The sequence below is a fragment of the Capricornis sumatraensis genome, chromosome 23 (assembly GCF_032405125.1).
Source record: "Capricornis sumatraensis isolate serow.1 chromosome 23, serow.2, whole genome shotgun sequence".
Lineage (NCBI taxonomy): Eukaryota > Metazoa > Chordata > Mammalia > Artiodactyla > Bovidae > Capricornis > Capricornis sumatraensis.
Genome location: NC_091091.1, coordinates 50,047,900 through 50,333,955, shown reverse-complemented (window position 1 = coordinate 50,333,955; position 286,056 = coordinate 50,047,900). Strand labels below are relative to the sequence as shown.

Here is a 286,056-nt window from a genome sequence, read left to right as displayed (position 1 = left end):
GAGCGTGAGAGGCGGGGCCGCAGCCATAGATGCTGCGTGGAAATGGCAGCCCACTCCAGTGTCCTTGCCTGGAGAATCCCAGGGACGCGGGAGCCTGGTGGGCTGCCGTCTATGGGGTCGCACAGAGTCGGACACGACTGAAGTGACTTAGCAGCAGCTGCTGAAGTTTTGGAAACACTGTGTGAAAAAATAAATCTATAGTTTTCTTTGTGGCAAAACTTTCTACAGCTAATAGGCATTTTAGATCCCTAAGAGAGAAATCCTATAAAGAACCTGCTAGATTTAGATGTCCACCACCCACAAACCTCTTTTTCCCCCCTTCAAGTCATCTCTTGTGGCCAGTTTGTAGAAAACAACACATTTTGGAAAATACAGTTGCATATCAATTTTAGCTCCAATGTAAAAAAAAAAAAAAAGAAAAATAGTAGACAATATTTTTTTCCAAAGAACTGGAATTTATAAAGATGAATTAAATAGAGATTTTAGGACTGAAAAAATATTAACTGAAATGAAGAATTTGTTGAGTGGGCATAACTGCAGATTTCAAAGTGCAGAAGTCAAGAGGGCGTACTTAAACTGAAGCACAGCAACGAAGATTCAGAGAAAATGCAGCAAAGATCAGCACGCTGGAAAGCTCTCAGATATCTACAACTGGAGCCCTGGGATGAGAAGATAGTGGACATGGGAAGAGATAAAATTCAGTGAGTGATGGTAGGAATTTTCCGAAACAGGAAAAGGGATCCTGGAGACTGAGGTGGCTGGAGTTCACAGGGCAGAGCCCTCCGGGGCGGGCATTTCTTCCTGGACAAAGAGCTCCAGAATGTGCTCTGGGGTCCTCCTGAGGACCTGACCGTTAAGCTCAGAGCGTGCCAAGTCCGGTCTCTGTGGGTCCCTGTGGAACAGATCCTAAGCTCACAAGGCATCTCCCCTCCAACTACAGGACCCAGAAGCCCACACCGAACACTCACTGGTCTTACTGGAGGCCGAGAAGAGCCGCCCGTCAGCAGCAGCTGCAGGAGAGCTGCTCTGAAAAAGCATAAAGTCAAACAAATCACAGAAGAGCTGATGCATCGCTCGCTCCTTCCTCGCTGCCTACACAAACCGTGGCTTGAAACAGAATATACCAAACGGTAACAGGTAAAAGCATAAAATTCCTAGAAGAAAATAGAGGAGAAAGCCTTGGATTAGGCAAAGATTTCTTATTCATACTTAAGCATAAGTGAAAGGAATTGATCAGTTGGTCTTGGAAAAAAAAAAAAAGTTTCTACCCTTTGTCAATACAATGAAAACAAGAAAAAGGAAGCCACAGATTAGGAGAGAATGCTCACAATACATGTACTTGGGGGAAAACCTTGCTTTCAGCACATAGCAAGGGGCATCAGAAGATGAGGGTGGTGACCGACGCCCCAATGGGCTCAGGCTTGTGTAACAGTGGCACAGATGGGGCAGCTTAGACAACACACATCCATTCCCCACGGGCCTGGAGTCTGGAAGGCAGAGGTCAGCTGCCAGCAGGCCTGGTTCTGGGAGAAGGACGTCTTGCTGGTTTACAGGTGGCATGGCCTCCTCCAGCCTCACCTCACAGGTGCAGAGAGAGCTCTTGTCCTTCTCCCCCTTATAAAGGCACCAACCCTGCGTGAAGCCCCCACTCGAGACCCCTTCCTGTCCCTGAAGCTCCCCTCCAGACACTGTCACACTGGGATTTAGAATTCAGCACGCGAATTTGGAGGATGGGGGACAAATCCTCAGTCCATAGCAACCTAATTAAAAACCGGCAGATGCAGGTATTCCTCAGCAGAAGGTGTTTGGATGAACAGTCACCACAGAGAAGACACATAACGTCAGAAATGAGAGTCAGAAATGAGAATTTAAAGCACAACAAGCGCTTTCCATTCAATTTTTGCTGCGAATCTGAAACTGCTCTTTATACGTCCACCCAAAACAAAACCCACGATGAGCTACCATCATCCACTACTGAAAAAGCTAATGCGTGTTATTAATGATGACACCCAGTAAAGTGAAAACTTGGAAGAACAGGAAATCCATCCTTGGGAGGTTGGGCGTGTAAGAGCCAACAGCCTGCTAGGAAAACACTTCAGCAATTTCTGATGAAGTCAAACACACAGTCACCATATTACCCAGCAATCCCACTCCTGTGTGTTTACTTAAGAGAAAAGAAAATCTGAGCTCAGGTAAGGTGTGTTCACTAATGTCCACGTCAGCTTCACTCAAAATAATGTAAAACCAGAAATGGTCTCAACGTTCCCAACAGAACAGAACAGTTAAGCATTTTTTGTAGTGTTCATAATACAATGGAGTGATCCTCAGCAACAGAAGTGAATAAAGTATCAGTTCTCATGACAACGTGAATGAACAGCAAAAACAGGCTTCTCAGCAGAAAGAAGCCGGAGACAAACGGCGCATGCTGCGTAACTGCCCTCGTTTGAGTATGAAATCCAGAACAGCAAGACCGCGCGGTAGAGAGGGGTGAGTCAGCCAGCGGCTGCCGCAACACAGGGGCGCGAGGCTTGACCCCAGGGAGCATCAGGGCCTTTTAAAGGTGACGAAAGTGTGTATTTGTCAAAACTCATCCAACTATTCACTTAGAAAAAGTATATTTTATAACATGTAAATTGTACTTCAATAAACTTAACCCACGGTATTGTACCACTACACATGCTATAAAATTGTTGAGATTGAACCAGTAGATAACGCTGAGCAGGGAAATCTCTAGCTGCTCAAGCAACTGGGACCCTTCTGTGCTGCTAGGAGGACGGGAGCCCGTAGCCACTCTTAGAATATTTGTGTGGTGTTTCTGCGACACTGGAAACCCCATGTAACTGAGCGATTGCCTCCCCAGAAAAGGATCCGACAGAAATTCGTACACAGGTTCAACAAAGGGCAGGGGTGGTCATGTTCATGGTGGTATTACTGGTTTCCGCACCAAACGGGAAGCAGTCTAGACGCCCATCCATGGTGACGAGCATCACAACAGGACGAACTGGGCTACATGGGCGGCAAGAGCAAGTATCAGAAACCCTAATTACGGCTGCAAGGGAAACACAAGCACACTGTGATTCCAGTCGTGCAGAGCCTCACGGGAGCAGGTGGACTCTGCTGTCGCAGGTCAGTTATAGGTTCTCCTGCAGGGGGCGAATGTGGGGACAGGAAGTAGACGCTGGGATGCAGGGCAGCGAGGGGGCTTCTGTAAATGTGGTGACGGCTGTTCCTTGATCTGGCTGAGGTTAAATAAACCGTCCGTTTTGCGAAAGTTCCTCATTCCATGCTTTTATGATGTGTGAATTATTCTGAATGTTTAATATATCCCATAAAATTTATGTAGAATGTCACCGAAAACCCTACAAAAATATATAAATGTACCAATAGAATAATGGTCAAACTATTTTACTGGAATTCAAGAAATGCAAATGGGACTGAGAATGGATCAGCTTAGGTGGAGAGAGCGCTGTGGGTCGCAGGATCCCAGGGCTGTGACTGGGACTGCAGAAATGCCTGCGATCCTGATGGACCCTTGACGGATCTAATCAATGGTGCTTTTTTTTTTTTGGATAGAACAATCTGGCATTCTTGTTGCATGTGTGTGCTTGTATATGACGGAGAAGGCAATGGCACCCCACTCCAGTACTCTTGCATGGAAAATCCCATGGATGGAGGAGCCTGGTGGGCTGCAGTCCATGGGGTCGCTAAGAGTCGGACACGACTGAGCGACTTCACTCTCACTTTTCACTTTCATGCATTGGAGAAGGCAATGGCACCCCACTCCAGTGCTCTTGCCTGGAAAATCTCGTGGATGGAGGAGCCTGGTGGGCTGCAGCCCATGGGGTCGCTAAGAGTCAGACACGACTGAGCGACTTCACTTTCACTTTTCACTTTCATGCATTGGAGAAGGAAATGGCAACCCACTCCAGTGTTCTTGCCTGGAGAATCCCAGGGATGGGGGAGCCTGGTTGGCTGCCGTCTGTGGGGTCACACAGAGTTGGACACGACTGAAGTGACTTAGCAGCAGCAGCAGCAGCTTGTATATGAAAAAAAAAAGTCATGATTGATACTGAAAGCTTTGTAAGTACTCCAAAGACCCTGTGTGGGGAGAAATACCTTTTATTGTCTTTTCTGGTGCACATTAGGTATTAGCAGCATCTATTCATTTATAATAAGCTAAATGAGTTTAGCAAAGGGAATGGACATGTCACCCCCAAAAATCAGAAGCTGTCCTTTCCATCACTTAGAGAAGACGGTAGAAACTCAGGGCCTGAACATACTAAAGATGAGTCTCTGCAGACCTGAGCTGGGAGCGCAGCAGGCAGGTGAGTGGAGGGCCAGGGGAGGGGCTGCCTCACCTGCTTGCTGTCCCGTGGCTCGATGTTGCCACCTGTTACATTATTTGATAGGATGTGCCCTGAAAGCTTACTCTATGCCTCACAAAGTGATGGGCTTTTAATTTTTTTTTATCAGAAAGTATAGCCCATGAAGAAAATGGATGATCTGGCGTGTCACTTGTCACTTTTTGCCTCAGAATACCATTTATTCCAAATTAGTGATGTTGAATACTGTTAAAGAGAAAGAAGCACATCCCTGTCAACAGTGAGATAGAAGTAGGCTTGGAAACCCAAATGCCTGATAAGATTGTGCTGTGAAGGGAGGGACCGGGGTGGGGAGCGGGGGGTGGGTGGCACGCTCACACCCCAGCAGGCTGCACAGCAGAGAAGGGTGCAGCCGGCCAGCACCCTGGACAGAGCTCTCCTCCTCAGCCTCACACATCCTTCCGTATAGTTGATTTACAGCCTGTTTTAACCTCTGCTGTACAACAAAGGGATTTAAGTATATACATGTTTGTATACATGCGTGTATGCATGCATGCATATTCTTCTAAAATAGTCCTTTTCATTAGTTTATCCCAGGATATTGAATACAATTCTCTGCGCTATAAAGCAGGCCTTGTTCTTTGTCTGTGCAGAGGAGTTTGCATCTGCCGACCCCAAACTCTCGACCCTTCCCTCCCCCAGCCCCCTCCCCGCTGGAGAACACAAGGTTGGTCTCTGTCCCTGCGTCCGTTTCTGTTCTGAAGAAAGGTGCGTTTGTGCCATGCTTCAGATTCCACATATAGTGAGATCACGTGGTATTTCTCCTCTTCTTATCATTTCACTTAGTGAGATAAGGTCCAGGTCCATCCATGTGGGTGCAAATGGCATTGTTTTGGTCTTTCCATGGCTGAGCGCTACTCCATTGTATATATGCACCCCGTCTTCTTTCATCCACTCATCTGTCCATGGACATGGTGGCTGCTTCCATTTCTTAGCTGTTGTGAGCAGAGTTGCTGTGAATACAGGGGTACTTGTGTCTTTCTGAATTATAGTTTCTGTATGGCGGTTTTTTAAACGAGGAGATTGGAGCTCACTCAAGTCACTCAGTTAAGTGGAGCAGCTTGGTGCAGACATCACTAACTCTGATTTCAAATGCTGAAACTCCGTGTTTCTGCCTCTGCTAAATTGCTAAGTTGCTTCAGTCGTGTCCGACTCTCTGTGACCCCTTAGAGAGTAGCCTGCCAAGTTCCTCTGTCCATGGGGTTTTCCAGGCAAAAATACTTGAATGGGTCACTATTTCCTTCTCCAGGGAGTCTTCCCAATCCAGGGATCGAACCCACGTCTCTTAAACCTCCTGCACTGGCTGCTGGGTTCCTAACCACTGCTGCTGCCCGGGAAGCTCCTGGGGAGCGTCTGCCCCCAGTTCATGGTGTTTATTTTTAAAGACTTTTCGTTTCTAGTTTTCAAATGTTACAATTACCTGGCGAAGCAGAAGACCTGATCTGCCTACTTAATTAAATGTTTTGCTTTTGTTAAGGTTTCTAAGTGTTTGATGGTGGTCTAATTACACTGCAACTTCCCTAGCTCACACTAGAGAGAAGGCTCTAGAACCCTCTCGTCGCAGACGTCAGGAGGGGTGCTCTTCACTCAGCCTCCCCCAAACACACACACACACACACACAGAGGCATCCCAGACAAGTGTCAGAAGCCCTCGATGTCCTGTTCTAAGTTACGAACGCAGCGCGGCACACGGCCGATTGCCCAGGAGGGGGAGAGATCCCACAGTAAACGAGGCAGCTTACTTTGGAAAAATGATCATTCCAATCATGAAGGAGTAAAACGTGAAAGACGTTTAAAATTCTTGTGTAGAACTAACTTCCACACAGCACTCGCTTTGCGAACCACACACAGAAAATTATCCGGAGCAGAAGCGATAATTTAATTTACATGTCAGAAACACAGCCAAGAAAACATAGAACAGCTTGAGAATGCAGTTCTGCCAAGTAGCATGACTCAAAGATTCATTTCAACTCTGTAAAGAAAATATTTCCCCTCCCAATCCTGCAGAGCCCAGGAGGAAAAGCCTCAGGATGCCCGTGGGCTGGGGGGAAGGTGACAGTCAGCACGAGGTCCCTGACTTGCCCTCGGAAGGTGCAGGGGGTGGCGGTGCTGGGCTGTGAGCTGCCCTGGTGGCTGTGGTCCAGAGAGGGAGGGACACCAGGAGGGGCCCCAGGCCATGCCCAGGGGGTAAGTGTCATCTGCCGCCTGAGCTCTGAAGCTGCAGGAGCACTCTGCTTCCTCCACCAACAGATCAAGCGAGGCAGCTCCGCAGCTCAGAAAGCAGAGTCTGGCTCACAGACTCCACACCTACAAAAGCCAGTCTGCAGTTGGTTCTCAGGAGCAGGGCCATGTCTGGCTCACCTTCAGGTCCCTGGCACCTAATAGGTGCTGCCTGATGTCTCTGAGCTAAATACAGCTAACGATGCTGCCCGCAGCAGCAGGGCAAGGGCGTCCACCATGCATGCCCGTTGCAGGGATGCTCAGTCATTCTGAGAAGCATCAGGGGTGTTGGCTGCCCCTGTCTGGAGTGTTCAGACAGACACCACTAGAAAGGTGCGTCTGACCTGGATCTTGAAGGAGGAATGGGGCTGCAGATGACAGAGAAAGGGCGCAGGCTGGCCGCAGAGAGGAGCTCCCGGGGGGACTCAGTACAGAGCAGGGGGTGGGGGAGAACCAGAAGGACCCCAGAGGGGCGTCGGGATAGGGAGTGGGCACACAGGCAACATCGAAGGTGCTGGGAAGGCATCCGACCCTGCCGAGCTGTGGCATGGCCCCACACGTGAGGTGCTGTTTGGATCGAAATGACTCTAGTTTAGAGGTCATGCGGAAGGCGACGTGCAGGAAGAGGTCCACAGCGCGCACCTGGGAGAATCCGGCTGTCGTCTCTAGCTTGGACTTACAGGCAGCCAGATGGGGGTGGTGGGTAAGACACTGACGGATGGTTCAGGATCCAGGGGTGAATTAGATGGGCGAGAGGTGGGTGACTTGGGCCACGTGTGTAGACCTGATGGTGTTGAAATGTCTGGAGGAGGCATTTGGGAGGTTGTGGGGTCTTGATCAAAGTAGGAATTTAGAAGGAAACATGTTTAGGGGTCTGGGAAGAAGACAATGGCTCTGGGCATGGTCTGAGGTGTCGGCTATGCAGCTGGGGCCCAGAAGAGCCTGGGGATCTGAGGGGGTCAAGAGGTTAGGACCAGAGCTGTTTGGGGGATAATGTTGGCACAGTCACTAGGGAGAAGATATACCTCAAGGTGCATGGATTTAAGAACCACCCACTGGGAAAGGTCAGGCTGGGAGAGACCATGTAGGCTGTCCGGAGGTGTGGTTTGAGAAGAGTCTGGAAACCTGGGACCCCAGGAGAGGAGAGGACCCAGGGAGAGGGGACTCAGTGAGGCTGATGGAGAGGTGAACAGGCAGAGAAAAGCCATCAGCTGTCCTCACGCTGGGGACAACGTTTGCTAGGACCCCTCCAGACAAGGCAGATGCCAGAGGTGCAAAGTGTGGAATGGTCCTCTGTGTCTTCCCGTCTGGAATCAGAGCCCAGGGGCTCAAACTACCTTGAAAGAGTGAGTATAGGAATGAACCTCACGTCCCTGTAACACTGAGAAGCCGCAGAATCTGTCAAAGGGCTTAAAATGATGCCCGCTGCAAATCTGCACCCATTTGAGTGATATTCTGTTTCATTTGTCAGAAGAGGAATCCAGAACAAACATAACCATTAAAACTATTGAGACCTCACCCCAGAGCTTTAACCATTTGGGAATCAGCAAAGACAAGGCCTCCCTACACGGCGGCGCCCCAGCCGGTGAGCATCCTGGGTCCAGCTGGTCTTGAGTCTAGGGCCCTGGAGCCCCATCATTCCTTGGGTCCTGAATGTAGTGATCATGTTTCTTGATGGGTGGCACCCCCTCTCCACCTACAACTGTTTGGGGCTCCGCAGACAGGATAGCCACCCTCCCCTGGAAAGAAGGAACTCAACAGTAACCATAGCTTTGAGTCCAAAGCTGGTACACCTGATGGACTGCTTGGCTGCGAAGTGTCTCTGTTCAGAGCAGAGGCAGCTCAGGAGAGGAGCTGGTCTTCCTTCACGTGTGGGGGCTTGGAGGGGGCACTGCGAGGGGCAGTGATCTCGAAGTCTCTCTCTTCACAGGTAATTGTCTTTTGGCAACAGAGCCTCCTCCAAGCACCCCCTTCCTCACCCACAGGACTGTCTTTGAGTCTGAACTGGATTTCTGTAAACCACTCCTTGTCTGACTATTCCTGAACAGAGAAGAATTGAGGTGGAAGAAGCCAGAATACTTCCGACATAAAATTGGCATGTTTTTTCCTTTCAAATGTTGATGAGCCTCAATTTCAGCAAAAGATACCTCCCATTGACCTCCAGAGCTGAGCATGGGTCAAGCCTCCCTGGGCACAGTGGGACTGTTCAGGCTGGTCCTGTTCCAGTAATAGACTAGGGGTCCTTGACGTGGCAAGCCAGGGCCCCTAGGAAGTGCTGAGTCCGCAGCCTCACACACAGCCATGTGTGCCCAGCACAGCCCATTGCCCCTCGCAGGTCCTGGGCTCTGTCTGGCGGTTTCATGCCTCTGTGTTTCCTGCTATTATAGGCATTCCTGCCCTTCCCCAATGGCCAGCCCTTTTCTCCTCCATAACAAGTGCTGAATACCCTTCCAGTCCAGTTCAGTCGTTCAGTTGCGTCCAACTCTTTGTGACCCCGTGGACTATAACATTCCAGGCCTCCCTGTCCATCACCATCTCCTGGAGTTTGCTCACACTTGTGTCCATTGAGTCGGTGATGCCATCCAACCATCTCATCCTCTGTCGTCCCCTTCTCCTCCTGCCTTCAACCTTTCCCAGCATCAGGGTCTTTTCCAGTGAATCAGTTCTTCAAATCAGGTGGCCAAAGCATTGGAGTTTCAGCTTCAGCATCAGTCTTTCCAATGAACATTCAGGACTGATCTCCTTCCAGGAGAGCTCAAATTAGGTGGGGGCAGAATTGTAACGCGTCACCACCAGCCCAAGCTGTTCACCTTCACCATGAGGCATACTAACAGAGCTTCCAAGTGGTGCCGCTTCTAGGTCGGGCCTTTATCTCTCATTGCTGAGTCTCCAGCTTGAAGGAACACTGCCCTGGACAGTTCCCAGAACTACATCAGACTTTGCATGGGCAAGAAATCCAACTTTGCTTGCAAATGCCTGAGATGTGGCAGACGTTTGTTGCTGCAGCATAACCTCACCTGTGCTGACAAATGCACCTGCCTTGAACACCTAGAGCTTCCTCTTCTGAGCACCACCCAGCATCTGTGCCTCTGTGAAGTGCTCTTTTCTCCACACCCACCTTGCTGATCTTCCCCCGAGCCTCCGGCCTCCCGCTGTTACTGTGGGTCCAAAGCCATACTCACTGCTGAGCTCTCACAGGCCTCTTCGTCACACTCTGTCACAACTGCCTGTCTGAATGTCTGCCTCCCCCTCTCTGGCACAGGCTCCTTAAGGACAGGCGTTGTGTCTGTCTTATTTACTGTTATAGCCCCAGTGTGTGTTCAGGAATATTTGCTAAACGAATGAATGAAGGCTTCGCGAAGACAAGAAAAATTGTGTGACACAGACGCCTGCTCTGTAATTTGTTGTTTATGTGAATCAGGAGTATTTTCATGTTGGGTTTGTTTTAAATGGGACACACGTATTTTACTGGTGCTGGAGCTTAGCTTTAATTCAGCAGACACTTCTGCCAAAGTTGCTTTTGGTTTAATCCTTTAGTGTCTCACATTGTTCATGCACAATTCTACCTGTTACCTTCTTCCCAGCGGTGTGGGAGACTGGAAGGTGGCTTGACCTTCATGAACAGATCTCGGATTTTGATTCAAAATGTAGTTAGCTCAGAGGTGAGTGGGCACCTTCCTAGGTGGTGCACTCCTAAGGGTGCTGGTGGTGGCTCTCTTTCCAGGGTGTCGGATGGGCTGGGGGCTGGAGCTGCGGTGGAGAGCGGCGTCTCTCTCCAGATGAAAGGGTGAGACTGCGGTGCGGGGTCTTGTCTGGTTCTAGTAACTGCTGTCTCTTGTCCACACACTCACCTATTTACTCACTTTTCACCTCACTGGGGGCAGCGCTCGGGGTCCATAGTGAGCAAGGCCCAGCTCTTGTCATCAAGGTGCCTGGGAGCCCTCTCTCTGACCCTCCGTGTGCTCAGATCATCGACATGCAGCCCTTCCCCACGGAACACGTGCACACACATATGCATGCATGTGCATACACATACACACGTGTGCACAGAGACACACCGTGCAGGCACACATGTATACACAGGCACACGTGTGTGCATACATACAAGGGCACACTTGCACACACCTACCCACAGGCGTGAACACACACACACACAGATGCACACACAAGCACAGACATGTGCACGCACACACACACACATACCTGTAAGGGCACACTTGCACACACCTACCCACAGGTGTGAACACACACGCACACAGATGCACACACAAGCACACACACACGTGCACACCCCCCCTGCAGACTCAGCCAGGTGAGAACGTGGGGGTCCCCGTGGCCGCTCTGCTCAGGGAAGCTCATCCTGCGAGCTCCCCACCACCGCCTCCCGAGCAGCTCGTGCGCCACGGAGGGGTTTTCGGGAGGCAGCGGCCCTGCCGTCACCGTGGCGTTGTCACTCCCCCTGAGCACCGATACTGCAATCAGGACTTAGCGGAAGGGACATTATCTGCTTGTGGAATTTTCACCAAGTGCTTTTTCTTCTCAACCTCAAAAGAAAATCCAGCTGGGCTGCAGACCATGTGAGGCGACAGTCAACTGCCTTCAAGAGGGAAAGATGCTGAGACGTGGGGACTCGTGAGGAGAGCAGGCGAGGACAGGCCACCCCGGCCAGGCTCCTCGGCGGGCCGCCCTCTGCTCCCAGGAGTCTCTTTGGTTCAGAGAGGGTTAAAAACTGAGGGGCTGCCTGGTCATACGATCCAAACAGTCACACATCTGCAGTTAAGGAGGGTGCTTCTCATTTCATTCGCTTGAAATTTTCCAGTGGGAACTGACTCAAACGACTCTATTAGGAAACTGCAAATCACAGTTTTTGGAAAGGAAAATGCAAAAGGATGCAGAGAACCCTCAAATGTGGAGCCCCCTTGTGGTACCTATGAAGGTTTGCTGCGTGTTTTGCTCTCTTCCTGCAGGGGACCGTGTCTTCACTGGTCAAACCCTCACTTTGGGCAGGAAGGCATGACGCTGGTGCTGGGGGGGGGTGCCGGGCTGGGTGGCAGAGAGGCACTACTCATTCCTGCAGCCACAAGCAACTGATGACCAGGCAAGGGATCCACACTAACTGGAGCGTGGACAGGGCCGCCGCGATCTCCTCTGGGCCTCCCTTGTTCTGACCCTCCGCCAACATCCACAGCGTTTGAATGTTTTATGCTGGTGAAACAACGTGATTGCCTGGGAGACAAAGCCTGTGATCCAGAGAACAGAATCTGAGCTCCAAGTGGAAGGGGCAGAAACAGCCTACCAACATTTCCCTCTAGGGGCAAACGAGACATTCCTCAGACCCGAGCATGCCTGACGGTGATCTTCAGGGCCAGAAATCAGCAGGGTATTCCTTGTTAATGTGGAAGATGAACATGATTGTGCTGAGTAGACACATTTCCCCCTGAAAATATGCAGTGTTGGTTTTTAAAGCTTCTGTAGAGAAGGCAGCTTTCCTGTTCTTTTCTCTGTTGTTGAACCATGGTTTCCTGTGAGCACATTCCTGATCCCACCCCATGTCTCTCTGCAATAACTAATCATTTTGTCTGATTCTTTAGAATATACCTTCACATTTCTTCACCTAACTTTCATTTGTAACTACAGGGCCTGCCTGAGCAGATCTGGAAATTAAAGATCAGAGACTATCTTTGCAAAATGATGGAGCCATGATGTGAATGCTTGACTGATTCTCAAGTGCCTGACAAACAATTAGTAAAGAGGAGAGGTTCTGCTTACTCAATATTTCTTGGCAAAGTAAAATACGTTCCATCTCCTGAACCTGTGACAGTCATTTGGAAACCCAAATGTGGAACGACTCGACTGGTCTCAAGAGGTGTCAGGATGCCGCGTTAAACCATGATTATAATGAGCTGCACGCACGACTCAGGGTAACTCCGGGGCATTCCCTGATCAAGCTGTGAGCATCGCAGTTTGCCTAAAATCATGTGTGTGACAGCATCTTGAGAGCGCTGTCATCCGTGCTAATCACCATTTGCTCGGGGTCTGGCACCAAGCCGATGGTGAGGGCAGGGCCAGGATAACTGAGGTCCACGCGGAGCTTAGTGAGGGCTTGGATCCGTCACTCAGAGCTTCAAGCCGGAAGAGAACTGATAACAAGCAGAGTCTATGAACACAGAGATGCAGGCGCAGGAGAGCTGCGATTCTGCCAGTGGGAAAAGCGCCAGACGCCAGCCACACACCTGGCTGGGCTCTCATGGTTTAGAAAGCGTCCGCACTGAAGGAACGAAAAACCTGTCATGGTAATCCACTCTCGGTTTAAACTTTTTAATGGTGCCCAGTATATTCAGCCCTGCAGGATTTACAAGGTTAGTTTCCGGCCTTTAAGATCTGGTTGACCAGTGTCCCGGGAACCTGTGTGCCCTGAGATTGCCCTTCTGGGCTGATCTTTGTCAAATTCCCACTCGTTAAAATCTCGGTGTTAGGAAAATAATTCAACAACAGTTCAGAGAGGGACTGTCTAATGCTGCGGCTCAATGACACAGCACATTTTCCATTTTTAAAAATATAAACCCACTTTTATTACATTTTTACTTTTTTATTGAAGTAGAGTTGATTTACTATGTGGTGTTAATTTCTGTTGTACAGAAAAGTGATTCAGTTTTACATATGTGTGTGTATATAAATATATATATATACACATTCTTTTAAATATTCTTTTTCATTATGGTTTATCATGGGATATTAATCACAGCTCCTCATGCCTCACAGTAGGACCTTGTTATTTATCCATTCCATATATAGCACTTTGCATCTGCTAACCCCAAGCTCCCAGTTTTGAGCTAGTAATTTTGAGGTTGAGAATACTGAACATTAGAAGGAATAAATGGCTGGTCTGTGGCCCCAGAGCAAACCTGAACAGTCTGGATGGGAATGGAGAGGGGATTTCTGGTGATGCAACTTGTGTGGGAGCTTGAGTTCGGGGTGGAGCCCATCGATGCATCCAAGTGTCTCTTTCTGGCCTGTGGCCCCACATTTCACTACTACAGAGAGGTCGGGCAGGGGGAGAGGTGCATTTAGGGCATTTTCTGGCTGTCATCCTCAATTCTATGCTGAAACACTTCCAAGGGAAGAGTTCTCGCCCTGACACTGAGCTATAAGCTGCCGCGGACTGAGATAAGCCCATTTGGAAGGAGGACAGTTTTCCCCCTACATGGCAAAGGGGAGAAGAGAAAGTGTTGGCTCAGGCTGGGAAAAAAGCCTCAATAAATGGGAAGCTTGCCGTGTTTGGCATTGCTTCAAAGCACTTTCAGATTCTATTTTAATAAGGTGACTTTGAAAATAACCACAAATTTCTTTTTAAACTCAGAAAGTGAAAAATCTTTTCAGATATTCTCTGCCATAAAAATGTGTCCAAATGTTAGGTGAAGAGGTTCTAAACGATAATCTAGCTGGCTCCTGAGTTGCCCTATGACTTTCGGCCTCAAGTCGGAGCAGTGTCCGTGCTTATTATCTTCAGCTAAGCTCAGAAGAGCAGACGAGTGAGGCTCTAGTGCCGCAGATCCCTTTGACTTCTCTGTCAGTGAGTGACAGACGGCAGAGGAAGCTGCTGCCCAAAGTTTAGAGAGGGTGCAAGAGTGGGCTGCAGCGGAAAGAAAACCCACGAGGCCGGTGGGTCTGAGCCAGGCTTCCTTCATTAACAAGTGGACTCCCCAAGCAGCTGCTGGCGCCCGGTGCTGTCCAAGGTGCTGGCGGTACATCCTGGAAGGAAAGACAATATAAACCCCTGTCTTCCAAGAGGGTCCTGAATGAACGCAGCCAGAAGACTGGGCCAGGCCACAGGACCACTCGCCAACCTATGCAACTCTTTGCAAAATAATACATACATAACGTGTTAAGACAAGAGTAATCCAGCAACAACTATGTCTGTTTCCTCCTAGAATGTACAGCTGACATCTCCATGCATAGAAACAGACAAGAAACAGAAAATACCCAAGGGCCGTGATACAGTCAATGGTAAGTGCTACGGGGAAAACCAGGCAGATGTCGAGGGGGAGAGAGACAAGGGCAAGGCGGTGGCTCCAGGTGAGTGGGCGCCTGGCAACACGGAGGGCCAGCGAGAGGCCATGCGGAAGGGGGCGTGGGGGGGGGAGGGACGGGGGAAGCATGAGAGGACTCTGACCAAGTAGTGCTGTGACCCGGCTGTGCCCAGTGGGAAGACCCTCTGCTGGGAGCGCGGACGGGAGAGCGGAGGACGGAGAAGGAAGCTGGGCTGGTGCAGGATGAGGCGAGAGCTGCAGGGGGCGCCAGGGAGCTGGAGCCGGCCGTCCCCGCAGGGGACACCGCGCGCGCTGAGGAAGCGCCGGGGCTGGAGAGGAGCCCGGCGCCCCTGGGGCTGCAGCCCGAGCTTTGAAGGACGGGGAGCACGAGCGGGTGTAGGGTGGCTCCTGGTCGGCGGTCAGGCCACATGACGGCTGGGTCCTGGATCCGAAGCGAGAGCACTCCGCCTGGTGTGGCGTCTCGTCAGCCGCACGCAGGAAGAGGGGCCCTGGGCTGGGGCGAATCCAGTGGGCGATTTGGCCCCAAAGAGGGCAGATGCAGGAGGGCACGTGCAGAGGAGCGGCTAGTGGCGATGCGGGAGAAGGCAGCTCGGCGGGGGTGCGGTGAGGACGCGGATGGAGGACCCGTGGGGGCCGGGGCAGGGGTGTCAGCAGCGTGGGCTGCAAGGGGCCGATGGTGGCTCTCGGCGATGACGAGGCCAACGTGTGAGTGTGGAAGGGGCGGCCACAGTGGGGCAGGAGAGGAGGTTCTGGGGGCGGGAAGCCCAGGACCCCGCGTGCTGGGTGGCTCACTTAGGTGGAAGCTGAAGTGACCACAGCCTCAGGCGGGATGGTGGGAGAGAGCTGCAGAGACCTTTGTCAGGTGTGAAGGTGGGTGTGGGGCTACCAGACTAGACCCTGGCAGCGGCTGCTCCGGAGGGGGCACACGGACTGCCAGTCCTCGGAGGCCAGGCTGCTTTGGGCTCCCGTGGGTAAGGGAAGGGCCAGTGCTCCCCAGCCAGGGGTGAACCCGGAGGCCTTGGCTGCTGGGCCATGGACGCTGCATGGACCAACTCCAGGGGCTGCATCAGAAGCGGTCGCTGTGCAGAGACCACCTTCCACACGCCCACTACCTGCAGCTTCGCTGACCCGCAGCAGAGGGGAGTGTGGCAGGTGGAAGCCCCAGCTGTGGGGCGCTGTGGCAGGGGGCAGAGAGCGTCCCACCACCAGGTACCATCACACCGCTAGGGGCAGAACCCACAGGGGTCAATGCACCTGTGTGCCCTCACCGGCCGGCAGGTCGGCTGGCTGTGCTGATTATGCGTTTAAGTGCAGGGAGCGATGCTGAGGGACTTTGCGCTGCACCCAGGGCGCCAGCTCAGCGGGGCTGGGACAGTCCTGGCCTTCTCTGCTGCCTCTCGGGTTCTTCCGTGACGCCAGCGGGAGAGCATCTTGAGAAGTGGCTGCGGGTCCAGGACGGGGCCTGGCCGACCTGGGTGAAGGCAGGCGGGTCGGGAGGAGACAGCGCCCCCACCCCGGTCCCGGGACCGGCTCTGGCTGTGCTCTGGGGGGGAAGCCCTCTGCGGTCAGTCGCTCCTGCCGCCCGGCTCCGCCCTCCTCCCAGCGTGAGGACCGCGCTCTGTGGGTCCCAGGGTCCCTCTCTCCAGCTCGTCCCCTTCCTCCTCCAGCATCTCCTCCGTGGCTGCAGGGCTGCCTCCTGCCGTCTGCTTAACGGGGGTCTGGTGGACACCCTTTGTCTGGCTCTGAGAACAGCTGGCGGTCTCTGGACTGAGCCTGGGGCTCCGGATGCACGGCCCTGGGCAGCCCTTCCGGCTCCTCATGCCTCTGGATGGGTCCAGTCACGGCAGGGATGCCTTTAGCCTGTTTCTAACTCTGGAAAGGAGAGAAGAGGCGTGCCTCTGTCCTCATACTGGACCCTGAACGTTCGAGGAGGGTGAGCGGCAGTGGGTGTGCCCTTGGGCAGGCACTCTGTGGACCCTGGGTAGCAGCTTCCCTTGTTGACTCTTCCTGGTGTTGAGCCTCCCTGGTGGCTCAGACGGTAAAGCGTCTGCCTGCCGTGCAGGAGACCAAGGTTCGATCCCTGGGTCGGGAAGATGCCCTGGAGGAGAAAATGGCAACCCACTCCAGTATTCTTGCCTGGAGAATCCCACGGACAGAGGAGCCTCGCGGGCTACAGTCCATGGGGTTGCAAGCAGTCGGACACGACTGGGCAACTTCCCTTGTTAACCCTAAGTGAGCAGATCATCTTCCGGAGTGTGTGTGGGCCTTGTCCAGTCAGGTGCAGGCCTTAGAGCAAAGGCTGAGGTTTTGCTGAGAAGGAATTCTGCATCAAGCCTGCAGCACCAGCTCCTCCTGCCTGAGTCTCCAGAGCATAAGAGATCGAGGACTTTGCTGGTCCCACGACACCTTAACTCCCTAACAATCCATCCCTAGCACCTCTTTCTATAACATATCACCCTTAACTACGTCACCTATGTCTATATTTCTCTCTGCTTCTACACACACACACGCGCACACGCACACGCGCACACGCACACGCACACGCACACGCGCACACGCACACGCACATGCGCACACACACACGCACACGCACACGCACACGCGCACACATGCACATGCACACGCGCACACACACACACACGCACACGCACACGCGCACGCACACACACACGCACACGCGCACGCACACGCACACTCAGTTCTGGTGGTTTCTCAGAACATCTGACGGATACAATTAGTCATAACAAGACGTATAAATGCACATGGACTTTCTATTACTTTCTCCTGGCAAATATTAGAAGAACCTTAACCTTTCCCCTCAGACATCTGTCCAGATGTCAGACAAAACGGATCTAATTGGGGCCGTGGGCAAAGGGAGCTTGAGACATCTGTCACCTGCTTCAGAAAGGACCACGTCACCCAGAGTTGCTTCCCCATGTGGGAGAATTTTATGTGAAATTAACAACTCTGAAAGAGAAATTATAAATAGATTTTTTGAATGTTCTCGAGTCCAAGTCACTCACCACTTAATTTATTCCCTAGAAGCTGGCATGTCGTGTCAGAAATTGAAGCCTCAGTATCTGATGCACTGATACACCCCACGTCTGACAAATGAGCCAAGAAAGAAAGAAACGATGAAACAACAGCGGCAATCATGTAATTCTTCAGTTGTTTGTCACAGGACCTTATTTGGTTTGCTTTCTCATATTCAGGAGCAGATCAACACCAAGGACAGTGATAGAGTTTAAAACTAAGGCGATGGTCAGAAGTGAAGATGAGCCAGGGACGGCTGTCTTGAGCCCCAGATCAGCCACGGTGCTTATTTCAGGGCCCGCAGGTGAGGTCAGGGATGGAGCCCTAGGAGAGGCAGGACTGAGCATCTTCAGGGTCAGGCTGGCACCGGGGACAAGGCGGCCACAACTGAGCGGGCCCTGTCTGTGCCCCTGGGCTGGAGGACACAGCCCCAGTGATGCCCGCTCCTGACCATCGTCTGCCCGTGAAGTGTGCTCTCTCCCCTTCCGGGCCCTGCTGACTCACCCCCGGGGGGGTCCTCTGACCCCCCCTGCTCCGAGGTACCCTCTAACCTCCCCTTCACAGTGTCCTCCTGAGCCTTGCACTGCGCTCCCTGTGGACTCCGGCTCCTCACGGCCAGCAGCCTGCAGGGTCCAACGCCAGCCAGACTGCAAGGCCCAAGGACCAGCCTTGTCCCCAGGGAGGTCTGCTCTGATGGGATAGGAAACTGGCCTCGAACTAGGCCATCCCCATCTGATGCTGAGCTTCCTGTCTGTTCAGCAAGGTTCTTATTTCTTCAGAAAGCTGGTTTCCACTAAGCTGGATTAACCCTGCTGCTGTGTGTGCAGCGTGACATTTAGGAATGGTTTTTGAGGTCCTTGGTGAACTAAACTCACAGGGCACCAAGGTGAGCCACATGCAAGCCCAGAACTGCCACCCTGACTTCACGCAGTTTCCATGGCATGTTTGGAGACTGTAGGGGGTAAAATCACAGACTCTGGGCCTGGTTTTCAACCCCATTCTGTTTCTTCCTCGCTGTGTGACCTTCTACAGCTTACCTGACCTCTCTGAGCCTCAGGCTCTTGGTAGATCTGCTGTGAAGATAGAAGGAGTTATGCCTGCAAAGAAGTCAGAGTCTGTCTGGCACCTTGAGCATCGTGTATGTTTGCTGATATTGCTTGAGATCCAACGGCCCCACTTACAATCAGCCTTGTTCTTCAGAGGACTCTCCGAAGTATCTGGAAACTATGGTGAAGATGGGCCTGTGGCTCAGGCCTTGGGGGAGTGCGGAGCCACATCTCAGGTTGCTGATGGAGGCGCCAGACGTCCTGAAAAGGCCACGGGGCTCCACGTGGTCCATTTTCAATCGCAAGACTCCGTCACAGAAAAGGACCCACATTGATTAAAACAATAGAGAGAAATTCCAGTATTACAGGTGCTTTCCTCCTTAAATGATGACAGGACAGTGCGGGAGAGGAGAGAAGGGTGTAGAGATGATACACACACCCTGAGCGCTCAGCCACGGCACCTGTCTCTGGTACACAAGGTGTCCACCGCCGATAACTCAGTGCCGAGCCGTAATGAGCCCTCGGAGGTTCTTATCTGGGCCAGAGAGAAAGAAAGGAGGATTTGGATGAGGAAGGGTCTCAAAAGGCAGGGCTGAGTCAGGCAGGTCCCTGGCCTGCTGGGACAGAGACAGGGCTGGTGGCAAGTCAGCAGCTTTGGGCTCCTCCCAGGACCATCGGCCTCGCCAGAACCGACATTGGTCCTGGCGGGGCTGCAGCTCACCTGGGGCCTGGAGGCTTTGTCCTGCCCCATTCCCCCCGTGGAGGCCCGGGAGACAGAGGGCAGCCCTACCCCCTGGGACTCCCAGGGTTTCCAGCCTCCACCTGCTCCTGGGCGACGTGGGGGACCCCAGGACGGCCCCCTGCCACGAGAGAGGCAGCCCTCCCAGACTCCCGGTCCTGCCCCCCGGTGGCTCCTCCACTCCTGGGAGTAGCGGTCTCTTCCGAGGCTACGGGATTTCACAAGGAGATTCTTTCCTCCCAACAAGGACAACCACAGTTTGGCTCTTCAGGATTTATGGACAATAAAAAAGCCTGCCCCCATAAAGAAACGCTCCTGGCAACCACATGACGTGTCCAGCAGCGGAATGCAGAGCAGAAGGAACGTGTCCAGAAGGGCGTTCTGTGATCCCTCTACCTTTTAACCTCTGGGTGTATTGTTTGCGTTGATGGTGAGGAATGTAAATGCGCCATGATTCAGCGGGTCGCAGGAGCTGGAGGACAGGCAGAGGGCTCCGCAGAGAAATGGGCTTGACAAAACAATAGCCCAGAGTCCGCGGATAAATATCCCAGCACACAGCTACCCTCTGGAGTGCAATGGACCCCTGGGTGATAAAGACTGGGCACGAAGGTTTCCCTCAAAGGTAACCTGCATGACTCACCCTTAAAGTTTGACCGAATTCTCCTCTGCAAACCACCACCAGATGAGGGGCCCGGCCCGTGCCCCTGCATTTGCACGGGTCTGACCCAAAGTGATAGGATGCGGAGAGTTAAAGCAAGTCAAGCCTCTCCTGGCTGCTGCAGGCTGAGTCCCCACAGCTCTGTTGTCCTAAGAGCGCTCCTTCCCCTCCCGTTTGGTGGGAGGGGAGCGGGATGTTTTGAAAAGGAAATGAGAACCCAGAGTACTTCCGCTCCTGTGGTAACACACGTGGCAGCTGCTCAGGGAGTTCAGGGAGCCTGGGACAGGACCCAGGAACCTGCATTCTAATGAATGACCAGGTAGGTGAATCAGACACAGCAGGCCACAGACCCTCCATGAAAACGCTGCCTTGGAGGAGGTGGGGGGGGGGATGGGAGGGTGTGGGAGGGTGCGGGGGGCGGCGCGGGGGAGCCTCCTTTGTCTGGTCTTCCAGGAGCCTAAGCTCTGCCTCCTAGGGAGGACTGAGGCCAAGCGGCCCGGCATTCAAGCACTGGAAGGACCAGAGGGGCTGCTGCAAGCTGAGAATTACCTGATAAGGGCAGCTCCTCGGGATTGACCAGAAACTCGTGTCCATCAAGTTGGTGCTGCCGTCCAACCATCTCATCCTCTGTTGTCCCCTTCTCCTCCTGCCTTCAGTCTTTCCCAGCATCAGGGGCTTTTCTAATGACTCAGTGCTTCACAGCAGATGGCCAAAGTATTGGAGCCTCAGCTTCAGCATCAGTCCTTCCAAAGGATATTCAGGACTGATCTCCTTTAGGATGGACTGGTTGGATCTCCTTGCAGTCCAAGGGACTCTCAAGAGTCTTCTCCAACAGCACAGTTCAAAAGCATCAATTCTTTGGTGCTCAGCTTTGTTTATAGTCCAACTCTCACATCCATACATGACTACTGGAGAAACGGGATCACTGGTAATAATTTTCTTAGAGTGAGTGCAGTTCTGGGCCACGGATGGGGAGTTTGGTGGTCTGCCCCCTGCAGAGCCCGTGTGGGGAAGAACCCCAGGGTGACAGCATGGTGCCACTCTGAGCAGGGGCTGTCAGGGCCGGCCTCGTGCATGAGGTCCAGCTGCAGCTGGATGGGGCAGCTCGGACCCCACCCTGGGTCCCTGCAGAGGCCTCGCTTGCTCTTGGAGGAGCGGTGATGTGGTCTGGGCAGGTCGGAGGCCCAGGCCCTGTGTCCAGCTGCTGCTTGCTTTTCTCGGAACCACCTGGCAACTTGGCGAGAGGAGCCTGACGGTGCACGAGAGCTCTGCCTGGTAAGTCTACTCTGCCTTCTCATCACTGGGACAAAGCTGGCCCGAGAGGACATCCGAACATCATTTTCCTGAGACCTGACGGGTCTCTGCCAGGGTCCCTGGTGGAAAGGCTCCACCCAGGATAGTCAGAGCAGCCAGCCAGGACCCACCTGCCTCCTCCTGACTGTCCCATCGCCCCAGTGTGCTGCTGAGGGCGTCTCAGTTGATGACCGTACCCTGACCAGAGGCACTCATTCCCAAGTCTGTGTTGGAGGGCTGCCCAGGTGGGGAGCTGCAGGTGAACCTCTATGGAGGTGCATGAAGTGGAGGCTTTCTAAGCCATCTGTCACCTGCTCCTCTTTGCCTTGGCAGCGTGGGGTCGTGAGCATCGTGGGGCTCCCATTCTGCAAGGGGCTGGTCTCTTGAAGACCCCCTGGGCTTGCTTTCCTGCTGGGAAATCCTGGAGGCTTGTGGACAAGAGCCGCAGGAAGACAGGGTTTGCCACGAACTTCATCTACCTTGATGCAAAGCATGTGATCACATTAGAAAGCCAGCCAGCCCATCAGGCTCACACCTGCACTAGTAATTCCTATGAGTTATTATTGCACCTGTGCTTTTAAGATTTTTCAATGAAAGTGTTTCATTTTTAGACCCTTGTGCATTCTGACCTGCTACAGTGATCAGAAATTTTACAGTGATACCTGCTTTATATGCGGTAACTGATTTTAAGTAAAAGAAAAGAAAGCTGTTTTGTTTTCTTTTTTCCCCCAGTTGCATCATGAACAGCTGCCTGCTTGGTTGTCTTTGCTGTCTCTGTGACTCCTGAATGGAGAACGAGTCAGCTGGAATCTGGGATGCAGGCCTTGGAAAGGGAAGAAGGAAGAGGCGGAAAAAGGAATGAAGGGAAGGAACTAAAATGGACTGGAATGGGTGAATTTAACTCAGATGACCATTATACCTACTACTGCGGGCAGGAATCCCTCAGAAGAAATGGAGTAGCCATCATGGTCAACAAAAGAGTCCGAAATGCTGTACTTGGATGCAATCTCATAAACGACAGAATCATCTCTGTTCGTCTCCAAGGCAAACCATTCAATATCACGGTAATCCAAGTCTATGCCCCAACCAGTAATGCTGAAGAAACTGAAGTTGAACAGTTTTATGAAGACCTACAAGATATTTTAGAACTAACACCCAAAAAAGACATCCTTTTCATTATAGGGGACTGGAATGCAAAAGTAGGAAGTCAAGAAACACCTGGAGTAACAGGCAAATTTGGCCTTGGAATATGGAATGAAGCAGGGCAAAGACTAATAGAGTTTTGCCAAGAAAATGCACTGGTCATAGCAAACACCCTCTTCCAACAACACAGTCTTCAGTAGAGAAGACTCTACACATGGATATCACCAGATGGTCAACACTGAAATCAGATTGATTATATTCTTTGCAGTCAAAGATGGAGAAGCTCTAATACAGTCAACAAAAGCAAGACCAGGAGCTGACTGTGGCTCAAATCATGAACTCCTTAATACCAAATTCAGACTCAAATTGAAGAAAGTAGGGAAAATCGCTAGACCATTCAGGTATGACCTAAATTAAATCCCTTATGATTATACAGTGGAAGTGAGAAATAGATTTAAGGGCCTAGATCTGATAGATAGAATGCCTGATGAACTATGGAATGAGGTTCATCACATTGCACAGGAGACAGGGATCAAGACCAACCCCATGGAAAAGAAATGCAAAAAAGCAAAATGGCTGTCTGGGGAGGCCTTACAAATAGCTGTGAAAAGAACAGAGGTGAAAAGCAAAGGAGAAAAGGAAAGATATAAGCATCTGAATGCAGGGTTCCAAAGAATAGCAAGAAGAGATAAGAAAGCCTTCTTCAGCGATCAATGCAAAGAAATAGAGGAAAAGAACAGAATGGGAAAGACTAGAGATCTCTTCAAGAAAATTAGAGATACCAAGGGAACATTTCATGCAAAGATGGGCTCGATAAGGGATAGAAATGGTATGGACCTAACAGAAGCAGAAGACATTAAGAAGAGGTGGCAAGAATACATGGAAGAACTGTGCAAAAAAGATCTTCACGACCCAGATAATCATGATGATGTGATCACTCTTCTAGAGCCAGACATCATGGAATGTGAAGTCAAGTGGGCCTTAGAAAGCGTCACTATGAACAAAGCTAGTGGAAGTGATGGAATTCCAGTGGAGCTGTTTCAAATCCTAAAAGATGATGCTGTGAAAGTGCTGCACTCAATTTGCCAGCAAATTTGGAAAACTCAGCAGTGGCCACAGGACTGGAAAAGGTCAGTTTTCATTCCAATCCCAAAGAAAGGCAACACCAAAGAATGCTCAAACTACTGCACAATTGCACTCATCTCACATGCTAGTAAAGTAATGCTCAAAATTCTCCAAGCCAGGCTTCAGCAATACGTGAACCGTGAACTCCCTGATGTTCAAGTTGGTTTTAGAAAAGGCAGAGGAACCAGAGATCAAATTGCCAACATCCGCTGGATCATGGAAAAAGCAAGAGAGTTCCAGAAAAACATCTATTTCTGCTTTATTGACTATGCCAAAGCCTTTGACTGTGTGGATCACAACAAAATGTGGAAAATTCCTAAAGAGATGGGAATACCAGACCACCTGACCTGCCTTTTGAGAAACCTGTATGCCGGTCAGGAAGCAACAGTTAGAACTGGACATGGAACAACAGACTGGTTCCAAATAGGAAAAGGAGTATGTCAAGGCTGTATATTGTCACCCTGCTTATTTAACGTCTATGCACAGTACATCATGAGAAACGTTGGACTGGAAGAAACACAAGCTGGAATCAAGATTGCCAGGAGAAATAGCAATAACCTCAGATATGCAGATGACACCACCCTTATGGCAGAAAGTGAAGAGGAACTAAAAAGCCTCTTGATGAAAGTGAAAGAGGAGAGTTAAAAAGTTGGCTTGAGGCTCAACATTCAGAAAACGAAGATCATGGCATTCAGTCCCATCACTTCATGGGAAACAGATGGGGAAACAGTGGAAACAGTGTCAGACTTTATTTTGGGGGGCTCCAAAATCACTGCAGATGGTGACTGCAGCCATGAAATTTAAAGATGCTTACTCCTTGGAAGGAAAGTTATGACCAACCTAGACAGCATATTCAAAAGCAGAGACATTACTTTGCCAACTAAGGTCCATCTAGTCAAGGCTATGGTTTTTCCTGTGGTCATGTATGGATGTGAGAGTTGGACTGTGAAGAAGGCTGAGCGCCAAAGAATTGATGCTTTTGAACTGTGGTGTTGGAGAAGACTCTTGAGAGACCCTTGGACTGCAAGGAGATCCAACCAGTCCATTCTGAAGATCAGCCCTGGGATTTCTTTGGAAGGAATGATGCTAAAGTTGAAACTCCAGTACTGTGGCCACCTCATGCAAAGAATTGACTCATTGGAAAAGACCCTGATGCTGGGAGGGATTGGGGGCGGGAGGAGAAGGGGACGACAGAGGATGAGGTGGCTGGATGGCATCACGGACTCGATGGACGTGAGTCTGAGTGAACTCCGGGAGTTGGTGATGGACAGGGAGGCCTGGCGTGCTGCGATTCATGGGGTCACAAAGAGTCGGACACGACTGAGTGACTGAACTGAACTGAAGAGGAAGGAAGGGAGGAGGGTGGGAAGGAGGTAAGGAACGGGGAGGGAGGGGAAGGTGGAAGAAGAAGGAGGAGGGAGGGGAAGGAAGAGGCAGAGAGACGGTGCAGAGGTTGCCGTTTGCTGTCATGCCCAATATTGGTGAGTTCTTCCAAGCCGCCTGGTGGGTCTCCACACTCTAAGACTCCAACCCCTGTGACGCTGGCCCAGTGGTGTTTAATGAAGTTCTGTCGTTGAACAAACAAGTTGGATTGTTCAGCAAATACTTAACAGGTTTTTCTCCACTTAGCTCTGTGCCAGCTGCCGGCTGTGATGTGAACAAAACTGCCTTGTCTGATTCACCTGGTACCCAAATCGTCCACCCCAGGATCCCTTCAATACAAGCAGACCCCAGCTTTGTAGGCAGAGCCTCTGTCATCCCAGACCAATGGCTGGTGGGGCCCCAGCGATGTTCTGATGTTCCTCCAGAAGTGCTTGAGCTGAGCAGAACGAGCGTTCATGGTGAGGCTGATGCTCAGATACGGGTGTCTTTCCTCTGAGCAGGTGGGTTTCCTTGGACCCTCTCTGGTCCCCATACTATTGAGCAACAGTATCCCAGAGGAAACACACAGGCAGTCCCAATCCAGGAAGCATGTTAATTCCCTGTGACTTGAAGACACTGTGATTTTGAAAGTTAACTAACATATGATTGATATTTTATTTGCTCTCTGCCAGATATATCTGTGTACGTATGTGTCTCCACACACACACACACACACACACACACACACACACACACACACACACAATCTCTGTCACTCTCAATGATCCTGAAAAGAAGGACTTATCTGCCAGCTTGGACACGGAGTGAAAGAGCCACAGGCCTTCCTACAGAACTTAAGACCACAACACCAGTATTCCAGGAGCCAGCGTGCAAGGTGAGCAGCTGTTGGATCCAGAAGGAACTTTTCTTCACCACGACAGAAGCTGTGTCCCTGGGGGCACTGGGGTTCAAAGAGGGACCCCTGGGCCTTATCCCCAGAGCCCTGCTGGTGGGGAGGGGCCTTTACCAGGCAAGCAAGGGCCCATCTTTGCCACCCCACTGGTGATGCTGCTTTTCAGGATCATCATGAGAAACAGGGATTATATGTGTGTGTGTGTGCATGCGTGTACAGACACACACACACACAGATATATTTGGCAGAGAGAGATAGAATAGCAATCACATGTCAGGTGGCTTTCAAAATCTCAGTGTCCTCGAATGGAGCCTAGGGAATCCTCCAATTCCTGTCCAGGGGCAGAGGGTCAGTCTCAGGCCCAGCACCGGGCACCCCAGACTGTGTGAGAAGCCCCGGCCTACTGCACAGCTCCATCTCCCGACCCCCTCCCCACTCTCCCCTGGCGTCTCTGACTCCCACGACCCCTCAGGACTGATGACTGGAGTGTGCCAACACTGAGCCAAGGCTGGGCCTTTGGGTCCACCAGATAGGCTGCGGAGGGAAAGGATGGTTACTCTGGTCCACAGAAGCCACCAGAGTCCCAGGACCCTGTGTGAGCTGCGCCCTTCCCTCAGACCGACCCTGAGGTCGTGAGACCAAGCCTGCCCTATAATGGGGAGGCCACGGTCAGAATGGAGCCCGCCATCTGTTGGCCAGAAGCAGGTCCTGCCGTGATGGATTTCCGTCGTCCGCCCCTGGTGGCACCTCCCCAGCTGACCCCGGGCCCCAGACCCAGAGCGGATGTGCATGGTAACAGACTGTTGGCCAGCATGCTTCCAGCAGAGCCTGGAGGGCTGCGCTTCCCAGCCTTCCTTCCCCCATGCCTTTGTCATGTTCCTGCTGCCTCTGGAGGCACTGGAGGGAGAGACGTGGATGGAAAGCAGGTCCCTCGGGGGTCTTTGACACCATCATAGACCCACGGTGCCACCCAAATTCCAGACATGGTGTCTGATCAGTTGGCCAAACCATGCACTCAGGGGTTAAATAAGCATTTATTGTTTTATACCACTGAGTATGGGGGATCTTTGTTACGCAGTAGGCCTGTGGCAGGAGATAACTGATACGCCTGCACTTCTGCACTGCCAGCTGAAAACCACGCCCAGGGTGCCTCTGCCAAGGCCAGAGGAGCTGGGCTGGGAGAGACCTGCCTGTGGGGGCACCTGAGGCGTCTCCCTGCCTCGGACAGAGCTCAGAGAACGCTGCTTATTACAGAAGGGGACAGGGCTGCCTGCCATAGCTGTCCGCTCCATGTTTCTTGGCGGCGACTAGAGAACTGCTCTTTCCCTTTTTGTGGTTTGAATGATCACACCAAGTACTTTATGGGGAAAGAACAGCCAGAGGGTGGACGTGCCTCCTCTCACGAAACCAGAGTGGGAGCAAACTGTACTTGCGGGGAAAGAATGAATCACAGTCGTGAGCACAGCGAAGGCAGAGCCTGGTTTTTCTTTCTGAAGTGGAGTGTCTAATCTCACCATAAATGCAGCTGCATGATTTGACAAGCTTTTCTAGCATGGTGATATAATAATCAATACTAAAAAGATAAAATGATGCCTTTGGACAGTGATGAACCAAAGCAGGACAGGATTGGTGGAATTAAATTAAACAAAAATCTGAAGCAGAAGCAGGCACTAACTTCCCATTATTCGAGCTATAGAAAAATTCATTTCTGTAAACATTTTTTAAAAAGATTTCATCCTGTTTTTTTCAGGATCTCAATTACTCTTGAAAATGAGACAAGTCAGCAATTTAAAACGGCTTTCTTTTAACTATTCAGTGCCAAAGGAAAACATAAAGCTGACTCTATCTTAATGAGGAAAATTTACATATACGATCGACCTTGTATGAAATCTCCCATTACGTGGAACATGCGCACCCCATGCCATCCAATGCTCATTCATTTGACATGCAAGAGGACTTCTCAGAATTAAGAAAAACATCACAGTACTCTTGCTTTTTCATAATTGAAATAGAGGGATGAAAAGAAAGTGCAAATGAACATGTCTCATGGACACGGGGGCACAGACGAATCCCATTCAGACAGTACCCCAGAGCATTTGGCTCCTTCAGGAGATTCATCAGGGGGAGAGGGGGGGTGCCCCGCTGAACTTGAGATGAAGTTTTGTGGTGTCTGAATTCTCAGGGAGAACCTGGGCCCTGCTTCCTTGCAAACTTGCTTTCAGGCAGGCCTATGAATGGGGCTCTGTGGGCCCCAGGCTGCAGCGCCTGCCCCGGACACGGCATCTGCAGGGCCAGGACGGCAGGTGGGCCAGCGAGAGCCTCACTGTGGTTGCACCTCAGCCCCCGAGCCCATTGGCCGCACTTGGCTGAGGCTGCTGAAGGAGCCCTGAGGCCTTCTGGCCGTGGTCAGCTCCCCAGTGCCCCTTGGATCTGAGATTCTCTGGGTCCCGGTCTTTGCCTCCATCCTTGCCTAAGTCCAGTCTCCCCGTTTTGTCTCAGATCTGCTGCAGGGGATCAATGGCCTGTGTCCTCAGTGTCTCTCTAGATGAAGAGCCAGGTATCCCTGCCCCTGTTCTGGACCTGTGGGCGCTGTCGGGAGCCGTGGTCCCGCCAGGCAGGGGGCTCAGACTCACCCACTCATTTCTTCATTCCTTCATCCGGCAGCATCTCCTGGGGACCTGCTGTGTGCAGGCACACGAGATAGGACTTCTGTCCTCAAGCACAAGAGAGAGCATGCAGCTGCGCCATCAAGACACGCAGTGTGGGAGGAGTGAGCGTGGGGTCAGAAACGCCACGGAGGCGGCAGAAGGCTTCACAGGTGAGGACGTCTGCCTTGGGCCTTGAAGCACGAGGAGGAGGGGAAAATGGTGGGGCAGCTTTCTCAGGCAGAGTTCACAGAAGGAAAGGACATTTGTTCTGTGGGAAAGTGAGCAAGGGCCAGTGATTCACGGCAGGGGACATATATACAGACACCAGCGAATAAACCTCTTTAAAAAATAACTCAGCTCCAGCAGGAATCCAATCTATGTAAATTAAAACCACAAAAAGAGGTGTCGTGTTGTCAGCCAGAGTCTAAGGATTTCGAAATGATAACATTCCATGAGAGCCTGAGATGGACTGACCACACTCCGACACCACGACTTTGCAACACGTTTCTTGAATTTTAACGGAGCGTGTGCCCTTGGCATCTATAATCTGAAGACAACGACTTATACACAAGGGCAGTCATGCGGTACTGTACACATCGGGAAAATTGGGAAGCCTAAATATTCGAGCACAGGGATATGGAACACGCGTAATATGGATTATTGGGAGGCCGTTTAAAGTCATGTTTGGAAGAAATGTTCAGTGACATGGAAAAATAATGATGGTATAAATAAAACTCATGTTACAAAATTGCATAATGAATGTTATCATAGCCTCATAAAGTATGCATATCAGGGTGTGTGCTTTCAGATGCAAGTAACAGTATGTGACTGAGAGTGTCTTACACGGTAAATTTATTATCATCCATAACAAGACATGCGGACGTAGATGGCCCCAGGATTAGTGAGCTGCACTTTTAAGCTCTCGACACTCCCATCTTTCCAACCTGCCACGCTTACTGTCTTGGTCCCATCCTCAGGCTGGTCCCTCCTGCCCCCCACAAGGTGAATGCAAGTTTCACAAACTCACAAACTCACACAGCCGTGTCGAGAGCGGCGGACACAGCAGTCCTCTCTCTCTCCCTCCCTCTTTCTCTCCCTCACATGTCTCACATATCTGTAAGACATAAAATGCCTGTTTTCTCCTTTTTAGCTCTCCTCTTTTAACCAAGTGCCCATTAGAGCAGCCCTCACAGCCTTACATTTTATTGACTGTGGTTCGAAGTGTCCACGCTGAAACTTAGTTCTGCTGATGGGAACGGACAAAACGAATCTAACGTTCCCTTTCTGATGTGGAGAGGAGTCACGGCTCCTAAGCATATTGCCACCTAATATCTGAACAGGGTCAAGACTTTCGCCAGCAAAGGAGTAATGGTGGCTGGGTAGACAGCCAGCAACTTCCCACATACACTTGGAGTAAAATAAGTAATAATAACCCTAACTTAGCAGCAGTTCTCTCTAGCTTACTGTGGACTTAGAGTTGAGTTTCATTTTCTTCTTTATGTGCCTGAATGCTCACAAATACTTTCCATCAGCATGTATTTATTTTAAAGGCAGAGAACAAGTGACGGATAATTGTGAAAGAAGTATTTATTTGAAGAAGTTTGAGTGCAATGTGAGATTTGGGTTGATTGTAATGAGTAATAGTTAGAACACATATATTCACTGAAAATGGGTATTTCCGCAGCTGTGAGTAGATAAGGTGTATATCTGTTACATATCTTAAATACTTAAGACAAAGCTTACCTTGTCTTACTCCTTAAGGCTTTCCACAGGATGGCAGAATGGCAAGAGATGGCGAGGGCCATAGGCGTCAAGACTAGTTGCTTAAAAACATGAGCGCAGAGAACCAGGATGTAGAGACATTTTTTTGAAAAAAAGGCAAGATTATATAAGTAAAACTTTGTGAAAGTCAATGTGCAAAAAAAGTGGAGGTCTAAGATTTTGACAATTGAATATATATAATGATTAGAAATGCTATTCAGTTCAGTTCAGTCGCTCAGTTGTGTCCGACTCTTTGCGACCCCGTGAATCGCAGCACGCCAGGCCTCCCTGTCCATCACCAACTCCCGGAGTGCACTCAGATTCACGTCCATTGAGTCAGTGATGCCATCCAGCCATCTCATCCTCGGTTGTCCCCTTCTCCTCCTGCCCCCAATCCCTCCCAGCATCAGAGTCTTTTCCAATGAGTCAACTCTTCGCATGAGGTGGCCAAAGTACTGGAGTTTCAGCTTTAGCATCAGTCCCTCCAAAGAAATCCCAGGGTTGATCTCCTTCAGAATGGACAGATTGGATCTCCTTGCAGTCCAAGGGACTCTCAAGAGTCTTCTCCAACACCACAGTTCAAACGCATCAATTCTTCAGTGCTCAGCCTTCTTCATAGTCCAACTCTCACATCCATACATGATCACTGGAAAAACCATTGCCTTGACTAGACGGACCTTAGTTGGCAAAGTAATGTCTCTGCTTTTGAATATGCTGTCTAGGTTGGTCATAACTTTCCTTCCAAGGAGTAAGCATCTTTTAATTTCGTGGTTGCAATCACCATCTGCAATGATTTTGGAACCCCCCAAAATAAAGTCTGCCACTGTTTCCACTGTTTCCCCATCTGTTTCCCATGAAGTGATGGGACTGGATGCCATGATCTTCATTTTCTGAATGTTGAGCTTTAAGCCAACTTTTTCGCTCTCCTCTTTCACTTTCATCAAGAGGCTTTTTAGCTCCTCTTCACTTCTGCCATAAGGGTGGTGTCATCTGCATATCTGAGGTTATTGATATTTTCCCCTGCAATCTTGATTCCAGCTTGTGTTTCTTCTAGTCCAGCGTTTCTCATGATGTACTCTGCATATAAGTTAAATAAGCAGGGTGACAATAGGCAGCCTTGACGTACTCCTTTTCCTATTTGGAACCAGTCTGTTGTTCCATGTCCAGTTCTAACTGTTGCTTCCTGACCGGCATACAGGTTTCTCAAAAGGCAGGTCAGGTGGTCTGGAATTCCCATCTCTTTAGGAATTTTCCACATTTTGTTGTGATCCACACAGTCAAAGGCTTTGGCATAATCAATAAAGCAGAAATAGATGTTTTTCTGGAACTCTCTTCCTTTTTCCATGAAATACTATTAGATAATTGTAAATATAGATGCATTTAAATAAAACTAGAATGTGGAGAAGGAAACGGCAACCCACTCCAGTACTCTTGCCTGGAAAATCCCACAGACTGAGGAGCCTGGTAGTTACAGTCCATGGGGTCACAAAGAGTCAGGCACGACTGAGTGACTTGACTTCACTTCACTTCAGACTGTGGTGAAGAAAAGCATACATTAATATGACTCCTATTCCACTTCCATCTATGACAGGTTAGCTTATATGGCCTCACCTTCACTCCATTAACTGGGAAACTTAACAAAATATGTAAAATACGATTTTGGAGTCTGTCATTAACTGGCACCCTGAGAGTGCAGTCCCTGAGGGACAGTGAACAGCTTAGCGAGCCCTGCGTTCCCCTCCCCTTCTCCTTGGAGTCATTTCCAGACTGTGATGCAGAGAGTGGAAACCCACGCGCTGCATGAAGCCCTCACTCAGCCGAGGAGCCGATCAGAGTTCAGGAAGGCTGTCGTGGCCGGAATTCACAGAGCAGCTCCCCAGACAGCAAGGAGCTGTACGGAGGAGCTCCAGAATTTCCATGGGATTCCCACTGCATATCTGACTGAACATCAAGCTGCACAGACACAGTGCAGCACTCTGCAAAGTTAGGGGAAGGGTACCCGCTGCATGAAAGTAAGATGAACCGTTCCCACGGCGTACACACAGCGGGACGATGTCTGACCGGCCAGTCAAAGGAGGGCGGCCTTGTTTAGCACCAGACCGTTTACCAGAGACACAGGTGAAAACAACAGAATATGGTGGAGTTCATGCCAGGTAATGGAGGACAGTGAATGAGGTCAGCAGGAAGGGCAGAAGTGGAGATCGGAAAGCCCCCACCTAGGCTTCCTGCTGAGGCGCGACGCTGTACACTAGTGAGGGCTAGCTGCCGTATCTAATTGTGCACGTTTGCTACAGTCCTGCTGGAACACAAACAAGGGAGTTTTGCTAATAAAGCAGTGGGAGAGAAAAAAAAAAACGAAAATTTCTCAATCAATCCCAAAGAAGGGTGAAAAGAAAGCAAAATGGAAAAACATTAGAGAGGAACAGAGAATGGATAGAAAATGAATAGCAAAATGGTGGCCTTAAACCCAACTGTATAAATAAGGACACTAAATGTAAATGGTCTAAATTAAAATGAGAAGGCAGGGGTCATTAGGCCAGGAACAGGTGCAGCACAATTGTATGATGCTTTCATGTAAAATGCACTTTAAGTGTAAAAAGGAAGAAACATTAAAAAATAGAAAAATGATAAATTCTGCTACATTAATATTTTACATACTGAGTCATTGAGTGGTTTCATAAGTCACAAAGTGGCACTGTAGTTACTAGACAAAATTTTCAGAAAGAGGGTGCATTGTCGGAGAAAAATAGCATAGTTTACAATGTTAAATGGGTTAATTCATCAGGAAGACTCACTAGTTCTAAATGTCCATGCACCCCGTAACACCCAGAGAATAAACACCAAGAATTTAGTGGAGAAATAGAGAAATCGATCGTTATTTTTAGATACCTCTTAGCTCCTCTCTGTTATTTGAAAATAAGTAGGCATGAAATCAGTAAGGATGTAGAAGTCTTGAACAACTCTTTCAGACAAATAAATCTTGTATTCATTGAACACTTGACCCAAAATTTCTTTTAAAGTATACATGAAATATCAAGATTAAATATGGGGCCAAAACAAATCAAAATGCATTTAAAAGGATTGAAATAACACAAGTTATCTTTTCTGAGTAAACTAGAATTAAATTAGAAATAAATAATCTAGAAAATATCTAAGTATTTGAAAAATTGAAAATACTTAACGTTCAATGTAAAAAACATGACTCAAAATTTTTGGGTTCTAGGTAGAGCTGACATAGAGATTTAAATGCTTATATCAAAGAAGAAAAAATTTTTTAATTAATAAAAAACTACATTAAGAAGCTGAGAAAAATAAAGATATTAATAACTCAAAGTATGTAGACGAAATCAATGAAATTTTTTAAATGGACAGAAAAGGCAAAAATAAATAGAAAGTGATAAAGTATCAGTAAAATTGATGACTCTACTTAGACTGATTTTTTAAAAGAGAAGAAATACACGCTATTGATATCAGGAGTGAAAGCAGTGATTTCACCTTAGATCCTATAGCTATTAATAGGATAATAAGGGGTTAGTAGGGACAACTGTATTTCAATAAACATGAAAATAAATGACATGGCAAATTCCGTTAAAAGCAATATTGTACCAAGAATGACACAAAATAAAAATCTCTTATCTGGTATATAATTGAATTTATGCTTGAAATTTACTCACAGAGGGAACCGCAACCAGACGGCATTAATGGTGAATTTTCTCATGTTTAGGGAGGAGGTGATGCCAATATTGCATCAGCTCCCTCAGAAAATAAAGCAGGGGGACATTCCCAAGTCATTTATGAAAAAAATTACAAGAAAAGGAAGCTACAAACCAATATTCCTCATGAATATAGATGTAAAAATCCTTAGCTAAATATTAGCAATTCAAATCAAGCAATATATAAAAGAATAATGTATTATTATCAAGTGGCGATTATTCTCAGAATGCAAGAGAGATTTTACATTAAAAATCAATCAATTTCATTCACCATGTTATACGAATAATAAAAACGACCTCAATATATGTGAAAAATGCGTCTGACAGAACTCAGCATTCATCCCAGAGGAACAAGAAATAAATTCAGAACAAACTGTGAATAGAAGGGAATTTCCTCACCCTGCTAGAGGGCATCTTGAATAAACTGTTGACCTTGTGTACTCCGGCCTGGCTGAATTCACCTGTAAGTTCTCTGATTTGGTTTCTTTTCGAACTTATTTTGGCTCTTCTGTTTATTTTTAATTGTCATGTGGTCATACCACCTAATTTCGAGGTGTGTGTGTGTGTGTGTGTGTGTGTGTGTTTAGTCGCTCAGTCGTGTCTGACTCTTTGCGACCCCATGGGCTGTAGCCCACCAGGCCCCTCTGTCCATTGGTTTCCCAGGCAAGAATACTGGAGTGGGCTGCCATTTCCCTCTCCAGGGGGTCCTCCTGATCCAGGGATTGAGCTGGTATCTTCCGTGGCTCCTGCCTTGCAGGCGGATTCTTTGCTGCTGAGCCACCAGGCACTAAGTCTTACTCAAAACATGGTGCGGTTTGCATGAGGCTAGATCAATAGGGCCACTGAAGAGAGTATAAGGTCAAGGTGACTCAGTGGAGAAGAGTCCTTTCAGAAACTGCTTCCAGCATAGGCAGGACCTCTGGGAATCCACTACTCCATGCAGGCAGGAAGAACGCTAAAGAACCATCGACGCCAATTCTTTTCAGGGCTTTGTAAATGAACCATAGGCTTGCAACAGTCTAAGGCACATTTATTCAAGAAAAATGGCTGAGTCTTAGACCCATATCCTGAACATAAATAACGCATGCAACTCAATAAGAAGAAGATAAACACTCCAATAAAAAATGGGACGAAGATTTGGACACTTCAACAAGAGAGTATGGTTATGCATACTGAGCTATACGCTTTAAATGAGTGCACTTTATTCTACGTAGGTTAAATCTCAGTGGAATTGAGTTCAAATTTTATATTAAAAGCTCAGCAAAGCCAGTGGCCTAGGACAACCCAGAGGGATATGGTGGGGATTCAGAACGTGGGGGCCCCGCCCTGTGGCCTGCATACCTGTGGTCGATTCATGTTGATGTATGGCAAAAACCATCACAATATTGTAAAGGAATTATCCACCAATTAAAATACATAAATTAGTTTTAAAAAGCTTAGCAACATATTTCAGGGAACGTTTGACAAAGCAATATATGTAAATGACCAATAAGCACCCGAAAAGATGCTCAACATCGTTAGTAAAGAGCAAAGGCAAGAAAAAGCTCCAGTGGGAAGGGACTGCACACGCAGCTGGCGTGGATAAAATTTAAACACAATAATTTTAGGAGAAAACAAGTGAAATAAAAGTGAACGTCGCTCAGTTGTGTCCAACTCTTTGCGACCTCATGGACTATAGAGTCCATGGAATTTTCTAGGCCAGAATACTGGAGTAGGTAGCCTTACCCTTCTCCAGGGGATCTTCCTAAACTCAGGGGTCAAACCCAGGTCTCTCTCATTGCAGGTGGATTCTTTACCCACTGAGCCACAAGGGAAGCCCAAGAATACTGCAGTGGGTAGCCTATCCCTTCTCCAGCAGATCTTCCTGACCCAGGAATCGAACAGGAGTCTCCTGCATTGCAGGCAGATTGTTTACCAACTCAACTATGAGGGACGCCCCCAAGAGAAAACAAGAAGCAACTGAAACTTCCTAAATTTCTGGGGAGATTGAATAAGGTGCAACCATTTTGGAAACGTTTGGCAGTTCTTTAAAAAAATTAAACATATACTTTCACATAACCCAGAAATTCCACTCATGTATTACTGAAGAGGAATGAAAACACACATTGTACAATGTCTGTACCCAAGGGTTTAGAGCAATTTTACTCATTAAAATCCAAACTAGAAACAACCAAAATCCATCTGCAGGTGAATTAATAATGGAATCTGGGCATGTTAAAAAAAATACCAATCTTCACCCGCCCCCCCCAAAAAACTGTGCATGAATCCCAAACCATTGTGCTAAGCAAAAAAGTGGAAGTGTAGTTGATTTACAGTGTTGTGATAGTTTCAGGTGTACAGCAAGATGATTCTGTTGATATATACATTTCACATTATTCTCTGTATCCCTGTGCTATACAGAAAATCCTTCCCATTTATCTATTTCATATACAGTAGCTTGCATCAACTCAGGAGACAGGAATTCAAACAAACTCTGGAGGCAGTAGAGGACAGAGGGGCCTGGCATGCTGCAGTCCGTGGGGTCGCAGAGTCGAACGCGGCTTAGCGATGAACAGCAACAACAATTAGTCCCAAACTCCTAATTTATCCGTCTCCCGCCCTCGTTCCCCTTTTGTCACCATAGGTTTGTTTTCTGTATCTGTGGCTGCTTCTGTCTCAAAAATACGGTCATTTGTGTCAGATTTTGGATTCCACATATAAGTGACATCACTCGGTATTTGTCTTTATCCGACTTTCTTCACTCAGCGTGATCGTCTCTGGGTGCATCCATGTGGTTGCAAATGGCATTAATTCGTTCTTACTGAGGTTGAGACAGGCAACCACCAAAGCCCTGGGTGTTGGTGCTTCTACTGCCCCCCTGCCCCAGCACAAAGCAAGGTGTCCCCCTCTCAGCCCATGTGCAAGACCAGCAAGGCAGCCTTCCCTGTGTCAGTTTCATCTGGCGTCACGGGACAAAGATATGGCCCCAGTGGCGGTGTGTTTCTCACACTGAATGTGAGCGCCTGCAACGCGCCAGGCCCAGAGAGCCCACGGACGTTGCTCAGGCTCACAGAGAAGACGCCTCAGGATGCAGACCTTGGCAGCTGACCATGAAGCGTAGAGTGTGAGGTTTCCCAGAGGGACATTCTCGTGCCTCCTGTCCTCAGTCCACGTGAGTCTGCTCTGCAGCTGTGAGCACAGCTGACTGTAGATGTGTGTTTTTGCAAAGTGTAAATCCCCATTCAATGTTCTCCAAGGCTGAGATTATCAGTTGTTATCTAAAACCTCTCTTCATTCCTGCAGAGTAACAGGCTTTTAGCTGAGATGCCCTCCCCTCGGTCTAAACATTGATTTTCCCAGAATCCCTTGCAGACAGTATGGCAAAGTAACTAAATACTAAGCCGTCAACTCTCAGTGGGTCCGCAGCGTGTACTTGTTGACTGGCCTCCTGTCCTTGCTCATTCTGCTTATCCTCTAGCCGGAGCTCTCTCCGGAATCATCTGGGACAAAGCAGGAGGACGCGTTCCCGACCTGGCCCTGGACAGCTGCACGCAGCTCTTCTACGTGTCCGAACGCCAGCCCCCAGCACCAGTGCACAAAACGGATGGGCAATCAGACAGATGTGTGTTTTTCTACTCGTTTTCTGAACCGTTGGCAGAAAAGTACTTGCGATTTTGTTCCTTGGGATTATCTTCACCTTGAAATAGTTCCATCAGGTGCACTTACAGACACAATCACCTATTTTTTTTCTTCTGTGGACCCAGCTGTGTATACATGGAGCACGGCCAGAGAGGAAAAGAAAGGAGACCCTGCGGCCTCAGCAGGCTGGCACATGGGGCAGGGCAAGGATTCCCTGTTTACCCAGTGTCCACTGAACACCGCACTTCCGTGGGGCCCCAGTGACTATAAAGACCCAGCCTGTGTGCTCCTGGAAACGGGATTCAAAGGCCTCTGCCCAGAGGGAAAATTTACCCTGGCTTTGCATCGTCCTTACAACGCTCTAAGGTAAATGTTAGGATGTCTGTTCTGCTTCCCAGGGAAGACGGAGTTGCAGATGTTTACTGCCTTGCTTGGTGTCACTCAGAAAGCATTTGAACTAGGATTTTAACCCCAGAATCAGGCTACAAAGCACAGGCTGTCCAGAAAGCCCGAGGCCTTCCAGCTCACTGAGGGTGGAAGAGAGGGCGGCAGAGCAGAGAGAGCTATGGGGTTGCAAAAAGGAAGGGAAGCTGACACAGAAGAAAAACAGATCAACTGAGGACATTGAAACAAAATCGTTTATGCATCAAAGGACAGACTCAATAGAGTGAAAAGGCAGCCAGAGAATGGGAGAAAACACTCGCCAGTCATGTGCTGATAAAGGGGTTAATATCCAGCACACAGAAGGAGTGCCTACAATTCAACAACAGAAAACAAAAAACCAGTTAAAAAACGGACCGAGGGCTTGAATGAACATTTCTCCAAAGAAGATAACACAAACGGCCAGGAAGCACGGGAAAAGATGGCAAACATCAGTAATCGTTAGGGAAACACAAACCACAGCGAGGTCCCATTTCACACCCTCTAGGCTAGCTACTACGAACAGATGAAAGCAAGCAGAAGACAGAAAATGCGGGTGAAGATGTGAAGAAACTGGAATCCTTGTGCACTGTGGGGAATGCAGAACTGCGCAGCCACAGCGGAAAACAGCATGACAAGTCCTCAAAAGAATAAATTAAATTAAACATTTTAACTTAACTAAAAACTAAAAGTAATTCCCCTTCTGGGTATATCGTCCAAAGAACTGAAAAGCGGGTTCTCATGTATCTATGTTTATAGCAACATTATTCACAATTAGCCCAAAGTGGAAGCAGTTCAAGTTCAACCATGGATGATGGATAAACAAAGTGTAGTCCTTACATGCATAGAACATTCAGCTCAGTTCAGTTCAGTTCAGTTCAGTTCAGTCACTCAGTCGTGTCCGACTCTTTGCGACCCCATGAACTGCAGCACGTCAGGCCTCCCTGTCCATCACCAACTCCCGGAGTTCACTCAGACTCACGTCCATAGAGTCAGTGATGCCATCCAGCCATCTCATCCTCGGTCGTCCCCTTCTCCTCCTGCCCCCAATCCCTCGCAGCATCAGGGTCTTTTCCAATGAGTCAATTCTTCGCATGAGGTGGCCAAAGTACTGGAGTTTCAGCTTTAGCATCATTCCTTCTGAAGAACACCCAGGGCTGACCTCCTTCAGAATGGAGACATTATTTACTGTTAAAAACATGAGATTCTGACACACACTGCAGTGTGGACTGACCTTGAAGGCATTACAGTGAGAGGAATAAGCTGGTCACAAAAGGACACACGCTTTAGGATTCCACTACTATGAGGTAGATGGTGGTTTCCAGGGGCTGGGGGATGGGAAGCGGGGTTCGTCCTTTAAGAAGCAGAGTTTCAGTTCTGCAGACTGGAAAGAGTTCTAGATGGAACGTTGGTGATGGTTGCATGAAATGTGGGTGCACTAAACGCCACCAAAATTTACACTTAAAATATCTGAGATGATAAGGGGCTGTGTTTTGTGTATTTTGCCATAGCTTTTAAAAATTAAAATGAAAGATCAAAAGAACGTAAGTGGAAGTAAATGGACGCGTTGGACTGGGCATCTTCCCCTATGGAAAGCTGAAGAAAGGAAAGAGAAAAAGCTGGTTGAGACACGGAAGCATGAATGAGGGGGTGCAGGGAGTTGCTTTGGAAGCACTGAAGCTGGTGTGCATTTTGCCAGAGCGGAGATGGTCACTGGGTGGACAGAAGTAACTGTGAAACGATATGGAAAGTAAGTACATGTAACGTGTTTCAGTGTCTGCCTCCCACCATCCGCCCCCGAGAATATTCCAAATAACTTCCAACGATCCGCTTACCAAATGTCCTCTGAGCCTGAGGTTTCGCACAGCAACCCCTTCTTGGCAATTTGAGCGAAATGATGAAATAGTGTGTGGGCTGATGGTAATTAATGCCTCAGAAAAAGTCTGTCCTTGGCATGAAATACGATCCCCTCCCCACGAGTGGAGGGAGTGTGGGCTTGGCTTGGTGCGGGCGGTGCGGCTGGGTGGTGGGTCTCCAATCCTTCGAGCCTTTCCGCCTGACACCCAGAGCAACCCAGAGGACCCCTTTTGGTTTTGAAATTGCCTGTCTGGATCCTTGATATTATTGCTGCAACAAATTCAACTTATGTATGCTAGGAAGGGTTTCGTGCATAGACTGACAGATTAGAAGAGGAACAGCCCTGTTTTATTTGCTCGTTGAAGGTATTTATCTAGGTTTTTTTTTTAGAGGTTTTGCATTTTCTTGTTTGTTTATATGTAACAATGTTTGGAGGAGGCAAGGATGTGCACTTAACAAGTTGATTGCATCCCTACCCATGTATTTCTTAGATTGTGTGGACAGCAGAAAGTCATTTAATTCATTCATTCTCGTGTCCACCCATTGACCATAAGGCATCGGTAGACCTGCTTGCTGTTCATCGAGCTCTGCGCGGGTCTGGGGGCTCCAAGTTCTTCCCATTTGGGAAGGGATAATCAACATTACAATGTTCCACGACCACTTGTGCTAACGCTACATGAGCATGGGAAAGACAGGGGCTAGTCCTGCCTCGATGTGCTAGGCCCACACAGAAGCGATTTTGAGGTGGACTTGCAGAGAGGGGAGTGTCCACGCGGAGGGGATAGCGTGTCCCAGGAGCGGAGAGCCTGGCCAGGCGGACTGGGTGGGACCCGCCCGGACCCGCCCTTTGGGATTCTGCAGGTCTGCCCAGGCTCCGCCCCGTCTCTCCTCCCCTCCTCCTCTGAGCTCTGGGCCATATCATCGTCCTTCCTCTGTGTGCCTGTCATGTAGCTTCCTGGCTTCACTCACACAGCACTGCACGCTTCTAGGGAGGAAGTCGTGTCCCGGGGAAGAAGTCTTTGGAAGAGGAGCATAAGAAGAAACTCTGGCCCTGGAAATCTCAGTGGAGCGTGTCAGTTAGTCAGTCAGTTCAGTCGCTCAGTCGTGTCCAACTCTTTGTGACCCCACAGACTGCAGGCCTCCTTGTCCATCACCAACTTCTGCAGCTTACTCAAACTCATGTCCATTGAGTCGGTGATGCCATCCAACCATCTCTGTCATCCCTTTCTCCTCCTGCCTTCAATCTTTCCCAGCATCAGGGGCTTTTCCAGTGAGTCAGTTCTTCGCATCAGGGGGCCAGAGCACTGGAGCTTCAGTTTCAGCATCAGTCCTTCCAATGAATATTCTGGTTGGATCTCCTTGCAGTCCAAGGGACTCTCAAGAGTCTTCTCCAAAACCACAGATCAAAAGCATCAATTCTCTGGTGCTCAGCTTTCTTTATGGTCCAACTCTCACATCATACATGACCACTGGATAAACCATAGCTGTGACTAGGCTGGCTTCAAACCCATTCTTCCTCTCTGTGACTTCTGAGGCAGGTTTGTCCCCTTGTGACTAGACCACATGCCCTGTGCTGAGGCCTCCAGAGAATGGTGCCATCCTCCTTAGGATGCCCTGTCCTGCTGCCCCCTGCTCCTCCCTGGGCTGAGTCTTCTAGGAAGAATCTGCGGGACACCCCCATGCCCATCAGGAGGACTTGGCCATGAAGCAAGCGTCCTTTCACAGCAAGAGGCTGCCCTGGCCATCTTCAGGGCAACGCATACCCCTCTGGGGCGGGACAGGTGGACGGCTGCATGCAGGCTCCCTGTGTGAGGCCCCAGCTCTGCCCCTGTGCCCCCGGCTTCTGCCAAGCACAGGAGGGGGGCCTGCTTTTGCATCTTTTATCCATGGGCCCTTCATGAAGCAGGCTCCCAGGGGGCGTCCACAGCAGCATGAGTGATGCTATTTAAAACCATCTCGCCACTTGATAGTAAAAGTGGAATTATTCGTAGAGGGCAACTCATCAGTCTCTAACCATGACTTTGCAATGCTTGTTCCTAGGGAAGGTCAAATTCGAATGAAATAACAGGAGTGGCATCCTCGGTGGACTGCGGCAGCCTCACGCTCTTCCTCAAGGTATCTGAACAAGGAAGTCTCCTTTCTGGATGCCATTCAAGGGAGGGCCTTTCCTCTGCAGCAGGAAGGTCCGGGTGGTCCCTGAGAGTGAAGATGTTCTGTGAACGAACAGGATGGAAGAGGAAGAGGACAAGCCTGGACCCTCCTTCAGAGCAGGACGCGAGTCAGTCGGGGGAGGGCCTCACCGTGGCGAACGGAGCACCGTGGCCCGGGCCGCGCTGGTTAAAATGGGCTGGGAAAGGCAGCCTGACAGCCGCTGGGGCGGTGCTGACTTAGGGCAGAGTGCCAGGGCATGCCCACCTTGTCATCAGAGTCGGCAGCACGGAGGTTGAGGGTCCTCCACTTGCTGGACACAGAGAGATGGGGCTTCCGTCAGGGAGGGAGGAAGCCGATTTTAAGGGACGGTCACCAAGTGGCCCATGTTGCTCCAGGTTACACACGTGTTGACACATTGGAGTATGGGGTAACTCCTGGCCCCATTCCAGAGTCTCCCCGGGATGGCTCTGCTGTGGTTGTCTTGACAGTGAGTCTATGGACACGGCTTCAACATTCCACTTTTTTTTTTTTTTTTTTTTGCTATTTTCTTATTTTGTGACTTTGGATCTTGGTGTTGGGTGGAGGGATGTATCCTCTTAAGGGATATTTGTCAATGTCTGGGGGCATTTTTTGATGAATATGACTTGGAAGGTTGCTACTGATACCCACTGGGGAGAAGCTAGAGAGATTCCTAACCATCCTACAATGGCCAGACAGCAACTCAGGAGAGAACGGTCTATTTCAGGATATTTTTTATTCATTGAGATGCAGAATACATCACCCGTTGGGAGTGTGCGTCCCAGTGCTTTTTAGTGTATTCACAGATGTGTGCAACGATCGCTTCACCAATTTTAGAACATTTTCATCACCTTAGAGAAGACCCCCAACTACTCAGCTATGCCTCCCGACCCTTACATCTCCTCCAGCCCTAACCAACGGCCAGTCTGCCTTCTGTCCTGATAGACTTGGGTGACTTGGACGTTTCGTGAGACCGAATGGTGGTGTGTGCGACCCCTCGTGAGGCTCCCTTCACTTAGCGGTCTGCTCTCACAGTCCACCCCTGTGGTAGCAGGAGTTACCACTCCCTTCCCCTTTGCGGCTAAGCTCCCGTCGTACAGATAAGCCACAGTTTGTTTATCCATTCTTCAACTGCTGACATTCAACTTGTTTCTGTTTGCCTAGCTAATTTTTGACAAAGGCGCGAAAGTGACTCAGGAAGGCAAGATACCCTTTTCCATAAATGGTGCAGGAGTGGCTGAAATAACACAAGCAAAAGAAACAAATAAACATAAACCTTGATCAAAATCTCGAAGCTTATTCAAGCATTAATTCAAAGTGCATCATGGACTTACCGTAAAATAATAACTATGAAACTTTAAGAAAGAAAGAAAAAAACAGACTAGAACTGGGCACAGAATGCCTAGACTTGACATGAAAAATATGACACAGAAGAGGGAAAAATAATAAAAGTGAACTTAACAAAACTGAAATATTTTGGTCTATGAGGATGAAAAGACAGGGGAAATGCTAAAAGAAAATGCTTGCTAATTTCAACAGTACAACAAAGGGTTGTTATGTGAACCGTATAGAGAAGACTCATAACACAATCTTTAAAAATCCCATTAGAAAACGAGCCAAGATATGAGACATTTGAGGAAAGAGGATATATGACGGCAAACCAGCACATGAAAGAAATTCAACGATATTATCACTTCAGAACATGAAAATTAAAACCACCAATTATACATCGATCAGGATGGGCAATTCCATTTTTAAAGTACCAGCACCAAACGCTGGTGGGGATGAAGAGAAATCCGACTTCTCCCACAGGAATATAAAAAACTATATAGGCACTATGGAAAACAACTTGATGTTTTCTTAAAAAGTTAAACTATTGTATCACCCAGAAATTGAATTTCTGGATATTTATCTCAGGGAAATGCAAACATGTTTACACAAAACATGTGCATGGATGCTTACAGATGCTTTATGCATAACAGGCAAGCATGTGACAAAATCCAGATGGCCTTCCAAGGATAAACGGTTAAAGAAATTGTGATGTACCCCTACCATGAGATACCTATTGTTCAGCTGCTGAATCATGTCCAACTCTTTGCAACCCCGTGGACTGCAGCACACCAGGCTTCCCTGTCCTTCGCTATCTCCCAGAGTTCGCTCAAATGTCCATTGAGTCAGTGATGCCATCCAACCATCTCTTCCTCTGCCCCTCCCTTCCCCCGTGCCCTCAGTCTTTCCCAGCCTCAGAATATTTTCCAATGAGTCAACTCTGCCTCAAGTGGCCAAATTATTAGTGCTTCAGCTGCAGCATCAGTCCTTCCAATGACTATTCAGGGTTGATGTCCTTTAGGATTGACTGGTTTGATCTCCTTGCTGTCCAAGGGACTCTCCACATCTTCTCCAGCACCACAGTTTGGAAGCATCAATTCTTTAGCGCTCAGCTTTCTTTACGGTTCAATTCTCACATCTGTACATTACTACTGGGAAAGCCATAGCTTTGACTAGATGGACCTTTGTCAGCAAAATGATGTCTCAGCTTTTTAATAAGCTATCTGGGTTTGTCATAGCTTTTTTCCCAAGGGGCAAGCGTCTTTTCGTTTCGTGGCTGCAGTCACTGTCCACAGTGATTCTGGAGCCCAGGAAAACGGAATCTGCTATTGTCTCCACTTCTTTCCCGTCTATTTGCCATGATGGGACCAGATGCCATGATCTTAGTTTTTGGAATGTTGAGTTATAAGTTGGCTTTTACTCTCCTCTTTCACCTTCATCAAGAGGCTCTTTAGCTCCTCTTAGCTTTCTGCCATTAATGTGGTATCATCCACACATCTGAGGATGTTGATATTTCTCCCAGCAATCTTGATTCCAGCTTGTGCTTCATGCAGCCCTGTGTTTGGCATGATGTACTCTGCTTAGAAGTTAAATGAGCTGGGTGACAATATATAGCTTTGATGTACTCCTTTCCCAGTTTTGAACCAGTCCATTGTTCCATGTTTAGTTTTACCTGTTGCTTCTTGACCTGCATACAGTTTCCTAGGTGGCAGGTAAGGTGGTCTGGTATTTCTCCCTCTTTAAGAATTACCCACTGTCTGTTGTGATCCACACAGTCAAAGGCTTTAGTGTAGTCAACGAAGCGGATGTTTTTCTGCTTTTTCTATGATCCAATGGACGTTGGCAATTTGATCTCTTGTTCTCTGCTTTTTCTAAACCCACCAAACGCTATTTAAGTGTAAAGAAGGATGAACTCCCAACATACACATCAACCTGGGCAAACCTCGAGAGAATCACATGGGCAAAGAGCAACCACAGAGGCCACAGGCCACATGATTCCACTCACATAACATTCCTAAAATTATAGAGATGGAGAGTAGATTAGTGTTTGCCAGGAGTTAAGGAAGAGTGGAGTAGCTCTGAAGTGGACGTGGCTGTAACCAGGTGGCATCAGGGGTCCTTGGGATGGTGGACACGCCTCTTGTCTTGACTGTCTCTCTGTCAATATCCTGGTTGTGATGAGGTTCTATAGTTTTGCAAACTGTTACCGTTGGAGGGAACTGGATGAAAGCACACAGAATCTCTCTGGATTATGTCTTACAATTATGTGTAAACTGACAATTATCTCAAATTAAAAGCTTAATCTTTAAAAGCATGAAGCAAGTGGTTCTACCAAATAGAGCTTATCCTTCATAAGAGTCATTTGCTCACATTTTTAGGAGACACATTTGTATGGAAACACAGAGATGCTAAGAGTAAATTCTGATGAGTTTTGATGTACATTCACACCCAGGCAACCTCACCTGCTCGAGATACAGGATGCCTCCATCATCCCAGAAGACTCCTCTGGGCCTGCCCAAGTCAATCTCTGTCTCCATAGCAACCTGCATCCTAATTTCTGTCACTCTACATAATTTTCCCTGTTCTTGGAATTTGTAAAAAATGGACTTAAAAGTTTGTATTCTCTTATGTCTGATTTCTTTTACTCCATGTAACTTCTTCTTGGTATTAATCTTACAGGTATCAAAAATACACTGTCCTATTGCTGAGAGGTGATCCATCACCTGAACACGCTGCCGTTCGTTTTCCCATTTCTCCTGTTAATGGACATTTGGGGTGTTTCCAATTTGGGATTTCGTTGTAACAGAATCTGCTAAGACAGTTTGGGCAAGCCTATCACAGATGAATGTTTCCACATAGTTCAGGTACATAGTTCAAAATAAGATTGTGGGTCACATGGTAAATAAACACCCAAAGTGGGGACGACCGGTAGAATTCTCCGTAAAGCATGGATTCCGGTTACTCCACATCTTCGTGGTGCTTGGTGTGGTCAGCTGGTCAGTTTTGCTTCTTTCTGTGTTAATTTTAGCCATCCTGGAGAGGTGTGATATGGTATCTCCCTTGGGGGTTAATCCACACCGTCTCTGATAATTAACGATAGTCAGCAAATTTTCATGACCTTGACATTTAACTTGAATACCTGATTCTGTGAAATGACCAGTCCGGTTTCTTACTAGACTGACTCTTTGGTTGTTGGCACTGTGTGTGTATAATGGATATCCTCTCTCTGTTCTGGGTCCTTTATAGAATATGTGTGTTATTATTATTTTTTTACTCGTTTGTGGACTGTGCTTTCATTTTCCTGATAGTGTCTCTTAAAGAGCAAAAGTTCTAAAATTTGGTGGAAACTAACCCACCTGTTGTTTCTTTTTTGTTTCATGCTTCCTGTATCCTCTTATGTCAACTATGAGGTTGGGGATAATGTGTTTCTTTCTAAAAAGCCTAATATTTTTGGATTTTATTTTTAGTTCAATGATACATCTTGCATCAAGTTTTCTGTAAGAAAAGGCAGGGTTCTAATACTTGTTTTGTGGTATTGTGGCTTATACGTTTATCCAGTCATTTCAATGGCATTTGTTGAAAAGAGTGTTGTAAAGTTCTCCCTATTCAAGAGTTCGTCATGCTTTGACTATTCTCGCCTTTTACATTTCTATAGGTCTCTTAGAATTAGCATATCAAGTATATATAAAGTGTATATTATATATATATATATAAAATGTATCTTCACTTTTGATTATTTTGTTTGCATTAAGATTGTACATCATTTGGGGAAGAATTGAGTCTTCCTATCCATATATATGGTCTATCCACATTTAAAGTTTTTTTGAAGATAAATATCTCAAGAAAGTGATACAATTTTAGCCATAAAGAAACTATACATTTTTTGTTGGATTACTCTTGGGAACCTCACCATTTTTGTTTCTATTTTAAATATTACATATTCCTAAATTATATGTTCCACTTGCATGTATTATGAAAATGCAAATAACTTTCATATATTGATTTTTCAAAACTTGCCAAACTCTATCTTTATTCTTTCAGTATTTGCTCTAGGAAGCCTAACATGCATATTCCACTTAACGAGGGTAAAATTTAACAGCATCTCTGCTCCATCCCAGATTTTCATGCTATTCTCGCGCAGCGCGTCGGTCCTAATCTAATCTTCGCCTCCACCGCGCGCCATCCGGGGATGCAGGTCTGCACCCTGCCCGCACCTGCCCTGCCTCTCTGCTCACCCTTCCCGTGGCCGTCCTTGCCCGTCCTCCTGGTACCACGCATCTTCTTTCTCCAGAACCTCATCATGACTTCCTGCAGTGAGAGTCCGTGGAGTAAGCACTCCTGGTTTGTATCAGTTTTCACAAGTCTTGATTTTGCATTTGTTTTTGTATTCCCTAGATGTTGGGTACTGTGTTCCAAATTTATGGAAAAAGGTGAATTTTGTTATCACCTTTAAAATTTTTCCATACACTTGCTGATTTCTATATTTGTCAAGCTGTTCTATTGGTTACTAAAAGAGGTGTGTTAAATTTTGTCAGTGAGTTTACTAATTTTGTCTACTTAAAAAAATTCTTCCGTTAAATATTTTTTATATTTTGAGGTTATGTTGTTAGGTACATATACTTTCCCAGATGGCTTCAGTGTAAAGCCACTGAATGCAGGAAACTGGATTTGATTTCTGGGTCTGGAAGATCCCCTGGAGAAGGGAATGGCTACCCGTCCCCGCCCTCCCCCGCCAGTATTCTTGCCTGGAGAATTCTGTGGACAGAGGAGCCTGGCGCGCTTCAGTCCATGGGGTCCCAAAGAGTCAGGCATAACTGAGGGATTGACACTTTATCTTCTTATATCATTACATGCACTTCTCCTTAATCTCTGATAATGTTTCTTGTCTTAAAGTATCTCTTGATATCAGCGTACCAAAGCCATCTTTCTTTTGGCTACTGCTTATACACAGCCCTAACCCTACTGTTGGTGGTGAGACCCTGGGCAAATATTTTATGTGGGGTAGCGCCTATAAAAATAACTTAAATTAAAAATATATTAGGGAAACATGGTCCTCTTGAGGTATCGTGATTTATCCATCAAGATTCAGAATGGGCAGAGAGGTAGGTTTATTCTCCAATCAGCATGCATGAAGATGCTTGGTCCTTTGGACACACCATCTCTTTCTGCTCAGGTCCAGGAGTCTTATCTCTGTTACTTATTGCCAAGCACACCATCCCTGGCCAATTCCTCATCTCTCAAAAGGAGGGAAAGGTGGCAATGCTGTTGTGCCTTGCAGTACGTGGCCCTGGGGACCTGTGTGTCTGGACCAGCCTGGGCCTCTTGATTCTGTGGTTTAACCGTGTGCACGCTGCCCTTTGCACCATCACTCCAGAAACTGCTTCATCCGTCCTGGTGCCGTGAACACTGGATTCCACGAGCCGCTCAGAGCTTGTCCCCGGGCTTTCGCGATGGTGACCACACACACCAGTCTCCTTCCGAGCACACAGGGGACGTGCTGGGGCCTGCCACAAGTGCAGAAACTGGGGGCTCGTCCCTTCTGTACATTCAGGAAAATGTTTGGCCATCACCTCTGAACAGCGTCTCTCCGTTTTTGTTTCTTTCTTCACCTCCTGGAACTCTTCCTGGACGCACATTAGCCATGTTGTTTCGCTCTCCCTGCTTCCTCCCACTTTTCCCTCGGCCGGTGACGCCCCCCGAGGTGTTTCTGGATGATGCTTCCTCTCTCTCACTCATTTATCTCTTCAGCTCTGTCTAATCTGCTTTTCAGTCCACAAATTGTGTTTTAAACCTCAAACACTATGTTTTTCATTCTCTAAAAGGTTTATTAAATCAACTTACAAATTCACCTACTTGCCTTTTATAATCTCTTACTTTTTTAGAGGCAATTTTAGTACATTGCTTTAAAATACTTTTAAAAGTGTACACTAAATATTTAAACATCAACCACACCTATTTCATAGTCCATGTCCTGTAATTCTAACACTCTCCTTCTTTGGGGGTGGGATGCTTCTCTTTTGATCTTTCTTTCTGCAAACCTCTGTCCCTCTCTCCTCCTGTGTGTCTTGCTTTGCAACGTCCCTTTTAATCTTCTTCTATGTGTCTCTGGGCCTTCTTCAAGAGGGCTTGCATTCCTTACTGCCTGGGGCCACCTCGCATCAGGGACCGCTTTGACTGTGCTTTTCCCATGTAGGACAGTTGGTGGTTATAAATTACCCGAGGATGCGTTCCCCACCAGCCAGCTGGAACCCGTTGCCCGACCAGCAAGTTTCTGACCGTCTCCTCTGCAGGAGAGTCCTCCTGGCTCCCAGCCCCGCCTGGCGTCACGGGCAGTCTGTTCCCTGCAGCCGCAGCACGAGAAAGCAGAAGCGCTTGGTTCCACGGACGGCAAGTGTGCAGCTCAGCGGGTGCCTTCAGTTTTGGCGTGTTTCCATTTAGGATTCCCTTGTTATCTCCAGCTTCTCGCAATCCCTCTACCTTCTCTTTATTCCCAAATCAGCCCCGTTGTCTCTTTGCTTTTTGTTTTAAGCTGTGATCGTGTGCTCGTGCTAGTGCGGAGTCGCTTCATCGTGGCCGACTCTTTGCGACTCTGTGGACTGCAGCCGCCAGGCTCCTCTGTCCACGGGGTCCTCCAGGTAAGAGTACTGGAGTGGGTTGCACGCCCTCCTCCAGGGGGTCTTCCGCACCCAGGGACTGAACCTGCGTCTCTCATGTCTCCTGCTTTGGCGGGCGGGTTCTTTACCGCTAGAGCCACCTGGGAGGGCCTGCACTTTTGTCTAAGTGTTTCGTTCTAGAAACTGTGTTGGAAACACAAGTCATTTGGCCAGTGCGTGGAAGAGTGCCGTCCGTTATGTTCCCGCTTCCATGAGCGGCGCATGCTGTCTAGCGCCAGAGACTCTCTGGGCAGAGGGCAGGGGGTGTCCTCATGGCTGTGGACCCCCCGGAGTGCTCTAGGTCCTCCCCTCCCCCAGGGGTCTCCGTCACACCCTGGGGCACCTGAAGCTGCTCCACCTGAAGCAGGAGGACAAGGGAGGCTGGGGGTGGCCTTGGACAGGCCCTGAGGGCCACGGACCCAGGGGTGCCTTCCAGCGCCAGGTGGAGGAGGGGGACCAGAGCCAGGGCTGCGAGGAAGACTGTGTGGGAGGAGAAAGACGGCAAGGGTGGGGAGGGGAGGGGCTTCGACAGGCAGAGAGGCAGCTGGCGTCCCGGGGGGCAGGCCACCCGGGCTCAGGTCTGCTCCTAGTCTCAGAAGCTGGCGCTGAGCTGGCCTGTACCCCCAGGCAGGCTAGTACCCTCGAGGGTCAGAGGAGCCCCACACCGAGGCAACACACGACTGCACTGTTACAACCAGAGGAGGCGATGAGACCCCGTGTGGCCCCCTAGACCCCATGAGACCCCGTGTGGCCCCCCCAGACCCTATGAGACCCCGTGTGGCCCCCCACACCCCATGAGACCCCGTGTGGTGCCCCACACACCCCATGAGACCCTGTGTGATGCCCACACACCCCAAGAGAGCTCGTGTCACCCCCCACACCCCATGAGACCCCGTGTTGCCCCCCACACCCCATGAGACCCCGTGTGTTCCCACACATCCCATGAGACCCCGTGTGTTCCCACACATCCCATGAGACCCTGTGTGGTGCCCTACACACCCCATGAGACTCCGTGTGGCCGCCCACACCCCATGAGACCCTGTGTGGTGCCCCACACCCCAAGAGACCCCATGTGGCCGCCCACACCCCATGAGACCCCGTGTGGTGCCCCACACCCCATGAGCCCCCGTGTGGCCCCACACCCCAGGTGGTACACGACTGCACTGTTACAACCAGAGAAGGCGATGTTGCTGCAGGGCTGAGGGTACTTCTGCCCAAGGGCTGGCAGACCGGACTTGCTCCCGAAGCTGGGTCTGCGTTGCACTGCTGACGCTGAGCGGGGTCACAGCATTGGCCCAGGGAGATGCCTGCTCAGCTCCTCCCAGCGCTGCCCATGCAGCCAGGCCCCACTTCAGGGGAATATTGACTTTCACAGATTCAGACAGTCACTCCGGTTAGAGAAAGAGAGAGCGGGAGCGGGGAAGGAGCATGGAAGAAGGGGCACCAGGCTCAGAACCACGCAACGGGCTGGCCCTGCAGGGCGGGGCACAGCAGGCTCAGGGTGGGTCTGGGTCCCACAGGACAGGACTTTTCGGGGTGGCAGCCCTGTGGGTACCCTCTCTCCTCCCCAAACTGGTCTGACCCTCTGTAATTTGTCTGGGTCTTGCTGATAGGACAAAGAGCCCTGGGGTGTCCAGGGACCCGGAAGCCGGGCCCGCTGGAGGGCCCTTGGGCACCCGGGGCAGGGGGTGGTGTCCCCAAGAACTTGGTGTCCCCAAGTTCCTGGGCTCCTGCAGCCCCGCCGCTGCCTCTGTGAGGTCGGGTCTCCTCTCACACGGAGCCGAGGTGGCAGCAGCATCCAGACAGAGCCAGCCTCCCAGCCTGGGCTTGCTTCTGGAGCAGACGTGCCTGTGCCTGGTGGGACAGACGGTGCTCTCCCCGGAAACAGAGCTTCGGGGCGGGGTGTTTGTCCCAGCCCTCCCTCAGGGTTGTTTTCTCTTAGCTCATGACCTTTGCCTTTTTCTCTGTGCCAAGCAAGGTGCCGCTTCTGAGGCATCTGAGGCTGCAGAGGGGTGGCCATGGCTGGCTGGCCTGGCACCTGGTCCAAGGGCCCCAGGCGGTGGGTAGGCCTTCCAGAATTCAGGGGCCCAGAGCAGGGTGAGGTCTTGACCCAATTTCGCTGGCTGGGAGCACAGAGCGGCTGCCGTCCAATCAGCAAGTCACAGCAGGAGGGCCCCTCGACAGCGCAAACTCCTCGGGCTCTGGCATATTTTGATTTTGGAATGGAATTCAGAAACTTTTGCACACGAATGCAGGAAACATATGTGCCTCCCCAAGTCATAGGTTGAAAGCCAACCCCCAGTGTACAGGTACCTGGAGGTGGGGCCTCTGGGAGATGAGCGGATGATATGCTTGTGGAAATGGAGCCCTAGGAGGGATCAGTGTCCTTGGCAGAGCCCCAGGGACCTTGCTCTCCTTCTGCCCTTGGCTGAGAGCACACAGCAAGAAGACGGCCGTCCGCCAGCCAGGAAGCCCTTCCCCACCAGGTGCAGGACCTACCCGGGTAGGCTTCAGCAGCCTCCTGAACTGGCTTTACTTTGGCAAGTAGAGGCTTGTGCAAGCCGGGAACCTCTGACAGTCTGTCGCCCAGCTGACGGACTGTGACGTCTTTTCTCTCCTTGAGCTGCTGTGTTCAAGACGGTGGGGACATAGGCCTGACCAGGGGCTGAGGTCAGGGACACGCTGTGGGACAAACACAGTGAACATGGGACACGGACGTGTGCCTCATCCGCCTCCATCAGCCTCGGTGACATCCTACTCAGTGGGTTCTGCTGGCAAACGTCCCCAGAGGGTCTCTCCAACTTTGCCTCCATCAGATTCATCCTAAGTTGATGTGGCCTACCTCTGGTTACCACTGGGGTATACCGAGCCTAGGAAGGTGGGTGGACTTGTCCAGAATCACGTGGCCACTCAGGATACACGGGCTCAGACTGAGCTCAGAGACCTCACACTGTGTGAAATGCTGACTTGATTCAAGCCCCTCTCACCTGTGGACAAACGAGGTCCAAGGATGTCAGGGAGTTGGCCAGAAGTGCCAGGTGCTAGAGGAGAGAGGGTCCTCATGAGCTGGGCGCGGGGGCCCTGTCCCCAGCACTTACAGACATCCCGGGGAGCGGCTGAGCGCAGGGCACCGGCTGCCGTGTTGTCAAGCCAGCCCGCCCTGTCTGGTCCCCTGCTCAGCCCAGGAAGCTCACAGAGCAGGCTGCTGAGCAGCACAATGGCCCAGCTGTTCTTCTACCAGTGTCCCCGCAGAAGCTTCACTCCTGGGACACCCTGGTTTCATGGAGGCACCTCTATCTTACTGCTTAGCTCCTTAAATAATCAAAACTCCTGCCCTGTCTGCTTCTGAACAGAGAAAAAGGTCAGAAGTTGGGCACCCCAGAGACTGGTCCCAGAGCAAGTCTATTTCACTCTATTTATTAATGAGTTGGGAGAGTCAGAGAAAAGGTTAAGTGGCAAATTTGCTGAATTCACAGAATTATTTAAGCTAACAGTTCAGGGAAGAAAAAGCACAGACCATCTTCTGTGAACTTTTTTTTTTTCCTTACCCTAAGAATATGTTATCAAGGTGACAATTACAGAGAGCATTCTAAGCGGCTCCTCCTTTTTTCCTGCTGGGATATAACTCACTGTTGAGGTCACAGAATTGGGGTTTGAAGGTTGATGACCACTGTGTTCAGACTGTCACCTCTCTGGAAGACCGGCTGCTTGGTGAAATCAAGGACTTTGGAGAACAGCTGTTTCACACCCTGCCAACAGGAAGGGAAGCGGGGTCAAGGCATGTATGAGGTCAAGGCCGGATGCATCATCCTGGCCTGAGCCCGGGTCTGTGAAGGACCCCATGTCCACCCCTCTCAGCACTCTGAGCCCCGGCACTTGGCTCCCTCCGCAGCCTGATCAGGAGGTGCTTGGCCCGCTGGCGGCTGGCCCGGCGAGCCTGCAAGGGGGCTTGGCACCTGGGCACCAGGGTCACTGCTCACAGACGGGGAGGGGCATCGTGATGCTTGGGATTCTGGCCAGCTCTGCTGCTGGGAACGCCATGGAGGATCTTCTTCCCAGGGATCTTGCTCTTCTGGAGCCTCTCGGGAAACAGCCCTGGCTGTGTGCAGGACGCAGGCCTGTGCTGTGGACTCACCGCTCATTTGACCCTGGCTGGAACTGCCAAGCAAAGCCTCACACTGAAGAGGCTGATTAGCCTGTGGAGGAAGGTGACCGCCTTCCAGACGCTAACCGCTGGAGCCTCTCACCTGCCCTGGCCCAGGCCAGTCCAGCGGGGCTTACCCGATCCCCCGTCACCTGGTGCTCTGGATAACGCCCCGAACAGTTAGACTGTGTTGGGAAGGCTCCCGATGCTCTATATTCCTCCCCAGTCCCCACCACGCTGCTTCTCCTCCTGTACTGCTCCCAGCTAGCCGGGCTGCTGTGACACGTCTCCCGCTCCTGGCGCCTCTTACGAGCCAGCGTGCGGCCCGGCCACCGTGCCATTAAGCTGAAGGACGGCCAGGGCGCCCCCCATGGGGACGCAGGTGATGGGACTTCCCTCGTTAAGAAAGCCGGGAGGAGCGTTCAGTGTCGGACAGGTTGGAGCGGGGTTAACACGCTGGCTTTGTCTGGTGTGGGGTCGGCAAGCTCTGACGGAACAAAATGCGACTAGACCTAAGCACAAACGTCTGTGTCCAAACAGGAAGTCTGGGCGTTTCCTGACTGGCGAAAGGCCCACTTAGCACGTATGATGATGGCTTCCTAGTCGTCCGGCCTGTAGAGAAAACGCGGACGATTTCACGTCTCCAGACCCTGCAAATCACACCAGGCGATGTGAGCGCCAAGAAGAAGCCGATGCATCGTGTGGCCTGTGAGACGGCACCGCGCCACTGCCGTCCGTCCCTCCTTGTCGAAGTGTCCGTAAATAATTCTCTGATAGGATGAAAGCCCCCGCCCCCAGCGGAGGTCAGCAGATGGCCGCGGACAGGAAGGGCACAGGAAGGGGCCGGGGGGCCGGGGCAGCAGGCCCCTCACCGCCACTGGGAGCCTGTGAGCACCCAGCTGGTCCCTCGGTCTCTAGCTGCCCTCCGCTCTCGGGTGCCCCCGGGGTTAAGGAGAAGCAAGGCCGGGGCGGGGCCCGGGGAGGATGCTGGGCCGGGCCGGGCCGGGATGCTGGCCTGCCCCCTGGCCCCGTTGGCTCTCTGGCACGGGCACAGAGGATGAGCAGGGCCCAATGTCGTTGTGGCTGCCTGTTTGGAGCCGTCATGTTGGCACCACCCCTTGGACTCTAAGCTTCGTGGAGGCCATCTCTCTCCCTCACGGTCACTCTCTAGAGCCCGGGGCCCAGGCTGCCGTGCCCTGGGTCCCAGGAAGTCGCCTCTCTGGCTGGACAACTCCTGGGGCCTGCCTGGCCCCTCGTCCCTCCACTCCCCCTGGCTGAGCGCCCTCAGGCAGGACCTGGACGCATGACTGTTGGTTGGACGGAATAGGGTCACATCGCTGACCTGTCTGTGCACCCGCTGGGGGCTCAGCAGTGACCTGGGCTGGACTTCACTCCAGCATGAGAAATCCTCTGGTCTAGTCCCCGGACGCTGGGAGCTTCTTCCTAGGTATGGTGGAGAGAGGGCAGGACAGTGCTTGGTTCCTGCCGTCCAGGCCCCACTGAGCTGACCGGGGATCAGTGTGGACTTCAGAATGGCTGCAGAGGGTAGCAGCTGAGGGCACAGGAGAGGGATGGGGGTGGGGGTTCCACCTTGTCCTGGGAATCCTGGGAGTAAAACCTCAAATATCCACTGGGGAGGTGACTGATTTCAAGGGCTCCATGTGCCCCACACAGCGTCTATGCACCCCAGTCTTTGGGTAGGAAGTCAGGTGGGTAGATGGGCAGTTCTTTGTAACTGCAAAATGGACAGGCCGCTGCGTGGGGTGCACTGCTGACCCACCCGTGTCAGGCAGACTCCCTTCCCTTCCTGCTCGTCCCCCACAGACTGCCTGCTCTGCTGTGGGTAACGGGGTTCCTCTGGGGATTTTCAACAATGTGGGGAACCCCTCATGCTGCGATGCTGAGTGAAAAATAAGGTTTGAAACTATTTGTTATAAAATGCAATGTAACATAACATGTAATAAGAGGCACTGTGTATAATAGACGTGATTACGACCGAGACGTGTAGAAAAAAATATGCTGTGGAGGGAGGTCAACAAAAGGGTCATTTTCCTTTTTCCCCACGTGGGTTTGCTTCGTGACGCTTTCCCATATTCTCCAGGTAGTCTGCAGCACCACATTTATAACAAGAAGCAGTGACAAAACCCTTTAACAAGCAAGCTCATGCCCGTCCAGGTGGCTCTGCGCCCCCGCCGGCCTTCGCTCCCCTCTGTGTTTCCCAGAGAGCACCATCTCCAGCACTGGCCCCTGGCAGCCTCCTCTCCCGCTCTGTGCCCGCCTGGGGTGACCCCATCCACACGTCCCGTCTCAGAGGCCAAAGACAGCCGCCCCTCTCCACTCTTCTGCCAACTCAAGTTCTGTGTCTCCAGCCAAGGCTTTGTTTCTGACCCCAGATTGGAGCTTACAGTCACAACAGATCCTGAGTGGATCTTTCCAGGCAGAATGATTTATCTTCAAGTTAAAAAAAAAATCTTAAGTAAAATATAATAGACCTCCCCCCACTCCTCGCAAAAGAGAGAGAGAGAGAAATATGAAGGTGCTTTCTCCAGGCCTGCAGAGTTAAAAATAATCCTCAGAGGGAAGGGGTGGAGAGGAGGGTGGAGACCTGCGTTATCGCCTTGGCAACACCCCGCCCCGCCCACCTGCTCACACTGCAGGTGTGAGCCTCCCAAGCCGTCCTGCCTAGAGCAGCCTCTCCTCTTGGATGCTCAAGTCAGACTCCCGCGTTGAGTAGAACGCAGGAAAAGCACTCTTCCACCAGCCCCTTCTCACCCGCACTGAGCCAGGTATCACACCGCCAGTCGTCCTGAAGATGCCAGCCTCTGAGATGGTGGCTCGTGTTCATGGCTTCCATCCCGGGCCTCATCACATCACAGCTGACGAGCCTTCATCGGGGAAGGACCTGGCAGGATTAGCATTTGTTTAGGAAAGATGTTCTGGCAGTGTGAGCAGGTGGGTGGGGCAGGGTGCTGCCAAAGTGGCAACGCAGGTCTCCACCCTCCCCTCCACCCCTTCCCCCTGAGGATTATTTTTTTAACTCTGCAGGCCTGGAGAAAGCACCTTCATATTTCTCTCTCTCTCTTTTGCGAGGAGTCGGGGGAGGGCTATTATACTTTACTTAGAGAAAGATTTTTTAAAAACTTGAAGATAAATCATTCTACAAGCTGTAAAATCTTACTCCACTGATTTCTCCCTAACACTTATTTTTTTTCCCCTGCAAGGTAATAAGCAATTCAGAACTTATTAGCATATGAGGCTAATCCGCACGTTTCTCGGGGCGCGGATCTCCTTTCTTCAGTCTGCCACCGATTAGCTGGGAATTTCTGCTGGTCCTGCCTGAATAATACAGACTGAAGCTTTTGCTTTTATTGGTTAGGAGACCTGTAGACTAGACTGTGTGTAAAGCCCTTTACGAGCAGAATTTCTCAATGATTTTGACAGGGAGAAGCAGGGCCTGGGTTTATGGGGTGCTGGCCCAGGGCTGACCCCCTGGGTCACTGGCAGGTACATGCACCTGCCCGCCAGTGCACAGGGCTACCTGGCGTCCACCTGAGCACCACCTGGCCGCTCAGATGGTAGAGAATCCTCCTGCAGTGCAGGACACCCAGGTTTGATCCCTGGATTGGGAAGATCCCCTTGAGAAGAAAGAGGCTACCCACTGCAGTATTGTTGCCTGGAGAATCCCATGGACAGAGGAGGCTGGTGGGCTACAGTCCATGGGGTCGCAAAGAGTCAGACACGGTGGGACAACGAACACTTTCACTTTTTCACTTTTACCTGGCACGGGGCCTTCGCTCACAGACGGGTGGTGATTTCCAGGCCTGAAGGAGAACAGGGCTCCCTGCCTTACAAGGGTCCCCTTAAATACCCCTTAGAATGAGAGCATCGAGGAGGGGGCTTCTCCCGTCCACGAGGGTGTCTGGTTGTTCCCGGGTTGAGTGGGGGGTGTGGGGAAAACGTTGAGATGAATGTGATTGAAACAGGAGCCGGAAGTAGGGGATAAGCCCATCTCCTGGCCCCGTTATTTCAGTTAATTAACGAATTTGTGGACATCGCTCCGCACCCACGTTGTCCTCTCCAGTGTCCCCAGAACCCAGCACACAGCACGGAGGGAAAGGGGCTCGAGCGCCGTGATAAACGAATACAGTCAAGCCCATGGCAGGAAGCAGCAGAGGAGTTTGGGCTACTTTGAGGTCCTTTGAGTGAACTTGTGATTTCACAGCTCTTGTTCAGAGCCGAGCAGCTGCCCAAGGCATCCTGTGCTCAGGGCACCAAAAAGCCAGGGAGGGAATAAATATCACCAGTTGACAAAAGCTGGTTTTAGCAGAACCACTCCAAGGACAGGGCTGCCTGGGAAGGGGTGGCACTCCCCCCACAGTACCTGGGGAGGCACCCCCGGATCACAGCTAACGCCTGCTTCCCGGAAGTGTGGGGTCTGTGCAATGCTTTTTTCTTTTGCTGCGGGCAGCACAATCTGGGCACTGCCAGCCTCCAAACAGTGGAGAAAGGGTGGGTAACCCCTATTCACACAGGACCCTTCAAGGGGTCCGCACTGGCCTGTCTCAAGTCACCAGCCCCAGTTCCTTAGGCTGGCTGTGGCCTCCAAGATCAAGACACCTACCAGGGGTGTGCATGAATTAAAGGCTTACATTGAATAGTAACAGGCTCCTAATCTGCCGAGCTTTCTGATGGTAGGTGAGAAAAAACAAAATCTTGCCAGGCCTTTTGCATCAAAGAAAGAGATAAACTTGCTAATTGAAAAATGGTTCACATGGAGGAAAACGTGGAGATGCCAGCTATGTAAATTAGCATATGCCCTGATGGAAAAGAAACCATGCCAGGCCAGGAGGAAATTAAGCAGATTAGGAGAACGAGGAAACCACCCTGGAAGCAAATGGGAAGCGCTCTTCGCGGTCAGCTTATCTCAGGAGGGAGGGCTGGGGACCCGCCTGAAGGTGAGGACTGCTGGTGTCTGGAGAGTCTCAGGTGTGTCCGCGGGTGTACCTGAGTAGGTGCATGCGCTCCTGCTCAGGTCAGGGTGGACCCTTCATGCCAGCTCTGAAAAGCACGCTTCATAATACCTCCCTCTGCTTCAGGCGGCAGGAAGGCCCTTCACCAAATGCTCCTGAGAAGCACTGGGCTTGCGCTGTGGCTGCGCTGAGGTTTCTCCGGCGCCCTAAGGAGTTCATTAGCACGTGGAAGTCTCCATCCAGCTATCTGCGCGAGCTGCCCAGAGCTGGGCTGGGTCTCAGGGCCGGCAGAGACGAGCGACGGTCCCCGCAGGAGGGGCGGTGGTCCTTGGCCCCAGGCAGAGCAGGGCTGCACTGCGTGTGACCAGCGCTAAGCCAGGCTCCGCGCTGCAGGCCGAGCGACGGTCCCCGCAGGAGGGGCGGTGGTCCTTGGCCCCAGGCAGAGCAGGGCTGCACTGCGTGTGACCAGCGCTAAGCCAGGCTCCGCGCTGCAGGCCGAGCGACGGTCCCCGCAGGAGGGGCGGTGGTCCTTGGCCCCAGGCAGAGCAGGGCTGCACTGCGTGTGACCAGCGCTAAGCCAGGCTCCGCGCTGCAGGCCGAGCGACGGTCCCCGCAGGAGGGGCGGTGGTCCTTGGCCCCAGGCAGAGCAGGGCTGCACTGCGGAGGCCGCCTGCGGTGGGGAAAGCAGACGCACAGTTCTGGACCCAGTACAGTCCAGGGCCCGCTCACAACGGGCAATCCCAGCGACCACCGGACGTCCTGTGCAAAGGCCCGGAGGCGACCTGCCCGGAGAGCGGCACCTGGGTGCTGAGGCGCGGGGTAGGGGCCGTTGGGCGGAGGGCCTGCTGAGGGCCTAGGAAAGTGTTTGGCAGATTCTCCAGAGAGGGAGCGTCATCTACCCGACCCCGGTGGCAACTGGTGTCCGCTCGGCGTCGGAGGCTGCAGCCAGCGTCCCCTCGGGGCCCTCCGCGGTTGACCCCGGTAAAGCCAGGCAGAGAGCGGTCCCCGTCAGCGCCCCCAGCCCCGCCCGGCGGCGGGACGTGCCAGGCTCCAGCGCCCCACCTTGGCCTCCGCTCGCTGCTGCTGGTGGATCCCGGCTCCGGGCCGGGCCGTGCGCGCCTTCCCCGCGTGCGGTCCGTCCGCGAAAGCCGGAGGCCTCGGGTGACCACATCTGCGCCCGGGGCGCGATCCGCGGGATCCTGGTCAGGCGCGCCCTCAGCGCCCCGCGCCCCCGCCCGCTCCCCGCCCCGTATCCCCCTCCCCCGCCGCCGGCCGCGGGGGTTCAGGGGCGCGCGCAGGCAGGAGCCCGGGATCCAGGGACGCTGCGGGCCCGGCCCGGGGCCTGGGGGCGGCGGCGGCGCGGGGCGGCCGCGCTCGGAGAGGAGGGCGGCGGGCAGGAGGAGGGGCTCCCCGCGCGGGGCAGGGGCGGAGCGAGCGGCCGCGTCGCGGAACCAAGTGAGTTGGCTCCGGAGCCCGCGCCGCCGCCGGCCCGCACCTCGGGCGCCCGCCGCCCCCGCCGCCGCCGCCCGCGCGGGGATGTAGGATGCTGGTGGACGCCAGGCTCCAGCGGCGGCGGCGGCGGCTGCAGCACCAGCCCCGCCGGCGGCAGCCTCTCCTCTGGCCGATGAATGCAGACCCGCCGCCGCCGCCGCCGCCCTGGGTTTGGATGGTGCCCGGCTCGGCCGGGCTGCTCCGGCTGGGCGCGGGGGTCGCGCCCCCGCCCGTGCTGCTCGCCTCGGCGCAGCCCCCGGTCGGCCCGCTGCTCCCGGGGCTGCCCGCCTGGCAAGCCCCTGGCGAGCCCCTGCTGCCGCTGCTGCCGCTGCCCTCTGCGCCAGACCACGCCGCCGCCGCCGCCGCCGCGCACCGCTACCCCGTGCTCAACGGGCAGGTAACGCGTCCCCGGCCCCGGCCCCGGGCTCGCGGTGGCCGGCGTCCCCCTGGCCCTGGGCGCCGCCCTCGCCCCCACTCCCGTGGCCCCGGCCCCGTGGCGCGCACTCACCCCTCCCGCGGTGGTCCTCGGGCCCCCAGCCCACCAGGGCGCAGCCTGGCAGCCATGCGTGGACAACAAAGTTCACGCTCCGACGTCCCGTTCCGCCTCTGGCAGCTTTTGCAAGTCTTTCTTCCTGGTCTCTCGCTGGGCAGTTTGGAGACCCGCGCCCCAAAACCAGAGTCGGGACTGCCCGCCCCAACTTTGGCCCCGGCCGGGGTTGCTGTCCAGAGCGCGGTGCTGAAGTCGGCGCCTCGAAAGCCCAGCGCTGCCGTTGCGGACTGTGGCAGACTTAGCGGATAGAAGTTAATACTTTTACAGCCTCTGCCAGGCTTGAAAAGCAAGCTGGGAATCAATAGCTATTTCTGATTCTGATCTAGTGTGTGTGTGTTTTTCCATTTGAAAATAGACTCAGGACAATGCTTAAGAAAATTCAAACCAGTGGAAGGCTGTAGGAAAACCCTGGCTTTAATACTGAGAAACACTACCGGGTGATTTCCACTCCCACCCTAGGCTGCCCAGTCTACTGGATTAGCTGTTGTCGTACTGCACTTTAGAGGAGTTTGGCGTTGCAAACATGGAATTAAAAAGAGAAAGTGGCTTTACCTTTGGTTAATGCTGCAACCGAGTAGGACAAGCCGGTTTGGGGAAGATCCATTGTGTGCTGTCTAACTACGCAGGTGGATTTAGATCAGGGAAGAGCATGTATTTTATTCCAATGATTATCATCAACAGCATATTCAAATGAGTGGGTGACAGAATACACAGCATCATTAATTTAATTCCAATATATATTGTAGGATTTTCTGAAAGATGTGGTTAACTCTTCCTAGATTGGTCTTTGGATGTAATGGTACCTCACATATGTGGTAATGCATATGGTGTTTTGATGTGTTATGCAGTTCATGTTCATGGTGTGTGTATATATATATTTTTTTAATAAGCATTGGTAGTTTTCCCTTTTTTTTTTTTTTTAAGCTATTTTGAAGGGGTTGTCATATCCAAGTACTACCACTAGAGGTATACAATGTCAAGGAACTACAATTTTTTTTTTTTCTGTATAGAAAACTGTATTTTTTTTCTTGTTTAAATTTAAAACACAAAACCTCTCCCAAACAATATTAATCTTTAAAATATTGTGTGTTGCATATTTTCTGTTAAATAACATTTATCTTAGAAGAACATTTTCACATAACAGTACATTCAAAAATGCTTTTATGATTTTAAAACAAATGCATATTGAAGCATTCCATATCATTGAACAATGAACCTATTCCCCACTGATAAAGATTCAGTTAATTTAATTAGAGAGACTTTCTCCTAAACTGTCTGCCACCTTTCAGGGTTTGCTGTCTTGCTCTCTGCATTGGGATTTTTAGTTATGTGATAATCTCACATTTTCTTTGCCTTGGAATCTATTTGCATTTGTGGACCTTGGAAAACTTTGAATCTTAGCCTCTTATTTTGAAAATATTGCTAGTCCCTGTTTTTAAGGTGATGGGTATAATTAATATGAGATGTTGTATGGAAAAGAATATAATAAAATATAGCTCTCCACTTGCTTATGAAAAAATTCAAGAATTATAAAAGGAATACCCAGCATTTCACCTTTCCACTGTGGTTTGTCTTGTTCTCAGGGCAGAAATTCATTTCTTGCCATGTTCTCATGGTTTTGTGCTTTAGAAGTTCTTTCCTAATGTTAAAGAATGCGGTATTGTCAACGCATTGTGATGATTGAGATACAGAAACTTTTATCAATTTTTAGAATTTTTGAATATTTGTAGGGTTTGGAGACTGGAAAGAGGCAATTTTTCTCATAGCCAAATACATGCATTTTAAAGTTCCCTTCTAAAGCAGCTACCCCAGCATCTTTCGGTACGAAGTAGAGTTGATTGCCCCAGGCTAATGACCATGCCCTTCTCTTTCCTTGGGTTCCAGTGGCTGTTCGGTGGTCATTCCCCATCGATTGGACTGTCCCCCTCTTCCTCTGTGGAACTGGTGCCCATTTTCCCACATGTCTGCACATCCGGTCTTCCACTTCCTGTTGGGAAAAGCTGGCTAGACAAAAGGATCCCTAACTGTAAGGTAAAAATGCAGTTGGTTTGATTGGACAGCTGGGCTACTCGTTACTAAGTTGTTGGGTGTTCCCAGGACAGAAATCATGGTGTGTTCCTAGTTTCTTACTGCAGTAGGCCCACCATTAGGTCTAGAGAGAACCCGCTTCAGAATAAGACTGGCCTGTTCAAAAAGCACCAGGAGATGGTGACGGTGGGGGATTTTGTTTTAGCTAAAAATATTTGGATTCCACAGAAAAACAGAAAAGTTCTACTTCTGAATCAGAATCTACCTTTTGAATTTTTCAGTTTTTAAGTTTGTACCCATTGATCAGAATCTAGCCTTAAACATTATATAACTCAAAAATACATTTAAAAAGCATTTTCCTCGCCACTATTGCTTTGAGTGTTCATCTTACTAATGGTTCATCTTGACTTTTGAATTCAAATATACTGGCCACACGTTGTTGACTTGAAAACCAAGGGAAAGTAGTGCGTGGCTTGTTCCCCCACATGGTGCTTACCTCCGTGGGGCAACTCGCTCATCTGTTAACTGGCTGTGAACTAACCAAGTGAACAGCTAAAGACCAGGCCCAGAAAGTGATTGATACCAAAACCCCAAGCATCTAGAGTGCTTCTGAAGAGTCCCACCCATAGAATCTTCAGGATTCAGTATTAGAAAGGATAAGTGGTCTTACCATGTTATACTTGCTTTCTCTTTGGACAGATCTTTTTAAATAATTCCTTTGCTCTGGACTCAACGTGGATATATCCTGAGGAATCAAGATTATTTCATGGGCCCCAAAAGCCTCAGCTATTGACAAACCAAGTAGCCGTGTCTCTGTCCAGACCAGCTCCTGCCTCCAGGCCTCTGCCCACAGTGCTGATAGCGCCTCAGGCCCTACCAGGTTGGTGCCCAAATGGCAGTGATGATGTGCGGTTGGTTTTGTGTTTGTTTGCTTGGTTTAGCTACAGACTAGTTCTAGGTATGAAAACTGTCTTTGTCATTTTAATGACATAATTTTTCCATTAAAATATAATCCCTTTTCTGTGGTCAGGATTCCTTTTCATAAAGAAATTGAGTTTGGGTTTGATTATTCACTGTATTTTTGGAGAATGGAATCTGTTTTAAGGTGAAGACGTGGCTGAAACAACTTGCACAGAATCACATTTTTGGAGCTCTGTTTTTAGAATGGGACCAAATCCTCTGCTGATAGCTCTTAGGAGGGGCCCTAATTGATCAGGCAACTCTTTTTAAAAGTGTTTCTTATGTAGGGAAAGGTTCACAGCTCTGTGGTCCACAGGATACAGACACATATAAGATTTGGGGGGGGGTGGGTGATACTGGCGACGGTCTATAAAAGTGTGCTGCTTGGGAGATGGATTTGGTTCTATCTTTGGAGTCTAGTGACCTGAGAGAACATTTGTCCTGGAACAGACCCCATGAAATAATCTCCAGTTGAAAGACAACATAATAACCCTGTATAGCAACAAGAGAATAAAGGCATCTTATGAATTTTTAAGTTGACTTTAAAAATCACCTTAACATATGATCATATTGCAAGAGCAAATGTTACCCATGCCACAATTATCTTGCAACACCTTCCATTACGGGTATTTTATGACTTCAGAATTTCATTATCTCCCTTGTAATTTCCTACCTACCAAGACTGTCTCAGTGTGTAGCTCTAAAATTTAGCAATAAGGACCTGTACCTGTGGGTAGCTCATTGCTGGTTTGGGAGAAGTATTTGTTTTCCTCCCTCTTCTTCTGCCTTATGAGTCTAATTTGCTCTGGGCGCTATTTATCAATAAGTCAGAAAGAACACTCAACGCCAGTAAGTCCCCTACAGATGAGCAAGCTCAGTTCCGAGAGTGCATCCATAAGTCCAGTTTGTTCTTAAGTCCAACAAATTTAGCCTAGGTACACTTCCCTGGTGGCTCAGAGGTTAAGGTGTCTGCCTGGAATGCAGGAGACCAGGGTTCGATCCCTGGGTCGGGAAGATCCCCTGGAGAAGGAAATGGCAACCCACTCCAGTATTCTTGCCTGGAGAATCCCATGGAGGGAGGAGCCTGGTAGGCTACACTCCATGGGGTCGCAAAGAGTCGGACACGACTGAGCGGCTTCACTTTCACTTTCACCCAACTAACACGATGGGCTATATAGCACTGTGCTGTAATAGGTTTATGATATTTCCACACAAACCATACATTAAAAAAAAAACAAACAGAAAAAGTGGGGAAACCATCTTTAGCCTCGTAGGACAGTACCTTGAAAAGTACAGTCCTTCCCGTTGCCTCACCCCTGCTTATATTTTGCTTCTGGACATCCTGGGCTTGAAAGAAAGACACTGTGCCCCTGTCCTCTACCCAGCACGGTGCAGCAAAGTCCACAGAAGTGTGCCCACTTGCAGAGGATGCGCGCGTGTCAGCGCACGCCGCACACGGGCTGACTTACCTGACTGGATGCGTGAAGGCCCACGTCCGCATCTGTGGAGGTCGCCACTGAAGGGGCCTGTGTAGGGGCCTTACTGCATCTGTGTGTTCTCACCGGCTGAAGCTGTGATTCTTGACTGAGGCGTGCCTCTGCCCTCGTTATCATCTATCGCTGAGTTACTAGGGTCTGAGCAAGCATCGTACGTGTGCACATTTACTTTACACTAAGGTGGTCACATTTCCTTTCTAATTGAATCACGGCAAGAGAGGGTCTGAGAGCATGTAATATGCAAATATTCCAGGGCTTTGGCTGTCTCTTTGGGGCAGGGAAGTAAGATATTCTACCTTCCTAGTGCATTATCACTGCTGTCACCCAAGTAATCAGCACGTAGAGTTTAAAAAATAGTGAAATTAGTTCATTGTTAGAACAAAACCCTTGAGTGACCTTTCCTCTTGTCAGCTCACTCTTGAATATCATACTGACATTTGCATTATACCTGAATTTTCTTAGAAAACCCATACTGTGGGAATGCTAAATATCTACTTAGCTGAAGAAGCTTCTGGCGAATTATCACAGCTTTTCTATCATGGGGTGTTTTTACTTGCCATTTTGTGGCACATAGCTCATACTTGAAGCGTATCTCTTTAAATTTTACCTTCTGACATTCTGCGCTGTGTGCCCAGCCATTCAGTCTCCCCGTGGACTTAGGGTGACATGGACTCATGTCGCCCCGTGGAGCCCAGCAGGCTCCTCTGTCCATGGAATTCCCCGGCAATGATACTGCAGTGAGTTGCCGTTTCCTCCTCCAGGGAATCTTCCTGACACACGGATCAAGCCTGCGCCTCCCGCATCGGCAGGCGGATTCTTTACCACTGGCCCTACCTGGAAGCCGTTGACTTTTCTGACTAGGCTATATTAAAGGACGAAATAAGATAGTCACTTCTTACTAACATGATCGACTGTAGAGTAACTCCACCTCATCTTCCGTTTGTCAGGCCTCTTCCTTGGATTCTCGGACTGTTTTATGGAATTATGAACCATAAGACTGCAATACGGCTTACATATCTTTTGGGGAATAATGTATCTGTCATCAGAGCTATTTTACTAAGTCAAATGCTTTTGTTTTGAGATGGGAAGTTTCTGAAATGATATATGGAAGTTTGGATTTTTTGATACATTTCAAAATTCTTAGAAATTAGTAATCTGGAAAGTATGTGTTAAATGACCCTTAGTCCAAATAATGCATTTCTGTCCATGGGATTCTCCAGGCAAGAATACTAGAGTGGGTTGCCCATGCCCTCCTCCAGGGGATCTTCCTGACCCAGGGATCAAACTTAGGTCCTTTATACTGCAGGCAGATTCTTTACCATTTGAGTTACCCAGGAGGCCTGAAAATTCTTTCATTTAGGGGACTGTTGCTGACTGCTCCACTGAGAACTTAGAAAGGGGAACAAGTAAAGTTGGAAGGTAGTTAAAAGATATATTGTTTCAATTTTACCATAATTTGTGAGAAAATAGCAGATAGCCTCATTGAAACATTTTACATGTAAATTTTCGGGTATGTTGTTGAAAGTTACTGTTTTAAATTTTGTACTTAATATAAATTGATAAATTTACTATTTTGTTTTATATTAGATAAATTTATATGTTTATAAATATCAGTTCAGTTCAGTCAGTCATGTCCAACTCTTTATGACCCCAAGGACTGCAGCATGCCAGGCTTCCCTATCCATCATCAACTCCCAGAGTTTGCTCAAACTCATGTCCATCAAGTAGGTGATGACATTCAACCATCTCATCTTCTGTCATCCCCTTCTCCTCCCGCCTTCAATCTTTCCCAGCATCAGGGCCTTTTCCAATGAGTCAGTTCTTCACATCAGGTGGCCAAAGTATTAGAGTTTCAGCTTCAGCATCAGTCCTTCCGTTGAATATTCAGGACTGATTTCCCTTAGGAGAGACTGGTTGGATTTCCTTGCAGCCCAAGAGATGCTCAAGAGTCTTCTCCAACACCACAGTTCAAAAGCATCGATTCTTCAGCACTCAGCTTTCTTTATAGTCCAACTCTCACATCCATACATGACTACTGGAAAAACCATAGCCTTGACTAGAGGGACCTTTGTTGGCAAAGTAACGTCTCTGCTTTTTAATAGGCTGTCTAAGCTGGTCATAACTTTTCTTCCAAGGAACAAGTGTCTTTTAATTTCATGGCTGCAGTCACCATCTGCAGTGATTTTGGAGCCCCATAAAAGTCTCTCACTGTTTACACTGTGTACCATCTATTTGCCATGAAGTGATGGGACAGGATGCCATGATCCTAGTTTTCTGAATGTTGGGTTTTAACCCAACTTTTTCACTCTCCTCTTTCACTTTCATCAAGAGGCTCTTTAGTTCGTCTTCACTTTCTGCCATAAGGGTGGTGTCATATGCATAGCTGAGTTTATTGATATTTCTCCAGACAATCCTGATTCCAGCTTGTGTTTCTTCCATCACAGTATTTCGCATGATGTACTCTGCAGATGAGCAGGGGGACAATATACAGCCTTGACATGCTCCTTTCCCAATTTGGAACCAGTCTGTTGTTCCATGTCTGGTTCTAACTGTTGCTTCCTGACCTGCATACAGATTTCTTAGGGGGCAGGTATATCATATTATATATAGTATATTAATATGTAATCAACATATGAATATATTATATAAGTGATATGTTAAGTTATCTGTCTTATAAATTATGTTCAGAGTAAATCGCCTTAGGATCATAGATATATTTTATTAATGCACTTTAAATTCTTCAAAGAAGTGCTATTAGAACTCCAGGAGAACCAGGAGAGAGTCAGACCTGCCTTGCTTTAAATGGGGCTAGCAGGCCCAGCGCCTTTTCCTTTCTTGGATGGAGAGTGCCTTTGTGTAATGATCAGTTTTGACAACGGCAGAATGTACCATGAGCTCAAATGCTGTGATACTCAGAAGTGGCTTTTTCTGAATAAGCATGTGGTTTGTTGAAGTGAGTTGGAGGTTGGGGTGGGTAGGGATGTCGTGACCTCTGAGAATCCTGTTGATAGCACATTCTGCTGGTCTGTGGTTGGTTAAGCAGTAACTGTACCACAACAGGGTCTTATGTAATATTGGCACAACTTGAACGAATTGGGGTAAATCCTCTAAAACTGAATATGTGTTTTGAAGGAGTTCATTTTTATGTATATACTAGACTGATGTGTTGAGAATAAAAGTGGTGATTTGCTGTTAGACACAGACCTGAAGAGAGCCTGTTGGCCCCTGAGAAGCATAGAGTGGAGGTCAGTCGTGTTCCCGTCGCGCTCATCAGAGGCGTCTCCTCTCCTGCTGGCGATGCAGGCATGGACGCTGCAAGATGCCCTCCTGGCTCACGCTCTCCCAGGGCACGTACAGTGGTAGATGACCACCCAGCGCTGCAGTCCTGGGGGCTCTCTGCAGACATGCGTGGAGGGTCTCAGGAGGTGATCAGGGAAGGTCTCTGCGGGAGGGACGGGGTGGCGATATGCCTGAAACCCACGGAGATCAGAGAACTTGACCGGGGCGGGAGAGCCGGCCCAGGAGTGGAGCAGACAGTCACGAAACCCCTAGAAAATGTTCCATCGGCTGACAAGCCTCGGGAGAGGAGCGGCGGCGTGGGGGCAGCGGCGGTCCAGCTCGGGGCCGCTTCTTGCAAGAGGATCCTAGTATCGGGCGGGACCTGCTGAGTCCTGGGCCCTCCCCAGGGTGTCGGGGTTTTCCATCCTTTCTCGGCTCTGGAGCCGCGGTTTCTCCAGGCAAGTGTGAACCCATCCTCAGGAAGCAGAGCAGATGAAGAGGCGGCAGCAGTCCCCACTGAAAAATGAAGGCCAGCGTGCCACCGCATGCAGTGCTCCAGCTGTGCCAGAAACCAGTCTCCAGCGAACGACTTGGCGGCTTTCTAGGGGAGAATCCCTCATCACGGTGTGAATGGATTGCACTGGGAGGTACTCTAGGCCTCAGAGGTCGATGCAGGAGGGGTGAGGTTGCCCGGGGCTGGCACAGGCACGCCCTTCTGTTTGAAGGTCTCTGTGCTTGGGAGGCGGCCTCGTCCCTTTGTCTCTGCTGCCAGCATCTCCCTTCTCCCAGCAGCACCGGGGCCCTCTTCATCCCAGAGAGAAATGGACTTGCATCACTTCTGAGGATGGGGGGCTCATCACAGCTGGAGATGGGAGCAGGACCAGCATGGAAATGGTCCTTTCCGAAGAATCTCTGCTCTTCACGTCTAAAAATAAGGACTTCAGAGTCTTTTGAGCCATTCAGAAATACACCAACTCAGACTCAGCGTGTCAAGCTGGAGAATGATAAACTCAGCTTCTGAGCAGGAAAGACGCATGACATTATGTTTTGCTGGAAACTGGAGATTTGTCTAAAAGTTGTCTAGATCGCATTGCCCTTCGGCATGAGATCAAAAAGCCTGATTCTACCAATATCTTGCTGGGGAAGAAAAATACTGTGACTTTCAAAGAAGACTGGAGTGAGGGAGAGAAGACGCGGGATGTGGTGGAGCCCCGGAAACCACTCTGCTTCATGAAAGATGCATTTACTCAAAACATACAGAAGGAAGACAGATCTGGGAAAAGGCTGGTGCGCAGGACCTTGTAAGCATTTTGTGTAAATCAGTGCTTGGTTTAGCACTTTTCTTAATAAGAAGAAAAGAACGGTAGAGCAAAGCAATAAAGAAAAATCAACAGGGAGCTGGCGGGGGCGTGAAGTCGCATGGAAAGATGGCTTGGATCAGGTGACAGAAGATGATATGAAAGAATTCTTCAGCTCGCTTAGCTCTGACAGTAACCAGAGGTGGGATCACGACGAGGTGATGTGTGAGACAGAAGGCAAACGGCACATCAGTATTGATTTGAACTCCTTTAAAAGCAAGTCCGATACAGCAGATGTGCTAGTGTGGCCAAACCGGGAACCTGGCTCACTGTGTCTCGCTGCAGCTCATGAGTGGAGAGCCACTCTCTACAGGACACAGCTTCAGACCAGAGTGCAGCGTGAGATGTGATCCCCTGGTGGGGAAAACCTTAGAGAGTTAGGAGGGGAGAGAGCTTGTGGTCAAAGAAGTAAACGCCCAACAAGAAGCCACCATGCGTGTCAGCAAGGAAGATACATCCTGGAACCGCTGACGGAGCGCCTTCTTCTCTTCAATGTTCCCGCCTCGAGCTCTACTTCGTCTCACACTAATGCTGCTGGCATTCCACGTTTCTATGTTCTCTTGCTCATCAGTGTTTTCCTTATCTTTTTAATTTGTTTTTTGTTGGAGGAAAGGTGCTGTAGAATATCGTGCTGTTTTCTGCCGCACAGCCATTTGAATCAGTTGCAATTGTTTTAAGTTTAGCTTGTTGCTTAAAGGTTCAGCTTCTGCTTTTGCTTTTTAAAGGTGGATACTTATACTTCAGCTGCTGCTAAGTCGCTTCAGTCATGCCTGACACTGCGACCCCATGGACTGCAGCCCACCAGGCTCCTCCGTCCATGGGATTTTCCCAGCAGGAGTACTGGAGTGGGTGCCATCGCCTTCTCCGCTATCATGCTTCAGCATATTGTATTTGACTTCGTATTTTTGTGTGTTTTTTCTGTCATGTTTCTATTCCTGTTTCTCATGGTCTCTTGTTATTCCTTTGTTCTAGTCTGGTTTTATTCTTTTCCTGTGCCTTGTATGTTTGGTTTGATTTTATTTGTGTTTTATGTGGTGATTTGGAATCTGTTCCTACTGATTCTATTTTGTCAAGCGATTAACAGTAAGATTTAGGGGGGAAAAAAAACAGGTTAACTCTGTTTCCTCTAATTTTCAAATCATGACAACACTATCCCTTTAGAATTTTTTATAGAGTATGAAAAACTTGGGAAAACTTTATATCGTAAAGTTTTATTTTTTTCTCTTAAGTTTCCTCTGACAAATTAACCTAAAGCAGCAGCTAAAAATGGGGTGATGACAGGTTCCAAAATATCTGTAATTGTCAACATTTTTTTCAATCATTTAGAATATACGTAAATATTTGTTAATCTGGTTAAGAAGTGAGTGAAAAATTCTGAGAAGTTTTTTCTCCCCAAACTAAAGCTGAGAAAAATAACGGTAATCTGGATACATAACCTCAAATTATGCTGGTAAAATTGGGGAGAGGAGAAGTGAGACATGTGAGGATACAAAGTATTTCAAAATCCCTCAAATAGAATAAAAGAAGCTGAAACACTAGGGAACTCTCTGCACTGGAAGCCAGATAACAAGGTTATCCAAGACTGACCCAGGCCAAGGACTCCTGCCCTATAGCCAACCTTACAAATATAAGTAAAAGCAACAGCCGTCTGCCACTGGTGCAGGGCGGGCATGGAGAGTGCCCTTCCTCTGTGCTGCAGGAATATGGGGATCATGAAAGTTGAGGAGGCACGAATATTAAGACTTAGACACCCCAGAACTTACTCTAAGAAAAAGACGTTGTTAAAGGGCCTGTGGGACATGGCAGGCAATTGTGGCAAAAACAGTCAAACCAGGTCGACACCCAGGGACACCTTGGCAGAGGGAAAGGCGCGCCCATTCCAGGAGTCAGTCCTGTTGCTTCACCCTCTGCGGTCTCCTCATGACATCTGCGTGCTCACTCGGTCGTGTCCAGTTCTTCACGACCCCATGGACTGTGGCCCCCCAGGCTTCTCTGTCCATGGGATTCTCCAGGCAAGAGTACTGGAGTGGGCTCCCATGCCCTCCTCCAGGGGATCTTTCCAATCCAGGGATCAAACCAGCGTCTCTCCTGTATTGCTGGCAGGTTCTTTACCACCAGCGCCACCTGTGAAAATATGTGACGTCTGGCTTTGAACAAAACCTCACAAGACACACAAAGCAGGAAATGAAAACAGTGGTCAACAGACAAGATAAACAGTAGAACCAGATCCTAAGATGACGTAGTTTGAAACTATCAGTCAGGGACTTTGAAATAACTATGATTCATATCTTTATGAGTCTAATGGAAAAGGATGGCAACATGGATGAAAAATAGAGAATTTCATCATAGTAATGGAAAATATAAAAAAAGCAAAATGAAAATACTTGACAAAATAAAACCTGGTGTCATAAATGAAGAATTATTTTGGTGGACTCATGAGCAGAGAGTAGCAAGGAGAGATGAGAAGCCTTCTTAAGTAGACAATGCAAGGAAATAGAAAAAAAAAAAGAATGGGAAGCACTAGAGATCTCTTCAGGAAAATTGGAGGTACTAAGGGAGCATTTCCGGAGAAGGCAATGGCACCCCACTCCAGTGCTCTTTCCTGGAAAATCCCATGGATGGAGGAGCCTGGTGAGCTGCAGTCCATGGGGTCGCTAAGAGTCGGACACGACTGAGCGACTTCACTTTCACATTTTACTTTCTTGCATTGGAGAAGGAAATGGCAACCCACTCCAGTGTTCTTACCTGGAGAATCCCAGGGACGGGGGAGCCTGGTGGGCTGCCGTCTATGGGGTCACACAGGGTCGGACATGACTGAAGCGACTTAGCAGCAGCAAGGGAACATTTCATGCAAAGATGGGCACAATAAAGGACAGAAATGGTATGGACCTAACAGAAGCTGAAGATATTAAGAAGAGCAGGCAAAAATACACAGAAGAACTGTACAGGAAGTCTTAATGCCCTGGGTAAGCCTCGTGCCCACTTTGTGTCTTAACATTTGTGTCCCTTCAACTTTCAGTGATGGTCACTCACCTAGTGCCAGACATCCTGAAGTGTGAAGTCAAGTGGGCCTTAGGAGGCATTACTACAATTCTAGCTCAACTATTTCAAATCCTAAAAGTTGATGCTGTTAAAGTGCTGCACTCAATATGCCAACAAACTTGGAAAACTCAGCAGTGGCCACAGGCCTGGAAAAGGTCAGTTTTCATTCCAATCCCAAAGAAAGGTAATGCCAAAGGATGTTCAAATTACTGCACAATTGCACTCATTTCACATGCTAGCAAAATTATACTCACAATCCTGCAAGCTAGACTTTAACAGATGTGAAGCGAGAACTTCCAAATGTTCAAGCTGGATTTGGAAGAGGCAGAGAAACCAGAGATCAAATTGCAAACATCCATTGGCTCATAGAAAAAGCAAGGGAATTTCAGAAAAAAATATCTACTTCTGCTTCATGGACTATGCCTTTGACTATATGGTTCACAGCCAACAATGGAAAATTCCTAAAGAGATGGAAATAACAGACTACATTACCCGCCTCCTGAGAAACCTGTATGCAGGTCAAGAAGCAACAGTCGGAACTGGACATGGAACAATGGACTAGCTCAAAATTGGGAAAGGAGTACGTCAAGGTTGCAAACTGTCACCCTGCTTATTTAACTTAAATGCAGAGTACATCATGCGAAATGCCGAGCTGGACTGGATGAAGCACAAGCTGGAATCAAGATTACTGGGAGAAATAGCAACACCCTCAGATATGCAGATGACACCACCCTTATGGCAGAAAGCAGAGAGGAACTAAAGAGTCTCTTGATGAAGGTGAAAGAAGAAACTGAAATGTTGGCTTAAAACTCAACATTCGAAAAATTAAGATCATGGTGTCTGGTCCCACCATTTCATGGCAAATACATGGGGAAAGTGTGGAAACAGTGACAGATCATTTTCTTGGGTTCCAAAATCACTGAAGATGGTGACTGCAGCCACAATATTAAAGGGCACTTGCTCCTTGGAAGAAAAGCTAAGACAAGCCTAGACAGCACATTAAAAAGCAGAGGCATTACTTTACCAACAGAGGTCCATCTGGTCAAAGCTATGGTTTCTCCAGTGGTCATGTAGGGATGTGAGAGCTGGACCGTAAAGAAGGGTGAGCACCAAGAAATTGATGTTTTTGAAGTGTGGTGCTGGAGAAGACTCTTGAGAGTCTCTTTGACAACAAGGAGATCAAACCAGTCAATCCTAAAAGAAATCAGTCCTGAATATTCATTGGAAGGACCGATGCTGAAATTGAAACTCCAATACTTTGGCCATCTGATGCAAAGAACTGACTCATTGGAAAAGACCCTGATGCTGGGAAAGATTGAAGGCAAGAGGAGACGGGGACAACAGAGGAAGAGATGGTTGGATGGCATCACCGACTCAGTGGGCATGAATGTGAGGAAACTGCAGGAAATGGTGAAGGATAGGGAAGCCTGGCGTGATGCAGTTCACGGGTTTGCAGATATTCGGGCATGACTTAGGGCTGGACAAACACAAAATTCCAGGACTTGGTTTCACAAGTGAATTCTACCAGACATTCAGAGAAGAGTTAGCACCTGTCTTTCTGAAACTATCCCAAAAATCTGCACAGGAAGGAACATTTCCAAACTCATTCTATGGGGCCATTATCACCCTGACACTGAGCCAAACAAAGGTATCACACACACACACACTCAGATTACAGGCCAGCATCGCTGATGAACATAGATGTAAAGATCCTCAACAAAATACTAGCAAACCAACTCCAAGATATCACACACACACACACACACAGGTTACAGGCCAGCATCACTGATGAACATAGATGTAAAAATCCTCAACAAAATATTAGCAAACCAACTCCAACGATACGTTAGAAGGATCATACACCACGATCTATTCATTGGAAGGACTGATGTTGGAGGTGAAGCTCCAGTCCTTTGGCCCCCTGATGTGAAGAGCTGACTCATTGGAAACGACCCTGATGCTGGGAAAGATTGAAGGCAAAAGGGGACAACAGAGAATGAGATGGTTGGATGGCATCACCAGCTTGATGGACATGAGTCTGAGCAAGCTCCGGGAGTTGGTGATTCAGGGGGCCTGGTGTGCTGCAGTCCATGGGGTCACAGAGAATCGGACACGACTGAGCGACTGAGTTAAGAAGAGGAGAAGACCGTACTCCACAAGCTGTGAGATGCTGATGAAAGAGGCTGAAGACGCCACAGGCAGGTGGAGCGGTGTGCCGTGCTCTTGGTTGGGAGAACCAACATTGTTCACGTGACCATCCCACCCATGGGAACCTACAGGCTCAGTGCAGTCTCTGTCAAATCACCAGTGGCATTTTTCATAGAACTAAAACAAGAAATTTTAAAATTTGTACAGAAATGCAAAAGACTCCACAGAGCCAAAACAATCTTGAGAAAGAAGAGCAGAGCCTCCTCAGGCAGGTCTATTCTGAGGCATTTTATTCTTTTTGGTGCGATGGTTAAGCGGGATTGTTTCCTTGATTTCTCTTTCTGATTAAATATTTAAACGTAAGTTTGGACACTCTAAAATCCTTAGTTTAAAACATAGGCAGAATGCTCTTGGACACAAATCACAGCAACATCTTTTCTGATACACTTCCTAGAGTAATGAAAATAAAAACAAATCTAAATAAATGGAATCTAATTAAACTTAAGAACTTTTGCACAGCAAAGGAAACCATAAATCAAGCAAAAAGACAGCCCTCAGAATGGGAGTAAATATTTGCAAATAAAACAACCAACATGGGATTAGTCTCTAAAATATACAAATAGGTCATGCACTTCAATATAAAAAATAACCGAATCAAAACTCGGCAGAAGATGTAAATTAACATTTTTCTAAAGAAGACCTACAGATCGCCAAAAAGCACATGAAAAGATGCTCGACATCACTAATTATTGGGGAAATGCGAATCAGAATGATGGTTGCCAGGGGATAAGGGGGAGAGAGATAAATCTGGAGATTGGGATTTTTATAAAATAAATAGTTAGTGAGGACCTATTGTATAGTGTAGGGGGCTTCCCAGGTGGCGGTAGTGATAAAGAACACACTTGCCAGTGCAGGAGACATGAGACAGGGGTTCGAGCCCTGGGTCGGAAGATCCCCTAGAGGAGGCCATGGCGACCCACTCCAGTATTCTTGCCTGGACAATCCCATGGACAGAGGAGCCTGGTAGGCTATAATCCACAGGGTCACAAAAAGTCAGACACGACTGAAGCAACTTAACACACATGCATGCATTTGGGCATAGTACAGGGAGCTCTCCTCAGCACTTTATAACAACCTACTGGGGAAAGAATCTGAAAGATAGAGTGGATATTGTTGCTGTTTAGTCGCTAAATAGTGTCCGACTCTTTTGTGACCCCAAGGACTGGATTCCTCCAGGCTCCTCTGTCAGTGGGATTTCCCAGGCAAGAATTCTGGATGTGAAACTCAATCATGTCCGACTCTTTGTGACCCCGTGGACTATACAGACCATAGAATTCTCCAGGCCAGGATTCTGGAATGAGTTGTATTTTCCTTCTCCGTGGGATCTTCCCAGCCCAGGGACTGAGCCCATGTCTCCTGCTTAGCAGGCAGATTCTCTACCACTGAGCAACCTGGGAAGCCCAGAATAGATCCGTGTACGTCTATAACTGACGCCCTTTACTGCAGGTGCATGCCGAGTCACTTCAGTCATGTCCGACTCTCTGTGACCCTGTGGAGTGCAGCCCGCCAGGCTCCTCTATTCATGGGATTCTCCAGGCAAGATTACTGGAGTGAGTCGCCATGCCCTCCTCCAGGGAATCTTCCCGACTGCACCAGAAACCCAACATTGTAAATCAGCTGTACTCCAAGAAAGTTTTTTTGTAATTAATATAATTTCACTCAGTGATTCTCCTATGGCAAGTTAAATAAAGAACAAATATGTAGTCAGTTTATAACAACAAAAGGAGAAAAAAACCCCACAACTGCCCATGACTAAATAACTGGTTAAGTCAGTTAGCATGTATCAATAAAAGTGAGCACTCTTCAACCATTAGTAGAAGTGATTTGTAAGATTAATCAGACAAAAGAAAAAGTTTTTGTTTTGCTTTATTAATTTTTAGAAGCAGATTGCAACCCCTATGAGCCAGATGATGCCAGTTTTGAGAGCGGTGCACACACGTACTCATTCATACACATATATGAAACGTATCATTTACACATGTGATGAAAGATGGAAGGAAACATCAGAAAATGTAATGGTTATTTCTGGATGTTGGGATGAGGGGCCACTTTTATTTCCAATGATGCAGTTTCTTTCATTTCCCATTTGCAACGAGCATGTACTACTTATGCAGTACAGCATGCCATAAAATGCGTGAGAATGCACCTTTCTTCTTTGTGCTGTTGAAAACGAGAAGATTACATGCTGCTTGAGCCTCCCATTGGCTGCGTCGCTCTGACGGAATCATAATGGAGTCACATCCATCTGTTCCACGAAGAAATAGCCCGATACCAACGCCAAGCTTGATTGGCTTTTAACTGCTCGTTATATCTGGGGACTCTGATGCTGGGAAAGCATGAAAGCAAAAGGAGAAGGGGGCGACAGAGGCTGAGATGGTTGGATGGCGTCACCGACCCCATTGACATGAGTGCAAGCAAACTCCGGGAGATGGTGGGGGACAGGGAAGCCGGGTGGGCTGCAGTCCACGGGGTCACAAAGAGTTGGACATGGCTGAGAGACGAACAGCAGCAACAGCGTGTCTGGGGAAGGAGGGGTTCTCCGTCTGGAGCCACAGGGTCAGACGTCTGGAAGAACCTCAGGAAGAGCTCTTTTGTTTCCTCCTTGGAGCTGCCCCGGGGAGCCTCAGGGTCCAGCGTAGGCGAGCACTGACTTTCCCTGGCCACTGTGTCCACGCAGAGCAGCTGTCCTGGACCATCCGCTCTGCCTGCACCTAAGACTGTGCATCCGGATGCCGGTGACGGGCGGACGTGGAGTAAACGGAAATGGACTGGCAGGGCCTCCTCAAGAATCAGCTCGACTTTACTAGGAAGTCAAACTATGATGTCGCTGCTGTCCCTCTGCCTCAGCGCTCAAGCTGGGGGGCACCCCGAGCCCAGCGATTTCTGGAGGAAAAGAGATAAACAGCTCATCTTTCAGGTTCCCAATTTTACTTAGAAAGTTGGGGGAGACACACTGCTTTCCTATCACGGAAATCAGATACTTCAGTAGAAGATGAGCAGGCTTAGAGGTAACAGGAGGCCCTCACGGACACCTCAGGCCTGCTCCTCCCAGTTTGGGATCTGTCCTCCAGCCAGCCAATGTATTCACACCTTCCTCCGGCTGCTGAGAAATCGATGGGAGAGAATGCAAGAAGTACTGCAGGTGATGCTGTCTGGGAGAAATCAGAATACTTGCACGTGAGAAACATCAATCCAAAGACGTCTTCTAATAGGTCCTTCTGCTGTTCTTGTTTAATCTCTCGGTCGCGTCTGACTCTTTGCAACCCCCTGGATTGCAGCCCGCCAGGCTCCTCTGTCCGTGGGATTCTCCAGGCAAGAGTGCTGGAGTGGGTTGCCATGGCCTTCTCCGCTCTTCTTGCTGGAAGCTCTCCGCAGCTGTGTGACCTCGGGAGGGTTGTTTAACCTCTCTGGGCCTCAGCTTTCTCACCTGTAAAGTGCGGCTATTTCAGGAGTCCGCTGCATTATGGTTGCAGTGTTAGTGATCCCCACAAGTGGCTGACGTCCTCAGCGCATCTCTGATGCCAGCTCCACCCCCACTGCTCTGCAGAGATGTTCCCGACGTGATGCACCTACAGGCGCCTTCTTGGCAGTAATCAAGCGTGGCCACTTTATCTTTTCTACACTGTACCTCAAGGCCCCATCGCTATGAAAACTGGCTGTGCCCCCAGATCAAGTGGTAAATTATTCAGATATCAACTAGAGTTGAGAGATGGCCAAGATAATGAAAAAACTAAATGAGATTTGTGCTCATCAACGTGACTCATATCATTTTAAAGAACTAGGAGTTTATGTCCTGGTGATTATTTTTTTCCCTTGAATCTAAGGGTGACATTTCACACAGTAATGAGTCAGTTTGTCGAGACCTGAGCGTGTAAGTAACAGATCTGATACTGAGTCGTGGTATCAGTGCTGAAATGCCACTGACAAATGACGAAGGGGATGCCAGGTTGTATGTTAACTGTGTGTTTCTAAATGAAGCTTGATGATTACCTTACCTTCCTGTCACTGGAAGCTTCTAGATGCCAGTACCCATTCTAAAGCAGTATTCTCCACTGGAAATGCAGTGAGAATCACAGATGGAAACTAAAAATTTCTGATACTCATATTTTAAAAAGTGTCAGTTCAGTTCAATCGCTCAGTCATGTCTGCTGACTCTTTGTGACCCTACGGACTGCAGCTCGCCAGGCTTCTCTTTCCATCACCAGCTCCTGGCGCTTACTCAAACTCATGTCCAGAGTCGGTGGTGCCTTCCAACCACCTCATCCTCTGCTGTCCCCTTCACTTCCTGCCTTCAATCTTTCCCAGCATCACGGTCATTTCCAATGAGTCAGTTCTTTGCATCAGGTGGCCAAAGTATTGGCGTTTTAGCATCAATCCTTCCAAAGAATATTCAGGACCGTTTCCTTTAGGATGGACTGGTTGGATCTCCTTGCAGTCCAGGGACTCTCGAGTCTTCTCCAACACCCCAGTTCAAAAGCAGCAATTCTTTAGCTCTCATTTTTCTTTAAAAAGTATAACAAGATGTAAAATTCAGTCAGTTCAGTTCGGTTGCTCAGTTGTATCCAACTCTTTGTGACCCAGTGGACTGTAGCATGCCAGGCCTCTCTGTCCATCACCAACTCCCACAGCTTGCTCACACTCATGGCCATAGCGTCAGTGATGCCATCCAACCATCTCATCCTCTGTTGTCCCCTTCTCCTCCTGCCTTCAATCTTTCCCAGCATCAGGGTCTTTTCAAATGAGTCAGTTCTTTGCATCAGGTGGCCAAAGTATTGGAGTTTCAGCTTCAGCATGAGTCCTTCCAATGAATATTCAGGACTGATTTCCTTTAGGGTGGACTGGTTGGATCTCCTTGCAGCCCAAGAGACTCTCAAGAGTCTTCTCTAACACCACAGTTCAAAAGCATCAATTCTTTGACACTCAGCTTTCTTAATAGTCCAACTCTCACATCCATACATGGCTATTGGAAAACCATAGCTTTGACTAGATGGACCTTTGTTGACAAAGTAATGTCTGCTTTTTAACATGGTGTCTAGGTTTGTCTTAGCTTCTCTTCCAGGGAGCAAGTGCCCTTTAATGTTGTGGCTGCAGTCACCACCCTCAGTTATTTTGAAGCCCAAGAAAATGAAATCTGTTGCTGTTTTCACTTTCCCCATGTATTTGCCATGAAGTGGTGGGCCAGATGCTATGACTTCAGTTTTATGAATGTTGAGTTTTAAGCCAACGTTTTCACTCTGTTCTTTCACCTTCATCAAGAGGCTCTTTAGTTCCTCTTCACTTTCTGCCATAACGGTGGTGTCATCTGCATACCTGAAGTTTTTGATACTTCTCCCAGTAATCTTGGTTCCGGCTTGTGAGTCATCAAGCCTGCATCTTGCAAGGTGTGCTCTGCATTTAAGTTAAATAACCATGGTGACAATGTGCAGCCTTGACCCATACCTTTCCCAATTTTGAACCAGTCTGTTGTTCCATGTCCAGTTCTAACTGTTGCTTCCTGACCTGCATACAGATTTCTCAAGAGGCAGGTCAGGTGGTCTGGTATTCCCATCTCTTTAGGGATTTTTCACATTTTATTGTGGTCCACACAGTCAAAGGCTTTGGCATAGTCAATAAAGCAGAAGTAGATGTTTTTCTAGAACTGTCTTGCTCTTTTGATGACCCAACAGATGTTGGCAATTTGATCTCTGGTTCCTCTGCCTTTTCTAAATCCAGCTTGAACATCAGGAAGTTCATGGTTCACGTATTGCTGAAGCCTGGCTTGGAGAATTTTGAGCATTACTTTACTAGCGTGTGAGATGAGTGCAATTGTGCGGTAGTTTGAGCATTCTTTGGCTTTTCCCTTCTTTGGGATTGGAATGAAAACTGACCTTTTCTGGTCCTGTGGCCACTGCTGAGTTTTCCAAATTTGCTGGCATATTGAATGCAGCACTTTCATAACATCATCTTTTAGGATCTGAGATAGCTCAGCTGGAATTCCATCACCTCCACTAGCTTTGTTTATAGTGAAGCTTCCTAAGGCCCACTTGACTTCACATTCCAGGATGTCTGGCTCTAGATGAGTGATCTCACCATCGTGATTATCTGGGTCATGAAGATCTTTTTTGTACAGTTCTTCTGTGTATGCTTGCCACCTCTTCTTAATATCTTCTGCTTGTTAGGTCCATACCATTTCTGTCCTTTATTGAGCCCATCTTTGCATGAAATATTCCCTTGGTATCTCTAATTTTCTTGAAGAGATCTCTCGTCTTTCCCATCTTATTGTTTTCCTCTATTTATTTGCATTGATCACTGAGGAAGGCTTTCTTATCTCTTCTTGCTTTTCTTTGAAACTCTGCATTCAGATGCTTATATCTTTCCTTTCCTCCTTTGCTTTTAGCCTCTATTCTTTTCACAGGTATTTGTAAGCCCTCCTGAAACAACTATTTTGCCTTTTTGCATTTCTTTTTCTTGGGGATGGTCTTGATCCCTCCCGCCTGCACAATGTCACAAACCTCCTTCCATAGTTCATCAGGCACTCTGTCTATCAGATCTAATCCCTTGAATCTACTGGTCACTTCCACTGTATAATCATAAGGGATTTGATTTAGGTCATACCTGAATGGTCTAGCGGTTTTCCCTACTTTCTTCAATTTAAGTCTGAATTTGGCAATAAGGAGTTCATGATCTGAGCCACAGTCAGCTCATGGTCTTGTTTTTGCTGACTGTATATAGCTTCTCCATCTTTGGCTGCAAAGAATATAATCAATCTGATTTCAGTGTTGACCATCTGGTGATGTCCATGTGTAGAGTCTTCTTTTGTGTTATTAGAAGAGGGTGTTTGTTATGACCGGTGTGTTCTCTTGGCAAAACTCTATTAGTCTTTGCCCTGCTTCATTCTGTACTACAAGGCCAAATTTGCCTGTTACTTCAGGTGTTTCTTGACTTCCTACTTTTGCATTCCAGTTCCTTATAAGGAAGAGGACATCTTTTTTTGGTGTTAGTTCTAGAAGGTCTTGTAGGTCTTCATAGAACCGTTCAACTTCAGCTTCTTAAGCATTACTGGTCAGGGTAATAGACTTGGATTACTGTGATACGGAATGGTTTGCCTTGAAAACGAACAGAGATCATTCTGTCGTTTTTGAGATTGCATCCAAGTACTGCATTTTGGACTCTTTTGTTGACCATGATGGCTACTCCATTTCTTCTGAGGGATTCCTGCCCACAGTAGTAGATATAATGGTCATCTGAGTTAAATTCACCCATTCCAGTCCATTTTAGTTCGCTGATTCCTAGAATGTCGATGTTCACTCTTGCCATCTCCTGTTTGACTACTTCCAATTTGCCTTGATTCATGGACCTGACATTCCAGGTTCCTATGCAATATTGCTCTTTACAGCATCGGACCTTGCTTCTATCACCAGTCACATCCACAGCTGGGTGTTGTTTTTGCTTTGGCTCCATCCCTTCATTCTTTCTGGGGTTAGTTCTCCACTGATCTCCAGTAGCATGTGTGAAATGTTAGATTAACTTTAGTAATTAATGTAAAATTAGTTTTAGTAATATTTTATCTATCCCGGTATATTTATAGCACTGTCATTTCAGCATGCAATCGATAATCAATATAAAAGTATTAATGAGATAGTCAGATTAATTTGTTTCATATTGTCTTTGAAATCCAGTGTGTCTTTTACACTCAGCCCATCTCAAGTGCTCAGTTGCTGTGTAACTGGAATCCCCGAGTGGGACAGGGCAACATGGGAAGGTTTATTTACTTATTTATTGTTTATTTGTGACAATCTTAAAGATCTCTTTGTGAGTATATTTTAGCACGACCACTCAATAAGGTGTCAAGGTATTATTTCAAAGAAATTTAATTAATGCTCATGAATCTGTGACCTTATAAAAATAGTTAAAGCATCCATTTTTCCTATAACTAAAATATTTAAAAGGTGTAAACATATGGTGTCTATATGCAAAAGTGGCCTATCTGAATACATTTCATTTTCCCCAGCTTAATAATTCTTCATATTTGCTAGGTGTAGAAAAATTGGAAACTACCAAAATGTAGACGGAAGCAAAAAGTCGCCCACAGCTGCAGTACATATATGCTTGCAGACTTTGCTCATGTATCGAAGCTTCACCACACTTGACACACGATTGTAGCATAGTTTTGTGCTCTCCTGAGACAATATTTTAATACAGATTTCTTCATCTCAGTATAAACTAGCAACTGTCACCTTTAATGAATTTTTAAAAATCTGACTGATGAGTCAGTTTCATGTTTTCGCTGTCCATGAATACTCCGTAGGCAATTGAGCATCATTTCTTCGTAATAACTTCTGAGACTTCTTATAGAAGTCTTAATCTAAGTCATCGAAGGTTTTCACCTGCTCTAAAGCATGCAGGACTGCCTTGTAGAACTGCAGATGTATTGATCGGGAAGAGGACCTGCTTCTCCCTTTCCGTCCTCGAGCGCATTGATTTTACTTTTAAAATTCTGTTCTTACCGTCACTGTCTCGAGCTTTCTGTGCAGCTCCTAATGGAGGAGTGGCAGCAGGCGCTCTCGGTTCTCGCTCCCGGCGGATGCTCCTAAATCCTTCCCCTCTAACGTTGGCAGGGATTGTGGATTCTGTTAGCTGTCCATCACAGAGCTTGGAAAAGCGCGTTCCATTCCCAGTTTGCTAATGAGGACGTTTCGTTATCAGAATTTGGAGACTCCTGAGAAGGCTGGTCAGCCCAGTGGCCAGAACCACTTATCTCTCGGGCTGTGGAATAAGAAATGCCCATTAGAATACCTTTCTCAGATCACATACTCTTGTGGCCTGAAAGCCAAGAGAAGAGCTGGACCTGACCTGTCTCCTGAGAAACCTGCGTGCATGTCAGGAAGCAACAGTTGGAATCGGACATGGAATGATGGACTGGTTCAAAACTGGGAAAGGAGTACGTCAAGGCTATATATTGTCACTCTGCTTGTTTAACTTATATGCAGAGTACATCATGTGAAAGGCTGGCCTGGATGAATCACAAGTTGGGATCAAGATTGCTGGGAAGAATATCCACAACCTAATATATACACACGACACCACTCTAATTGCAGAAGCAAAGAGGAACTAAAGAGCCTCTCAGTGAGGGTGAGAGAGGAGAGTGAAAAAGTTGGCTTAAAGCTCAACATTCAAAAACCTAAGGTCATGGCACCTTGTCCCATCACTTCATGTCAAATAGATGGGGGAAAAGTAGAAACAGCTAATTGATTTTCTATTGGAGGGCTCCAAGATCGCTGTGGACAGTGACTGCGGCCATGAAATTAGAAGATACTTGCTCCTTGGGAGGAAAGCTATGGCAAGGAGGAAAGCTATGATAAACAAAGACAGTATATTAAAAAGCGGAGACATCACTTTGCCAACAAAGGTCCGTCTAGTCAAAGCTAAGGTTTTTCTGGTAGTCATGTAAGGATGTGAGAGTTGGACCATTAAGAATGCTGAGCATGGAAGAATTGATGCTTTCAAATAGCAGTGCTGGAGAAAACTCTTAAGAGTGCCTTGGACAACAAGGAGATCAAACCAGTCAATCCTAAAGGAAATCAACCCTGAATATTCATTGGAAGGACTGATGCTGCAACTGAAGCTCCAGTACTTTGGCCACCTAAGCAAAGAGCCAACCCCTTGGAAAGGATTCCCTGATGTTGGAAACGATTGAGAGCAGGAGGAGAAGAGGTGACAGAGGCTGAGGTGGTTGGTTGGCATCACCGACTCGATGGACACGAGTTTGAGCAAACTCTGAGAGATAGTGAAGGACAGGGAAACTTGGCTTGCTGTCATCCATGGGACGCAAAAGTCGGACACGACTTAGCGACTGAACAACAGCAATGTCTTCAAAAACACTGCGTCAGGAATCTCAAAATATTGTATGTGTCTCTAAAACTCCCTGTAGTTCAAGGCCACAGTTTTTACAATCATATTTGTTGAATGCATGTAAATGTGCTTTCAGTTAGAATTCTGAGAAACTTGAAAGCTTAAGGTCTGAATTTCTCGTTATTAGGTGCAGTTTAGGTGATGTAGATTTGGGTAAAATCTTTGTAAGTGGCTTTGTAAAAGGATGGTTTTTCTTTCTTTTTTGTGGGGGGTGGCAACATTTACCTTTTGGTATTGAAGGTGGCAAGCAGGGGCAGACCAGGTGTTTTGTACAAACTTAGTGTGTGCTTTGGAGAAGGCAATGGCAACCTACTCTGGTACTCCTGCCTGGAAAATCCCATGGATGGAGGAGCCTGCTAGGCTGCAGTCCATGGGGTCGCAAAGAGTCAGACACAACTGAGCGACTTCACTTTCACTTTTCACTTTCGTGCGTTGGAGAAGGAAATGGCAACCCACTCCAGTATTCTTGCCTGGAGAATCCCGGGGACGGTGGAGCCTGGTAGGCTGCCGTCTCTGGGGTGGCACAGAGTCAGACACGACTGAAGCAACTTAGCAGCAGCAGCAGCAGCAGTGTATGCTTTAAGGAAAAGAATACAAAGTCACCAGTAGGAATTAGGGCTGGAGCCTCAGGAGAGTTTGTTGAGCAAAGGCCCTGGAACTCTAGCCTCTTCAGCCCAGGCAGCCCTGCCCTTGGGAAGAAGAGAAATGTGAGTGCTTCCCTGAGAATCAAGTCTTGAATTTTTCCTTGTGATAATAACCTGCTGGTCTTGAGTTTTCCTTGTAGCTTCCTTGTTCCTCTGGCATCAACAGAAATGCCTTTTATGGAAACAACATATTATTCACTCTTTTAAGGAAAATAAGTATTCATTTCAGGCCGCATTATCCTCAGTAGAGGGGATATTTTTTTTGGTTGGAAATGAACCTTGGCTCTAATTGGCCTATTTGCATTCATTCTCCACGGTAGACAAACCTGCTCGTACATTTCCTGTGCCTTTTGGGCAACTTGGGGGAATGCATCAGAGACGTTGCTGCAAGACCTCGCCCGTGATGGGCACTCAGAAAGGTCTCCTGATTCAGGAAAAGGAAGACTGGAGGCACCTTGGGAAGCAGAGATGGGGTTCTACCATTTATCACAGAAGGAGGAAGGCAGATGACTGTGGGCAGAGTGTTGCCCTTGAGATCCTGAGAAAGAGGCACATGGACGTTGATGGATGAGAGAGAAGGCGTCCTCGGAGGACCATGCCACCTTGTAACTGCAGCGTTGTGTTGGACGCCGAAGGTCAGGACACGGATGTCGAGACAGGAGGGGAAGGGCAGGGGCCACAGCGTCCATTTGGATTCTGTGGATGACAAACTGTCCCTTTTGGACGGGAGCCCTGACCCCGGTGCCTCTGGCTGCAGAGCCTCCAGTGACAGGTCCCAGCACTGCTGTCCTGGGCTGGCCACAGGTGCCTCTGCAAAAGGCTACGCAGGTGGATGTGTGGCTGTGTCCACACAGAGAGAATGGGTGTGTGTGTGTGTGTGTGTGTGTGTGTATGCGTGGGCACCTTCCTGCAGGCATGGTGTCACGCGTAGCTTAGTGTTTAAGGCGGCAAGCTGCCTCTGCTCCGCCCGGGGACCAAGGGAGGCTGTCTCATCCGGGGATTCCTAGTGGAAACTCTGGATGGAAGGATGAGCTGCCCCCTAAGTGAGTGGCTTCCCCAGGCGATGAGCAGCAGAGGAGTGATCGGAAGTGGGTTTGGCTGCGTTTGCTTTGAGGGTCATGGCTGCCTGAGACCCACAGCCCTGAACGCATCTGTGTTTGATGCTTTTGGACCATGTAAGGCCAGCTTCCCTCATGCAGTTGGGCGGGTCTGTTGAAGCCTGATTGTCCTCGGGGACACAGGATGACCCGCCTTCCTCTTGGGTTCATCTTGACTTCCCATATGTTTTGTTTGGGGTTTTCATGGATTCCAGGCTCACGCAGCTGTGGTCTTCTCTTTGCATCGGGCACAGTAAACGTGCAGCCATCTCACCAAGTGTCACTTCTCCCAGGAACCCTTCACTTTGCTTTTGGCCCTGACGCTACAGGTCTTCTCTGGCCTTTCCTGGGGCTGCTGTAGGCCGCGAGCAGTCTGGGCGAGGCGACCGGCTCCCTGGAACTCCCTGGCAGGAATGACGGTTACGGGTGAATACCCTGCACCAAGCATCCTATGCTCCTGCTCCTGCCTGCTTCCTTCCCCGCCCCGCCCCCCGGCTCCTTCTGCCCCATCACAGAGCTGGTCGCAGGGTCTCATGGACCCTCGCTGGACGGGGCTTTAATAGGTCACATCCACACTGATCGCGCCACTGCTCAGAATCCCAGCACTCCCAGGAGACAGCCCCTGGACCAGGGCTCCATCCATACCCCCAGTGGAGACGTACAGTGTTTGAGGACAGGAGCCTCCGAGATAGGAACCGTCATAGGCGTGTCCTCGCCATCTGTAGCTGCTGCTGAAATGTGCTGCGCGGAACCATGGTTCAGCAAGTAGGGGGCCAGCACCTGTGCAGATGCCTTAAAATTGTAAGGAAGCTGATCGGCTTTTATTTGAGCGGGGACTACTTACAGACACCTTATAAGGCCCTTGCCGTGGACGGGCCTGAGCTCCCCAAACCCTCACAGCCTCTGTGACTCAGGAACAGCATCTTCCCCGCCCTGGGGGACCCTTGTTTCCCGGGGGGGCTGGGCTGGCTTCCAGGGAGGCAGTGTTGAACCAGACCACGCGGGCTGCCGGACTCCCTGGTCTGCGTGTGAGAAGGGCTGCTCCCTGCTGTTCCTGCATCAACGAGGGTGCCAGTCCCCAACCCCGACGGACACTTTGATTCTGCAAACTCACGTTTTCATCTCACCAGGGTATCAGTTCTACAGGGACCCCTATTTGCTGAACCGTGGTTCCGGGCAGCACATTTCAGCAGTAGCTACAGATGACGAGGACATGTCTATGACAGTTCCTGTCTCGGAGCCTCCTGTCCTCAAACACCGTACGTCTTCACTGGAGGTATGGATGGAGCCCTGGTCCAGGGGCTGTCTCCTGGGAGTGCTGGGATTCTGAGCAGTGGCGCGATCAGTGTGGAGGGGACCTATGAAAGCCCCGTCCAGCGAGGGTCCATGAGACCCTCAGACCAGCCCTGTGACGGCCTCACACCATCCCCTGGGGACTCAGGGCAGCACCCACTGCTGGCCGGGGCTGAACGGAAAGGTGGGTTGGCGTCTCCGTTACGAGGCAGTCAGTCGTCTTAATTTCATAGCGAAGAGACACACGAGCAAGCAGGAAAATCCCTGAAAACCGTCAGCTCGTCGATGGCGTCACTGTCTAAGCGCGTCTCTGTAGAGAGAGATGGGGCTGGGCATCATCCCTGGGCTTCACAGCTGCCGTGGGAGGTGACGAGACCCGTGAGGGGAGCCTGTAAGTCCTGTGTGCCGAACGTAATGGAGCAGCTGGACAGCAGCTGCTGGGTGATGGGCAGGTTGTGTCGGTTAACGTCGCAGCGAAGCCCTCCCCACGCCTTTTGTTGCTGTGCAGACACACAGGCCGTGTCCTTTCCAAGGTCACCGAAACCTCGGGCTGCCTGGGAGGAATGGAATCCACACGCTGTGACTTTCACAGGGAAATGCCTTTGTTTCCAGGCAGAAAGTTGTGTTTTTGCCACGGCCACCGCATTCCGTAGAAAAAAAGTCTTTTCAGGGACAGCCGCGTGCACCCTGGACGCTGCACGGGGCAGGTGTGGCCCGCTGCCTCTCAGGTGGCCCCTCTAGGGGTAAACCCCGAGGCTGGAGAATTTGCTTGGACCCACTGAGATCGCTCAACCGCTTCTGGAATGAATCCGTCTGGAGACGAATGTTGCCTGGGAGCCACAGGGTTGACGTGCATTTGTTCCGCGCCTGGTATACCCACCAGACCTGGACATGTCCTGAGAACACCGTCTCACCCTCAAGGAGGTTGTTAATGTGCGAGGTCTCGAGTGTTTCCATGGAAAGTGAGGCTGGTGGGGGTCTTGCTCTGCTGAGCCTGCCCTGGGGTCCAGCTCAGCCGGTGGTCAGGGGTGGGGCTGGGCGTGGACTCGTCACAGTCCCTCCCCACGCCGAACCCCCCACCCCCTGCAGTCGCGCACCCCACGCCTTCCCCCGAGGGTGCTGGGAGTCCGAGAGGGAGGCTGGGCTGTCAGCCCCTTAGGTGTTACTGTCCCCCTCGGTCCATTGTTTGCTAATGAAGACGGTTGTTGCCCCTTCTCCCCTTTTCTTCACTGGCTGTTCATTCCTTCAGGATGTTTAGATCACCCAGTATTAGCAGCTATTTGCTCTTCGGGGCGTGTGATTAATCTCTGACTTTAAAAGTGAGTATTCAAACTTGCACACCAAGTCACATGAAATCACAGAAAGAGCAATAAAGCAGGGTGTCCACCCGGAGCACGAAGGCAGTGAACCTGCCCCCTCTTCAGTTCAGTTCAGTCCAGTCGCTCAGTCGTGTCCGACTCTTTGCGGCCCCTTTCAGCGCGAGCTAACTCGTACGTGCTCGCCTGTGCCGTCTGTGACGGGGGCGGGGGCTGGTCACCCTCGCCCCCATCCCGGGCTGCGATGTGGCTCCAAGGGTGTCTCAGGTGTGTGGGCCTGGGCCTGGGGCGGGCAGGTCCTGGGTCACCAACCAGCTGGGCCCAGGGCACCGTGGGAACCCGTGTCTGCAGTGTCCCGGACAGAGACACGTGTCAAAGCCACACCTGCCCCTCTCCGTGTGGGAGGGGAAGGGGCCGGACTACTCCTGCCTGGGGCTCAGTGCCAGCGTCAGCACAGGGAGTGCCTTTCATCCCCCCGTCGGGGATGAGGAGCTGGAGGGGTCCTCAGTCACCCTGGGGCAGGGGGTCTCTGACACCGCTGCGGCATCTTCAGGGTCTGTGCCCACAGCCTGCGTGTATCAGGGGCCAACAGGGCATCCCAGTGCTGCGATGCAAGTGGAAACGTGCACGGATGTGTAGACGAAGGTGGAGTAAGACGAGCCAGGCGGCAGAGCCTCCTTGGGAAGGGCTGGCTCCTAAAGTTTTAAGTGAGACAAGTGGGCGGCAATCCTCCCTTTGCAGAGCAGGTCTGCACCAGACATGCCAGCCAAGACTGGGTTCTGTGGTAGACGGAGGGGACTTGATGGGAAAGTCATCTTCCGAGTGTCTGAAATGAGGGGAGGCAGAGACACGGACAGCTGAGGTGGGCTTAGCAGAAGTGAACACGCACACTTGGGAGCCAGGCTTGTGTTCATAGAATTAAGTCGGATGGACCCCTAACCCAGCCGAGACCCTCTGTCCCAGGGAAAAATGTTCTTTTACACTTTGGGTTCGTGTAGCCAAATAACAAAACTGAAATTGAAATCTGTGCAGCGCCAGGCTTCCCAGGTGGTGTTAGTGGTGAAGAACCTGCCTGCCGATACAGAAAACATGGAGACATGGGCTCAGTCCCTGGGCTGGGAAGATCCCCTGGAGAAGGAACGGCAATCCACTCCCGTATTCTTGCCTGAGAAATCCCACGGTCAGAGGAGCCTGGCGGGCTACAGTAAACGGGGCTGCAAAGCGCCAGGCACGACTGGAGCGTCTTAGCACATGCGTGCGCGTAGCATTAGCTTTATTCGGCGGCTACAGAATGGAGAAGCAGGACTTGGTTCATAGGCGGACTTCTCGTCCACATGGTGAGGGGTTAGACTTTAAGAGTAAAGACGGGGGCAGCGTGAGGCTCACCGGGCCCCCTGGGAAAGGCGGGGGCTCCAAGGGAGGGGGGGCCTTCCCTGCTCATCTGGTTTTGCTTCTGTGATTTCTGGTCCAGGCCACTGGCGCCTGACCTTGAGCTGTTAATGTGGTAACGTCTGCAGAGAGTGAGCTCAGGTTCATTCCCATCTGGGTTCCGTCTGGTGTTTGCTTTTCTCTCTGAAAGAGAAGCTTCCTCTCTTGGTCTCCAGATCTGGACTTAGAGGGTCATCGTAGTTGCCGTTGACTTCCCTGGTGGCTCAGACGGTAAAGCGTCTTGCTTACAGTGCGGGAGACCTGGGTTCCATTCCTGGGTCGGGAGATACTCTGGAGAAGGGAATGGCAACCCACTCCAGTATTCTTGCCCGGAAAATCCCTTCAACAGAGGAGCCTGGTAGGCTACAGTTCTTGGGGTTGCAGAGTCAGACACGACTGAGCGACTTCACTCCCGCTTTCTTTAGGTCCTACTGGGGGGCAGGGGCAAGGTTCTGATGGAGGGTCCAGAACACTGGTGCACCCCCCACGAGCAGACATCGCCCTGCTCCCTGGGCCCAGAGGCTGGACTCTGCACTGAGAGTCCTTTTAGGAATGGAGTGACCCTTTAGAATACGGAGACGGACGTCCTTCCAGACATGCTGGTTCCCAGCCCTACCTCTCCGGGGCCTCCGGGCCTCGGACCTCGGGGCTGGTGCACTGGCAGCCCGCCAGGGCAGTGAGGGGACGAGACTCCGAGGACGGTCACTCCTGCACGACACGCCAGACAACATGCTGTTGCTCTTGACACCAGAAGGTAGGAAATGAGACATTTGAACGGAGAGTGTTCCTTCTCCTGGGGCGTTCCTCACAGCAGACTGTCATCTGGGTTCTGGGAGCCCTCTGACCGCTGACTGTTGCTTGGGGGCAAATCTCGACATTATTTTCTTCTTTCCAGGAAAGATGGAGCAGAGAGCTTTCTGAGAACCTCCCCACCTTGTGCGCCCTCCCATCGCGGTTGGGCTGGACCTGAGCACTGCGTCTCTGGGACCCCTGGGGAGGCAGACACACACATCAGAGGTTGCGTCTAAAGTGGGCACAGAAGGGGGTGCGCGGGTCAAGGGAAGGGTCAGAGCCCCCCTCCGTGGCAGGAGGCGGTGTGCATGAGACCCTGTTCCTTGTGGGTCTGCGTGTAACCGGGGGCTGCGGGGAGCCAGGAGGAGCTGCCTCGGGAAGGGGTGGTGCTCACTCCACGGTGGTGGGCGGCCGGCAGTCCTACCAAGGGGCGCGGAGACCCCTCTGCGCTCAGGTTACTAGGATGCCTGGGCCACAGTCTGGAGGAGGGAGCAGGGTGATGTCAGTGGCTGGACTGCAGGGTCAACCACTCGCCACCCCTGTGGGGTTCTGGCAAACAGACTGTCATCACAGGGGTGCTGCCCAGGTGCCGGGGGGCAGAGAAGACAATCGTGGTGGGTGTCCTGGGCGGCTCACACACAGCCAGAGCTGGTCCAGAGACAGACACTTTGAGGGCAGCGTGAGAGCATCCGGGGAGCTTGGTGATGAACCAGCCCAGCTCCTGGGTTTGCTTCCTCAGCACGTGGAAAACTTGACCAAAACCAGGAATTGGACGTCTCCTTCAGAAAACCGCCAGAACGACAAACACCAAGAAAGGCAAACAATCAAACACACGGGCGGGAGCTGGGCGCTGGCTTGTCCTGTAGGCACCAAGACCCATCGCTGCTCTTTCTAGAAGCAGCCGGGTCAATGCTGACGGATTTCCTTATTCCCCACAGCTAGAGGTCAGGGCACAGGGACACCCGCCCTCAGCAGACAGGGCAGGAAGGGAGAGCCTGAGTTCTGACTCTGTCCCCTTGTCCTTCCCTCTGCTCGCGTGTCAAAGCCACAGGTGTCACCGAAGACCCCAGGCCCGCCTTCCATGTGTGAACACAGGCAAAGCCCCGCATGTGGACAGATGCATGAAGTCTCCTCTTGACCACGCACCTGTGTTTGCAGAAATAATTACCAGTTGGCAGATACCTCGCCTGGAGGATTCTGCAGCAGCTGAATCATATGCTAAACAAAGAAAGAAACTGGTGACTGTCTGTCCTTTGGGGACGTGGCTGAGCAGAGGCGCAGCATCTCCTGGGCATCAGGCGAGCGTCCTCTTCGTCAGAAGACCGCCTCGGCCTGCTGTTTCTGCCACACCCTCTGCAGCCCGAGATGGGGGTCGTCCTCTCCAGGGTCTTCAGCATCTGATGTTCCAGGCGAGGGCTTCACCCTGCTCTTCTGGACGGATACGGGAGTGAGACCTCTAATGGCTTACTACCCTGCAGCCCACTGGTGGCCAAAATTCTGAGGACCCTCCGGTGCCAGGGCAGGCCCTCCATAGCAGGGTCACGGCGGGGGTCTTCTCCAGCACTGCCGCTCCCCTTTACCCCGTTGAACGCGGCCGCTGACGGAGACCCCAGGGCTGAGAGTCCAGGGCAGGCCTGAGAGAAGAGAAAACCCAGGAGACCAGAACAGACTGGGTTACCCAGCCTGCGTGGACACCCTGGAGCGCACGGCGCCTGACGGGCAGCTCAGCCTGGATGGTTCCAGAGCCCCTGCCTGTCCCGCCACCCCAGGGCCACCGGCCTTTCTGTTCCTTTTTTTTTTTTTTCTGTTGAATCCTGGGAAAAGCAGACTCCAGCTGCCGGCTGGGCTCTGGGTTTGGAGGGGAGAGGCCGGTGGTCCACACAGAGCCCAGGCTCCGGCCAGTGGTCCACACAGAGCCCAGGCTCCGTGTCCTGTGAGGATTCCCTCGGTCTGTCAGTGACCTGAGGCCCCTGGGCAGACGGCAGGGTGGGCTCTGGCGGCTCAAAGGAGACCCCGTCCCGACACTGCAGCCCGCCCCGGGGGGGGGGGGGGTGTTAAGCCAGACGGCCCCAGCGCCCGCCCTGCCCGGGGCAGACACGCCTGGCCCGGGGGTCAGTGCGGACTTTGTCCAGGGCCCCTGTGAGTCCCCCAAATCTCGGTGAGTCCCACGCTCTGGCTGCAAACAAGGACCGTGGAGGTTCTCCTGCGCGTGGCTCCCCTGGGGTCACTCAGTAGCGCAAGCAGGGCTCCTTTGCACGCTTGGCTATCAGAGGGGGAGCTAGGGGGTGGCGGCCGTGATGGAAGCAGCAGAATGAGCCCGTGAGCCCGACCGGTGGAGGCTGCTGGCTGCCTCCAAGGGAAGTACACAGTTAATTACTGTTTTGCTTAAAACATTGATTTTTATAAGTAATCCTTATGGGAGAGCATTTCTGGCTTATCTCTTAGCTGGCTTAGCAGGTTTTTTTTCTTATTTTTTTGGCTGGACCTCTTATCTCAGTTTATTTACTCAACTAAGGGATTCTCGGCAGTCCTTTGGGGAACGCAAGTTATGATAATGACTTATCAGTTGACTCAATTTATTGAGTGCCTGCTCATCTTCCAAGGCTCGGCTCAGAGGCCTCTCCCGGGGAGCAGCTGGCTTCCCAGGGCCCGTCCTCCCCGTGCGCCTCCTGGCTGGGGTCCACGGGCAGCGTGTCCCTGTGGGCGATTATCTTTTGCATCAATGCCTCCTGTGGCCTCATCTTTCCTGCCCCAGGCTGCGCGCAGTCTGACAGGTGGAGACCCTCCATAAACACCTGGCCTCGGGGGGCCTTGGGGTGGAGAGGGGAGGGACGCTGCCGGTGGCTCCCGCCCACGCTGGACTCCAGACGGGGGTTGCGGGGGCTCCTGAGCCGCCCCCTCCCAGCGCGTGCTGCCTCTTCCAGCTGCCCCCCCGGGCTGCGCTCACCTGTGCTCGGTGTCTTGGAGGCCAGGAACCGGCTCTTCCTCCCACGCCCAGTACCTGGCTCTAGCAAGACACACGATGCGCCTGAGCAAGGCTGGAGCTGGTGGGAGCCTGGGGGTGACAGGATCCCTTCTTTCCGTCTCATCTCGTCCACCAGTTTTGACAGTAATTTTAGCAGCACTGATAATTAACTTTCTATTTTCACTGATATTATGCAGTTGATGTTGTGCTCTGACTAGTGAGTAGCGCATTTTTATATGTACCCAAATGGATGCAAAGCAGGTTAAAAGCTATCTTTTTGAGTTTTTGTTTTTTTTAAAGAGGCAGATAAGGTTTACTTTTTTTCCTCTTTTAGTTGAATCATCATTTTTGATAGCAAAATCACTCGAAGATGAAACTGTTCCCACAGCCCATCTGTAACACGCCCTTGCCTTGGCAACTGTCTAAGTCGCTGATAGCTACTTTCCCATCCTTTGCTTCAAGACCATCTTCATTTTGAACCAAAGACCCAGTTATTTAACAAATTCGAGAGCAGCCTACCACCCAGGTCAGCGACTATGGCTTCGAGGATCGCAGTTCTGTGAAGCCCCGGGTCACAGCGGCAGACCTGACTCTGAACCGGGCCAGGGAGTCAAATTCCAGCGCCAGCACCAGTGGTGGGATGATAGACGGGAGTCCCGGAGGAGGGAAGCTGAATTTACAAAGACAGTTTTGTGTGAAGCCTCCCCGTGTGTGGGCTTCCTCAGAATTACCTCATTAAACTGACCCTGCGTACCCTAGAATGCTCTCCCTGCTTTGACCCTGAACGTCCATCCTGGATTGGGCACTAAACGCAGAAAGTAACTGTTTTTACACAGTTGTGCAAGTCACGCTTATTTATTCTGTGCGCTGAGTCGCTCAGACACGTCTGACTCTGTGCGACCGTTTGGACTGTAGCCCACTAGGCTCCTCGGTCCGTAGGCTTTTTTTTCTCAGGCAAGAATACTGTAGTCAGTTGCCATCTCCTTCTCCAGGGGGTCTCCTTGACCCAGGGGTCTCCTTGCATCTCCTGTGTCTGCAGGATTGCCGGTGGAATCTTTACCCGCAGAGCCCCTGACCAGGCAGCCCCGCTGTGATGGTGGCTGGTTAAGTGAATAGGCAAGCTTTCGCGGTGGGTCCGCTGCTGGGAACACTAGGTTCTGGTTAATACCTGGACTTGGGAGGGCCATTTAATGATGGGGGATGTGTTTATTCTAATGCCTCGTGGAAGAGCCGTGTGTGCAGTGTGCTGGCAGTCCAGACCTTGCCTCTGGAAACGTCTGGTTGGCTGCATGGCAGAAGGTCCCCAGTGTTCAGCTGGGGGAGGGGGCTGTGTGGATGTTTTTAGACATTTATTTTCTCCATTTTACACCTTTTTTATAATGAGTTTTTATTAACTAAGACAATATATGTTGAATAGTGGGTTTTTCCCTGACTTTAAATCTGTGAGTGACAATAAGACGCCACTGCGCCCCTGCTGGAATGTCTGAAACCCAGAGCACTGACGCCAAGTGCACACAGGGGTGTGGGGCAACATGAGCTCGTCCTCATGGCTGGTGGGGATGCGAAATGGTGCAGCCGCTTTGCAAGACAGTCTGGTAGTTTCTTATAAAGCAAAAGGTAGTCTTACTGTGTGACCCAGCAGTCAGATTCCTTGCTATTTACCCAAATGAGCTGAGAACTCATGTCCAAACAAACACATGCACACAAATGTTTGCAACAATTTTTTTCGTAATTTTAGATACTTGAAAACAACCCGAAAGCATTCAGTAGGTGAATGGGTGAGCTGTGGTACATCCATACAGTGGAATATTACTCAGTAATAAAAAGGAATGAGCTCTCTAGCCATGAAAGGACACAGGGGACTTTCAGGACAAACAGATACACTTGGGAGATATAGCAGGTTTGGTTCCAGGCCACTGCAATAAAAAACATGTGGTAATAAAGCAATGTTTTGGCTTCCAAATGCATATAAACATTATCTCTGCATTACCCTACAGCCCATTAAGTGTGCAATAGCATTATGTGTAAAACAGCGTACATTCCTTAATTAAAAAATCCCTTATTGCTAATAACTGCCAACCATCATCTGAGCCTTCAGTGGGTTGTAGTCTTTTTGCTGGAGGAACTCGCATGATGTTGACGGCTGTTGACTGATCAGGGTGATGTTGCTAAAGCTTGGGGTGGCTGTAGCAATTTCTTAAAATAATGCAGCAATGGGTTTGCCACATAAGTTTATTTCTTCTCAAGAATGATCTCTCTTTTGCCTGCAGTGTCATTTGGTAGCATTTCATTCACAGTAGATCTTCTTTCCAGCCTGGAGTCCGTGCTCTCGGCCTCTCATGCTTCCTCAACTGCATTTGTGTAAAATAGGCAACACATTTCGCTGTCGTTTCGACCGTTTCTACAGCACCTTGACCAGGTGTAGAGTCCATCTCAAAGAGCCGCTTTCTTTGCTCATCCTTAAGAGGCAGCTCCTTGCTCATCCATTAAAATTTCGGCATGAACTCACAGCAGCTCACTCACATCCTCAGGCGCCAAATCTCATTCCAGTTCTGTTATTTCCACAACATCTGCAGCTACCTTCCCCACTGCCCTCAAAGTCACCCATGAAGCTTGGAACCAGCTTCATCTGAACTCCTGCTAAGGTTGATGTTTTGATCTCTTCCCAGGAATCTGAGATGTGCTTAATGACAGTTTGAATGGTGAGTCCTTTGCAGAAGGCTTTCAGGTGACTTTTCCCAGATCCACCAGAGAAATCATCTGTGGCAGCCATGACTTATGAGGGGCTTTAAGAATTTACCTCTCGATGCAGAAGACGGGTTCAATCCCGGGGTCAGCAAGATCCTCTATAAGATGAAATGGCAACCCACTCGAGTATTCTTGCCTGGGAAATCCCATGGATAGAGGAGCCTGGTGGCTACAGTCCGTGGGGTTGAAAAAAATCAGACACACTGATCATGCAGCAGCAGCTTTATGAAATGTAACTCCCAAATAATAAGACTTAGAAGTCAAGTGACTCCTGTGTCCATGGGCTATAGGATGGAGGCTGCATCAGCAGACATGGGAACATTAATGCGCTGTCTGTCTCCATCCAATTTCCTTGGTGACCAGGTGCTTGTCAATGAGCAGTAATATTTTGAAACAAATCCATTTTTTTTTTTTTCCTGAGAAGTAGGCCTCAGCAGTGGGCGTCACATGTTTAGTGAGCCTGTTGTAAAGAGATGCGCTTTTGCTATCCTGTTTGTAGAGTCCAGGAGGGTAGACTTAGCATACTGCTCAAGGGCCCTGGGAGTTTGGGATGGCGAATGTATTGGCTTCAACTTAAGCTCAGAGGCTAGCTGCGGTAGCCCCTAACAAGAGCGTCAGCCTGCCCTTTGAAGCTCTGAAGCGTTGGCTTCTCCTCTCCAGCTAAGAAAGTCCTAGATGCCATCTTCTTCCAACAGAAGGCTGTTTTGTCTACATTGAAAATACATTAGTTAGTATTGTCATCTTCATGAGTTATCTTAGCTAGATCTTCTGAATAACTTGCCGCAGCTTCACTTTTAATTGCCTTCAAGAACGTTTCCTTTGCCGTCACACCTTGACTAATGGTGCCAGAGGCCTTGCTTTCAGCCAGTCTCAGCTTCCCACACGTCTTCCTCATTGTGTCCAGTCAATTCTGGCTTGCAGAGGTGAACAGGCAGAGCACACAGGGTTTTCAGTTCTGCATTTGACGAAACTTGCAGAATGGGCAACACAAGCGGTGGACGGGAACGGGAGCTGTAGACTTGGGCTCGTAATGTGCCAGCGTTGGTTCATGAACGTAGCACCCAATCCTAGTGGGTGATGGAGGGAAGTATGTGGGGATTCTCTGTACTTGCTGCTCAAGTCGTCTGTAGCGCTAAACCTGCTCTATAAAAAAATTAAATTTAAGAAGTCTGTGGATGCCATCATAGCACGTTTGGAAAATACGGAAAGACAGGAATGAAGAGAAACGCAGGAATCTGGCACCAAGCGTGCCCTTTGGTATTTTAAGTGTGACGTGCAGCTCTGTTCCTGAGGCCCAGAACACACTTGGCACCTACTCAGCCAAGTGAAGATCGGTTGAGCCAGCGGCTGCACAGAAATGGAGGTGACCGTGTAAGAGGCTTTGTTTACTGAGCTTTGTGCTGTGAGCAGCAGTGAAGTGCCTTCTCTCTAAGGCAGGCTTGTCCTCTGGAGACTGTGACCCTGATGCACACAGCTCTGTGCACAGGTGACATCTGGACAGGTTGAGAGCTCATCACACTTATTTCAGGGACAGTGGCCAGGCTTCAAGAAAGGGGATCACCACACTCTTGTTTCCTTGGTGCTCAAATGGTCCAGAATGAAATGGCATTGTCTGCAGTGGATGCTGGGCAACCCGTGCTGACCTCCCTGTCCCCCTCTGCAGGTGGTTGTCACAGCAGCCTTAAACCCATGGGCAGCGGCCCCACCGTGGCCATCGCAGCCGCCGCCACAGCCGTGGTCTCCATGGACTCCGCGGGGCTCGGGGGCCCGTCCCCCTCCAGGGTGCAGCCCTGCCGCTTGCTGACCCTGGCGCCCATCAGAATGCCCTTGCGGACCGCACCCTTCCCCGGTAAGTACCCAGCCCGGTCTCTCAGAGCCGTGGGCTGGCGAGAGTCCACAGCATGGCAGCTCAGGCGGGGCCCTGCTGGCCTCCAGGTCCATGGTTTCCTGGGTTCTGGTGCTGGGAGCACTGGGGAGGGGTTCCGGGTGCGCTCATCCTCAGACCACACTCGTGGACCTCAGTCCCGCTGACCAAGGCCGTGTGGGTCAGTGGGTCAACCTGGGCATTTCCTGCTGTGACACAAAGTGTCAAGTTTCCTTTTGAAGAAACGAGGTGCCTTTACTTACTCTTCACAGGGAATGACGCGCATAACAGAGAAATATCTAATTGTCTGAGGCAGAACTTGGAAGGAAGCGTAGGCAATGCGCTGGAAAAGAACTATGCATCCGAGTTAATGAACTAGAAAAGTACACAGGGCAGACACGCCTGGGGCTCTCACTGAGCCGTGCCTCCTGGGCTGGCACAGGCCTGTTTTGAGCACAAGTTGTGGGTCTCCCCATCACGGCAGGGCCTGTGCAGGGGCCCACCAAAGCCTGTGGCTGAGCGCCAAGGGGCCACCAAGGCTCTGGTTCCCCTCGTGCAGTGGGCCTGCTGTTCAAAGTTCTCGGGGCTGAGGCAGGGCTGGCGGACACTGGTGTTGTGAGCTGAGGTGCAGGATGAGGGTCACAGGAAGGAGAGGGATGAGGATGAGGATGAGGGAGCTGGAGGGCCTGTTCCTGGACTGGTTGTCCTCAGCTTGCACACATGTGCCTGCTCACTGTCACCAGCAGACGTGTGCCCCGGCCATCCTGGCGAGTGCATCTTTGGGTCCGTCTGTCCTTAAATGTCACGAAAGCAGGATTGATTTAGAGGGCATTTAGTAAGTGCTGGAGTCTTGTGAGCTAGTACTATTTATTGGAGTTCTAGTTTTTCACATGATACAGTGAGACTTGGATAGAAATTCTATGGGATTATTAATTATATGCCAGAGTTAATCCTAGAATTGTATACTAGTACGGTATCGTTGTTTGTTTAATTGCTAAGTCGTGCTCAACTCTTTGCGAGCTCGTGGACTGTAGCCTGCCAGGCTCCTCTGTCCGTGGGGTTTCCCAGGCAAGAACACTGGAGCGGGCTGCCGTTCCCTCCTGCAGGGTTATATCATTGATGGCTCTATTATCAGAGAGACGCCACTGGATTGTGGCACACACACACGCACACACACACACACAAATGCGTCTTTGTGGGAGAACTAGAGATAACCTGGTTTCATTACTTTCCAGGCTGGGGAGAGTTACTGGCTTTCTGGGCTTGTTCCTAGTGTGAGTGTTGTGGTCTTCTTAACCCTGGGCCTGGGCGTGCGTGTTTCTGTGTTAACTTGGTAAATTAGTTGGTCAATAGAAAGTTGTATTCTCAAGAACAGACTGTTATCTCTATTTCAGCATGTCAGTGAACATGCACTTAGGGTGTGGCGGGGGAAATAAATGAAGCGCATGGATAATCTCTTGTGTGGAACATAATTTACAGCTGCGTCAAGATTTTGGTTAAAATCCCTCAGGTCCATTGGCATTTATTAAGGATGACTTATTATTTTCTGAGAAAATTAATCTTAGAAAGAACCCCAAACCAAACCTGTGTACCCCAGGGGCAGCTTCACTCTTCGCGTCTCCTGTGGTTTATAAAGCGACATGATCCTCAGGCGTCTTTCCGTGTTGGTGTTTCGTAAGGCTCTATAATCAAATTCGCCATCGTGTGCGTTCAGTTAGGCAAAGGCAGAATCATGGATCTGTCTTGTAGAAGACTGCCGAAGTGGCTCTCGGAGCGTGAAGGGGCTGCAGTCACCAGGTGGCTGCTGAGATAGCCTCTGTGGTGTGGCCACCGGTCCCTCTCTCCTGGAAGCCCTGATGGTTGCAGGGCTGGGCCCGGGGCTGTGCGTCTGGGCCGATGGCCCCAGCCTGGCGGGCGCCCTCTGGGCTCTCTGGCCAGCCCCAGGCATCAGTGGTGCACGCGGTTCCGCCAGGGCTGCCCCTGGAAGCGGTTCTCGGGGAGGCAGGACCTCCTGCCTTCCTAGTCCGGCTGCCCCGGCTCACTCCTCTTGACGTCAGCAGGAGGCATTTGAGAGGGACTGCCCGTGCCCACGGTGAAACCCTTCCCAGCGTTTCCCTGGGATGCTTTCTGGAAAACAAGACTTGAAAGAGACCGAGGGCAGATAGTGGGTCTGTCAGCGCGGGTTTTTAACCACTGTCAGCAGCCCACGGAATGAGATCCGGTGAGGCTGAAGAGTGGGCGGTCCCGACTCTCAGTGGAGGTCCGTGCTTTCTGCTAGGAGACCCCTAACCCACGTGAGGCCGGTGGGGAGGAGGAGGGAGGGCAACCGAGGGGACCGAGCGGCATCGCCAGCAATGGTTTCAGAGCCTCAGAGTATCGCCTCCCGTGAAGACTGCTCTGTGTCCAAATCGACTTTTATGTTGATCCGTTTGGCTGTGTCGGGTCTCGGTTGTAGCATGTGGGCTCCTTCTCTGTGGCGCCTGCACTGACTTTTGAATTGGTGCTTTTGAACTGTGATGTTGGAGAAGACTCTTGAGGGTCCCTTGGACTGCAAGGAGATCCAATCAGTCCATCCTAAAGGAGCTCAGGCCTGAATATACATTGGAAGGACTGATGCTGAAGCTGAAACTCCAATACTTCAGCCACGTGATGCGAAGCGCTGACTCATTTGAAAAGACCCTGATGCTGGGTAAGACTAGGGGCAGGAGGAGAAGGGGATGACAGATGAGATGGTTGGATGGCATCACCGACTCAATGGACATGAGCTTGAGCAAGCTCCGGCAGTTGGTGATGGGGGGGGAGGCCTGGCGTGCTGAGGTCCATGGGGTCACAGAGAGCTGGACACGACTGAGCGACTGAGGTGACCTGAACTGGGGCGTCTAGCTGTGGCTCTTGGGCTCCAGGGCACAGGGGCTCAGTACTTGCAGGGCGTGGGCTTGGTTGCTCTACATCATGTGAGATCTTAGTTCCCCAACCAGGGGTCGGTCCTGTTTACCTCGCATTGGAAGTTGGATTCATAACCACTGGCCCTCCAGGAAAGTCACAAAAGCGTGCAAACTTCAAAGTGTCTACAGTTGAATCATCCTGTTTCAGTTTAGAAGATAATTCCATTTTAGATAAATGATTTAGACTTTTATTTATGCCCTTGGTTTGGTAATAAAAGCCTGATAACCCCAGGAGCCCTGTGTGGTTTAGCTGTGTGATTCTCAATGGAGGGAAGCTTGCTCCCAGGGACCCTCACCCACAGCCAGAGGTACTCTTTGTTGAGACCTGGTGGTTGTTGCTGGTGTAGAGACCAGGGATTCAGCTACACACGTGGCAGCCTGAGATAGCCCCCGTGGGAAGGATAATCTGGCCCCAGATGTTAGAGGTGCCTCCATGGAGAAGCCCTAGTTCATGGTCCAGACGTCCACCTGCCTGGTGGAGACCACGATTAGTGTGTGAAGAAGCTCCCTGGAGAGTTCTGATCCAGTAACTGAAGGACCCAAAGCAAGGCTTGGTGCTGGAAGGAAGATCAGCCATGAGCACCGCTGAATGATGGCCTTGATTGTGGCTTTGGATTTCGAATAAGATGCTCTATTTACAGAGCCCCTTGACCCATTCCACATTCGGTTCAGAAGCGAGTTTCCTCTCCCAGAGCACTGCTGGCACGCACAGCCAAGTTAGTCCTTGCCACAGCTCCCCTGGACGGCCCCACGCGCCCCAGGCTCTCCCGCTGGCTCACGTCGGCCTGTGTGGTCGCCGCCCCCTTGCCCAGCCTGGGAGTCACCCGCTGGCAGGACGTGTTGTGCCCTCCCTGCCCGGCCTGAAGCACCATCCAAGACTAACCCTCCAGCAACTGTCCGGACCTCAGCGTGCATTCCCCATGGGATGAATACAGAGCTTCCACTTGTTCACGTGATGGCTGTAACTTCTGATGCCATCTCTCTCATGCTTGCTCCTGAACCAGGGGCAAGGTCGGGGGAAGGGTGGGAAGAGGAGGGAAGAGGAGGGCTCACCTGGAGAGACCTCACCGGAGGGCACTCAGACGTGGGCGGGCAGCTGGTTAAAGAGCATGAGCAGACGGGGAGGGCTGCCCTTCTTTTTGCTTCCTTCCAGCAGGTCTCAGCTAACACGCTTTGCCTTATTTCCAACTGCCCCTGAAGCCTTGGAATTTTCAGGTCAAGGAAGGAACGTGTTCAGGGGAAGAGCATGCCTTGTATCCTTTTTTTTAGTTTTTAAGGAGAAGGTGGAGTTTGTCAGGGGAGAACTGAAGCCGTGCCAAAGGATCCGCCAGAAAGACCTGCTTCCTGCCCTCCTCAGGGGGAGCCCTCTCCGGGGGGGCCTTCTGACCTGCACCCCTCAGCGGACCACTCGATGTTACAGGGGAGTGTGAAGTGGGCACCCACCTTAGGGAGGGTAAAAGCACCACGCCACACCAGCGTCTGCTCCTGTCTGATGAAACAAAGTGATCCTTTTTAAGAATAACGGCAGCAATTTTTAAGACTTCAGCCCCCATTTCATAAGCGTTCAAGTGAAAATGGCTGAGCGTGAGTGACCACCATGGTCTCCGGTTCAGCAAGTGACTGGTGGACACAGCCATTAAAAGCGCCATCTGCCTTGGAAGCCATTTACCACCTGTTCCTTTGCTTCCAGAGCCATTTCACGGTCTAAATCTAACATTTTGTCCTGCCACAGAACAGCTGGGAAGTGACTCTTCTTTTCTCTGTCAGGAACTTACCAGCCAGGCTGTATGGCAAGGCAGCAAAGTCGCCAAGTCAGACAGTCCTCGTGGCCTCTGCGGAGCCGTCCGCTTGTCCCATCAGCGGAATCCGCGGCTGCCGGACCAGGCTGTGCAACCCCAGTAACCCAGCCGTCCGGGCGTGCAGCCTCTTCGCTTTCTACCCTGGAGTTGTTTCCTCCTCCACTCTAAGCAGACATGTCATAATGCATGTTACCCTTTTAGAGGTTTGGAGAGACACATACCCTGCTGCGGTATAACTACTCACTCCCCAGAGAGCCGAGACTCAGCTGGCTTCCGTGAGAAAGACATATGCGCTTCTAATGGGGAGGATGAGCCGCTTTTAGGAGAAAACCTGCTGGATTTACACAGACAAGAGAGGACTTTGTCTAGTCTGTTACCCGCACGTGAACTCATGTTATGGATGCAACGTGAAACTCGTCAAGCAGGTGTTAAGACGTTTGGGCCACATCGAGTGCAGAATTCTCTCAGTGGAGATCCAGCTGCGAACCCTTCCTATGAACAAGCTGGCCTGTTTTAGGTCATCCATCTAGAAAATTCCCCTGGGACCTACCTGGTGCCACCTTCCCTGAGGAACTCCCTTCACTCGAGATGCGCTTGCCATCCACACTGTTAGCTCCAGCTCATTCTTCCTTTGAAAAGAACTGGCAATCCGGCCTGCACACATAAGCTTGTCTGTGTGTGTGCCAAGTATAAAGAATGCTGATACAATAGACCCCCACCAGTACCTCCCTCTGAGCCCAAGAAATAGCTGTTTCCGTACCCCAGCACCCTTGGGAGCCTCGACCCTCCCCGGGAATAATGATCTCCTGAATAGGTGCCATCCACTGCTGTGCTGTTTTTCAGAAGCATGTCTACACAGAAGCATTATTTCTAAACAATGTATTTCAGAGTTTAGGCGCTCTCTGAATTTTACACAAATGTAATCATAGTTTGTGCATTCTTCCGTGATTGCCTTTTCTGCTCAAAATGATGTGTTTTTTGTTTTTTGTTTTCTCTGTAAATTCCCTGCTGGTGCTGGGAGCTCTAATGCAGTCACGTTCACTGTGGTGTCGTGTTTCTTGGTCTGTGTGGATTCACACGAATTCTTTCCGCTGTGGGAGGTGTCGAGCACAGCTGACCCCTTTCCTCTGGAAGCCTTTATCTCTCCTTCTGAGAGTCCTTCTGGGTTGGAAGGGGTGTCTTTGCACAGATCTGTAGAGCCCAGGAGTGCAGGACCCTTGCTCTGTGCCGTGTCCCAAGTGCACTTATCCTGTCCTTGCTGTTCAGCCACTAAGTCATCCTGGACTCTGCAACCCCATGGACTGCAACATGCCAAGCTCCTCTGTCCTTCACTGTCTCCAGGAGTTTGCTCAGATTCATGACCACTGAATCAGTCAGTGACACTATCCAATCATCTCATCCTCTGTCGTCCCCGTCTCCTCCCGCCTTCAATCTTTCCCAGCATCAGGGCCTTTTCCAGTGAGTCAGTTCTTTGCATCAGGTGGCCAAAGTATTGGAGCTTTGGCTTAAACATTAGTCCTTCCAATGAGTATTTCAGGGTTGATCTCCTTCAGGATTGACTGGTTGGATCTGCTTGCAGTCCAAGGGACTCTCAAGAGTCTTTTCCAATTTGAAAGCACCAGTTCTTCAGTGCTCGGCTTTCTTTATGGTCCAACTCTCACATCCATACATGACTTCTTGAAAAACCATAGCTTTGACTCTATGGACCTTTGTGGGCAGAGTGATGTCTCTGCTTTTTAATGTGCTGTCTACTAGTCCTCCCTAATTCGTAAATTCCGCCCAACTTGCCCATTTTCTGTGCCTGGACCCCAGACTCATCCTTGGTCCTCCTTCTGCCTGAGGCCTCACATCCACCCACTGGTGCCATAGTCCCTCCCAACCTGCACCCCCTGTCTGACTTCCTCGTCCAAACCAGCACGACCTCCCAGCTGAGCCTGCTGCCCCGATCTCTCTGCTTCCACACTTCCCTGTCAGACTCTCTCCCCACAGGCGCCAGTGTTCAGGTCTCAAAATGTGCGTGAGACCAAGCCTTGCCCTGCTCAGGACCCCGATGACTGTCTCCCATGGAGCTCAGCACAAGCCCCAGGCTTCTCCCCGGACTCTCTGGAGCCCCCGTTGTGACCGCAGCCTGTGCTTTGGCTGATGCTCCTCCCAACCTCTGCTTTCCTGCTGAGCCTCAGACACCTCAAGCCTGGCTGCCTCGGGGCCTTTGCACCGGCCGTGGCCCTGCTGGAGGCTCTCCTCCACCGTTCAGGCTCAGCTGAGATGCGCCCCTGGCCTCCCATCCCGAAGGGCCCTCAGGAATCACCTCCTTCTTGACTCACCTGTTCCCCTCCCCTGTACCATTTCTCATCGTCTGGAATCAGCTCTGTCTGTTTCCTGCTTCTTTCTCTCTGCTGCCCTCCGCCCGCTGGATGGGAGACCCAGGACAACAGACAAGTGAGCCTGGAACTCAACCCCCTTTCTGAGGGCCTGCCCTTTCTTTTATAGGCATCAGCGTCCATGACTCCCGCCACTGGTCCCACCCGCCTGCCACAGTTCACATTCAGCCGTAGAGCCACTGAGCTGGAACGCATGGCCTTATGACCAGGGCTGTGGCCAGGCTCCTGGGGCTGCAGGGACGTTGACCAGCCCAGGCAGACAGGGCAGTACTCACACGCGTGATGCATGTTGTTGGATTCCCGGGGCAGGGAGTTGGGTGGGTGAGCTCTTCGGGGCCAGGGGGAGGGCATTTTTAGAAAAGAGCCCGGGAGGACTAAGAAGATTAGCTTTGTCTACAGAAGGAAGACGGAGCCTGATGGTTGCGGCTTTAATGGAGACCATCCTTAAGAGGCTCGGTTGCTGTGTTAGGTCCTGTTGCCACAGTCACAGACAAGACAAGAGCCTTGTCTTGGGAAGTTTGCTGTAACAAGAGCAGCAGCCCCCTCCCGGGCCGGGCCGTCTCTTCCGACCTGTGATGAGATCGTCTTGGAAACAGTATCCCAGCAAGTGGCGGAGGTTGTGGGAGGGGACCTGGTGGCTGGATGTGCACTCGCTGGAGACCGTGGGACAGGAAGCCCCTGGGAGCATCTTCAGGCCCAAACAGACCCCTCTGTTTGGTCAGCAAGATGAAGGCCACGCAGAGACTGTGCCTGGTGGGAGGGTAGGCCTGTGCTTATCTGCTGGCCCGAGTCAGAGAGGGAGCTGGCCTTCTGCCCCTGGTGCAGAAACTTCGGCAGCCCGTGGGGAGGTGGTTGAACAAGCATCTTCGAGGCGCCTGGTCCTCTGGCCACTCCAGCTGTGGAGAAGAGCTCAGGAAGGGCAAGGACACCTCAAAGGCCAGTGTCCACACAGCCCGAGATGTTGGCTTACGTGAACAAGAAGTGAGCGTAGAGGAAAACATATGCAAAACAGTCTGACGTAAATCACAGCAGGATCCTCTATGACTCACCTCTAAGAGTAATGGAAATGAAAGCAAAAATAAACAAATGGGACTGAAAAAAATGGGACCTAATTAAACTTAAAAGCTTTTGCACAATGAAGGAAACTATAAGCAAGGTGAAAAGGCAGCCTTCAGAATGGGAGAAAATAACAGCAAATGAAGCAACTGACAAAGAATTAATCTCAAAAACATACAAGCAGCTCATGCAGCTCAATACCAGAAAAATAAATGACCCAATCAAAAAATGGGCCAAAGAACTAAACAGACATTTCTCCAAAGAAGATGTACAGATGGCTAACAAACACAAGAAAAGATGCTCATTATCACTTATTATCAGAGAAATGCAAATCAAAACCACAATGAGGTACCATCTCATGCCAGTCAGAATGGCTGCAATCCAAAAGTCTACAAAAATAAATGCTGGAGAGGGTGTGGAGAAAAGGGACCCCTCTTACACTGTTGTGGGAATGCAAACTAGTCCAGCCACTATGGATCTGATAGACAGAGTGCCTGATGAACTATGGACGGAGGTTCCTGACATTGTACAGGAGACAGGGAGCAAGACCATCCCCAAGAAAAAGAAATGCAAAAAAGCAAAATGGCTGCCTGAGGAGGCCTTACAAATAACTGTGAAAAGAAGAGAAGTGAAAAGCAAAGGAGAAAAGGAAAGATATACCCATCTGAATGCAGAGTTCCAAAGAATGGCAAGAAGAGATAAGAAAGCCTTCCTCAGTGATCAATGCAAAGAAATAGAGGAAAACAATAGAATGGGAAAGACTAGAGACCTTTTCAAGAAAATTAAAGATACCAGGGGAACATTTCCTGCAAAGACGGGCTCAATAAAGGACAGAAATGGTATGCACCTAACAGAAGCAGAAGATATTAAGAAGAGGTGGCAAGAATACACAGAACTGTACAAAAAAGATCTTCACGACCCAGATAATCACAATGGTGTGATCACTCCTACTCATCTAAGCCAGACATCCTGAAATGTGAAGTCAAGAGGACCTTACGAAGCATCACTATGAACAAAGCTAGTGGAGGTGATGGAATTCCAGTTGAGCTGTTTCAAATCCTGAAAGATGATGCTGTGAAAGTGCTGCACTCAATATGCCAGCAAATTTGGAAAACTCAGCAGTGGCCACAGGACTGGAAAAGGTCAGTTTTCATTCCAATCCCAAAAAGGCAATGCCAAAGAATGCTCAAACTACCGCACAATTGCACACATCTCATACGCTAGTAAAGTAATGCTCAAAATTCTCCAAGCCAGGCTTCAGCTGTACATGAACCATGAACTTCCTGATGTTCAAGCTGGTTTTAGAAAAGGCAGAAGAACCAGAGATCACATTGCCAACATCCGCTGGATCATGGGAAAAGCAAGAGATTTCCAGAAAAATATCTATTTTTGCTTTATCGACTATGCCAAATAGTCAGTATTGACTTTGACTGTGTGGATCACAATAAAACTGTAGAAAATTCTGAAAGAGATGAGAATACCAGACCACCTAACCTGCCTCTTGAGAAATCTGTATGCAGGTCAGGAAGCAACAGTTAGAACTGGACATGGAACAACAGACTGGTTCCAAATAGGAAAAGGAGTGAGTCAAGGCTGTATATTGTCACCCTGCTTATTTAAGTTATATGCAGAGTACATCATGAGAAACGTTGGGCTGGAATAAGCCCAAGCTGGAATCAAGATTGCCGGGAGAAATAACAATAACCTCAGATATGCAGATGACACCACCCTTATGGCAGAAAGTGAAGAGGAGCTAAAAAGCCTCTTGATGAAAGTGAAAGAGGAGAGTGAAAAAGTTGGCTTAAAGCTCAACATTCAGAAAACGAAGACCATGGCATCTGGTCCCATCACTTCATGGGAAGTAGATGGGGAAACAGTGGAAACAGTGTCAGACTTTATTTTGGGGGGCTCCAAAATCACTGCAGATGGTGACTGCAGCCATGAAATTAAAAGATGCTTACTCCTTGGAAGAAAAGTTATGACCAACCTAGACAGCATATTCAAAAGCAGAGACATTACTTTGGCAACAAAGGTCTAGTCAGGGCTATGGTTTTCCAGGGGTCGTGTATGGATGTGAGAGTTGGACTGTGAAGAAAGCTGAGCATCTAAGAATTGATACTTTTGAACTGTGGTGTTAGAGAAGACTCTTGAGAGTCCCTTGGACTGCAAGGAGATCCAAGCAGTCAATCCTGAAGGAAATCAACCCTGAATATTCATTGGCAGGACTAATCTCGAAGCTGAAGCTCCAATACTTTGACCACCTGATGCGAAAAGCTGACTCATTTGAAAAGACCCTGATGCTGGGAAAGATTGGGGGCAGGAAGAGAAGGGGACGACAGAGGATGAGATGGTTGGATGGAATCATTGACTCAATGGACATGAGTTTAAGTAAACTCCAGGAGTTGGTGACGGACAGGGAGGCCTGCTGTGCTGCAGTTCATGGAGTCACAAAGAGTCGGACACGACTGAGCGCCTGAACTGAGCTGAACACCACTATGGAGATGAGTGTGGAGATTCCTTACAAAACCGGAAATAGAACTGCCATATGACCCCACAATCCCACTGCTGGGTATATACACCCAGGAAACCAGAAGTAAAAGAGACGCGGGTACTCAAGTGTTCATCGCAGCACTGTTTACAATAGCCAGGACATGGAAGCAGCCTAGATGTCCATCGGCAGACGAATAGATAAGAAAGCTGTGGTGCATATACACAATGGAGTATTACTCAGCCATTAAAAAGAACGCATTTGAATCAGTTCTAATGAGGTGGATGAAACTGGAGCCTATTATACAGTGTGAAGTAAGTCAGAAAGAAACATACGAACATAGTATATTAATGCATATGTATGGAATTTAGAAAAATGGTAACAACGACCCTATATGCAAGATAGCAAAAGAGACACAGATGTAAAGAATAGACTTTTGGACTCTGTGGGAGAAGGCCAGGGTGGGATGATTTGAGAGATAGCATTGAAACATGTATATTATCATATGCGAAACAGATCGCCAGTCCAGGTTCAATGCATGAGACAGGGCGCTCAGGGCTGGTGCCCTGGGACGACCCTGAGGGATGGGGTGGGGAGGGATGTGGGAGGGGGTTCAGGATGGGGGACCCATGTACACCCATGGCGGATTCATGTGACTGTATGGCAAAAACTACTACAGTATTGTAAAGTAATTAGCCTCCAATTAAAATAAATTAATTTAAAAAATAAAAATTTTAATAAACTAAAAAAAAGAAGAAGTGAGCACTTAGGAACCTTTAGCTAAGGGTAGTACGGGCTGTTGAAGCGTCGCGTTGGTCGTTTGCAGCTTATGGATGCTGAAGTTGAGGGCTACCTTCCTTAGCGAGCTGCGCGTGAGCACCTGTTTCCTTGGGAGCTCAGGTCACAGCTGAGCGGGCGCTGCGCGGACCATGAGGGGCTGGCACCGCTGGGAAGCAGCCCCTGGCAGCGCAGCTCCTACTGCTGGCCTCCCATCCCCCGAGGTGCCCGGGAGCGGCTGAGCTGGACCCTGGGTTATGAGTTGCGTCTGAGGCGCGCTCGCCACCCTGGTGTCTCCCAGGTTCTTGAGATGAGCTGCACAGGGCATCTTTCCTGTCGGGGATGGGGGGCTGGTGGGGGTGGCCAGCAGCAGGGCGGGGCCCCGCTGTGCGCCGGGTCCAGGCTCCCCGGGCACCCGTCTCGGTGCAGGCTGGGCCCACCCAGGGAAGGGCCGGAGGGCCACCTTCATGAGAAGAGGGAGGGTGCTCAGAAAGGATAGGGGCCCGATGTCGGAGCCGCCTCCTGCAGCCTCCCTGCTGGGCTCCCCCCAGCCGGTCCCACGGCCTCTCCTCTCGCTCTGTCTGCATCCCAGACCTCACTGGAAGCCACGCTGACAGCCGACCTCGTCCACGGCGCCCGCTTTGACCGCTCAGTCCACCGCAGCGGGTGCAGCCTTCACACTCCTGTCCTGTCCTTGTCTCACCCGCCGCTTAGCTGACTGTGAGCCGTGCAGTTTATGGTTCGTCTCCCCAGGCTGAGCACCCACGGCGCTGTCTCTCCCTGATCGGCACTGATAGCGGCCCTGAGGGCGTTTCCTGAACAGGAGGCTCGGCGGCTAGAAGACAGGTGGGAACGTCCATCGGTCAGGTGAGGCAGGACAGTCAAGATTAAATCACTCAGTAGAATCGCCCCTTCCTTGCCTATACAGCTTGCAGAGAGCACAGTCCTTTCCTGTTCTCCCCGATGTAAATACAGTCCTACTGACTGAAGAGAGGAGTGGTCCTCCTGGGTTCACTTCCTCCTGAAGCTGTTCTGTCTCCCGGGCACAGCTGCTGAGCTCACTCGGGGGACGTGGGTGCTTGTGATCCCACCTGCAGCCACAGAAGGTGGCATCGGTTGCGTCCCGTTTGCTTTCTGCTGGAGACAGAGCAGCTCTTTGCGTTGCTCTTGGATGTTCAGCTGCTCCTGGAGTTCAGCATCATGGAGCATTGAAGGCAGAGGCCGTGAGAAGGACCGTGCCTGGGGGCTTACCTGGAGGGGGGCTGGGAAGTCACCCTCGATCACCTATCACCACGCACCCAGGTGTGGGCTGGGGAGGGGCCTGGGCCAGCCAGGTGCCAGGTGTTAACATCCCCCTGGCCCCACGGGGGTGAGGGGTTCAGGGAGCGCTGGGTGGGTGAGGTGGGGGCTGAGACCAGGGATGCCAGCGGGTGAGGGGACGGGAAGCCATCACTTCAGGACAGAGAAACAGCTTCTGATTATCCGGAAAAGAGCCGACACAATGGCCTGGACCCCGCCCGGCGCCTCCCAGCCTGCCCGGGCCTCCTGCTCTCTCCTCTGGCCAGGTCAGCGGGTGGCCCTCGTGGTCAAGCGTGAGGCTAAACCACAGGCCCAGGGGCAGGGCTTGTGCGCAGGGTCCAGTCCAGCGGCTTGGGCAGGTGTGAGCTGCTTTCTGCAGGCAAAGCTCTCCTCAGAGAGGAGGGCTGTGTCTGAATTAGGAGCAGCCGGACAGGACTGCCCTGCACCCGGGTTCCCAGCTGCTGCCCTGACGGCCTGTGCTGTCCTGCAAAGATCAGGAAGGGAGGAGGGGTTGTGGCTTTTGCGGCCCCCTAGACCAGCCACTGGTGTGTGCAGGCGGATGCAGGGTCGGGGACACCGGGGCAGCCCACAAGGACTCGCGCGTCCATGTTCTGACAGGGGATTGGGTATGTATTAGAGTTTACTAATCAGAGAAGACCCTGGTGCTGGGAAAGATTGAAGGCAGGAGAAGGGGATGACAGAGGATGAGATGGTTGGATGGCATCACCGACTACTCAATGGGCATGGGTTTGAGCAAACTCCAGGAGATGGTGATGGACAGGGAGGCCTGGCGTGCTGCAGCCCATGGGGTCTCAGAGAGTCTGACACGACTGAGCAACTGAATAGCAGCGATAGGTTACTAATGTGCACACATGGAAGGGACACTCACGTATATCCGCGGCTTCTCAAGAAAGAGCTGAAATGGTGATGGTAACCAGATGGATAGAGGATGCTGTTTCTTCTGACAAGGACCCTAGTGCTCACCTTCCCTGGAGAGGATGACTCTCGTCTGGGACCCGCAGGTGCTGGGCTTTAAACAGCCCTGTGGAGCTGGCTGTCAGCATCCCTGACATTTAAATGCTGCACGGGCCTGGAGGATGGCTTTTCCCAGCCAGCTGTCTTCCCTTGTTTTTCTGCTTTTTAATTGGGATGTTACATTCGCTGAGGTGGCAGGGATGACCCACCCAGACCCACTCCTGGTAATGGTCTCTGCAGGGCTGGAGCATGTAGGGAACATCTGAATTTTCTGTTTTTAACGGTTTATTGGGGTGTAATTGATGCGTAATGCTGTGGGAGCGCCAGGTGTGCGGCAAAGTGAGTCGGTTAGAACATATGCAGGTTTCCACTCTTTCAGATTCTCTTCCTACAGAGGTCAGGCCATTACTGAGCATTGAGTAGAGCTCCCTGGGCTACCCAACAGGTCCCTGTTGCTTATCTGTCTTATATACAGTAGTGGGTATGTGTTAATCTCAGTCTCCCAATTTTTCCGTCCCCTCTTCACCCCTGGCAGCCATAAGCTTATTTTCTACATTTGTGCCTATTTCTATTTTGTAGCTAAGCTCATTTGAAGTTATGTAAGTCCCTTTTTTTGGAGTTCATACATAAGTGATGCCGTCTGAAATTTGCCTTTCTCTGTCTGACTTGTTCTAGTCGGTATGCCAGTCTCTAGGTCCATCCACGTCACGGCAAGCAGCCCTATTTCTCTCTTCCTGTTTTCTTTTGCGCTCAGTCCAAGCGGATCTTGCTTCTCCACTCTGCAGGATTTGCTCTCATTGAGGTCACAACCTGGACTTTCCTAAATCCAGGTGTGTGTTTCCCAGCCTCGGTTACTGACCTTTTATGGCATTTGATGAAGTTGATCATCTTCACCTCCCGATACGTCCTTGTTCCCTTCGCCTCCCTGTCACCACGAGCCTGCGTATCCTGACTCCCCGGGTGCCGCCCTGCCCCGCGCCCACGCCGTGTGCCTCTGGTCACCCCCAACCCCCAATCCCCAAGGGCTTGCCCTTGGTCCTCCCTTCTCTGTCTACACTGGGTTTCTCCAGCGTCGTCATCCGAGCTGATGGCTACAACTTCCAATAAAACCACCTGCTCTTGTGGCTAAATTGCCACCTCCACAGTGTTACCCCCAATTTCTGCCTTCCACGTTCCCCCAATTCCAGGCACGTTCGTCCAGATGTCTACAGGAGGAGGGGCTGTGGGTCGTCTGGGTAGAGTGGGGGAGGCGAGAGGACTCGGGGCAGTGGGCATCAGGCCTCTTGGTGGGAAGAGGGTGCTGCCCTTGGTGCCAGTGTCTGCTCCCGGGCAGGGAAGACCAGGAGGGGCTGTGGCCAGGCCTCTCGGGCCCTTCCCCTGGAATCAGTCGTTACCTGTCACAGGAGAGGCTGAGGGGACCGAAAACCAGAGCGTCTGGATCCAGGTCAGACGTGCATGCCCCGTCCACATGAGCAAGTCCTCAGGTGCGTTTAAGTACCTGGCAAACCTGTGACTCTGCGCGCATGTGAACTTGGGGATTCTTTGGGCCCAGGCTCCTGGGTGGTTGGCGTCAAGGGTATTGGGAAGGGTCTCTGAATGCACGTTTGGACCCAGAGTCCTGGTGATCCTGTCCCTGGAGCCTGTAACTCCGGGTGCCAGCCAGCGGCTCCCAGCCTGAGGTGCTCAGAGCAGGACGAAGCCTGAGCGGGTCTCCTCCCTGCAGACGTCCTGCCTGCGGGGCCGAAGGTGACCCTGGACTTCTCTGGACCGAGTCCCTTCCCTCTGCTCAAGTTCTGCCAAGCCCCTGGTGGCTCTGGTGCACTCCGGTGGTCCCGGGGTTCTGCACAGGTGGGCACAGGCAGCCACGTGGAGGAGCGCTCTGCCAGGAGACAACGGAGGCAGGTGAGGAGGGGCTTCACGGACCCCCAGCTTTCCGTCTGTCGCTGGTGTAGCCTCTGGGCTCCCTCTGCCCAGCTGGCCCACTCTTCTTATACCCAGGCATAGACTGCGGCCTATAGCGCTGCCCCATGCCATGTGGTCCCCACCCCGCACGGCCCCACCCCCAGGCTCCAGCATCAGGTCCTGGCCAGGCGTGTGGACCTCTCCCCAGTGGCCTCTGCACCTGCCTCCAGCCCCACCACACCCAACCCTCCTTGCCTCTCTCGGGAAGCCCAGGCTTCTCTCCACGGTGGTCCTGGCCGACACCTGCTCATCCTTGAACACTCAGCTGGCATCACCCCCAGAAAGCCTCCCTGAGTGCACGTGGGGGAATGTGTGTCCTGCTCAGGGACTGTCCACTGTCACTGGACTGTGCGCCCGCTGTGTGACCCTCCCTCCTGCCCGGCCCAGCTCAGTGCCTAGGGGGTCAACAGTGCTGGGGCCGGAATGAGCCTCCCGCACTGTGGTCGAAGCGCCCCCGCCCTGCAGTGATCCTGGGGCAAAGACTTCAGAGCCTGGAGGAGTGCAATGCTCGTGGGATGCTGAGGGCCAGTGCCCTCTGCCCGCACACCAGGCCCCACGGGCAGCTCTGCCACTAGGCCAGCTTTCTAGTCCAGCCTTCCAGCTGCCCCCTTCAGCCCCTGGCACACGGGTCCCTCAGCAGATGGAAGCATTCAGTGCACGTGTGTGCCACGCCCGCTGCATCCCTGGCACCAGTGCAGACCATGGGCCAGCTCCGTGTTAAGACATGATGCTATTAACAGGATTCACCACTCCGGCCACGTCGGGTGGCCCCACCTCTGGTGTGGACACTGGAGAACCGGGTTGCAGAGGGTCCTGGTGCTCTGGGAGGCTGGTGAGTGCTGACTTTGCGTGCCCGTGGCGCCTGCCCTGGGAGAGCCGTGCCTTTGTGGGGAGAAGACGCAGACAGAGAAGCCTCCTTGGACGGAGGGCACGCGCTTTACAAGCGGCGTTACTGCAGGCACTTCGGAAGCCAAAGCTGATGTAAACCTCTCATGGTTTTTTAAAAAATTTATTATTTTAAACCCATTAGCCAGCTATGATGTTGGCTCTTATTTCCAAAAAGACTTATCATAGACAAACACAAGGAATCCCGAAGAGGTTAGGCGGGCGGCACTGCCTAACGGGTTAAGTGCTGTTAGCTAACATCGCTCCCACGGCCTCCGTTCACTCGCCTCTGTAATTGCGTCTCATCGACACTTTTTCCAGTGTGTGTTGGTCACGGCGTCCTGCTCTGCACGCCGGTGGCAGAAGCACCAGGGAGGCCCCTTCAAGAAAGCGGGAGGTCCTGCCGCTCTTTCATCAGGGCAGATCCATCACCGAGGGTTTCCGATTTCTCTGGCGGGGCGGGTGGGGCTGAAGTCAGGCTCATTTCCGGGGCCGGCCTGGGCTCCGGGTGCGGCGGATGTTGCCAGCGTGTCCTTGTCTCTGAGGCTGGAGCCTGACTTTCTCCAGGTGCCTCCGCAACAGCCCTGAGCGGGGTCTCTTTATCCTGGGTCCCCTGCAGGACCTGCCCTTCCTGTAACCACCGCAGCTCCCCTTGGCCCCAGCCTGCTGCCCCAAGGCTAGGTGTCCTGGGCAGGAAGACAGTGCACCTCAGCTGTGCTCCTGAGACTGGAGATGCTCCAGGTCTTTCCTGTCTCCCCTGCCCGCCAGGAGAGCAGCTCTGACCTGCCCCGCTGTAAATCCCGATGGCACCACACTGTCGCGTTTCCCCCATCACCGCTTAGATAATCCTTGCAGGCTGCCTCCCCCAGGTACCCTGAGCCTCCCAGCTTCACGTGGTTTACTCGTGGGGCTCCCTGTCCCCTGGGCATGCACCCTGACCCCGCTAAGCCCGTGCCTGCTACACGTCATGGTGCCCCCAGCGCTTCCGACCTGCGGCGTTTCCCGGGGCTCTCGTCCCGCGGGTTTTCAGGTGTTTTCACTCATGCGTCTGTGCACGTGGGGACAGAAGACCAGGACGAAGACTGAGGGCCCTCCTGCCCCAGGGCCTGGAGTCCCTGCTCCAGACGTGGTCTCTTTCCACGACTGCCACTTCTCAGCTCTGCGATTTTGTCGGTTGGCTCTTCCGTTGGAACTAGACTAGACATTTCACTCCTTGGTCTATTTTAGAAGTGGCTATTCACATCAAATGGAAGGTGAAGAATTTTATTAGCTGCATAATGGAAAAGTGATGCTTTGCTGACTGACCAACCAGTCCGTGTAGTGGTGTACAAGAATGACCACTTGTTTACCTCACGATATTGTAGGTCAGTCATTTGGACTAGGTCCAGGCAGCTTGTCCTTCTGCTGGTACAACATTCTTAAAATTTTTGTGAGCTTTGAGATTCCACAAAAGCTACACCCACTTGTCTTGTTGAGAGAGACCTGCCAATAATTGTAGGGTTAGGCTTCTAACCCTATAATTGGATTGCACCAATCCTATATAGGATTGCACCTTTCAGGTTTCCTGGAAGCCTCTTTGTTTAGCTGCAAGGTACCATCCTGGGCTTCTTCAGTGGCTCAAGGGTAAAGAATCTGCCTGCAAGGTAGGGGACTTGCAGAAGAGGCTTAGATCCCCGGGGTCAGGAAGGTATCTGGAGCAGGAAATGGCAACCCACTCCAGTATTCTTACCAGGAAAATCCCATGGACAGAGGGGCCCGGCGGGCTACAGTCCACGGGGTTGTAAACAAGTTGGCCGCAGCTGAGTGAGTAAACACAAGAACTAGGCACACACACCCCCCAAATGGTTCAGAAGTCTGATTGCCAAAGTGCTTCGCAGTAACTTCTTTCGTTTGGTTTTGGTGGAGGTTCCACTTCACTGTGAGGCTGACTTACCAGCTGGGGGCCTGGAAGTGAGAAGCGGTTTGCTTTTGCAGCTCAGCCAGCCTCGCTCCCTCTCAGTCCCACCTGCAGACCGCACAGCTCTCCCCTCAGCTTGTCTTGCTCTTCTCACGTCTCTAGCAGACAAGGGGCTGATTGACAGTTGCAGCCTTTTGCCTGGAAATCATCCTCCGAGGCCAGTGACTCGGGTCGCCGAGTTTATTTTCCATCTTCCGAGTGACCGAAGGCCATGGCCTTGCTGATTGTTTCGATGCTATCTAACAGGCTCCAGCATCCACTTTCCAACCAGGCCTGACGGAAGTGCCACGCTTTCATGTTTTTGCTTTGGAGCCTCTTTCTGTACTGCTTTCTGTGACAGCCACCTGCCGCTACATAACCGACCACCCCAACACTTAGTGGCTGGAAGCAACTACCGTTTGTCCAGCTTGCGGTGCCCTGGGTCTGCAGCTGGGCCCGTGCTCAGCTGGGTGACTCTTCCGTTTCTCCCGGCTGGTGCCTCGGGCGTCACTGTCAGCTGCCAGTGTGCCCCCTGGTGGCTGACCGAGGGTGGTGTTCCCCACACACCTGTCTGTTGGCTTAAGCAGGGAGGACGGGGAGGATGGGCCCATGCCCCTCCTCCATGAGGCTGCGTATTCCGCATGGAGGCTGACCGATGCTAGGGTGGCGGGAGAGGGCAAACCTCACCCACAGGCAGTTTTCAAGCCTCTGCTAGTGACACACTTGTTCCTGTGCCACTGGGGACGCGGGGCTAGTGGTCAAGGCCAGGGCTGGTGCGGGTGGGTGTCCAAGGGGCTTGGACAGAGGGAGGGATGAGCAAACAGGGGTCCACTGTTTACAGCCACTCCCTTCTCTGAGTCCACACACACCGTCCCACACGATGATGTTTGTATTGTCTTAGGCATTCCAAGCTAGATACTCTTTCAATGAATTACAGGGAAACGAAGCACTCAGACTTGACTAATTCTTCTTCCATAAGATGGCGCGTCTCTTCCCTAATGCGACGACTCTCTTTTTTTGTACAACACGAGGGTCTCAGCCTCTCCAGCTCCTTGTCGGCCTCCCCAGTGCTAACTGGGCAGCTACACTTTCACACGGTCAACGGCACTCGTGGCTACATTCCACAGGCACCAGGGAGGTTTTCCACATCCTTCATAGACTGGTTCTACAAGGCAATAAGAAAACAGGTGAATGAGTAGATTTTCCGTGTGACGATTCAGTAGATGCTGTTTGGAGAGAGTTCCCCCACGCCACTCAGGACTGCATGGTACCAACAGAGCCGGACAGAGATGAGAGGCCTCCCTAATTGCATAAAATCATGCCAGATGAAGCAGCGGCTCGTGCTGCCCCTTGGCTTGATTCCTTCCCATCTCTCTGTTTTCCCCTCTGACATGTTGCCATGGTCTCTCTCAGACTCCTCACTATACTTTTCCCTTCCGTTCCTCTTCTTTCTCCCGGAAGCCCCCCCATCCTCAGAGCCTCTGTCTTTCTGATTCGCTTCCTCCCAGTGGCTGCCTCCAGGCTGGGATGCTGGAGCTCCGTGTCGCCGCCCCGCTGGCCCTGAGCCACTGTCTCTTGAATTTAGAGTCTTCCCTGCCCTCCTCGTCCGTGGCCATACTTTACTGGAGAACATCCTGAAATTATGTCCCAATACAAAATGCTTCAGGTGTCTTTGATGCTTAAAATTCTCATTTGCCTTCAAACTTGACTGATAGGTTGTTATGTGAAGTCACATTTGCTTGGATTGTTTTTCCCTCAAAATTTTAAAGACGCTGCTGTAACATCACCTAAAATCTGAACTCTCGGAGGGAAAGGCCCAGTCCAGTTGGTGTTACTTTATGGGTGTGTTGTCTTTTCTTTGTGGAAAGACACTATGGAGATAGCATCACATTTATCTCTGACGTGCAGTAAATCTCTAATTTTAAAAACATTATGTTTTAAAAATGTTAATTTTGTGGAAAATTCTATCATCTTTTTCAATACAAAGATTCATGCTCTTCTTTACCTCTGGGAAGTTCTCTTTGGTGTATACAAACAAATACATGTGCTGTCAATATATATTAAATGTGATATCTTCATGCTATATTTCTAGCTTATATATTATACAGAGTACACCATGGCCTTCCCTGGTGGCTCAGATGGTAAAGACTCTGCCTGCAATGCAGGACACCTGGGTTTGATCCCTGGGTCAGGAAGATTCCCCTGGAGAAGGGAATGGCTACCCACTCCAGTACTCTTGCCTCGAGAATTCCACAGTCAGAGGAGCCTGGCAGGCTATACAGTCCATGGGGTCGCGAAAAGGCGGACACGACTGAGTGAATTTCATTCACTCCCTTTCAGTATAACATAGTACCCTGCATAATACATGGTGTGGTGACGGCATTTAGTTGCTAAGTTGTGTCATGGACTATAGCCCACTAGGCTCCTCTGTCCATAGGATTTTCCAGGCATGAATAGTGGAGTGGGTTGCCATTTCCCTCTCCAGGGAATCTTCCCAACCCAGGGAAGGAACCCATGTCTCCTGCTTGGTGGTTGGATTCTTTACCACTAAGCCGCCCGGAAAGCCGGCATAGCACACAGTGAATATGAGCGGACGTCACATGCAGTGTGACGGGAACGCTCCGCCCCATGAGGTCTCCCCCTGCGTCCGTTGCTTCTGAGCCCGTCACTGCTCTGCCAGGCTGTCCCTCCAGTCTTCTTCTCTCCCAGGTTTTCTGCTTCCTTGACCTCTTTCCACATTTTGGGAGACTTTCTCATCTTTCTTTTCCAAGTCTATGGATTTTTTAAAACCTCTGTCTGCACGTCAGAGCACGCTTTTGCATCCTCTGGGCACGTCTTCCTGCCCCGTTGGCTCACGCAGCATCTTCCCCACCCTCCTTGGACGTGATCACGCGTCCTGCTCGCTGCCAGCTCAGCTCAGCTCCCTGCCTCATCCTCCCCGAGCATCCTAGTCCGTCTTTTCCTTGCTGCCGGCTCGCCACGTGTCCCCTTTCGCCACGCGTCCCCCTCTCGCCACGCGTCCCCCTCTCGCCACGCGTCCCCCTCTCGCCACGCGTCCCCCTCTCGCCACGCGTCCCCCTCTCGCCACGCGTCCCCCTCTCGCCACGCGTCCCCTCTCGCCACGCGTCCCCCTCTCGCCACGCGTCCCCCTCTCGCCACGCGTCCCCCTCTCGCCACGCGTCCCCCTCTCGCCACGTGTCCCCTCTCGCCACGTGTCCCCCTCTCGCCACGTGTCCCCCTCTCGCCACACGTCCCCCTCTCGCCACGTGTCCCCCTCTCGCCCCACTATTCTTTCCCAGTTGAGGCTGCAGGTCTCGTCTGTGCTGGAGCAGCCGTGGCCGGAGCCTCTCCAGTCTCAGCCACAGGACCCGATGCCACAGCTCCTCCCTGGGGCCTCCAGGCTGCTGCTGCCCCTCACCTCCCTGAAACCGTGGACTCTCCCTGGTGGAGACCCCCGTCCCCTCCTCTCGTCCCCTCCTCCTCCTGGCGCGTCTGCATCTGCATCTCGAGGGGGGTGGGCAGCAGCACGGGCGCCTTCTCCGTAACCACAAGGGTCAGGCTGTGCGGTTGTCCTTGAGACATTTGATTCACGTCCTCCCACGAGCCTCAGCTCCACCCAGGTGGGGGCTGGGTTTATGTCATTGTCACCTGCCTGCACCTGGCCGTGGGAAAGACCTCCATTCATTCGTTCATTCATTTTGCAGATACTCTTCAAGTTCTTACTGCACCCAGTTCAGTTCCTTCAGGCGCTCAGTCATGTCTGACTGTGACCCCACAGGCTGCAGCACGCCAGGCTTTCCCGTCCGTCACCAACTCCCGGAGCTTGCTCAAACTCACGTCCATCGAGTCGGTGATGCCATCCAACCATCTCATCCTCTGTCAACCCCTTTTCCTCCTGCCTTCAATCTTTCCCAGCATCAGGGTCTTTTCCAAAGAGTCAGTTCTTCACATCAGGTGGCCAAAGTATTAGAGTTGCAGCTTCAGCAACAGTGCTTCCAATGAATATTCAGGACTGATTTCCTGTAGAATGGACTGGTTGGATCTCCTTGCAGTTCAATGGACTCTCAAGAGTCTTCTCCAACACCACAGTTCAAAACCGTCAATTCTTCAGTGCTCAGCTTTCTTTATAGTCCAACTCTCACATCCATACATGCCTACTGGAAAAACCATAGCTTTGACTAGACAGACCTTTGTTGGCAAAGTAATGTCTCTGCTTTTTAATATGTTGTCTAGGTTGGACATAGCTTTTCTTCCAAGGAGCAAGTATCTTTTAATTTCAAGGCTGCAATCACCATCTGCTTTGATTTTGGAGCCCCCCAAAAATAAAGTCTCTCACTGTTTCCATTGTTTCCCCATCTGTTTGTCATGCAGTGATGGGACCAGATGCCATGATCTTAGTTTTTTGAATGTTGAATTTTAAGCCAACTTTTTCACTCTCTTCTTTCACTTTCATCAAGAGACTCTTTAGTTCTTCTTCACTTTCTGCCATAAGGGTGGTGTTATCTGCGTATCTCAGGTTATTGATATTTCTCCCAGCAATCTAGATTCCAGCTTGTGCTTCATCAAGCCTGGGATTTTGCATGATGTACTCTGCATAGAAGTTAAATAAGCAGGGTGACAATATACAGTCTTGACGTACTCCTTTTCCTATTTGAAACCAGTCTGTTGTTCCATGTCCAGTTCTAACTGTTGCTTCTTGACCTGCATACAGATTTCTCAGGAGGACCGTAAGGTGGTCTGCTATTCCCATCTCTAAGAATTTTCCACAGTTTGTTGTGATCCACATGATCTAAGGCTTTGGCATCGTCAATAAAGCAAAAGTAGATGTTTTTCTGGAACTCTCTTGCTTTTTCTATGATCCAATGGATATTGGCAATTTGATCTCTGGTTCCTCTGGAACCAATTTCTAAATCCAGCTTGAAGAACTGGAAGTTCACAGTTCACATACTGTGAAGCCTGGCTTGGAGAATTTTGAGCATTACTTGCATAAAAGTGAAAGTGAAGTCGCTCAGTCGTGTCTCATTCTTTGAGACCCCATGGACTGTAACTTACCAGGCTCCTCTGTCCATGGGATTTTCCAGGCAATAGTACTGGAGTGGATTGCCATTTCCCTCTCCAGGGGACCTTCCCAACCCAGAGATCGAACCCAGGTCTCCTGTATTGTAGACAGATGCTTTACCATCTGAGCCACCAGGGAAGTCCTGTCATTACTTGCAGAAGGAAATGGCAACCCACTCCAGTATTCTTGCCTGGAAAATCCCATGGGTGGAGGAACCTGGTAGGCTATAGTCCATGGGGTTGCAAAGAGCCAGACACGACTGAGCGACTTCACTTCCCTTCACTTCACTTCACTTTGCTAGCATGTGAGATGAATACAATTATGCGGTAGTTTGAGTATTCTTTGGCATTGCCTTTCTTTGGGATTGGAATAAAAACTGATATTTTCTAGTCCTGTGGCCCCTGCTGAGTTTTCCAAATTTGCTGGCATATTGTGTCAGGATTTGAAATAGCTTAGCTGGGATTCCATCACCTCCACTAGCTTTGTTCATAGTGATGCTTCCTAAGGCCCTCTTGACTTCACATTCCAGGATGTCTGGCTCTAGGTGAGTGATCATACCATTGTGGTTATTTGGGTCATTAAGATCTTTTTTGTATAGTTCTTCTGTGTGTTCTTGCCACCTCTTCTTAATATCTTCTGCTTCTGTTAGGTCCATACCATTTCTGTCCTTTATCGAGCCCATCTTTGCGTGAAATGTTCCCTTGGTATCTCTAATTTTCTTGAAGAGATCTCTAGTCTTTCCCATTCTCTTGTTTCCTCTATTTCTTTGCATTGATCGCTGAGGAAGTCTTCCTTGTCTCTCCTTCCTATTCTTTGGAACTCTGCATTCAAATGGGTGTATCTCTCCTTTTCTCCCTTGCCTTTAGCGTCTCTTTTCTCAGCTTTTTGTAAGGCTTCCTCAGAGAGCTGTTTTGTCTTTTTGCATTTCATTTTCTTGCAGATAGTCTTGATCACTGCCTCCTGTACAGTGTCACGAACCTCTGTCCATAGTTCTTCAGGCACTCTGTCTATCAGATCTAATCCCTTGAATCTATTTCTCACTTCCACTGTATAATTATAAAGGATTTGATTTAGGTCATACCTGAATGGTCTAGTGGTTTTCCCTACTTTCTTCAATATAAGTCTGAATTTGGCAATAAGGAGTTCATGATCTGAGCCACAGTCAGCTGCCGGTCTTGTTTTTGCTGACTGTTCAGAGTTTCTCCACCTTTGACTGGAAATATAATCAATCTGATTTTGGTATTGACCATCTGGTGATGTCCATGTTGTAGAGTCTTCTCCTGTGTTGTTGGAAGAGGGTGTTTGCTATGACCAGTGCATTCTTTTGCCAAAACTCTGTTAGCCTTTTCCCTGTTTCATTTTGTACTCATAGACTAAGTTTTCCTGTTACTACAAATATTTCTTGACTTCCTATTTTTTCACAACAGTCCCCTATAATGAAAAAGACATCTTTTGGGGGGTGTTGGTTCTAGAAGGTCTTGGAGGTCTTCACAGAACCTTTCAACTTCAGCTTCTTCAGCATTACAAGTTGGGGCATAGACTTGGATTACTGTGATATTGAATGGTTTGCCTTGGGAACGAATAGAGCTAATTCTTTCATTTTTGAGATTACATCCAAGTACTGCATTTCAGACTCTTTTGTTGACTATGAGGGCCACTCCATTTCTTCTAAAGGATTCTTGCCCACAGTAGTAGATATAATGGTCATCTGAGTTAAATTCACCCGTCCCTGTCCATTTTAGTTCACTGATTCCTAAAATGTCTATGTCCAGTCTTGCCATCTCCTGTTTGACTGCTTCCAATTTGCCTTGATTCGGGGACCTGACATTCCAGGCTCTTATGCAAATATTGCTCTTTCCAGCACTGGACTTTACTTCCATCACCCGTCACATCCACAATGGGGACTGTTTTTCCTTTGGCTCCATCTCTTCATTCTTTCTGGAGTTATTTCTCCACTGATCTCCAGTAGCGTATTGAGCACCTTTTGACCTGGGGAGTTCCTCTTTCAGTGTCCTATCTTTCTGCCTTTTCACACTGTTCATGGGGTTCTGAAGGCAAGAATGCTGAAGTGGTTTGCCATTCCCTTCTCCAGTGGACCATGTTTTGTCAAAGCTCTCCACCAAGACCCGTCCATCTTGGGTGGCCCTACACGACATGGCTCATTGTTTCATTGAGTTAAACAAGGCTGTGGTCCATGTTTTCAGCTTGGTTAGTTTTCTGTGATTGTGGTTTTCATTCTGTCTACCCTCTGAGGGCCAAGGATAAGAGTGATGGAAGCTTCCTGAGGGAGAGACTGATTGTGGGGGAAACTGGATCTTGTTCTGATGGGCAGGGCCATGCTCAGTAAGTCTTTAATCCAGTTTTCTGTTGGTGGGCGGGGCTGTTTTCCCTCCCTGTTTTTTGATCTGAGACCAAAGTATGGTGGAGGTGATGAAGAGAAGGTGACCTCCTTCAAAAGGTCCTGTGGGTGCAGTGCCCCCAGACCTGCAGCAGGCCACCGCCGACCCACGCCTCTGCCAGAGACTCCTGGACACTCACAGGCAAGTCTGGGTCTGTACCCAGGGATGATGCCAATGCATGAGGTTGTTGGTTTATGAAAAAGGCAAAAACTCTTCTCAGGAAGCTTCTGGGCTAGGAAGAGGAGGTGGAGAGAAAACAATAAACCAGCCCCTAAATGTGTTTAGTAAATGAATGAAGGGGGACAGTGTGGTGGTGGGGGGACATTCCTAGCTCCTGTGCAGATGACAAAGAGGCCCTGCAACCAGAGGGTGGATGCAGGTGGGGGCCACGTGACAAGCACCTGCCCCCACCCCAGCTCCCTGCACGTTCTGAGTCAGAACTGGCATGGCACGGGACTGTGTCCTCCACCCAAACAAGGCCACGTCTCTGCACAGAATTGAAGTCGACAAGGAGGAGAGTAACGTGGTGCTGCTGGGCTCCTTGGGGGACCTCGTTCTGACGTTGAGGGTCACGTCCCATCACAGGGACTGACAGCAGCAGTAGTGCGGGGGAAGGACCCTTTCCCCGCCCCAGGGTCCCATTTCCTGACCCCACGTGGCCTCTGTGCAACAGGCTGGCATGGCCGGTCTCTGTGTTCAGGACACTTTATAACTGCCCCCACTAACTTTGTAGGGACCCTGCAGGGTCCCTGAAGATTAGGACGTGGCCGCAACCCTGTTTAGGCAGGCTCCTGGGAGAAGCGACAGGATTTCCGCAGCGCAGGAGGCAATTTTCGCCGGCGTGCACGGCGTCGAGGGCTTCGAGGTCAACCCCATAAAGAGCCCTGCGCTCCCGCTGCTCTGCTGACCTCTCATTACTCTGGCTCAGCAGCTGGGCTCTGAGCAGTGGGGGCATCTGGCAGTCTCTGCAAACGTAAATTGTTGACTGCAGTGTTTGGGAAAGATGTCTAATTATTAACAAAGTTGTTTCCACTGTTTGACCACTTGTCAAAATCTGCAAAAGCTTCCTTTCGAGGTAATAAACAAACAGATAACAAGGGAACATGTTCTTTGCTCGACATGGCTCTACTTTGGGGAGATAAGACGTGTGTTGACATTTAATTCGCGTTTTTCTTCTGGCTGCCCGTATGTGTCTTCTGTGGCTGTCCCTCGGCCTGTCGGCCTATCTCTGGTGTCTGTATCAGCAAACAATTCAGGGATGGTTATTTATTTTTCATGTCTGATAAAGGCTGCATTCCAGTGAAGGTGTGGGACTGCGTTTCAGTAGAGGGACTGCAGATATGGCTTGTGTCTCTGGGGAGAGTGTGAGTGTGTCCCTGCTCCGCTCTGAGGTGCACTGTGCTCTAGCCGTGGGTCCCCCCATGGACTGCCCTTTGGGCAGAGGGAGGGGCACTTGCTCCTCAGGGCCTTTGCTTTTGTGTTCTCAGAGCTCATGTGTGTGGTGGGCAAGGGCACCCGGGGCTTCAGGCACATGTGCTGGTGTGCTGTGTTGGCCAGGGATGCCCTCGTGACCAGGAAAGACAGCTAACCCCCTGAGCCACCACCCCAGGGTGCAGTGTCTATGGGAAGAGGGGCTCTGGGCCTGCAGTGTTGGACCCAGGCTGAAGCAAGCCTTCCAGCCTTTCTGCTCAGCCTTCATGATGGTGAGAGGACTGGGCCATCTGGGGCCTGTTTCCAGCCCAAGGCCCCAGCTTTTCTGGAGCAGCCTCCATCAGACTCCCGGGTGTGAGCTTCTGGTCCAGCTCTGGTTCTCCCTGCTCGAGCCAATGCTGCAGCTGTTAAGTGCAGCATTTCCTGTTTCCCATGGAGTCTTGGGACCCTCGAGCCAGCAGCAGTGATGAGCACAGAGCAAGGCTTGGCGTGGACACATGTGCAGCTCCCCGGAAGCCTCTCTCTGGATGCGGCTCCTTCCCAGTGTTTCCTGGGGGCCCTGCTCACTGGCCTTGCCTTCCCACCCCCAGCAGTGATGCCGCCCTGTTGGTGAGTTTCTGCACGTGCTGGGTTCGGGCGGTGTTGGAGGAGGGCCCACTTTGCCACAGAGCACTGACTTGCTCCATTAGACTTTCTTTTGGGATGAAAGCTTGTACCTTTTGCAGAAATGTTTCAAAATATCAGATCCAGGGAGCAACCAGTTCAAGCTGGACTGAAAGTGGAACTGCATACCCAGGTCCCAGTGTGGGGTGGCTGGACTGAGGGGCGACTCTGACCCAGGCCCAGGTTGGGGTGGCTGCCGTGGCAAGGCTGGAAGGATGGCAGGATGGGCAGACTCTAACGTCACTAATGGTTCCGTGATTTTCCAAAACACAAAGATGTATTTTGTTGAAGATAAACTCATATATTTCACCACTCTTGAGTTAGGAATGCTCTGAAATAGGACTTCAGCGGTGGGGGCGCAGTACCTAATACTCTGAATCGAAAATGGATAAAGTAGGCAATCAAAGAACACATGAATATACGCAAATGCAGCTCAGTTCTCACTGATGTGATGAAAGGGCCCTGGGACGTGCAAACCGCTGGTGTCACTGGGTGCAGCCGCATCCCACCTGCAGAGAATATGGAGAAGAGAAGCGACTGGGCCGGTGGAACCGTGGGGTTGACGTTCTCCTGCTGCGCTGACCCCTTGACCAGCTGCTCAAGCAAAGAGCGTGGGCAGCTCTCCAGTCACTGTGGGCGTGAGCACAGGTCTGGCCATTAGGGATCCGCCACACTCTCCAGACCGAAGTCTGTGGACGTTGGCTTGTTTCCATGTCTCAGAGTAAACCATGAAACTGCCCGACGCGCTGTCTGTGCTGGGAGCCCCACAGTCTCCACTCGAATGTGGGCTCAGCTTTCAATCCTCTGTTCATCCAGCAGAGATTTGTTTACTGCCCATCTGCCTCAAGTCAGTACAGAGGATGTGGAGTTCAGTGGTGTGGTCCCCAGCCTTGCCAAGAACACAGTTCTGCCAGTGACAACCAGCGCCTACCACCGCAAACCAGCAGAAGCCCCCGCGTCAGGTACACCTGGGAGATGTGACTGCTTCTATCAGAAAACATCGCAGCCTCCCGAAGTACTCTGGGGGATGGTGGGATTTCATGTGTGTACCTCAGACGCTCTGTCTGCACTTTCACTTCAGCGGGTATAATGCAACTAGATATTAAGTTAGTGGGTGCATTACGTCATCTTCCTTTATTTATTCATTCGCTCACGTCAATAACTGCTCATGAAGCACCTCTCTGCACTGCTTCTGGTGTCTGGAAGAGGGTCAGGAAGATCCCTTGGGAAAGGAGATGGCAGCCCACTCCAGTATGCTTACTTGGAAAATTCTGAGGACAGAGGATCCTGGCAGAGTACAGTCCATGGGGTCGCAAGAGCTGGACATGACTTAGCGATTAAACCACCACCAAACTTTGAGAAACAAAATAAAAACTCGAGAGGTGTAACCGCAGCTACCGCTGCTGCTAAGTCACTTCAGTTGCGTCCGACTCTGTGTGACCCCATAGACGGCAGCCTGCCAGGCTCCCCCGTCCCTGGGACTCTCCAGGCAAGAACACTGGAATGGGTTGCCATGTCCTTCTCCAATGCATGAAAGGGAAAAGTGAAAGTGAAGTTGCTCAGTCGTGTCCGACTAGTAGCGACCCCATGGACTGCAGTCCACCAGGCGTCCCCCACGGAATTTTCCAGACAAGAGTACTGGAGTGGGTTGCCATTGCCGTCTCCGTAACCACAGCGGGTGAGGCAAACAACAAAAGATGTGATGGGGGTTACCTGGGACATGGGAAAGTGACACCTTTATAGAAACCAAGCTGGCAGATGAGAAGAAACGCAGGTGCAGAGGGGCTGTCGCAGTGAAATGGGGGCCGGGGGGGCTTCCTGAAGAGGGGGCCTTTTGGGCAAAGCTGGAAGGAGGTGAGGGGTTCAGCTGTGTGACTCTCTGGGGGAAGACCATTCCAGCAGAGGCGACAGCCACAGGGAGACCTGAGTCAGGAGTGAGTCTGATGCACAAGGACCAGCAAGGAGGCTAAGAGAAGTGTGTGGGAGATGGGGATGGGCAGATGGCAGGGAGCTGGGACGCAGAGGAGTTTTGATATTTTTACTGAATTCAGACTTGCACTGTTCCCTGCACTTTGGGCCAATAAATCGAGAGGCATTTGTTCCAAGAGCTGGCAGACGGAAGAGATAATGGACTAATGTCCCTGTGAGCCATGCTCCCCAAGTGAGAATTCGGGCTTCTTTTATACTAAAGGAGGAGCGGGTGTGGTTGGCTGTTGTAAATTTCTTGGTGTTGGAATGCCTTGTTCTTGCGGCTCTTCAGGAAGGTCGGGTCACAATGTTCCTGTAAAGCCTCAACAAAACACATGTTATTCTCTGTTCAGCAACTTCTTACCTCTATTAATGGGGAGTGTTCCTTCTTTAAGGGGCGGAGCCTTGAGAAGGAACATTTCAGGCTGTCGGCAATGCTCTTAACTTGCAGCCAAAGGGACAGAACGCAAAGGTTAAAGGAGAAGAAGCAGATCCAGTCTGCAGCCAGGTTTGCTCTTCCCGTTACGTGTCCAAGGCTTCCCACGTGGCACAGGGGTTAGGAATCTGCCAGCCAGTGCGGAAGATGCCCGTCCAACTCCCGGGTTAGGAAGATCCCCTGGAGAGGGAAACGGCAACCCGCTCCCACGTTCATGCCTGGAAACTGCTATGGACAGCGGAGCCTGGCGGGCGATAGTCCATGGAGTTCCAAAGAGCTGGACCTGACTGAGCCTGCACATACACGCTGTGTTTTCGAGACTGGCTTTTACTGCGAGTGAAGGGCGCCTCTGCCGGGCGGGACAAGGGCCTGACACCACACTTCACAGCTAGGAAGTGGCACTCTGGCTCCTGAGAGCAGACAGTGCGGGGCAAAGGGCAAGGCCCAGGTTCACCTGGTCAAACGTCTTAGATCAGTGCACCGCCTGCTCACACCAAACTGTGATCCGTGGAAAACAGGAGGGGCAGCCGGAGGCTCTGTCTGAACCAAGCTGTAGGCTGCTAGAGACGCTTTCACTCACCTGCTCTAGCGTCTTTCTTCTCGGAGTCTGGGCTCCTGGTGGATTCTCCTCACAGACACGGTTGCTTCTATGCAGTGTCCTTATTCTGGGTCATCCACCGCTGGGATCCGATGCAGGGAGAGAGCTGATTAAAAGATTCACAGCTCTTCCACCCAGTGGGGGTGGCTGTGATTGAATAGTTGTCACGTTTAAGCTACAAACACGCTGAAAGCTCTGCTGCTGTGATAGGGGAATGCAAACATCACCTTCAGAGATGGCTCCCGGGGTCAGCAGCTAACCCCTGATCCCCGTCAGTCCTGTCTACAGGCCAGGAAGCCCTTGTCCCCTCCAAACTTCCACATTAGAGCTTGTAATGATTTTGCTCCATAGGCTTCATATTTCATTCCACAATTTCAGCAATTTGGTGTGCTTAACAGCTAGTGATAAATTGCAAAAATATTATTTATCATCGCAGTCACTCATGAAATTGCATTAGTGAAATTAGCTTATTTTACTATGAAATCTATTTCCAACAGTGAACTTGCAAGATACATTGGATCTTTGGGATTCAGTGGATTAGGACTGATTGGAGCAGGAAATAATCAAAATAAAAATACCTGATGATCTGCTTCCAAGAATTTTTAAAGAATTAAATAATCTCGTATAAGTTTAATAGGAAGTACAGATTCTTTTTTTTTTACTGCAATATATATGTATTTGATAGTTTCACATTTTATGTTTTAATGTACTATTAAAAATGGATGTAAACGACATAGAAAAATAGTGCTAACTGGGGAAACCATCTGGAGAGAAAAGAATTTAGTAAAGTGTAGAAATGAGAGAGAAAAGTCACAAAAAGCCAGAAAAACTTGAATGCTTAATCTAAATTTTGTATGTACGTGCACTGTGGTAAAGAACCCGCCGGCCATAGCAAGAGATGTAAGAGACGAGGGTTCGATCCCTGGGTCGGGAAGATCCCCTGGAGGAGGAAGTGGCAACCCACTCCAGTATTCTTGCCTGGAAAGTCCCATGGACAGAGGAGCCTGGCAGGCTATATTCCACAGGGTCGCAAAGAGTTGGACACAACTGAAGTGATTTAGCACTCAACATAAATAGTATCTCTTATTGATAAAAAAAATATAGTGTTACGAATAAAGGGATCAAAAGTTGAAATGCATAAGTCAATGAAAGTATAGAATAATCAAAATAATACTCAAATAATAAAAAAATAATCTAATAATCAAAAATGGAAAATTTTAACGTGATCTCAGTATTTCTCACTCTGAGGCTGCTGCCTTCCCTTCTGCGTTGTATTACCTGCTGCAAGAGAGGGTGGTGGGAACAGAGGCTGCTGTCAGCAGAGTAAGGTACCTTCCGGAAAACATTTTGGGAAATTGTATCACTTCCTTAAAAGACATGGGTATCCTGTGACCGACCCTTTCCCTTGGGGGAGTTAGTAGTCTCAGGACTTAGGAAATTGACTCTCAGCAGAGCTGTGATTTTTGTAAGTTTTAAATCTGGCAGTAATTTATAACTCCAATGGTTTTCTGTATATATATATATATATATATATATATAAATTCTTTGAAAAGACTCTTTCATGTAACCTTTTGAAAAAGCTGCCTACCAGTACTGCAGAGTGACCTGAAGTGCCAAGCACACACAGTGCTTTTCAGATGCAGAGACTGGAGGCTGGCGGGGAATTTCATGAAGCCAGCCTCCATCCTCAGACTCCTGTCTTGTGAGCTGGAGGCGGCCACTTGTGTGAGGGAGCGGAGCCGGAAGGGTTTCCAGGCACTGTTGATTGACCAGCTCCCGGCAGACAGTGTTCTGTGCACATGCTTCTAGAGGAGTCAGCTCTGTTAGAACACAACAGCTCTTCCTTGGCAATTCTCTGCATGCTGAAATTTAAAAAAGAAAGAACAGAACCATTTTAAAACTTTTCTCCATGATTCATCAAGCAAAATGAGCTATGCCCCAAAGCACAGGAGACGGACTCAGCCGCCCAGGCTTTGTCAGATCCTCCTCTGGGAGGCGCATGTGTGCCTGTGCAGGCTTTAGGTACTTGAGGTGTATCAGCTAGCTAACCTCCCAGTGATGCTGTGTAACAAATAGCAAAATTCTGGCGTTGGGCAGCAGTAAGCATCAGCTGGGCAGCTGCTCAGCAAGTTGAGAGGTTACAGGGCAGTCACAGGACCAGGGGGTTCCTAGTAGCATAACAGGTGCTCCCCGTCATGAGGACGCAGATGCGTGAGAGGGAGAAAGCCTGCTGGCACAGGAGCTCAAGCCTGACTTGTTCATTTGCCAATCACGGTTGTATCACCACAGAGAGGGACCCCCAGGGAGCAGCTGGGTGACCTGGTCGCCTTCTCCTGTAGGAGAGGCTCAGCGTCACCCACCCTAAAATCAAGGCTGCCTTTCCCAGGCCTGCTGTGGCGTTGTGACTCCGGTGGAGGGCCACCTCCCCTCAGGATGCACACGGTGGCCGAGTCCTCCTGGTCTGGCAGAAGCCAAGCTCCAGATCCGACGGTCACGCCAGCCGTGGCCCTTGGACATGACCATGGACTGGCCACGCCTGCTGACTCTGCTCGCATACTTTCGGTGGCTCCTAGGGTCTGTTTCCTGCACCCCAAGCAGACGCAAGTGCTGGATTTTAACCCAGACCATGTCTCCCCGCTGGAGTCCCCTCTGTGCTGGCGTGGGGCACACTGTTCCCCTCGGTCCCTGACACTGACCACCATGTGCCAGTCAGCCTTCCCGGGGCTGCAGGCCAGCCTCTCTCTGTGGCCAGGGAGCCCGGCCCTGAGCTGCTCCAGGGGCCCTCTGAGCTACCCCCGGGGGGGCTGGGAGCGGCTGCCATCCAGCAGGCCTGCTGACGACCAGTCCAGCCTGGGCTCTGTGCCCCGTGGAGCCGAATGGCTTTGCTGAGCCGATAGTCAGTGTGCCCCCGCTCCAGTGGGGACCACCAGTCTCACCAGCTGGCAGAATCTTTGTCTCTTTTGCAAAACAGTTGTTTCACTCGGTGCCTTGCCACCTGCTCAAGATTTGCTGCAGGTGAAAACTGCCCAGACTCTGCTTCTTCAGTCGGTCCCCTCTGCGGAGCCATGGTGGGGCTGGTGGCCCAGGAAGAGGTGGGTGGGCAGAAGAGGGGTGCAGTGGCCATCAGGATTGAGGACAAAAGTCACGTGTGCTTGGGAGGTAGTCCAAACACACGGTGCGCATGAAAACGCGTGGGTCCTGTCTGACCTCACTCCCTGGGAACACGGCCGGTCCTTGTGGAAGTGTGGTGGGCAGCCTTCTGGGCTTCCCTATAAACACACGCTATACACACACGTGCCCTCTGTCTCACACATGTCTTTCTGTTGGTACAAAAGCGAGAACCTGGTCTTAGTGTGTTTGGTGTCTGCTGCTCATGGAGGCGATCAGCCACATTTCTAGTCTCCTGTGATTCCCTTGGGGCTCTAACGAGCAGGTTTGTTACCGTTTATTGCTGTGTTACCTGTTCGTTGGTGTTCAGAGTAATAGGTCTTGGAGGAATCCAAGGCCAAGGGCTGAACGCAGCCTGGCTGGGCTGCAGGCGCGTTCGGGAGGGTGGCCCTGGGGGACAGGGGACAGTGAGTGGGTGAGGATGTGCTCCTGGGGAGTCTCAGGCCCTGCCAGCTGCAGGCGGGAGCCTGCTGGGCCCCAGCGAGGACCTGAGGTGTCAGGGTGAGGTGGGGTGGGGCCGCAAACTTCCTGCCAGCTGAGTCCCAGATTGGAGTTTTCTCAGGTCAAAGAGAAGGTTCTCAATTCGACTTTGAAGATGCATGCTAAGATGAATACTCCAGGGCCAGACAGACACCACGAGCACAGTTTCCCTTTCCTGTGAAAAAGTGAGGAATAAGGAACATCAATGTTTTAGCGAGTATGACTAGAATCTTTTTGCGATAATCACATTGCCCCTCCTAGGCCATGTGCTCATGTCTGTGACACACCCATCTATTCAGTCCTAAATGGCCAATTCAGAGACAGTCAGCCTGATGGATTCTCACGCGCTGGCCGGGCTGGTTGTTTGGCTGAGCAGAGAGATCTGTTCAGAAAACCACAGGTTATCTGTGATCGCGGACGTGTTGGTCCTTGGTGTCACCATCTCAGGCAGGTCTGGGTCAGGTGCGTGTGGAGGTGGGGCAGGCACCCCCCCGGCCCCAGCCCTGACACTGGGGGCCACAGCCCACCTGGGAGGGGGCATAACCTGAGACTACGGGTGGGGTCAGCTAAGCCCACCTGCGCCCACACCTCTTGACCCCAAGTGCGTTCTGCTTGTTGGTTTCACAGTTCCGAGCCCCACCTGGGAGGATGAGACATGGGGATGGTCTTTCCTAGACCGTTCTGCCTGGGGTACAGAGGTGGGTGCCCCCCAAGGGGACAGGGGCCCCATTTCCATTCTGGGTGGTGACTCCTGGTTGAAGGAAATCTCCCTGCCAGAGACCCGTAGCCACACCCCTGGAAAGTTCTGGAAGCAGCCCTTTGAGGCAGTTGACTTTCTCCTGGGGTCTCCAGCCTGGCCGTGGTGAGGAGGCCAAAGGCAGGGGACCACCTGGAGAAGCAGGTGAACCCCCGGGAGGGGAAGGGGCACTTCCTCCCTGCCCGAGCCCTCCTGGGAGCTGACACAGAGGCCAGCAGGGGTACGAACACCCACATTCCGGCCTTTGTTTGGTTTCTGTGCTTTTATTTTGAAGCTGAAAATCGCAATTCCTTCCAAATTTTGCACAAACATTAAAAAACAGCATTTTCTCTGTCCATATGCCCCTAGGCAAAAACAAGATTCCTCTTTGTTCAAAATGAACCGAGTTTTCACTGCCTGGGCTTTTAAACTTATAAACTATAATTATTTTTGATTACATGTATTTACTATGTGGCTAATTTACCTTGAATGCCTTGAAATTGAATTTGCGGATGTATTTTTCTCTTTCACAGCAGCTGTTGCATTGATTATTTCTCACTCCCTCTAGTAGTCTGCTTAATAAGACCACGCTTCAGTTCCTTAGCCGAGGAGCAGAAAATCTGCCCCTTCTGAATGCAGATTTCCGAGCCGTGCACTTAAGTTTTACGGCCCTGAAGGAAAACTTGAAAGCCCGATCCTTTTCTGCACTCTTCTCTCTTCTTTCAAAGGTGGTCACCTGTCTGGGACTGACTAGAATTCTGCTGAGTGGAAAAGTATCAGACAAGTTAGCTGTTAAGGGACATTTGTGTTTGGAGTCTAGAGTATGCGATTCTGAGGGGGCATCATTCAGGTCATTCTGTCTCATTGTTGTCATTCAGTTGCTCACTTGTGTCCGACTCTTTGAGACCCGATGGACTGCAGCACGCCAGGCATCCCTGCCCATCACCCACTCCCAGAGCTCGCTCAGACTCATGTCCATTGAGTTTGTCTCATCAGGATGATCTAAACCCAAGTCATAGATTTTGAATCTGCACAAGTGAGGCTGAGAACACTAATTTTCTCTAACTTTGAGTGTTGTTACACACCCATGGATCATAGCATTACCCACGTGAGGGTTGCTGGGGGGTGTGCAGGGCTGTGCAGTGATGGGGGTCCTTATTCCGGTTTGTTGAAGGAATCGCTTCCCTGGTGGCTCAGATGATAAAGAATCTGCCTGCATAATCCCTGGGTCAGGAAGATCCCCTGGAGAAGGGAACTGCAGCCCACCCCAGGGTTCTTGCCCTGAGAATCCCAGGGAGAGAGGTGCTTCTGTACAAGCGGCGAGATTTTAGGGTATCCTTCTGACGTGTTGCTTTGGTTGCCAGCATTAAACGGGGAGTAGGTCTTGAAATTAATCAAAAGATGCCCTTGTCTGGAATGGAAACAAATGTGAGTGTCAAGAAGGCTGTACTCTGAACTGGAGTCCTTGGAGCCATGACGTGAAGAACACGAGGGAAAAGAGGACAGCCTGTGTTCTCCCTGCGCCGTTCCGACTGTTCCTGTGAGGGTCACGCGGGCTCTCCTGGGCTCTCCCCACCCCTGTTCCGACTGTTCCTGTGAGGGTGACGTGGGGTCCCCTGTGTTCTCCTCTACCCCTCATTCCGACTGTTCCTGTGAGGGTGACGCGGGCTCTCCTGGGCTCTCCCCACCCCTGTTCCGACTGTTCCTGTGAGGGTCACGCGGGCTCTCCCGGGCTCTCCCCACCCCTGTTCTGACTGTTCCTGTGAGGGTCACGCGGGCTCTCCTGGGCTCTCCCCACCCCTGTTCCGACTGTTCTTGTGAGGGTGACGTGGGCTCTCCTCGATTCTCCCCACCCCTGTTCCGACTGTTCCTGTGAGGGTGACGTGGGGTCCCCTGTGTTCTCCTCTACCCCTCATTCCGACTGTTCCTGTGAGGGTGACGCAAGCTCTCCCGGGCTCTCCCCACCCCTGTTCCGACTGTTCCTGTGAGGGTGACTCGGGCTCTCCTGGATTCTCCCCACCCCTCGTTCTGACTGTTCCTGTGACGGTAGACGTGGGGTCCCCTGTGTTCTCCCCCTGTTCTGACTGTACCTGTGTGGGTAGATGCGGAGTCTCCCATGTTCTCCCCCATTCCGACTGTTCCTGTGAGGGTAGACGTGGGGTCCCCTGTGTTCTCCCCCTGTTCTGACTGTACCTGTGTGGGTAGATGCGGGGTCTCCTGTGTTCTCATCTCCGTTCTGACTGTACCTTGTGGGTAGACACGGGGTCTCCTGTGTTCTCCCCCACCCCCTGTCTGGCTGTACCTGTGTGGGTAGATGCAGGGTCTCCCGTGTTCCCCCCACCCCCTGTCTGGCTGTACCTGTGTGGGTAGACGCAGGGTCTCCTGTGTTCTCCCCACCCCCCCTTCTGACTGTACCTGTGAGGATAGATGCGGGGTCTCCTGTGTTCTCATCTCCGTTCTGACTGTACCTGTGACGGTAGACACGGGGTCCCCACCCCCTGTCTGACTGTACCTGTGTGGGTAGATGCGGGGTCTCCTGTGTTCTCATCTCCGTTCTGACTGTACCTGTGTGGGTAGAGGCGGGGTCTCCCATGTTCTCCCCCACCCCCTGTCTGACTGTATCTGTGTGGGTAGACGCAGGGTCTCCCGTGTTCTCCGTCATCCCCTGATCTGACTGTACCTTGTGGGTAGACGCAGGGTATCCTGTGTTCCCCCCACCCCCTGATCTGGCTGTACCTGTGTGGGTAGATGCAGGGTCTCCTGTGTTCTCCCTCATCCCCTGATCTGACTGTACTTGTGTGGGTAGACGCAGGGTCTCCCATGTTCCCCCCACCCCCTGTCTGGCTGTACCTGTGTGGGTAGATGCAGGGTCTCCTAGGAGCCAGTCCTCTTGACCCTCACTGACGATTCGACCCAAGCAGCGCGGCCAGGCCTCCGTCTGGGCTTTGCTGGTGGACCTTCGTGTCAGGGGCACGTGGTCCCGCACACAGAAGCTCCTTCCCCCATGTCAGTTCTGCTGTCCCTGTGGTCTTTGTCCTCAGATAAGATATTAATAATACCAGGCACCTGATTTAATCAGAAATTAATAACATTCTGTACCAGGCAGAAGCATGCCTGAGCTCTGGTGTCTGAGGGGAGCATGCTGGAATTCTGGTGCTCCCAGCTTGGGTGCTGAGCAGGGGCTGTGCTCCCAGCACCTCTGTGTATCCATCTGTGAAATGGGATCCCAGGTTCCTGCTCGATGACACACTGATGACTTAATGAACAACAGTGCTTGGTGCATGACAGACTGCAGAGAGGGGTGGGTTAGTGTCATTACAAACCATGTTGCCATCTCTTCAAGTCAGGATTACTGTATCCAGCAATCGTAAAGCCCGTTGTGCTTATCACTGTCTCAGAATTCCTAAAGCAGAGATGCCCTGATTAGGGTAGAAACTGTGATTTTATCAAGATTGGAACTTGCCAGATTTGCTTTTTCTTTTTGTTTATTTGCAGAGATTTGCAGTGTTTTCTGACTTTTTACCCGGGAGAGCTGGGAGAGGGACTCTGGCCAGGGAGGCCAGGAGGAAATCCCCGTTTTGTTTCCCGCCTGACGTGGTGCACGGGCGGGCTCCTGGTTTGGGCTGTTCCAGGATGTGGATGACTCCCAGGTTTTGAGGGGAAGGGTGTCTTTCTGTGCCCTCTGAGGACTAGGACCTGGGAGGGCACAGGTAGCAAGCAGGGAGCACCCCATGCCCAAGGTCAGGCCGTCACCCTGCAGGTTGGGGTCCCAGGGGATGGGGTGGCCACACAGTGAAGCAGGGCAAGCCTTCTGCAGAGGGACCCCCGCTGCTTCCCGGAGGATGTGAAGGCCACAGGTGAGCAGCCACGTAGCCTCTTGTCTGGGGTAATGTGTCCCGGAGTCTGAGTGGAGTGTCTGCCTGGGGACATGGTCAGCTGTGGAAAAATGGTGCGTTTTGAATCTGGTTTTAATAGATGGTGATACTACCTATAAGTTTCAGCCTATTTGGAAAATTTTACGAGTTTATTGCTTGTGGATGCTGAGTGTGTGTTATACACCATTTAGAAATCTCCAGCTTGGGGACGTGGCTGGAAGACCCCTCTTTCTCAGGCTGCCTTCTGCTGTGCAGGGGGGTTTCTGGGGACACTGTTCTTTCTTCCTGGGCAGGGTCTCTCTCTGTGGCCTTCCTTGCCCTCTCCCTGGAGGACTGCTCCCCAGGGCATGCCTTGGAGGTCTCTGCAGAGGATGACATTGAGAGAAGAGCCCCGCGGTTCTGAGTCCTGGTGTTGTCATCTTGGAATTCAATCTCCTTGCCACCCGTCTCCTCCTTAACCAGCAACAGCTTCCCAGAATAGAAAATGCCTTTGTATGTACACAGTTAGACTAGTGTAACATAAAAGGAGAAACATGGTGAAATTTTTTAATTCACAGAAAATATGTCCTTTGGGAATCCTTATAAATGCATAGAAATACAAAGTTGGCCTTTCCCATGCAATCTGCTACTAAAAAAGAGATGATTTCCTTGATAAAATTTTAAGATGAATTCTGCTCAAAATGTCTCTGAAAAGCATAGGTTTGAAAATTCTGAGTGTGTGCTTTCTCGTGTACTCTTTATGCGTCGGGCCTCCTGTGGCCTCAGAACAAGCCCAGGGAAAGGCGCTGGTCCTGTCTCCAGTTCACAGATGAAGCCATGGCCCAGGCAGCTTCTGGAGGGACTCCCAGGGGGTGAGTCCCGCACTGAGATCCAGGCTGTGCGGGCCCGTGCTCCTGACCCCGAAGTAGAACATGCAGAATGGGCCTGGGAGCCTGGGGTGGAGAGTGGAAAGGATGGGGGGCTCCAAGGGGGTCGTTGGCACTGCCGGCTTCTGTCCTGGGTTTTGTTTGTGTTTTGCCAGCAGCTCAGTGGAGTGAGAACACGACGTGTTTCCCAGGCCACAGAGGCAGGGTGGCAGCATCCAGGCAGTGTGTGTGCGTGTGTATGTGTGTGAGGGTGTGTGGGCATGTGTGTGTGTGTGTGAGGGTGAGGGTGTGTGCATGTGTGTGTGTGTGCCTACATGGGATGTGTGTGTGTGAGGGTGTGTGTGCGTGTGTGTGTGTGTGTGTGTGTGTGAGGGTGTGTCCTGTGCGCTACTCAGCCAGGATCCACCCAGCAGGCAGAGCTCCACCAGGGCTGCAGTTCAGCCTACCCCCCAGGAGGGTCCCAGGGCAGCAGAGGGCGGTCTTTCAGCCACAGCATAAAGGTAACTGTTGTCTTTAATTTTGCCTTCCACTTGTGATGTGGCGCTGTCTTATAGTGACAAGTCTGGTTTAAATTGCTTAGTATGGCATGAATAGGAGATTCCTAACTCCCGGGGCTGTGGCCTTGGGAAGCCGTCCATCAGAGGACTCTTCCCTGGAGGTGCCTGAGGGGTGGGGCTGGCTGGGAAAGCCTTCCTGGGAAAAGTGGGGACATGAGCAGGGCAGTGAGGGAGCCACCCCGGGGCCCGAGCGCCACACCCCGTGTTGCTTAGGGTCAGGGGCCATGGCTGCAGGGTGGTCTTGAGCCAAGAGTCCCTCACCCTCCAGCATATATTTTCTGAGCACCCACTCTGTGCCAGGCTCTGAGACCAGGCACAGGCAATCCCTGGGAGACAGCAAAATGTCCAGGCAGCCTGGTGCTGGTGGGGACCACTCAGACCTGAAATCTACCACCCGGCCACCCTGTGTGCTGTCTGTGGGAGGAGGGCTGAGGATGGCCAGGGCCCCCAGAGTGTGGCAAGCGGGAGGGTCAGGGTCTGAGGATGGGTGGAAGGGAGGATTCGGGTTCCAAGGATGGACGGAAGGAAGCAGTCAGGGTCTGAGGATGGATGGGAGGAGTCAGGGTCTGAGGATGGATGGGAGCAGTCAGGGTCTGAGGATGAGCAGGCAGGAGGAGTCGGGGTCTGAGGATGGACGGGAGGGAGGAGTCAGGGTCCTAGGGTGGGTGGGACCCCCTCTCTCAGGGACAAGGGCTACCAGGGCAGCAGGGTCTGGTCTCTCCGTAGGTGTTCAGTGAGGCTGTAACTCACCTGGGCCACCAGGAGTGTGCGTGTGTCTGCGGAGGACAGCCTGGTGTCTTAGAAGTGATCTGGGTCCATCTGAGACAGCAGAGCCCCTCCAATAATCCACTTGGCTTTGCCCAAAAGTCCCGTTATACTGACGGTCCCCCCAGCCCAGGGGCTCCTGGGGACCGCCCCCCCATATTCCTGATGCCACTCGATCATCTCATTTATAGACTGAAGCACTAGAATGTTTCTCCAAGAGCTGCTGTGGGGCAGACGGTGTCTCCACGATGCTTGGAGTGGAACTGGCACTCGGTGTGCGTGTGACGGCAAGGTGGCCGACGGCCCTATGAGAGGCATAGACAAACGGGCTCCAGGTTTCACAGGAGTCATCTGGCAGATTTAAAAGGAGAGTCCCATCGAGACGTGCAGGATGGCTAAGAGATGGACATTCTTGGAATCTACCTGAGAAACTTCACTGACATTTGCAAACCAATGTAAAAAAATAGAAGGGATACAATGGGAGAACGATAAGCTCTCCTCCCTGGGGATAAATCCATGGGAGCTGTCCTGCAGCTCTGTCCCCCCAGGGCTGGGGTGCTTCTCCCCAGAATCCTGTGCTTAGGAGGCAACGTGAGCAGGAGCTTCCCTGTGAATCAGGGTCTCGTTTCCCGACTGTGGGCCCTCCTAACCTGAGCCATCAGGGGCGGGGGACACAGTGGGCCCGGTGGCTGGTCGCAGACTCAGGTGCGTTGCAGGGGGCTGCGCGAGTGTGGGGTCTCTCCCAGGGGGCCGTCTGTGAGCCAGCAGCCCTCACAATCTCCCCGACCTCTCCCTTCCCACCTTGTTTGATGGCAGCTGGTCTTTGTGCTTTTGCGATGGGCTTCCAGACGAGAAGAGGTCCAGGTGATGGGCTGGCTCATTTCTAAACCACTGATGCTTCAACTTCCTACATTCAGTGCACGAAATCAACAGGTTGAAATGGAAAGACAGTTCCTAAAGAGGATTCAAGTCTGGCCAAGTCTGAACTTTCTAGAGTTCTCATATGAGAACTTTGTCAACATGAAGTGTCGTGACAACTCTCAAGCCAGAAACTGCCAGGGTCACTGCAGAAAGAGTGACTGGCAGCTTTAATCCCAGTGTGACAGCAGGCAGCCAACAGGGTGACCGGCTCTTCTCCTGGGTGCTGTAGAAACAGTATCTCTAGCAATTTCATTTCTCTTAGATGTATTGGAAGTCAAAGTGAAAATCCCTCACTCATATCCGGCTCTTTGCAACCCCATGGACTATGCAGTCCGTGGAGATCTCCAGGCCAGAATACTGGAGTGGGTAGCCTTTTGCTTTTCCAGGGGATCTTCCCAACCCAGAATTCAAACCCAGGTCTCCCACATTGCGGGCGGATTCTTTACCAGCTGAGCCACCAGGGAAGCCATGTATTGGCACTTTCTAATACGGCACTCACAGAACTGCGCGGAGAGATCCAACAAGAGGCATGTATGGTCCAGCAATGCAAGTCAGTGGGCCAGGGAGCACACTCAGGGAGACAGGAAGGCTGAGAGCCAGGAGGGCGACGCACGGAGAAGAGTCTGCTTCTGACTGTCCCAGCATTGCAGCCACCGGCTTGGCCTGCGGCTCATGCCCTGGGGATGGGCTGTTTCATCCTTGATTAGGAAGCCAGCACCGCCTGGGGTCAGATCAGAGCTGTCCCCTTTCCTCCTGGCTTCGCCACGTGGCCACCTTCCTGGCTCCCAGGCGCACTAGCGCCCTCCCTGTCCGCGGGAAGGTTACACGCGGGGACGCTCTGCAGGTGGCGGGACACCAGCCAGGCCTGTGTCTCAGATCCAGACCTGCGTCCATCCTGCCCCCTTGCCCCCTCCCCCGTCTCCTTTGCCACCAGCCAGGGTCTCTGGACCACAGCGTCTTCCCCTTGCAGCCATGGGCAAAGGCACAAGCCTTCTAGGAGAATGCAAGTGGCACACCTCCCATGGCTGACTCGAGGTTGGCACAAAGTGTGCCTTTTCATAAATGCCGCCAGTAGGTATTGCCCACCACGGACAGTGGAGCTGGAATCTCCTGCCCTGGGCCGACTGGCGGTTTGTTTTCTTTGGAATGTTTTCTACTGATCTTCATGCCTTTGCTCTCTCAGTTCAGTTCAGTTCAGTTCACTTCACTTCAGCTGCTCTGTCGTGTCCAACTCTTTGCGACCCTGTGGACTGCAGCACGCCAGGCCTCCCTGTCCATCACCAACTCCCGGAATTTACTCAAACATGTCGATTGAGTCGGTGATGCCATCCAACCACCTCATCCTCTGTCGTCCCCTTCTCCTCCCGCCTTCAATCTTTCCCAGCATCAGGGTCTTTTCAAATGAGTCAGTTCTTCACATCAGGTGGCCAAAGTATTGGAGTTTCAGCTTCAGCATCAGTCCTTCCAACAAATATTCAGGACTGATTTCCTTTAGGATGGACTGGTTAGATCTCCTTGCAGTCCAAGGGAGTCTGCTCTCTGAGCCCCAGTAAAATAAAAGAGAAGGTGAGAGTGAGAGAAGCCAGCTCTCTGCCTGGAGGAGACTGTTTCCTTCTCTGTGAGCCATGAGAAAGATGTGATAAAACCTACCTCAGAGTTTCCAAAGAGGCTCATGCCCACTCTATCCCAGTGTTCTCAAAGCAAACACTTGGAAGAGGCAAACTGCTGTCCAGACAAGGCCTTACCCTGTGACAAGGGCAGGCAGCTGCGGTCTGTGATGAGAGGCGGTGCGGAGCCTCCGAAGGCCAAGGCTTGGCGCTGCCCCGTGGCGGTGCCTGCAGCCTCCGGGAGCCCCGCTCCGCCCAGTCTCGTGCCTCCCTCGTCCCGCGCCTGACCGCCTCTGACGCTGTGCACCCTTTGGGCTTTGTTTGCACAGCTGGGGTGGGTTTTCTGCTTCTGCTCCTTAATCAAGGGCAGGGGGACGGGGAACTGACTCACTGATGACTGTGGAACTGATCTGATGAAAAATGAAGCCGTTGCCTTCCAGCCCAGCTCTGCCTTCAAGGCTGTTGCCGGCACAGAGCTGGCAGCCTGGCCTCCGCGGTGACCGGAGGTTTGCTCAGCCCCGGGCGTCCCACCAACGGCAGACCGGCCTCCTCTCTGCGCTTGGCTTGGTCCCTCTTCTCCTGGGTCCTGCAGGTTTGCTGTGGGGAACGTGTGCACGCCTCTCTACAACTCACTTTGTCCTTGTCTTTGCAGAAGTTCTGGTTTCTGATCTTACCTTGGGTTTTGCACGGTTGGGACGGTTTTTCTATCTCTGCCTCTTGATCAAGGGCAGAGTGGCCAGGAACTGCCTCACTGCAGAGGTCACCTTCCCCGGTCCTCAGTGACTTCCTCTGAAGCGCTGGGGGGCCCACTTCCTCTCCTCCTCTGCACCCCTCTGTCTGGCCGTAGCCAGCACCCCGCGCCCTCTCAGGGCTGGACCGGTGCCCTCAGACCCTGCATCTCCCTCTGTGCTCCTCACAGGAGGCCCTCGTCCTGGCCAGGGTCTGCTCTCCCCCACGGGGTCCAGCGTCCCTCCGGGTTATACCCCTTACCTCCTCAGTTAACAGTCTCTGCAGAGCAGAAGGCTTGGCCTTTCACCAATTGTGTTTATTCCATTTCAATCAAACTGGATTGGAATTAACATTTGCATTTATGTGTAAATATACATTGTAAGGTAATTTTCTCTCAGCAGTTAGTATGTTTATCTAGCAGCAACTTAAAAATGATCGTGTCTGATGACCTCTTCATCTCTGGCTCGAGGGGTGACGTGGACCCCACACGGGGATCGTGGGACCACAGATGGCAAAGCCCCTGGGGCGGCTTAGGGCCTGGAGGTCTCCTCACGCCCGGAAATCATGGACGGGCCCACAGCAGCATTGTTTCAGCCAGCGCTGAGCAGGTCCCATCCCTATGAGGCAGTGTCACACCCAGGAGGACCCTGGAGGAACTGGGAGTGCGGCCTGGCTGACCCAAACCCCCAAACCTGCTCTGCGTCATCTGGAGAAGCTGACAGACCCAGCTCTGAGCCCTGGCTTCCGTGTGAGTATGCCCCTGCTAGGGCTGCTGCCAAAATTCAGGGAGGTTTTTGCCAGGACTCGGGCAGTGCAGGGCACAGAAGGGGCACCCCTGTGCTGTCTTCAGACTGCCTCGGTGTTGGAGTCCTTCCTTAGCTGGACACAGCGCCCCTGCCAACCCCCCACCCCTGAAACTAGTATCGGGCACTCCTGGAGAGCTGAACGCAGAGCTGGGCTCTGTGGGAACCAGCGTCTTTGCCCTCCTGACGCTCCCTGTCCAGTGAAGATGGACTATGTGGACCGTGAGCGCGGCCCTGTATGAAACAGCTCCATGCAGGCTCCATCCGAGTCCAGACTACAGAAGCATCCATTTCCTAAAACAGGCCCTAACCTGGGAGCAGGGCTCGCTGCCCCACCCACAGGCAGAGACCCGGGCGAAGGTGCTAGAGACTCGCCTTGGGAGGAGCTCAGGGAGGACAGAGGGGAGCCGTGAGCCTTGCGCCATGGAGGGCTCCCGGAGCACTGGATGACGGCACCTTGGGCTCAGGGAGGGGTGTCTGAAGACAGAAAGGGGCTCTGGGCTTGAGGAGTTGGCTCTGTGAGGGAAGCTCAGGACCAGCCAAGCTGTGTTGCCTGTGAGCCAGACCCTGGGAACCCCACCTCTCACTTGGCAGGGCCTTGGAGCCACATTCAGGGAAGACCACAAAACCTGTCTGTTTCTGCAAAAAAAAGAAAAAAAAAAATCTGGGAACACACACCAAAAAAGCCCAGTTCTTCAGTCAACAGGGTCGCTGGGTTTTGTTTTGTTAGTTTTGCATTAAAGCACATCCCCATGGCCCCCCACTCCAGTGCTCTTGCCTGGAGAATCCCATGGACAGAGGAGCCTGGTGGGCTGCAGTCCATGGAGTCGCCAAGAGTCTGACATAACTGAGTGACTTCACTTTCACTTTTCACTTTCATGCATTGGAGAAGGAAATGGCAACCCACTCCAGTGCTCTTGCCTGGAGAATGCCATGGACGGAGGAGCCTGGTGGGCTGCAGTCCGTGGAGTCGCCAAGAGTCGGACATAACTGAGCGACTTCACTTTCACTTTTCACTTTCATGCATTGGAGAAGGAAATGGCAACCCGCTTCAGTGTTCTTGCCTGGAGAATCCCAGGGACGGGGGAGCCTGGTGGGCTGCCATCTATGGGGTTGCACAGAGTCGGACACGACTGAAGTGACTTGGCAGCAGCAGCAGCAGCAGCCGTCCTTACACACAGGGAACCTCTGCTGGGTCTGAGGTTCACAGCATCCTCGATGCAGGACAGACCGGTACCCGGGAGGGCTTCTCAGGACCCAGGGAACTGGTCCTCCTGCTGTGCGCCGTGGCCTCCCATGGGGCCATATCCCGTTTTCCTCCCTTTCATCCCCAGAGCACAGCACACCAGCAGCCCTAAGCTTCTGCTGACCTAAGTTCTCACGTTCTTGTGTAAATTGCTCCTGGAATCAGGCATTTGTTCAGCAAACAGAGCAGAGAGCAGAATACAGCGATTGCGTTTGTTCAGGGCTTACCTGGAGCCAGGCCCTTCTAAGTGCTTTCCTTAAGTGAGTTCATCGAAACTTCCCAGCTGCCCTGGTCACGGCTCTGGGGTTTGTCCAGATCTGCAGGAAGGGACCAGATGCAGCCCGGCCAGACGGACAGAGGGGAGCTCAGCCAGAGCCTGACTGAGGCTGCAGAGCTCCTGGAGTCTAAGCTCTTAGCTGCTCTCCGATATTTCACCAGGAATTTGAGGAACAGAATCATATGTTATTCCTGTTCACGTGCTCAGTTGTGTTCGACTTTGTGACCCCATGGACTGCAGCATGCCAGGCTTCCCTGTCCATTACCAACTCCCGGAGCTTGTTCAAGCTCATGTCCATTAGGTCGGTGATGCCATCCAACCATCTTATCCTCTGTCGTCCCCTTCTCCTCCAGCCCTCAATCTTTCCCAGCATCAGGGTCTTTCCCAGTGAGTCAGCTCTTTGCATCAGGGGGCCAAAGGATTGGAGCTCCAGCTTCAGCATCAGTCCTTCCAATGACTATTCAGGACTGAATTCCTTTAGGATGGACTGGTTTGATCTGTGTAAGGGCCTTATGATGTTAGTTCCTCAGTTGTGTTCAACTCTTTGCAACCCCATGGACTCTAGCCCATCAGGCTTCTCTGTCCATGGGATTCTCTAGGCAAGAATACTGGAGTGGGTAGCCATTCCCTTCTCCAGGGGATCTTCCTAGACCCAGGGATCAAACCTGGGTCTCCCACATTGCAGGAAAATTCTTTACTACCTGTCACCAGGGAAGCCCAAATACTTTATAGAATGGGAGCAAATGGCTGGTCCCAGTGGAGAATTATTTTATAACATGAGCTATAACTCTGATTATATTTGTTGTGGTGTTTGAGTTTCTGTAGAAATGTCCAGATCTCCAGCCTCCCAGCACCTCAGGAAAGTCTACACGCCAGTGCTGATTCTGCAGAGTCTGGGTGATCCTTCTTCCCACCATGAAATCTGACACATTCCAGGTGTTGGGGCTGTGCTGGCCACAGGCAGGTGGTCCTACCTGACCTCTGGGAGGGGGTGCTGCAGCCACTCCTCAGCACCCCCATTGCTGATGCCACTTCTGATGGAGGCTGATTAGGAAACAGTTTTCTGGGCTGCCCATCTCACAGGAATACAAAAGAGCGTTGGGGGCTCATTAGTGACTGAAATGAACTTCCCAGGTGGCTGAGTGGTAAGGAACTGCCTGCCATGCAGGAGGCAAGGCTTCAATCCCTGGGTCAGAAAGATCCCCTGGAGAGAGAAATGGCAACACACCCCAGTGTTCTTGCCTGGAGAATTCCATGGACAGAGAAGCCTGGCGGGCTAGAGCCCGTGGGGTTGCAAAGAGTCTGAAGCGACTGAAGCAGCTGAGCACGCATGCACATAGTGCCTGAAGTCTGCAGGGGCGTGAAGAGCTGAAGGTCGAGCAGCGGGGTCAGGGAGGGTGGATGGGGAGCCTTTCTGTAGCGAGCACTCCAGGGACGTGGCCCCACGTGGGGCACCTTGTCACTTGTCATAGCACGTGTCACCCAGGCTTGCACCAGCTGTCTCCTCTTAAACCATTCTAGCTATTCACATCTTAGCAATTTTCACCTTATTGTAAAATGAGCTTTTATTTGCATCTGTGCTTACTCACAGCCTTCACAAGTTAATTAGTTGTTTTATTAGCCATCAGTAAACAACAGGCCTAATATAGTAGTTTCAGGTATAATTAAGAATCTTGGAATAGCAGACTTGTGTGTGTGCAAATTAGAGGGACCCAGAGACCCTTCAAAGAATTCTCTATAATACACACTTGTCAAATTTGGAAACTTGCCTCTTTTATTTTCCATTCCTTTTTGGAGGCTAAATTTAATTATAGGTTCATTAGGTGAGGTCTAGCAATTTTCATGTTACAGGTGGCATTTCTAAATGAATGAAAGTTCCCATCGTGCATTTGGCTGGATGAATGAATTTCCCATCATGCATCTGAGATACTCGTAATGTCAGGTCATGAATGTGGACACTGAGAAGGATTTTCAAGATCTTTTCTTTAAGACCTTGCAAGATAAACGGTGCCATATGTCTGAGAGCAATGCAGAGAGGGGACTGCTTTCCTGCCCAGTCTCCGTCTGAGTTAAAATGCTGTCAGCAGGCAGAGAGGGAACCAGGAAGCAGACGCACCTTGGCCGGCCTTGCTTGCACCTCAGTGCATCACCCGGGGGTGAGACAGTCTCTTGTCCACCTGAGAAATGAGGATGGCGTGACCACACTACACCTTGAGCCTCAAAGCCTTTGGGCATCGTGGTTTTGAGTTTTGCTAGACTGAGGTCCAAACCAAGAATTAAATTTAGCTGAGAGATTTTCAGCAGCGGGTAGAAATGTAAGCTTCCAGTCTGGAAATATAATTCTCTGTAAGCCAACTCTGGGTGCTGCCGTGCTCCCTAAAGTAATCTAGGCTTCCCTGGGGAAGCTTTGTGATAATCCCACGAGAATGGCAGTCACAGTGACAGCGTTTATCCCGCATGCCCACAGGGAGGGCACTGGCAGGTGTCGCTGGGGTTGTCTCTCCAGATGAAGACGCCGAGGCACAGAGAGGTTGTGCCTCTCGCCTGGGGCCACACAGCCAGAGGGGCAGAGCTGCTCCTCTGTGGAGTTCCCTCCCTGTGCTTCCCCAGGCAGCCCCGGCTCCCACAGGGGGGACACACGCCCCTAAGTGTGTTTGTGTGTGTGTGCACAGGGCCTTGGTGTTACGTGTGTCTTGTCATCTGTCACGGTTTCATAACCTGGGAAAGAAACAAGAAGGGCTATGAGGGTCGTATACGGCACAAACACGAAGACGGCTTTGCCCGGGACTGATGCCGTGGACTTTTTGGTCTATTTGATGACAGATGTTTTATAGTTCTGGCCTAATCCTCTCAGAGAAATGGGTGCTGCCAGCCACTGGGTGTCCAGGCAGTAGCAGCGGTTAAGTGGCCAGGTGGCCTGGCCCTTCCTGCAGCAGGGCCCACCTTCAGGCTTGAGTCCACGTCCAGGGCATCTTACTCAGACTGTGTACTTCCTGCCCTGTGGCTGAGCAGCTGGAAGCTCTGAGTGCTGTAACGTAGGCTGTGTGCATGAAGGAAGTCATTCATCGTCTTTCTTGCAGGCTCCCTCCGTTGGCTGAGACTTGGGCTGCAGCCTGGCATGCCTTCCCTGGGTCAGGGAGGTGGATGAAGGTGTCAGTGTGTCTCAAGGTGTAACACGTCATGGCAATTTGTGCGGCTCTAGCAAGTCTAGGCCCCAGTCCTGGGCCCTGCCACATTCCACCACCCAGGGGTCTCCCATCATGCTGAACTTGCCCACACTGTGGGTCTTTGTCTTAAAGGGCTTTGCCTGCAAAATAAACTGCATCAAAATCCTAGCTCCTTTTCCAGTTTAAATTAGGCACTAAAGGTTGTAATCTGAACCAGCATCTTTCTACCTGCCTGCTGGCCATCTCTGTGTCTTCTTTGGAAAATGTTTATTCAGGTCTTCTGTTCATTTTTTATCCAGGTTGTTCTTTCTGTGATGTTGAGTCGTATGAGCTGTTAACGTATATTTTGAATATTAAGCCCTTACCAGTCATATCATTTGCAAATATTTTCTCCCAGCCCATAGATTGTCCTTTTGTTTATTGATGGTTTCTTTTGCTGTGCAGGCTTTTAAGTTTAATTAGGTCCCATTTGTTTATTTTTGCTACTATTTCCTTTAACTTAGGCGACAGATTAAAAAAAAAAAAACTATTGCTGCATTTTATGTCAGTGTTCTGCCTATGTTTTCCTCTCCAAGTTTCATAGTGGTAAGACTTATGTTTAAGTCTTTAATCCATTTTGAGTTTATTTTTGTACGTAGTGTTACGAGTGCTCTCATCTCATCCGCTTACATATAGCTGTTCAATTTTCCCAGCACCACTTATTGAAGAGACTGTATTTTCCCCATTATATATTCTTGCCGCCTTTGTTTTAGACCAGTTGATCAAAAGTGTGTGAGTTTATTTCTGGGCTGTCTATCGCGTTCCACGGAGGTGTATGTCTGTTTTTGCGCCGGTGCCACGCCGTTTCAATGACTGTGGCTTTGTAGTCTGAGATCAGTCTGGAATCAGTCTGTAGTCCGAAATAGTCTGAAATCAGGAAGCTTGATTCCTCCAGCTCTGTTCTTTCTTCAAGTTGTCTGAGTTATTTGGGGTCTTTTCTGTTTCCATACGAATTTTATTTTTTATTTATTTATTTTTTCCATACAAATCTTAAAATTATTTGTTTGAATTCTTAAAAAAATTGGTACTTTGACAGGGAATGCAGTCAGTCTATAGATTTTCCTGGGTTATTATGATCATTTTACCAATGTCAGTTCTTCCCGTCAAAGGACCTGGCGTGTCTTCTCGTGTCTGTGCATCTGCAGTTCCTCACATCAGCCTCGCAGCTTCTGAGCGCAGGTTCTCTACCTCACTGCTCAGTGCTCAGTCAGTCCTGTCTGCCTCTTTACGACCCTTGTGGCCTGCCAGGTTCCTCTGTCCGTGGGATTTTTCAGCAAGGACGCTGGAGTGGGTGCCATTTCCTCGTCCATTACCTCATTTATGTAGGATTGCTGCTGCTGCTAAGTTGCTGCAGTCGTGGCCGACTCTGTGAGACCCCATAGACGGCAGCCCACCAGGCTCTGCCATCCCTGAGATTCTCCAGGCAAGGACGCTGGAGTGGCTGCCATTTCCTCCTCCATTACCTCATTTAAGTAGGCTTATTCTTGGGTATTTTATTCTTTTTGATGTAATTGAAATGGGATTGTTTCCTTGATTTCTCTTTATGGGAACTCACCACCATCACTTCACTGAGCTGCTTTATTTCACTTCAACACTGTCACCCCAAGATCTTCCTGGGTGAGGGTCGTGCTCTCTGAAACGTGGAAGACAGTCCGTGGAGCCCGCACTTCCCCTCCAGGCCTGGGGCTCTGTTTCTGCAGCGGAGAGCCCCTGCTCTCCAGCTTCTAACTTCAGAATCTGGGAGGATCTCACTGAGGCCCTGAGCCGAAAGGGGAGGGGGGCTTTCCCAGAACACCTTGGGATGTTGGATTGATGGACACTTGAAACATCATATGCACGCAGGCTCTCCTCCAAGAGTGGACTTTAATTCATCCACATGTCAACAATTACTGTGAATCTCTGTGTCAGTTTGCATGTAGGTTGATTTCCTTATAAAATGTCTCATTTTGCTGATGGACTGTGGCAGGTTGGGATTGGGGTAACTGTCTCCCAGACTTCTCTTCTGCTTCTGTGTGTGTGTGGGTCTGTAGATGAGCAGATGGGGCAGAGAGAGAGAGAGAGAGAGGCCGGCTGGGCACAGAGGAGGCTCCCTCGGGACCTGTCTTATGTGCCCATCGGGGCTTTTCTCCTGGGACTCCCTTCCCTGTGAGCCTTGGTGGGGAGTGGGCTCTCTCCCCTGGGCACCCTGACTCCCTGGTGGGCAACTGCCTGTGTCAGCATCCCAGGCATTCCCTTCTTTCTCCCTGACCCCTCTGTGACCCTGCGACTCTGCTGAGTCTCTGGCCATGGGTCACTCCACAGGAACCGTGTTGAGTGACAGTCAAACGTGCAAGGCAGCGCTCAGGGGGACTCCGGAGGCTCCAAGGAGGAGAGGCACGAGGTCAAGTGGGTGTTTAGAACCGGCTTTGCTGGTTCCTCTCTCCCTGCAGGGAAACCGGCCACTGTCCAGAGGACCAGAACAGCTCTAACTCAGTTCCAGGACATAGCAACACGAGCAGGAGTTGAGGGATGCCCCAGAGAGGGACCTGGCTGGGAGTCCAGGCCATGGGCCAAAGGGGAATGAAGAATGGCCTTCCAGCGTTCCTGGAAATCATGTTCTGGTGCTAGAGAAGAGACGTCAGGCTGAGACGAGGAGAATGGAACTGGTTAGCATGGGCCCAGGCCCTACCGTGTGGTTTAGGGGTTAGACACCATGGTCCTAGAGTCAGAGGTCTGGGGCTCAGGATTAGGCTTTACCATGGAAAAGTTGTATGACCCTAGGCAGGTGTCTTTAACTGTCCCTTCCTTGGTTTCTTTTCTATAAAATGTGGATATTTATAGTGTAGAAGGTGGAAGGAAGAATTAAATGCTATCTGTGAGAGTGATTAGTGCAGGGTCTTGTGCACAGTAGGGCTGCGGAAATGTTAGGAGTTACAGTGAAGATGGAGATGGAAGCTGTCATGGTGGTGATGGTGGTGATGGTGGTGGTGGTGATGGTGATTGTGATGGTGATGATGATGGTGGTGACGGTGGTGATGGTGGTGGTGGTGATGATGGTGATGGTGGTGATGGTAATGATGGTAGTGATGGTGGTGATTTTGATGGTGATGGTAGTGGTGATGGTGGTGATGGTGGTGGTGACAGTGATGGTGGTGATGGTGGTGGTGATGGTGATGATGGTGATGCTGGTGGTGGTGATGGTGGTGATGGTGATGGTGGTGATGGTGGTGGTGATGGTGGTGATGGTGATGGTGGTGATGGTGATGGTGGTGACAGTGGTGATGGTGATGATTGTGGCGGTGATGGTGATGATGATAGTGATGGTAGTGATGGTGGTGGTGGTGATAGTGATGATGCTGCTGGTGGTGATGGTGATGGTGGTGATGGTGGTGATTGTAATGGTGATGGTGGTGATGGTGATGATGGTGATGGTGATGATGGTGATGGTGGTGATTGTGATGCTGATGATTGTGGTGGTCGTGGTGGTGATGGTGGTGATGGTGGTGATGGCGATGATGCTGGTGGTGGTGGTGATGATGATGGTGGTGATGATGATGATGGTGATAGTAGTTATGGTGACGGTGATGGTGGTGGTGATGGTGGTGATGGTGGTGATGGTGATGGTGGTGATGGTGATGGTGGTGATGGTGGTGATGGTGACGGTGGTGATGGTGATGATTGTGGTGGTGATGGTGGTGGTGGTGATGGTGGTGATGGTGGTGGTGGTGGTGGTGGTGATGGTGATGATGGTGATAGTAGTTATGGTGACGGTGATGGTGATGGTGATGGTGGTGATGCTGGTGGTGGTGGTGGTGATGGTGATGGTGATGATGGTGGTGGTGATGGTGGTGATGGAGGTGATGATGGTGGTGGTGGTGATGGTGGTGATGGTGATGGTGATGATGCTGGTAGTAGTGATGGTGGTGATGGTGATGGTGGTGGTGGTGGTGGTGGTGATGGTGGTGATGGTGGTGATGGTGATGTGGTGGTGGTGATGGTGGTGATAGTAGTTATGGTGATGGTGATGGTGGTGGTGGTGGTGATGGTGGTGATGGTAGTTATGGTGATGGTGATGGTGGTGGTGATGGTGATGGTGGTGATGGTGATGGTGGTAGTGGTGATGGTGATGGTGTTGATTTTGATGGTGATGGTGGTGGTGATGGTGGTGATGGTGGTGGTGACAGTGATGGTGGTGATGGTGGTGGTGATGGTGATGATGGTGATGCTGGTGGTGGTGATGGTGGTGATGGTGATGGTGGTGATGGTGGTGGTGATGGTGGTGATGGTGATGGTGGTGATGGTGATGGTGGTGATGGTGATGGTGGTGACAGTGGTGATGGTGATGATTGTGGCGGTGATGGTGATGATGATAGTGATGGTAGTGATGGTGGTGGTGGTGATAGTGATGATGCTGCTGGTGGTGATGGTGATGGTGGTGATGGTGGTGATTGTAATGGTGATGGTGGTGATGGTGATGGTGGTGGTGGTGGTGGTGGTGATGGTGATGATGGTGATGGTGGTGATTGTGATGCTGATGATTGTGGTGGTCGTGGTGGTGATGGTGGTGATGGTGGTGATGGCGATGATGCTGGTGGTGGTAGTGATGATGATGGTGGTGATGGTGGTGATGGTGGTGATGGTGATAGTAGTTATGGTGACGGTGATGGTGGTGGTGATGGTGGTGATGGTGGTGATGGTGACGGTGGTGATGGTGATGATTGTGGTGGTGATGGTGGTGGTGGTGATGGTGGTGATGGTGGTGGTGGTGGTGGTGATGGTGATGATGGTGATAGTAGTTATGGTGATGGTGATGGTGGTGGTGATAGTAGTTATGGTGACGGTGATGGTGGTGATGGTGGTGGAGATGGTGATGGTGGTGATGATGATGGTGGTGATGGTGGTGATGGTGGTGATGGTGATGATGCTGGTGGTGGTGGTGATGATGATGGTGGTGGTGGTGGTGATGGTGGTGATGGTGGTGATGGTGGTGGTGGTGGTGATGGTGATAGTAGTTATGGTGACGGTGATGGTGGTGATGGTGGTGATGGTGATGATTGTGGTGGTGATGGTGGTGGTGGTGATGGTGGTGATGGTGATCGTGGTGATGGTGATGATTGTGGTGGTGATGGTGGTGGTGGTGATGGTGGTGGTGGTGGTGGTGGTGGTGGTGATGATGGTGATAGTAGTTATGGTGACGGTGATGGTGATGGTGGTGGTGATGATGGTGACGATCCTGATGGTGGTGGTGGTGGATGTGATGGAGGTGGAGCCGGTAGCAAAGGTGTCAGTGAATGAGGAATGTCAGTTTAGCTAGAAGTGCTGTGTTTAAGAGAGAGATCCCCATAACAGTTTGGGTCCAGATCACCAGGAAGGGAATTGCATCCCAGGAAGCCCTCCATCACCCCCTGGGGCCGTATGGCACAGTAAGACAGAGCTGTGGGTACCTGCAGGTCAGGTGGAGACTCTGTCCTTGTGTGGGGCAGCTGGTCTAATGCTAGTCCTACCTGCTGGAGGCCTGAGGGCCCCTGATGGCCCAGAACGGTCCTTGGCCCCTCCAGGCTGGCCTAGTTCTTTTACTTGCAGCTGGAGGGCTGTAGTGCCTTTGGCATTGAGTGCTGAGCCACCCTGACCTGATGGCCCGCACTGCCCACTCAGTGTCCCTGGGGGCCTCGCTGGCCTGAGTGCATTGCACTGCCCACAGAGTACCCCTTGCCAGACTCCCCTGCCCCTCTGCGGACCCTTTGCTGGCATCCTCAGAGCATGGATGCGAACCCTGCTGGCAGAGTCCAAAAACAAGCATCAGAGGGTCCCCAAGTAGGACTGAATCAGAAGAGGAGATTGAACGCAACCTCTCCAGACATTTTATTTTGATTAAAACATTAAAGTGCATGGCAGCTCTTCATGGAAATGGTAAATCTTTACTGGAGGAAAATGAGAAACTCAGGAAGGACGTGGAATAATGGCTTGGGGTTCCCAGGCTTTGATGCCTACTTGATTTTACTTGGGGAGCTGGGTATTGCTGTTCCCAAATTAATTTTTGGAAAATGAATTATTGACTGCAGATTTAATTTATTCCTAATAAGTGGAATACGTGTGTAACCTGGGCCTGCCAGAGGGGTTAGCAAAGCCAGCAGAAGGACTAGGCAGTGGATGTGTTGAGGGGTCCCCAGAGCGGAGGAGTCAGAGACCCCGGCCCCAGGACAGATCTGCTGGGCTCCTCCTGGCCTGGAATTTCATCCTGTGATGTTCCCAGGACTAAGCGTGTTCTTAGTGACCTCAGTGTCAGAGTCGGCAGGTTTGAATGACTTGGCAAAGTTGGGATGCCCACTGCCTGGCTTCTCTTTCTGCTGTGTCCCCCTTGGCTTTGACCGTTTGCTGTCTCTGTGCTGGAGGGTGCTTTGCAGGGAGGGTCCTTCCAGAGGTGGCCCTGGGCAGGGACTAAGGTGAGATGGGCATGTTCTCCACTCTGCTGAGGCGTGGGGTCGGGGGCGGGGGTGGCAAGGAGCCAGGAGGCACGGGTGTGAACACTCCCCGTGAAGCCAGAGCCCCGGGTGGGGGGAGCACGTCCCTCAGCATCGGTGCCCACATCTGCATGGGCACAGGAAGGGCTCTCAGTGTCCTCGAAGTGAGGGCCAAAAGGAGGCAGAGGGTGTCAGGATGCCTGGGAGCGTGTTACACTGAATTTCAGATCAGCCCTTTTATTTTCCTCCTGCTAATCTTTATCCCACTGATGCTCCTTACGAAAATACATGTCTGGTATCCAGGAAAAGGAAAATATTTATCTAGATTTCAAAATTCTCCCTTTCGTCAGTCTGGCCAGCCCAGTGAAATCATGGCAGTTTCGTTATACAGCCTGACACATGAATGCTGAATTTCCAGGCACACCATGTGTTTGGGATACAGCTATCTGAGGTGTTGTATTGCTGACTGTGATATATCACAGAGTGGTATCTATAAAGCATGTATCTGAAAATTAATATTAAAACATAAAATATTCTTTCAGCTTAAAATGAATTCACTACTTACATTCGTTTAGATTAATTTATGTAGATTAAAATATTTTATTTCACAACTTCTTTTAATAAGTATTCAAATAATGATAGCATACATTAATGGTCGTAATGCGATCCACAGTGCCAGTCCTTGTGATGGGGGGACAGATGGGGTGACTGGCTGCCAGAACATGCAGAGTTTGGGTGATTATTCAGAGAAGGCTGGCAGGCCTTGGAAGTGGTAGGGATTATTTATTTTTCTAAGGACATTTTTCTGGAACATTTGCATCTGTGATAATAGAATTGTTTCATTCATCATGCTGCATGCATCAAAAATGTCTGTTCCTCCAGGTCCTCACGGTGATTTCTTAATGATTTTTACACAAAACTCCTGCTTCAGAATAGAATTAGAGTATGCAGCTATGCACTTTCCCTTACTGTTGCACTAGAAATCATCAGTAAATTTGGTTTCCGTTTGTGTGTGAATGGTCCGTGCCTTCCCACGTTTCCTCATGTTTGGTAAGATCGGGCTGAGACGGTGGGTTTGCTGACGCCAGAATGTCTCCCCTCCTCCCAAGCAGTGGTCGGGCAGGGACAGGTGACCCAGCACCCAGATGTCAGCGCTGTTTTTGTTTTGACTCCGACGACGGAGCTCTGTCTGCTGAGATGTCACCTCCACAGAGGTGGGTTCAGAGCTGGAGTCGGAACCCGTGGTCTCTGCTGAGCTCATGGATGTGGACACGGCCGGAGCCAGGGGGCCTCGCTGGGGCAGGCCAGCCCCGCAGACCCTCCCAAGAATGGTGCCCGGGCAACTCAGGCGATGGCGCTGTCACAGCCTGGCTCGGGCAGAAAGCTTTGCCAATTGCAGTAAGCTGGGGGTCCCCCTGCAAAAGGGGCACTGGCTTAAGGGGTCCTTCGTGGAGGAGCGTTGTCGGATGGGGCCTCAGAGGAGGGTGGTGGAGGAAGGCCAGGCTTGTTGACCCGCATGGCATGAGGTGACTCAGATGACAGGACTCAGGGCAGCTGGTGCGGTCCAGCCCTGCCTTCTTGCAGCCCCCAGGGTCCTGGGGGCTTAGGTAAGGCTGGTCCAGGTCTTACTTCGCAGCGGTGGCTTCGTGGCCATGTGGGGAGGCCAGCACCCTTGGAGGACTTGTCGAGCCCAGCGCCTTCACGGTGGCCCCCGCGAGAGAGTCGGCGGGCCAAGGAGATGGGTCAGGATCGCGGGTGGACTGGTCCTGGTGGGCTTGGGTGAGGGTGCTCCCCACCGTCTGGCCCTGGCCCCGGGATGACGGCAGCAGGGGAGGCAGGGTCCTTGGAGGCAGACGGGAGGTGGCTGTGGGCTGTAGACTCCGGATTGGCTGTGCACACAGAAAGGCACGGTCCAGACCCAGCGACTCCGGCAGGCTGCTAGGTCGGCCCTGTGATCCGGGGGTGCGGATCGTGGAGCCCAGTGGTGCAGGGTGGGGCTGTGCAGGCACGGGGGTGGGGCTGGCCTGTGCGGGATCAGGCCCCGGCGGGGGTTGCAGCGCCTCTCCCCCCGCCCCAGCCCCAGAGCTGCTGGCCAGGCGTTTGGAGGTGGAGGCTGATGCTGGTGCCCTTTCTCCTCCATCCACGGCTCCCTGCTGAGACCCGCTCAGGGGTTCTGGACGCCTTGGTTGTTCACAGCTGAGCCGCTGCTGAGCTTGCAGAGTCTGCGTCGGAGGACCGTCACAGGGAGCCCACCCGGGGGCAGAGCCCGCCCGGGGGCAGAGCCCGCCTCCAGGACAGGACGCCCTGCCCTCCTCCGCGTGGCCCTCTGCTGTGCCTTTGCTTTTTGCCCATCTGTGTCCTCACACCCCCAGCAGCCAGGGCAGGGCAGAGTGGATGCTGCAGAGGGGAGCTGGCTGGGGCCCAAGCAGGGGGGTCCTCTGCGACCGTGTCTGGGTGGAGGAACTGAGGTGAACCCGGGTCCAGGGCCCTGCACCGCCTGCAGGTGGATTTAAGCCAGTTTGGGATGCTCAGGGGACGTCATTCCACAGGGGAAGCTGGCACCATTGCCTGGGGCAGAGTTTGAAGCAGGGCCCCATGTGTTGGGTTCAGAGGGTGGGAACCTCCCCACGAATAACCAGGTGGTGCTTTCCGGGGTCTGCTGACAGGCAGCCAGGGTGGGGGGCCTGCTGCTGCGGTCCCATACCAGGACGGAGCATCCCTTGATAGGTCTTGGACCAGATCTGGAGATGGGCACTGAGGAAGCTGCCAGCCATGGGTGCCACCCAGAGCTCTCTGGACTTAGGAACGGGAGAGGGTTGGGGAGACCATTTGCTCCCTGGCCCTTCCCGGGCCCCGGGGAGTGAAGAGACATCCCAGGCCCTGCCATGCGCCCCCTCCCTGAAGCCGCCCAGCATCCCCCCACGTTCCTAGTCCTCTGTGTGGTGAAGCTGGGCCCTGAGCTGCCTCCGGAGAGGTCTGTGCCCGGGGCTGCCCCAGGTTCCCCTCCGCCCCTCGCTGGCCTCAGCCCCACTTCCAGGCCGCACGAGCAGCAGGCGCTTTCCCACGACGCCCCGGTCCCCACTACGGTCGCTGGTCGGGGGTGCAGCTGCCTCCGCACGCCTGGCCACTGGCCGTGACCGCAGGTGCACCAGGCCCCTCTCTATGGGCTGAGGGCCCCGCTGCCTGCTCCACAGTCCGCCTTCCAGATCCTGGTACCTGCCCGAAGGGTCACTGCTCCGCCCTTCGTCCTGCTCCCCGACCAGGGCCTGCCTGTCCCAGGCTGGCAGAGCACCCGGGAGGCTGGGTCAGAGCCCCCCGAGACTGGTCGGTCACTCCTGTGTCTGTGCCCCTGGAGGCCCACGCTGCTCCTCGTCCCCTGAATCCACTGGGCAACCGCTCCTGGCCCGCAAACCAGCCGTTCTGGTGGGGACCCCTCAGCCTTCCCGGTGAGGACCCCCTCTCAGGGTTGGTGCCCGAGGCACCGTTTAAGCACTGTCTGTGCTTTGTTTCTAGAATGCAGAACTGCCAGCTGGTTCCCCAGACCGGGAATCTTGAGGCTGGGTCCAGGGCTCTGCAGCACGCCCCCAGCTCTGTGTCTGCAGAGATCCCTGGGGCCCTGCAGGCCCTGCAGGTGGGAAGAGACCCGTCGCCGGGCCCTGCCCAGAGCCGCGTGCTGTCCGCCACCTTGGACCTGGCTCTGCCTCTGGCCTGCCATGCGCTGTGTGTCAGGAGAGCCAGGCTGGGCCTGCGGGACCCATGTCCCCGGCAAGGACCCTGGGGGGGGGGGGGGGCGGTGCCGCGTTCCCAGGAAGCAGCATCCCCTGCAGCTGAGGCCACTGATGAGGAGTCTTCATTTCTTTCCAAACGGAAGTTCAGCCTTTGTCTCAGTGCACGAGGGGCGGGAGGAGGCAATTCCGCAGAGAAAGGCATCTCAGGCAGTAAGTCACACCTGATGTAGTTTCGGGGAGGACGCCGCTCCCGAGCCTCTCTCCTTCTCCCTTTCTTTTCCGTTTTGATTTTATTGCCATTTTCCAACATTAGGAGAAATTGAAAACCTGCTAAGATTTCCTAGCTCTACATCTGAGAGGTAAGTGACACAGCCGGTCGCCAGGATAGGTTTAATTTACGCCGCACGAGGAGATCTTCCTTCCCTTTCTAATTACGCCGCTTCCCACAAAAGAGATCTGCGGGGATGAAAGGATAAAGTGTTAAGAGGAACATTTTCTTTCCCTTTTTAAGGGAACCACTTATCAGGCACAGAAGGCAATCAAACCAGGTGTGCTGAGATTGGATGGAGGGAGGAGGGGTCTGATTATGAAACAACTCAGTGGATGTGACTCGACGGGTTCTCAGAGCGGCCGCAGGAGGAGTGAAGGGGCAGGGCTGGGGGTCAGTCCCAGAGGGAGAGACTGGGTCCTGAATGTGGACAGGCTGAGGCCTGGGTTCACGGACCTGACCCTGGAATCCGGGAATCCCCAGCCTCCAGGAGAACCTCCCGCTGCACCTGCGGATGAAACCAGGAGGTGGGCAGCTTTAGGCCCCAGGTTCCTCCTCAGTTCGGAGGACGAAGCAGCGGACACACCTTTGCCTGTCTCGGCGTTTTCCTTCCTGACCGTTCTCCTGTGCAGACCCCTTGGTGGTTTCAGTCTGTTCCGAATTAGAAACAGGAGCCTCCTCTAGGAAGAAATCTATTTCAGGAGTATCGCGGGGTGAATGTTGTCACTCAGTCATGTTGGACTGTCTGCGACCCCGTGGACAGCAACACCCCAGGCTTCCCTGTCCTTCACTATATCCAGGAGTCTGCTCAAACTCACGTCCATCGAGTCGGTGACGCCACCAACCATCTCATCTTGTCGTCCCCTTCTCCCTCCTTCAATCTTTCCCAGCATCAGGGTCTTTTCAAATGAATCAGCTCTCCACATCAGGTGGCCAAAGTATTGGAGTTTCAGCTTCAGCATCAGTCCTTCCAATAAACACCCAGGACTGATTTCCTTTAAGATGGACTGGTTGGATCTCCTTGCAGTCCAAGGGACTCTCAAGAGTCTTCTCCAACACCACAGTTCAAAAGCATCAATTCTTTGGCACTCAGCTTTCTTTATAGTCCAACTCTCACATCCATACATGACTACTAGAGCCCTCTGGACTGTATAAAAAGATGGAAGTGAATACCGTCCCCCCCAAATTTTTGTCTACCAGGAACCTCAGAATGTGACTTAACTGGGAAAGCAGGTTTTCGCAGATATCATTAGCTCAGGATTTGAAATGGGATCATCTTGGATTGGGATGCACTGTAAGCCCAGTGACTGGTGTCCTTATGAGAGAAGGAGGGATGCACAGAAGCCTAGGAAACGAGGCCCTGTGAAGACAAAGGCAGAGGCTGGAGCGATGCAGCCGCGCGCCACGGAGGCCTGGAGCCACCAGGAGCCGGAAGCAGCAGGAAGGAGCATGCCCTAGAACTCAGCAGGAACTTGGCTGACACCTTGACTTGGACTTTTGGCCTCCAGACCGTGAGATAATGAATTTCTGGTGCTTAAACCAGTTCATGATAAACCTAGGCAATGTATTAAAAAGCAAAGACATCACTTTGCTGACAAAGGTCCATACAGTCAAGGCTATGGTCTTTCCAGGAGTCATGTACAGATTATGAGAGATGGACCATAAAGAAGACAGAGCTTTTGAAAGTTCCCTGGACTGCAAGGAGATCAAACCAGTCCATCCTAAAGGAAATCAACCCCGAGTATTCATTAGAAGGACTGATGCTGAAGCTGAAGCTCCAATACTTTGGCCACCTGATGCGAAGTACTGACTCATTGAGAAAGACCCTGATGCTGGGAAAGACTGAAGGCAGGAGGAGAAGGGGATGACAGAGGATGAGATGTTTGGATGGCATCACTGATTCAATGGACATGAACTTGGGCAGATTCCAGGAGATGGCAAGGGACGGGAGGCCTGGCGTGCTGCAGTCCATGGGGCTGCAAAGAGTTGGACACACCTTGGTGGCTGAACAATACCACGTCAGTTCGTGGTAATTAATCTTGGCAGCCCCAGAAGACTAAAATGTCCTTGACAATGTGACTTTTTTTTTAACTGGGGGGATGTGTGATGCCTGTGACACAGCATTGGCTTCGTGGCCACCCCTCCTCAGACGTCCGCCCCTCCCGCCCTTCCCTGCCGCCTCTCCCCGGCTGTGCTGCTCTGTCTAGGGATTCTTCCAGTCCAGGCTCTTAGAGGTCTGCTCCCCAGTCCGCTCACTGACCCTGCAGGCCAGTCGAGAAAGGCAGATCGAAAATATCCCCCACCAAGAGGGGCCTCTCTATGAAGGCCTCTGCTCTGAAGACAGAATTCCCCTTGTCACACTGCAGGTCTATGGTAGCCTCCAGAGGAAGAATGTTCCAGCACTGTTCTTCAGCTTGAGGCCATAGGCATCTGGTTTACACCAGCCCAGAGCTAAAGGGATGCTCAGCTCTGAGCTCTGCCAGCGATGTGGACAAGCTGGCATTTGACAGACAGGACTTCCCCCTTTAGAAAGGGCTGGACGGGCGCTTGCTAGTCTGTAGGGGAGGGCCTGACCCTCTTAGCCCATTTCTCACCCATGCATATGAAGGTTAAGAGGACAAGTCGCTTGACTGGGATTTCAGAGCCTGCTGGTGGTGGCTCTGGGTCATGATCAATGTTCCCTTCTTGGATCCTACCTGGGCCACCCCCTTCACGTCCACCTAGGACACATTGAAGCTTGCTCAGGCCACAGACATGAGAGAGCTTGTCATCAGTGCTCGGGAACAGACCCCTGGAGGCAGGCTGACCCTGTTCCCCTGCCATGGCCCAGTGGCGCCTTCTTACTGCACAGAGGGTGGTGCCCACCCTGCAGACCAAGTGGCTTCTGCCGTCAGAAGCTTGGCAACAGCATCAGCAGCCGATAATGGTGTCATGACGTTGGAAATGAATGAAATTCCACAGGGAAGCCCAGTAGGGCTGGACATCCTTAGCTACATGCCCACGGCCAACGTCATCAAAACATCCCACTTATTTGTACGATGGACTGGAACCCACTTTGGGTGTATCACACCCAAAGATCAAATGACCCAATTAAAATGACAGTGACTAGAGCAAATTTTACAGTTTATCACCTCCTACAAAAATAGCCCCTGCATCCCTGAGCCAGCGTTTCAGGGCTGTGAGCCTGCAACCGCATCGCCCTGAAGCCACTGGGTGAGCTGAGGGCGTGGTGTGGATGCCCAGGGCCCCCATTCTGGACATTCACAGGGAGGACCCGAATCGGGGAGCCCCAAAGGGTAATGAGAGATGCCGAGGCCTAGGAGCCCTGATGACCTGTGGGCACCGTGCAGGTGGGCTGGTGATGCCAGCCCCCTTCTTGGTCTGACGCCTAATGCGCCCCCACCTCGCCCTTGGCCGTGCTGTGTGTACACACTAGCCGTCCGCTCAAGGTTGCTGCCACCCCTGCCAGGGCAGAGTTGTAGCTGGATCGTGGCTGCTGGCCCAGGACTGTCTTTCCCTGGTGTCCTGAGTCAAGGGGGCCAGCGGTGGTCTGCAGACTGGTTCTGACCAGCCGGCTGGCAGAGCAGTGAGGTCAGCTCCCTGGCACAGTGACCAAGAAGAGAGCCTGCCTTCTCCGCTCTCACCCCCCGACCTGCCTTTCACTCTAACTCCTCTGAGATGCTGAGGATTGCAGGGAGGGACCACGTCCCCGAGTCACTGGTTCTTACACGGGATGACTGACCTCCAGCCCGAATGGGTGGACATTAGGGGTGTGTTCATGGCCTTTTCTAGAGTTCACAAGGCCTTTTCTTAAGGTGCAAACACCTACAGTGCCTGGGGTCAGCTGGGGTTTTCCACTGGAGAGTTTGTCATATGACAAAAGGGCAGCCTTGGGGACTTCTGAGTCATTAGCCTCATCAAACATGCCATCCTTCACCGAGATGAGCTGGTCTGCAGTCCTGAGACGCCCCGTGGGTGTCACGGTGGACTACATTGAGAGTTATGGAGCAGACCCTCCTCCCATACAGCTGCTCTGGGAGGAGGTGCAGGGAATCGAGTGCGTGTGTCTCTGAGGCTGGAGACGAGGCGCGAGCATCGGTCACAGATGCCGCTCCGGCTCCTTGAGAGGCCGCCACAGTCATTCACACTCTTCAAGGGCTGTTCTCGGAGCTTCTTGAGTTGAGAAGCGGGACTCCCAGCGGCGTCGTGATAAACCAAGCAGACGCACATCCGGGAGGTCTCTGCCCCCTCCCTCCATCGGCAGGGAACCTGAAGAACCTCTCCACCCCAAATTGGCGCTGAGGAGGGTAGTTAATTGATTAATACAAGTTGTCAGACTATCTTAAGCAGAGCTGTGTGTCTCTGTAGACTAGAAACTTAATTATTTAAATGTTTACTGTTTTTCCTAATTAAAGAGTAGATCTAATCAAATTCTATTTATGAATAGATTCTATTTAAAAAACAGAAGCAGTTTAGACGCGTATAGATCCTGCTCCTCTCAGCCTTCCCCTTTTCCTAAAGGAGACTTCTGTTAGCATTTTGGTGTGATAATCAAATGCTTCCTACTCCTTTTAGCATTCATGTGTTTTCATAAAAATATGAAGGAATTTTAAAACTAGCATAGGGTGGTGTAGTGCAAGTATTTCTGACTTTTTACTTAGTGATGTACCTTGAAGATCAAAATACAGTGGCATAGAAAGAATTTCCAGTCTTCACTGCTCCTGTAGAGGGTATCCCATGGTTTGAGCATCAACATAGTTACTCGCTGTTGGACATTAGGCTGTTTCTAATGTGGGACGGTTACCAATAGCTCTTAGTGAGTGTTTTCCACACACTTCTTCATACAGATGGTAAAGCAGCATGTGTAGCTGGTGATAATGTAATTTGCTGCCGTGTTTCTGAAAAGAAAAGGCGGTTGCTAAACATTGAGACTCAGTGTTTCCAAACCAGCGAGCCCCGCGGTTCCACTGCTGGGACTCTGTCTTAAGACACCCCGCCATCAGAAACCTGAGGACAGCTGCAGCCTGTGGGAGCGGGCGAGCCCGCCAGCCCTGCACAGCCGTGGGGCTTGGGAGGAGTCTTGGACCTGCTTCCTTCCTCTGGAAAGAAGGCTTCTGCGGCACTGCCGGCAGAGGCCGCCCCAGGCCGGGGGGAGCTAGGCTGAGGCTCCTTGGCAAGCTGAGCGGTAGAGCCTAAGCTTGTGTGTGCATTGTCCTCAGTCGTGTCCGACCTTTTGCAACCGCATAGACTGTAGCCCGCCAGTCTCCTCAGTCCATGGGATTCTCCAGGCGAGAATCCTGGGCTGGGTAGCTTTTCCCTCCTCCAAGGGATCTCCCCAACCCAGGGATCGAACCGGGGTCTCCCGCATTGCAGGTGGACTCTTTACCAGCTGAGCCACCGGTTAAGCATCATCCAGGCCCCCAGCGAAGGGGGCATCAGGACCCCCACAGAACACGGCTGGCAACAGGGGAGTTGAGAATGAAGCCTCAGTGCCCACCAGTGGGTGCTGAGAATGCGGTCGTCTGTCTTTCTGCTGAAAGAGGAAGCAGCCGTTAAAGCCGTGCTCGCCCGGAGCTCTGGGTAGCAGGGGGGACACGGGTGATAGCATGCTAAGTAGAGCATGCATTTCCAGAGTTTCTGGGACAGTTTGCAGAGACAAGAAGGAAGCCGCAGCTCCAGGGTCCCCCCTTCCAGGATCTCTCCAAGGCCCCGGGGGCTCCTGGCACCGCGTCCGTGTGACCACGTGCTCTTCGTGCGGAATCTGCCAAGGTGTCGGCCTCTGCCACTCCCCGCTGCTGCCTGTCCCTCTCTCCCCGCTCCACCGCCACCCGTCCCTCCCGCAGGGAAGGAGCTTGGGGCTTATTTAGTCCCTGAGTGCAGGAGGTAGTTTTCTGAGAATCTCTGCCTGCTTCCAGCAAAGCGGTGCCAGCTGCACCTGGTGGGCATGACTCTGGAGGATCTGCTGCGTCTTGCCCCCCTCAGCCTGTGTCATGAAATGAGGGTGCAGGACAGGGAATGTCTGATGGCGCTTGATGCCGCCAGGACACGTGAGGACCAGGCTGGGAACGTGCGGAGCTGGTCAGGGGAAAATGCGTCCAGTCACTGCATGTGTAAAACAGTGAGATAAGAGTTCATTTCTCAAGAGCAGCGAGTCAAATCCGAATCCTCCCTGGTCTAATTATACTTTATAACAGAGCATGTAAATACAATGATGATAATGCTACAAAGCAGAATTGACCTGAACGGTTGCGCCCCTGGGCAGGGACACTGCCCCCGGCCAGCCTGGCCAGAGGCGCAGAAACAGCTTCAGGTGTGGTGGCTATTATCAATATTACAGCAAAATGCGTTTACAGTCCTATTTTTCTACAGAGCAATGGGATGGTGTTACAGAATTATCATATGAAGACGTGTCTGAGAGGGATACAGCTCAAAAATGTAGGATCGAAGAGAATTTTGGAAGTATGAAAGGCTGTCGATATAAACATCCTGTAATTTCTCTTGATTTGGTGAGATACACACACAGATGCTTTTAAACGTTCAGGATGTGTTTTCTTTCTCATCTGGAGTGAAGGCCCATGTCTGCATCTAGCTGGCCTCTGCAGTTCTGCGCTGTGTCTCTTAGAGGGCCCGGCACTCTGCACGGGCTTGCTGCCCTTGGCCGTCTCGCCTGGCTAGACGTGTCCATCAGTAAAGATTGGAAAGTGAACAGAACACTCGGGACGGTTTCATTTTGTTTCCTAACACTGGGTGACGCATGCTTTTATTTTTTGCTTTATTTTGCATTTTGTTCCTTGACAAACTTTTTGCGGTTTGTGTCAGAAAAAATAGCGGGGAGAAGGGAAACCCTGTGTGATGCTTGGGAAGAGGGGACCGGGTGAGTGCCCACGGGAAGCTGTGATGAGGCTTCCAGTCCCTGATACTGAAGGACCATGAAGGAAGTGCCGAGTGCAGAGAGGCAGGAGGTGGGGACGGGCTGTGCCCCCGTCGGCAGCTTCTCACTGCGTCTCCGCTTCTCAGGAGTAGCCCCTGCTCTTTCACTGTCCTGTTGCCCAGTTCCTTCATTCTCCCTCCCTTTGGGGGGCTGGTTAGGGCTCTGCCTAAGTGCCTCCTTCTCTAGAAAGTTCTTCCTCTTCTCCTGATGTCCTTGGGATCGACAGTCCAGATTTCCCCGCTTTTGCTAAGAGGTCAGTGGCTGCTACGAGATGGTGGCAGAGACGCTTGCTGCTTGTCTCGAGTTCTGATAAATTGCTTGGTGGTGGTGCCCCAGGCAAAGCGAATCCATTCAGGCTGCAGAAAAGCTGAGACTCCAGGTGGTGACCCCGAGGTGTGAGGAGGTGGCCTCCTGCTCCCACGACCCTCCTGCTCTGTCTCGGAGTCTGCGCTGGGCGGGGTGGGGGGATCAGGCCGTGTTCACAGACTTTCAGGATGGTAGAGACTGACCCTTCTGAGCCGAGAGAGAGGAGGCATCCCAGGCACATCCAGGCTGTCGGCAGAAAATGCTGCGGCCTTGGGCGTGGGTGCGAAGGCGATGGCGCCCGACCCCAGTGCTTGCCCGGAAAGTCCCAGGGACGGAGGAGCCTGGTGGGCTACGGTCCATGGGGTCGCTAAGAGTCAGACACGACTGAGCGACTTCACTTTCACTTTTCACTTCATGCACTGGAGAAGGCAATGGCACCCCACCCCAGTGCTCGCCTGGAAAGTCCCAGGGACGGAGGAGCCTGGTAGGCTACGGTCCATGGGGTCGCTAAGAGTCGGACACGACTGAGCGACTTCACTTTCACTTTTCACTTGCATGCATTGGAGAAGGAAATGGCAACCCACTCCAGTATTCTTGCCTGGAGAATCGCAGGGACGGGGGAGCCTGGTGGGCTGCCGTCTATGGGGTCGCACAGAGTCAGACACGACTGAAGCGACTTAGCAGCAGCAGTAGCAGGCGTGGGTGTGCCAGCCACACCGGGGCCCTTGACCCAGGCCCCAGCATCCTGCCTCCTCTTCTTCTCGGTACGGGATAGGGAGGGGGCACATGTCCGTCTCTGAAGACGTGGGCGGTGCCCGCCCAGAGGCCACGTGCATGCGCCTCCGTCTTGGGTTCAAGGACGTCAGTGATCATTGAGCTTTGAAGGGTGGTGACCAGGTATTTAGATGATGCTGAGCCTCCAAACGCCCCATCTCCAGGGCAGAGGTCACAGCTCCATCGGTCACAGCAGGTGGAGGCTCATTTTACAGGGAGGGGAAGTTACTTCCTCTCTAAGACAGAGCATCCTCTTCCCACTGTTGCTGGAGAGAGAGGTTATCCCCAAAGTGGAGCGTCCGGTGGGTGGGCGATCAGGAGGCTGCAGCCCCTACATGCAGCCTCCACCCAGGGCCTGGTAACGGGCTTGCTCTATTATTGATTTATACCGTATTCTGAACATCTTATGCCTTTCATTTATCCGTTAACTTCTTATCCTTTAATTTTCCTGTGGTATTTTGTCCCCTACAGTGTGAGTTTCATGAATGTTGGACTCTTTGCCCACCGGCACACAAGAGGGGCTAGCAGAAGTGGGCTCCCCACTGTGATCGGGATGGCTGACAGAAGTGGGCTCCCCACTGTGATCGGGGTGGCTGACAGAAGTGGGCGCCCACCTGTGATCGGGGTGGCTGACCGTCCCTCTCCTGGTTTAGCGTGTCCACTGCGTACCAGCCCTGGGCCAGGCCCTGAGGATGTACACTTGTGACATGGTTTTCAAGGACTGACTGCCCCCCTCGCCCAGGTCTAGTTAAGGCTAGGTTACAGGTGACTACTCAACCCCTGGGCACCGCTGGAGGGATGAGAGAGGCGTCCACAGACAGAGCTGACCACCCCGGTGTTCAGGGGTCTACAGAAGGCGATGCCTGAGCCAGCATCCCACCCAGGGTGCACCCACAGGAGGACAGGACAGGCTGCGGAGGAGGGTGGACCACCCCAGGCCAGGGGAGGAGCCGGGCCCCCAAGAAGGGCCACTCGGGGGACCACCTCCCACTGCTGATGGGAGCTTCTGGCAACCAGCGTGGGCGGGACTCTGTCTGGTTCTGTGGGCCCCTCCCCGGATGCTCTCGGGATGGGGAGGGGGAAGGCCGTCCAGGAGAGACTGTCTACGGATAAGGCAGCCTTTGTTTGGCCCACTTTGGAGAGGGATTCCCAGCGCTAATAACCCTGCAATTCAGGGAGTTCCTTGCTTCCATTTCAGCTAGATTCCATCGGCTGGTCCGGTTAAACTCACCAGGTTCTAAGCCTGAGGTGCCCTTCGGTCATCCACCTGGCCCCTCGTTTCTGGGCTGAGCTGTGCACCCCGCCAGCCAGAGGAGGACAAACAAGCTGCGATTCAGGCACGCTGATCACAGCTCCAGGCTCCTGTGGGGATTAGCCACCCACCCAGTCTCGGGTGGGTGGCTAATCCCCACGTCACCCCTGCGCCCCGTGCTTGTCAGAGCAAGTCCCAAGCCCTTGACCCTGAAACACAGCCTGGGCTGTCGTGCCAAAGGCAGATTTCCTGCAGACGCCAGAAGGGCTGGCTCTCCGGGGCTGTCTGCCTGTCAGGGACCTCAGGAAACGGAACAGGAAAAACCTTGGTGGGTTGGACTTACTAATGTGTATGTTGCTGCTGCTGCTAAGTCGCTTCAGTCGTGTCCGACTCTGTGCGACCCCATAGACGGCAGCCCGCCAGGCTCCCCCGTCCCTGGGATTCTCCAGGCAAGAACACTGGAGTGGGTTGCCATTTCCTTCTCCAATGCATGAAAGTGAAAAGGGAAAGTGAAGTTGCTCAGTCGTGCCTGACTCTTAGCGACCCCATGGTCTGCAGCCCACCAGGCTCCTCCGTCCATGGGATTTTCCAGCCAAGAGTACTGGGGTGGGTTGCCATTGCCTTCTCCGACTAATGTGTATATCATCAGATAAATTTTTCCATCTTAAAATAGCACGTGTGTGTGCATATGTGTGTACGCAAAAATATACGATCAGTACAGGCTCACCTCAGAGATACTGCGAGTTTGGTTCTAGACCATCGGAATAAAGCAAACGCCACGAAAAAGCCAGCCACAGGAATGTTTGGGCTTCTCAGTGCAGATAAAAGTCATGCTTACACCACCCTGCAGCTTACTAAGTGTGCAACTGTAATATATCAAAAAAAATCAGTGGGCATTTACCTTAATTTAGAAATACTTCATTGCCAAAAATGTAACTATTGTCTTGACAATGCAAAGTCGCCACCGACCCGCCATTTGTAAAAAAAAAATGCAACATTTTCAAAGCACCATAAAGCAAAGTGCGATGGAAAGAGGTCTGCTCGTACCTATTAACAAACAGGTGCATGTCGGCCCAGGGGTGGACTCAGATTCCCACAGGCACTCAGTGTCCAACAGGAAAGAATTTCAGATCAAAGGGTGACATGGATGGTCCAGGTGATGCTGTTGAGGGAGCGGAGAAGCCACCTGGTGAATTACACAGATGTATCCACGTCTCACACCTTCACCTGATTAAAATCCACATGGAGCCATCCGTGGCATGCACAATGAAACTGTGAAACTCCCAGGGAACATCATGGGGGAAGTATGACCAGGTTTTGAAGTAAAATGAGTCTTTCAAGACAGCAAGAACCCAGGAGCCCTGAAAGAAGAGAACAGTGAATCTGATCCTTAAAACCTGGGCATGGAAACTATTTTTCTTGTTGTTCGTTGTTTAGTCCCTAAGCCATGCCTGGCTCTTTTCAGTCCCATGGACTGTATCATCCCAGGCTTCTCTGTCCTTTAATATCCCCCAGAGTTTGCTCAGATTCATGTCCATTGCGTCGGTGATGCCATCCAACCACCTCATCCTCCGTTGCCCCCTTCTCCTCCTGTCCTCAATCTTTCCCAGCATTAGGGTCTTTTCTTTTCCAGCGAGTCAGCTCTTTGCCTCAGGTAGCTTCAGCCTCAGCATCAGTCTTTCCAATGAATATTTAGAGTCGATTTTCTTTAGGACTAACTGATATGATCTCCGTGCATTCCCAGGGACTCTCAAGAGTCTTCTCCAGCACCACAGTTCAAAAGCACCAATTCTTTGGCGCTCACAGACTTCTTTATGGTCCAGCTCTCACATCCCTACATGACTACTGGAAAAACCACAGCTTTGACTCTGTGGACCTTTGTCTGCAAACTGACGTCTCTGCTCTTAGATACACTGCCTGGGTTTGTCATAGAGACCACAGTCACAAGGAAAGTCAGGAGGAAAATGGTATTTCACCATCCTTATCCTAGACACGCACACACATCCTAGACAGAAGGGCCCTTAATCTATCAGACGAATGAGCCACGGCCCCAAAGGGGAGAGAGCAGCCCCCGTGGACACACAGTTTACCCAGAGGAAGCACGGCTCGGCGACCGTGTCAACCCTGCGCTGATGTTCAGACACGACCCTAATGACCCCTGTCCCCAGTCTTCAGGAGATAAGCTCCAAGGGGCAGGGGACTTCACGTTTCATTCTGTCCTGTGCTCTCTCAGGCCAGGATGGTGCCGGGGACACAGGAAGTTCTCAAAAAATATTTGTGGAATGGGGGGGTGAAAATTAGGTGAGTCTCTATGAAGACCTGCGTTTTCAGTTCTCAGACTGGCACGGGTCTCGCAGACCCCGTTGTGAGGCCAGGACTCAGGGAGCCGGGGCCCCCCTCCAGGTGGGAGGCTCAGCCACGCATTACAGTGCAAGATGAGGCACATTATCAAAGCCACAAAACCGCGTGGCCTCTGACCCAGCGGCTCTCCCATGGGGACTGACCCTCAGTAAACCCCCCGCGTGCCAGCCAGGTGTGCGCAGGGCTGAGTGTGACAGCAAGACCTGTTACCGCCACAGAGGGGACGGCGCACACACTGGAACGGCCGCACGGGACCCCGCGAGCCGCTGGAAAGGTCAATGTGGTCTTCACTGCCCTGGGTCCCAGATACGGTATTACCTCTGCAACAATTTAAATTGATTTTAAAAGATATGACAGGGTCCCATCCCACTGACACTTGCAAAAAATCCAAAGTCAAACTATTGAGACATTAGTGTGAGACAGCCTTTGAAGTTTTCTGTAGTAATTGTCCTGAATTCATGCTAATTATGAGTCCATTACTGAATATAGGAGTAATTGAAATGTAAAAATTCAGCTATTTCTGCAATATTAATTAGATGTTGGGGCTGCCTACCAGTAAAATTGTTTTCATATACATTTGCCTCTAATTTCAGAGGTTCAATTCTCCCCGACTGTGGCCTATGTATTTCCAAAGTGGATAGAGTAATTGTGCAGGCAAGAGGGAGCTTTTATCTCCCTGTGAAACTTTGCAGCCCATTTTCTGGGTGCTCTGTGTGGCAATCAGCAGAGCCTGCTCATTCTTATTGTGTCCTATGGTATCAGGCGCGGCGCTCTGGTTCTCACTCTTTCAGCTCATAAACCTGGCCATCAATGGAACTAATTGCATCAGAAACAGCCAGGGGACGTCACAAGCATTCCAAACACATAAATAACACCGCCAATTAACCGCCACGACAGCCAGGCCCTCCATCTTCTTGTCAAAAGCCGTGTGCTCCTGGCTCTAAATGCGCCAAGGTGGGCGGTTCAGGGGCTCCCAGGGCGGAGCGTGCTGGGGGCTGACTGGCACAGGCTGCCAGTCTGGAGGGTAGGGCAGAGGCTGTCATTCAGGAGGGGAGGAGCATCTGGGATACAGGGCCTGCGTCTACCTCACCCCCAGGTCAATGCCCGGCCATCCGTCAGGCGGGCGGCTGGCTGGGAGGGCCTTGGGCTCGTGTGGACCACGTGGCAGGCATAGGTCGAGCACGCCCTTTGTGAGGGACAGTGTGGTGTGTCTCTTATTTCGACCTGTACTGCACACCCCGAGTCCTCCGGCGCGTGGGGTGGTGGGCTGCAGAGGCCCGCATGGCCCAAACACCAGCTTTCAGGGCAGTTTTGTGAGTGAGGGGCAGTAAAGGGGCAGCGGGAAGTCGGGAACTTGCAGACCGCAGGGAGGCCGTGGAGACCCCAGCTGCGGGAGCACACACCTCAGCCTCCGGTTTTCCATCTCAAGTTAAGGAGGCAGCGCAGGGCAGACGGGCACCTCGCTGGGGACCCGCCCTCCTTACGAGCGCAGGGAGGGATGGGGTGGGGGCGGGTCAGTCCTGCAACCATCGGCTGAGCGGAGCACCGGGTGGGATGCTCCGTGCTGGGACTCCGGGATCCGTCATCACGTCCCGGACGACGGGAGGGTCCGGGACAGCTGTGGGTTGGCGTGGACCCTGGCTCTGACGTCACACAGCCCTCGCCAACACCTGCTGCTCTGTGTGAGTCGTGCCTTCCTTCAGCAGATCCTCCTGCCCGCGGCAGGGGTGGCAGACTCGACCCAGGTGCTCTGCGGTCACCGAGGCCACCAACCGTGGCATCTCAAGCCTCTGTCCCCGACCCCGCTTTCAGCCGGGCTTCTCCATCACCCTTAGCCAAGTCTAGTGGACTTGCCTGTGGTTACAAGGGCCAGAGCCGTGTGCTAGAGGGTGAGGCGGGGGCTGGGAGGGAAGGGACCTGCATGGGTGAAGGGCACTGACTTACGGCTGGCTGTGTGGACTAGCGATCAGGTAGGCGGTGATGGCTCCCCCGGACACCTCTCCAGTCTCCAGATTCTGACTCTTCAAAGCTTTTGCATAAGTGTTTTCTTGCATTAGGCTGGCAACTGTTCTTGTGGTAAACAGAGCATTATCTTTATCTCAGTGAGACTGGAATATTAATATATACATATATTTGTATGTATGTCATAGGTCAATATAAACATATTTGGTAAATATAAGTACCTATAAATACTGTTGTTCAGTCACTAAATTGTGTCCAGCTCTTTGTGACTCCGTGGGATGTAGCACACCAGGCTTCCCTGTCCCTCACTATCTCCTGGAGTTTGCTCAAACTCATCTCCATTGAGTCAGTGATGCCATCCAGCCATCTCATCCTCTGTCGTCCCCTTTTCCTCCTGCCCTCAATCTTTCCCAGCATCGGGGTCTTTTTCAGAGTTGGCTCTTCACATCATGTGGCCTAGATATTGGAGCGTCAGCTTCATCATCAATCTTTCCAATGAAGATTCAGAATTGATTTCCTTTAAAATTGACTGGTTTGATCTCAAGGCTTCCTGGTGGCTCAGCTATAAAGAATCCAACCTAGGTTCGATCTCTGAGTCAGGAAGATCCCCTGGAGGAGGGCTTGGCAACCCACTCCAGTATATTTGCCTGGAGAATCCCAGGGACAGAGGAGCCTGGCAGGCTACAGTGCATGGGGTCATGGAGTCAAATACGACTGAGGCGACTTAGCACACTTGGCTTGATCTCCTGCAGTCCAGGGGACTCTAAAGAGCCTTCCCCAACACCACGGCTCAAAAACATCAGTTCTTTGGCCCTCGTCCTTCACTAAGGTCCAACTCTCACAACCGTACATGACCACTGGAAAAGCCATAGCTTTAACTGGACAGAACTTCGTTGGCAAAGGATGTCTCTGCTTTTAACACACTGTCTAGCTCGTCACAGCTTTCCTTCCAAGGATCACGTGTCTTTTAGATAATATATACATATATAGATTATATGATGTGTATAGTTCCCAAGGAAATGGCAGTCCACTCCAGTACTGTTGCCTGGAAAATCCCATGGACAGAGGAGCCTGGTAGGCTACAGTCCACGGGGTTGCAAAGCACTGGACACGACTGAGTGGCTTCACTTAGAGCTTATTTATGTTTCCTGTTAATTTTTGATAGCGTACGGTTCTTGCTCCATGAATGAAGTACCTTCTTCAGTCCCTTTAAGGACACTATATGAAATGAACAGACCCTAGACAGGACGTCTGGCCTTTTCCCTCTCCACTCTGTGAGACCCACGATTGCTCTTTGTCTTGTGTCTACAGCTGACCTTTATCACTGCAGACTGGCTCAGGTGTCCGCGATCCTGGGCTACCCACTCACCCTGTAGAATCAGCCAGTGGAAGGGTGAGTCCTGGCCGTGATCTCCTGTCTTCCCGCACAGACCGTGCTTTCACTTGAGATTGAGTGCAGCTGTCCTGGGAGGCCTCCCAGGCCTCCTTGAACGGCTGCTGTGGAGGACTTTGCTCCGGGATGGAAACCCCCACAGCAGTTGCCTCAGCTCTTGCCAAATATAATGTCCACTTCCTTGTTTATCTGCTGATTTGTTTCTCTTTGGTTTGATTGCTCTGCCCATGGAAGGGGACAGATTGACAAACCCACTTATCTCCTCCCACGGATCGGTGTTCATTCATCTGTGTGGACATTTAGTCAGCCCTTCAACATTTATTAAGTGTCTATTTTGTGCCAATCACACAGTTGGTTGAAAGTAGGTTTAAAGATTAAAAGGCGTGGCTTCTGTTTTCAGGGAGCTCACAACTATGAAATGAGTCATTTAAAAGTGACTTTCAGGGATAGAAATAAGCATCCTGTATTTTAAAACCAGGAGGACATGAGGTCTTTTCTCTGGGTGGCACTCTGCATGCAGTCTTGGCAGAAGGGAGCAGTCGTGCTCACCGCTGTGGAAGAGGGAAGAACTTTTTCAGGCAGAAAGGGACGTGGGTTCCAGCAAACAGAAGCCTTCACTACAGAGACACAAGCACAGGGGACATGGTGAGCTGGGGACCCGTAGCCCAGCCAGGGGCAGAGAGAAGGGACCGTCCAAGTGGGGAGGTGACTTGGACCAAAGGGGCCAGGTGATGCCCACTGAGCACCAGCCTGCATGTGAGTACATGGCTCTCACCTCACGGGGTTCATCTGCCAAGAAGGAGAGTTGCATTGGCCAATGATTTTAGTAAAGAGATTGGGAATGGACAAAGCGCAGGGCAGAGCAGGGATGTCCCGCTTGATGCGGAGAGTCACGGACAGCACCAGAGAGGACGAGCCCCGAGCCCCCGTGCCACCGCAGACACAGCAGAGACGTGGGACTGCGTCCTGCTCTCGTCAGGGCAGGAGGCGTCCCGGAGAACAAGACACGGCCAGGGAGGAGCGGATTGAGTTCTGTCCTGCGGAGGAGAGGGTGCCGTTGAAGGGCATGGTGTCCAAGCTCGGATTTACAGCACACACGCTGGCTTCTGGACCAATAATTCCGATTCTCGCTGATCAGGTCACCACTCAGGTGGTAACCGGCCCCTTAGACCTGGGGAAGGGTAACCTAAGATGAGAATCCTCCGTCTGAGTGTTTTCGAAACCAAGGGTCTCTTTCCAGCAGACGCTTCACGGCAAGTGTAGGATTGACTGGGTTTTTTTTTTTTTTTTAATAAATTTTTAATACCTTTCAAAGAGTCATTAAAAATGCAAGGCCCTTGGAAAACGTCTACCCTGCCCTCAGCCAGAGCCAGCCCCGTCTTGGGTGGTACTCAGCAGAATAGGCAGGGCACGGATGCGATGGACCGCCTCCTTCTCACCATCTTTCCACGCACCTGCCCTTGTCATAGAATACGTTTGTGTGCGGGGACGGGCTGGCTTTTTGATGGCCTCAGCAGAGGAATTACTCTTTCAGGAGGTGAGTGGTTTGCTCTGATGCTGAACCAGATCGGATTGCACAGCTGCCGTGACAAATCAACCCTCGAGCGCAGTGCTGTTCTCTTCCCCAGTAGCACACAGACCAGCGGTCCCCAGCCTGTATTTTTGTTAAAGGTTATGTTTGCCTTAAACTAATTAAACCCATTTGTATCAAATGACTGGAATAACTTCCCTTTTGAAAATAAAGAAAATAACTGAAAGGAGTTGGTTCCAAAAAAAAAAGTCTGAGTTAATTTCATCCACTGACATAGCGCTGCACTATTAATTTTATTACCCCTAAATGTGAAAATAAATCAGCTTGGTGAAGACAGCATGCTCATGTAGATTCGTCTGCAGAAGTCAGGCCGCCTCACCAGGAAGCTCTTCGGAGGCTAGCCGGCCCACACATGCTGGAGCGGCGGGCGTGTAAATCCAAGGTTACCGCAGACTGTGCAGTCTGCGCAGTCCTCTCAAAACCCCCTTTGGCGTTAGTCCTGCAGAGTGATCAGCCACATAAGGACACCTCTGTGCATCGGGCATGCACCTTGTAAATATCTGTCTGTTTCAATCACACCAGTGGGTTAGGTTAGGATGGATTTATCACACATCGTGAGAATTTTTTAAAATAGATGTCAATTCCTTTTAAATGATACACTTAATGAGGTGTTCCTGGTGCCGGGCCCCCAGCTAGATGCAGGGGACAGAAGCTACTCAGCAAGGCTCACTGTCTTTACGGTGATAGACCCTTGTGCGTGCTCCCCTCACTTCTGTACGAGAACAGTGAAAGGTGAACTTTTTAAAGAGGTGTTTGGCAGTTCTTCAGGCCTCTTTTCCTATGTCCACTCGCCCTGGAGACTCAGGGACTGTAAAAGAGTCTAGAATGTTCAGCAGCATGACTTGGTTTAAAGCCTAGAAATGTGCATGCATGCACACGCACACAAACATACATGCACACACACGCACACACACTGCACACATGCACACACGCACACATGCACACATGCACACACACCCCAGACACACACACACATATACATGCACATACATGCACACACACTGCACACATGCACACACTGCACCCATGCGCACACATGCATGCACACACGCACGCACACACACAAGCACACACATACATGCACACATATGCACACACACATACACGCACACACACATGCATACACATGCACACACTGCACACACACCAGACACACATGCGCACACAGACGCACACACAGACGCACACACACACACTGGACACAGACGCACACACGTGCACACATGCATGCACACACGCACACATGCACACACGTGCATGTGCACACACGGGCACACACATGCACACACATGCGCGTGCACACACACACGCATACGCACACCACAGATGCACTTAGACTCACTGCTGCATCAGAACAGTCTTGGTGCCTGTGCCCCGATCTGCAGTTCCATCTCAATGTGAGCCATGACGCTTGGGGAGGAATGAATGGTCTTTCCTGCTGCATTTGCAAAGGCTGTTGAATGCTTCACTCACAAGGTTCATTATAGAATAATTTCTACAAGTTTTCATAGGATCCAGCAAGAAGAACAGGCACGTAAGACACTTGGACCTGGGGCTGAGTTTGCACATGTGGGAAGCAGGGACTCAGGGAGACCCCTGCCCCTGACTCGTGGGGTCCTTCCCGGTCTCCGTCTAGGCTGGGGTCCTTTCTGCTTGCTCAACGGCAGACCCTATGCAGTAGAGGAGGCTGGTTTGGGAGGATTTTGCCCCAGTAATCCCTCGGATCCTGTTGCATGAGCACCTGCCTTGCAGACACTGTGCTCAGCATATTCAGTATCTCTGTCCACAGCCAGAAGCTTGCATGGGGTGCTTCTACGGACTGAACATTCCTACCCTCCACTTCCCAAATTCATATGCTGAAGCCCTAACCTTCAATGTGGTCAGATCTGGAGGTGGAGCGTTTGGGAGGTCACTGGGCTCAGATGAGGTCATGTGTGTGAGGCCCTCATGGTGAGCCTAGTGCCCGATAGAGACACAGAGCAGTCTCTGCCACAGAAGGACACTCGGAGAAGGCGGCGTCCACGGGCCAGAAGGAGACCGCGCGTCAAAACCCCCCAGTGCTGGCACCTGGCCCTGGGCTTCCCGCCTCCAGAACGGCGTCTGTGCATTTTGTTATGGCAGTCTGAGCCAACTAAGATATTAGTTTTCCCGTCTGTTGGAAAAGTTGAGACTCAAAGGAGGTGAGAGATTGTCCCCATATTTCAGGCCTAGTAAGTGACTCAGGTGGGTTTCTGCTCCCAGGCCGGTCTGATTCCTGTCCCCACCCCTGTGCTGAGCCCAGCCCCAGGCTGGCACCCCCAGGATGCATTGGCCGCTGTCCCTCCTCTCTGACTCCTGAGCTCTCCAGATCAGGAGAAAGGAGAGGGTGCTCCCTACCTGAGCCCCGCTACAGCGGCCTCTTCCCAGGTTGAGGCTTCATTGCCAGGGCAGGCCCGGCCCTGGCCAGAAATCTGGAGGGTATGTCCCGACCACACAGACCAGGGAGATTCTCGGGAAGAGGAGGCTGGTTCAGTTCCACAGTGGCCGTGTGCTCGGGGAGGCCATGCCCCCCCTCTCCTGAACCCCAAAATTCCCCGCAGTGAGCATCCCCGAGACAGCTGCGTCAGCCCAGAGGCCCAGACACACACCCTCTTTGGTGGGATGGACATTGCTAACAATAAAATAGGCTTGGTGATCATAAATCCTATTCCAGAAAGGGAGGCCTCGCAAACCTCCCTTTTATATTACAACTGCTTTAATATTGAATTTTTCTGGGAGTGTTCCTATTTGATACAAGTGAATGATGTCATTTAGAATATGAATATATTTAATCATGCTTTTCTCTTCTGCATATAACTAAAGGTTATATAAAAATGTACTTTGAGAATGGCTTAAAATCTGAAGCCATGAATAGTCATGTCAAGATAACCAAGGTGTTAAATATGATATTCGAACTCTAAGACTCTTAACTTCTAATTTTACCATTGTCAAAATGCTCTTAAGAGAACTGCAGGTCTCTCTTGAGATTCTTTTTTAATGAAATCATAGTAGCAGGAGCTAGTCGCCTTGGAAAAAACTTGAGTGTGAAAATAAAGTGTAACCCTTTTGCTATGTGTGAAGCACTCCGCAACATACCCTACACAGTGCAGCCTGTGTAGCATTATTTACACTGACAGTTCCAAGCGTCGCTGTCCTCATGTTCTCAGCGCTGCCTGCTCCGTCTTGACCCCCGCTGGGTCAGCTGGCCTCATGCCGGCCTGAGTGGCCTCGCTCCCCCTCGGGCCCTGCCCCTGGTCTCCTGCCCTGGCACCTGGGCCTGTGTCGGGTCCTGGATGTGGCTGCCTCAGCTCTGCGACTTGCTCTCCCTCGTCTCCGTCAGCCGTTCCCACCCCCCTGCATCCACCTCTGGGGTCACCTGCCAGCCCCAGAGGGGCCTGCCCTGTCCCGTCCTCGCCCAGGCACCCCGGCCGCGGGGCTGGGTGGTGCCTGCCGCCCGCAGCTCGCCTGGCTTTGCCGGCCTCTCTTTCCCCTCTAACCCCCTCCTGCCTCCTGCTGCCTTGGAGCAGGGCCTTGCTTGCCACGCGCTCTTGGCCAAAAAATGAAGAAACGGCTGTGAGCCGTGGGGAGCTCTGCCATCACCCGGCGCAGAAACGAGAGTGTGAGGATGTCTGAGCCGCCAGCCGTCGCCTCTCTGTGGTCAGAACAGAACCGTCTGCTGGGGAATCGGGGTTTCTGGGCGCTCACCACAGAAGCATCTCCCCTGATCAATAGCGTGACACCCCTACCGCCATGTGAGGACTGTTCCCGTCACCGGGAGGTGCTGGTGAGGTTCTACTAAGCTGCTGTGGATTAGCGATCAGCAACCTTTCCATTAACCCCCAAACCCAAATCTGTGGTCCTTGTTGAATGACCCCAGATTGGAAGGCATTGCTGGGAGGTCCTGCCTCCCAGCCCTCCATGGCGGTCGTGTTACTGGCGGCGGCAGGTGGGGTGGGGGGCCTTTGCACGAACCTCCCAGGTTCCTGGGGCTGGACTGGCTCGGACTCCTGGCTGCTGTGAGGTTGGAGATTCCCGGGTCGGGGGGCGCCCGGGGTACCTGGGGGACAGTGGCCTGTGGGGCAGGGCAGACCAAACTCCTCTCCAGTCACTCTGAACAGCAGAGTTTGAAGGCCTCTCCTTGGTCCATTCCCGAACAGAGAGGAAAGTTTACAGCAAAATGATGCCAGTTTCGATGTTTCAGTAACTGGAGCCGGTCCTGCCCCTAAGTGCAGCGCGTCCCCAGGACCCGGGAGGGGAAGCAGAGAGCCTCCTTCCAGGGCTGCGTGCAGGGGCAGCTTCTGCCCGGGTGGCCCCGGGACCTTGCCCCGTGATGGGGCCTGGCTCAGCCTGCCCCTGCCGCACCGTGGGGGAGGGCAGGAGGGATAGTGGCCAGAGCCACCCCAGTCCCCCAGGGCGGGATGCTTGCCTGGTGTCCCCATGAGACGGAACCACAGAGCCCCCTTGCTGAGGACCACGCAGGAGTGTGTCCCCGGGGGGACTGAAGCCGGCGGCAGGGAGCCCCAGGAGCTTCTCACTGCTCCAGTCTCTGCAGCAGGGAGCCCCACGCCCTTGGGGAGGCTGCTTTCTCATTAACCAGTTACCTGCGGCTCTTTGGAGGGGGCGTTGGAGTCCCGTGTCTTGATTCTGCTCTTTAACTTGACAGAAGAGAGTGAGCGAGTGCAGAAACCACACAGTCCACAGCGTTTGCACGCAGCGGATGCTGGTCCCCAGGGGCCCAGAGCCACCGAGGGGGCGGGGAGCCTGCCCGAGCCGCATGCTTCCCAGGCCCCCGCCCCGTGGTGGCCCAGAGCCACCGGGCACGGGTGGGGGGGGAGGCTGCCCGAGCTGCATGCTTCCCGGGGCCCCCAGTGGCAGAGACCACAGGTCTGGGGGGGCCACCCCCAGGTTCTCAACCAAGGCCAGTCCCCCGACGGCAAGGGGTCCAGTCCCGCAGGGTGGGGGGCCCCGCCTGGAACCACACTCCGCCCTGAGGGGCCGCTAGAGGAGCCCCCGGGAGTCCTGAGATGCTCCTCATTGGGTCTGTCGAAGCTCAGCTGACGCAACGAGAGCCAGTCACCCTCAGACCTCATCGTCCTCGTCTGAGCCCATGTTGAGGACCTCAGCCAGGGGGCTTTCTCATTTCCTGCACCTGCGTGGGAGACGCGCCCTGAGCTCCTGGGAGCATCACCCGGGCCACTGTCTAGTCTGAAGTTCATCCTCCCATTAAAACAGGGAGGCTCAGTGAGCAGAGGCAGGAGGCAGCGTTCTCAGGGGCCCAGAGATGACCGAGGTCGACACCGGCCGGGGGGAGGCCTGGGGGGCGTCCTGTTCAGCCATTCTGACTCCACTATTTAGACCCCCGCCCCTGTGACCTCAGGCCCCTGTGGGAGCCGCGGCTGTTAAAGCTCACGGAACACGCGAGGCAGCTAGGAAACGCCTCGGGACGAACGAGCGGGAGGAGATTTAATAGCTGGCCGGGAAGGTAGGGCCTGCTTAGGTAAAGCACGGCAGCGTGCCCGGTCGTGTTGTCGGAGGCACAGAGGAGTGGGAACAGAGTGTGGACTGCCGCAGAGGGGCTCGGGGCCCGCGAGGTGCGCCAGCCTCATTAGAGACGGGAAGGACCGGAGTGTGCCTCGGGACGCCAGACCTCAGTGCAGGCGGGAGATGTCCGGGAGCAGGGCGTACAGGGGCGTCGTGGGGAGTGCCGTCCCGGGACCCGTCCCTCCCGCCTTTCACCTGCCCACCCGCTGACCGTGGTCTCAAGGCTGTTGCTCAGTGCCAGCCCTGGAGTGGCTGCCAGCGGCAGCCTCGGGAGGCTTGCTGGATGTGGGGCCCAGCACACGCCTGCCCCTGGCCTGCCCACAGGTGTCAGTGCCCAAGCAGGAGAGGATCCAGTGTCCTTGCAGTCAGAAGAGGGGAAATGATACACCTTAGCTCACTTTCCAAAGATGCATCGACATTTTTCTTTTTAATTAATTAATTAAATTGGAGACTAATTGCTTGACAATATTGTGGCGGTTTTTGAAAGCGATGCGTAGGATGAACAGTTTTCATAGCACAGATAACTTATTTTTGATGTCAGCTTTAGAAAAAGTCATCTCACTTTCTGCACATGTGTGTGTGTGGTTTTTTTTTTTTTTTTTCCCATTCCCTCCTGGCACGTGTAGACCAGACAGTTAGCTAACTAAGCAGAGGGTTTCTGTGTAATGCGTTTAACTTCTGTGACGGCTGAAAGATCATCAAAGCAGTTGTGTGTGTCTGTGTGTGAGTGTGCGCCTGTGTGTGCGCTTGGGGCACGCCCCTGCCTCTCGGGTGGGTGGTGCCTGAGCCCTGCACCGGCTGGAGTCCCGGGGTGCCCGCAGGGCCAGCCCCCCGTGACACCCATGACGCCCGCACGGGGGGCGCGCTCACTGCCGGGCGGGCGCTCCCCGGCCTCCCCAGGGCGAGGGGCAGGGGTGGGCGGATGCTTTCTGTCTCTCAGCACTTGTAATTCCCCTGCTGCCTTGAAAGGCGGGCGTTGCTGAAGCAACTCAGCCTGGGACTGTGAAATGGATTTATGCTTTTTGGAAAAGGTTGAATGCTGCCCTTTTGCCACACGCTCTACCTGGGCTGGAGGGACGTGTTCTGAGGGACGGTGGGTGTGCAGCCTGCAGGGACATCTCTCAGTCTTCCCCTCAATGCCCCCTCCCACCCCACCTCCGCCTCTATCCAACCGTCTCCTCTTCTCCTGGGCCACGTCTGCGGGGAGGCTGTAGCTGGCTCACCACACGTCTGACGAAGTGCACAGAAGGTTTTTCATCTTGTAGAGAAATCATCGCATTTCACGCGTCTGTTTTGCCTCTGATAGCCCTACTTAGCAATGATGGTGATCAGAACTTTGAGCATGTGTTTGGAATGGCACCTGTCCTTGGCGTCCCTGCAGCTCTGTCATCCATTCATCCAGTGAACACACAGCCGAGGTCAGGGGGCGGGCTGGGTGGCCAGCCCTCTAAGGCATCCCTGGACCACACTGTCCCGGGTGCCAACTTCCTCTGGGCCTGCTCCCTGGGGTTGGCGCTGCCTGGGGACCTTGGGCGCAGCTCTCTGGGCTGGCACAGCATGGAGCCAGCCTCCATCCCAGCCCTGACGTTCCCCCAGTGCTGGGAGCCCCATGTCCCGGTGAAGTAGATGCTGCGCCCTTAAACGGGGCAGGGGTGCACTGGCCATCAACGTCCAACAGCTCATCTCCGCTCTAACGTGGCTTAGTCGGTCAGTTCAGTCGCTCGGTCGTGTCCAGCTCCTTGTGACCCCCGTGGACTGCACGCCAGGCCTCCCTGTCCATCACCAACTCCCGGAGTTTGCTCAAACTCATGCCCATCGAGTCGGTGATGCCATCATGTAATGTGGCTGCTGCTGCTCCTGCTGCTGAGTCGCTTCAGTCGTGTCCGACACTGTGCGACCCCATAGATGGCAGCCCACCAGGCTCCCCCATCCCTGGGATTCTCCAGGCAAGAACACTGGAGTGGGTTGCCATTTCCTTCTCCAATGCATGAAAGTGAAAAGTGAAAGGGAAGTCGCTCAGTCGTGTCCGACTCTTTGCGACCCCATGGACTGCAGCCTACCAGGCTCCTCCGTCCATGGGATTTTCCAGGCAAGAGTACCGGAGTGGGGTGCCATCGCCTTCTCCGTGTAACGTGGCTGCCCATGGTCTAAGGCGGCCTGTCTTCACGAGAGCGCCAGCTGCCTCAGGCTCTAGGAGTCTGCTGAGAACAGCCTGTCCTGTCCACGCCCTTCTGTCCACTGGTGACATCAGACCCCTGGTAAATCAGCCAGGCCAGCGGCAGGATCCAGAAGCGCTGGTCTGGGGTCCTGGCTGGGGCCCGGGGGATGGAGACAGGCTCCGTGTGGCCGCTTTGCAGGAGAGGAAAGTCGGGTTACGGGGGTGGGGCCACGTGGCAGTGCTGTGACCCTTTCTGTGGAGGAAGCTAAGTTCTCCTGAGTGTTTTAAAACCCTTTGTTCCTGCAAAGGGAAACCCAGGGTGTTACTAACGGGTTAGAAAATGAGTTCTCCCTGCAGCTTGTCAACTCTGAGAAATCGCCGCCTATGACAAATGCGGGAGGACTCAGAAATGATTTGCCACTTACCTGAAAATGATCTTCAGTCACAGCAGAGGCGGGGAGGCCCTGGCCAGCCTTCGCTGTGGGGCGGAGTGTTTGTGAGCCTGAAGCGGGTTCCCGCAGCCGCAGGCCGCATCCACTGGCCTTTGCGGCCTCGGCTCTCTCCAGAGCCTGGGGTCCTGGCCTCAGGCCGCCCTGCCGGCCCCTGAGCGGGCTTGAGCGCATCACTCAGGGGCGCCTCTGCTGGCCCGTGTCTGTCCTTTACCCCCAGTTTGCTCCGGGCTCTTGGAGAAAACTGACAACCGCAGCCCCTGCCGGGACCCTTGTCACGGGCACGTGGCCCGCGGTTTGCTCAATTGCTGTGTCCTCAGTGAGGCGGTGAGACGCCCTCCTGTCCACTGACCGTGTTGGTGGTGGGCATCCCCAGCTAGGCTCCCAGGGCCCCTGGGATTTGACTCACATCCTCAGGTCTCCGGCTGTGTCGGCCTCTCTGTGGTGACCCCAATACGCGGGCCTGAGAAAAGGAACAGGAGGACGGGATCCCCGGGACCCTGGCCTTGGCCAGGTCTGTGCCTCGCCACGCTGCCCGGCAGCCCGGAAGTCTGCCCTGGAAGACGGGGTTCCAGGAGTTCAGCCTTCACCTCCTCCTTCCAGGGTCCGAGCCAGGAAACCCTCAGGGCTCCCAAGGGGGCAGCTTGGAGGAACAAGGGGGCTGGAGGGACGTGCTCCCCCTGCCCGCCTGCAGCCCCCACCCTCGCACTGGCCAGCCCAGCACCCTGCCCGGCCCCCACGGCGCTCCTGTTGGCTGGCTCTCCGTCCCTGGGACCTCTCTGTGTCTCTCCTGCCCCTGTGGGTCCCCCAGGGCCTGCAGCTCTTGCTACGGTGCCACCTGGGGGGCAGTACAGCTGGACTTCGGCCAGGTTCCCAGGGGCCGTGGTTTTTCTGGAGGGGAGATCTGAGGGTCAGTGCCCCCTCCAGCCTCTTCCAGGGGCTGTGGTTTTTCTGGAGGGGAGATCTGAGGGTCAGTGCCCCCTCCAGCCTCTTCCAGGGGCCGTGGTTTTTCTGGAGGGGAGATCTGAGGGTCAGTGCCCCCTCCGGCCTCTTCCAGGGGCCGTGGTTTTTCTGGAGGGGGAGATCTGAGGGTCAGTGCCCCCTCCGGCCTCTTCCAGGGGCCGTGGTTTTTCTGGAGGGGAGATCTGAGGGTCAGTGCCCCCTCCAGCCTCTTCCAGGGGCCGTGGTTTTTCTGGAGGGGAGATCTGAGGGTCAGTGCCCCATCCAGCCTCTTCCAGGGGCCGTGGTTTTTCTGGAGGGGGAGATCTGAGGGTCAGTGCCCCCTCCGGCCTCTTCCAGGGGCCGTGGTTTTTCTGGAGGGGAGATCTGAGGGTCAGTGCCCCCTCCGGCCTCTTCCAGGACCACACACAGCAGACCTGAGTGTGTCCTTTAGCTTCTTCAGCACGAGTCACATCTCTTCCTTTATTTTATCATCACAACCTTCAAAGGAGTCCAATACCTCTAAAACTGGCAAATGATTTTGGCCCTCCCCAGTGGTTTATTTTGCAACCTGGAAAACAGCTTCTCTTGTCTGAGTTACTTTGGTATAAAATGAGGTGATTGTTTCCACTCTGCTCAAGCATTGCAGAAATTATTTTTAAGATGATGGTTACAGGGAGACAGGATTCAAGATTAGAACTCCACTCATTATTCTCCTTAAGACGTTTCCCTGAGCAGGTGATGTTCTGTTGGTGCTCGGAGGTGAGAACACTCGTTTATGGAAGTGGCGTCTCTAGATTGTGGCAAACACAAAAGCTGGGGCCCCGTGATGCCGGGATTGCCGTCTGGCACCCCACGTCCTGCAGAGGCTTCTCCAGGAGTGGTGGTCACCTCTGTTTCCAAGCACAGCCCCCGCTGCAGGGACCAGTCTATCGCTTACAACGTCTGTAGGCGCAGGCCAGTGTGCACGTGGGGTTTAGTGGTGTGGACAGGCTTTGTCAGCCTTCCCACCAAGGCCCGTTTCTGCAACAACCAGGGAACTCAAGCCATCCTGGTGCCCCTGCAACTTCACGGGCACCCCCAGGAAGCCACTGCCAGGGTCGTGCAGTGCAGACCATCTGTAGATCAGGGGCCCCCTCGGTCTAAGGGAGATTCCCCACTGATTGCAAATGGGTCAGAGGAGGCCAGTTCCCAGGGAACAACCCGTCAGAAGTCACTCTTGGTTTTCAGGACAGAAAAGGTCAATTGTCTCCTTCATTTTCCTCCTTGGGGTTAATCCACTTCCTTTCTCCCCAGCAGGAAACCAAGTTCCCAGTTGGCATCTTCTGTTTCTTGTGATATTCCGCAGACAGTTCCAGATGTCCTGTTCAGAATCCCAGAATGTGGCAGCAATGCAGGAGACCCGGGTTCCATCCCTGGGTCAGGAAGACTCTCTGGAGGAGGAAATGGCAACCCACTCCAGTATTCTTGTCTGGAGAATCCCATGGACAGAGGATCCTGGTGGGCTATAGTCCATGGGGTCACAAAGAGTCAGACATGGCTGAGTGAGTCACACACACACACACACACACACACATTTGAGGAAACAGACCAAGAGAGGACAAAATGTGTTGGACTAAAATGAGGTTCAAGTTCAGAATCACCTTTTGAATTAGAAGAGGCTGACATACTTTCATATATTTTTGGTAAATTAGACAATTTTGACTTGTCTGCAGTGTTTCTTCATTTCAGAAATTAAAAGAGCAATCTTTAAATGCTTGAAAGAATCCTTGTGCTTTATCCAGTAGAAGGAGCCTCGGCTGAAGTGCCAGCTACATCACTGCCCCGCTGCTGACATCAGTCAGCTGTCTTTGGTCTGAGACCTGACACTAGGCAGACACCTCTGAGTCCTTACGTCTCTGGTCCTAAGGGAACAGGTGGCTTCGAGGGGACGCCTGAGCAACAGGTAACGTGCTGGCGGCCCCCGAGCTCAGGTCCACCTGGCTCTTCTTTCAGGGAGGCGAGGTTGATTGACCGCTGAGCCGTCTTGCCCACGAGAAGGAACGGACAAGCTACTGCCCCTGTCCCCCTGCCCCGGGCTACTGTGTATCCCCTGGCTTCACCCTCATCAACTCCCACAGCATTATTTCTTTCTGTTTCATTCTTTTTTTAAAAGGTCTTTTTTTTTTTTTTCTGATCTTTGGGCCTAGCCATGTGTGTAAGATCTTAAGTCCCCAGGCAGGGATCAGACTGGAGTCCCCTGCATTGGAAGCACAGAGTCTCAGCCACTGGACCGCCAGGGAAGTCCCCTGCAGCATGCTGGGCGCAGCTCACTTCTCGCCCTTCTCCCCCAGCTTGTCCCCGTGTGCAGCCAGGGCTGCGCTGGGTTCCGTACAAGGACAGAATGTGTATGTGCTTCTCACGGCGGTTCTCACACAGACACCCTTTCTCCTTCCTGGCTTCCATGCAAACTGCCCGGGCCTTCTCGTTGCTTAGCCCTACTGGGAGGAAAAGCAAACTGCAGCCTGTCTGAGAGCTCTTCAAACTCAGAGCTCAGCTGGATCAATAGACCACCCTGCCTCCCTCACAGCATGGAAATGTATCGTGGGCACCCCTAAGCTCGTCAGGGTCTTACGACTTGTTCATTTCCCTCCATAAACTCGTTTTCTTTGACACCCGAGGGGGTGTTTGATGGCGACACCATAGGGTTTGTGCAGAGGTCAAAGTGCAAGGGGGTGAAGCAGGTCAGAGGACCCGGAGTGGCCCTTGGGGAGCCGTCACATCAGCCCTTCCAGGATGAATGGGGAGATGCAGGCTTTACAGGGGGCTCTGGGCCCTGGCCCAGCCATGCAGAAAGGGGGCTTTAGAGTGACGATCAGGACCGTCTTCTTGAAGAAGCCGTCCTGTGACCAACGCCAGGCATGCAGCCGAAATGCTGGACTTGACGAACCAATTTCTTTACGGGATCAAGTGTTTTCAATAAATGAAAAAAAGAATGTTTTCTCAGGTAATGAGGGAACTCACATAAGCAAGACTGCTGTCACTGAGAATGATGTTGTGACGAGCGCGGATGCTATCAGCTTCCTTGCACGTTTTTTACAGCGTGCATTATGGGCCCGAGACAAGAATCTGCTCCTCACATTTCAGGGGTACCTGATCGCTTTGTTTTCTCTCTGGAGCACCCCCCCCAACCCCTCTCCCCCCGTGTCAGCACACACCCCCATCCTGGAACGACCCCTGTAGTCTGCGAAGTAGCCCAGACCACGTGCTTAGGTGGTGAACAGCCATCTGCTCATTGCTGTTCATGCCTCAGGCCCCTGGAAGCTGCCCGGCCCTGCAATTAGAAATCGGAGCCTAGGCTTGTAACCAGACCGTTCCACCTCCTTGCAAGTCCAAGCTCTCCTCTTCCTTCCTGGGGCCTTGCTGGGGGGCCTTGGGGGGCATTCAGCTGCTTCCTGTTCTCTGACCTCCTTTGCAGAGCAGGGGTCTAGGGCCCCAGGTCCTTCGGGAGGCTCTGGGGAGGTTCTCCAGCCAAGATATCTGGGGCAAGGCAGGGCGCCATGTTCCCAGCTCCTTTCCTCAGGAGAGCTGCTCTGGTGGGGTCTCCGATGCTGCTTTCCACAGCTATCTCCTCGGCGGACCCCCCAGCACAGGCGCTTGCACATTTCTGCCTGGTGCAGACGTCTTTCCGAGGTCACCCGCATCCAGACGTCATTGCAACCCCCGTCCGCCCACCCTGGGCTCCAGCTCCCCACTCTGTTCCTCAGTTGCAGCAGCGAGAACCGCTGGGTTCCGGGGCTGCTCCCTGAATGCCTCCTGCAAACCAGCCCCCACCTTGCGCAGAGCCTGTGGCCGGCGGGATCGGGGCCTGAGCCGAAGCTGAGGCTCCCTGACTCTTGACTGCATTATCTGTCAGTGCCTGTGGGAGGCCTGGGGCCAGGGCGCTGAGAATCTACTGCTGGCACAGTGGGACTCCATGCTTCTTTCCACCTGCAGAGGAGCATCTTGCTGCTGGGAGCTGCCAGGGGGTAGAGCTCTCGGGTCTGCGGCCCTGAGAGGTCCCCATGTGGAGGAGAGGAGTAAGCAGCCATGGGAGGCAGTATGGGCCGGGTGCCCTGCCGTGGGCATTGATGAGGCCTACGTTAACTCGGGCACGCGGCCCCCCCACAGCGTAACCTGCGGGGGCACAGCCGTGGGGCTTCGCATAACCCGCGGGGGACACAGCCGTGGGGCTTCATGTAACCCGTGGGGGCACAGCTGTGGGGCTTCACGACGACGTCCTCCCCGTGGGACTCTGCTCTCTGGGCCGCTCTCGTCTCTCCCTCTGATGTTTCAAGCAGAGCTCCGGTGTCACCCAGCTAGGGACCATCTTCCTGCATCGACCTCCTCTATTGGCTCCTCTGTCTTTTGTGGGTGGTGTGATCTGTTTTGCAGACACAGGAAGTGGGTGGTCAGGACTGTCCCATCTGGAGCCAGCCTCCTGGCCCCACATAGCCCTTCGCGTCTCGACAAGAAGCGGGCTTTGGCGGAGGGGCTCATTCTCGCAGGTTCTGGAAGCTGCCCGGGGGGCTCCGCTCATCACCATGAAGGACGATGAAGTAAAGCCCCACTGCCCTCCAGGTGGAATGGTGTGAAATGTGGTCTATTGACTCAGATTGGGTTTACGGTTCAGTGAAGGGCTGGGAGCTCGTTCCCCCAGTCTAGGGGTGAAATGGCCCCGTAGGTGGTGTCTCCGGGCCCGAGGCAGGCCTCTGGGTGGTGGTCCCAGCGGCCTGGGAGGTGAGTGGTCGGCACTGGCCGCCCTTGTGCGAATGGAGAGTGCGATCTAGGCTCCAGACACACTTGGTGTGGAGACGTGAGGGGAGCAGGAGGCCCACGAGGTCCGGGGTCCACACTTGGTCTGTTTGCCCCCAGCCTGAGCTCAGGGCTCCCAAGCAGCCAGGACCAGCCAGCTGGCCTTGGGGCAGAGCCCACAGGCCTGGCTTCCCTTGAGAGCGACATCACGAACAAGGGGCCTGGCTGCGCTCAGGGGCACCTCTGTCTATCCAGGCCTGCCTGTGACAGACGGAGGCCAGGCCTCGTGGCTGGCTCCCGCCTGCTTTTGTCTTGTCCACATGAAGCTCCTCTCTGTGGACTGGATGTTTGGTCCCGGTCCAGAGCTGACCTGAGGGCCCACAGGCAGCTCTGAGATCAGCTGTTAGTGTCCGCAGGGAGGTTCTTCCTCACCCAGGGCTCTGGAGAGGCTGCCCTGGAGCCCGGACCCAGCTCTGCAGCCACTAGGGGCGGGTATTGATGCCATTGTGGCCACCACGGCCGGGCTCCACATGGGAGCCAAGCCCAAGCACGCTCACACACGCACGTGCATATATATATGCACACATGCACACACACACATGCACACACGCACACACACACATGCACACACATGCACGCACTCACACATATGCACACACGCATATGCACACACACGCACATGCACCCACTCACACCTATGCACACACACACACACACACATTGATCCCCTGTGTCCTTCCTTCCTCCATCCTACTGGGCAGAAACCACCCCGGGATCCTCCCAGACGTGTTGCACAGGCGGGATTCCAGGTCACGCAACCCCTTCTGGACCCTTCCAGGGTCCTCTCGGTGGAGGTATCTCTTTGTGAGGCTGGTTTGTGGTTGGGTGGCTTGGAGTTTCCACTCATCCTTGGCCCTAACTGTGTGGTTAACCTTGCCGCCTGTCACTGCCTACAGACATCTGAGGCTGCACAGTGTCTTAGAATAAGAGGGAGCCTGACTGTTTTCATCTCCAGCCTCAGGCTTCTGGCACTTTCCACCTCCTCCATCGGGCAGTTACTGTCTGCACAGTGGAAGCTCTGAGAGGGCTGCCCATGGAGCCAGAGCCTGCGTTAGTGACCGACGAACAGTGTTCGCCAGGGTGTGGCTAGTGTGGACCCCTGTTCCTGCTCGGGACTGGGGGCCAGGGTGGCCCGTCGCAGCCGCTGATACAGCCTGCTGGCTCAGCTGCCACAGTGGCCCCTGGTCCTTGTGCGAGAGGCCTGGGTCCTGTCCATCGTGGCCCACGTGGCCCGGCCCAGCGTGTGTGGCCAACCGCTTCATGGCCAGCGGACGCAAAGCCCCGGTGGAGGCTCTGTCAGCAGCGCGGATGGCACAGCCTCCTGCGAGACGCAATGTGTGCGCCACCACTTGGCATTCCCAAGCCTGCTCCTTGTCCCTTTCCGGGTTTACAAACTGATGTGATGCTAACGATGGTTGTTTTGGTCCCACAGATAAAAGCAGAGAGCGCAGCCGGGCGCCTTGCCCACCGGCCCTGGTGCTGCACGCAGAGAGGAAGAGCCCGGCGGGGGATGGTGAGGACAAGGTTGGTGGCTGCAAGACGCAAACCCCCGGCTGGGGGCCCTGGGGGCCCGCACACCCTTCTCCCCATTTCCCACCTGACACTCAGCAGCGGCACTTGGCAGTCCCCTCTGTGGTACCAGGCCGCTGCCAGCTGGACCGCTGCAGAAACCAGCAGAAGGAAGAGGCGTCTGGGAGCCAAGCAGGAGCAGCCTGGCCTTCCCGTCTGTGTCCAGTCCAGAGCTCCCTGGCAGGCTCTGCTCGGAGGGGCTTGGGTGGTGACCCTGGGTTCTCACGCGTGCTGCCCCCCGTCTCAGAAGGCGAGTGCACACAGGCGGCCGGTCTCTACAGTTGGACACCCCTTGGGTGAAGCTGCAATCTGCACTTGGTTTCACTGTTACAGGAAAACCAATGCACGCCTGTTTCCTGAGCACAGAATCTCAGGCCCTTCCCGATAAAGCGGCATTTTATAGACTGACCGAGAACGTGTTGAGTGCATTTCCTTTCCCACGAATAACCAAGAAATCAACTTTTACTACTGCCTTTGAAAGTCACAAATGGCACATAACTTGCTCTGACCGTCAGACACCCTGGTGGCCTCTGGTCTGAGCCGTCGGACACCCTGGTGGCCTCTGGTCTGCCACAGTATTGTGTGAACATTCTCTCTTCCTGTGTTGCTATCAGCCTTGTCTCTACCTTGGCCTGTTAGGTCCCCCGTTCCTGTGGTTGTCCTGTTCCTTCCCCATTAACGACATCCCTGGGCACCCTCACCTGTGGTTCCACCATCCTCTCCATCACTAATGCTGGGGCTAGATGGTATAAATGAGTCAAGGACAATAGAGCAAATTAATCTCTTGCTTCCCGATGAAGGATTTCCCTCTATGAGGTGAACATCCGTGCCAGAATTACGTATTTATTAAACAGATAGTCTTTCTTCTGCTTTAACTACTGTCTTCATCTCTGCACTCTGTGCGTCTAATTCACTTTTATTACTTCAGTGCGGAGGGGAATTTTATGCCATGATTAGCCATCTTTATCACCAACAAGAAATCATAGCCAGTGTGCGGCACCAGAAGACGACCTTGGTAATTAGCTGGAGAATCCCAGCATCGCCGAATTTAAGTGTTAGTCTCTATCACAAATCATGTCCCACCGTATTTCCCTGAAAAAATTATCAAGGGGAATCTTCTACTCAGAGGCCCCTCATTGGGTTCCATTGTTCAGTTAGCTTCGTAATGAAAATCTCCCCTCGTTTTCCTAATTGGATTAGTAATATAAACTCTGGTCTCAACATACCCTTATATTTTTAACACGACTGTTTCTGAATACACCCTGTTATGTTCATTATTTATCCTGAACTTATTTTCTCATAGGAAACTAAGACATTTTCTACTACCCCAAAATTCTAAAAAAGAAAAGTTGTTCGTGAATTTAGGAATAATCATATAAATTACAAACCGTTTATTCCGTGTAATTACCTGTCACAACGAATGAAAGGCACCGGGCAGACCCCAGTAAGATACCAGGATGGTCGAGTGCGAAAGAGACCACCCCTCAAGTCCTGGCTCTTACTTGTCTAACGTTTAATGAATGCGATTCCCAGGGGCCACTCTGGACCTGGTCCGCTGACCTTTGCATCCCAGGCCTCCCTGCTCGTCCTCTGGCTGCTCTGCTGACACTGGCCGTTCACTCCCGGTGATGTGGGCCCTGCTAGGAGGAGGTCTCACGTCACTGCCTGTGATTTCACTGTAGCTTTAAGCGACTTCTTTGGGGTTTATAGCCCCTGGTGATCTTTTGACTTTATGTTTGAATCTTACGTTTCAGTGCTGTCAGAACCCAGCACTTTGCTCGCTAACAACCTTTCGAGAGGAAGCTGGGAGGTGGGAATGAGCTGTGGTCCCAGGGTGGCCCTTGGGGGCCCCTGGGCAAGCATCTGGGCCTTTGGTGCAACGGCCCTGTCCTTGCGCGGCCACTCACCAGCGGTGCCCCACAAGGCGGGGAGCCTCAGCGTCCTGGGTGGTCGATCGTTCCGACAACCGGCTCACCATGTCCTTAGCTACACTACCTCATAGAGCGCTGACATGGATGGTGGTAGAAAAAGTCTCAGCTTTCAGGATGACATTTAGTCTTTTCTAAATGAATCTAGAGCTTTAGTTGCCCAACACACATGGGTTTGGGTGGACCGGGAGATGGTGACGGACAGGGGAGCCTGGCGTGCTGCGGTTCATGGGGCCGCAAAGAGTCGGACACGACTGAGTGACTGAACTGAACTGAACTGAACTGAAATATCTCAGCTCGGAAACTGGTTGCTGTTTGGAATAATGCACCAGGACCTTGTAATCTTATCGATTTTTCGAGAGAAAGAATATGTGGTCCTTATTATATTATTCTAAATTTGAGATTAAAATAATGAAAACAGGCGGTAGAAGGAAAGAAATGTTTCCTTGCAACTAGAATTTATTGTGCTCACCGTGGTTTCATTTTTCTCTTGCTGCTGCTGCTGCTAAGTTGCTTCAGTGGTATCCGACTCTTCGCGACCCCATGAACTGCAGCCCACCAGGCTCCTCCGCCCATGGGGTTTTCCAGGCAAGAGTACTGGAGTGGGCTGCCATTGCCTTCTCCCATTTTTCCTCTTAGAACTGCTCAAACTTTGAGACAGCACTGACTTCTTAAAACAATTTTCTCGTGGTAATTTTTCAGTTCTACCTTTAGGAGTTTGCTTCTGATTCCTTTTGTTCAAGGGCCTCCCTGGTGGCTCAGATGGTAAAGCGTCTGCCTGCAACGCGGGAGACCTGGGTTCAATCTGTGGGTGGGGTAGATCCCCTGGAGAAGGGGATGACTACCCACTCCAGTATTCTTGCCTGGAGAATCCCATGGACAGATGAGCCTGGTGGGCTACCATCCATGGGGTCACAAAGAGCTGGACACACTGAGTGACTAACACTTTCGCTTTTCATGTTCCCTTTGTTTAACAAAATCCAATGTCTCTTGTATATCCGCGCAGCTAAAGAAGTCAATCTGAATCTTGGATTCACGGTTATGTTGGTGTTATAATTGCCTATGTTTTCTGATCTCAGAAAAACATTTAATTCTGTCCAGATTCTATCCATAATAAGCAATGGGTCAGGTGTCCTAGCTGTAGTTTTTTGTTTTGTTTTTTAACTTTAGAAAATAAATCTTCATTTTCTTCTTGGGGATATCACGTTCAGACATTCTTTTCTACATGAAGACAGAGGCCCCACTGTGTATCAGTCAGCGGCACCCTGTGAAACGGGCCGTGAACTCTGCCCCAGGTGGACACTCCAGAAATGGGGGGCATCCTTGGAGTGACAGGATGCTGCAAGGACACGCGCTTGTCGCTTCCCCTGCCTGCCAGGGACAGGCCGGGCCAGCCCAGCCTCCCAGGGCCCTCGCTGCTCGGAGGGTTTCCGCCACTGGAGGCTGGGCTCGGTGGCCCCGTGAGCCTGTTTCCAGAGACGAGTCCAGGGGGCTTTCTGCCCCTGGACGCTGGGGCGTTCAGAAACGATCTCTCAGCTGCTCTGCCTGTGTCTGTCTCTGCAGAAGCAGGCAGCCAAGCCAATTTGGATAATTACAGGGAGGCCCTAGTCTAGGTCGCTCAGCACTGTCAGCTGTGCCGTGAATTCTAAAGGCTCACGTGGCCCCCAGGCCAGCGCGCTGGCTCTGCTGAGCCGGTCACTGCCTAACAGCCGCTGTGGGCAGGTCTGTCTGCAGGAGACTAGTTACTCTCTACTCGGTTGCCTCTAATTGAAGAGGAGTGTTTCAATTTGTTTTAAAGAGCTTTCCTGCTCTCTATTCACAGGAGCCTCCGTCGATCCTGGTGACCAGCGAGGATAGCACGCCCAAAGGCACGAGGCCCGTGGCCTCCGCCCCGGTGCCGGGATCCCCCTGGTAAGACAGCCCGCCCCGGGGGTTGGGGAGACAGCCCCGGCTGACCCAGCGCTTGTTGTCTCCACCAAAGAGAAATGCATATCCTGTGGGTAATGCTGTTTTACACAAAGCAATTTGCCGCTCCTGGCGGGTAGAGTTCCACACCGTTGTCACCATCTGCCGAAAGAAAAATAGCATTTAAGTGATAAGTTATCCTGCTCCAATATATTTGCAAATATGCATTAAGGTAGGAAGGCCGTTGTGTACTGATCTGCGCAAGGCCGTGTCTGTAGAGGCGGCGGCACGCCTTGCACTTCAAAGGCCTTTCCGTGGACTCCAGGAAAAGCATAACTGAGGAGCTGTTAATTAAAGACATGCCTGCTCTTTGTGGCTGCCCTGTGAGGATTCCCGTTCTCTGCGCCTCCACACTCAAAGCGCCCTCCGCGAGGGAGCCGCCGACTCTGGTTTTCAAAAATGTCCTTTTATAATGGAGTAATTTAGAATCAGAAAAAAAAAGGTTATTATAGTAAAATTAGTTTTAAAGCCTGCAGATTAGACTGCAGGATACGGCTGGGAGGAACAGCTAATGTAGAGAACTGGAACAGAGCCACTTAAGGTGCCGTCAAGGCAGCAGCGGCAGCCGCCCGCGGTCCCCGGGTCTGCCCTGTGTGATGTCCTGAGTGGATCCCTGCATCTGTCCTGCCCTGGCCACCTGCTTACCGCGGGAAGCCCTGCTCTTAACTGGACAGACGGGGCCCCCTCTCCTTTCCTGCTCAGAGGTCGGTGTCACGGGCACCCACGGGCCTCCCACCCTTCAGCTCTAGTGCTCGGTGAGCTGAGGGTGCCTCGCAGGTCCGGGCCCCCATGGTGACACCTAACGATACAGCGTTTCCAGGGCTGAGAGTGTCCTGCCCTTCAGGTCGGGTCTGATGCCAGCTCCTGGGTTGGCGCAGACCCCGCGGGCGGAGGGCTGAGTCCCAGCCCCCTGCCCCTGTGCGCGTCTCCCCGGCTGATTGCGAGTCCCGGGCTCCCACAACCTCCTATCAGGTGTGAACATTTGCTAAAACAACTCACAGGACTTAGGAGAGTGATTCACTTGTGATGACATCTGTATTATACAGGGCGCAGCCCAGGACAGCTGGATGGCCCAGAGGCAAGGGCAGGCCGCAGGGCGGGGATCTCCGGGCCTCACGCCCTCCTGGGGCTGCCACCCCTCTAGGACGTCAGCGAGGTCAGCACACTGCAGCCCTCTGAACCCAAAGGAAGCTTTCTGAATGCTTCATTCCTAGGCCTGTCCCCCCGGCTCCTGGAGGCTGGGGGTGGGGCCAGGAAACCAACCCTCTGATCACGCGGTCGGCCTTCCTGGGACCAGCCCCCACCTCCACGGTCACACAGGGAGGCACACCAGTCACCGTGTCGTCAGCCTGAACTCACGTGAGGTCGGGGGCGCTCCTCAGGAGTGAAACCGACGCCCCAGTGGCTCAGCTAATTAAAAGGGTTTTAGGAGCTTGGTGCCAGGAACTGAAGGGGGCACAACACAGACTTAAACTATTGCTTTTTTTATGATGCCAGAGATGCTGTCTGGGGTCTTCTGGAACCAGACTCTCTCACGTATGTTTCTAAGGCAAGCACAGTTGACTGCAAATCATGTGAGGGGTTGCAGTAAATTCAGTGAGGTGTGTGACCCTGTCACACTGTGTACTCGATGCTGTCCCGGGGGTTATAATTGGGCAGGAGACCTGACCTTGAGCCCTAGAGACTTCTAGGGCTGCAGTTTCAACTTCTCAGTGACGCTGTGTTCGAGGGCAGAATGCTCCGTGGGATTCTGGGGTCCTTGGTCAGGATGAATCACTGATGAGCCTTCCAGCCTGAGTGTCGGCCGTGTGGGGAGCTGTCCTCTCTCAGGGAAGGGGGCGGCAGGGCTGCAGGAGGCACCACGCCTGCAGCTTTCTGAGCGGCATTGGGCCCGCCGGCTGAGCCCGGGCATTTTTCTCGCCTCTGCTCGCCTCTCTCCAAGCCTCCCTGACTCAGTGCCGCCTGAGGGAGGCTGCCTGGCCTCCCCGAGCATTCGGGGGTAAAGGGTACCAGTGTTCAAACACCCCCACACCTGGGAGGTTGGGTCCGTGTGCACCCTGAAAAGTGCCAGAGGAACCAGGATCTTGCAGGGGGTAGGGAGCCGGGGCACGGGGACAGCGCCAGCCTCGGCTTCTGTGGCCTCCCCGCTTCCCAGCTGGGAGCGGCCGCGTGCGGCGTGGTCTGAGGTGTGCTTAACCATAGTGTCACACCCACAGAACCTTGGGGACAGCACACCCTGGGATGACGGCAGTCTGCCTCCAGGAAGGGCTCCTCTGGCCTGGGGGCCACACCTGCTGCACCGAGTGAGCTCAAAGCACCCACGAGCCTCCTGTCCACGGGCTGGGCCGGTCGTCAGCCTGAGCTGCCCAGGTTCTTGGGAAGCAAAGAGATCCTCCAGGGGCAGGGGCGGCCGGTTCCTCCACGCGCGCCCCCTCCGGCCAGTCCCCTGCAGGCCAGGACGCCCGTCCCCTCCGGCCAGTCCCGTGCGGGCCAGGACGCCCGAGGTCCCCCACGCATGTGAGAGCTCGCCCAGACGGAGAATGCGTGGCCGCCTGCGGCCGTTAGGTCTCAAAGGAGGAACCTGCGGGGGGTCTTCCTGCCCGTGAGGCAGGGAGACAGGGGCAGGGGACTGGGTGCGAGACGTGAGCCCCAGGACCCCGCAGGCCCCCGGGTGCTGTCGGAAGCTGGGGTGACCTGAGGTGCGGGCAAGGCTGCCAAGGAGCTGGGAGGCGTGCATGGCACAAGCGTCCACATGTCACGGCGGGTGCTGAGCCCCTCTCACGTCTCAGATCTGCCTGTTCGCCGCCGTACGGGCGGCCTCTCCGCGGAGGCCCCCGCTGGCCCAGCTCCAGGCCTGCTCCTGCAGGGCCACCCGCTCTGGCCCTCATAAGGCCAGGCAGGGCAGCTGGTGCTCGGGGTTCCCTGCGGCCAGAAGCCCTTGCCGTGAGGAAGCTGGACTCTGATGGGGTCACAGCAGAGTAGGTGGCACCGTGACTGTCCGAGAAGGCAAGTGCCCCCGGACGCCCCAGCCCGTGGTCCAGACGGAGTTGCCCAGAAGGTGTTTGCTTCGCTTCCTGCCCACGGGAGGCTTGCTCTCACATCAGAGGTCGCTCGGAAGCCCAGGAGCTCCGTGCAGAATGAGGCCATAACCAGATATGCATTTCTGAGCATAAACCACCATGTCCCAGGAGGAAGAGGGGAGAGCTGTTTCCACCCTCTTTTCCCTAAATCTTCGCGTCTGTGGGCCCCACAGTGCCTCACCTGACCTGCCCCGTGGGGCTGGGCCTGCTCAGTCCTCCCAGGTCAGCCCCTTCCCAGGGACAAAGGTGGGCGGAATGGGAGAGGGGGCAGAGCACAAAGGACACAGAGGTGCTGCCTTCTGGGGTCAGAGACTTCAGCCCTGTGGCTGTGGCCCAGGGCACACGGGTCCACCCTGCAGACAGGACTCAGCTCCTGGGACAGCGCACTCGGGGACAAGTGCCTGGAGGAGAGAGGGACCCGGGTGTGTCTTCCCGAGTGCGGGAGAGAGGGTGAGGCTCGGAGCCCTCCCCCGCTGGGCTGAGCTGGACGCTTGGAGGGAGAAGCGGAAACATCTTCCCCCTTGCAGAGCCGTGGACTCTGGGCTGTGCTGTGTGAAGGCCGTGGGGGGATCGTTTTGTGCGCCAAGCCGGCAGTCCCCGTGTCCGTTTGCTGAAACGGGCCTTTGTGCTCCAGGGCGGCTGTCTAGATGTTTTGCACCAGATTTAACTAACTCTGGCACGCTAATTGCACCCTCTGGGATTTGGGGACAGTTAAAGAGGAGAGGGAACATGGCAGCCATCCAGAAATTATACATTGTGATTAAGCCAGAGGAATGTATATGCATTGCTTAAAATGTGCATAAACGATACATGAAATTAATTCTGCATCATACAGCTGGCTTGGCCCGGTGGAGACCAGGCGTGACTAGTGGGCAGCTTTCTCCTGGGGGATCACGTTTGCTTACCTGCTGCCGGCTCTTTGCCTCAGGTCCGCGGGCGTCCCTGTGGCACAGAAAGTGGGCTCTTTGCATTCTGGACAGGAGCGTGTGTGTGTCAACTGTTGTCACGCCTCTGTCTCCAGGGTAATAATTCTCCATTAAGGCTCTAATTGGCTCTGCTTTCCCGTCACTGGAGAGGCTGGTGGTGGTGTCAGTGGGGGTTTGGGCTGCTCTCCGCACGGCGGTCCAGACACTGGGTCTCTCCGAGAGGAGGGCGTGGTGTGACCATCTGTCCACATGGCTCTAGGTGCTGATGGAATCAGCGCATCCCAGGGGCAGCAAACCTACAGCAGAGACCCACCCGAATCTGGGGAGAACCAAGTCAATTCCGGTCGACGCGAAGCTTCTTTCTTAACAGCCGGACTTGGAGCCCAGGAGCTCAGTGGGATGATGACCTGAGTCCGACTGGGCCTCCCGTCAGGGGGACCTTTCGGAGTCCACGTGTCTTTGCGTCTGAGTGTATCCACTTCTCGGGACGGATACTTGCCCAGGTGTGCGGTCTGCCCTCAGCCAGCATCCGGGGAGGTGACAGCTGTCAGCAGCTACCAGGGCTGGAGGCTGAAACCCTTCCACTGTTCACCCACCAGGAGCACGGCTCAGGGCCCCCCACTCCACCAGGGGCTACGACAGCATCACTCACCTGCTTCCAGCTGCTTCTTATTCCTCAGGCCCCCCACTTCACGTGTTAACCAGAACTTTCTCAGGCCAGGCAGAATCACGGCTCCAGGACCCCAGGACACCTCCCAGAGCCAGTGGGGAGACTGGGTTTGGCTGAGGCTGGCCTCACACAGCCTTTTGGGTGCTGGCAGGGGGCTACCTCTGCACACCCACTCTGCGCCCACGGGAACATGAGCCCCTCTGTGCCTCTGTGATCGAGGCTGCTGGCCACTCGGTAATTCGGGCTGAAGTATTCTATCCCCTGGGGGTGGATGCACACGCCCCAGACTTTCCCACATGGGCAGATCCTCGCTGACCTGCTTTCTCAGTGAACTCATCACTCCCCGGGCCCTTCAGCCGCTGTAGCCGTGATGGTGCCGAGTTTGGTGGGACCAGGTCCCGTCTTTGAGAACCCCAAAGTGAGGTCTCTAGGGAGGAGGAGAGGGTGCGCGTCTGCACAGACACCGCCTGCCCCTCGCTGTCAGAAACGCTCCTGGGAGTGTAGATGCTGCTCCGTCCTTCCTCCCCTTTAGGCTCTGTCCTGGGTCAGGGTCCCCAGACGGAGCACTTCGGACAGTGCTCCCAGTGCCCGGACATACTGAGGAGTGGTTTCAAGGGAAGGAGCAGAGGAAGGCGGGCGGGGGCCGGGGATGTGGTGGTTGGGGGAAGGGCTGGGCTAAAAGGGTGTGGTCTCAGCAGAAGACCAATCACCGTGGATTTGCCCCATGCCCTAGACCCCACTGGGCTGCTAGGGGAAGCTATCCCGGGGCAGGCAAGGTCTCCAGGTGCAGCAGTGAGCCTCTGAGCACAGCCCCCAGAGCCCAGGGTGGACTAGCTCAGGAGCCAGGGACGGTGTCCCTGCCCGTAAGGTGGATCCACACTGAAGGGCATCAGTGTGACCGTGCCTGGGGTCCTGGACCAAAGTGGAGAATTAACAGGAAAGGACAGAAGGTGGGACAGGAGTTGGAAGGGGCTTAAGAAATCATCTGGGACTAGGCCTACGTCCACCAGTCTGCTTTGATAAACGAGAACGCTGAGTCCACAGCAGTGGGATCACTGCTTGGGGTGCTGAGGCACGCAGAGGCAGAGCCCTCCTGGAAGGCAGGGCTCCAGGCCCCTGGGCTCCTGAGTGCCCCCCCGAGTGCCCCCCCAGTGACTCTGGAGGAGGGAACGGACCAGTCAGCCATGATGCTGAGGCCCCTGGGGGTGGCACTGAGATGCCCAGTCACTGGTGTGCTTGTGTGTGCGTGCACACGTGTATGTGCACGTGTGTGAATGCATGTGTGTGCACACATGCGTGTACTGCATTTATGCACAAGTGTGTACTCATGTGTGTGCACACACAAGTGTATATGCTGTGTCAATGCATGTGTGTGCGTGCACAAGTGTGCATGCATGTGTGCGCGCACACAGGTGTGTATGCATGTGTGTGCATGTGTGTGAATGAATGTATGTGCACACACAAGTGTACATGCCATGTCAATGCATGTGTGTGCGTGCATGTGCCTTTATGCACAAGTGTGTATGCATGTGTGTGAATGAATGTATGTGCACACACAAGTGTGTGTGTGCATGTGTGAGTTCACACAGGTGTGTATGCATGTGTGCCTGCACACGTGTGCATGCATGTGTGTGCACACAAGTGTGTGCATATGTGTGAATGAATGTATGTGCACACACAAGTGTGTGTGTGTCGATGCATGTGTGTGCACATGTGTGCATGTGCATGTGCCTTTATGCACAAGTGTGTGTGCGTGTGTGTGAATGAATGTATGTGCACACACAAGTGTGTGTGCGTGTTTGTGTCGATGCGTGTGTGTGCGCATATGTGCGAGTGTGTGTGTGTGCATGTGTGGGTGGAGGGGTGCTGGGCACAGGATGACTCTCGGCCGGAACAGCTGAACCTGTCAGGTGTATCTGCTCTCGAGGTTCATTGTACTGCAGGTGCCGTCAGGGGCCCCAGGGGCCACACAGCAGCTCCTAGGTTTTTGAAGAGATAGACAGGGATGCAGCGAGTCAAAGATACATCTAGACTTTCCCACTCAGGCCAAGTGCCGTCAAACAGTGAAAAGGTATCATCCTGACTGTCACAAACCAACTTACTCGCTGCCAGGAGCTTCGGTCTTGGAGATATTTTTCCAGCTGCAGCCTGGCCAAAGAAGGCTTTAGAAGCCTGTGTGTGGGCAGTGACCAGCTGCCTGTGTGCACCAGACAAGCCTGATGGATGCCCTCTGTGTGAGAGGGTGCCCAGGACTGGGCTTCACCCTCTGCCCTGCTGCGCGTCTGCTGGCTTCTTACTTCACATCGCCTGCATTCTGGTCTAGCTGAAGCTGCAAGCAGCCTGCATCATACCAGGCAGACCTCCCCCCACCCCACCCTGTGGTGCTCAGATAACTCAGGTGGGCTACTCGTGGTGCTAAGAACACGTGCTGAGTGTTGCCAGGAGTGCAGCCCCCACACCCAGCAGGAGGCACTCCATCACCCTCCAGAGCATCTGAGAGGGAAGGGGCTGCGCTCCTGGCAGGGTTTATGGTCCCTGCTGGCCCAGAATTCTGTGTGAGAACTCACGCAGTGGCAGAATTGTACATAATGTATAGAACAGCATAATTACCTGCAGCTTTATACACAGTAAAAGCTTCTTAAGCCAGACGACTTCTGCACCAGCAGGCAGGCAGCTTCCTCCAGGCGAGAGGTCACCTGTGCCCTGTCCGGGCCCACTGTCCATTAGGCAGGTCCGTGTCCGGCTTGCCAGTCCTGCCCCTCAGGTCTAGCCCTTGTTGGCCTCTCATCCAGTCTCTGTAAAGGCTGACCCTCATGTTTGCCTCAATTTTCCCAGTGATGGGCATGTTAGAATAACACAAATGTCCATCGCAGGCCCCACCTACACAGATGATGGAATGGAGATCACTGAGGGTGAGGGCAGCTCTCAAGGTCGCCTGAAGGTCAAGGGCATGCCTAGAGCTGGAGGGTGCATCCACCGAGAAGGCAGGTCATGGCTGTCTACCCGGAAAACCAGGGCAGCAGGGGCCTAAACAGGCTGGGGGTCTAGATTACTGCTGGCCGGATGCAGCCCCTGGTGCTGGCACCCAGGGTGGGGAGGGGTCAAGGGTGAGGTCTACTGGTCGTCAACCTGTGGAAACTCACATCTCACAGCTCTGGAGGTCAGAATCCACCCCCACGGGGCTGAATCCAGGTGGGGAGGAGAGGGCTGATTCCCTCCCAAGGCTCAGGGGAGGCACTGCTCTAGACTTTCCAGCTTCTAGAGACATCGACATCCACAGCCCCTTCCTCCCACATCAAGGCCCGAGTGGCGCATCCCCTCATCTCTGCCTCCACCCACCCACCCCGTGTGTGTGTCTGTCTGTCTGTCTTCTGCTTCCATCCTCCCATCCCCTTCTCTGATTCTGACTCCCCAGCCTCCCTCTTCCCTTATGAGGACCCTTCTGATGACACTGAGCCTGCCTGGACAGCCCAGCCTACTCCCTCCGTCTCAAGACAGGAACTGAACCACACCTGAAAGGTCCCTTTTGCCCGTAAGGTGACATTCACAGGTTCTTGGGAGTAGGATGTAGGCCTCTTTGGGGTCGTTATTTGGCTCCCACTCCCGTGAACCTGGCCTGGCTGTGGAGTAGATCAGACAGACCATCTAAAGGTCATTCCCATGTAGGGATCTGGTCTGCACAGAGTTTCAGATCGTGAGGCTCAGCCCCTGCGCTGAGCCTTCTGTCTGGCCCATGGGAAGTGGTCGGCTGGTCTGAGCACAGAGGCTCAAGGTTGGGAGTGATTTTCTCTGTGGGAAGCAGACTGAGGTGTGCTGCCTGGATCCAGAGAGGGAGCAGGCAACCAGGTGTGTCTGATGGTAAGGCAGGAGCTGGTGGCTGGGAGGCCAGGCAGTGCCCAGAAGTTCCCCAATCCCTCAAGAAATCAATGACCAGAGGGTTTCAGTTGACGAGGACTAGTCCTGCCCATTCCTGCAGCTTCTGAGGAGCCTGGGGAGAGTCCTGGATCTTCCCGGGCCCTCAGGTCACTGTAGGAAGCTGGGGTCCCTGGAGGGGAGAGGCCTAACCCAAGAAGAATCTTCTGGAAGGGCCAGACCAGAGGCAGGACAGAGCTCATTTCTCTGCACCACCACGAGACTCACAGGATACAACCTGAGGCCGCTCGGGTGACCTCGACCGGCTGTGCTGCTGGGACGTGCGGAGGCCAGGTCTGAATTCCTGCGTGCGTTCCCACATTGCAGACTCACTCCACGGGAAGGGAGCTCGTCCCTCCTTTGTTTCCCTTTTCTTCACTGTTTCTCCTTTGCAAACTTTCCTTCTCTCTGAACCTTTCACAGAGATGAAGTCTTAAAATTGCGTATCATTCCTTTTGGAGATTTTAGTTTTCTCCATGTGAAAATGCAAAGCTAATTCTTTGCTCTTCTGAAAACAAAGCGGGACACCTCAGCGGGGCTGAGGTTGCTGATTCCAGCAGCCGGGTTGCTGGTTCTCAGCTGGACACGGATGAGCTGTGGCCTCCGTGTGGCTCCATGAACCCTGCTGCTCAGTCAACGTCCAATCAGGGAAGTTTACTGGGAACCGAGGTCTGTGTTACCTGGTCCTTGGACCCAGGGCCAGAGTGGGAATCCAACTGAAAGGAGAGCTGGCCTTGGGGAAGAGCTCAGACCTCCTGGGACCCAGTTAAGCCTCTCACTTCTCTGAATTTTGCTGTCCTTCCCAGTAAAAGGAAGGTCAGGTCGCTGTCTGCCTGTGAATCAAATGAGAGAATGTATGAGAAACATCTAAGAATCACCCTGAAAAGCCAGACATCATTATTATTATTCACACTTTGTAAAATATTACTTTTGTGCATGTGTGGATTTCAGCCCCAAAGGGCATTTTGGGGTTGGACGCATGCCTGCACTAACCTGTCTGCGAATGCAGGAAACGTAAGAGGCTTGGGTTTCATCCCTGGGTCAGGAAGCTCCCCTGGAGGAGGGCATGGCAACCCACTCCAGCATTCCTGCCGGGAGAATCCCACGGACAGAGGAGCCTGGCGGGCTACAGGCCATAGGACCGCAGAGAATCAGACACGACGGATCGACTTAGAACACACACTATGGTCTTTTGATGCATGCCTTTGAGGGAGACTAAGAGCGGGTTCTTGATTTGCACAGGTGTGTGGTCTGGACGGGTGACGACCGAGTTTTCTTCTTCAACCCGACGATGCAGTTGTCTGTCTGGGAGAAGCCGATGGACTTGAGGAACCGCGGGGACCTCAACAGGATCATCGAAGACCCTCCTCACAAGCGCAAGCTGGAGGCGACAGCAAGTAACTAAGGCGGGTGGGCCCTGGGCACCCACCTAGAGGAGAGTCTAAACTATACATCCCTGAGCGTGGGGGGAGAGCACAGTCCTCCCGGTTACGCTGGCAGTTGATTGTGAAGGTCTTGGGCTCCCTGTTGCAGAATTTAGTCATTGAGTTTTTATGGCGCTTTCTGCAGAATCTTTGATCCTTCCACGGGATTGGGTCTGGCTTTTCTTTGCGTCACGTAAAGTTACGAACCCAGAGAAGGTTATCCTTCAGCCACTGGGAGCTTCCTTTCCAGTTCAGATATTAGCCTGCATCTAACCTTTTCTCTTACTTTTAAAAAGTTGTTTTCTATTATCAAATTAATGGGTGTTGGTTAAGCATTCTGGAAAATGCAGAGCAGGCTCCCCGTGTGAGCTCATCCATGGCGATCGCTTTGATGTGCTAGTTTTGTTGCTGGCCAAAATCCTGGCCTCTTCCCATCGAAGCCGAATGAAAAATGCAGAGAGTTTGGAGGAGATACAAACGTGGCTTTAATTCTCACCTGGCTGAGAGGGGAAGACAGCAGGCTCATGCCTCCAGAACTGCGTCCCCCCTCCACAGGGAATCCCGTTCAGTCTCTCAGCCGTGTCCAGCTCTCTGTGAGCCCATGGACTGCAGCGAGCCAGGCTTCCCTGTCTTTCACTATCTCCCGGAGTTTGCTCAAACTCATGTCCATTGAGTTGATGATGCCACCCACCCATCTCATCCTCTGTCACCTGCTTCTCCTGCTCTCAATCTTTCCCAGGATCAGTCTTTTCCAGTGAATCAGCCCTGTGCATCCTGAGGAGTCTAGGGGCTTCTATAAGATGAGGGCTCACAGTCAAGAGTCAGTGATGACGAACAAAGCTGTTAGGGTCTTGATTACTTCCTCTTGTATTATCTCAGAGACAGTCACAGGCTGGTGCCAGCAACCCAGCAACTGCGTCTGTCAGTTCCGTGGCGCTGCAGCCTTCTTTCTGATAAGTAACTGCACGGGGAAGGGTGTCGTGAGGGTAAACGCCAGATACAGAACGTGTTTAGCATGGAGTCAAAGGAAATAGGGGTGAAGTGTAGTTCCCGCAGAGTTAAGGGGCAAAAAAGCAAACTTAGTCATAGACATGCAGAGTTAGAAGCAGTTAGAGTAAAAAAAAATAATAACTAGTGATGTTCAGGCCTACTCACTGTTCTCTTTATCTTCTTTATTCTCAGGAAAAGTGAAAGTCTTTAAGTCCTGTCTAACTATTTGAAACCCCATGGACTGCATGTAGCCTGTCAGGCTCCTCTGTCCACGAAATTCTCCAGGCCAGAATACTGGAGTAGGTGCCCATTCTCTTCTCCAGGGGACCTTCCCAACCCAGGATCGAGCCCAGGTCTCCCACATTGCAGCCGATTCTTTAGTCTGAGTCACAAGGGAAGTTAAAGAAAAAAACTCATGCCCTTTTTTCCCTTTTTCCTGCAACAATTTGCTCTTTTTTCCCATCATTTGGTTTTTGCTCCAGATGTTGTATGACTGCCCCTTGAGACTACATGTCATACCAGCCCTGGGATTTCTTTGGAAGGAATGATGCTGAGGCTGAAACTCCACTACTTTGGCCACCTCATGCGAAGAGTTGACTCATTGGAAAAGACTCTGATGCTGGGAGGGATTGGGGGCAGGAGGAGAAGGGGACGACAGAGGATGAGATGGCTGGATGGCATCACTGACTCGATGGACGCGAGTCTGAGTGAACTTAGGGAGTTGGTGATGGACAGGGAGGCCTAGTGTGCTGTGATTCATGGGGTCGGAAAGAGTCGGATGCGACTGAGCGACTGAACTGAACTGAACTGAACTGAACCTTCTCCATCACGCACCCATTCCAGAGCTTTTAGGAAGTCCACCCACTCTTTGTTTGAAGGGTGCTTGAATTCACCTAAATTGCATGTGGAGAAGGGAAAAGATCCTTCCCAGCTGCAGCGGAATCCAATGCGTGGCAGAGAGATTGCTGTTCGGAAGCTGCTCCAGCAAATCCCTTTTTCCCGAGAGCCAGAACAGAACACTTTCATGTGTTCAGAAAGGATCCGCCGATTAGGTCTTATTCATTTTTCATCAGCTGTGTTGGGAAAGGTGCACTCCCTGAGCACGTGGGTTGAAATAGTCTTGGCTTCACTGAGATCTTGAGATCAGGGTTTTCCCTGACTGACCCGCAGAGCTGGGCTGAAAGGCCAGGAAATGGAATCTCGACCCCTGGAGTGAGTGTTGGCTTTAGCTTCGGAGTGGTTTTTGAGTATTTTTGAGTCCATCTCAAGTGACGCTAACACAGATAACAGAGATCAGCCTTCACTTTTAGCTGGATCCAGAAGCATTTGAATGGAACTTTAGGAGAAAGTGTCTTAAAAGCTTCCTCAACATTTTGATCAGTGCTGAGGGACGTGGACAGATTGCTCTTGCAAAGCTGGCAGCAGTCTGCTAAGATGGAGCGATTGAGAACGATAACACTGTCAACTGAAAAAGTACACCCCACCTACAGGTTGAGAGTTAAGTCTTATTCGGCAGAAACTTTTAGGACTTCAAGCCCAGGAGACAGCGTCTCAAGGGACCTTGAGAGAACTGTTCTGAGCAAGCCAGGGGAGGAGCCAGGTTGCATAGACGTTTTACAGCAAAAAGGTCAGGTAGTCTGAACACCCGAAGATTATTGTTAGCTAAAGAAAACCAGACTTCCCAAAGTAAGGAATTTAGTGCCTTTCCATGTGTGGGAAAGTGCAAGAGTGTGGGCTCGATGAAATTGTTCCTTCCCTATGCACCTCAGCTTGTCTGGGGCCAGAGCCCTGCGTTTTCCACCCTGAGTCCCCTGGGGCTTACCATGGGCAGCGGCTATAGTCTGACGGCTGCTAGGTCCTGGGTGTTCTCCCTCCTGGGTGTCCTCAGGGCTCACCGGCTCACACTGGAGGGCTGTGGTCCCTGGTGACTATGGTGTCCTTGTTTACTGGTGTGTCAGGGAGTGTTCCGTTTCTCAGTACACTCCCCTCTCTTAAGATGATGAGTGCACCCCTCCAGAGCATCAGCTCGAGCCAGCTGATTCTGAGAAGGGAATGTTCTAGGTGGAGACTTCAGTCTGTAACACAAGCTGTTCTCAGGGACAGCGAGAACTGGGCTGTGATTTCGCTCCCTCCTTTGACTGAGGCATCCGTTTTCTGAAAAGATGCTTTGCGTGCTGAATGAAGGCTTGAACCAAAACCCCCCACACACAGACACCCGGCGTCCAGCGTCCTCACTCGGCGACAGGAGAGACCTCACCACCTGTGGGGCTGGTGTCCCGAGACCTGCCAACCCCTGGAGGACATTCAGGTGCAGATTGTCAGGAGGATACTTATTTGCAAACAATATAGGCAGTCTCCTCGCTCCTTCCTGAAGCTAGCATTCTCAGAGATAATTGGGCGCTGTTTCTTTTTTTCCCCAAGGCCTGGCAGGGATGAGAAAGGATGGAACTCATTAGCAGTCTGGACACAGTTGGTCACCTGTTTTTCTGCTCTGGACCAAGTTGAGCTAGGGCTACGAGAGCAGAGAGGGGTGAGCAGGGTCCTCCCCGACCCCGAGTCCTCTGCCCTTTCCAGGCTTCTGAGGTGGAGAACAGTGTTAAAAGATTAACAAGCATGTTAGCAAAGTGAAAGGTTTATTTGAGCAAAAATCGATTTCGATCCCGAAGCCCCAAACTGGAAGTGGTTGGAGCCTGGGAAGGCTGGCGGGTGCAGGCACAGAGGCACAGCGGGGGAATCAGCTGCCGGGCACCAGGAGGCCTACCTCCTGCCCAGCTGGCCCTCCTCAGCGTCCCCACTGACCGGGAACCCTGAGGCTTTTACTGGCTCAGATGTCTGTCCAACGGCCTCCTTGTATAATTAATTACAACAAGGACCTGAATTATCTGGGTCATAGATCAGGGCTCCATTTCACTCTGCTGGCCTGAATCTCATTTTGCACTTAAAAGGTGGAGAATGGAGCCTTAAGTCTGACAAACACAACTGGAAACGCCCGATTCTTGCAGGCGCAACACGTCAAGGCGTTCTGTCTGCCACCATTGTGATGGTGGCCCCTGAACCACTCTATCCAGATAGATGTGTGATCATAAATTTACAAGCAGCTACAGAATGATCTTTAACCTTACTTACTCTTAATTAAAAGAGGAAGAGCTGCCTTAAGCAGTCTTAAAGTCTTTGCATCTTAAAGACATGCAAATGACCTCAATTCTCAACTTCCGGTTGCAGAGAAGGAATTGGCATTTAAATGGATAACCTCTAATTTCCTAAGATCTGCTCACTGAAATTATTCTGTTTGTAGCAAAACAGGACAGGGAGTATTTCTGGAAGACTAATTAGTAATGAGCAGGCAGAGTTGCTGACCTCAGGCCACGAGCAAGGTGAGTTTTTCCCTGGCTGATCACCTGTCACAACTCATCTAATGTTCTGACCCTAATTATTGTAAGAATCACCTCTAGGGAAGATTGTTCTTGGTATAGAATTTTGTTTTTCACATTGTGTTGGACTATGAGTCGTTATAGATTTAAATATTAAAACCTGTTTCTTGTCTGAAATGGAGCCATTAAGCATTCCAATTGATATTCATTATTTTTCGAGAGGCAAGTAGAATTTGAAAAAATACTTCCCTGGTGGCTCAGCTGGTAAAGAATCCACCTGCAGTGTCGGAGACCTGGGTTCAATCCCTGGGTTGGGAAGATCCCCTGGAGAACGGAACAGCCACCTACGCCAGCACTCTGGCCTGGAGAATTCCATGGACTGTATAGTCCATAGGATCGCAAAGAGTCAGACACGACTGAGCGACTTTCACTTTCACACTTTCACTTTCTGCCACATTTAACTGCAGTAGGTTTGGAGGGGTGTGTGTGGGGGGTGTGGTTTGTGTGCATACTAGGAATATCAGCGTGGAAGGAGGAGTTAATATTGTCAGGCAACTATGGGAAAAGGGTGCAGAACTGCCCGAAGGGCTAAGCCTTCAACAGATAAGAAAAGGCCACCTTTTCTCCATTCTGTTTTCCTTGCTGAGAGGTTTAGCTGAAGGCCTGAATTATTTCCTAATCATCCCACAGTGCATCCAGGCTTTACAGCTCTAGCAGACAGGCTGTTAGTCGGGAGTAATGCCTGCTGAACTGTGAAGTGAGAAGCGACAGCCTTCACCCCACGTCCACTCCACGTCCTGATGTCCGGGGCTGCCACACGCTCTTCCTCGGTGAGGATGCCCCACTCACGTTGGTTTTCCCACCAGCTTCAGCATTTCTCAAATCTCTTAGAGGCTCAGTTCTGCCACCTGTGTTTACCTGCAGCACCAAAGACCTCTCTTCAGGGCAGTGGGTAGTGGAGGCTGAAGTGAAATGAAAAGTCATGAGATGCGTTTTATTCGGGGACCTCACTGAGGACTGTAGCCAGGGAGAGAGGCTCTCAGGTCACTCTGAGGAGCTGCTCCAAAAGGTGTTGACTTAAAAAAGATTTTTTTAAAAAGCGCAATGTGAGAGTTGTGAGTCAAGTTTTATTTGGGGTGAAATGAAGACTGCAGCCTGGGAGACAGCATCTTGGATAGCTAGCTCTGAGAGACAGCTCCGAAGAGTCAGGGGGCGGGTCAGTATATATGTGATTTGGGTGAAGCGGGAGTCCATACAATCAGGCACAGATTTTTGCAGAAGATTTCTACTAGTTTCATGAGGGTTACTGCTAGTCACGAGGCGCAGTCATCACCATGACAGATTTTAGTGCTTATATAGCTATGAGGAGGTACAAGAACTGGGCTCATAAAGTCAGCTCCTGAAAATATCTAGCTACCCGAACACCTGTCCAGCCAGTTTCTCCAGAGCACAGAGGGCCTTGCTCCTGCTCTCCACCCTGAGCTCCTTCCAGGGGGTGTTGAAGGTCGGCAGCTGCAGCAGCGCCTGATGCAAGCCTTGTAGAGGTGGACGGCAGGTGCCAGTTTGTGGGTGACCGAGGTGAGGGAGGAGGTGGCTGTGGTTTCGTCGCTAAGTCGTGTCCACTCTTGCAACCCCAGGGACTGTAGCCAACCAGGCTCCTCTGCCCACGGGATTCTTCAGGCAGGAATACTGGAGTGGGCTGCCATTTCCTTCTCCAGAGATAAGGGAGGGGCCAGGATATACAGGGGATTTTCCTGAGAAAAAAAATTTTTTTTTAATGGAACCCAAAAGACTACAGCTATTCACAAAACCAGACATCTCAAGTAAACTATTGGAGTGCCTGTCCGTGTGCGGGAAGGCGCAAGAGTCGGACCCGGCGGCGTCACTCCTGAGGCGCGCCTTCTCTGTCTAGGCGCAGTGCCCACTTTTCTCTGTCCTGAAGTCCCCCCAAGGCTCAGCGTCAGGGCTGCGACCGACGGCTTGCTAGCAGGCGACGTTCTTTGTGTACTGAAATGGCAGGTGGCCTCTTTTGGGCCACAGCAGAAATTTTCCTGCCTTCTGGCCCCTGCTGCCTCATCACCTGCCCCATTCAGGATGGGGATCTGGTTCCTTCTGCCGGGGGTTTGGTGCAGTCTGGTAGGATGTACCAGGGGGTGATCAGATAAAACGCCTGTGAGTCTGTCCCCTAGGGTGGGGAGGCAGACAAGGCGGAGGACGATCTCCCAGCCTCTCTCCCCTGCCTTCTGTCTCCCGCGGGTACCTCCCAGAGGCTAAGGAGGACAGGGTGCTGCCGTGGGCTGGGCCTGGGGGCCTGCCTAGGCAGGAGGGGAGGGTGCCCTGGGGGGAAAGGGACCTCGTGGTTCCTCCATGCCTGCCACCGCCCCATGCCATGCCCCCGTCCGTATCAGCCCCCTGTTGCAGTTGTAACAGATGATTGCAAGTTTACTAGCTTAAACCAACACCAACTTGCTGCTTTCCAGTCCCGGAGGTCAGAAGCCCAACTGAAGTCTCCCTGGTGGGTCTGAGCCGCTTCTTTCTGGGAGCTCGAGGGCGGAAGTCACTTCCTGTGTCTTCTGGTCCAAGAGGCATCTGGTTTCTGGGGCCCCAGGGCTGGTTAGGAGCCTTCACCACTGCCATGCAACCTAAGACATTCACAGTGGCTCAGCTGGTAAAGAAGCCGCCTGCAATGCAGGAGACCTGGGTTCGAGTCCTGGGTCAGGAAGACCCGCTGGAGAAGGGAAAGGCTACCTACTCCAGTATTCTTGAGCTTCCCTTGTGACTCAGCTGGTAAAGAATCCACCTGCTATGTGGGAGACCTGGGTTTGATCCCTGGGTTGGGAAGATGCCCTGGAGAAGGGAAAGGCTACCCACTCCAGTATTCTGGCCTGGAGGATTCCATGGACCGTATAGTCCATGGGGTCACAAAGAGTCGGACATGACTGAGCGACTTTCACTTTCACTTTCTTTTCCAGGGTTTGGGTGTGGACCTCTTTGGAGGCCATTGGTCTGCAATCCTCTGTCTTTATACCTGTTTTGACAGTAGAGGGATTTAAAGAAAGCAGATCAATTGGCCAGCTCAAGGTCACACTCCTATCAAGTGGGGGACCAGGGATTTGTACCTTGGAGGCTCTGGCTTCAGATCCAAGGAGGGCCAGCCTGGCCAGACATCTTATGAGCATTAGATTAAAAGGGGCTCTGGAAAGCATTTTGCTTCCTGCTTGACACAGAAAGGCTGGGTGCGAGGAGCCAGGCACTTCCACCCTGCTTTGTCCTGACCCATGGTAGACTTGGCAGGATGTCACTTGGCTTCAATTGCTCTGTAAACATTTCAGCCGTTTATATTCAAGGCAGATGTACACCGATGATGACTTTCATTTCACCAAGAAGGGCATGAAACCATGCCTGTGAGTAAAGACAGCTGTGACCTGTGAAAGGGTCGCTTCCCCTAGCACTGTTTGCCCAGGAACAACGCATCGCTCTCCACGCCACAGGGGGCCAGGTGGCCGGTGCTGGGCCAGACCCGGGACCGCTGACAACGCAGATGCTGGTTATTCCCGAGTCAAGGATGAGCATCACCGTTCGTCCACAAGGACTCTAGCGGGTGAGAGGGGCTCTCCTCACGCAGGTCACATGGCCCCTCTTTGGGAGGAACCCCAGCCATCGCCTGCCCCGCGTTCCATCCACCCCTTGACACCAGCTGGCAGCCCTGCCCATGCCTCCTCTGCACAAAGAATGAACCAGGCTTCTTGTTTTGTTAACGCCATTATCAGACTGGCACCCGCTCTGATCAGTCCTTGTAACAGGACCCAGCGTAAAGCAGGTAAGTGTAGACAGGTCATCCCTGCAGAGAATCCCTCACAGACAAAATTTACCAGGTACCCTGTGATGCAAAGATGGGCACAATAAAGGACAGGAATGGAATGGACCCTGGTGGGTCTGAGCTGCTTCTTTCTGGGAGCTCTAGGACAGAACTACAGAAGCAGAGACATTAAGAAGAGGTGGCAAGAGCACACAGGAGAACTGTACAAAACAGATCTTCATGACCCAGATAACCACGACGGTGTGATCACTCACCTGGAGCCAGACATCCTGGAATGTGAAGTCAAGTGGGCCTTAGGAAGCATCACTATGAACAAAGCTAGTGGAGGTGATGGAATTCCAGTTGAGCTATTTCAAATTCTGAAAGATGATGCTGTGAAAGTGCTTCACTCAATATGCCAACAAATTTGGAAAACTCAGTAGTGGCTAAAGGACTGGAAAAGGTCAGTTTTCATTCCAATCCCAAAGAAAGGCAATGCCAAAGAATGCTCAAACTACTGCACAATTGCACCCATTTCACACGCTAGCAAAGTAATGCTCAAAATTCTCTAAGCCAGACTTCAACAGTATGTGCACTGTGAACATCCAGATGTTCAAGATGGATTTAGAAAAGGCAGAGAAACCAGAATTCAAATTGCCAACATCTGTTGGATCATTGCAAAAGCAAGAGGTTCCAGAAAAGCATCTATTTCTGCTTTATTGACTGTACCAACGCCTTTAACAGTATGGATCACAATAAACTGTGGAAAATTCTTCAAGAGATGGAAATACCAGACCACCTGACATGCCTCCTGAGAAATCTGTGTGCAGTTCAGGAAGCAACAGTTAGAACTGGACATGGAAAAACAGACTGGTTCCAAATAGGAAAAGGAGTACATTAAGGCTGTATATTGTCACCCTGCTTATTTAACTTATGTGCAGAGTACATCATGAGAAATGCTGGACTAGATGAAGCACAAGCTGGAATCAAGATTGCCGGGAGAAATATCAATAACCTCAGATATGCGGATGACACCACCCTCATGGCAGAAAGTGAAGAACTAAAGAGCCTCTTGATGAAAGTGAAGGAGGAGAGTGAAAAAGTTGGCTTAAAGCTCAACATTCAGGAAACTAAGACCATGGCATTCGGTCCCATTACTGCATGGCAAATAGATGGAGAAATAGTGGAAACAGTGACAGACTTTATTTTGGGGGGCTCCAAAATCACTGCAGATGGTGACTGCAGCCATGAAATTAAAAGATGCTTGTTCCTTGTAAGAAAAGTTATGACCAACCTAAACAGCTTATTAAAAAGCAGAGATATTACTTTGCCAAGAAAGGTCCATCTAGTCAAAGCTATGGCTTTTCCAGTAGTCATGTATGGATGTGAGAGGTGGACTATAAAGAAAGCTGAGCACCGAAGAATTGATGCTTTTGAACTGTGGTGTTGGAGAAGACTCTTGAGAGTCCCTTGGACTGCAAGGAGATCCAACCAGTCCATCCTAAAGGAAATCAACTGCCGGGGTCCAGCCCTGGTGGGTCCAGGGTGATTTGAAGGGGAGACGGATAGGCGAGGAAAACTTATGTATTTAGAGATATAAGATTAGATTAGGAAGAAATAGTATAGTAGGAAATTTAGGTGGAGAAAAAGAGGCTGAATAACTTGGTTTACAGGGAAAACCAATAAAGCCTTGAGATAAGAGGTTTGCACCTGCTATGTTAGGCCACCGGCACCCACTTGAATATCGAAGGATGCCCCGCCTTAGGCTCTCTTTCGCGTGGGTCTTAGCAGCCAGGGCAAGTAAGTAGACGTGGTGAGCCTCCCTGCTTCAGATGGGAATTCAGCCATAAAAGGGGAGAAAAGAATGACATGGGGAAGCCCAGCGTCGGTGCAAGACTCCAAAAACTTTATTTTTCAAAATCAGCTTATGTACCCCAAGTTGTACATAAAGAAATAGTGGAACATGCAGAGTTATGCAGGGGCAGCAGTCCTGACCCTCACTGAGACAAACAAGGCTTTCTTTTTGCATACCCTCCCGTATACAAAAGGTCTCAGGTGGTTTACATCATCTTCTGGCCAAGAGGCCTGTTAACATTTTATGGCTCTCTTCCTGGGTAATTGTCCAGAAAACTCCTTTTCCCTAGAAGTGTTTTTTCTTTACTCTGCATCACCCTCAAAGTACTAAATAAAGTTACATTCCTGTAGAACAAAGGTGCAGCGGGTTATAACAAAGAAAGCACTTAACTCAAAGATCTAACGTTGCTAATACCAGGTCTGCTGCCTGTTTTTCTATCCAACTATCTCTACAAATAAAAGATGTGAAAACTTGGCAGCAAGTATTGGCTCACCAAATGAAACCTTTAATCAGTCCTATTCTAATGCTTTTGACTCCTCAGAAGCCCCAACATTCCTAGGATGTTTTAAGCTTCCTGTGCCTCCTGAGGTCAGGAGGCCTCAAACAGTCACATGCGCAGCTGTAGGAGTCCTGCAGGCAGGCTAGAAAGCCATCAGAGGGGTTTTTGGATCGAAACACTCGTATTATGCCCAGGAGATTTATTATCTAAAAGCTCTAATTTTTTCCAGAAAAAGGTGGTGGGGGGACAGCCCCCTGTTAATGACAGAAGAGTAGGTGGAAAGCATAACACAGTAAAGCAGACAGACTCTGGTCTTGGGGGGTGGATGCTCAGGAAATTCCAGGGGGAACCCCTGAAGCAGATCACGTCCTTGCATTTTGCAAGGCTTCCTTCCGCATGACCTTGTCACGGGCGGGATTCCTCACACCGGCCCCCGGCAATCAACCCTCAATATTCATTGGAAGGACTGATGCTGAAGCTGAAGTTGCAACAATTTGTCTACCTGATGCGAAGAATTGACTCATTTGAAAAGACCCTGATGCTGGGAAAGATTGAGGGCAGGAGGAGAAGGGGACAACAGAGGATGAGATGGTTGGATGGCATCACTGACTCAATGGACATGAGTTTGAATAAACTCTGGGAGCTGGTGATGGACAGGGAGGCCTGGAGTGCTGGGGTCGCAAAGAGTCGGACACGCTAAGTGACAGAACTGAGCTGAACTATGATGGGAAGGAAGGTTCCAGAGCCTGGTGTGCAGGCCCCACGGGGATCCGTAAAGTTCTGTCTTGATGCTTTGTAAGCCATCGCCTTCAGTTTGCTGTATGGACAGGGTCAAGGCTTGTTGAGGTTTCTAGATGCCCCTGAATCAGTGCCGATAAAGGGGTTATGTCCTGTCTCTGCCTTCAAGGCCCAGGATGTAGAAGAGATGCACTTCTCAAAGCAGTTTGCCTCGGAAACCAGTGCTTCACACTTCCCTGCTCACCTGGCCCTGGATGAGGGCAGCTGTTGTAAAGGAATGGAAGACGTGTTTCTCACAGGCTGAGAAGACCTCTGACTGCCTGCTCCAACTATCCCGTACACGTACACCTTTTCAAAACTGGACGCATCCTTCCTTGCCTGTTAAATGCACAAAACAATGTATTGTGAAGATAGGTAATGTTTGTGGGTATGCGTGTTTTTAATAGAATGGCTGAGGGGTTGACCTACTCCACTTTCTGCTTCTCATCACTATGGGTATCTTTTTGGCAACCCCTGGTATTCAGAGGGCATCCCAGTTTGCAGCAGTGGTAAAGAAATCTGCCTGTAATGCAAGAGATCCTGGTTCACTCCCTGGGTCGAGAAGATCCCTGAAGGAGGGCAAGGCAACCCACTCCAGTACTCTTGCCCAGAGAACCCCATGGACAGAGGAGCCTGGTGGGCTACAGCCCATGGGGTCGCAGAGTCAGACAGGACTAAAGCAACTGAGCGCGTGTGCACATACGTGTTCTGAGCCCTTCCCTTCGCACCCGTGCCCACCTTGACTAGACTGTGGCATCCCCACCAGGCCTTTCCAGCGGGTGGACTTCCGGGTCACTGGTTTTTCATGCGCACACAGAATACTGATGAGAATACCTTCGTACACATATCTTTATCTTAGGAGCATTTGTGAGTACTTCCACTGCATAAATTCATATTACTGGAGTTACCAGTGCGAAAGATGCATGCATTTCACATTGTGACAGGTATTGTTAAATCTTCCTCCAAAAAGATGGACGAGTTCACACGCCCGCGAACAGATTCTGCTACTCCCGTGAGCACTGTAGCTCATCCAGCCTTAAGCTTTTAAAGCCATTCATTGTGTCCACTGGCATTTCCGTGATCATGAGAGAAATCCAACCTTCCGGCTGGCTGAGTGGCCGTTTGTTTTGCTGTGCATTCCTATGGCGTGCGCGTCGTCTTTGCCATTGAGTCATGTGACTGGGGGGCCACAGACGGGCGTGTGGGGAGAGAGCGCGGGGGAGAAGGAGCCAGCCCCCCCCCTGCTGCTAGCTCTGCTCTCGCGAAGGTCTTTCTCTAGACCCCTGGTTCTCAACAGGGCCGGGGGATGGGGCGCTCTGTCCCCTGGGGGCAGTTTGGGTGGTTTCTGGAGACTTGTGGTTGTCAGGACTGGCAGGGACACCAGGCATCCGGGGGCGGAGACCAGGGATGCCACTCAGCACCCTGCGGTGCACAGGACTCCCTGTCATCCAGCCCATGTGTCCCTGGTGCCAGGGCTTGGGGGGTCCTGCTTTGGGCTCAGGCTCCCACCAGGGGAGTCTCCTGGGTCCCCTGACTGTGTCATGCTGGGTAGGTCAGGGTCTGGCGTGGACAGGCCATTGGTGGGAAGAGGCCACCAGAACCCAGAGGCAGGGTGGACTGGGCTCGCTGGGCACCTCTAGGGCGTAACCCACATCTCTTCTCGTCTTGCTTCAGCCCCGCACCGGGCACTGAGAGCCAGCCGGAGAATAGATGGGGCCGGAGCTGGAGGCATTATTGGGATTGCAGTCAGTGCGCATGGAGAACTGTCGGGTTTTACGAGAAGAGAAGGAGTGGAGGGCTTCTCCGCCAAGGATATTCATATTTTCCCCTTAAACGTCACATTCATTACGAGCTCGTTACAGAGCCTCCTCAGGAAGGACGTGGGTTCCAGCCTCGAGGTGGGGGCAGTGGCCCAGCCCTGCCCCTGGGCCCACCGGGGACGAGCTTCTGAGAAAGCCACTTCCCGGGATGACAGATGAAGAATGAAAATCAGGCGAGCAGGCAGTTGTGATGCCAGGGAGCGTCCGGGCATCGTTCAGCCTGTCAGGACCGAAATAATGACGCTCTGGAACCATCTTTATGCTCATTTTTTCTCTTTCCTTTCAGAGACAAATATGAAACACCCAAGCACCTTTTTACTTTTTCATTCCGAAAGCTCATCAAACATTTACAGGGCCAGCCTCTTCAAGGTGTAACGAGGGGACCTGACTTCAAAATCAATCTGGCTCTTAGAAGGTAGACACATAGACAGCAGCGGTCCGCAGGCTGTGTGCAGAGAACGCAGGTCCTCCACTGCAGGAGTCAGAGGGGGAGCCTGGGTCTGGGGTTCAAACCCAGGGGCGCAGAGGCAGCTTAGACATAAGGGCCGGTTCAGGCCTGCATCCTGCGAGGGGTGGGGTCAGGTGGTCACACCCCCTCACCCACCCTTCTGGAGGGTCTGACAGCCTCTCCATGGCCAGCAGCTAGAGATGACTTTTCTGTTCACAAAAGCAGCACAGATTTCTCTGCTGCTGAAGTATGGAAGGAGTGCGCCCGCTAGTAGTTATACGATGGAGGCCAGCTTTAAGGGAAACCCCCTAGCATAGTTATCATAGCTACAGGACTGAGGTCCGGCTCTAAGGGAAACCCCCTAGCATAGTTATCATAGCTACAGGACTGAGGTCCGGCTCTAAGGGAAACCCCCTAGGATAGTTATCATAGTTACAGGACTGAGGGCCGGCTCTAAGGGAAACCCCCTAGCATAGTTATCATAGTTACAGGACTGAGGTCCGGCTCTAAGGGAAACCCCCTAGCATAGTTATTATAGTTACAGGACGGAGGTCCAGCTTTAGGAGAAACCCAAAAGCATAGCTATGGGACTGAGGTCCATCTTTAACGGAAATCTGTTTTCCTAATTTCAAGCTGAGCCTGCTGGAAGTGGTGCTTCCCAGTAGCTTGCTAAAGCCATGAGCTCTGTATTGACCATACGAACCTGATTTTCTTTCAGCCGAGCCCAGCGATGGATCGAGCTCTGAAGATGGCAGGGAAGACCCAGATGTGAAAACCAAGAGGAATCGGTAGGTGACCACGTCCTTCCCTGTGTGTCTTTCCTTGAGAAAGAAAAGGAGCATTTTGACTCTGTTGACTGAGTCAGGAATGGGTCCAACCCCAAACAGAGGGTGGGGGATCCCAGCCACTCTGGGGGCCCCGGGTCTACACTGGACAGCGCCTCCCTCCGCGGCCTCCCTGGGCCCATGCTCATCCCTGGCCTTGCTTCTGGGGCCCTGAGGAGTGGACAGAGCAATCTAGGTGCCGTGTGGGGCCGTGTGCTGGGTGAGGGGTGGGCCAGGGGTCCTGCAGCTCTGGGTCAGAGGTCCGGCTCTGTGGCTTGCCGGCTTCGAGACTTTGGGCGAAGTAACGCCACCAGGTCTCCATTCAGTACCTCCATTCAGGCTGATTCTCAACTCAAATCAGACGTGTCATCAGTGAAGCGGTTGATGCCTGGGTGAGGACCGATGACTTGCAGTGGCGCCCGGAGAACACGTTCTCCGCCCAAGTTTGCTTGTTACTACCTGCTGCAGGCACAGCGCAGAAGGGAGGAGGTCGGCCTCCCCTCAAGCCGGGGGTGGCTGTCCCCCTTTGGCCCTCCTGGAAAGCCAGTCCATGGCCCTTCCTTACTCACTTCCAGGCAAAGGGGTAAAATTCCAGGTCTGTGAGTCCGAGTTCCTGGAAGGGCAGGTGGATGAAAGGCACGGGGCAGGGAGGATGAGGGGGGTCGTGGTGCCGATGGCCCTGCGGAATTGTCCGCATCCTGTCCAGCGGCACGTCCAGTCCTGTTCTGGGGGTCCAAGCACCCGCTCCCGTTGGGGCACCCCAGGCCAGCGGCAGGAATCCCAGAGCAGCTGTCAGGGTGTTTGCACTGTGTGTCTTCTCTTTTAAAATGTGCCCTAGTTGAGGTAAGACTTTTGCAGCAACATGCATGCACAGCAATGAAGGGAGATGCGATGTCAACCCAGAGGCGGTGCCTGTTCTCAGCTCTTCTGTCCTTGCCCTGCGGTTTCCTGGGGAAGGACGGTGGGAGAGGGGGGCAGAGAGGACACCCCTGTTGGGGAGGAGGGCTGGCAGCCTGGGGTCAGAGCTGGATGCTGATGACGGCCTGGGTAGCCACAAACCTACGCAACTGGGGTTTCCCTGGGAGCTCAGCGGAAAGAAGCTGCCTGTCAGAGATAGATGCAGGTTCAATCCCTGGGTCAGGAAGATCCCCTGGAGAAGGAAGTGGCAACCTGCCCCAGTCTTCTTGCCTGGAGAACCCCCTGGACAGAGGAGCCGGGGGGGCTACAGTCCGTGGGGTCGCAGAGCTGGACACGACGGGGTGGCTAAATAACAAAGGGCCTTGCAATATCTGTGGCCTTTTCCCACTAGCACCCCTCACAAAATGATTCTGCTGACCAAATGCAGGTTTAGGGTCACACTAACTGATGCCAAGCAGACGCCACAGAAGTTTCTGAGAGCAGTCCAGGGCAGGGCCTCCTTCTCCAGCTGACGGAGATCGGGGGCTGCAGCTTGGCTGGACTCTCTGCGGCGCTGGGGCAGGGCTCACCCCAGCGTCCCCACAGGCCTCTGTGTTCTCGCGCTCCTAGGCCTTGTCCTTACACAGTCACTTTAGGGGTGGCAGAGGCCGCGGAGGATGGACTCCGAGCGCCTTCGCTGGCGTCGAGGGCTCCGGGGCAGGAATCAAGCTGTGATCGCTTTATTGCTGTGCTCAGACCCTGCGGCAGCTGCGTCCGTCTCTGCAATCTTGAATAAATGTGTATAATTTTAAAAACAAGACAAGCTTCATGAGGCACAAGAGAAACAGCAATCTAGCCATTACGGGATGTTTTTAAACGTTCGCAGGAGGGAGGGCTCACTGAGCCCCAGGGGACTGGGCAGTCCGCCCACATTGCCCAGGCCCCAGATTCTGCACACTTGGCTTTCAAGTAGCGTCAAAACGTTCATTTCAGTTTTCATCTTCTCAGTGACTTCTTCCATGGCTGAGCGCTGACTCTGACCATCATAGGTATCTTCGTGGAGTTTTGGCCACCGTGAGTCTCCAAGCCTGCTGGGCCCACAGGTTCCGTGTGTGAGGGCAGCGCCCAGACACCCAGCTCCCTCCGCAATTCAGGGCTCACACCCCAGGTCACTCTGCTCTGTTCTGCCTCTGAGATTCGGGAGGAAAAGGCTTCAGTGGATGTTCGGAGCTGGTTCAGGATCTGGAATGTTCTGAGAGTCCTGATCCTTCACTTCTGGGCCGCTTTACACAAACTGCGCTCACTCTGGGGGACGTCTCGCCCTTGTGGGGCTTTTCCCGAGGCTCCCTCCCCACCGGTCCTGATCCCCGGCCCAGAGCTCTTGTCACCCTGCGGGCTGACACCGGCATCATCTTAGCCTCTTTGTCCCTTTGGGGAAGGTCATTGCCAGTGTGCCCAAGGACTCCTCAAGCGTCTATCTGCTTTTGTGCATTTTTATTTAGGAGATGCTAGCCTAACTAGTAAGAAGCCAGGCTCCAGAGAACGTGCTGGGATCAGTCCATTTGACCTTCCCTTTGTGTGTGTGATGTAATTGCTCTCGTCTAAGAGCACGTAAGGGCTCGTGCCAAGTGCGGCTCCACCTGCCACATCCTGCCCTCCAAAGTGCGAGGCAGGTTTCGAACACTGGCTGCTTGCTCCCTGCATTCTTTGTACGTCCTGGCCTCGTTCGTTTTGGACATTCTTATGCAAATGGGATTAAATCCGCTGTGTCTATAATTCAGATCCAAATGATACTTTCCCTAACATTCCCTGGGAAGAGGAATATGTCACAGTGACAAGCTTTCAAATTACCCAAATATTTTCAGCTGCCGGTGAGTGCCGTTTCAGACGGCTTGTTATTTACTGTTTAATGGGATGTGTTTGTGATGCACAATTGCGCGCCTTCCCTGGGACCGGAAAATCGATTGTTTGCGTCTCCCCTTTGTGTGCAGTGCCCCGGAGGTTCTGCTGGTTTCCCACGTGAAGGTTTTTTTTTATAGTTCAGACCTGCTTTTCAAATGCACTATTTAAAGAACTTAGAATTTATTTCAAATAATTGAGTTGAATTATTTGAAGGATTCCGCAAAAGATGTCATTTGGTTTAAAAACTAGAGTGAGATTATCCACAAAATATGTTAGAGAAGAAATTGCCAGCGGCACGCGTGTCTTCCAGCCCCTTTTCCAGGTGCCAGGTTTTGCCAGTTGTAGAGCCAAGGGATTCCTGCTAAATTAATGGTTTTCCATAGCAGGAGAGGGTGAAATTGCTCTTGTGAGTTTTCAAATATCATTGGCCCCACAGCTTTGGAAACTTATTTATGTTTTTATGCCATTTGTTATAGAAGTGTTTTACTATAAGTGACCCAAAGAAATCTCAGCTGGAAAGATTGCTCTTTTTTTTTTTTTAATTTATCTACTTATTTCTTGGTGGCTGTGCTGGGTCGTCGCTGCTGCTCACGGGCTGTTTCTGCTTGCAGCTAGTGGGGCTCCTCTCTAGCTGTGGTGTGGGCTTCCCATTGCAGCGGCTCCTCTTGTTGCAGAGCACAGGCTCTAGGCACGCGGGCTGCAGCTCCCAGACTCTAGCACACAGGTCCAGGGACTGGCGCACAGGCTTAGTTGTTTCCCTGCATGAGGGATTTTCCCGGACCAGGCGTTGAACCAGAGCCTTCTGCACTGGCAGACAAATTCTTAACCTCTGGACCACCAGGGAATCCCAGAACATTGTTTATTGTGGTAGTTTGTAAACTTGGAGGACACCCAGTTGATGGCCTTGGAGGTAAGAAGTTGACCTTGTCGAGTAAAACCTGAACAGCAACAGGCGCTTCCATGGGACCGTCTACAGCCATATCTGGAGACTGAAGACGTGAAATTAGCAAGAAGTTCTCTTGGGGGCATTTTTCTGTTTCCCCCCAATATACCCTCCATTACGCTCCTCTTCACAAACCAAGATGTCCAAGGCACACCCAAAGCATGTCCCCTGGACTGAGCTGCAGTTCTGCCTCCTAGTCTGGGTCAGCGAGCCTCCGTCTAGGATGAAAGAAGCAAGACCGTCACCCAAAAGACGGGACAAGGCAAAACGATATACTGTCTGGACGGTTCGCAGCCACTGTCCCTGAGTCTGTCCCCAGACCACGCCCACACCTAGAGAGAGTCAACTGTGCGAAAGAAAAGGAAACACTCTTTCTATTCTCCGACAGCTGCTGCCCTCACCCCACCCCAGGGCAAGGCCTATGGTCAGCGAGTGTGGGCAGCAAGGAGGGGCCAGTGTGCTGAGCCCTGTCTTCATACAAACCATGAGTTGAGCCCTTTCACTTCCACATACATGGGTTTCCAGAATCTCCAAAATATTAGCTACTGAGAACGTGCGAGCACGGGTTCTCTGCGTGCTAGAAGGTAGTGCTAGAAAATACGTGACTCCAAATTGAGATCTCTGCAAAACTATATTCTTAAAGCATCCAAGAAAACAAGAGGATGAGCTGCACTCCAGTGTGGGTGTGGAGTCTGGTTTTCTTCAGAAGGTGGGACACTGTGCATCTCTTTGTGGCCTCAGACTTGCACGGAAAATGAATTAATATCCACTTACCTACGCTGACCTACCTGTAATACAGGAGACTCAGCTTCGATCCCTGGATCTGGCAGATCCCCTGAAGAAGGGCATAGCTACCCACTCCAGTGTTCTTGCCTGAAGAATCCCAAGGACAGAGGAGCCTGGCGGTCTACAGTCCATGGGGTCGCAGAGAGTCAGACACGACTGCACACACATGCATTTCAAGCTCCTGCCTTGTACCCGGGTCATGAGTTTAGTCAACCAGCTGTTTCTCTATAGAGCCCTGCAGTTTTGTGAATAGTCTGTGCCCTGAGTTTTTAGGGCCTCCTACCTGGGCCAACAGACGCTCCATGGGTGCCTGGCTATGAGAAGATGGTGGGGACGCAGCTCACTTGTCGTGAGATTCTAGTTTGTCCTTTCAGGTTGAAGCATCAAGATTCCTTGGCATTAATTTCCTTCCCAAAAAGGATTATGAAACTCGTGGATTTCTGAGAGAGAGACCAGACGTCGGCATAAATCCGGAGACCCATACGTCACCCCCTCACTTAATAGAGCAGGTGTCGTTTCTTGGAGTTTGGGTGAATGGGTCGAGCTCTGTTCCCAGTTTCTATGAAGCTCTTCACCCACATGGAGGTAAAGCTGAAGTCTGACTGCCCAGAGACCACTCTGGAATCAGTTCTAATAGAGCTCTTGACCTGGGGGCTCCTTCGCTGGTCCTTTATCAGATCTCCCAGCCTGCCTCTCACTCCCTTGGACCCCGGTGTTCAGGAAGCACTTGGCCTTCGGTGGTTGTCATGAACTCTCCTGGAGCAGGCATGACAGGAGCGGCGGGACCTTCCCAGGGCCCTTGCTTGCTGGCAGCAGACGTGTGGCTCTGAGATGGAGTCAGAGTCTGTCTCCCCTTGCCGGACGGCAGTGCGGGTTGGGGGGTGCTATGGCAGAATCTTCTTCTTTGGGGGCTCCGTTCAGCAGTCGAGAGCACACCCAGATGCTCCTGGAGTAGTAAGTGTGCAGTCATCTAGGAGAGTCTCTCCTCTCGTCTCCCGTGAGAAAGAATGTATTCCCCCTCTCTATGGTAATTCATGGTTTGAAAAAAAAGAAAGTGAAGTCGCTCAGTCGTGTCTGACTCTTTGCAACCCCATGTTCTGTAGCCCACCAGGCTCCTCTGTCCATGGGATTTTCCAGGCAAGAATACAAGAGTGGGTTGCCATTTCCTTCTCCAGGGGATCTTCCCAACCCAGGGATTGAACCCGGGTCTCCTGCATTGTAGGCACACACTTGACCGTCTGAGCCACCAGGGAAGTCCCTTAAACTATAAATTCATAGTTTGGTTCTGTTCAAGCCTGTGATGCCTCCTGCTGGAACGTGCGCTCAGCTTCACGAGGCAGGTAGAGGAGGTGGCCTTTGCTGCTGCAGTGATGGGAGGGAGGCGGGGTTTCTGGACCTAAAGAGGCTGGAGTGCAATGGGAGACGTACTGTCAGTGCCGGGAGGGACTGGAGAGACCCGGGAGCGTAGGGGAGAGGCAGCCTGCACAGCCAACAGGCCCGACTGCCACGATTCCTGCTAAAGCAAACATCCTCAGATGATGGGCAGGGCGGGTCTGTGGCTCTGAGTCCATCTAGCTGGTAGACACGCACTGGGAAAGGCCCAGCACAGAGCAAATGGCCCCAAATGCCCAATGAAAAGGACAGTTTATTTGCTCATTTTTAACTTTTCACTATGGAAAAGTTCTATGTAACAATGGAACCGGATATTTATCCCTCCCATGTACACATTTCCCAGTTTCAACAACTGTCTCAAGGTCAGTATTGTTCATCATTCGTTCCCATTACCCCTCAACTTGGAATATTTTGAAGCAAACCCCAGCTGTTGCATAAATTTTATTTGTAAATATATCAGGACACATGACTAAACGATAAGGACGTTTTAAAGGCAATCATAGTCACAGCTAAAAAATAAATGACAAGTATTACCAAGCAACCTACTGTTATCAAGTAGCTTCTCAGACTCACTCAGATTTCCTGGACTGTTTAACCTTTAAACTTTGAAGTTTTAAACTTTAATTTTCAAGTCAAGTCAAAACTGTTTGTACGTAGCCCTCCGTGACTCTCTCCTAAATTTATTTTAGTCTGTAGGTCTGTTCCCTTTTGCTCCAGCTTTTTTTTTTCCATCTGTTTTTAAAAACATCAGGATTTCTTCTTAACTGTGGACTCTCCCGTAGTCTGGACGTGGCTCATGGATACCACTGATCTCCAAGGTGTGCTTTTCCTGGTTCTCCTGACCTGGTAGGTTCTGCAACTCTGTAGCAGATCTGGAGGCTGTATCGGTTCCAGTTTGATGAGTATCTGGGCAAGAATCCTTCAGGTCGTGTTGAGTTCCTTCTGTCAAGAGGCGTCTGACGTCTGATCCTCTGTCTCCTGTCATGTGAGCAGGTGACTTGCCCTCATCCTTTCTTTCTAAAAGGACTTTTTCATGCTGATGTTTCGATTATATTCTCTCATCTGCATTTAGCACCTTGACAACTTTTATAAAGAAAAACAGACCTTCATAAACCAGTTTGTTCCCTTGAGGTGTACTTCAAATAGGAAACTCAAAGTAAGTTATTGATTCCTTCCCCTTAATTGTTGGAGAACAAAACGACGGCCCACTGCAGTATTCTTGCCTGGAGAATTCCATGGACGGAAGAGCCTGACGGGCTACAGTCCATGGGGTCGCAAAGAGTCAGACATGACTGAGCGACTTCCACTCATCACTCACTCCCTTTAACACTGACTCTCAAAAATCTGTGTCGTTTCTCTGGCGCCATCCTCCAACGATGACAGCTTCGTTATCAATTCCTAGATCTGCACGTAGTTGGTATGTTTCAATCCGTCTTCGTTCTTAATTTTAGCCTTTGAGAGACAGAGTATGTCTCTGTCTTGGTGATTCCTGGGTGGCTATCACGTAGGATGTGTACTTTTTCAACATGTAGGCGTGCATCCTTTCTATGTAAAGGTATTTTCCTCGAATTATTTTTTAGCGTTTGTTCCATTTCATTGCTTTGAGTTTCCATGTCGGTGACGCCAAGTACACTGCTTGGCTCTCAAAGTGTTTCCTCCCCTTTTATTTCCAATTTCTTGGATCTCTGGGATGTCTTTCCTCTCTTTCTTTGGTCCAATATCCCTCTTCCCACTGAATTTGTCTGTTCTGATATGTGCCGCTATTGCATAGCATCCATCATCTTCTTTGAAAACTTAAGCTCCTGTTCAAAGACTCAGTTAAAGTTTCATCGGCGCGTGGCGCTGTCTTCCCACTTCTTCTGCCTGTGTGCACGTCTAGGCCGCGTTCTTCTGCTGCTCTCTCGCTGACCTGATGTGGGGCAAGACAGTGACCCGGGACGGCCTTGCTGGTTCTGGGCCCTGGCGCCTCCTCTGGTGCCGTCACGTGCCCTCTGCTTCCTCATGTTCCCCAGGCCGCCTCTTCCCTTTCCTTGGTATCTTGTCTAAAGATTGCTGAGATTATGCTCGTGTCTGTTTCTCCAAGTTCATCCCTGGCTGTATCCTGCAAGGGGCACCCTGCTCGCTGACCCCCGTGGGTCACCTTGGCCCCTTCGCAGTCAGTAGCCCAGAGGCCCCTCCAGCTTCAGTGTCCCCGCTCTCAGAGGCCACAGCCACCAGCTGCTCCTCCGTCCATGGCGTCACAGGGTCCTGGGGGTCGGGGCCCTGGGACGGGCCTCTGGCTCCTCCCGGCTTCCCCGGGTGGCCGCAGATGCCCTGAGGGTCCTTGGTGCCACGGTCAGGCACCGCCCGCTCACAGTGTGAGTTCTGGGGACCCCTCACCCCGTAATTTATGAGGACACTGTCTGCAGGCTTCTTGTTCTGACAGCTCTGCCTACTTTTGTGTGAGGACCTGGATAGATTAAAAAGCATCCTTCGCGGCATTTCACATCAGGAGGTCTATTTGGTCTTAAGCCTCAGGACAGGCACCCCTAAGCGTCCTGTGACATATGATGGATGCGATCAGGCCATCACGTTTCCTCCAGGGCCCCCAAAGGTGATTCCGGCTGCAGCCGGTGGGGGCAGGAGGGTGGTATGGGTTTCGCTGTTTTGTGACAGAAGTGACCCAGCAGCCTCTGTGAGATGCACCGCACAGCCTCAGCCTGAGGGCACCCGGCTGCTTCTCAGGGCTGAGAGTGTGGCGACCTCACGGATGCAGCTGGAAACTGCCTGCGAAAGGCACAGTGGGACCTGCGCGCTGTGGGGCCTGGCATCACCTCTTGTCACCTGCTCGGTGACACTGCTGGTGCTCTGAGGCTGCCAGTGTGGGTCCCCAGATGAGGGAGGCGGCCACACAGGGCCCAGGACCTGCCTGAGGACCTCTAATCTCCAGGGGGTCCTCTCAGCTTTACCTGACGAGCCCTTAAGACGACCACGTAGCTCCCGCAGAGCCGGGCTGGGGGCAGACGTGGGGTCGGGCCTTCTCCAGCAGCACGGTCGCGTGTCGCTGGGCCTGGGGGGCCTGCTCTTGGTGCTCACAGGGGCTCCTCCCCATCCCACAGGGCCCACCTGCCGGCACGGAGACATGCCTTCCCAGGCGGCCTCCCCGGGAAGTAACACTGGCCTCTGAGACCAAGTGTGCCTACAGCTGGCACCCCTCCACCCCTCCAAAGGCCCATGCTGACCGGGCTTCAGGGAGGTGGGGGTCGGACGGGGGTCTGCTCACTTCCTCATCCCCTCCCTCCACCCGCCTGACTCCTGGTTCACAGTGCTCTGAGCACGTGGACAGAAAGGCTGGGTGAGTGAGGTCAGCCCCGTGGAGGGGATGCTTGGCCTCCAGAGAGCAAAGAGCAGCTCCGTGACCCCCAGAGCCCCTCCCGGGCAGGTGTCACCACATCGGGGGTCAAGGGGTGGGGCCAGGGCAGGACGAGCAGGGCTGAGGGGAGCAGGGCAGGGGCGGGCATGAGGGGGTTGGCCAGGCGGTCAGCAGTCAGTGGGCAGACAGAGCAGAGGGCAGTGAACTCCAGCTGGAGACGGAGTCCCTGAGGTCTGAAACAGCCCAGGCCGCAGCCTGGAGGCCTCGGCCTGCTCCTCCAGGGGGTTCTGTGTCCCTGCCCACATCAGGGCCTCGTCTCTGCCCATCTTAGAGCCCCATCTCTGCCCATGTCACGGCCCCGTCTCTCCCACGTCAGGGCCCCGTCTCTCCCACGCCACGGCCCCATCTCTGCCCACGTCACGGCCCCGTCTCTCCCACGTCATGGCCCCGTCTCTCCCATGTCATGGCCCCGTCTCTGCCCGCGCCAGGGCCCCGTCTCTCCCACGCCACGGCCCCATCTCTGCCCACGTCACGGCCCCATCTCTCCCACGTCACGGCCCCGTCTCTGCCCACGTCAGGGCCCCGTCTCTCCCACGTCACGGCCCCGTCTCTGCCCACGTCAGGGCCCCGTCTCTCCCACGTCACGGCCCCGTCTCTCCCACGTCACGGCCCCGTCTCTCCCACGTCAGGGCCCCGTCTCTGCCCACGTCACGGCCCCGTCTCTCCCACGTCATGGCCCCGTCTCTGCCCACGTCAGGGCCCCGTCTCTCCCACGTCACGGCCCCGTCTCTCCCACGTCACGGCCCCGTCTCTCCCATGCCACAGCCCCATCTCTGCCCACGTCACGGCCCCATCTCTGCCCACGTCAGGGCCCGTCTCTCCCACGTTGGAGACCTGTCCCTGCACACTGGGGGGCAGGGCTGCTCCACGGGGCTGGGGACAGCGCTCCCTGCTCAGCTCCCCTGGCCCCCTGACTGGGGTGAGAGCCCAGATGTGCCCTTGGCCATGACTCCGTCCTGGGGAGACATCCTCCTCGATGCCACCATGGGCTTTGAGTCGGGACCTCCACGTAGGTGAGTAGTGCCGGCTGAGCTGGTGCCCTGCACCCCAGCCCAGCCGGGGGCCTGGAGACCACCTGGCTGATGACCCGGTCTTCTGACAGCAGCCAAAGGCACCCTACCACCCTACACTGGTGAGGCTGAAAAGTAGAGAACACAGATCTTTCCAAGTTGGCCTCATCCAAAGACCATTTGTTACAAGCCACATGACAGTGTCTGAGGCCCCACAAGGCAGAGATTCACAGAAACTTTGATTCCTGCAGAATTTTATATCATGTCTCACACCGGAGTTACAGCCTGGCAGCATTTTGATGATAAATTCCTAGCCCTCTTTGCCAGAGGAAAGAACAGATTCTCTCCATCGATTAAATTAAATAAAAGATGAGATGTCATCCGGCTGAACAGAAAGCTGGAACCCAGCCTGGGGAAGGGTTGGTGGGGATCGTCAGAAGCGCCAGAGACAGGGAAGGGGAAGTATCATCACGACTGTCACCACCATGATTATCACTGTTGTGTCACCACCATCCTTTCCATCACCGCCACCATCACCACCATCACCACCATCACCACCACCAGCATCACCATCACCACCGCCACCATCGACGCCATCATCACCACCAGCATCACCATCATCACCATCACCACCATCGTCACTACCATCACCATCGCCATCACCACTATCACCATCGACACCATCACCACCACCATCATCGTCACCATCACCACCATCATCACCACCAGCATCACCATCATCACCATCACCACCATCGTCACTACCATCACCATCGCCATCACCACCATCACCATCGACACCATCATCATCAAGACCATCACCATTCTCACCATCATCATCGACACCATCTTCACCACCATCATCGTCACCATCACCACCATCACCATCACTGCTTTCAGACCTGTCATTGTGCCGAGGAATCTACATGCCTCCTCTGAGCTCTCCCAGCTGTAAAATGAGCCTCATAGGGCTGTGAGAAGGATTAAATGAGAGGGTGCGAGTAAAGTGGGAGGAGAGGGTTTGGCCGTGTTTTCAGCAAATGTCAGGCATCCTCTGATGGGGCCGCAGAGTCTCTGGGCTGCGCTGTGCTCCTTATTTCCGTCCTTCACTTCAGGCGGCATCTGGCATCTGGCGCCCCACCTGGAATAATGAATAATCATAAAAAGCACGCCAAGGAAATAGGCATTCAGGAGTTGTTTTAAGTCCAAGAGTCATTTAGGAAGACGCGAGCCTGTGGATCTCAGCTCCTCGGGATCTTGAGGATAAATAACCACATGCCCCGTTTCCGCGCCCTGGCAGGGAACTCCTGTCAGCTGCCGGGGACCTGGACCCCACCCCGGCGGACCCGCTGGCCAGGCACGAGGCGGGGCAGAGGAGCGAGTCAGGGATTTGGGCAGCAGGAGCCGCAGGACACGCCACCCTTAACCTTTGGGTCTCGGAGCAACAAGCCCTAGATGACGGCTGTGGCAGCAGTGGACACAGATGCTGCCGGCCAGGGCTTTCCAGACCTCTTGGTGGGCACGGTGGGCATCCTGCCCCTGCTCATCAGCAGCAGGAAAGGGAAGTCATCACCTGCAGGGAGAGGCCGGTGGGACCCGCCAGAGGCATCCACTTTTGGCATTTCCTGCTGCACATTTTTAGGAACAAATTAGCCAGAGGTGAAGGAGGCCGGCTTATCACATCAATGGGGACTGTAAAATTGGGAGACAGAGCTAATCTCTGTCAGAATCGAGAGGTTTAAATATTTCAACAGGACTGAAAAACAGGCTCACATTAGCATCACAGATGGAGGCGTGTTGGGATCTTCCTGTTCAAACTGTTTTTCCAAAGATGCGGTCCAACGTGCTCCCATCACCTGCGGAGGCGGCGTTGCAGGAAGTGGGCCTGCTGAGTCAGCGGGCGGGGCCTTAGACCTGGAGAAGCGCACCCCTCCCCTGTGCGCCTGCTGCGAAGAACACCGCCTTCTGAGTCAACCTCTCCCGCCCTCTCCTTCCCTCCGTCCTTCTTTCCTTCCTTCTCTCTCCCCTCCCCTCCCCTTGTAACCTGGACAGTAAAAAAGCAAAAACAAAAATCCCTTTCCTTTGAATGTAACAGGCAGCTGGTCGGTGGCCCTCGTTTCTTCGCCAAAGAGACCATTCTGACCCCAGGATGGCTGCACTGAACCTTCAGGAGGCGGAAGAGGCGAGTCTGGGTCCAAGCACTGGCCTCCAGGCAGGGGCAGAAGTGCCAAGGCCAGGGGCCTGAGTCCCTCAGCCCCAGATAAACACAGGAAAGTCCGTCGTTTGCAAAAGAACTTGCTGCCTCTGGGATCCTGCTGTACCGCGTCTGGTCTCAAGCATCCGCCGGAAGCATGTGCTGCCCTGGGCTCACGGGCAGGGTCAGAACGCCCTGGCACACGTCTCCTGAGCGGCTCAGCTGCTGGCGCTCAGAGGCGGTTCTGGGGGAGGGGCGGGATGGGAGCAGGAGTGGGGCCGAGCTCAGGGCGGGGCTTGGGCCCCCTGATGTCTCCGAAGGGGGTGCAGGAGGCAGAGGACATGCCCCTCCCCTCACAGCAAGGAGACCCCAGCCCTGCCGTGGTCCCCACCCCGACAACCACCCCAGGGCTCGGGTACCCAGCCGGGCCCCTGGGGACAACGCCTCTCACCCTCCGTATGATGTTGGCTTTACTCTATTTTTCAGTGTTAGGATTTACTTTTAGTACTAAGTTTTTCAGACTTAGGATGAAAATATTTTTAGCCAAGTTTGCCTTTGCTTTTGATTGACTCTAATTGAACGATTGCTTTGCAGTCTGGAAAGCGTCCAGTGGTTCTGAACAAAATATTTTGTGGAAAAAGCTGTAATCCGCGATCATCACATGTTCCTATTAATCTTGTTTCAAGTTACAACAATGCGAGACTTGTTTCCGCACTTCTATTTTTAACTAATGAAAATTTATTACAAAGAAATCCTAATTATACCCTCTGCAGTGTGCTACGATGGCAAATCCACTGGCAATTTCCTTTTTCCAAAATTCCACATCATGGCATAAGAAGCGAAGAATGCAAGTTCTCCTGAAATCGTTGGGCTATAAATAAGACTCCCGAATGGGCTGAGCAAGCAGGTTGTTTTTCTTTGCACATTCTGTGTGAGGTTGGATTAATCCATATTATTACCCCGATGCATGGCAGCCCCTGTTAGACGTAGCACATGGTATACATACTCTACGTCCCTAGCATGTCCCAAACTGCTGACCTGCATGTCTTCATGGCACCCTGGTCAGAGCTGGAGGAACGGCAGGCCTGGTGAGGCTGCCCTGGCTGGGCAGTTAAATGACGCTATGACCTTAACGGGAGCTTCCCAGGTGGCGCCAGCGGGAAAGAACCCACCTGCCAATGCAGGCGATGGAAGAGACTCGAGTTCGATTCCTGGGTGGGGAAGATCCCCTGAAGGAAGGCCTGGTCACCCACTCCAGTATTCTTGCCTGGAGAACCCCACAGACAGAGGAGCCTGCTGGGCTATGGGCCATAGGGTCACAAAGAGTTGGGTATGATTGAAGCGACTTAGCACGCAGCACCCATGACCTGGATGGTTGTCTCCTCCTCCCCAGATGCGGGGATAGAGACATGCCCAGACCATCCTGTGCATTGCCCTGGCCTCCGTTCCTACATGCTGGGAGCACCTTCCGAGTGGTGGCAACCACAAATGTCTGCAGATGCTGCCACAGGCCCCCCGGCAACAGATCACCTGGGGAGCCCTGATCGTGACTTCCATCAGGAAACCCGGACAGGCATGGTGTGCCTTTATCCCCGCAATTCCTGGGGTGCAGCAGGCTTTGGAAATGCACACGCCCTGCTGTTCCGGACTTGTGAGCACCCAGGATGCAGTCCTGTGTGCAGGAGGCAGGAAGTCATGGTGCTTCTCAGTGGACTTCTCTTTAGAACTCCCGGGAATGGTGGCCTGTGATCAGGTTTGCACTGGCCTGTTGATGTCACTGCCTGCAGTCAGTGGAGGCCGTGGTCCTGGAGGGTGGGAGAGTCGTTGTTGTTCAGTCACTAGGTCGTCCAACTCTGTGTGACCCCATGGACTGCAGCACACCAGGCTTCCCTGTCCTTCACCATCTCCTGGAGCTTGCTCAAACTCATGTCCATTGAGTCAGTGATGCCATCCAACCATCTCATCCTCTGTCGCCCCCTTCTCCCGCTTTCAATCTTTCCCAGCATCTGAGTCTTTTCCAGTGAGTCAGCTCTTCGCATCAGGTGGCCCAAGTATTGGAGTTTCAGCTTCAGCATCAGTCCTTCCGATGGATATTCAGGACTGATTTCCTTTAGGATGGACTGGTTGGATCTCCTTGTAGTCCAAGGGACTCTCAGGAGTCTTCTCCAGCACCGCAGCTCAGAAGCATCCGTTCTTCAGCATTCAGCCTTTTGTATGGCCCACCTCTCACATCCATTCATAACTACTGGAAAAAGCATAGCTTTGACTATGCAGACCTTTGTCAATAACCTGGTGTCTCTGCTCTTTAATATGTTGTCTGGGTTTGTCATAGATTACCTTGCAAGGAGCATCTTTTAATTTTGTGGCTGTACCCACAGAGGGGTCTGGGTGTCAGAGCAAGTGTGCCTTTTGGGCACCAGGGGTCCAGTTGGCGCCTTAGGAGATGGAAAGAGGTTGGTTGAGAGCGAGGTGCTGGGGGGACCAGTCCCAGGCAGGGCCGTGTCAGGGAGCAGGAGGGAAGGAGGTGGGAGCAACAGCGTGTGTTTGGTCAGATGCTTTCTCCCAGCAGCGAGCATCAAGGTGCGGCAGAGGGAGGTTTCCAGCTGCTTCCAATACGAGGAGTAAAACCACGAGGACCTCCATCAGATGGGGCGTTAAACAAGTGATGCGAGCTATCGAGCGGCTGATTCATAAAGGGGGGCTCTCTCTCCTTCCTCTGGGCCGCTCCGCCTGGCCCCTCGCCATGCCCACGCTGGGTCCTGCTTCCTCCCCTGTGGCCACCCCTGGGCTCACGGTCACCTAGCTCTCCCTGTCCTTTGCAGAGTCCCCAGGGTGTGGTTCTGTCTCACTGCCGTCACTAAATCCTCCCTTTTGGGCTAAACCCCCAGACGATGCTTTCTGCCCTCTGGGTGTAGATAGAATAATTTCCCCATGACTGTCTTCCGTGCCTTTGTCCACTGTCGAGTCATCTCTAAAAGCCAAAGTGGAATCAGGTTCAAGACGCAGTGACTGGTTCAAGCGGCAGATTTGCTCTGTTCGCTCCGGTGACATTGGCCTCGGGCGGGGAAGCTTCGGGGCCGCTTGGCCTCCTTCCCAGGCTGTTCTGAGTGCTCTCGACCCGCAGACCCCACCGAGGTCTCCCTCCGGCTGTGCTATCCTGTCGGGGCTTCCGTCTCCACTTTCTGCCCCAAACGCAGCAAAGCAGTTTGCATCCCAAGAGCCAAGTCTCATCTGAGCTGGGCTTTGCAAAGTGTTCAAAGACTCTGCTCCTTCCAGGGGCCTGGAGGGCTTTGAAAGGTTGTAGTGAGAATCGGGTGGGTCTCCAAGGTCTTGGTTGACTCTCTGTATCTTGTGCCCCAAAGGACGGAAGGCCACGTGAGTCCTGGGCCCGAGGAGGCGGAGAGACAGAACGTGGGCGCCAAGTCACCCCTGCCCCAGATCCTTCTGCCGCTGGAGGAGCGAGCGGCCCACTTCCGAGACATGCTTCTGGAGAGAGGGGTAAGGGGGCCCCCCGGTGGCTGCCTCTGCGGGAGTGGGGGGCGAACTGGCCGTCGCCCCCTCAGGACCACGTCCCCTTCCTCATCAAGCTGTGGGCAGGCTGCGTGCAGAACATTCAGGGGCCAGGAGACGCGCAAGGGGTCCAGTCCCGGGAGGGAGCTAGGCTTTGGAGGGTGCAATGCGTTGCAGGGCGGTTCTTGCCACCTGTCCACGGACGCGGCTGAGAAGTGAGCAGATGCGGGTCTCCCAGAAGGGATGGTCCCCAGGATGCAGCGCTGGTTTGTGTCGATGGCCTTCCTGCAGGAGCCCAGCCAGCTTATGACGTCCAACCATCCACGAGACACGCCCTGAGGTGATCTCACTCAGGGAGGGGCTCGCACCCCTCTGGGTCAGCCCAGTGGGTTTCGTGCAGGTGGGATGTCTTCACGGTTGTTGACTTCTGAATCGCCTTTGAATTGAAGGGAGACACGCATTTTATAACTGAATCTCCTTCCAATGACTTTTATTTCCTGTTTTGGCTTTTGGGTATAAAATGAGCCTGATACAGTAGTTCAGCCCAGTTGGATTTCTTCGTAAGATGAGCCCGAACACAGAAGGCAGTGATAGGAGCTGGTGTGTAATGATGATTATAATGAACACTGTAAGTGGCCTTGGGAATGCAAAAGCGAATTCCCTCTGTAGTCAGCACCCAGGACAGGCTGCCTCCTGTGAGGCCCCTCCAAGAGCAGGTGCAGCCGTGAACTGAGGGGAGGATGGTCTGTGGAGACCCCGACTTCCCCGGGGAGAGTCTGAGAAGGGCTGGCACCTGGGCAGGCGGGGCCCGAGGGCTCCCTGGAGCTGAGCCAGTGTGAGCTCTGGAAGAATTAGGAGAAGGAGATTATCTCAGCCGCACTCCGAGGGGCCCCTCGTCTCCTCAGCACCATGAATTTTAATGCACGCGTCGTTTTATCTGTCTGGAGACACACTCAAAAGTAAAATACAGCCCTCGGTGCGAGGACCTGGAGGAGAAGCAGGCTTGTGATCTCAGAGTGGCAATGCCATGTGTCCAGTGTGAAGTCACGAGGACGCTGAGGGACGTGTGAGCTCACACGTGCAGGACCCATCCCCGGTGTGGACGGAGGGCAGGTTGTTTTAAAAAACATGATTTTAAGAGTTATATTTACTAGGCTAAAATGCTGTTTTAAGATAATCCCTCCCCATACAACTTTCTTCTATCTTTCAAGACGTAGAGGTGATTTCATCACAAAATCCTGTAGGATGGGATGGCCTTGGAAGCAGCTGATGTTCTTGTGAGGGATGTATCTGTTTGTGTGTGTGTATGTGTGTGTGTGCGCTGTGTGTAGAGGTGCGCGTGTATGTGTGTGTGTGCTGTGAGTGTACACACATGTGTGTGTATCTCTCTGTGTGTTCTGTGAGTGTATGTGTGTGCTGTGTCTACACGTGTGTGTGCTATGAGTGTATACACGTGTATCTGTGTGTCGTGAGTGTATGTGAATGTCTCTCTTGTGTGTTCTGTGAGTGTATATGTGTGTGTATATGTGCTCTGAGTGTGTGTCTGTGGGTGTTTGTGTGTGTACTGTGAGTGTATACACGTGTGTGTCTTTGTGCCATGAGTGTATGTGTCCCGCTGTGTGTTCTGTGAGCGTATATGTATGTGTCTCTGCGTGTGTGTGTGTGCTGTCAGTGTGTACACGTGTGTGTCTGTGTGCCATGAGTGTATGTGTGTGTGTGTGTGTGTCTCTGTGTGTTCTGTGAGTGTGTATACATGTGTATCTGTGTGCTGTGAGTGTATATGCACATCTCTCTGTGTGTTCTGGGAGTGTATATGCGTGTGCATCTGTGTGTGTGTGCTGTGTGTACACGTGTGTGTGCTGTGCGCCGTGAGTGTATATGCATGTCTGTGTGTTCTGGGAGTGTATATGTGTGTGTGTCTGTGTGTGTGTGCTGTGTGTACACATGTGTGTCTGTGTGGCGTGAGTATATATGTGCATCTCTCTGTGTGTTCTGGGAGTGTGTACACGAGTGTGTCTCTGTGCCATGAGTGTATATGTGCATTTCTCTGTGTGTTCTGAGTGTATACACATGTGTGTCTCTGTGTGTGTGCTGTGAGTGTGTACACGTGTGTGTCTGTGTGTCTGTGTGCCGTGAGTGTATATGCATGTCTGTGTGTTCTGGGAGTGTATGTGCGTGTGTGTCTGTGTGTGTGTACACACGTGTGTCTGTGTGCCATGAGTGTATGTGCGTGTGTGTGTCTCTGTGTGTTCTGTCAGTGTGTACACATGTGTATCTGTGTGCTGTGAGTGTATATGCACATCTCTCTGTGTGTTCTGGGAGTGTATATGCGTGTGTGTCTGTGTGTGTGTGCTGTGTGTACACATGTGTGTCTGTGTGGCGTGAGTGTATATGTGCATCTCTCTGTGTGTTCTGAGTGTGTACACATGTGTGTTTCTGTGTGTGTGTGCTGTGAGTGTACACGCATGTGTGTCTGTTCGGTGTGTACTCCCTACCGGTCCCACCGCAGACCCCACGTGGCCGATGTGCAGGGCTTCCCTGAGTCTTCCCCTCACTCCCTGCTTGGCCCTCACTGCCCCGTTCTCAGCCTCTCCACATCAACAGCAAAGACATGACCTCTCCCCCCGGCTAAGGAGAGGGGGCCAGGAACACGGGCCAGAGTGCCAGGCTCTGGCCGCCCCGGCCCACTGCTCCCACACTGGAGAAGTGGGTCCGCCATCAAGTCCCAGGTGCCCCAGGAGGATGGAGCCGGCTGGGTTTAGAAGCCGTCACTGCCACCCGAAGGGGCTGCTTGCTCCGTGGCCATCGGGCCAGCCTCAAGGTCCTGGGGGCTTGTGCCCAGTGTCACCGCTGGTCTGGGCCCTGAGCTGTCTCATTCGCCTGCCCTCCTTGCACTCTTGGCCTGAGGTCTCTTTCCCGGGAGGCCCTCTGAGCCCTGCCTCCCTGGCTCCCTGGCTGACACGTGGAGCCTCACGGCTGCTCTGTGTGCCTCCCTCGTTGCCAAGTCGTCGTGCTGGGTCCTGTAGGCAGGGGACTCTCTGATGCCCCCACTGGGCTCCTCGAGCCTGGCTCCAGGCACTGGCTCCCAGAGGCACTCAGGGACCTCCGGGATTCCCTTCATGTCCAGACCCTCGTCTTGCTGCATGTGCCCTGGGCCGGCCCAGCGCTGATCAGAGAGTGGGCCCGTGGAGCCTGGATGAGGGGTGTATCTCCTGGAGCAGCTGTTCTTTCTGTTTCCTTCTCCTCCACTCGTGTGGCCTCGAAGCATTTGCAGGATAAAACATCACTCACGATAAAGCAGGCTTCTCTCCCCACAAAGTCACCAAGAAGAGGATTCTTCTCTGCAGACCACGGGGTGGAAGCGCCTGAGTCTTGCCGCCATGCCTCTTCTGATGGCAAGGACAGTGCAGAAATAGTCACAATTCTGAGGTCTGAATGAACCCAGCCAGTCTGCCCCAGGGGAATTAACTGAGAATTCCCAGAGAAGTGATAGCACCGTGAGCATTTGAGAAATATATGCAGCATTCATCTCATCAATGTCTGGATTTCCACCTCTTTGTTTTGGAAACCAACCACTTCCAACTTACCCGCACAGCATGATATTAAGCCACTTGGAGGGTGAGGACTGCTGGAGACCCCACCCCGCCCTCCCAAGGACACTGAGCCTACGTGGTCTCTCTGACGCACCCCAGAGCCCTCAGCTGAGCCATTTTACTAAGGGTGTGTTCAGTGCATTCTTGCCTCATTGAGCTGATTCCATCCAGCCTTGGTCCTTAGATATATTCACGTATGAGAATCAGCAAAAACAATGTGGAAATGGGAGGTACCAGCCCCAGTACTCTGGGTTTTCCCAGGAGACAGAGACGGGGATGAAGCTGAGACCCTCATCTTACAAGGATTTCAGAAGAAGCTCACATACCCCTCAGGAATAGAGAAGACCAATCTGAATGTACTGCTGATGTTATAAAGCAATGCCCACATTTATGACTCTTAACTTTATAAAGTATGTCGGCAGATTTTATGAGTTACTCATGCTCAAGAGACTTTGATGGCTAAGCCCATCAGATTTCTAGCTGCTTAAAAATGAGGCTGAAAAAGGTCACCTTTTTCATAGACTGAGTGATTAATAAGATTTTTTATTGCATTTGTTCAATCCTTCAGCTCAGAGATTCATGTGCTTATAGAAAGAGGGAGCTAGGTGTATGGATTTCCAGTAGTTTAAAAAGGGCATGGTTTGGGGTATGCTGTAGGGATTTTGGCTTGGGGAAAGGCCTTCAGTTTTGTGGTTTTTTAATATGTAAGTGGAAGGCTTTGTTTTTATATTCTTTCACCAGTATAAACCACAACAGAGCTCTCTTTAAACTTCAGTCTATAAAGGGCAGGATTAATTGAGTAGCAGCTGATTAATTTAACCCTGTCTATTTAGATAAATACATTAGAGACATTTTATCGAGGGGCTCTTCCTTCTGCAAAATAGCCCTTGGGAAGTGGCTTTCCCAGAGGCCAGGAAAGAAAGACTGTTCCATAACCTTGACTCTTGATTGAGATACTGCCGGGTCCCTCTGCAGGGGAACCGCGGCCAGCTTCGCAGCTGCGGCAGCCTTGGGGAGACTGACTGGCACAGTGGCCAGCCCTGCAGCCGAGACCCCTGGACTTTGGATCTGAGTCTGTGTTGGAAAAAGGAATTCACAGTCCGCCCACCCTCCCTGGCTGAGCCACAGGGCTCTCTCTCTGCGCTAAGGAGTTGTTGGTGCAAGGGCAGTCCAGATGAAGGAGAGGCTCTTCCCCTGGTGCCCTCCTGCCATCGCAGCGGCCGTGCCTTCTCCCTTCCCCCGGGTGGGGGGCAGGAGCACCTCCCCTGTGGCTGGCGTCTAGTGCCCCCTTGCCCAGATGCGTAGGTGGTGTTGCCTGAAGCTGTAGTGGCCGCTGGGCCAGGACGCTGCGGGAAGGGCTTGGTCCCCCTCGTGGGCAGGTATACGTCCGTGAGATGGCCCTGGAGGCTAAGCCCCTGAGTCCTGGAGGCTGTCAGGAGCTTCTCGAAGAGACGCATCCTTGCTCCTTAGGAAGTTTATCTGCTTCGTGTTCCTATGGCAACTCTTCAAAGTCTCACCAGACACATGCCACTAATAAAATAAGATTGTGCCATCGAAGGAGTACATGCTCTTTATAGGGAAGAAGCAAAATTCAAAGAACAGAAATAAAAATCACCTGAAGTCCTAAGACACGATCGTGGCCATCAACGGATACCTTTCCTTCTAGTCTTTTTTTCCTAAAAGCAGATTTTAAGGCAATAGCAAAATCAAACATTCGTATTATATAGTGCAATACATATCATACAGTATAGTTATGTAGTATAAGCAGGACTGAGCTGTGGTTAAGCGTGGCTGAGCCAATTTTTTATTTTAATTGCCTATTAACTTGGGCTGTGCTGGGCCGCCACTGCTGCCTGCAGGCTTTCTCTAGCTGCAGTGCGAGGCTCCTTATTGCGGCGGCTCCTCTCGTTGCAGAACACAGCTCTAGAGTGCCGTGGGCCACAGTAGTTGAGGCACGTGGGCTCAGCAGTTGTGGTTTGAGGGCTCTAGAGCTCAGGCTGAGTAGCTGTGGCACCATGGAGCTTCGCTGCTCCTCGGCATGTGGCATCTTCCCTGGCCAGGGATCAAACCCGTGTGCCCTGCATTGGCAGGCAGATTCTTAACCACTGGACCACCAGGATGTCCCATTTGTTTTTAAAAGATAGGTAATTTGATAAGGTTCAACCTAATGTATACATTTGTATACTGCTTTCTCCTTTGAAGCAGTTTTAAAATATTATAAACCTTTGGAAACGTTTTTGATGAGGATATAATTGTCAGTTCATTGTCCATTCAAAGCGCCCTCATTTTCATTCATTTAGCCTGCTGCTCAGTTTTGCTAGTTTAAACAGTATTCCAGTGACCGTACTGATGCATGAATGTTGGTTTATGTGTGTATGGGATTGCTTCCTGTGTGCCGGCAACATCTGACCTGTATTATCAAATTGTTTTGGAAAAAGTTGTTTTCACACAATGTATTCTCCCAGCAGTGCTTGAAAGTTCCTGAAAATTTGTTTTCTCAGCACGCTCCACCACCACTGAATAGTAAGGAGCATAGATATTTACTACTTATTATTTTTTGAATCTCACGGTTCCTTCCCTTTGATTTGTGTTTTCTCTCGGCTTTTGTGCTGTGGTTCTTCTTTCCTGAATTAACTGCCACAGCTTTTGGTGATTCCACTCTGCAGGTATTACTGTGGCCACCTCTCTATTGGTGATTAGACAGCGGTCTAACTAGATGACCCAAGGGGCAGGGCACGTGGACCACCCACTCTAAGCTTAAGATGGGAGTATAACTAGCCATAGCGTGAAAACTAAGTTAGGTGAGATATTGTGGGATAACAGTGCAAGATTTTATTTACTGATCAAAATACACACACACACACACACACACACACACACACACCACAGGAAGCGGTAGAACACGCTGAGCACTGGGAGACGGGGTGGAAGTCGGCAAGCCCCAGAGTCTGGGGGGGGCACCCAACCCCTCTGTCATTTCGGGATTCACCTGGGGGTCACCTGGCTCACAAGACCTCTCCACATGCTGACCATTCCCTCTAAATTTAAGGTTGGAGCATCGCCAGGGGCAATACTGCACCAGGGAGGGGTGGGACCAGGAGGAAGCCCTCCACTTCCTGCCCCGCGACTGGAAGAATCGCAGGCGGGTTCCAGCAGGTTCTACATGGTGGCTCCCTGGAGGGACCTCCTCTCTCTTGCATCACCCTCAGCCCTTCTCCTTCCCTGCATCGTTGGCCTGTATGCCTGGAATTCCCTCCCAAACATCAAGACGACCCTGCGTTCCGGGCAGGCTGAGCCCGGAGCGCGGCCTGCTCACTGCGTCCTGAGTTCTGCCCGCCTCAAGCCGCCTTGAATTGTCAGGAACTCCAGAGCCAGAAATAGAAGACACAGCTGTGTGTTCCAGGAAATTGGATAAAGAGGGTAATGGTGTGAGTGCTAATTGCAAGGAACACGCCGTCTGTCATCCGCAGAGCCGCAGGCAGCGAGGAGGACAGAACAGAGGCCCAGAGGGAGGGAGGGCGGGCGGACGGGGCACGTGTTCACACCCGACCTTCAGGGTCAGGGCTGGGTTGAGGGGCGGGAGGCAGCCCTGCAGGGAGGGGAGGCGTGGAGTGCGCCGCTGACGGAGGCGGTGGTGTTGGGACCAGGCTGGGGGCTGGACGTGGAGAGCCAGGAGGGCACCCCTGCCAGGCAGGCAGGCGGTGGCCCCTGACCCATGATGGGGGTAGACCCTGTTCCACGATGTGGCAGCAGCAGTCTGAGCTTGGGGGCTGCGCCCCGGCCAGGGTCCACGTGGTTGCTCCTTCCCTGTGCCTGTTCTGAACGACAAGCTCTGGTGTCGGCCCTTGCAGAAATGGCAGGGAGCACAGTTCAGACACTAAGGATGAGTCGGGCTGGGGGAGAGTCTGCCGGCAGGAGGCTGGGAGGAGGGAAGGGCCTGACCACCAGCTCAGCCCAGGGGGCCACTGCCCAAGCTCTCCTGGTTCCCAAACGATGGTGATACTCCAGGATGGGGCTCCAGGGGGAGGTCAAATAAAGAAGTGTGTGAGCGCTAGCCAGAGCCCTAACCTGGCGGCGTGGGCCATGCCCACACGCATTTGCACCCGGACGGAGCACCGACCTTCGCCTGTGACAGGGTGTCACCCGGCGTCAGCACCCTGAGGTGTTCAGATGCTTCTGGGAATATGTTGCCAACTGTCAGGAGACGACGCGAACCTCACAGGACACAGCCCAGGAGAGGAGACGGAACCACCCCAGACCCGGCCAGGCTGCAGGGAAGGACTGACTTCCACAGGAGAGGATCTCAAATGGGCTGAAGAATCCCACTATCCAGGACCAAACCACATGTAAAATGCCATAGTATCAAAGGCAGGTCTGTTACGCAGATGAGGGATGAAGACCAAGGTGGAGAATGAAGGCCACGTTGGAGGCAAGAGGGTGCATTCGTCTCAGGGACCTGCTGCATGGGGACATCCCGACAGCGGTCTCAGGACTCCAACCCCGGGACACCCATCCCAAATGACCCCCTCCCTTGAGGCGGGCTGGCCTGCGAATAGGATGGAGGCGTTCCCCTGTGATGGTGTGGTAGTATGTTATGTAAGATGAGGCTTCACATATAGAGATTCTCCCACTGGCTTTCAGGAAGCTGCCCTGTTGCAGAAGGGGCCACGACAGGGAATGTGGGGACCCCTGGGAGCCGAGAATGGCTCCCCACTGGCCTCCAGCAAGAAAGGGGAGGCCTTGGCCCTGTCCCACAGAATGAGCCTACCAGGACGTGCCTGCAGAGACGCAGGCCTGGGGAGGGTGGTCCTCCATCAGGAGTGAGTCTCACAGTTGAGGCAGCGACAGTCATCAGGGTCCTTTGGGAAGAGTCGGCCTGGTGGACGAGGCCGTGCCCCCCTGCAGGCACTGCCAGGCCCCGTTTCCCTTGGCTGTCCAGCCTGCCCGTGGGCTCCAGCCTCGGTCTCGGGCCCCGTGCCCGGGCTGCCCCTCCCCCAGCACGGCACCCTCCCCTGCACGTCAGAGCACGTGTTGGCACGGCTGTCAGCTTACGTGACGCCGTCTGTCTTCTCGTCACAAGTTAGTCTTTGTGGAAAGGACTCTTCCTGCCTCGTATGTTGTCCAGTTGCTCAGGCGTGTCTGACTAAGTCGTGTCCGACTCTGTGCCCCATGGACCGCAGCACTCCAGGCCTCCCTGTCCGTCACTATCTCCCAGAGTTTGCCCAAGTTTGTGTCCTTTGAGTCAGTGATGCCGTCCAACCATCTCATCCACTATTGCCCCCTTCTCCTTCCACCCTCAATCTTTCCCAGCATCAGGGGCTTTTCCAAAGAGTTGACTCTTCACATCAGGTGACCAACGTATTGGAGCTTCCGCTTCAGCACCAGTCCTTCCTATGAAATTCAAGGTTGATTTCCTTCAGGAATGACTGGTTTGACTTCCTTGCCTTGTATACAGATTGTAATTTCCTTTGGAGCCAAGGATGAAATCTTTTTTGTTGTTGTTGTTTAGTTTGTTATCCATCTAGAACTCCTAAAATTCTCATCACAGTGGTGGAGTCAGTTGTGTGACACCAGTTCTTAATAATCACCGGCCTTTCGTACAGAGCTGGAAGCTTGAAGGGGTTTCCAGGGCTCTACGTGATGGACTGACCCTATCTTATTGGGCTGAATTGAAGTTGCCCATCCCTCCTCTCCATGTCCACCCTAATGCTCACGTGGTCAAGCATCAGCTCTGGCTGAGCAGAGGGACCATTCTGCCCTGATATTCTTCCGGAGTACCCCCCACCCCCTCACCCCGCCATGACATGTCAACACTTCACCATGTTCTTAATCAATTGAGAAAGATCCCTGGGTGGAGCTTGGTTCACCCTGCCCATAAAAGAGCTCATGAGTTTTAAAAAGAATTTTGATATTTATTATTGAATACGGAAACTGTCAATTTAGAAAATCTTTATAATGTTCCAAGCAAGTGAAAGTTGCTCAGCCATGTCTGACTCTTTGCGACCCCATGGACTATACAGTCCATGGACTTCTCCAGACCAGAATACTGGAGTAGATAGCCTTTGCCTTCTCCAGGAATCTTCCCAACCCAGGGATCAAACTCAGATCTCCTGCGTCGCAGGATTCTTTACCAGCTGAGCCACAAGAGAAGCCTGTTCCAACCAAAGCCCATGTCTATTGAAATAGTGTCTCTACCAGCCATACTGCAACCTGCTCAGAAGGAGGAGCGGGTGGGCCTTGTTTGAGAAACCTGCCCACCAGCTTCTCCTCTCCACTGCGCTGAGTCCGTCCCCCGCCCGGGCCCCTGGGAGCACATCGCATCCGGCTCTTCCCGCTGCTCTCAGGACAAGCCCCTGGTTCCTGAGGAGGCCAGCGAGTGTCCCCACATCCGCTCAGGCCGTCTCTCCCACGTCTTCCCCGCTCCGCACAGCCTCCTACATCCCCCTGAGACCCCCACATTCCCCCAGTTCCCAGAGCTCGGCCTCGGCACCACGAACAGCCCATGCTGCACACCCTCCCAGGCCCCTCCATGGGCCAGGTCCCGGCACCATCCGCCCTGGAGACAGCTCCCCCTAGGCCAGTAGGGGCCCTTCTCTGTGCCCTTGGCTCCTGGGCACATCTCTTTGTGCCCAGAAGGACACTCATGCCCCCGGGAGATCCTGAATTCACTTTCTGTCTTGCCCCCCGCCAACCTCTCAAGGTCAGTGGCCTTGATTTATTTTCTCTGAACCCATAGCGCCCAGCAAGGGGCCCAAGACATAGCCAATATTTAGTCAATGTTTTTAAGTGAATAAATTATTTTTGGATGACTTGAAAGTTTCGCTGCCCCATCAGCTGAGAATCTGGAAGTCTCAATCTCCCAGCAGCAATGAGCTGCTCACCTGGATCTCAGGTCCCAACACCTTCTCCGATAAGAGGGACCAGGGCTTCTCAGAGAATGCTGATTCTAGGGCCAACGCAGTAGAGACAGGAGCTGACGCTGGGGCATCTTCAAGGGCCCAGAAAACAGAACAGTGGGGATACGCTCCCGGGACGCAGGAGGCAACCACAACAGCCAGCCTGGAGCAATCTGGGCACAAACCAGCAGTCAGATTAGATTACAAGCCCAAGTATGAAATAAACATCCATGAGTTTAAACAGACATAAACAGATTGAGCTAGCAAGTAAATGTGGGAGAATGGATACATACCCCATCCAGAAGGAGTCCAAGGAACTTGTACAGATTCTTCCAAATCACGAGATGGGTCAGGCCCCTCAGGTGGCGTCATCGACTCAATGGACACGAATCTGAGCAAACTCTGGGAGACAGGGAAGGCCAGGGAAACCTGGAGCGCTGCAGTCCACGGGGTCACAAAGGGTCAGACATGACTGAGCAATTGAGCAACAACAGAACAGGCACACGGAGAGAGACTGTACACGGAGCAGGCACACGGGGACTGCACACAGAGCAGGCACACGGAGCAGGCACACGGGGACTGCACATGGAGACTGCCCTCCCAAGAGGACAACACGACTTAGGGCAAAAGAAGAAATGCAGAGAAGAGAGGCCTCGGCCAGACGATCAAGGTCAGCACCGGCTGTGATACGTCACATTGACAGTATGGACCTTGATAGGAAGCGCACGTTACTCTGGGGTCTTCCTCCCCAAACCCACAGACCCAGTGACCCAGTGGAACCGTGAGAAAAAGTGGGACAAAACTCAGCAGAGGGGCATCTCATGGAGCACCTGACTGGCTCCCCTCAGAGCTGCCAAGTTCATCCAGACCAAGGAGAGTGAGAAGCTGTATCACCCCTAAGAGCCCGAGGAGGTGTGAGTGCATGCGGTGTCTGTCCTGGTGGGATCCCAGGACAGAAAAACATTAGGCAAAGACTAGAGGAGCTGAGTCAGGCGCAGACTCCTGCTAACAGCCGTGCGGCCCATCCAGCACGCCAGTGTTGCGATGTTAGCGATACAGTGAACCGGGGGTAGGCTGGACGGCAATTTCACAGTATTCTCGAGAGTTTTGTGTAGATCCAAACTACTATAAAATAAGGCAGTTTGGTTAAAAAGTTACCTACCTGAGAAAGGTTTAAATGTTGATTAAAAGTCAATTAAAATTGTGCCAAATTCTGACTAATTACAAGACGCTGCCCTCTGTTAAGGCCTGTGCCATCCTGAAAACTGTTACAAGTATAATTTCTCCTCTCAAGATATGACATTTGAGAATGTCTCAGACTCACAGAGACTATCAGGGCTTTGCATCAGGGCACTTGGCTCTGGAAGATATCCAGGGAAGACATAGTGTCATGAGTCTAGAAATTAAATTTTCTTATGCTCGAAAAATTGATTTTCTTAAAAGTTTGACAAGTCAAACACTTTTAAACGCCGCTGCGTCCCCAAACCCGTGGTTCCTTAGGGCTGTTTCTCACCATCGACCAGTTCATTGTGACTCAGGCTCAGCATTAGATGTTAAAAGCAACCCTATTGAATATCTTTCTCCAGGTGTCAGCATTTTCCACCTGGGAGAAAGAATTACACAAGATCGTGTTTGATCCACGCTATCTCCTGCTGAACTCGGAGGAGCGGAAACAGGTAAGGTGGTGGGAGGCACGCTGACAGGCTCAAGAGACGAGGCTTTAAACTGATGCTCCGTCCAGAGGTTTCTGTGGACGAGCGGGTGCCTGGTGTCTTTGCTATGTCTGTGGGGAAGCTGTGAGGTGGAGTGCTAGCCCGTGAGCTGTGAAGGGAAAGTGCCCTGGCTGCAGATGGGGGTTACCCTTGTTCCTGCTCTTGGCGAAACGTTTGGTCAGGACCCCTAGAGACAATGCTCATATTTGAAGGTAAAAACTCAGTGTGGGGGCACGTTAACCGTATCCTAGATGACTGGATTAAAGAACTTAAGATCCAGTATAAGGACAGTGACCTAGGAGAGGCCCAGGGAACATAGGAGCAGAAGTAACGAGTGGACGTTTCTAGAAAGCAGATCCCCAGAAAGGCAAGAATGGGTTGCAGGTAGCTGGCCTGGAGGTCATTTTAAATGGGTACCCTGTAGAAGTCTACCCTGGCGTGCTGACCAGTCCCATCAGGGAGCCAGAACCGCTTCCAGGATTAGACAGACAGACGCGGTGCGGACCGGTGGGGAGGCCTGAGTTCTCACAGCCCTGCTGACGTCTGTGGCTCCCGGACCGCACACACCCAAGAAGGGCCCTGAGAGAAGCTCCAGAAGGATTCCGGCTCTGCTTCCGCATCTCTGGTTCCATCCCAGCCACGCTTCTCCCCCCGACTTCCGAGTGCAGAGCGGATGCGTGTGCAACGTGGGTGACCGGGAGCCACCCCCAGAAGCAGAAGCCCCTCGAGGGCCCTCTCAGGAGAGGGCCATCAGAAGCGTCCGTCTGATTTCAGACGGCAGGGTCGGGGAAAGCTGGAGCTGGGAGGACAGAAAGTGCGGCTTTGTTTTCAATTCTGTCATCAGCCCGTGAAGTTCCCTTAGGGTGCAGACCAGGGGCTCAAGAGAAGGCACTCGGCCAGGGCCTTACTTGGAGTCTGGAGGTTTTATATCCATTTTCCCCTCAGCTGAGGAAACCCGGCGACTTTAATCATTGGTAACATCACCCCCTTTTGTTGCAGAATTAGAAATCAGAAAGCTCACTCTCCAACCATGATCACATGTGGTGAGAAGCTCATTTAATTTGGTGACAGGGTCACTTTAAGCCATAACTGGTGACACGGCACAGCTGCCAGTGGCGTCTCACTGACCTTCGAGGTCAACGCTGTTGCCTTCAGTCCATGGATGTTTTCAGAGGCCATCAGCCCCTTAGAGGAAGCTGGAGAAGTAAGACTCTCCTCTGCTGATGGCTTCATGATGAGGCCCCGTCTCTCAGAAGGCAGGGCGCTCAGGGCCTGTTTGCTTGCTGGACAGACTGGGCTCCCGGGCGGAGTGGGGACTCCTGCCTGCCACCCAGGAGGGTGGTCATGATATGAGGAGCACCCTCAGGAGCAGCCGGGCTGGACTCCCGCGGCCCCGGTCAGAGAGGCAGGCTCCAACGGAAGGGGCTGGGGTGCCAGGAAGCACCGGGGGCAGACAGACCAGACTAGATGGACGGTCAGCTCACGCCGAGTCCACCCTTAGCGTGGAGCTTGCAGGCATCCTTATGAAATGACCAGGGGACACATCAGGCCCTCCAACGTTTACAGTGCACACAGGAGGTGCTCATCCCGCAGTGTGGTCCCTGAGCCCCATGAGGAGGAGGAGGCCAGCTCCCCGTAGCTGACGTCCTTCAGCACCAGACAGCCTCAGAGGGAACCCGGCACCATCAGAGCGACCCACCTCCAGGCAAAGCGGCAATGTTGTCATTTCTCAGAGGTGCAGAGCTGAAGCTGAGCTAATGAAGGAGACAGCATTTGCGCCCCATTCAGAAAACACGGTCCTATTTATGAATGGATCCGGCTGGCAAGCGGCAATCATGGACTCGGGGGGGACCCACTGTCCCTTAGTGTTCCGTGGGAAAAGCGAAGGCTCACAGTGTGTTCGTTGCGTCCATCCCTCTATGGGGGGCTGCAGGGGAGTGGTGAACGAGCCTGAACAGGGAGCAGGGGTCTGGGGAGCGTGTGTCAGACCGGTTTCTATGGCAACAAATGGCAATCCACCTTATTTCACCGAAACACACCGTGACAAGATAATGGCCAGTGGTCTGTCTTTTAAAAAGTCATGCCCCACTTTGAATAAGACTGATGTAATTTGTTAAACAGGAGGAAAAAAAAAAAAAACCAGTTACATTAAATTATAGCGGCATAAATAAAGCACCAGAGCAGAGGCACCACAGAGCGGAATCTGATTAGAGGGATAAGCGGTTCCAGACAGACCGAGAAGCAGGTCTTCCTCACGGCTCTGACCGCTGCCAGCCAGGCGGTCTATCCAGATTTAAAATTAATAGGGCAAAGCTCTGACTAATGATGGAGCCCCACGCTTTTATTTGGATAATAACCCTGCATTCACCTTTTATATTAGGTGAAATTATAAGAGAACTGGAGAGCTTACGTTACCATTTGCCTTGAAGGTGAAATAAGCCCATTGTATTCTTACTTAAATACATATATGCACGCTCTCCGTCTAAGTCCTGTTCGTGAATATTTAATTTCGCTGATGATTCTTCTGGAGTTGAGAAGCATTTTGGATTTGTAGTCCCACAAAGGCTGCCAGGACTGCAGTGGAATCTGAAACCATCAGGCAGAGCCAAGGAGACCCACTCTGTCTGGGGAGCCATGGGCTCTGTGTCCTCAGGAGGGTCCTTGGGAGGAGCACAGGAGACTCCCTGAACTCTTGGCTCAAATTCCAGGATCTGCAAAGGCCACTGATTGTGTTGGCACAGAATTGCTATTTATTGGCCTAATAGGACCCAATGTGGGCTTTTACTGATCTTTTTAATTTATGTCCACATACACATCTAAACTTGCCATGAAGTGATGGGACCAGATGCCATGATCTTCGTTTTCTGAATGTTGAGCTTTAAGCCAGCTTTTTCACTCTCCTCTTTCACTTTCATCAAGAGGCTTTTTAGTTCCTCTTCACTTTCTGCCATAAGGGTGGTGTCATCTGCATATCTGAGGTTATTGATATTTCTCCCAGCAATCTTGATTCCAGCTTGTGCTTCCTCCAGCCCAGAGTTCCTCATGATGTACTCTGCATATAAGTTAAATAAGCAGGGTGACAGTATACAGCCTTGATGTACTCCTTTCCCCATTTAGAGCCAGTCTGTTACTCCATGTCCAGTTCTAACTGTTGCTTCTTGGTTTCTCAAGAGGCAGGTCAGGTGGTCTGGGATTCCCATCTCTTTCAGAATTTTCCACAGTTTGCTGTGATCCACACAGTCAAACACTTTGGCGTGGTCAATAAAGCAGAAGTAGATGTTTTTCTGGAACTCTCTTGCTCTTTTGATGATCCAGCAGATGTTGGCAATTTGACCTCTGATTCCTCTGCCTTTTCCAAATCCAACTTGAACATCTGGAATTTCATGGCAAATAGATGGGGAAACAATGAAAACAGTGAGAAACTTTATTTTGGGGGGCTCCAAAATCATTGCATATGGTGACTACAGCCATGAAATTAAAAGACGCTTACTCCTTGAAAGAAAAGCTATGACCAACCTAGATAGCATATTCAGAAGCAGAGACCTTACTTTGCCAACAAAGTCCGTCTAGTCAAAGCTATGGTTTTTTCCCCAGTAGTCTTGTATGGATGTGAGAGTTGGACTAATAAGAAAGCTGAGTGCCGAAGAATTGGTGCTTTTGAACTGTGGTGTTGGAGAAGACTCTTGAGAGTCCCTTGGACTGCAAGGAGATCTAGCTAGTCCATTCTAAAGGAAATCAGTCCTGAATGTTCACTGGAAGGACTGATGCTGAAGCTGAAACTCCAGTACTTTGGCCACCTGATGTGAAGAACTGACTCATTGGAAAAGACCCTGATGCTGGGAAAGATTGAAGGCAGGAGGAGAAGGGGCCGACAGAGGATGAGATGGTTGGATGGCATCAACGACTCAATGGACATGAGTTTGAGCAAGCTCCCGGAGCTGGTGATGGACAGGGAGGCCTGGCGTGCTGCAGTCCATGGCGTCGCAAAGAGTCGGACATGACTGAGCAACTGAACTGAACTGAACAACACGTCTGAATGACCTCTAGTATATCCTCCTTTCAATGATCTCGAAGCGCTGGGAATGACGCAGCTCCCCACCTCCTTCGGCCCTCGTCTGCAACTGACAACTTTCTGATATTACGACAGGGAGCGGCCTTAATCCAAGCAAGCAGGGCTCAAAGTAGGCACTGCTGCAAAGAGGGATTCCCTGGTGGTGGTGTGTAATGTCAGCTGCTGGTTCCTGAGGGAAACCTCCCCAAGGCTGTGGGTGGATTTGCCTACCAGATGGTGTCCATGGCCTTTTGGGTGAAGGGGCAGGTTTCCTTCTCATCACGCTGGGGGTGGGAGTGCAGCGCCGAGGGTCAGGGCTTCTCACTGCATGTTTCCATGACACTCAGAAGAGGCCCACGGCATCTGGGGAACCACAACCTCCTCCACAAGGGGCTTCTGGGAGCCTCGAGGTGGGGAAGTGAGAGATGCTGGGTCGACTTTCTTTTCACAAGTTCGAAGTCATTTTGGAGACTCAAATACCAGTTGCGTTGCCCTGGGGATTGCTAGAACAAATTGCATACTCTCGTGTGTTGTGGTGCTGCTGGCTGGGATGTGAGAGTCAGTGAGAAAACTCACACGGTAAGGGAAGCTCCAGGCATTCCGAAGACAAATACCGAGGCCCTGGAGTTGGGTTTCTAAACTGCCCTCTGCCCCCACTGCCTCTAGAGAGCACCCCTGCCTCATTCCAGGGATTTCTAAGCAAGCTGACTCGGTGTCTGACCGCAGATCACACCTGCAGACGGGGCGCACGGGTCTCTGGGAGAGCAGGTGTGACTGTGGAGACACTCGGTGTCACGGAGAGACCGTGATGGAAGGCTCTGGCTTGTGGCTCCAGCAGCTGTGAAAAAGACAGGCTTAGCTCAGATTCTCGCTGTTTCCCTGTTGTGTGCAAAGCACAAGATTTCCTTTCTGATTTGCACTCTGGTAATAGTTCTCTTTTGTGTGTGTCTTAAGATATTTGAACAGTTTGTCAAGACAAGAATAAAAGAAGAATACAAGGAAAAGAAAAGCAAATTGCTGCTAGCCAAAGAAGAATTCAGAAAGCTTCTAGAGGAATCTAAACTGTCACCCAGGTATGGAGAGAGAGCTGACATCAGGGAATTTCTGGGGCTGGAAGTTTACCGCATTCTGTAAGAGGATTTTTTAAAGTCAGTGTGGGTTACGTCCGGTGACCTATGCTCCGTTGAGCATGTAATTTTGGAGAAGGAAGCCCTTCTCCCTGCGCTGTTCACGAATGGACCTCCCAGTGCTGCCTCCCTGTCCCCCCAGCAATGGGGGTGCTGTCGGCTGACCAAAGGTACCCTGGCCTTTCTGTCCACCCTACATGGTGGTTTTCAACCTGTCAGCAGCCCTGACTCCAAGGCTCATCAACAGGTCAGCCCTCATTAGATTGGTCTAAGTCCGGATCAAATGATATGAGAGTAAAATTCCAGAGCAACACACAACAGCAAAATCAACCCCGCCAGCACCCTGGGTTCCACATACCTGGGGAGCTGTCCAGAGTGTAATACGAAGATGCTCCTACACGGGCGAAAGGCAGGCATGAACTTGCCATCAAATTCACCTGAGATAGTCAGGCATTATGCCCGAGAAATAAAACAAGCCGATATGAAAATGATGTCAGAAATAAAAGAATGCATAAACTTAACTCTCCTCAAAATTAACTTTAATTGACTGACATTTAAAAATTAATGTGCATATACTACTTTTAATTATAAAACTATAAACTTATGAGTGAAAAATGATTAATTTTGATGTATTTTTGTTTTCAATTAGGACATTATTTTTTAATGGACATTTGTGCATTTTTATGTTTAATAATAATGCTGACAGTGTGCATTTTTAATAACAGTGCTTAAGGAGAAGGCAATGGCAACCCACTCCAGTGTTCTTGCCTGGATAATCCCAGGGATGGGGGAGCCTGGTGGGTTGCCGTCTGTGGGGTCGCACAGAGTTGGACACGACTGAAGCGACTTAGCAGCAGCAGCAGCAGCAGCAGCAGCAGCAGATCATATTTAATTGGGCCTTAATTGACATTTGCTTTCTGTGTAGATGTGGGCATCTACATTCTGACCAGTAATTGGCTAACTCACTTAGTCAATAATTGAATAATGTGATTTTGTATTGGTTATATAGCCCTCCCTTGGTGCCTCAGGTGGTAAAGAATCTGCCTGCATTGCAGGAGACCCGGTTCAACTTCCTGGGTTGGGAAGATCCCCTGGAGAAGGAAAGGGCTACCCACTCCAGTATTCTTGCCTGGCAAATTCCATGGACAGAGGAAGCTGGTGGGTTACAGTCAATGGGGTCATAAAGAGTCAGACATGACTGAGTGACTAACATTTTCACTTCACTATGGGTCCTCAGAAAACTTCTCCAACTGTTTAGAGGATCGGTACTTCCTGAATGGGAAGAAAATTTGCATGAATTAGCCCCATCACCAAATGCTAACCTCAAAAAGTAAATGTGGGTCTGCTGCTGCTGCTGCTGAGTCGCTTCAGTCATGTCCGACTCTGTGCGACCCCATAGACAGCAGCCCACCAGGCTCCCCCATCCCTGGGATTCTCCTGGCAATAACACTGGAGTGGGTTGCCATTTCTTCCTCCAATGCATGAAAGTGAAAAGTGAAAGTGAAGTCACTCAGTCGTGTCCGACTCTTCGTTACCCCATGGACTGCAGCCCACCAGGCATGATTTGTAAATTTCGGTTTTCTACGGGAACACTGGGTTCAGGCCATGGATTTGCCCTATCACCCTAGTCAGTGACCCTGGGTCGGGGGTTGGTTCTGGAGCTCCCACGTCAGTGCAGAGCAGCCTTGCCCATCCTTGGTCCTGGCCCTGGGTCAGGCCCTGGACCTTCACAGCTCATGTGTCTCCATCTGAGGGGATGAGTCGCCCTGCTTCACTGGCCTCTAGCAGGATGGCATGTGGGGCAGACAAGGCAAGATGCGTGGCGCCCGGCAGGTCCTGAAGACTCTCATCCTTACCACTGCGCTGGCCTTCAGGCCAGTTAGCTCATGATCTGTCCATCCACTGCTAAGATGCTAACCATAAGCCAACGTGTCTCCCCCTCCCGTGAACATATCATGAGTGCAAAGAAGAAACATTCAGGCTGTATTTGACAATTAAGAAGATTACACACAGAGAGAGAAGGAAAATCAGTGCTATAAATGAATATACTCTTCATTGAAATTAGATCTAATTGCCTGCCACTTTTTAGAAGTGTACACTGGGCATATAATACTTTTGTAATTACAAAGCTGGCTTGCGTTTCAAAGGCAGCCAATTCCAGGACGTTTTGAACCCTTTCCAGATCCTCTTCAAGTTCTCTTCCTGCCGTTGGCAGGTGTCCTAGGGACAGCGGGCAGGTCTTGCTGCTGCCCTCTGGCCCAGCACAGGCATCCCGAGGACCCTTGGTGACACCTCCCATCACCCTGGCTCCCATCCTGACCACAGGGATAGTCCAGGGCCTGCTCCCAGCCCTGCTTAGCTCTCAGGGTCTTGGGACAGGGAGAGGAGCCTCGGGGGGACCTCCCTGTGGGCTGTGGGACCAGCACTCTGGCCAGATCAGCCACCTCCTTCAACTGTGGGCAGCCAAGTCCCTGGGGAAAGGAAGCTGCAGAGCCAGTTACTCAGAGGACTTCCCAGGCTCAGTGGACGGTCCACCAGGGTCAGCAGTAAGGCAGGCTGCCCCCTCGAGACGGCTAACAGCTCACAGAGTTTTGATACGTTTTTCTTTTGGGGGATGCTTCTTTTCAGAGGTGCCCGGAATAAGATCTCTCTAGAAGGGTCTCTGCCCAGCCCACTGTTGAAAATGCTCAGGCTCCCTCTAGACACCCCCAAGATGACAAGCACCCTGTGACTCAGCGCCTCACTTTTCTCATGCAGACGGGTGATGGAAGTGCAAATAAGTGTGTGTTAGTCCAGTACAAGGCAATTGTGAAATCATGGAAGGAATGGAGAGCGAGAGGGAGGGAGTGAAAGAAAGAAGGGAGAATGTTGGCAACCAGAGAGAAGTGCTTTCTGTCCAGGAAGCCTGGGAACAAGCGGGGTTCTGGAACATGCCCGGAGAACAGGGGTGCTTGAGGAAGGTGTGAGACAGCTTGTTTAGTGACAACACGGTCACAGTTGTTGCAGCTTAGTCATGTCTGACTCTTTGCCACCCCGTGCAATGTAGCCCGTCTCTGCCCACGGGATTTCCCAGGTAAGAGTACTGGAATGCGTTGCCATTTCCTTCTCTAGGGGGCCTTCCTGACCCGCGCCTCCGGTGTCTCCTGAGTCGCAGCAGATTCTTTACCTGCTGAATCACTGAGGAAGCCAACAAGGGTTTACTAATTATTGGTCTTGTCTCCTAACAGCCGTGTCAATATAATCTTGTTATTCATGTATTAAAGGTAAGGAATCTGCCTGCAATGCGGGAGACCTGGGTTCGATTCCTAGGTTGGGAAGATCGCTTGGTGGAGGGCTGGGCAACCCATTCCAGTATTCTTGCCCAGAGCATCCCCATGGACAGAGGAGCCTGGTGGGCTACAGAGGCCAAGGGGTCGCAAAGAGTCGGACACGACTGATAGGCTAAGCACAGCACATTAAGTTATAATAATTCAATACAGCAATGAAATCTCTGCAACAAAAAATGAAATTGTCCGCAAAGAAGAACCGGAGCAAGAGGTCCCCCCGGGCACAGGGTACGTGGGTTTCTCACGCACTCTGGGCCCCTCCTGCAGCTCCGGCTACAGCTCTTGCAGGAGCCCCAGGCAGGAGGCAGATGGGCAATGTCCAGACACCCAGCTACCCAGGGCCCCTGCCCCCGGAGCTGTCACAGCCCCTGGCTTCCAGCTCGCAGCTGGGAGGAGAGGCAGCTCTAGGGGCCAGGGCCTGGCCGAGGTCCCACTTGGCCCTGCAAGGCTGCACCCACTCCCGCCCTGTGAGCTGCCCCGGCCCCTCAGGCCGGGCCTGGCTGGGACCTCTGAGCTCCTTACAGGCGCCTGCCTGGCCTGGCTGGGACCTCTGAGCTCCTTACAGGCGCCTGCCTGGCCTGGCGATCACGGGTTCAGTGAGTCAGTACTCGGGTGCTAAGCACATGCCACTGGGCTTAGACTGTCAAGAGGCTCCATAGAAACAAAACAGGTAACGTGCTTCCACGGGGGCAGGGAGAGGCGAGCTGAGTTGCATGACTGAGTCTCTTCAAGGTGACATCCATGGTGAGGACCGGGAGAGGGTGCCTCTCTGTGCGTGGGAAGATGCTGGATTCTGGGTTCCCAGAAGCCATTCCTTTGATCTGCACCTCGGCTGTCTGGGGCCAGCGTCCTGTGTTTGCACATCCCGAGCTTCTGGGGACTAGCCATGGGGAGTGGCTGCCAGCTGGCAGGGGTTCCTTCCTTCCTGAGCTCACTGTCCGTGGGGGCTGCAATCGCTGGTGCCTGTGACATCTTTGTTTGCTGATGTGGCAGGAAATGTTCCGCTTCTCACTTCTAGCGAGTAGAGAGCTCTAAAGGATGAGTGCGGAAAGGAGGGAAGGGTGTGCCAGGAGCGGGGAACAGCATATGCGAAGCCCAAGGCAAGCAGGAGCACGGTGAGAGCAGAGGGAGCAAGAAGGCCTGTGTGGCCGGAGCAGGGACGGTGGGCGCTGGGCCTTGGAGTGACGAGGCCCTGGAGGGAGGCGAGGCCAGGCTCGTGTCCAGAGGGCAGCCGGGTGCAGCGACGGGCAGCTGTGCGAGTTAACGTGGCTCAGGCTTCGGCCGGGCCTGTGGGAAATGACGCCCAGTACGGGGAGCAGGCAGGTGGTGTCAGAGCCCCAGTGGCCGTTCCCTCTGCCCACCCACCTGCCGAGGGTCCTGCTCCTGGGACCCTGGGCTCAGGAAGGAGGTGCTCAGAGCCCCAGGAGCCTCTCTCCTCCAGGAAGGCCCTCAGGATGACTTTTGTCTTCCAGGACCACATTTAAGGAGTTTGCTGAGAAGTATGGCCGGGATCAGAGGTTTCGACTCGTCCAAAAGCGGAAGGACCAGGAGCATTTTTTCAACCAGTTCATCCTTATTCTCAAGAAGCGGGACAAGGAAAACAGACTCAGGCTCCGGAAAATGAGATGAGAGTGTGAGGACGCAATCAGGATCAGGCTGAGCGTCCGAGCGTCAGGGCGGAGGTAGAGGAGGCGTGGGGGCGGCCCCGCCCGGCCGGGTCGGGAGCCCGCGGGGCCGTGGGCTTCGTTCTCCCAGGATTACTGTTTCATATTGAAGCTCCCTTCGGTACAGCCTTCCGAGCTTGATGCGTTTCTTATTGCCGTGATACGTCGCTCCCTTCAGCGTCTTACTTATACAGATCACTTGTAATATACACAGATTGTAAGTCTGCCGCAGGTTTGCGCCTCAGCGGAAAGAGGCACCAACTCTAACCCCCTCAAGGCGTTTTCATCAGTCGAGCCCATTACCCGAAACTTTTCTGGAAGCCTTTGTGAGTCCCTTCCATCCCTCAGGAGTTCCATGGTGTTGGGATGGCCCGACTCGGGTCCCGGTCTCAGTCTAGTTTCCTGAGTAGTAGCTTACGTTGTTCATCATCGCAGTGACACCTGTGCCCGTCGGACATGTGGACCACGCACCACCTGCAGGCTGAAGGCCGGCCGCCCACCCTCTCCCAGGGGGTGTTGGGCTGGAGAAGGGGGCTGTGCTGTCTGTGGGAGGTCCTCCTTAAAAAGAATTATTTTGTACAAAATCATCTTACGAATATTTGAGTTATTTTTCTTGTATGCCTAGAGTTTGCATGAGATTTTTCTCACCATCTTTGTATAAAAAAATTTTAAATTTTTTTGAATTAATAAATATTTTAAACCAGTGTATCTTGTGGCTTAGACTTCCAATCTTAAGCAACAAAACCTGTGGCTTCCCTGGTAGCTCAGATGGTAGCTCAGATGCAGTGCAGGACACCCAGGTTCCATCCCTGGGTCAGGAAGATCTCCTGGAGGAGGAAATGGCAACCCACTCCAGTATTCTTGCCTGGAGAATCCCACGGACAGAGGAGCCTGGTGGGCTATAGTCCACCGAGTCACAAAGAGTCAGACAGGACTGGGCGACTAACACTTTTACTTAAAGATACTCTGTTTCAAAAAATTCATAAAAGCATCTGTGATTGCCTGTAAGGGCTGTGAAAGTACTACTCAAAAAGAAGTCTTGCTTTTCAAGCTACCAGTCCCAGGTGGAATCATATTTGATAAAACCTGCTAATTAATCGCATTCTGTGAATTATTGAGCATCTGTTTATTGATTTCAGGTTTATGAGGTATCTATTCAGATAGCCTGTCTTTGTCCCCAGCACAACCCTGGCAACGTCTCCCACATAACTTCTTTCTCATCAGACAATTCCTGAGAAAGGACACTTTGCTGAATGTATTAGGAGGGAACTGGGAAATGCAGGAGCTCCCGGGGAACCCCAGGGATTTCCAGGAAGCTGGAGCCTTCTCCTGCCATCAGCAGCGAGGATCCATCTGCCAAGCCAGCTGCTTGCTTCTGGCTCTGGGGAGGGGCTGGGGGCAACCACCTGAGCACCAGCCCCTGAGAGCTGGGCAGCCGGAGCGTCCCCAGCGCTCCATCTCTGGGTGGGTTTGAGCAGAGTGCATCTCAGAAGACACAGCCACAGGGACCGCCCGGCACTCTCGAGGGTGGCTGTCCAGCCATCTCCGTTGGCTTCTCTGGCGTTTGCTCAGCCTGCTGTGCCCTGTCCGGCAGGGTCTGCGTCCCTGTACTTGTGAGAGGCACGTTCCAAAGATGCTTCTCTGAACCTGGGGTGTGGGGTGTGGGGGATGGCTGCTCCCGACTCTTGCTATCTCTACGTTCTTCACACAAACATCTGCAGCCTGATTGCCCTCTGAAACTGTCGTCTAATCCCGCAGCGCGACACTGGATGTGCCTGGCAATGTTTCATTTGAAATGGACGGCTGCTGCCAAGCTGGGGCCTGAGCCGGTCTGGAGGTGGGAGGGAACCCACGCCCCTTCTGGACCGTCTCTGCCCGCGGTCTGCCTCTCAGCACCCTGCTCACCACCTAGAAGGTGCAGCTGTGGCTCTGGACACGAGCAGCCCCTGGCCCATCACAGCCCGGGTCAGGAGAGACCCCCGAAAGCCCCAGAGGAGGGAGGGTCTCTCTGTGGGGGAGCTTGAGGCTGCTCAGAACGGCAGTTCTAGAACCTGTCTTTCCAGCCCAAGGCAGGAACCACGCGGCTCTGTGGGCTGGGGTTGATGCGGTGTCAGCGGGCGTGACAGGTGATGGAGAGGTCACCTTAACAGCCTGCAGGCACTGATGCCCCGTGAGCTTTACAAAGAGCTTCCAAGCCCAGCCGGGCCAGGCGGGTGGTCCTGCGCCGTCAGCCCTGTCCCTCCCCAGATCCTCACTCAGCGGTCCCGCCTGCAGAGAGACCGTGATGCGAGGGTGGGACTCGTGTACGTTCAGCAACATGCGGGTCAGCGTGGAGCAGCTGCTGCCGTGAGAGGGGGCTCTGTCCCCACGGCAGCACCTCTCCAGGCTGAACACGGGGATCCTCTCCGTTACTGGGGCAGCACTTTCTCCTCTTGACTATATGAGTCCCTCAGATATCAGTCCCCCTGCCTGCCCAAAGCGCCTCCACCATCATCACAGTCCACGCTCTCGCAGAAGGACTTGTCGTCCTGGCTTCCCATAGAACGTTCTCTTGACCAAGGGACACTTTTACCGGGAGAGTAGTTGCAGCAATGGGTTCACACCCACCAGATTCCCTGGAGCAACCAGGAGCCTCACACCCCAGGAGCAGCTGGCCTGATGAGGCGCTGGACGGCTCTGACACGGTGCCACCAGAGGGACAGGGTCCTGAGAGGCTGGGCTGTGGGGTTGTCTTCTTAGGCTGACTCTCCCATCACTACGAAGGGGAGGCGAGGGGGCCCCCTCATTACTACGCTCAGTGACCCACCCAGGGAATCCTCACTCCCACCCCCCAGCTTCTGAGTCTGGACAACCTGGTAGAATCCAGCATTTTGGTTCTGCTTTTTTGCACATTCTATTGACAAATTAATCACTAAAGGGATATTGATAAAAGCTTAAATTATACATAAATTATACATAAGTTAGTGCTTATACATAAATTATACATAATGGAGTGCTTAGAAAGACACAGGTTCCCCAACACCCTGCAGAAAAATCTTTAGACATTTTTGCTTTTCACCCAAGAATTTGAGAACTTACCTTTTAGTTCATGTAATCGTGATTTTTGAATCTAAGAAAATTAAATGATTCGTAGTGGAAGATAGATAGATGATCTCTGATAATGCCTACATGTAGAGCCACGTCTGTCATTTATCAATCAGTTTGTCACAGGAGGGGCAAGGCACCCAGGGTCTAATCAGACAAGGCCTCAGGAGAAACACAAGTTTGAGAAAAGCTGGTTTATCTTTGTACATGGACTGCATTTCAAATCTGGGCTGTAGAAACCATCTATTTTTTAGACGGCTGCATATATGGATGCTGTAAAAATATAATAGGCTAAGATTTCTTTTCAACAATAGCTTCCTTTAATTTTTGCGCATTTCACTTTCGTTTTCAATGCCACTAGCATCGCGGAGGTTAACTCAGTGGGACTTCGAAGCTGCGAAACATTAGCAGGAAACTAACCACCGAATGGCGGTCACCAGAGGCAGGGGTGCAGGCGGGAGAAACGGGCCAGGAGTAGAGGAAAAGGAGCAAGCCTCTCCTGCACCTGCTCTTGAAAAAGCTCACCTGGAGACTGCAAGCATGTCACTCAGTCAAAGGACAAAGAGGAGTTGGAAGAAAACGGGGGCTCTTTCTGTCCCCAGTCCTTTGATTAAACCCCTTCTTGTGTCCCTGAGTTTCAGGGCTCTGGGCTGGGTCCCATCACCCCACACCTCCCCTTGCTTTTGCCCCCGTGTGTCACCCAGATGAGAACCTGTCCTCCGGAATCCCTTCCCCTGCTACCCTGCTACACGGCACCTACAGGTGGGTGCTGCCTGTGACCCCCAGGCCATCGGTGACCCTTCTTCCTCTCCACTTGGTGGTCTTCAAGTCCTTCTTGGTAATGCCACGGCCCCCATTTCCTCAGCCTCTTAGAACCTCTCACCCAGGGCAGACGTCCCCGGGAGAACTCTGCCCCTTTGATCTCCCACCTTGGGCCCCTGGCTCTGCAAGAGGGTCCTCGGAAGACAGGCAGGGAGCCTGGACCCCGGAGCAGTGAGACAACGTGGAGCTGTGGACCGCCTTCTGACATGAGCCAGAAGGACAAGCCCGAGCGGCTTCGCTCCTGGCTGCTCTCATGTGTAAGTGATGGCAGATTTCTCACCCGGATCCGCTGAGCACTCACGCGCTTTGCTAAATGCCTTTGTCTTCATGGCACTCCATTTGGACGACTTGCTGCAGTTCATCAGCAACAGTGAGAGAAATTCGTTCATGTGTGCTTTTTTTTTAGCCAAATATGTGAACTTTGTTTATATTTTCCTGATAAAGTTTCTGAAGTGTCAACCAGGTTAAAGTCTCCTGATGACTCATGAAATGTCTGCCAAGATAATGAAGTAACGATTTCAAAGGGGGTCGTTTCTGTGAAGGGCTTCCCTGGTGGTTCAGAGGGTGAAGAACCGCTTGCAATGCAGGAGACGCAGGTTCCATCCCTGGGTCGGGAAGATCCCCTGGAGGAGGAAACAGCAACCCGCTCCAGCATTCTTGCCTGGGAAATCCCACGGACAGAGGAGCCTGGGCTACAGTCCGTGGGGTCGCAAAGAGTCGGACGCGACTGAAGTGACCTGGCCCGCACGCACATAGGAGTTTTTACAGCAAATGACCGGGCAGTTGGAACTTCGGAAGACTGCTGCTGACTCGAGAGAGGTGCGTGGGAAGATGTCGGAGTCTGTGCTGCTGATTCGAGAAAGGTGCGTGGGAAGACGCAGGAGTCTGTGCTGCTGATTCGAGAGAGGTGTGTGGGAAGACGCGAGAGTCTGAGCTCACTGAACTCGCCCCTCTGACCCCGCCTGGGCTCCCTGGGGCTGGCATCCTGTGTTTCCTGCCCTGAGTGTCCTCAGGGTGCCCAGGGTGGAGGTGGGTGGGTGGCTGCAGGGGCTGATGGCTGGACGGCAGGCACCATGCTTCTGTCCTGGGTTCTCACCGGGCTCCCCGTCCAGGTGGCAGTTTCACAGGGGCTGAAGCGTCCTTTGTTCACCGGTCCAGCACGGGGCAGGTTTAGTCCCCGTCTTTACTCCGGTGTGGTTTTGTGGCAAATCATGTTTCCCAAAAATGACCCTTCCCTCCCCCCGACACACACACACACACACACACACACACACACACACACACACACACACACACCCTTCGTGCTCACCTTACCTGACACTCTGCACCGGGTGGGGTTTGGGCAGGGGTTTGCGCCCGCCTTCAGCAGCAGAGCGTGATGGACTCCCTTCTGTGACTGGCCGGGCCAGGACGGGAGGGGATGGGGCCTCTCGTGGCTCCTCCAGGCTTGGAAGCCCTCCCTGGGAGCCACCGGGCTGTTTGGAAGCCCTGTCGATGTGGAAAAGCCAGATGCAGGCGTCCCAGTCGTGGGCCCTGTTAGGCGAAGATGACCAGGACACCAAAAGAGTGTCTAACAGGCTTTTTAATGGCGAAGCGCTCCCGGGCGGGGTTCCCGGACCCGAACGAGGCCGGTCGAGGGAGTCCGCGCCGGGACCGTGTTGGGGGTGGTTCTCATGCATTCGTTGCGAGGGATGGTCAGGCTAGATGGACGGGGGTTCGGATAGGACTCCAGGCCGAGGCTGACAGGTCCTCCTGCATGGCTGGGGTGGGGCGGCTTTAGCTGGCGAAGTGTGCTGCCACTGGTCCCCGGGGTCTGGGAGGCGCCTTCCGTTAGGGACCTCCCAGCCGGCGGGAGGGAGAGGACGGGCGGCCCATCGTGGCCCCGGGTCCGGCCTTACAGGCCCCACCTGGGGCCATGCTTCTGGCTCCCAGCCTTGTGGAGGCAGCAGCCGACCCCCAAGGAGAGCAGACCCCAGCCCGCCCACGTCGCAGTCTGTGAGCAGAGCAGGACATGCCCTTGGTCCGAGCCGCCACGGCTCAGAGTGACTCGGTACCAGGAACGGGCTCCTCAGTCCAAGCAACCAGGGCACTTGATGGGCAGATAACAGACACACCGATCCTGGTGGCTGACATCACGGACGCCGCTCCCTGCCGGCTGCCAGCGGGGGCCTCACGGGACCTCTCGGCAGCCTCTGGGCTGGGTTCTGCTATCATCCGTTCACTGGGAACCTCAGCTCTGGAGGGGTGAGCAACCTGCCCAAAGGCGCCCAGACTGACGCAGGCGGGACTTGCCCAGATGTCCTTCTGACTCCAGAACCTTGCTCCAAACCACCCCTCCCTGGCCCCCAGCCTCCAGGGCACGTAGAGTCTGGCTGCCATGGCTGAAAGCAGCCAGCCTTGCTTCACTCATGGACTTTCGCCGTCTTCTCTGTATCTTCAGACAGGGCCCTGCGGGTAGGAAACTCCAGCAGCAGCTCTCAGGTCGGTAGGAGGGTCAGCCCAGGAAGGAGAAGTTAACGCAGAGCCTGGAGCTGCAGGAGAGGGCGGGGGGGGGGGGCGGGGAGTGAGGGAGGAGGGAGAGGAAGGGGGGAGGGGGGAGGAGGGAGAGGAAGGGGGGAGGGGGGAGGAGGGAGAGAAGGGGGGAGGGGGGAGGAGGGAGAGGAGGGGGGAGGGGAGGAGGGAGAGGAGGGGGGAGGGGGGAGGAGGGAGAGGTGGGGAGGAGGGGAGGAGGGAGAGGAGGGGGGAGGGGGGAGGAGGGAGAGGAGGGGGGAGGAGGGAGAGGAAGGGGGGAGGGGGAGAGGAAGGGGGGAGGGGGAGAATGGAGAGGAGGGGGCAGGAGGGGAGGAGGGAGAGGAAGGGGGAGGGGGGAGGAGGGAGAGGCGGGGAGGGGGGAAGGAGGGAGGAGGGAGAGGAAGGGGAGAGGGGAGAATGGAGAGGAGGGGGCAGGAGGGGAGGAGGGAGAGGAAGGGGGGAGGGGGAGAGGAAGGGGGGAGGGGGAGAATGGAGAGGAGGGGGCAGGAGGGGAGGAGGGAGAGGAAGGGGGAGGGGGGAGGAGGGAGAGGCGGGGAGGGGGGAAGGAGGGAGGAGGGAGAGGAAGGGGAGAGGGGAGAATGGAGAGGAGGGGGCAGGAGGGGAGGAGGGAGAGGAAGGGGGGAGGGGGGAGGGAGAGGAGGGGGGAGGGGAGGAGGGAGAGGAGGGGGGAGGGGGGAGGAGGGAGAGGAGGGGGAGGGGGGAGAATGGAGAGGAGGGGAGGAGGGAGAGGAAGGGGGGAGGGGGAGAATGGAGAGGAGGGGGCAAGAGGGAGGAGGGAGAGGAAGGGGGGAGGGGGGAGGGAGAGGAGGGGGAGGGGAGGAGGGAGAGGAGGGGGGAGGGGGGAGGAGGGAGAGGAGGGGGGAGGGGGAGAATGGAGAGGAGGGGAGGAGGGAGAGGAAGGGGGGAGGGGGAGAATGGAGAGGAGGGGGCAGGAGGGGAGGAGGGAGAGGAGGGGGCAGGAGGGGAGGAGGGAGAGGAAGGGGGGAGGGGGGAGGGAGAGGAGGGGGAGGGGAGGAGGGAGAGGAGGGGGGAGGGGGGAAGGAGGGAGGAGGGAGAGGAGGGGGAGGGGGGAGAATGGAGAGGAGGGGGGAGGAGGGGAGGAGGGAGAGGAAGGGGGGAGGGGGGGAGGGAGAGGAGGGGGGAGGAGAGAATGGAGAGGAGGGGGGAGGGGGAGGAGGGAGAGGGTTGGGGAGGAGGGACCAGCTCAGCAGAGGCTCAGAGGGCAGGGATGGGGGAGCGAAGTTGGCCTGGGGAACTGCCCGCAGCGTCCCGCCCCAGCATCTGTGGTCCTCAAGGGTATGTCTGATGCATCGGGACTGGGCCTCACCTTGGACACATGGGGCACAAACACACTGAAAGCCGGAATCAGTGAGTGGACCCAGGAGGCTTCTCCAAAGCCTGTTTCGTGCGGGTCCCTGGAGAGTCAGGCCGTGTTGTCAGATGGTTGCACTCATTCACTTGACCACAGATCTCTGCATGTCTTAGAGTTTCCAGGCAGGAAACGGAGGAACGTGGCCCTGCCCTCTGGGAACTTGATGCTGGAGCAGAGAAGGCAGAGGCCCCGGAAGGGACAAGGAATGACCCGGTCAGTGTGTGGGGTCACGAGTGGGCAGAGCTGGGACGGAGGTCCAGGAGGGTGCGCCTGTGAGAGCAGGGGGCAGTGGGGCCGGGGGGGGGGGCACAGGGTGGGCAGATCCAGGAGCAAGAGCTTGGTGGAACCAACACCCCAGGGTGGCTGGAGGTGAGGGACCTGCAGGGTTGAGGTTCCTGGGGGGACAAGGCAGGATTGGGGAGCAGAGGGCACCTCTGTAGGGCAGCCACGGGGGGAGAGCCGCACGTTTACCCTGTGAGGGGCAGCCACCGTGGACCTCAAGGTCATCCGGCCCAGCTGGACGGCCCTGGACGGCAGCTGAGTCAGCATCGTCGCATGCGCCCCGTTTTCTCAGTCCTCACATCCTCCGTCCGCACACCCCCTTGTTTAGGTAGGAGCACAAAGCCCTCCATCCAATTGGAATCAGATCTAGTTGGTCACTGGCCAGGCTCCCGTCTCATCTCTGAGGCGTTACCCTGAGTCCAGCTCATGTCTGACGCGGGTCCAGCCACGGGGACATTCCCATCAGGTCTCGACCCTGCCTCCCATCCTGAGGCTCAGGCCCAGATGGCTGGGATGTCAGTGACTTCTTACCAGGACAGGGAAGGGGAGACTTGAAGTGGACTGAGTCCCTGGCCTGGTAGAAGCCAGCTGGCAGCTCCCCAGTCCCCTCCACCTCCCCATGGGTCATTCGGGAAACTGGAAGCCGATTAGCCGTGCGTGTTTCCCTGTTCACTCAGCACGCAGGCTCTGGGTTTTCGGATGCGGTTTGTGTCAGCTAGGTGTGAATCTGCAGTGCTGGCCAGACCGTCCAGAGATGACCGATTCCTTCCAGCCCAGGCACCTCACCCAGATGCTCTCAACCTGGGGACCTCAGCCTGCAAAGGGCAGATGAAGACAGCCGCTCCTCTGCTCTGAGACATCTTCCGCAACACAGACAAGTTCACAATCAGATGACTTTACGACTCCTGCTCTTCAACGCCCAGCACAGACACTTTGCTCTGGGTGCAGAGAGGATAGCCCGGAACCTGGGCGCGCGCAGAAACGGAGCCTTCTGGGAATGACGGCTCCTCCTCCATCATGCCCAGGGCTTCAGGACGCAGCCTGAACACCAGGGGTGAGCAACCCTCCCAGGAGCTGCTCTCAAACCAGAGCCTCCCTCGTGGGAGGGAGTGGGGATGCGGGGTGACGTAGGTACACCAGCATTAGCAGGTGGGTCTGACCCAGAGGGGCCTTATGTTTCCATTTCGCCTTAGGATCCTGGATTTCCTCCAGGCTGGTGTGATCTGGGAAATCCTTGTTGCCCTAAGGACGGCAGAGGGTCTCATACGCAGGTTAGCCCTAGTAGGGACCACTCTCCCGGTTACCCTAGCCACCTTCCGGCCGAGTTCCTGCCACTGCTTGTGAAGAATTTTCATGGGCGCTGCTGTCCCCTTTTTCCAAACTCCCTCCTCCAAGTGCTCAGGGACACTGCCCACGACAGGGAGGGCCTCACGCTGGCGGTGCTGGGCCCTTGCTGGAGTCATTAGCCAGGTACGTGCCCACCTTGCAGGCCGGTCCTCCTCCCGCCCCACCCTGCCCCTGGGCAGCCTTTGGGGGGCTCCACATGGGGACATCATCAGTCCTCCAGGAGCTCTGGATGCTCAGGTCAGAGACCCCTGCACACCTGTTGGCGGCCAAGTAGACGCCGGCCCCAGAAGGACAAAGGTGGTGGGATGGCTCTGGGTACCAGCTGCCCTGGTCAAAGGGAGCCCCACAGTAGCTCACGTTCATGGCCACTAAATTTTGGCTAAATCACAGGACCAGGGCAGTAATGGGAAGACATAAAAGGCCCACAAAACGCTCAGGAGTTTTAGGTTTTATTTAGGAAATAAAAGGAATATTTACGATGGTCCTGCAGGTAATAAATATTTCTTGCCACATGCATCACCACTTGGCAACTTACACCCTACTTTAGAAATGGGAATGGCCTATACAGGCACCTGCGAGGCCTCTGTGACTGCGTCTGCATTGCCCGGGGCCCAGGAGGCAGAGGGACCTGGGCTGCTCATGGTGAAGCCTTCCGGTGCTGATTCCTGAGACCGTGAGCTCTGGCGGCTGAGACAGCTCTTGAGAGGTCAGGACAGTGATCCCGGGGTCACCGGCTTGGGAGAGCCTTGTCCAGGGTCTCTGGCTGCCCCAAATCTGCCACCTCCCTTGTCTCTAGCTGAGGATGGTGGAAAACTGGGTCCCACACGTCATTTGTCAGAGAAGATGCTGCGTCCCCACCAAGTGCCAGGGCCTGTTACATTCTGGGGATGAAGGGGCAGGGCCAGCCCCGTGTCCAGAACCCGCAGTGGATGGAATGCAGGAGTGAGACAGGGGCCCGGCTGATAGGGCGCGGCAGGGCCCAGAGGGTCAAGGAGCTGAAGGCAGCAATGATCCTGGGCGTCGTCAGCCAGGACCCCTGCCCCAGGCATCTCTCTGCTTCACGGGGGGCGCTCGTGTGAGCCTCACATGCACCAGGAGCCGGTCAAGGTTATCGTTCCATTTTATAGACAGACAGACTGAGTTAGCGAGGGCGCTGGGGTGGGGACCAGAGCACAGCCTCTGCCTGGAGGACCTGGGCATCCAGCTGTGTTTCCATGCAGCCCCCACGGCCGGGATGGCAGTGGCTGCCAGGGAGAGAGAGCTTCCCATGACCACGCTGGGCCCGGAGCCCGACGCTCCTGTATCTCAGCCCCTTCCCCTGAAGCTCCTTCTCTCTACCCCCTCCCCCCCCCCTCCTCCCCCACTGGGCAGCCCACAAGGCTCTCAGAATCCTGCTCTTACACCTTCTGGGGCTCAGAGAGAAGGCACTTGCCCAGGGCCGCAGACCCAGGCCACCCCCAACCTCACGGGCCCCCCAGACTTCACTGATATTCAGACTTGTTTGAAACAGAGCTGGAGGCCAGAGATGGCTGGCGGGCAGTCAGCGAGCTGGGGCTGGCCCCGTAAACTCTTGGGAGGCCTGATTCAGTCCTTCTGCCACCTCATCTCACTTCCCGTCTCCCAGGGGGCTGCCGGGTAAGGGGTCACACGTGCAGACAGCAGGCCGATGCCACAGGCACGAGGTCTTATGCCCCCAGGAAGTCCTTCTCAGGGGGCATGGCCTCTGGAGTCTGGGCTGCACTGGGCCTGGCTGGGGCCCCGGGCCTCTGCAGGTGGTGGACAGAGCGATGCATCACGTTGGCTGCGTTTAATCGCCCCTGCAGAGGTATTAGTATAATCCCATTTTCTTACTATTCAGGCAAAGTTAGGCTAGAGAATATATAACCTGATTATGCACCATATAATGTATGAAGCCAGGAAGGTCTTAAAATTAAAACATTTAAAAAGAACTGTCTGGGGAGGTAGTTAAGATCCATTTAAATCCTTATCAAATAATGAAAATATCTCCAGAAAAAAAAAAAAATAAACCAGCCTCTCAGCTATGTGTTCATTTCCATGACCATTTGCGCTTTTAGTATTAAGTCTAAAGACAAATTCACATGAAAATATTTGGGATTTAAATGTTCCTTTCGGTCACAGGCTGAGATAACCATCCAGGTGCAGGGGTGCTTTTTAAAGGGTCTCTGAGCGTGTAGGGTCGGTGGCAGCGGGGAGGTGGTTGTCCCTGTCTGTCCCCCGCCCCACACACCCCGCAGCACCACCTTCTCCACCCAGCTTGGCCTGGCAGGCGGTGGTGGGCAGCACCAGCCGATCAGTCTCGCCTCCTCTGTGGGTCTCCGATTCTCCACCCGCGGGTGAGAGTTAGGATTCCATTTCCTCGCCTCCTTCTCCGGGGTCCGTGCTGTTCCCAGCCTCTGGCAGAATGCCCAGGGTGTGAATACGGTGGCTGCAGAGGCCTTGTTGAATGCTCTGAGCCTGGCATAGCCTCTTGGCACCGTGACACATATTTCAGGAGCAGTCGCCTTCTCAGCAGTCCTGGCGCTTAACAGAGAGCTGCTGTTTGGGAGCAAAGGCAGCAGGGCAGGGGTCGCGGCCAGATCGGGTCATGCTGGTGACCACGGGGCTCAGGCCTGGACTGAACCGCGTTTACCACGCGCTCTGGCTTCATCTTGGTTGCCCAGCCCAGGAGCTGATGGAACCAGGGAAGGAGCCAGGCTGTGGCCACACGGTGAGCCGCACACAGCCTCTTGGCAGCAGGGATGGGCTGAGCTAGATGGAGGGGCAGCTGGGGACCGGGATGGGGAGCCTCAGGTCCCGGGAGGGGTGAGGACTGACTCCCCAACAGAAGAAGCAAAGGCGGAGCCCTTACACGGCCTCACCTTTCCCTTCCTTGTTGCTGAGCCACAAAGCGCAGATGAGCTTCGGTGAGATGGTGCCCTGGAATGAATTAAGGTCTTTAAAACACGTGAAGATGGACATTTTCAAACATGTGGAAGAGTGGAGACAAGAGAATGACCCCTCAAGCACCCAGGCCTCGTGTCAGGAGCCCCAGACACTACAGTGGGCCCCTTGGGTGCCCCCTCCCCATCCAGACCAGACTTCAGGCTGCCCGTGAGTTAGCACCAAGGGTCAGGAGGTGCCCGGTGCTTCCGGGCACTAGCTGGGCCCCGGCTCCTGCTCAGCCTGGCCCGGAGCAGGGAGGCCCTGCCCTGTGACTGTGACGTAAGACAGGGATGCCCACCAAGCCCCCGCCCTGGCCTCCTGCAGCCGGGCGATGGCCAGCCCCCGGCCACCGCCACCCAGGCGCCTCTCCCCTGCAGGCCTGCGGGAAGCCAGCCGCTCGGCCGCTGGGCCTCCGGCTGGTGCCGTGCTCCCGTTCATTTTACTCTGCCTTTGTTGCTTGGGCTGTGCGACGCTGTGTCACCACGGAGGTGACAGCTGGGCGTGGCCCCAGCCTGGTTCCCCCTAGTGCTTGTCTCTGGGATGACACACTACAGAAGGGACAGAAACCGCTTGTATTCACGTGCGTCCAGCCTCCTGGGTCCAGCCGGGGCCCCTCGGTCTGCAAGGGCCTAGCCCCCCACCACCACTCAAGGTCAGCCAACCATCCTGCTGTTTTTTGAGCTCAGAATCAGTTGCTCACCATATACATTTGTGATGAAGGCCCAATAATGAGATCAGGACACAATTTACATCTTCAGAAGTTTATTGATAGTCTCAGCAGAGCTGTTGGACAAAACATTGATTAACTGGAAGACTGGGTGTTTTTTTTATGAGAAGCATTTAGAACTTCCTTGTTCAGGCTCAAGACAGAAACGCAGGGCAAGCATGTGGCCCCAAACCAGGGCCTAGAGCCTGTGTTCCAAGGGGCAGGGGGCAGGCCCTCTGCAGCCCGCCCTTGCTGGCTCCCCCAGAGGGACCCGGCCCTGCTCTGAGCACAGCCCATCCACCCATCCCCAGGTCCAGCCCCAGGGCTGGAGGGGCTGCTGGGGGCATGCGGTCTGGCTCCAGGGCCCTTCGTGGACGTGACTCGAGGGCTCCTTCTCTATGACAAGGGATGCGGTGAGGAAGTGCTCAGGTACCCCAGGGTCAGTGGGACCGACGTGGGCTGTGGAAACCTGAGGAGGGGAGCTGGGGGTCGGCTCGAGCAGGCAGTGATGCCCGGGTGGGCGGGGGAGTGACCTGAAGGCGGGGCTCCTGTGCAGGAGCAAGCTCGGGCCCCAGTCCTGCAGAGCCGCCTGGGTTCTGGCTGGAAAAGTCTGTGTCTCTGGGCTCTCCCCTCCCATGTGGATGGCCTGGAGCCGGCCCTGGAGGGGTCACAGCAGCCCGTTTAGTAGGGACACCTGCCACGCCTGCCCGCCACCAGGGTCCCTGGGGGCTGAGACCTGGGCCAAGCGCACGTCCAGCAGGGTCTAAGGCCCTTCCCTGGAATGTCACAGGCGGGGTCTCTCCTGCAGGCCAGGGCCATCCCGCACAGCTGGCTCCTCGCTCTCAGGGACCCGTGCCTGTGGCCACAAGCCCCACCAGTGAGTTCACTCCGCTTCTCTCGGTTACCTGGACCACAGTTTCCCAGGTGCAGCCTCACGAGGAGGGCAGCCATGGAGACCAGGCCAGGGTGGGCAGAGGGTGCTTGGGGAAGGGGCGGCGAGAGCTGTGTGGGCCCCTGCCGGCCACGGGGACCACTGTCCCCGGAACTGTGGGGCTGAGGTCTCACACCCTGGAAGCACGGACGGGGCAGGGACGCTGCGTGGTCTGAGCTACGTGGGCTAAACATGCAGCATAAGAGGAAGAGCACTCTGGGGCTCATGTGTGTGCACATGTGTGTGCGAGGAAAGGGGCGGAGAGCAGCGCCACGTGTGGGCCTTCCGTCCACCCCCGGACTTTGGGAAGGGCCGGCAGTCGGCCCCAGGACAATGCCCGTGTTCTGTGAACCATGGGGGTGGGGGAGGACGGAGGCCCAGATGGGGGTTCTCGCAACTCGAGACCCAGTGCGCCTGGTGTCCACACGCCCACACGTGCTGGGACACGCAAGTGTGAGATAATTTGGGCACAGAAATTATTAAAGGCATTGCTTCCTTTCAACACATGAATTTTATTTTGCTATGAAAACATTTTGTACTGAGCATATAAACATCAGACATCATGTAGCTGTTGTATAAATGCAATCGTGGGCTTTCAGATTTCGAGCTGAACAATTTTACAAGCCTGATTTGAGGATACAGCTTAGGGAAGGGTGTTGTTTTTGATGAATCAATGGACAAGGAAGACAAATCACACAGGCAGGATGGAGGACACGGCTGGCCACCCCGTGCCCAGAGCCCCTCTGACTTCAGGTCCCCAAGGGCCCAGGAGCACTTTCAGTCCCTGCACAGTCGTGGGCGGAGACACTTGCTTTTCTGAGAGATTCTTTTCCAACCAGAATCAGCTCTGACTCACCTTTCATATTAGTCACTAAAGAAATCAGCTAGCTTTGGGCACATAGAATTATTCTGTTACCCAGCTTCTATTTTTAAATTTTGAAACCTTCAAAAAAAGTTTAAAAATTGTAAAACAAACATTCTTACATTTTTCAAATTCATAGATTTTAGCGGCTTGTCATATCTGTGTTCTCTCTATACGTGTATACACATACAGTCACGTACACAGCTATACACACACAGTTTTTATTCTATTAATAAATTACGTAAAAGTGAGTCTGAGACATCCTGACATTTTATCCCTAAATTCTTCAGCTGCTGCTGCCGCTGCTGCTAAGTCGCTTCAGTCGTGTCCGACTCTGTGCGACCCCATAGACGGCAGCCCACCAGGCTCCTCTGTCCCTGGGATTCTCCAGGCAAGAACACTGGAGTGGGTTGCCATTTCCTTCTCCAATCATGAAATTGAAAAGTGAAAGTGAAGTTGCTCACTCATGTCTGACTCTTAGTGACCCCACGGACTGCAGCCTACTGGGCTCCTCCATCCATGGGATTTTCCAGGCAAGAGTACTGGAGTGGGTTGCCATTACTTTCTCCGAAATTATTCATTCAGCATGAGTCTCCAAAGAGTAAGGACTCTTGCTCACCTAACCAAAACACCACTGTCACACCTAAAGCGCTTTGACATTAACTCAACAATAGCTCGCGGTTGTCAGCTCACGTCCATATTTGAGTTTCCTCTATTTGTAAAAATGTGTTACACGTTTTCTCCCCCAGGATGCAGTCTGTTTCACTCACTAGTTTGGTCGGGTCCCTCTGGACATAAAGAAATCCAGAGCTGCCCTCCGTCCGCTTCCCCGCATTGTCTCTGTTTTCCAGGACTGTGGTTCATTGGAAGACCCACGCCGGCCCTTCGGGTTATAGGACTGTGCCAGGCGGCTAACCGTGGGATGGCATTTCCACCCAGGACTCTGCGGAGGCGTCTTCCCACTGCTTGCTGGCAGCAGGCACGCGGTGGCCCTTGCTCCCTTTCTGGTTCCCGGCTGTGCAGCGTCTGTGGAAATGTGCTCGGCGGTGCTGCGTCTGCGTGGACACCTGGCTCCACCCTGCATAGTCACGACCCTCCACTTAGGGAACCATCACGCCACCGGTGGCAAAATAATGGAACGTGCGTGCCACATCGGTAAAGAAAAACGTTCCTTTCTGCTCCTTTCTCTCTCACGTTCATCTGTACAGATAGGTTTTTCAATGACTTATCACCCACTATCTCCAGTATGGGATGCTCAGATGACCTCGCCTGTGGCCAGCGGGAGGCCCTGGAGGTGGGCATCTGAGTCCTCCTGCTACGGAGTCCTTTGCCTTTGTGTTCTGCCTTATTTCCGCGACACTGAGATGTCCTAGGTTCATGAACCACTCTGCTTCCACCAGACTCCAAAGACGCTGATTCCTTTTACTGAGTGGATACAGAAAATTACATATACATGCACATATCTGCACACACATCACGCATGTATGCACACAGTTACATTATAGGTGCATGGAATTTTATTTTTACATTTTGAATGAAAGAATGTATACCTTTAAGATCAAGGGTTTATGTTGACGTGGCTTTCAAAACCAGCATCGCAGTTTTCTCCTAACCTTCTGCCGCTTGGCAGTTTACTTTCCTTCTCCAATGGTGAGACCTCCGCTTCCCAGCATCCTCAACCAAATACTTACTCATCCACTTTCTCCTCCAACACACACGTCAACCATAAGCCTAACTAAAATTCATAACATTTTTTTATTGTTCTCAAAATATGTCCCACAAAGGATAGATGGGGTGCACTATTTAAAAGATCTTTGAATTATTTTTCTGGGAGCTATTTGTTATAAATTTGATGTGTGCTCGGGACCGTATAGTTCTGTTTGAATTCACTGTTACTTCCTGTTTCTTAATTAATTTCATTTTTTAATATGGAAAATATTTGCATGGCTCAAAATTAAAATCATAAAGCAGATTAATTAGAGGAACCTCAGGTTCAGTCCTGCCCCTTCACCGTATTTCCATCCACACCGTACGGTTCATCTTCCTGGGCTCCTTTTTGTAACAAAGCAAGTGACTGTATACTATTTTTCACACTTCTTTTTTGCTTGCAGTCCCAGAAAACAGACATGGTTACCAGGAAGGAAAGGGATGGTGGAGGGAGGAGCAAAGGAGGGGCTTGGCAGCAACACACACACCACCATAGACGACAGAGCCCCGGTGGCTCAGTGTGAAGAGCCCACCTGCCAGCACAGGAGAGGCAGGTTCGATCCCTGGGTTGGGAAGATCCCCTGGAGAAGGAAATGGCAACCCATTCCAACATTCTTGCCTGGGAAATCCCATGGACAGAGGAGTCTGGCGGGCTATAGTCCATGGGATTGCAAAGAGTGAGACATGAATTGGCAACTAAACAACAGCAGCAGCAATACGTAAAATGACCAACGAGGACCTACTGTAACCACAGGGAAATATGCTCAGTATTCAGTTTTTTGTAATAACCTATAACAGAAGAGAATCTGGAAAAGAGTATATAATCTATGTGTGCACGTATGCATCCGTATCTGTCTGACTCACTGTTCTATACACCTGGAGCTGACGCACGGTGTGAATCAGCTATAGGCTGGGTGCACGCTCAGTTGTGTCCAACTCTTTATGACCCATGCACTGTAGCCCACAAGCCTCTGTCCATGGGATTTCTGAGGCAAGGATACTGGGGAGGCTTGCCATTTCCTCCTCCAGGGGATCTTCCCGACCCGGGGATTGAACTCAAGACTCTAAGTCTCCTGCACCGTCAGGCAGGCTCTTTACCACGAGCACCACCCAATCAGCGGCACTCCAGTTTGAAGGAGATGTAAGTAAAACAGGTCCTGTCCTCGATGACAGAGAGGCCCCGGTCATTTCTCCGGTTTCCTGACTGCCCACCAGCAGGAGCACTGTGGTCCACAGAGGGACCAATGCTGCCCAGTAAAGGTGGGCAAAGGGGGGTCCATCTCCGAGGGTGCTCCGTGAAGTGCGCCTTGAGGCCAGAGTGTGTGGTTGCACATTTCCTTGGACATTTAGCGTAGCTCTCCTCCACAGGGAAGCAGCTTTTGGTACTTGGACTAGCCCTGGGGAAGGGGTCTTCCTCTCCCCACCTGCCAACGGGAGTCTTTCCAAGTTCACGTATGTGTGCTGGTTGGAGACGTGAGGAAAGGCATCAACACATTGCTTTAACGTAGTACGCTTCTTCATGAGGAAATATGTTCTCACAGCTTGCTATGCATCTTGGATTCACTTGGGAGGATTTGTACCGTACAGTTTAAAAAGCATGCCATCATGTTTATCAGTCTTTCATTGTATTGCTTCTAAATTTTGAGTTCCAAATTGAAAACCTTTTTCTCACCTTTGGGTTAAAAAGAAGTTCAGCCTTGTTCTCTCCTAATATTTGCATATATCTACTTTTATCTTCAGAGCTATCTGAGCTGTGTTATGATGAACACTGACCAGGATGGCCTAATTCTCCCAGTGGCAGTCAAGTCCATAATACCACTAACCAACATTTATCTTCTTCTTAAAGATTTGAGAGATAGACTCTTTAAAACACTCTCAATTCCCACATATAATTGGGTTTATTTATGGGTTTCTATTTTCTTCTGTTGTCTGTTGATTCATTTCCCAATATTATACTATTTTAGTTGAGACATTAGATATTTTAAATATCTAATACATTTCTCTTCATTGTTTTTCTTTTAATTTTTTTATAAATTCTTTTGCATTAGCTTCCATATGAAATTTGGAATCTACGTGTTTCGTTTCAGCAAAATAAACTTACCAGCATTTTTACTGGCATCTCAGGAGATGTGTACATTAATGTGAGAGGCCTGGCCTCTCCAGAGCTGCCAGAACTTCCACGGGACTGGGGGAACCGACTCTGGGAGGGCACAAACAGAAACTTGTGTGCCCCAGGACCCAGGAGAAAGGAGCAACCCCACAGGAGACTGACCCAGACCTGCCCATGAGTGTCCGGGAGCCTCTGGTGGAGGCGTGCGTCCGCAGTGGCCTGCTGCGGGGTCGGGGGCACTGAGTGCAGCAGTGCATCATGGGACCTTTGGAAGGGGGTCCCCATTGCCTCCACCATAGTTTGGCTGCAGGTCAAATACAGGGAGGGAACACAGCCCCACCCTTCAACAGAAAATTGGATTAAAGATTTCCTGAGCATGGCCCCGCCCATCAGAACAAGACCCAGTTTCCCCCTTGGTCAGTCTCTCCCATCAGGAAGCTTCCATAAGCCTCGTATCCTTCTCCATCAGAGGGCAGGCAGACTGAAAGCCACAATCACAGAAAACTAGCCAATCTGATCACATGGGACCACAGCCTTGTCTAACTCAATGAAACTATGAGCCATGCCTTGTAGGGTCATCCAAGACCAACAGGTCATGGTGGAGAGTTCTGGCAAAATGTGATCCCCTGGAGAAGGGAATGGCAAACCACTTCAGTAATCCTGCCTGGAGAAACCCATGAACAGTATGGTTCATGGCAAAAAGATATGATACTGAAAGATAATCTCCCCAGGTCAGTAGGTGCCCAATATGCTACTGGAAATCAGTGGAGAAATAATTCCAGAAAGAACCAAAGCAAAAACAACACCCAGTTGTGGATGTGACTGGTGATGGAAGTGAATTCTGATGCTGTAAACAACAATACTATAGGAATCCGGAATGTTAGGTCCACGAATCAAGGCAAATTGGAAGTGGTCAAACAGGAGATGGCAAGAGTGAACGTCGACATTTTAGGAATCAGCGAACTAAAATTGATTGGAATGGGTGAATTTAACTCATACGACCATTACATCTACTACTGTGGGCAAGAATCCCTTTAGAAGAAAAGAAGTAGCCATCATAGTTAACAAAAGAGTCCAAAATGCAGTACTTGGATGCAATCTCAAAAGAGACAGAATGATCTGTTCACTCCCAAGGGAAACCATTCAATATCACAATAATCCAAGTCTATGCCCCAACCAGTAATGCTGAAGAAGCTCCTCTTCTTCATAGGAAGATTTACAAGACATTCTAGAACTAACACCCCAAAAAAGACGTCTTTTTCATTATAAGGGACTCAAATGCAAGAGTAGGAAGTCAAGAAATACCTGGAAGAAAGGCTAATTTGGTCTTGGAGTACAGATGAAGCAGGGCAAAGGCTAACAGAGTTTTGCCAAGAGAACACACTGGTCAGAGCAAACGCTTCTTCCAGCAACACAAGAGAAGACTCTACACATGGACGTCACCAGATGGTCAACACCGAAGTCAGACTGATTATATCCTTTGCAGCCAGAGACGGAGAAGCTCTATACAGTCAGCAAAAACAAGACCGGGAGCGGACTGTGGCTCAGATCATGAGCTCCTTACTGCCAAATTCAGACTCAAACTGAAGAAAGTAGGGAAAACCGCTAGACCATTCAGCTATGACCTAAATCAAATCCCTTATAATTATGCAGTAGAAGTGACAAATAGATTCAAGGGATTAGAGCTGATAGACAGAGTGCCTGATGAGCTATGGACGGAGGTTCATGCCATGGCACAGGAGGCGGTGATCAAGACCATCTGCAAGAAAAAGAAACGCAAAGAAGGCAAAATGGCTGTGAGCGGAGGCCTTACAAATAGCTGAGAAAAGAAGAGAAGTGAAAGGCCAGAGAGCAAGGGAAAGATATACCCATTTGAATCCAGCAAGGAGAGATAAGAAGCCTCCCTCGGTGATCAGTGCAAAGAAATAGAGGAAAACAATAGAGTGGGAAAGACTAGAGATCTCTTCAGGAAAATTAGAGATACCAAGGAAACATTTCATGCAAAGATGGGCTCAATAAAGGACAGAAATGGTAGGGACCTAACAGAAGCAGTGGGACCTAACAGAAGAGGTGGCAAGAATACACAGAACTGTACAAAAAAGATCTTCACGACCCAGATAATCATGACCACTCATCGAGAGCCAGACATCCTGGAATGAAGTCACGTGGGCCTTAGGAAGCATCACTAAGAACAAAGCTAGTCAAGGTGATGGAATTCCAGTTGAGCTATTTCAAATCCTAAAAGATGATGTTGTGAAAGTGCTGTACTCAATATGCCAGCAAATTTGGAAAGCTCAGCTGTGGCCGCAGGACTGGAAAAGTTCAATTTCCATTCCAATCCCAAAGAAAGGCAATGCCAAAGAATGTTCAAACTATCACACAATTGTACTCAACTCACACACTAGCAAAGTAATGCTCAGAATTCTCCAAGCCAGGCGTCAACAGTTGGTGAACTGTGAACTTGCATATGGTCAAGCTGGATTTAGAAAAGGTAGAGGAATCAGAGATCAAATTGCCAGCATCCACTGGCTCATCGGAAAACAGAGTTCCAGAAAAACACCTACTTCTGCCTTATTGACTATGTCAAAGCCTTTGATTGTGTGCAGCACAACAAACCGTGGAAAGTTCTTCAAGAGGTGGGGATACCAGACCACCTGACCTGCCTCCTGAGAAATCTGTATGCAGGTCAGGAAGCAACAGTTAGAACTGGAACATTTCCAATGGAACAACAGACTGGTTCCAAATTGGGAAAGGAGTACGTCAAAACTGTACATTATCACCCTGCTTATTTAACTTATATGCAGAGTACACCATGTGAAATGTGGGGCTGGATGAAGTACAAGCTCGAATCAAGATTGCCGGGAGAAATATCAATAACCTCAGATATGCAGATGACACCACCCTTATGGCAGAAAGCGAAGGAAAACTAAAGAGCCTCTTGATGAAAGTGAAAGAGGAGAGTGAAAAAGCTGGCATAAAATTCAGCATTCAGAAAACGAAGATCATGGCATCTGATCCCTTCGCTTCATGGCAAATAGATGGGGAAACAATGGAAACAGTGAGAGACTTTATTTTGGGGGGCTCCAAAATCATTGCAGATGGTGGCTGCAGCCATGAAATTAAAAGACGCTTGCTCCTTGGAAGAAAAGCTATGACCAACCTAGACAACATATTAAAAAGCAGAGACATTACTTTCCCAACAAAGGTCCATTTAATCAAACATATGGTTTTTTCAGCAGTCATGTATGGATGTGAGAATTGGACTATAAAGAAAGCTGAGTGTGGAAGAATTCATGCTTTTGAATTGTTGTGTTGGAGACGACTCTTGAGAGTCTGTTGGACTGCAAGGAGATCCAACCAGTCCATCCTAAAGGAAATCAGTCTTGTATATTCACTGGAAGGACGGATGCTGAAGCTGAAACTCCAATACTTTGGTCACCTGTTGTGAAGAACTGACTCATTGGAAAAGACCCTGATGCTGGGAAAGATGGAAGGTGGGAAGAGAAGGGGATGACAGAGGATGAGATGGCTGGATGGCATCACCGACTCAATGGACATGCGTTTGAGTAAACTCTGGGGTTGGTGTTGGACAGGGAGGCCTGGCGTGCTGCGGTTCATGGGGTTGCAAAGAGTCAGACACGACTGAGCGCCTGAATGAACTGAACTGAAAAGAGAGCATGCCTTTCTATTCAGGCAAGTCAAGTTTTACTTCTGAAGGGTATTTGAAAGATTTCTTCATGTGAGTTCACAGTTTTGTTAAGTTTATTCTTCGTAATCTTGTCTTTTTGTTCTGCGTAAATGGAGCTCTCTAATCCACCGTCCCCTCTGTGTGGTCGCTGTTTGCACACACAGAAGCTGCTTGTTATTATGCTGGTTTTATGCCCCGACAGTCAGTGAGTTTGCCTTGCTTGTGCGTGTGGGTTTGCGTTCGTGCCGCTGGCTTGGTCCGCGGTCTCCTGGATTCGCTATGCAGGCGCTTGGCCGCAGACAGGAAGGCTCCCTGTCCCTGCCTCACTTTCTCCTGCCTGACTGCTGTGGCTCCTGCTGCCAGGAGACACAGAGATGGTGGGCCTGGCATCTCACGGGCACTGCATAGCATTCCTGGCGTTTCTTTTCAGGAACCAGCTTGGCTTTGAGACTGAGGGATGTTCTATGACGTCAAGGATGTTAGCATTGATTCCTACCTACCTGAGCATCTTTGCTGTTGCTGCTTTAATCAGGAACTGGCCTTGGGGTTTTTAGAAGTCACACATCAAGTGTGAAGGTTCATGCAGGGCTGTCTCCAAACGGCGTTCCTTGGAAACACAGGGTGAAATCCAGGCAGTCACTGTATCTGTTCCACCTGCTCTGCAGCCTCTGAGGCGTGGGCACCCAGTGGAGCTGAGCGCACAGGACTTGGGCCGACTGGCAGGGAGGAAGAAGAGACGGCAGGAGCAGAGACCTAGCGTGCAGAGTGGCCCCCGTCCGCGGCAGCCGGGCTCGTTATGGTGGGAGAGGCCCAGTTGCCGAGAGAACTTCTCGTGAGAGGAAGCAGCCGTGTGTGCTGAGCCCCTCAGCACTAAGCAAACGAGCATTAGATGAGCACCTACTGTGCCCAGCGAGTTTGAGCACCAGCTGATTGCACTGATGGCTCAGGGTCAAGTTCTTTTAAAAGCTATGTAAAAAAACAAATCAACCACAAGGGCCTACTGAAAAGCACAAGAAACTGTACTCAGTACTTTGCAATAATCTGGGTGGGAAAAGAATCTGAAAAAGGATACACACACACACGCACATGCACACACACACACGCACACACAAGCACACATACACACGCACGCACACACACACATGCACACACAAGCACACACACGCACACGTGCACACACACGCACACATATACGGCTAATTCATTTTGCTGTATGCCTAACACTAGCATAGCATTGTAAATCAACTATACTTCCATAAAAAATAAATACAAAAGAAATAAATAAGCAACAAGGATGGATGATACCTCACAGGTAATATAGTTAACATTTTATAATACCTGTAAATGGAATATAACCTTTAAAAATTCCATTGTACACCTCAAACTTCAATAATATTATACACCAAGTATACCTCAATTTAAAAAATGTGCATACATATATAAGTTCAATGGAAGAAAAGCTGTACTGATTGCTTGGTTTGGGGAACATGCTGGTTTTTATTTCGTGGCTGGCGCCCCCTTCTGGAGCCAGTGTCCTGGAAGCTGCTGGTATTTGAGCAGGAGGTTCCCGAGAGCTGGTCCCCAGGGCACTCACCCCGTGCTGCTGCCTGGGGGCCAAGCTTCTAGGAGAACTTTCAGGAAGCACCACCCTATGTCTGACCACTGTTCCCATCCAGCAAAACCCCGGGAGGCGCTCCTCCTCAGAGCAGACCTTGGCCCTGCGTCTGTAGCAGAGCCCCCCGCACTTGGGGTCTGAGCGGGAAAGGGGCAGGACCCGCAGCGGCCACCTGTCAGGGGCTCGCCTTGCTGGAGTCCCGGGGGTGGCTCGGAGGCTCCTCAGATTCCGAGCTAGAACTCCAGACCCTGTAGTGGCCACCACTCCGCAAAGCCAGCTGTCAGCCCAGTCTCCCACTGACTGCGTGTCTCAGCAAAGAGCTCTTCCCACAGTCCCCTGTGCCTGGCCTGTGGGGAGGAGGCCGGAGAGCCGGGCCTGCCACCCCAAGTGTTCCTGGGGCTGGAGGTCAACGTGGGGCTGGGACGGGCTCCTGCCTCATCAGAGTGTGAAACAGCGAGCACTCTGCCCCCCCTCCCTCCTGGAGATGCCAAGTCGGCAGATGGGACAGTCCTGTCAACGGCAAGCTGAAGGCTGCCAGGACGCTGCTTCCCACCCATTCAGCGATGTTTATCAAGCACGTAGTCTGTGCCTGACTAGCTGAACCCGAAGCTCCAATATTTTGGCCGCCTGATGCCAAGAGCTGACTCACTGGAAAAGACCCTGATGCTGGGAAAGACTGAAGGCAGGAGGAGAAGGGGACGACAGAGGGTGAGATGGCTGGATGGCATCACCGACTCTATGGACACGAGTGTGAGCAAACTTCAGGAGATGGTGGACGACAGAGAAGCCTGGAGTCCTGCAGTCCACGGGGTCACAGAGGGTCAGACACGACTTGGCAGTTGAACAACGACAACAAAGTCAGCGTCTGAAACTGGTGACAGCAGGCTGGAGGAAAGTCACAGCCCTTGTCCCGCGGAGCTGAAAGCCGAACGTGTGTTGTTTTCTGTTGCTTACACACAATGGCAAAGCAGCCCTCTGGTTTCTGTGTTCCTCTCAGAACGTCAGCTTTTAAAACTTTCAGGAAAAATTGTTTGTGGAATAATCACTGGTCAACCCTGGATCTTCATTTTGTGAACTGATTTTAAAATGTATGCAGGATATAGTCTCTTTTCCTATTTTTTTTTTTAAACAGACAGCTCTGTTCTGTCTTTCCAATAGTCACAGATTTATCACGTTGTTACTGGAAGACACACACAGATGAAGTGTGCTTTTCACTCTGGCTTTTTAAAGGAGTGCCCGCAGGGTTCCCTGATGAAAATGCACCCTTCTAGGATCCTTAGAGGTTATTATTTCCTCAAATGTCTTCACCTGCTTACAGTCAATTCCTATTACATTCTGTATCAGAAATGAAATTTCCCCAGCCCAGCTTCCTTATCTGGACGTACACAAGGCACTGTCTGAATAAAGAACGATGCTAAAACTGTGGTCTGGTCCTTAAAAGGCGTCACTTCAGGACATAGCATCCTTGGGAGATAGATCCAAGGAGCAAAAGTGGTCCGAGAGCGCCTGCATCCTGAGAGGCCCTGCCCTGGAGATCGTGTTTTCACACTTGGTCCAAGATTCAGACTCTCCTCCTGCAGGCTTGCTCCCTGTGGCCCCGGAGGGCTCAGGTCATTTTGGGGGAAGTCCCTGCGAGTCACGTGAGAATCCCCAAGGACGGGGACCCTCAGGGGCCAGGGCAGGGGCAGCAGCGGTGCCAGAATCCTCGCGGGAGTGACCCGAGGCACGGGACTAGGTGGCCCCCAGGCCTCTTTGCTCCAGTGTCCCACCCCAGGGGACTGCAGGCGGATTGTAAAAATGCAAATCCTGTGAGGGGAGGGGCAGCACGCTGGCTTCTCAGCTGCCGGCCACCGCGCAGTGGCTTACGCTCGTTATTCAGAGAAATGCATTTGAATAATGAGCAGGTGAGAACAGCTGGGGCCATTTTGGAGCATTCAGATGCCGTAATCCTGTGGAAACTGGAATAGCATGATGTGTTTGGAAGAAGGCAGAGATCAGAGAAACAGGAAGGACTTTTCACAGATGGTCCCGACTGGCTTTGAGGGTTTCCTATTTAATCAGGGAACCACTGCTGATCAGTCAGGGAGAGACAGCTAGTCCATGTGATCCACCAAGGCAGTTCTTATTCTGAAAAATAGAGGGTGAGGGAGGGGGCTCTGGGTGCTTACAGTTCAGGGTTACACCAAAAATAAATGCAGGAATGCAGTGCAGAGAAGGGGGGCAAGCGGAGGAAATTATTACCTGATATCTGAAGGAGTGGGATTTCTTGTTTGATGTTGATGTTTCTTTTTTTCTTTGAAGCTTGTTAAGAGAAATCACAAGAAGATGATTTTCTTCTGGATATGGCTAAATAAATATTCAAAACATTATTTGAAAACATAAGAGTGGATTTATAACTGAGGGGCAGGAGTTAGGGAAGAGGATGTCTACAAGTATGCCAAACAAAGAGTTAATTTCCTAAGTGACAAAAACTCTAGAGAAATTAATAGTCTTTCTTTTGTTTTCCCTAATTGAAAAGTGGTTGAAGGAAATGAGCAGATTATTTACAAGGAGATTATTGATAAGGCGACTTAAAAATTATTCAAATTTGCTGGTGATTAGGGAGAGACAATTTATCACAGTGGTGAGATATTTGTTAGTCATTAAATTAGAAAAGTTTAAAAATAGTGACAGTAGTTATTGCCTATCAGGGAAGAATACAGTCAGCTTGCTTCTGTCACGTAAGGATTAATTGGCATATTCTTTTTTGACTCACATAATTTGACTTTGTAATTCCTTTCCTTAGAATTTGTTTCCAAGAAATAGTCACCAGATTGACTACCAAAAACTTCTTCATAAAGGTACTCAAC

At 52.2% G+C, this 286,056-nt stretch overlaps 1 protein-coding gene across 1 annotated transcript; it reads left to right on the top strand.

Moving 5' to 3' along the window:
* The first annotated feature begins 60,790 nt into the window (after positions 1 to 60,790).
* On the top strand, positions 60,791 to 259,771 carry TCERG1L (transcription elongation regulator 1 like). The gene is made up of 12 exons (XM_068961619.1): positions 60,791 to 61,135; positions 63,173 to 63,319; positions 64,016 to 64,196; positions 99,497 to 99,682; positions 192,367 to 192,458; positions 196,254 to 196,342; positions 206,227 to 206,381; positions 220,686 to 220,755; positions 236,690 to 236,825; positions 248,913 to 249,002; positions 254,044 to 254,162; positions 259,015 to 259,771. The coding sequence occupies exons 1-12, from the start codon at positions 60,791 to 60,793 to the stop codon at positions 259,169 to 259,171; spliced, it is 1,767 nt and encodes a 588-aa protein (XP_068817720.1). The 3' UTR covers positions 259,172 to 259,771.
* Positions 259,772 to 286,056: the final 26,285 nt, after the last annotated feature.

Coding starts and splice junctions, on each gene's coding strand:
- TCERG1L (XM_068961619.1), top strand. CDS start 60,791: ATGCTGGTGGACGCCAGGCTCCAGCGGCGGCGGCGGCGGCTGCAGCAC. Junction 236,826..248,912: donor ACATGCTTCTGGAGAGAGGG/GTAAGGGGGCCC, acceptor ATCTTTCTCCAG/GTGTCAGCATTTTCCACCTG. Junction 254,163..259,014: donor GAATCTAAACTGTCACCCAG/GTATGGAGAGAG, acceptor TTTGTCTTCCAG/GACCACATTTAAGGAGTTTG.